Source organism: Moschus berezovskii, chromosome X (genome assembly GCF_049115385.1).
Source record: "Moschus berezovskii isolate FMDL1 chromosome X, NW_MosBer_1.0, whole genome shotgun sequence".
Taxonomy (NCBI): domain Eukaryota; kingdom Metazoa; phylum Chordata; class Mammalia; order Artiodactyla; family Moschidae; genus Moschus; species Moschus berezovskii.
Window position 1 is genome coordinate 89,500,131 of NC_142488.1, and position 288,358 is coordinate 89,788,488.

A 288,358-nucleotide genomic window follows, 5' to 3' on the forward strand; every position below is an offset into this window, starting at 1 on the left:
GAGGACAGTGAAAAGGTTGGCTTGAAGCTCAACATTCAGAAAACAAAGATCATGGCATCTGGTCCCATCACTTCATGGGAAATAGATGGAAAAACAGTGGAAACATTGTCAGACTTTATTTTTTTGGGCTCCAAAATCACTGCAGATGCTGATTGCAGCCATGAAATTAAAAGACGCTTACTCCTTGGAAGGAAAGTTATGACCAGCCTAGATAGCATATTAAAGAGCAGAGACATTACTTTGCCAACAAAGGTCCGTCTAGTCAAGGTTATGGTCTTTCCCGTGGTCATGTAAGGATGTGAGAGTTGGACTGTGAAGAAAGCTGATCGCCGAAGAATTTATGCTTTTGAACTGTGGTGTTGGAGAAGACTCTTGAGAGTCCCTTGGACTGCAAGGAGATCCAACCAGTCCATTCTAAGGGAGATCGATCCTGGGTGTTCATTGGAAGGACTGATGCTGAGGCTGAAACTGCAATACTTTGGCCACCTCATGCGACGAGTTGACTCACTAGAAAAGACTCTGAGGCTGGGAAAAGTTGGGGGCGGGAGGAGAAGGGGACGACCTAGAATGAGATGGCTGGATGGTATCACCGACTCTGTGGACGTGAGTTTGAGTGAACTCAGGGAGTTGGTGATGGATAGGGAGGCCTGGCGTGCTATGATTCATGGGGTCGTGGAGAGTCAGACACGACTGAGCGACTGAACTGAACTCTGTGTATTCTTGCCACCTCTTCTTAATATCTTCTGCTTCTGATAGGTCCATACTATTTCTGGCCTTTATCGAGCCCATCTTTATATGTAAATTTCCCTTGCTATCTCTAATTTTCTTGAAGACATCTCTTGTTTTTACTATTCTGTTGTTTTCCTCTATTTCTTTGCATTGATCACTGAGGAAGACTTTCTTATCTCTCCTTGCTATTCTTTGGAATTCTGCATTCAGATGCTTTTATCTTTCCTTTTCTCCTTTGCTTTTCCCTTCTCTTCCTTTCACAGCTATTTGTAAGGCCTCCTCAGACAGCCATTTTGCTTTTTTGCATTTCTTTTCCATGGGAATGGTCTTGGTCCCTGTCTCCTGTACAATGTCACAAACCTCCGTCCAGAGTTCATCAGGCACTCTATCTATCAGATCTAGTCCCTTAAATCTATTTCTCACTTCCACTGTATAATCATAAGGGATTTGATTTAGGTCATATCTGAGTGGTCTAGTGGTTTTCCCTACTTTCTTCAATTTCAGTCTGAGTTTGGCAATAAGGAGTTCATGATCTGAGCCACAGTCAGCTCTTCATCTTGTTTTTGCTAACTCTTAAGAGCTTCTCCATCTTTGGCTGCAAAGAATATAATCAATCTGATTTCGGTGTTGACCATCTGGTGATGTCCATGTGTAGAGTCTTCTCTTGTGTTGTTGGAAGAGGGTGTTTGCTATGACCAGTGCGTTCTCTTGACAAAACTCTATTAGTCTTTGCCCTGCTTCATTCCGTGCTCCAAGGCCAAATTTGCCTGTTACTCCAGGTTTTTCTTGGCTTCCTACTTTTGCATTCCAGTCCCCTATAATGAAAAGGACATCTTTTTTGGGTGTTAATTCTAAAAGGTCTTGTAGGTCTTCATAGAACCGTTCAACTTCGGCTTCTTCAGCATTATTGGTTGTGGCGTAGGCCTGGATTACTGTAATATTGAATGGTTTGCCTTGGAAACGAACAGAAATCATTCTGTCGTTTTTAAGATTGCATCCAAGTACTGCATTTCGGACTCTTTTGTTGACCATGATGGCTACTCCATTTCTTCTAAGGAATTCCTGCCCACAGTAGTAGATATAATGGTCATCTGAGTTAAATTCACCCATTCCAGTCCATTTTAATTCACTGATTCCTAGAATGTCGACGTTCACTCTTGTCATCTCCTGTTTGACCACTTCCAATTTGCCTTGATTTATGGACCTAACATTCCAGGTTCCTATGCAATATTGCTCTTACAGCACCGGACCATGCTTCTATCACTGGTCACATCCACAACTGGGTATTGGTTTTGCTTTTGCTCCATCCCTTTATTCCTTCTAGAGTTATTTCTCCACTGATCTCCAGTAGCATACTGGGCACCTACCGACCTGGGGAATTCCTCATTCAGTAGCCTATCATTTTGCCCTTTGATACTGTTCATGGGGTTCTCAAGGCAAGTATACTGAAGTGGTTTGCCATTCCCTTCTCCAGTGGACCACATTCGTCTGTGGTCCATGTGATCAGATCGACTAGTTTCCTGTGATTATGATTTCAGTGTATCTGCCCTCTGATGCCCCCTCACAATACCTACCGTCTTATTTGGGTTTCTCTTATCTTGGGCATGGGATATCTCTTCCCAGCTGCTCCAAGAAAGCGCAGCCGCTACACCTTACCTTGGATGAGGGGTATCTCCTCAAGGCCGCCCCTCCTGACCTTGAACGTGGAGTAGCTCCTCTCAGCCCTCCTGCGCCCGTGCAGCCACCACCTATTGGACGTGGGGTAGCTCCTCGGCCGTGGGCCCTGGCCTCAGGCGTGGGGTAGCTCCTCACGGCAGCGCTTCTCTGTGTGGTCGGTTGCACCGGGGCTGGCGTCTCTTGCGTCTGCGCCTCCGGGGCCAGCATCTCTTTGAAAACCTAGTGGGAGCTAAAACAATACAATCATGGCATGGGTTCAGTTCAGTTCAGTTCAGTTAAGTCGCTCAGTCGTGTCCGACTCTCCGCGACCCCATGAATCACAGCACGCCAGGCCTCCCTGTCCATCACCAACTCCCGGAGTTCACTCAAACTCATGTCCACAGAGTCGGTGATGCCATCCAGCCATCTCATTCTCCGTCGTCCCCTTCTCCTCCCGCCCCCAAACTTTCCCAGCATCAGAGTCTTTTCCAGTGAGTCAACTCGTCGCATGAGGTGGCCAAAGTATTGCAGTTTCAGCTTTAGCATCAGTCCCTCCAATGAACATCCAGGATTGATCTCCTTTAGAATGGACTGGTTGGATCTCCTTGCAGTATAAGGGACTCTCAAGAGTCTTCTCCAACACCACAGTTCAAAAGCATCGATTCTTCGGCGATCAGCCTTCTTCACAGTCCAACTCTCACAACCATACATGACCACGGGAAAAACCATTGCCTTGACTAGACGGACCTTGGTTGGCAAAGTAATGTCTCTGCTTTTTAATATACTATCAAGGTTGGTCATAACTTTCCTTCCAAGGAGCAAGCGTCTTTTAATTTCATGGCTGCAATCAGCATCTGCAGTGATTTTGGAGCCCAAAAAAACAAAGTCTGACACTGTTTCCACTGTTTTTCCATCTATTTCCCATGAAGTGATGGGACCAGATGCCATGGGTACTGAGCCTTAATGAATCACAGTTATATGGGTCTTATCTACTTGGAAATCAATTTTACTTCACTTACTTATGTTACCAAGATCCAAGTAAAGGAACATTATCTCCAGGCTTCCCTTCATTATTTTGTAACAACAGAATTATCTCACTCCATCCATTCACTGATCAAGAATCGAGAAAATGTCCTAAAATAGTTTGCATGGAAGTCCACTTGCCTTCTGCTGTGTCAGCCTTCAGCACTCCAAAGTTATAGCTACTACTGCTGCTGCTAAGTCACTTCAGTTGTGTCCGACTCTGTGTGACCCCATTGACGGAAGCCCACCAGGCTCCCCCTTCCCTGGGATTCTCCAGGCAAGAACACTGGAGTGGGTTGCCATTTCCTTCTCCAAAAGTTATAGCAGCAAGCCCCTATTCCACATGTAATTGATAACAACCCTCATAGTCAGGAAATCATGCCTGGGCATGATATTATATAAGCTTTCTTTCCAAATATATGCCAAACCAGCTACTAGCTGCATCTCAGTGGTACAGGGAGGCACTTTGTAAAACTAGCTCAGAACTTTCCTCTTTTGCTCTTGGGGAATTTGTCATTCAGTGTTTCATTGTTTCAACTCAGCATACCATCCATTTAAGGGTCAATGGCTAGAGACGGCGGTCCTAAGATTAGGACAGAGGAATAGGATGGGGAGACCACTTTTTCCCCCACAAATTCATTGAACGATCATTTGAACGCTGAGAAAATACCACAAAACAACTTCTGAATGCTGGCGGAGAACACCAGGCACCCAGAAAGGCAGCCCATTGTCTTCAAAAGGAGGTAGGACAAAATATAAAAGACAAAATGAGAGACAAAGAGTTAGGGACAGAGACCCACCTCGGGAGGGAGTTGTAAAAGAGAACTTTCCATCACCAGGAAACCCTCTAACTGGTGGATCTGTGGGTAGTTTTGTAGTCTCAGGGCAAAGTAACCAGGAGGGAAAAATAAATAAAACCCACAGATAAACATGCCTAACCACAACTCCCAGCGGAGAAGTAGCCCATATGCTCACGACCGCCCCCAGCAAGCGGGGGCTGAACAGGGAGGCGCAGGCTGCACTGCTTAGGGTAAGGACCTGGCCTGAATACCCTGAGGGCAATCTGAGGGAGCTAACTTGAGATAGTAACACAAACTGTGGGATGGCCAGAGAGAAAGAAAAAGAGGAAACAGAGAGAGAGAGAGAGAACTTTCCCGCAAAAAGAGAACAAAGGACTGAGCTAACACCAGAGAAGAGCTAGCCGGCAGAGGACTGGCCCATCTCCCGCCAGGAGCAGAAGCGCAGATGGGCGAAAGTCAGAGGCAGAAGGCAAGGGGCAAACTCAGCCCCAGAGATGGCATCCTCTACCAAGCTGCGAGTAGGCTCCCAGTTGCTAACCAAGTCTTCCTGGGATCCTGGACGGTTGACATCTGCCAAGAGGGTTGCAGCCAGAGATCAGCTCCCCAGAGAAGACACACGGCACACCTGAGATGGTGTTCTTGCTGTGCACCCAGGAAACCAAAGGCCAGGAGTGGGGAAGTGATAAGAGGCACCACCCCACTTGGGGAGAGTGCATTCACCAAGCACCTGGTCGCCTGAGCTGCTCGGACCTGGGAAGGGCACAACTCACAGGCCCAACAGACTCTATGCCTTTGTGGAGTACCCAAGAACCTGAACCTAAGCGGCTTAGACCTGGGAAGTGCACGCAACCCAGGGCCCGCTTTAGGCAGTTCCCCTAAAAAGCAACCTGGAGCCTGAGCAGTGTATACCAGGAAAGCACACACACCGTGAGCGGGAACAAACCCAGTGTGGCCCAGACACTGAGAGCACTCCCCACACACACCAGTGGTATTTGTTTGCAGAGTTCCTCCCTCCCCACAGCACAACTGAACAAGTGAGCCTAAGTAACTGACAACCTTTGCCCCCTTGTGTCAGGGCAGAAGACAGATACTGAAGAGACTTGCAAACAGAGAAAGCCAAAATAAACAAAGAAGGGGAAACAGCTTTAAAAGAGACAGGTGCAACAGATTAAAACCCTATAGTTATCATTGACTACATTGGAAGGGACCTGTAAACCTTGAAAAGAAGTATAAGCTTGAACAAGGAACTATCTGAAACTGAAGTGACACTACACTGCACTCAACAGGTCCAGAGAAATTTCTAGATATATTTTACTATTACCATTGTTTTAATTTTTTTTAATTTTTAAGTTCTTTATTACTCCTTCAATTTTCATTTTTATAACCTACTATTACCTTGCAAAAAAAGAATATATTTTTAAAGCAAATTTCATGTATATATATTTTTAATTTTTTGATTTTGCTTTGTTTTTTCATATTGTATTTTCAAGAGTCTAATTTCTACTCTAGATTTTTAATCTTTGCTTTTTGGTATTTGTTATCAATTTTGTACGTTTAAGAAAACAATCTTCAGTACCCATTTTTACGTAGGAGTGTGATTACTGGCCTGACTGCTCTCTCCCCTTTTGACTTTTCATTTTCTCCCCCAGGTCACCTCTATCTCCACCCTGACCCTTCTGTTCTCTGCCTAAATCTGTGAATGTCTTTGGGTGTTCTGAGCTGTGGAGAACACTTAGGGAACTGATTACTGGCTAGATCTGTCTCTCTCCTTTTGAACCCCCTCTTCTCCTCCTGGTCACCTCTAACTCCTTCCTCCCTCTTCTCTTCTCTCTGTAACTTGGAGAGCCTCTCTGAGTGTCCCAGACTGTGGAGAGCACATAGGGAATTGATTACTGGCTAGATTACTCTCTCCCCTTTTGATTCCCCCTCTTCTCCTCCTGGTCACTTCTCCTCCTACCTCTTTTCTTCTCCATGTAACTCTGTGAATATCTCTGGGTGTACCTCAGTGTGGAGAATGTTTCCACCATTAAACTAGATGTTTTATCATCGGTGCTACATGGATGGAGAAGTCCTGAGGTTACTGTTAGAATAAGACTGAAAGCCAGAGACAGTAGCTTAAATCCAAAACTTGAGAACACCTGAAAACTCGTGACTCCACGGATCATTAATTGACAACAGCTCATCAAAAAGCCTCCAAACCTACAATGAAATCACGTTCCAACCAAGAGCCAACAAGTTTCAAAGCAAGACATATGAAGCTAATTTTCCAATAACACAGGAACATATCCCTGAGAACAAAAATACAGGCCCCCAAAAGTCACACCAAATCCATAGACACCTCAAAACTCACTACTGGACAATTCATGGCAATCCAGAAAGAAGAGATCCAGCTCCACCCACCAGAACATTGACGGAAGCTTCCCTAACCAGGAAACCTTGAGAAGCCACTCGTCCAACCCCACCCACCAGGAGGAACCTCCACAATAAAGAGGAACCAAAAATTTCCAGCATACAGAAAGGCCACCCCAAACACAGCAATCTAAACAAGATGAAAAGGCAGAGAAATATTCAGCAGGTAAAGGAACATGATAAAAGCCCACCAAACCAAACAAAAAAGGAGGAGTTAGGGAGTCTACCTGAAAAAGAATTCAGAATGATGATAATCAAAATGATCTGAAAACTTGAAAATAAAATGGAGTTACAGATAAATAGTCTGGAGACAAGGACTGAGAAGATACAAGAAATGTTTAACAAGAACTTCAAAGAAATAACAAAGTGTCAATCAATAATGAATAATGCAATAACTGAGATCAAAAACCCTCTGGAGGGAAGCAACAGTAGAATAACTAAGGCAGAAGATAGCCCAAGTGAGGTGGAAGATAGAATGGTGGAAATAAATGAAGCAGAGAGGAAAAAAGAAAAAGGAATTAAAAGAAACAAGGACAACCTCAGGGACTTCTGAGACAATGTTAAATGCCCCAACATTCGAAACAGAGTACTCCCAGAAGAAAAAGACAAAAAGAAAGGCCATGAGAAAATACTTGAGGAATTAATAGCTGAAAACTTCCCTAAAATGGGGAAGGAAATACCAACCAAGTCCAAGAAACACAGTCCCAAACAGAATAAACCCAAGCCAAAATACCTCAAGACACATATTAATCAAATTAACGAAGATCAAACACAAAGAACAAATATTAAAAGCAGCAAGGGAAAAAAAATAACTCACAAGGGGATTCCCATAAGAATAACAGCTGATCTCTCAATAGAAACTCTTCAGTCCAGAAGGGAATGACAGGACATACTCAAAGTGATGAAAGAGAAAAACCTACAACCCAGATTACTATACCCAGCAAGGATTTCATTCAAATATGAAGGAGAAATCAAACGCTGTACAGACAAACAAAAGCTGAGAGAATTCAGCACCACCAAACCAGCTCTTCAACAAGTGCTAAAGGGTCTTCTCTAGACAGGAAACACAGAAAAGGTGTATAAACTCGAACCCAAAACAACAAAGTAAATGCAACCGGATCATATTTATCAATAATTACCTTAAATGTAAATGGGTTGAATGTCCCAACCAAAACACAAAGACTGGCTGAATGGATACAAAAACAAGACCCCTGTATATGCTGTCTACGAGACCCAACTCAAACCTAGGGACACATACAGACTGAAAGTGAAGGGCTGGAAAAAAGTATTTCATGCAAATGGAGACCAGAAGAAAGCAGGAATAGCAATACTCATATCAGATAAAATAGACTTTGAAATAAAGGCCGTGAAAAGAGACAACGAAGGACACTACATAATGATCAAACGGTCAATCCAAGAAGATATAACACTTATAAATAGATATGCACCCAACATAGGAGCACCGTAATATGGAAGGCAAATGCTAACAAATATGAAAGGGGAAATTAACAGTAACAAAATAATAGTGGAGACTTTAATACCCCATTCACACCTTTGTATAAATCAACTAATCAGAAAATTAACAAGGAAACACAAAATTTAAATGATACAATGAACAAGTTAGACCTAATTTATAGGACATTTCACCCTAAAACAATGAATTTTACTTTTTTCTCAACTGCACACAGAACCTTCTCCAGGATAGATCACATCCTGGTTCATAAATCTAGCCTTGGTAAATTCAAAAGAATTGAAGTTGTCTCAAGCATCTTTTCTGATCACAATGCAGTAAGGTTAGATGTAAACTAAAGGAAAAAAAAACTATTAAAACTACAAACATATGGAGGCTAAACAACACACTTCTGAATAAACAACAAATCATAGAAGAAATAAAAATAATCAAATCATGGATAGAAACAAATGAAAATTAAAACACAACAACCCAAAACCAATAGGATTCAATAAAAACAGTGCTAAGGGGAAGGTTCATAGCAATACAAACCTATTTCAAGAAACAGGAGAGAAATCATATAAATAACCGATCTCTAGACCTAAGGCAACTAGAAAAAGAAGAAATTATGCACCCCAGGGTTAGTAGAAGGAAAGAAATCATAAAAATTAGGACAGAAATAAATGCAAAAGAAACAAAATAGATCACATCCAAAATCAGCAAAGCTAAAAGCTGGTCTTTTGAGAAGATAAATAAAATAGACAAACCAATAGTCAGATCATCAAGACACAAAGGGAGAAGAAGCAAATCAACAAAATTAGAAATGAAAATGGAGAAATCACAACAGACAACAACACAGAAATACAAAGAATCATAAGAGACTGCTATCAGCAACATATGTCAATAAAATGGACAACTTGGAAGAAGTGGACAAATTCTTAGAAAAGCATATCTTTACAAAACTGAACCAAGAAGAAATAGAAAATCTTAACAGACCCATCACAAGTTCAAAAATTGAAACTGTAATCAGAAATCTTCCAACAAACAAAAGACCAGGACCAGATGGTTTCACAGATGAATTGCACCAAAAATTTAGAGAAGAGCAAACACCTATCCTACTCAAACTCTTCCAGAAAATTCCAGAGGAAGGTAAACTTCCAAACTTATTCTATGAGGCCACCATCACCCTAATACCAAAACCAGACAAAGATGCCACAAAAAAAGAAAACTACAGGGCCATATCATTGATGAACATAGATGCAAAAATACTTAACAAAATTCTGGCAAACAGAATCCAAAAATTAAAAAGATGATACATCATGACCAAGTGGGTTTTATCTCAGGGATGCAAGGATTCTTCAATATTCACAAATCAATCAATGTAATACACTGCATTAACAAATTGAAAGATAAAAACCATATTATTCCAATAGATGCAGAGAAAGCCTTTTTGACAAAATTCAACATCCATTTATGATTAAAAACCCTCCAGAAAGCAGGAATAGAAGGAACATAACTCAACATAATAAAAGCCATATATGGCAAACCCACAGCAAACATTATCCTCAATGGTGAAAAATTGAAAGCATTTCCCCTAAAATCAGGAACAAGAGAAGGGTGCCCACTCTCACCATTACTATTCAACATAGTTTTGGAAGTTTTAGCCACATCAATCAGAGAAGAAAAAGAAATAAAAGGAAACCAGATTAGAAAAGAAACAAAACTCTCACTGTTTGCAGATGACATGATCTTCTACATAGAAAACCCTAAAGACTCCACCAGAAAAATACTAGACCTAATCAGTGAATAAAGTTGCAGGATATAAAATTAACACACAGAAATCCCTTGCATTCCTATACACTAACAATGAGAAAACATAAAGAGAAATTAAGGAAATAATTCCATTCACCATTTCAATGAGAAGAATAAAATATTTAGGAATAAATATACCTAAAGAAACAAAAGACTTATATATAGAAAACTATAAAACACTGGTGAAAGAAATCAAAGGTGACACAAATAAATGGAGAAATATACCATGTTCATGGATTCACCATGTTCATATTGAAAATGAGTATACTACCCAAAGCAATCTATAGAGTCCATGCAATCCCTATCAAGCTACCAATGGTATTTTTCAGAGAACTAGAACAAATAATTTCACAATTTGTGTGGAAATACAAAAAAAAAAAAAAAAAAAAACCTCGAAGAGCCAAAGCAATCTTGAGAAAGAAGAATGGAACTAAAGGAATCAACCTGCCTGACTTCAGACTATGCTACAAAGCTACAGTCATCAAGACTGTACTGCCACAAAGACAGAAATATAGATCAACGGAACAAAATAGAAAGCCAAGAGATAAATCCACGCACCTATGGACACCTTATCTTTGACAAAGGAGGCAAGAATATACAATGGAGAAAAGACAATCTCTTTAACAAGTGGTGCTTGGAAAACTGGTCAACCACTTGGAGAAGAACGAAACTACAACACTTTCTAACACCATACACAAAAGTAAACTCAAAATGGATTAAAGATCTAAATTTAAGACCAGAAACTGTAAAACTCCTAGAGGAAAACATAGGCAAAACACTCTCTGACGTAAATCATAGCAGGATCCTCTATGACCCACCTCCCAGAGTAATGGAAATAAAAGCAAAAATAAACAAATGGGACCTAATTAAACTTAAAAGCTTCTACACAACGAAGGAAACTATAAGCAAAGGGAAAAGACAGCCTTCAGAATGGGAGAAAATAATAGCAAATGAAGCAACTGACAAAGAATCTCAAAAATATACAAGCACCTGCTGCTGCTGGTGCTAAGTCACTTCAGTCATGTCTGACTCTGTGTGACCCCATAGATGGCAGCCCACCAGGCTCCCCTGTCCCTGGGATTCTCCAGGCAAGAACACTGGAGTGGGTTGCCATTTCCGTCTCCAATGGAGGAAACTGGAAAGTGAGAGTAAATTTGATCAGTCGTGTCCAACTCTTCACGACCCCATGGACTGCAGCCCATCAAGCTCCTCTCTCCATAGGATTTTCCAGGCAAAAGTACTGAAGTGGTTTGCCATTGCCTTCTCCATACAAGCACCTCCTGTAGCTCAATTCCAGAAAAATAAATGATCGATCAAAAAATAGGCCAAAGAACGAAACTGACATTTCTCCAAAGAAGACATACAAATGGCTAACAAACACATGAAAAGATGACCAACATCACTCATTATCAGAGAAATGCAAATCAAAGCCACAATGAGGTACCATCTCACGCCAGTCAGAATGGCTGCTATCAAAAAGTCTACAAACAATAAATGCTGGAGAGGGTGGGGAGAAAAGGGAACCCTCTTACACTGTTGGTGGGAATGCAAACTAGTACAGCCACCATGGAGAACAGTGTGGAAATTCCTTTAAAAACTGGAAATAAAACTTTATATGACCCACCAATCCCACTGCTGGGCATACACACCGAGTAACCCAGAATTGAAAGAGACACATATACCCCAGTGTTCATCGCAGCACTATTTACAATAGCCAGGACACGGAAGCAACCTAGATGTCTATCAGCATACGAATGGATAAGAAAGCCGTGGTACATATACAAAATGGAATATTACTCATCTATTAAGAACAATGCATTTGAATTAGTTCTAATGAGGTGGATGAAACTGGAGCCTATTATACAGAGTGAAATCAGAAAGAAAAACGACAGTACAGTATATTAACGCATATATATGGAATTTAGAAAGTGGGTAACGACCCTATATGAGAGACAGCAGAAGAGAAACAGATGTAAAGAACAGACTTTTGGACTCGGTGGAAGAAGGTGAGGGTGGGATGATTTGAGAGAATAACATTGAAACATGTATATTATCACATGTGAAATGAATCGCCAGTCCAGGTTTGATGCATGAGACAGGGTGCTCAGGGCTGGTTCACTGGGATGACCCTGAGGGATGGGATTGGGAGGGAGGTGGGAGTGGGTTTCAGGATGGGGAACAGATGTACATCCATGGCTGATTCATGTCAATGTATGGCAAAAACCACTACAATATTGCGAAGTAATATGCCTCCAATTAAAATAAAGAAATTAATTTTTTTTAAAAAAGAGTCAACGGGCACAGGTAAACTATCTTTAGGCAAGGTAAATTAAGTCCATTTATAAGCTCTTGAGTCAATGAATTTCCCCAGTGGGTTGCCACAGTGTTGTTGAGCTCAAGTCTGTGTAATTGTGACACATAGAGATAATTCTTTACTGAAACACAGGAGTTCAGTGCAAAATGCACTCAGGTACAGGTGCTGAGGTGACACTTTAAGGACTGGATGGAGTATAAGTAAAATTCCTACACAGAAAAATGCTCGTCTAAAACTCTGAGTCATCCAAAGTTGGGAGAGTTTCAAAGGAAGCCCAGAAGGCGAGGAATAAAGAATAACAGACTTAATTAGGAGGACTATTACCACTGGAAGCTTCAGGCAGGCAGGAACCCCAGTTAAACAGACTCCCACACATAAATCACCGTGCTTACCAGCTACATAGGCGAATTGGCAAGCTTTACAAAAGACATGGTTGGCTTCCCAAGTCACACCACTTGAGACTTGGGAATGGAAGGAAATGAGGAGGCACAGTAGCAGCTGAGATAGCCAAACTGCTAAAGCAATGGCCCCCAGGAGGTTTAGCTATGCAGAGCTGGAAGCAAGCAATAGTTAAATCATTCTCTAGTGGGGGTTTGTACCTCCCTATGTAATGGACTTATAACTGTACATATTTTTATAAATTTTCAATTAAGCAATTGGACTTTTTCTCCCTAATTTGGTTCTTCCTGTGTTAGTTTCTCCCCTGGAAATTTATCTGCCCTATGATTGCCTGCAGGGGCTGTGATCTTAGGAGCCACCTGGAGGCAGATGGAGCTCAAGATTAGGATTCCAGGCATGCTCTTCTAGGTGATTACTTTCAGAGGCATTTACAGTTTTTCTCTGATTGATTCTTCTTGGGAGGTGAGGGTTACCTCCTGCCCTCAGGGCCTTCCTTGTGACTTGGCTGAAGGATAGACTCCTTTGAGCAGGCCTGCATTTGCTTTTATGTCACTAATGGCAGGACTGAATTTCTTTGTGCTCTGAGTCTTCTGGAAAGGGATGTTTAGTCCTCTCTCCTTTTCCCCTATCCTCCCTTCCTAATCCAAGCTTCCTACACAGGTTCTCTTTTTTATTATCTTTTCTAACCTCAAGTCCCACATCCTCAATGAAGTCTTCAGCTCACATACACTTTCCCTTCCCCTGAGCAGTTATGAAACTTAGGGAAGTATTATAACACAGAGAAAAAAAATAAATAAAACAAAGTCTTGGAGTTATACAAGCTTGGATATGAATGCCAGCTCCAGAATCTACTACCAAGGTAACTCTGAAAAAGTTATTTCATCTCTCTAAGATTCAACTCCCTCAACTGTAAAGTGAATATCACCATAGTTTCTACTTCATAGAGATTTATAAGGATTAAATAATAAAAATAATAACAACCACAACTTCTATTTTACTTAAAATGGGCCTGCTGCTGCTGCTGCTGCTAAGTCACTTCAGTCGTGTCCGACTCTGTGTGACCCCATAGACGGAAGCCCAACAGGCTCCCCCGTCTCTGGGATTCTCCAGGCAAGAACACTGGAGTGGGTTGCCATTTCCTTCTCCAATGTGTGAAAGTGAAAAGTGAAAGTGAGGTCAGTCAGTCGGGTCTGACCCTTAGCGACCCCACAGACTGCAGCCTACCAGGCTAACTCTTCTTAAACTATGTTGCATATATTACTCATTTACTTTTGAGGCACAGAGGTGTTAAGTAACTTGCCCAAGGTCACACGGCTGGTGGGTTAAAAAAAGAATTGAATCTAGGCAGTCCATGACCTTAACCTCTATACCACAGTGATAGGCTATATACAAATGATTTTAACAGGGATATAGCAAATACCCCTGATCAAGAGGGATGATGGGACCTTTGTTTCTCCACAGGAAAGAGCATAGTACATACTATAAAATGAATACAGGTGATCCGCAACCTAAGATGGTTCCATTCACAATTTTTAAACTTTATAATGGCACAAAAGCTAGATATGCATTCAATAGAAATCATACTTTGAATTTTGATCTTTCTCTAGGCTAGCAATATGCTGTATGATACTCTCTAAAGATGTAGGGCAGCAGCAGCAAGCCACAGCCCCCAGTCAGCTATGTGATCACAGCTAAACAACAAATGCACTTAGATTCTGTGTCCATGCAACCATTCTGTTTTTCACTTTCTGTATAATATTCAATAAATTACTTGAGAAATTCAATGTTTTACTATAAGACAGACTTTTTGTTCGATTATTTTTCCCAACTATAGGCTAATGTAAGTGTTCTGAGCATGTGTAAGGCAGGCTAGACTAAGCTATTATGTTCACTAGGTTAGGTGTACTACTAAATGCACTTCTGATTTACAGTATTTTCAACTTACAGTAAGTTTATTGGGACAAAACCTCGTGGTAATTGAAGGAAGATCTGTAGAGAACTGACAGCAGGAATCAAAATCTCAAATGTGTTACTTATTACCTGTGTGACCAAGACAAAAATCACTCTACTGCTCTAAACTTGTTTACTTATCTGTAAAATGGAAATAATCATAGCACCAATCTCTTGTGATTATTGTGAGCCATCAATGGCATATAGTAGATACTCAGCAAATTCTAACTTACTTCCTAATTGTTTGCATCCATCATTTGACACTTACCTACACTGCCTCATATTGCTGATTCTCTCTTCATTTGTGAGTCCTATCATACTCAGTTTATAAGCTTTGAGTACTAAGACAATATCCTAAGCCTCTTGATAACCTTTAAGCATAATGCCGTACCCACACAAAATCCTCATTAACTAGATTCTTAACTTCGTTGCACACATGCTTAGCCAAGCACTATGTTACGTGCTCAAATGCATTACCGATTTAAAATCTCATAAATGATAAAATTTTCTGTTTTTTGATAGATTTTATGTTTCCTGGAATAAAATCTCCACTGAGAAACTCGATATGTCATTTTCTTTGGGACTAATTGCAATGCGTGAGGATAATTTCAGAAACTCTCAAGCCCTTTTGTTGGCTGATAGAAATGAACCTTTCATCATCCTCCTTTCTAAATACCCTCCACTTGGTGACATTTTCTAAACAATTGATAGTGTTCACGCAGGTGGGAGTCAGGTTCTTCCTCTAGGGCTCAGCTATATGAATCACCTTGATATTCTTTTTCCTGGGACCTTTACCGTCAGCTACCTTTTTTCACTCTTTTGTTTTATTCATCTTTTTCAAACCTCAGAGAACACAGAAGGAAGGGCTGTGTAACAATGCTGATTCTTAGCTTATTTAGGAGAAATGAAGAAAAATAGAAAACTGAGTGTAAAGAAATTAACCCTGGAGCTTTATTTCAATAGGCCAAAGAGTCATAATGCAGACATGCTGAACCATGATTCTGTGCTCATTATTTTCATGATTGTGGCTTTATAATTGCTTATGATGAAAAGCACGGGGATGAACATCCAACATATAAACATAAATAACCAACAAAACCTACTGTGTGGGAAATGCAGTGTACTAAAGGATTTACTTTTCCAGACAAAAGACTGAAAATAACTAGGTTTGCTGCTATTGAATTCAAAGCAACAGAACTCAGCTTCTTTCTGTAGATCAAGTTTCCAACAAATAATTTACAGTGTAAATGTAGCAGTGGTTTTCACTGAACAAATGGTTGTGTATTGTAAATGGGATATAAATTAAGGATACTTAGGGCAGGGAGAAATAGGATAGAGAGACCACTTTCTCTCCCACAAATTCATCAAAAGATCATTTGAACACTGAACAAATTCCACAAAACAATTTCTGAAAGCTGGTAGAGGACACCAGGCACCCAGAGGGGCAGCCCATTGTCTTTCAAAGGAGGTAGGACAAAATATAAAACATAAAAAGAGAGGCAAAAGAGTTAGGGATGGAGACCTGTCACGGGGAGGGAGTCGTCAAAGAGGAGAAGTTTCCAAACACCAGGAAACCCTCTCACCAGCGGGTCTATGGAGAGTTTTGGAGGGCAACATAACCGGGAGGATAAATAAATAAATAAATAAAACCCAGATAACGTGCTTAACAACAACTCCCAGCAGAGAAGTAGCCCAGACATTCACATCCACAACCAACATGCGGGGGCTGAACAGGGAGACGCAGGCTACATTACTTAGGGTAAGGCCTGAATGCCCTGAGGACAGTCTAAGGGAGCTAACGTGGGATAGAAACCCAAACTATAGGATAGTCAGAGAAACAGGGAAAAAAAATAAAAAGAGAGATAGAGAGCACTTTTCCATGAAAAGCTCTAACCTAAGGCACTGCTGGGCCCACTCACAGAACAAAGGACTGAGCGAATACCAGAGGAGAGATTGCCAGCAGTGGACCAGCCCATTCCCTGCCGGAGGCAGAGAGGCAGGCAAGCGACAGCCAGAACCAGAAGGCAAGTGGCAAACTCGGCCCCAGAGACAGCATCCTCTACCAAACTGCGAGCAGGCTTCCAGTAGCTAACCTAGTCTTCCTAGGATTCTGGATGGTTGACATCCATCCGGAGGGTCGCAGCAAGAGATCAGCTCCACAGAGGAGACACACGGCACACCTGAGACAGCGCTCCTGCTGCGTACCCAAGAAACTGAGCAGCTGGGATGGGGGAGGTTATAAGAGGCACTGCCCCACGTGGGGAGAGTGCTTTCACCAAGCACCTGGTCGCCTGAGATGCTCGGACCTGGGAAGGGCACAACTCACAGGCCCAACAGACTCTGTGCCTTTGTGGAGTACCCGAGAACCTGAACCTGAGCGGCTTAGACCTGGGAAGTGCACACAACCCAGGACCCGCTTTAGACAGTTCCCCTAAAGAGCAACCTGGAGCCTGAGCAGTGTAGACCAGGAAATCACACACCCCGAGAGCAGGGGCAAACCCAGTGTGGCCGAGACACTGCGACCAGTCCCCACACATGCCAGTGATATTTGTTTGCAGTGTTCCTCCCTCCCAACAGCACAATTGAACAAGTAAGCCTAAATAAGTTATGACCTTCGACCCTTTGAGTCAGGGCAGAAATTAGACACTGAAGAGACTTGCAAACAGAAGAAGCCAAAAAAACAAAGGGAACAGCTTTGGAAGTGACAGGTGAAACAGATTAAAACACTGATCTTTCAATAGAAACTCTTCAGGCCAGAAGGGAATGGCAGGACATACTTAAAGTGATGAAAGAAAATGACCTACAGCCCAGATTACTGTACCCAGCAAGGATCTCATTCAAATATGAAGGAGAAATCAAAAGCTTTACAGACAAGCAAAAGCTGACAGAATTCAGCACCACTAAACCAGCTCTCCAACAAATGCTAAAGGATCTTCTCTAGACAGGAAACACAGAAAGGGTGTATAAACTCAAAACCCAAACAATAAAGTGACAATGGGATCATACTTACCAATAATTACCTTAAATGTAAATGGATTGAATGCCCCAACCAAAAGACAAAGACTGGCTGAATGGATACAAAAACAGACCCCTATATATGCTGTCTACAAGAGACATACCTCAAAACAAGGGACACATAGAGACTGAAAGTGAAGGGCTGGAAAAAGATATTCCATGCAAATAGAGACCAAAAGAAAACAGGAGTAGCAATACTCATATTAGACAAAATAGACTTTAAAACAAAGGCTGTGAAAAGAGACAAAGATGGACACTACATAATGATCAAAGGATCAATCCAAGAAGACATAACAATAATAAACATATATACACCCAACATAGGAGCACCGCAATATGTAAGGCAAACGCTAACAAGTATGAAAGGGTAAATTAACAATAGCACAATAATAGTGGGAGACTTTAATACCCCACTCACACCTATGGATAGATCAACTAAACAGAAAATTAACAAGGAAACATGATCGTTAAATGATACAATAGACCAGTTAGACCTAATTGATATCTATAGGACATTTCACCCCAAAGCAATGAATTTCACCTTTTTCTCAAGTCCACATGGAACCTTCTCCAGGATAGATCACATCCAGGGCCATAAATCTAGCCTTGGTAAATTTAAAAAAATGGAAATCATTCCAATAATCTTTTCTGACCACAATTCAGCAAGATTAGATGTCAATTACAGGAGAAAACCTATTAAAAATTCCAACATATGGAGGCTGAAAAACACACTGCTGAATAACCAACAAATCACAAAAGAAATAAAAAAAGAAAAAGAAACCAGAATATTCATAGAAACAATGAAAATGAAAACACAGCAACCCAAAACCCATGGGACTTGGTAAAAGCAGTGCTAAGGGGAAGGTTCATAGCAATACAAGCTTACTTCAAGAAACAAGAGAAAAGTCAAACAAATTACCTTACTCTACACCTAATGCAACTACAAATGGAGGAAATGTAGCACCCCAGGGATAGCAGAAGGAAAGAAATCACACAAATTAGGGCAGAAGTAAATGCAAAAGAAAGGAGACCATAGCCAAAATCAGCAAAGCCAAAATCCGGTTCTTTGAGAAGATACATAAAATTAACAAACCATTAGACAGACTCATCAAGAAACAAAGGGAAAAGAAGCAGATCAACAAACTTAGAAATGAAAATGGAGAAATCACAACAGACAACACAGAAATACAAAGGATCATAAGAGACTACTATCAGCTACTACATGCCAATAAAATGCACAACTTGGAAGAAATGGACAAATTCTTAGAAAAGTAAAACTTTCCAAAACTTAACCAGGAAGAAATAGAAAATCTAAACAGACCGTTCATATGCACAGATCAAAACAGTAATCAGAAATCTTCCAGCAAACAAGCCCAGGACCAGACGGCTTCACAGCTGAAAGCTGAATTCTACCAAAAATTTAGAGAAGAGCTAACACCTATCATACTCAAACTCTTCCAGAAAATTCCAGAGGAAGGTAAACTTCCAAACTCATTCTATGAGGCCATCATCACCCTAATACCAAAACCAAAGATACCACAAAAAAAGAAAACTACAGGGCAGTATCACTGATGAACATAGATGCAAAAATCCTTAACAAAATTCTAGCAATCAGAATCCAAAAACATATTAAAAAGATCATACATCATGGTCAAGTGGGCTTTATCTCAGGAATTCAAGGATTCTTCAATATTCACAAATCAATCAATGTGATAGACCACATTAACAAATTGAAATATAAAGACTGTATGATTATCTCAATAGAGTCGGAGAAAGCCTTTGACAAAATTCAACATCCATTTATGATAAAACCCTCCAGAAAACAGGAATAGAAGGAACATACCTCAACATAATAAAAACCATATATGACAAACCAACAGCAAACATTATACTCAATGGTGAAAAATTGAAAGCATTTCCCATAAAATCAAGAACAAGACAAGGGTGCCCACTCTCACCACTACTATTCACCATAGTTTTGGAAGTTTGAGCCACATCAGAGAAGTAAAAGACATAAAAGAAATCCTGATTGGAAAAGAAGAAGTAAAACACTCACTGTTTGTAGATGACATGATCCTCTACATAGAAAACCCTAAGGACTCCACCAGAAAATTACTAGAGCTAATCAATGAATAGAGTAAAATGGCAGGATATAAAATTAACACACAGAAATCCCTTGCATTCCTATACACTAACAATGAGAAAACAGAAAGAGAAATTAAGGAAACAAATCCATTCGCCATTGCAACGAAAAGAATAAAATACTTAAGAATATATCTACCTAAAGAAACAAAAGACCTATATATAAAAAACTATAAAACACTGGTGAAAGAAATCAAAGAGGACACAAATAGATGGAGAAACATACCATGTTCATGGATTAGAAGAATCAATATACTTAAAATGAGTATACTACCAAAAGTAATCTATAGATTCAGTGCAATCCCTATAAGTGACCAACAGTATTTTTCAGAGAATTAAAACATATAATTTCACCATTTATATGGAAAAACAAAAAACATCGAATAGCCCAAGCAATCTTGAGGAAGAAAAATGGAACCAAAGGAATCAACCTGCCTGACTTCAGGCTCTACTACAAAGCCACAGTCATCAGGACGGTCGGGTACTGGCACAAAGACAGAAATATAGATCAACGGCACAAAATAGAAAGCCCAGAGATAACTCCACACACCTATGGACACCTTATCTTTGACAAAGGAAGCAAACATATACAATGGAGAAAGACAATCTCTTTAACAAGTGGTGCTTGGAAAACTGGTCAACCACTTGTAAAAGAATGAAACTAGAACACTTTCTAACATCATACCCCAAAATAAACTCAAAATGGATTAAAGATCTAAATTTAAGACCAGAAATTATAAAACTCCTAGAGGAAAACATAGGCAAAACACTCTCTGACGTAAATCATAGCAGGATCCTCTATGACCCACCTCCCAGAGTAATGGAAATAAAAGCAAAACTAAACAAATGGGACCTAATTAAACTTAAAAGCTTCTTCACAACAAAGGAAACTATAAGCAAGGTGAAAAGACAGCCTTCAAAATGGGAGAAAAAAATAGCAAATTAAGCAACTGACAAAGAGTTAATCTCAAAAATACACAAACAGCTCCTGCAGCTCAATTCCAGAAAAATAGATGGGGCAAATCAAAAAATGGGGCAAAGAATAAAACTGACATTTCTCTAAAGAAGACATACAGATGGCTAACAAACACATGAAAAGATGCTCAACAGCACTCATTATCAGAGAAATGCAAATCAAAACCACAATGAGGTACCACATCACGCCAGTCAGAATGGGTGCTATCAAAAAGTCTACAAAAAATAAATGCTGGAGAGGGTGGGGAGAAAAGGGAACCCTCTTACACTGTTGGTGGGAATGCAAACTAGTACAGCCACTATGGAGAACAGTGTGGAGATTCCTTAAAAACCTGGAAATAGAACTGTCATACGACCCAGCAATCCCACTGCTGGGCAAACACACCGAGGAACCTAGAACTGAAAGAGACACGTGTACCCCAATGTGCATCGCAGCACTGCTTACAATAGCTAGGACATAGAAGCAATCTAGATGTCCATCAGCACACGAATGGATAAGAAAGCAGTGGTACATATACACAATGGAATATTACTCAGCCATTAAAAAGAATACATTTGAATCAGTTCTAATGAGGTGGATGAAACTGGAGCCTATTATACAGAGTGAAGTAAGCCAGAAAGAAAAACACCAATACAGTATACTAACGCATATATATGGAATTTAGAAAGATGGTAATGATAACCCTGTATGCGAGACAGCAAAAGAGACACAGATGTATAGAACAGTCTTTGGGACTCTGTGGGAGAGGGCGAGGGTGGGATGATTTTGGAGAATGGCATTGAAACATGTATATTATCATATGTGAAACAAACCACCAGTCCAGGTTCGACGCATGATACAGGATGCTCAGGGCTGATGCACTGGGATGACCCAGATGGATGGTATGCGGAGGGAGGTGGGAGGGGGGTTCAAGATGGGGAACACATGCACACCCTTGGCAGATTCATGTCAAAAAATAAATAAACAATTTTTTTTTTTTTAAAAAAAAGATGCAGTTGGTACTGTGTGAGCTATAGAAAAGCCATCTTTGTCGCTTTACAACACATTTTTTCCTAGACTTTAAAATACACTAAATAAGACTAAAATTAAAAGTAAAGCATTCAAGGGGAAAAAAAAGTCAAAGAGGGGCTGTCAAATGACAAGTTAGTACCCCTAACTCAGTAAAAAGACCAAATTGATATAATAGGCAATCCCTAGCCCCTCACTCTCTGCTCCAGCCTGGGAAACATCTTCCAGTTGTCCCAAAGTCCTGTTCTCTTTCATTCCTCCAAGCTTTCACCTCAGCTATTCTGTCTGCCTAGTTTATTCTTACCCTGCTACTTCACTTGTTTTGTTTCTCTTTCTGGTCTAATCTAAAAATGTCATTTTGTCAAAAACTTTTCTTGACCACCCCCTCTTCACAAGTCTGAGTTAGTTGATACTGCCACATGTAATCAGAACACTATAAACTATTCCTGTCAGAAAACATATCACAGTGTATTATAATTGCTTATTTGCTTACCTAATCATCTGTGTTAAAACGTAAGCTTAATAAAGCAGAGACAGTGTGTTTCTTTTTCACCATTATGTCTTAGTACCTGGAACAATGCCTAGTAAACAAATATTTGTTGAGTTGAATCAAATTGAATGCTACAGTATTTGAACTTCCATACATATGAAAGCTACCAAAGGAGTAAATTTATGATTTGGAAATTTAACCTTCTCTGGTAATATAGTACATTTTAGAGTCATCCAACCAAACTGTAAGCTTCTAAGTGCAATTACCATGTCTTTCATGTTCATTACTATATCCTCAGCACATTGAACAGTGCTGAGGATATGATGGCAGCTCAATAAATGTTCAATTAATGAATGAACAAACAGTTCTCATATCAGTCTTTCTCTCAATCAGGAAATGTTCATGTCCTTGGAGAATAAGGGAGTCCCCACCAGGACCTTAACACAAAATCTACCTCCTCCATGAAGCATTCTCTAATCCCTACCAATCTCCCTAAACAGAAAGCTTTATACCAATTTAAACAAATAGAGAAGGCAAATAGAAAGAAAAGTCAATAGCATAGATTACCAAATCAGGATTCAAAATGATCTCAGTAAACCAGAATAAAATGCCTACATCCAGAAGATTCAATTTAACTGAAATATGCGTGAAGTCCAGCATTCAGGTTCAAAATATCAATGTCACAAGCACAGGATAGGATGAGACTGGTCTTGACAGCAGTGTGTGTGAAATAGATCTGCAGATTTTAGTTGGCCTCAAGATCAATATGAGCCAGCAATGAGATGTCAATGCTAAAGATGTGAGTGCAATCTAAAAAATATACTAGAAGTATTTTGTCCAGTTCACTAAATGCAGTGGTCCCACAGTACCCTGTTCCAGTCCAACCACATCTGTGCTACTGTTTCCAACATTTTGAGAGAATCATTTACAAAGTAGACAAAGTTCACAATAGATAAACTAGAGAGTTGAAGGACCTGGGAACATTTGTATTGAAAACAAAATCTGAGGTCAGACAATGTAACAGCATCTTTGAGTAGGTGGAAAGGAACAAGAGGTAAGGAGTGATGAGGGTTATATGCAATTTGAAGACATCTCACCAGTGAATCTAATATACACACTATCCACCATATCCACTCCCACAATGGTTGAGACCCACTATTCTTGAAAATATAAACTACTCAGCTGAATAATACAAGAAGGCAATCCTAGAAATAATATTATAATGTTACTATAGTTGAGGCAGTCAAGCAATGCAACAGACTGCCTTATGAGGCAGACAGCACCACCACCACCCCCCTTGTGTTAGTGTGTGTTTTAGTTGCTCAGTCATGTCCGACTCTCTGAAACCACATGGACTGTAATCCGCCAGGTAGATCTGTCCATGAGATTTCCCAGGCAAGAATACTGGAGTTGGTTGCCATTTCCTTCTCCAGGGGATCTTACCAACCCAAGGATCAAACCTGGGTCTCCTGCATTGTAGGTTGATTCTTTACCATCTGAACCACCAGTGAAGCCCACTGTGTTCCTGGAAAATTAAAAAGAAACTGGACACTTGCTGTCAGGACTATTAAAGAGAAAATTATCTTTGGAGTCAGTTGTTGGAGAAGATGACCTGAATAATGTCACCATGTTGTAAAGATGCTAAGATTCTTTACTTTTCCAATTCTCTAAATTCCTAAATCATCTAGCTTCCCTGTTTCTCTCACAATTACCATTCATTTTTTTCAGACAGTATTTTTATTTAAGACAAAATTGAGGTTGGATTCTATGCACAGAATTTTATGTAGAGTAAGCTGTCAAATGTTTAGTGAATACATGAATCCTTGAATTGTAAAAAAAATAGTAAGAGGGTTCAGAAAATGAAATGTCTGCAACGTTTACCAGAAAACCACTGAGTTTGGATTTAGAATACCAGGATTCTCGATCCAATTTGTTTTTTACCTTAATCAAGTCATTTGAAGTTAATTAACCTCAGCTTTCTATCTGTAAGATAAAAATAATAATGCCTGCCTTGGTTATCACATAAAGTGAAAACTAAATGAGATAGTGTATCATAAACTACACTGAAGTTTATGACACCGCTGGAGTGGGGGGTGTGGCTGCGCAGCACTGGAGTGACAGGCAGCCGAGAGGAGATACCCCATGTCCAAGGTCAGGAGCAGGGGCCATGAGGAGATACCCCACGTCCAAGATCAGAGAAATCCCACTAAGATGGTAGGTGCTGAGAGAGGGCATTAGAGGGCAGACAGACAGAAACCACAATCACAGAACACTAACCAATTTAATCACATGGACCACAGCCTTGTCTAACTCAATAAACTATGAGCCATGCCATGTAGGGCCACCCAAGACAGACGGGTTATGGTGGAGAGTTCTAACAAAATGTGGTCCACTGGAGAAGGGAGTGGCAAACCACTTCAGTAATCTTGCCTTGAGAACCCCATGAACAGTATGAAAAGGCAAAAAGATAGGACACTGAAAGATGAACTCCCCAGGTCGGTAGGTGCCCAATATGCTACTGGAGATCACTGGAGAAATAATTCCAGAAAAAATGAAGAGACAGAGCCAAAGCAAAAACACCACCCAGTTGTGGATGTGACTGGTGATGAAAGCAAGGTCAGATGCTGTAAAGAACAATATTGCATAGGAACCTGGAATGTTAGGTTCATAAATCAAGGAAAATTGGAAGTGGTCAAACAGGAGATGGCAAGAGTGGACGTCTACATTTTAGGAATCAGCAAACTAAAATGGACTGGAATGGGTGAATTTAACTCAGATGACCATTATATCTACTACTGTAGGCAAGAATCCCTTAGAAGAAATGGAGTAACCATCATAGTAAACAAAAGAGCCCAAAATGCAGTACTTGGATGCAATCTCAAAAAAGACAGAATGATCTCTGTTTGTTTCCAACCAAACCATTCAATATCAAGTCTATGTCACAAACAGTAACGCTGAAGAAGCTGAAGTTGAACGGTTCTATGAAGACCTACAAGACCTTTTAGAACTAAAACCCAAAAAAAGATATCCTTTTCATTATAGGGGGCTGGAATGCAAAAGTAGGAAGTTAAGAAATACATGCAGTAACAGGCAAATTGGCCTTGGAGTACAGAATGAAGCAGGGCAAAGGTTCATAGATTTTTGCCAAGAGAATGCAGTGATCATACCAAACACCCTCTTCCAACAACACAAGAGACAACTCTGCACATGGACATCACCACATGGTCAACACTGAAATCAAATTGATTATATTTTTTGCAGCCAAAGTTGGAGAAGCTCTATACAGTCAGCAAAAAGAAGACAGGGAGCTAACTGTGGCTCAGATTATAGACTGAAGTGAAGTGAAGTGAAGTCGCTCCATCGTGTCCGACTCTTTGCGACCCCAAGGACAGTAGCCAACCGGGCTCCTCTATCCATGGGATTTTCCAGGCAAGAATACTGGAGTGGGTTGCCATTTCCTTCTCCAGGGGACCTTCCCAACCCAGGGATCAAATCTGGGTCTCCCGCATTGTAGGCAGACGCTTTACCGTCTGAGCTACCAGGAAGAAGAGATTATAGACTCCTTATTGCCAAATTCAGACTTAAATCAAAGGAAGGAGGGAAACCCACTAGACCATTCAGCAACGACCTAAATCAAATCCCTTATGATTATACAGTGGAAGTGGAAAATAGATTGAAGGGACTAGATCTCATAGACTGAGTCCCTGATGAACTATGGATGGAGGTTCGTGACATTGTACAGGAGACAGGGATCAAGACCATCCCCAAGAAAAAGAAATGGGATAAAGCAAAACGGCTTTCTGAGGAGGCCTTACAAATAGCTATGAAAAGAAGAGAAGCAAAAAAGAAGAAAAAGGAGAAAAGGAAAGATATACCTATCTGAATGCAGAGTTCCAAAGAATAGCAAGGAGAGATAAGAAAGCCTTCCTCAATGATCAGTGCAAAGAAATAGAAGAAAACAATAGAATGGGAAAGATTAAAGATCTCTTCAAGAAAATTTGAGATACGAAGGGAACATTCCATGCAAAGATGGGCTTGATAAAGGACAGAAATGGTATGGACCTAACAGAAGCAGAAGATATTAAGAAGAGGTGGCAAGAATACACATGAGAACTGTACAAAAAAGATCTTCATGATACAGATGACCATGATGCTGTGATCACTCACCTAGAGCCTGATATCCTGGAATGTAAAGTCAAGTGGGCCTTAGAAAGCATCACTACGAACAAAGCTAGTGGACTTGATGGTATTCCAATTGAGCTATTTCAAATCCTGAAAGATGATGCTGTGAAAGTGCTGCACTCAATTTGCCAACAAACATGAAAAATTGAGCAGTGGCCACAGGACTGTAAAAGGTCAGTTTTCATTCTAATCCCAAAGAAAGGCAATGCCAAAGAATGTTCAAACTACTGCACAATTGCACTCATCTCACACGCTAGTAAAGTAATGCTCAAAATTCTCCAAGCCAGGCTTCAACAATACGTGAACTGTGAACTTCCAGATGTTCAAGCTGGCTTTAGAAAAGGCAGAGAAAATAGAGATCAAATTGCCAGCATCCATTGGATAATTGAAAAAACAAGAGAGTTTCAGAAAAACATATACTTCTGCTTTATTGACTATGTCAAAGACTTTGACTGTGTGGATCAAAACAAACTATGGAAAATTCTGAAAGAGATAGGAATACCAGACCACCTGATCTGCCTCTTGAGAAGTGTGTATGCAGGTCAGGAAGCAACAGTTAGAACTGGGCATGGAACAACAGACTGGTTCCAAATCAGGAAAGGAATATGTCAAGGTTATATATTGTCACCCTGCTTATTTAACTTATATGCAGAATACATCATGAGAAATGTTGGACTGGATGAAGTACAAGCTGGAATCAAGATTTTCAGGAGAAATATCAATAACCTCAGATATGCAGATGACCAGGGAAGCCTGGCATGCTGTAGTCATGGGGTCACAAAGAGGGACACAGCTGAGTGACTGAACTGAACTGAACTGAAACTCTAAAGTGTAGAAGTATTTAATTAACTATGAAACACCAGGCATCATCCAACCACTGACCTATGAATAAGTAGTTGACTACCTCTTTGGCAGATTTCTATTGCTATTGATATCAGTATTACTCTCCACACCACTTACCTTTACTCTCACTCCAAGAGCATGTAATCCTTCCTATGGCTCTAGCTATTTGGCCATTCTTATTAAGCCCTATACCTCTCCCTGTTTGTGAGTTGAAGAACATCTGGCGTGTTGAGATAATGGAAACCATTTGCATATATGGTCACCATGTACCCTTTGTAGCCTGTCTTTTAAGAACTCACTTTTACCCTTATAAACCCTAGCCTGCCTCCTGATTTCTTCTTCCTATCCCTATGCTGATGAGGACAGATATTACAGCATCCTATAGTCTTTTCCTTTCCAGCAACCCACCTTGGCCTTCCCTTTCCTCCCTCTTTACTTTAGTAACTTACTTTTCTTGCCTATCTGCCTTGGAAAAGTTAAGACAAAAACCTTCCAGACTAAAAGCTAAAAGCTGACACCATGTCTTTTTCCCTCCTTTCTGGGAGAACTGTCTACTCATAGGGAACAATTACAAAACTATCCCAAAGGAATGAGCCACTAAGGGACAGGATTACCACAATTTGAGAGCACAGATTCCTCTCTGGAATCCTTCACATACTATTACCCAGGCAACAGACTATGTTGAGTAGTCCACCTTTACCCTCCGAGCCCAGTCACCTTCTAGTCTGTATCTAGGTGTACATGGTTGACCACATAATCTAGCCTTGGGTCAGAAAATTTTGGATAGCTGAAACACCAGCAATCTGTAGTTGAGGTGTGAATATTGATAATAAAGTGAGGGCATATGCCCCTTCAAATTCTCCTCTTTGTAATTTTCTAAGATAAAAGTGGCACACATAGAGTCACTTGCTATGCAATGTAAATGTATATTTTAGGCTCTACAAAACAATTGATTCACTGAATGACTCTAAAACACCACAAATATTTAAAGCAATGTGAAGACGCCACCTCACCAACAATTGTAGATTAAAAGAAAAAATTGTGCTAAAGTTCCCGGGAAGGTTTCATATTTAGATACCAATACAATTTAAACAATTTTCACAACCTTTTAACTTATGAAATCATTCTGTTTATTTAACTTCTCCTTCCATTTACTCTTGTAAAGTCAACTGGATAATAAAGAATAAATTAAATCAATGCAACCACCTGTGTATCTCAAATCACATTCATCTCTTCATATAGACAAGCGCAGCCCAAAACTTATGTAAGTTGATTGAGAGAAACTTATTAAGGAGGAGCTTGCAGTAGCATCTGCTATATGGGGAAAAAAAATCATGTGTTTTTTTTTTCTAATTTTGTCATAATAGGTGGTGTCTCATATGAAAAATAAATCTCCTTATTTCATGTTCTATTCCAGGACTGCAGAAAATAATTGACCAAACTATAAGATCCATATTCTAGCCTCACTCTGTCAATAACCAGTTGTGGGTCCCTAAGTAAATCACTTTCCCTCTCTGGGTCTCACTTTATTCACCTGTAAAATGAATGTTCAGTTCAGTTCAGTTGCTCAGTCGTGTCCAACTCTCCGCGACCCCATGAATCACAGCACGCCAGGCCTCCCTGTCCATCACCAACTCCCGGAGTACACTCAAACTCATGTCCACAGAGTCGGTGATGCCATCCAGCCATCTCATTCTCTGTCGTCCCCTTCTCCTCCCGCCCCCAACCTTTCCCAGCATCAGAGTCTTTTCCAGTGAGTCAACTCGTCGCATGAGGTGGCCAAAGTATTGCAGTTTCAGCTTTAGCATCAGTCCCTCCAATGAACATCCAGGATTGATCTCCTTTAGAATGGACTGGTTGGATCTCCTTGCAGTTGGACTAAATTGCTTGTTCCCGAATGGTAGCCCATAGTCAAGTACAACTCAGTGACAATATTTACCGGTCTTGAGCAAAAATGAGACAATGAAAATGTAACAGGTTTTACATTAAGCTAATTTTTTTTAAAATTCTGAACCTATGGACTTATTGGTATTGGACAAAATATGCCATTGTTTTTATTATATGGTAATAATAGAAATGGTAATATTTTTCTTTAACAATGTCTCTTTAACAAGTTGGCAAAATTTAGTTAGCAAGCCTATATCAGTTTTCATGTTTCGATTTTCTTAAAGTTTTGATTAATGATATAAGTTATCTATAAGTTAATGATAAATTACAATCAAAAGTCAATTGCGTAGTTTCTAAGATCCCTTCTTGCTCTAAAGTTCCCAGGATTATGCATTCTATAACCATTTCTTGTCCAGGCTTTGCCATATATCATTAGAACTACACTCAAAAGTTTTGTCTTAAAAAACAAGATATTGAGCAGTCACTTCAGAGGCATCTCCAAGAGATGTTGAGGGAATCTGTTAAAACTTGGGGGTTACTCTAATTTCTCAATCTAAACCCCAATAAGCTTCAATGTCCAAATGTGGGCCATCTTAAAAATTGGAGGATCCAACTATAGATATCTTAAATACCCACACACATACTGAGAGAGAGAGAGAGAAAGGACCAGAATTTCACTTTTGTTCTTCCCAAAGGATTTCGGGATCCTAGGATAGTCTGCCTTAAACATCACTGCCCTCAACATGAAGTCTTGCCTTTCTCAGTAACACACAAAAGAGTTTACCCAGCTTGTCCTTACTGTGGTAGCCACAGATCCTGGTTAATCTACAGTGATACCACTACCTCACAAAGGTGCAAAGGTTTATGCTTTTCAGAAATTTTTCTGTACTTTGTCTTGTTGGAGTTACCCTGCATGAGCTGGGTTTACCACATGTGGAAGACAGGTCAGTTCAGTTTAGTCACTCAGCCATGTCCAACTCTTTGTGATCCTGTGGACTGCAGCACACCAGGCCTCCATGTCCATCGCCGACTCCTGGAGCTTACTCAAACTCATGTCCATCGAGTCAGTGATGCCATCCAACCATCCCATCCTCCGTCGTCCCCTTCTACTCCTGCCTTCAATCTTTCCCAGCATTAGGGTCTTTTCAAATGAGTCAGTTCTTCACATCAGGTGGCCGAAGTATTGGAGTTTCAGCTTCAGGATCAGTCCCTCTAATGAATATTCAGGACTGATTTCCTTTAGGATTGACTGCTTTGATCTCTTTGCAGTCCAAGAGACTCTCAAGGGTTCTCCAACACCACAGTTTAAAAGCATCAGTTCTTCGATGCTCAGCTTTCTTGATAGTCCAACTCTCACATCCCTACATGACTACTGGAAAAACAAAAGCTTTGACTAGATGGACCTTTGTTGGCAAAGTAATGTCTCTGCTTTTTAATAGGCTGTCTAGATTGATCACAAATTTTCTTCCAAGGAACAAGCACCTTTTAATTTCATGGCTGCAGTCGCCATCTGCCGTCGCCATCTGCAGTGATTTTGGAGCCGAAGAAAATAAAGTCTCTCACAGGTCATTGGCATGAAGTTTATTGCATAAAAACAACAATAAAAAAAGTTACTATTAACACAAGAAGTGCCTCTATTTTCCTGATTTAAAGTAGTCTTTGTCCAATTGTTCCAGGTTACTCTTAGAAGCTCAAAAGAGAAATAAGTGTTTGTTTGCTTGTTTGAGGGGAAATGTGTGTGTGATATAGCATTTTTTTAAAAAACACAGCTGCAAGTGAAGATTTATCTGGTTGTATTGGTGATATATCAAACCTAGCTTTGTTGTTTTTGAGAACCCTAATTCTAAAGAGAATTTCTAGAAAATTGTAGGACATTAGTCTCATGGCTTGGCCAAGGAGTTTTCAAAATGAAAAAAGAACATCAGAAACCTGGAATGAGGAAGAACTAGAAGTGAAATAGGCAGGAAAGGGGTTTTTGATGTCTTATTTCAAAGACGTTTGAAATAATCAGGAGTCTCCTTCTCAGTGCAGACACTTTGAAACCAAAGTTGCACCTCAGGATGGAAGCAATATTAGAGAAAATAGAGGGCTTCCATGAATTACCCTGTTCCAAGACAGTAAAGATTATCTTAAAAACTATTGAGTAGTAAAGTTTCTTGCCAGTAAAGACTCTGCAGCTTGTCATTCTGTGCTACCTTCTGCCATGCAATCAAGGAAAGAGTCACTAGAATCAACAGAGTATTTTGTCATAAGGTAGCCCCATAGAACTTCAGCTAGCAGAGAACTTGACATATGTTGTTGTTTAGGTGCTAAGTAGTGTCAGACTCTTGTGACCCCGTGGACTGTAGCCTGCCAGGCTCCTTTGCCCATGGGATTTGCAGGCAATAATATTTGAGTGTGTGGCCATTTCCTTCATCAGGAATCTTCCCAACTGGGGGACATTCAAAATTTGATAACTTGGTTATGGTCAGAAGATAATAAAATACTTTTTATCATTCAAACTGAGACATTTTTAGGAAAAGCACGGCTGCTATTAATAATTACACTTGGGCTTCCCTGATAGCTCAGTTGGTAAATAATCCACCTGCAAGGCAGGAGACCCCAGTTGAATTCCTAGGTCAGGAAGATCCGCTGGAGAAGGAATAGTCTTCCCACAGTATTCTTAGGCTTCCCTTGTAGTTTAGCTGGTAAAGAATCTGCCTGCAATGCAGGAGACCTGTGTTCGATCCCTGGGTTGGGAAGATCCCCTGGAGAAGAGAAAGGCTACCCACTCCAGTATTCTGACCTGGAGAATTCCATGGACTGTATAGTCCATGGGGTCGCAAAGTGTTGGACATGACTGAGTGAATTTCACTTTCAGGATGGCAGGTATAAACTACAACTGTCCCCAGGCAAACCAACATATCTGATCATCCTCATAATGAAGAACAGAATTCAGATAGTGAATTTAGTCCCAGAGACATAGTTAAATAAATAGAGGCTATGAAGTCTGATTGCTGACAGAGGAGAGTTAAGTTGGGCTACTCAGGAGAAGTCAAGTGATTGTTCAAAGATAACCAGGTGTTCTCCAAAGAGAACACAAATCTGTCTGAACTTATCTCTAATTTTAGGTTTACAATGATTTTAATTATGTAAAACTATTAATTAAGAAAGACAACTGACACAGCATGGAATAAAAAGTATGTAAACAATTAGACTGCATTATCATATTACCAAGAGTATATAACAGGCAAAAACTTTCCATTGAAGATCCAATGATCTCAAGAGAACAATAAAGCTGGTTATCCCCCAGGAAATTTTCCAAACAGCTCACTCCACTGCCAATAAGCTAACTTACACCAAGGTGAAAATGGCTTTTACTAAATGTCTATGAATCAAGTTTCCAGTGCCAACATAATTGCTAGAGGTGAAGGACAGGCCATCCAACCCTTCTTATGAGAAACTGAAAAGTTATATGGATGCACAATGCAACCTCCATTACATCTGACCCTCTCTCAACATTTATCAAATAGAAATCTTTCTGAATTAAGAGATATTGTACATTCCAGCAGGCAGTAGGCATTGTGCTGGTAATCTTTTCAGCATCTTTGTAAACGAAACTTGCCAGGTTGGTCAAAGCACCGACTATACCAGTAAAGGCCACATGACCAACCAGCAGCCACTTAGCAACAATTCAAGGCTGGCTCCAGAATAGCTGGAAGCAACACAATTCCTGAATTCTTATTCAGGGAATCCCAACAGTTCTGACAAAATTGGAGTCGGTTGTTTAAATCTTTTAGGAAAAAGAAATTAACCCTGTGTATTAGAATTAAGAAACCATGTTGCTGAAAGTAAACATAATTCTGAGGGTATAGAAAAATGCACCTAGATCTGTGGGATCAGTAAACATCCTCAGTTCTGGCCTGCAAAGAGGATTATTGGCAAAGACAATATCTAAATTACCTACAGCATGCCTCTCCTTGGCAAAGCACGAAATGGCCATTTCTTCAATGGCCAAATTAATGGAGAAAAGATACATTCATAGATGGAAACAAGACATGTACAATCTCTCCCACCAATGCTTTTAACATGCATCAAGTAGCTATCAAAGTATCAGAAAAATATCCTGAAGTTAAGCAGCAGAAGGGAGCTGCAGTCTGGTTTGTCAGTAGTCTAGATGGTTGCGTGCACATGTGCTAAGTTGCTTCAGTCCTGTCCGACTCTTTGTGACCCTATGGACTGTAGCTCGCCAGACTCTGTCCATGGAAATCTCCAAGCAAGAATACTGGAGTGACTAACCATTCCCTTCTCCAGGGAATCTTCCCAATCCAGGGATCTAACCCACGTTTCATGTCTCCTGAATTCACAGGCGAGTTCTTTACCACTAGCGCCACCTGGGAAGCCCCTAGATGGTTAAGTGAATTGAAGTTGCTCAGTCGTGTCCAACTCTGTGACCCCATGGACTGTAGCCTACCAGGCTCCTCTGTCCATGGAATTTTCCAAGCAAGAATACTGGAGTAGGCTGCCATTTCCTTCTCCAGGGGATCTTCCCAAGCCAGGGATTGAACCCAGGTCTCCTACATTGTAGGCAGATGCTTTTACCATCTGAGTGACCAGGGAAGTCTCCTAAGGAAGAGTGAAGTGAAAGTCGCATTTGACACTTACGACCCTGCAATTCTCCAGGCCAGAATACTGGAGGGGGTAGCCTTTCTGTTCCCCAGGGGATCTTCCCAACCTGGAGACTTAATTCAGGTCTCCCACATTGCAGGCAGATTCCTTACCAGCTGAGCCACCAGGGAAGCCCTAGATGGTTATTCCTGAGTAATTAAGAGCTGACTTAAACATTCTTGGGTGGTCATACACCCAAGATAGGCAGGTCATGGTGGAGAGTTCTGACAAAATGTGGTCCACTGGAGAAGGGAGTGGCAAACCACTTCAGTAATCTTGCCTTGAGAACCCCATGAACAGTATGAAAAGGTAAAAAGACAGGACACTGAAAGATGAACTCCCCAGGTCGGTAGGTGCCCAATATGCTACTGGAGATCACTGGAGAAATAATTCCAGAAAAAATGAAGAGATGGAGCAAAAAACACCACCCAGTTGTGGATGTGACTGGTGATGGAAGCAAGGTCCAATGCTGTAAAGAACAATATTGCATAGGAAACAGGAATGGAACCATCAGTTCAGTTCAATTCAGTTCTGTCGCTCAGTCGTGCCCGACTCTTTGCGACCCCATGAATCACAGCACACCAGGCCTCCCTGTCCATCACCAACTCCCGGAGTTCACTCAAACTCATGTCCATCGAGTAGGTGATGCCATCCAACCATCTCATTCTCTGTCGTCCCCATCTCCTCCCACCCCCAATCCCTCCCAGCATCAGACGCTTTCCCAGGGAGTCAACTCGTAGCATGAGGTGGCCAAAGTATTGCAGTTTCAACTTTAGCATCGGTCCTTCCAATGAACACCCAGGATTGATCTCCTTTAGAATGGACTGGTTGGATCTCCTTGCAGTCCAAGGGACTCTCAAGTGTCTTCTCCAGCACCACAGTTCAAAAGCATCAATTCTTCGGCGATTAGCTTTCTTCACCGTCCAACTCTCACATCCATACATGACCACGGGAAAAACCATAGCCTTGACTAGACGAACCTTTGTTGGCAAAGTAATGTCTCTGCTTTTCCTTATGGGAATCCCCTTGTGTGTTATTTATTGCTTTTCCCTTGCTGCTTTTAATATTTGTTCTTTTTGTTTGATCTTTGTTAATTTGATTAATATGTGTCTTGGAGTATTTCGCCTTGGATTTATCTGCCTATCTCTGAGTTTCTTGGACTTGGGTGTTTATTTCTTTCCCCATTTTAGGGAAGTTTTCAACTATTATCTCCACAAGTATTCTCTCATGGTCTTTCTTTTTGTCTTCTTCTTCTGGGACTCCTATGATTCGAATGTTGGGACGTTTAACATTGTCCCACAGGTCTCTAATGTTGTCCTCATTTCTTTTAATTCGTTTTGCTTTTTTCCTCTCTGTTTCATTTATTTCTACAATTCTATCTTCTAGCTCGCTTATCCTGTCCTCTGCCTCCGTTATTCTACTGTTTGTTCCCTCCAGAGTGTTTCTGATCTCATCTCTTGCATTATTCATTGTATATTGACTCTTTTTTATTTCCTCTAAATCCTTATTAAACCTTTCTTGCATCTTCTCAATCCTTTTCTCCAGGTTATTTATCTGTAACTCCATTTTACTTTCAAGATTTTGAATCATTTTCACCATCAAAATTCGAAATTCTTTATCAGGTAGATTCCCTATATGTTCCTCTTTTGTTTGTGTTGGTGGGCATTTATCCTGTTCCTTTACTTGCTTGATATTTCTCTGCCTAGTCATCTTGTTTATATTGCTTTGCTTGGGATGGCCTTTCCGTCTTCTGGCAGTTTGTGGAGTTCTCTTTATTATGTAGTTTCCTCGCTGTGTGTGGGGTTGGGCGGGTGGCTTGTCAGGGTTCCCTGGTTAGGGAAGCTTGTGTCGTTGTTCTGGTGGGTGGAGCTGGATTTCTTTTCTCTGGAGTGCAATGTAGTGTCCAGTAATGAGTTATGAGATGTCAGTGGGTTTGGAGTGACTTTGGGCAGCCTGTATATTGAAGCTCAGGGCTATTTTCCTGTGTTGCTGGAGAATTTGTGTGGTATGTCTTGCTCTGGAACTTGTTGACCCTTGGGTGGTGCTTGGTTTCAGTGTAGGTATGGAGGCGTTTGATGAGCTCCTATCGATTAATGTACCCTGGAGTCAGGAGTTCTCTGGTGTTCTCAGGATTAAGGCTTAAGCCTCTTGCCTCTGGTTTTCAGTCTTATTCTATGGAGAAAAGACAGTATCTTTAACAAGTGGTGCTGGGAAAACCGGTCAGGCACTTGTAAAAGAATGAAACTAGAATACTTCCTAACACCATACACAAAAATAAACTCAAAATGGATTAAAGATCTAAATGTAAGACCAGAAATTATAAAACTCCTAGAGGAGAACATAGGCAAAACACTCTCTGACATAAATCACAGCAAGATCCTCCATGATCCACCTCCCAGAATATTGGAAATAAAAGCAAAAATCAACAAATGGGACCTAATTAAAATCAAAAGCTTCTGCACAGCAAAGGAAACTATAAGCAAGGCAAAAAGACAGCCTTCAGAATGGGAGAAAATAATAGCAAATGAAACAACTGACAAAGAATTAATCTCCAAAATATACAAGCAGCTTCTGCAGCTCAATTCCAGAAAAATAAACGACGCAATCAAAAAATGGGCCAAAGAACTAAACAAACATTTCTCTAAAGAAGACATACAGATGGCTAACAAACACATGAAAAAATGCTCAACATCCCTTATAATCAGAGAAATGCAAATCAAAACCACAATGAGGTACCATGTCACGCCAGTCAGAATGGCTGCTATCCAAAAGTCTACATGCAATAAATGCTGGAGAGGGTGTGGAGAGAAGGGAACCCTCTTACACTGTAGGTGGGAATGCAAACTAGTACAGCCACTATGGAGAACAGTGTGGAGATTCCTTAAAAAACTGGAAATAGAACTGCCATATGATCCAGCAATTGCACTCCTGGGCATACACACCGAGTAAACCAGAATTGAAAGAGACACATGTACTCCAATGTTCATCACAGCACTGTTTATAATAGCGAGGACATGGAAGCAACCTAGATGTCCATCTGCAGACAAATGGATAAGAATGCTTTGGTACATATACACGATGGAATATTACTCAGCCATTAAAAAGAATGCATTTAAATCAGTTCTAATGAGGTGGATGAAACTGGAGCCTATTATACAGAGTGAAGTAAGCCAGAAAGAAAAACACCAATACAGTATACTAACACATATATATGGAATTTAGAAAGATGGTAATGATAACCCTGTGTACGAGACAGCAAAAGAGACACAGGTATATAGAACAGTCTTTTGGACTCTGTGGAAGAGGGCGAGGGAGGCATGATTTTGGAGAATGGCATTGAAACATGTATATTATCATATGTGAAACAAAGCACCAATCCAGGTTCGATGCATGATACAGGATGCTCGGAGCTGGTGCACGGGGATGACCCAGAGGGAAGATAAGGGGAGGAGGGAAGTGGGAGAGGGGTTCAGGAAGGGGAACTCATGTACACCTGGGGCAGATTCATATCAATGTATGGCAAAACCAACGAATAAAATATTGTAAAGTAATTAGCCTCCAATAAAAAAAACAATAAAAGAATAAAATACCTAGGAATAAACTTAACCAAGGAGGTTAAAAAAAAAAAAGTAATATCTGTGCTTTTTAATATGCTATCTAGTTTGGTCATAACTTTCCTTCCAAGGAGTAAGTGTCTTTTAATTTCATGGCTGCAATCAGCATCTGCAGTGATTTTGGAGTACAAAAAAATAAAGTATGACACTGTTTCCACTGTTTCCCCATCTATTTCCCATGAAGTGTTGGGACCAGATGCCATGATCTTTGTTTTCTGAATGCTGAGCTTCAAGCCAACCTTTTCACTCTCCTCTTTCACTTTCATCAAGAGAATCAAGGCAAATTGTAAGTGGTCAAACAACAGATGACAAGAGTGAACATCAACATTTTAGGAATCAGCAAACTAAAATGGACTGGAATGGGTGAATTAAACTCAAATAACCATTATATCTACTACTGTGGGCAAGAATCTCTTAGAATAAATGGAGTAACCATCATAGTAAACAAAAGAATCCAAAATGCTGTCCTTTGATGCAATCTCAAAAACGACAGAATGATCTCTGTTTGTCTCCAAAGCAAACCATTCAGTATCCCAGTACTCCAAGTCTATGTCCCGACCAGTAATGCTGAAGAAGTTTAAGTTGAACGGTTCTATGAAGACCTACAATACTTTCTAAAACTAACACTCAAAAAAATGTCCTTTTCATTATAGGTGACTGGAATACAAAAGAAAGAAGTCAGGAAATACCTGGAGTAACAACAAATTTGGCCTTGGAGTACAGAGTGAATCCGGGCAAATGCTAATAGAGTTTTACAAAGAGAACACACTGGTCATAGCTAATACCCTCTTGCAAAAACACAAGAGAAGATGCTGCATATGGACATCACGAGATGGTCAATACTGAAATCAGATTGATTATATTTTTTGCAGCCAAAGATGGAGAAGCTATATACAGTCAGCAAAAACAAGACCAGGAGCTGTGGTTCAGATCATGAACTCCTTATTGCCAAATTCAGATTTAAATTGAAAAAAGTAGGGAAACTCACTAGACCATGTGGGTAAGATGTAAATCAAATCCCTTATGATCATACAATGGAAGTGACAAATAGAGTCAAGGGACTACATCTGATAGACAGAGTACCTGAAGAACTACGGACAGAAGTTCATGACATTGCAAAGGAGACAGGGATCAAGACCATCCCCAAGAAAAATAAATGCAAAATGGCAAAATGGTTGTCTGAGGAGGCCTTACAAATAGTTGTGAAAATAAGAGAAATAAAAGGCAAAGGAAAAAAGGAAAGATATACCCATTTGAATGCAGAGTTACAAAGAAATGCAAGGAGAGATAAGAAAGGCTTCCTCAGTGATCAATGCAAAGAAATAGAGGAAAACAATAGAATGAGAAAGTCTAAAGATCTTGTCAAGAAAATTAGAGCTACCAAAGGAACATTTCATGCAAAGATGGGCTCAATAAAGGACAAAATTGTATGGACTTAACAGAAGCAGACGATATTAAGAAGAGGTGGCAAGAACGCACAGAAGAACTATACAAAAAAGATCTTCAGCACCCAGATAATCACAATAGTATGATCACTAAACTAGAGCAAGACATCCAGGAATGTGAAGTCAAGTGGGCCTTAGGAACATCACTTTGAACAAAGCTAGTGGAGGTGATGGAATTCCAGTTGAACTATTTCAAATCCTAATGATGATGCTCTGAAAGTGCTGTACTCAATATGCCAGTGAATTTGGAAAACTCAGAGGTGGCCATGGGATTGGAAAAGGTCAGTTTTCATTCTAATCCCAAAGAAAGGCAATGCCAAAGAATGCTCAAACTACCACACAATTGCACTCATCTCTCATGCTAGTAAAGTCATGCTCAAAATTCTCCAAGCCAGGCTTCAACAATACATGAACAGTGAACTTCCAGATGTTCAAGCTGGATTTAGAAAAGGCAGAGGAACCAGGGATCAAATTGCCAACATCCATTGGGTCTTCGAAAAAGTAAGAGAGTTCCAGAAATACATCTACTTCTCCATTATTGACTATGCCAAAGCCTTTGCCTGTGTGGATCACAACAAACTGTGGAAAATTCTGAAAGAGATGGGAATACCAGACCACCTGATCTGCCTCTTAAGAAATCTGTATGTAGGTCAGGAAGCTACAGTTAGAAGTGGACATGGAACAACAGATACTGGTTTCGAATTGGGAAAGGATTACATCAAGGCTATGTATTGTCACCCTGCTTATTTAACTTATATGCAGAGTATATCATGAGAAACACTGGGCTGAATGAAGCACAAGCTGGAATCAAGATTGGTGAGAGAAATATCAATAACCTCAAATATGCAGATGACACCACCCTTATGGCAGAAAGTGAAGAACTAAAGAGCCTCTTGATGAAAGTGAAAGAGGAGAGTGAAAAAGCCGGTTTAAAACTCAGCATTCAGAAAACCAGGATCATGGTCTCTGGTCCCATCATTTCATGGCAAATAGGTGGGGAAACTGTGAGACTTTATTTTTGAGGGTTCCAAAATCACTGCAGATCGTGACTACAGCCATGAAATTTAAAAATGCTTACTCCTTGGAAGAAAAGCTATGACCAACTGAGACAGCATTTTAAAAATCAGAGACATTGTCAACAAAGGTCCGTCTAGACAAGGCTATGATTTTTCTAGTAGTCTTGGACTCTAAAGAAAGCTGAGCACTGAAGAACTGATGCTTTTGAACCATAGTGTTGGAGGAGACTCTTGAGAGTCCCTTGGACTGCAAGGAGATCCAACCAGTCCATTCTAAAGGAGATCAGTCCTGAATATTCATTGGAAGGACTGATGTTGAAGCTGAAGCTCCAATACTTTGGCCACCTGATGTGAAGAACTGACTCATTTGAAAAGACCCTAATGCTGGGAAAGATTGAAGGCAAGAGGAGAAGGGGATGACAGAGGATGAGATGGTTGGATGGCATCACTGACTCAATGGACATGAGTTTGAGTAATCTCTGGGAGTTGGTGTGGACATGAAGGCCTGGCGTGCTGCAGTCCATGGGGTCGAAGAGTCGGACAGGACTGAGCAACTGAACTGGAGTTAAACATTCTTAGTTCATAACTTTACACGTAAAGCAAGCTTCTGATTAACTAAGCAGCTTTCTAGCTCTCTCCTTCTAGCCCATCTCTTAACCAAGTCACCTGATGCTATACCAAAGATGATAAAAACTTATTGATTTCTATCAAATGAAATGCTGACATGTTACTTCCCTGCTTATTCGTATTTTGAAAGAGAATTTAAGCCTGCAACTTGCCTTCAAAGATAAGCATGCCTATAGTGAAAGAGGAGAGTGAAAAGGTTGGCTTGAAGCTCAACATTCAGAAAATGAAGATCATGGCATCTGGTCCCATCACTTCATGGGAAATAGATGGGGAAACAGTGGAAACAGTGTCAGACTTTATTTTTTGGGGCTCCAAAATCACTTCGGATGCTGATTGCAGCCATGAAATTAAAAGACGCTTGCTCCTTGGAAGGAAAGTTATGACCAGCCTAGATAGCATATTAAAAAGCAGAGACATTACTTTGCCAACCAAGGTCCGTCTAGTCAAGGCTATGGTTTTTCCCGTGGTCATGTATGGATGTGAGAGTTGGACTGTGAAGAAAGATGATCGCCGAAGAATTGATGCTTTTGAACTGTGGTGCTGGAGAAGACTCTTGAGAGTCCCTTGGACTGCAAGGAAATCCAACCAGTCCATTCTAAAGGAGATCAATCCTGGGTGTTCATTGGAAGGACTTATGCTAAAGCTGAAACTCCAATACTTTGGCCACCTCATGCGACGAGTTGACTCACTGGAAAAGAGTCTGATGCTAGGAGGGATTGGGGGTAGGAGGATACGGGGACGGCAGAGAATGAGATGGCTGGATGGCATCACCGACTCGATGGACATGGGTTTGAGTGAACTCCGGGAGCTGGTGATGGACAGGGAGGCCTGGCGTGCTGTGGTTCATGGGGTTGCAAAGAGTCGGACACAACTAAGCGACTCAGCTGAACTGAACTGATAGTGAGGTAAATGGAGAAGGCAATGGCAAGCCACTCCAGTACTCTTGCCTAGAAAATCCCATGGACGGAGGAGCCTGGTAGGCTGCAGTCCATGGGGTTGCTACGAGTCAGACTGAGCAACTTCACTTTCACTTTTCACTTTCACACATTGGAGAAGGAAATGGCAACCCACTCCAGTGTTCTTGCCTGGAGAATCCCAGGGACAGGGGAGCCTGGTGGGCTCCCGTCTATGGGGTCACACAGAGTCGGACACAACTGAAGTGACTTAGCAGCAGCGGCAGCAGCGGTGAGGTAAAAGACAGCCTGGTTTAAAGCAAATGTCACTAAAATGGAAGCCAAAATTCTAGATTTTTCAGCAGTTCTCTGGTTTATCTAGACAAAATTAATTTTGTCCTTATATTTTTTTTTCTTTTATGCAGTGGAAAGTTTATCCTAGATGACCTATAATTGCACTTCCAGTATTGACAGTCTACATTAACTTTGGTCAGAAGAAATTTCACCTAGAGGAAGACTGAACATATTCACAAATTTTATGTGAGTATCAAGACCACCCTGCGTCAAACACACTTAATTCCATATCCCTGAATTACAGTCTCAGTCATACCACTGGAGCATATTTGGAAAATCATTTAATTTCTCTGGGTCTTTCTCTTGCTCTGCAAAAATATAAGGATAAAAAGGATCAGTAATTTTCAAATGACATTCCATGGAGACCTTGAATTTCACATACCTACAGAGCTTTGGGGCTTCCCTGGTGGCTCAGATGGTAAAAAAATATCTGCTTGTAATGCAGAAGACCTGGGTTCAATCCCTGGTTTGAGACGATCCCCTGGAGAAGGAAATGGCTATACACTCCAGTATTCTTGCCTGGAGAATCCCATGGACAAAGGATACTGGTGGGCTACAGTCCATAGTGTCACAAAGAGTTAGACAAGACTGAATGACTAACACATACATAGAACTCTGAGTACCTCAAAAACTGCCATGAGAGAAAGCAAGAGGGAACACCAGTGTTATGTGAGCCTCTTGGACACTATCACTACTACATACCAATCAAAGTAGCTCTGTTTTTATCTATATTAAATTGAGGGTTAAGTAATATTTCACTTGAAGAGGGTGTTCAACAAATAAAAGGAAATTTGAAAACCATATGACTAAGTGGTTTCTTGAGTTCTGCTTTATAAAAAGCATTTATTATTTATTAAGTGACTGATTCTGTGGTTTTAAACCAGGCATCATCAAACTTTTTCTTAGAAAGGCCAGATGGTAAATATTTTAGGCTTTGTGTGCCATTCAGTCTGCCACTACCACTCAAATCTGCCACCATAGTGTGAAGGCAACCTCGTTAGACAATACATAAATGAATGGTCATGGGTGGCTGTGCTCCAATGAAAATGTAATTATGGACCCTACAGTTTGATTTCATGAAATTTTAACGTGCCACAAAATATTCTTTCTGTTTTTTTTTTTCCCCATCATTTTAAGATATAAAAGCCGTTTTTAGTGTGCAGGTCAAATAAAAACAGGTAGCGGGCCATATTGGGCCATAGACCAAAGTTTGCTGGGTTTTTTTCTGAACTGTATGATACTAAAGGAAAATCAGATGGAAACAACTATGTTATGAAAGGTACCTGCTCCTTTTCTGCCAAGCTGTGATTTGGAAGTTCCTATCAGGTGGCCTTCTCTATATGGATCTCTTTTCCAGTTTTCAGTAGCACCATTTTTTCCTCTGTCCCATCAAGTCTAGAGTAGTAATCACTTCCTACTGTTGTTAGTCTCAGGAAACTTCACCATCCCTTGTTGGTTCCCTTAATTCTGTTCACACCTTTGTAAACACTGCCTTCATCAATATCTCTTCAGTTGCCCTTTGAGTGTGCCACGTGCTTCCTATTAGAACCCTGACTAACACAGAGATGCTAAGTACATATTCACAACCCCATACCTCTGAATACATACTTCTCAATATGCTCTGCTTCATTTATTTGATTCAGGAATAACCAACCCCAAATGCAATACAGATCCAAATCAGTTTCCTTGGCAGAAAGCTCTTTCTCTGCCTAAACCTGAATTATCCTCATTAAAAAATTGCTAAATACAATAAACTTCATAAAGTCCTACTTTCATATTTGCAATTATCTTACAACTCGTTGAAATTAAGAAAGAAGAAGCAAGAAATGTGTCTTGGAGATTTAACAGGAAGCTTTTTGGTGTGAATTGTTTGACTCCTCTAAGGTTAAAATCAGCTCTCCTTCATTGTTAGGAGTTACAGTTCTGCTTTCATGAATCTATGGATCAGGCCAATGGCAACCAGTAGTTACATAACCCCTGCACAAACATCTAAAAGCAACTTCTGATTATAAAAACACTGGAGGCATCACATACAAATCTGACAGATTTCTGTTTGTTTGTAAATGGTGTAATGTGTTGATAAAGATATGAGGACATAGATACACACATTCAAATTGGTGAGAGTTCATACTGATAAATCATTTCAGGAAAGTGATTTGAAAATAAGCTTTAGCATTCAAAATGAGTAAAACATTTGATACATTTGATCAAGTAATAATGAGAGACTTAATGAAGAAATAATGAGAGACTTAAAGATGTATATACAGGGATATCCTTACAGAATTATTTATTACCATAATATTAATGTTAAAATAAGGAAATCAATAGAGTAGTATTATAATCAATATAATTGGTCACTAAGAGTGAAAGTATTAGTCTAACGCTTTATAACCCCATGGACTGTAGCCCACCAGGTTCCTCTGTCCATGGAATTCTCCTGGCAAGAATATGGAAGTGGGTAGCCATTCCCTTCTCCAGGGGATCTTTCTGACCCAGAGATTGAAAGAAGGTCTCCTGCAGTGCAGGCAGATTCTTTACCATCTGAGCCACCTTGGAAGCTCCAATTAGGCACTATGTAGTCATTGAAAAGTATATTTTCAAATAATATTTAATTTTATAAAAATGTTCATAAGCATTTGTTAAATATAAAGAAATGTGTTGTTGTTCAGTCTCTCAGTCTTGTATACGACTCTATACAACTCCATGGACTGCAGCAGGCCAAGCTTCCCTGTCCTTCACCATCTTCTGCAGCTGGCTCAGACTCGTGTCCATTGAGGCGGTGATACCATCCAACCATCACATCCTCTGTCATCCCCTTCTCCTCCTGCCTTCAATATCTCCAAGCATTAGGGTCTTTTCAAATGAGTCGGCTCTTCACATTAGGTGGCCAAAGTATTGGAGTTTCAGCTTCAGCATCAGTCCTTCCATTGAATATTCAGGATTGATTTCCTTTAGGATTGACTAGTTTGATCTCCTTGTAGTCCAAGGGACTCTCAAGAGTCTTCTCCAACACAGTTCAAAGGCATCAGTTCTTCAGCACGTAGGCTTCTTTATGGTCCACCTCTCACATCCATACAAGACTACTGGAGAAACAAAAGTTTTGACTACACAGACCTTTGTTGGCAAAGTAATGTCTCTGCTTTTTAATATGCTGTCTAGGTTGGTCATAACTTTTCTTCAAAGTCACCATCTGCAGTGAATTGGGAGCCCAAAAAAGTAAAGTCTGTCACTGTTTCCATTATTCCCCATCTATTTGCCATGAAGTGATGGGACCAGACGCCATGATCTTATATATATATATGTATATGCACAACATATTTATATATGTACACATACATACAAATACACATGCATATGAATGCATGTGTGTATAGATACAGATATATAGACATTATATAGATATAGATATAGAAACCCATCGTTGCATGAAATGTAGAGATCTCTAGTCTTTCCCATTCTGTTGTTTTCCTTTATTTCTTTGCGTTGATTGCTGAGGAAGGCTTTCTTATCTCTCCTTGCTATTCTTTGGAACTCTGCATTCAGATGTTTATATCTTTCCTTTTCTCCTTTGCTTTTGCTTCTCTTTTTTTCACAGCTGTTTGTAAGTCCTCCCCAGACAACCATTTTGCTTTTTGCATTTCTTTCCCATGGGGAGGGTCTTGTTCCTTGTCTCCTTGTACAATGTCATGAAGCTCCGTCCATAGTTCATTAGGGACTCTGTCAGATCTAGTCCCTTAAATCTATTTCTCACTTCCACTGTATAATCATAAGGGATTTGATTTAGGTCATACCTGAATGGTCTAGTGGCTTTCCCTACTTTCTTCAATTTCAGTCTGAATTTGGCAATAAGTAGTTCATGATCTGAGCCACAGTCAGCTCCTGGTCTTGTTTTTGCTGACTGTATAGAGCTTCTCCATCTTTGGCTGCAAAGAATATAATCAATCTGATTTCGGTGTTGACCATCTGGTGATGTCCATGTGTAGAGTCTTCTCTTGTGTTGTTGGAAGAGGGTGTTTGCTATGACCAGTGCGTTCTCTTGGCAAAACTCTGTTAGCCTTTGCCCTGCTTCATTCCATATTCCAAGGCCAAATTTGCCTGTTACCCCAGGTGTTTCTTGACTTCCTACTTTTGCATTCCAGTCCCCTATAATGAAAAGGACATCTTTTGAAGATGGGCTCATTAAAGGACAGAAATGGTATGGACCTAATGGAAGCAGAAGATATTAAGAAAAGGTGGCAAGAATACACAGAAGAACTGTACAAAAAAGATCTTCATGACCAAGATAATCACGATGGTGTGATCACTCACCTAGAGCCAGGCATCCTGGAATATGAAGTGGGCCTTAGCATCACTATGAATAAAGCTAGTGGAGGTAATAGAATTCCAGGTGAGCTATTTCAAATCCTGAAAGATGATGCTGTGAAAGTGCTGCACTCAATATGACAGCAAATTTGGAAAAGTCAGCAGTGGCCACAGGACTGGAAAAGGTCAGTTTTCATTCCAATCACAAAAAACGGCAATGCCAAAGAGTGCTCAAACAACCGCACAATTGCACTCATCTCACACGCTAGTAAAGTCATGCTCAAAATTCTCCAAGTCAGGCTTCAGCAATACATGAACAGTTAACTTCCATATGTTCAAGCTGGTTTTAGAAAAGGCAGAGGAACCAGGGATCAAATTGCCAACATCCGCTGGATCATGGAAAAAGCAAGAGAGTTCCAGAAAAACATCTATTTCTGCTTTATTGACTATGCCAGAACCTTTGACTGTGTGGATCACAATAAACTGTGGAACATTCTTAAAGAGATGGGAATACCAGACCACCTGACCTAACTCTTGAGAAATCTATATGCAGGTCAGGAAGCAACAGTTAGAACTGGACATGGAAGAGCAGCCTGGTTCCAAATAGGAAAAGGAGTATGTCAAGGCTATATATTGTCACCCTGCTTATTTAACTTATATTCAGAGTACATCATGAGGAATGCTGGGCTGGAAGAAAAACAAGCTGGAATCAAGATTGCTGGGAGAAATATCAATAACCTCAGATATGCAGATGACACAATCCTTATGGCAAAAAGCGAAGAGGAACTAAAAGGCTCTTGATGAAAGTGAAAGAGGAGAGTGAAAAGGTTGGCTTGAAGCTGAACATTCAGAAAACTAAGATCATAGCAACTGGTCCCATCACTTCATGGAAAATAGATGGAGAAACAGTGGAAACAGTGTCAGACTTTATTTTTTTGGGCTCCAAAATCACTGCAGATGCTGATTGCAGCCATGAAATTAAAAGACGCTTACTCCTTGGAAGGAAACTTATGACCAACCTAGATAGCATATTAAAAAGCAGAGACATTACTTTGCCAACCAAGGTCCGTCTAGTCAAGGCTATGGTTTTTCCCGTGGTCATGTATGGGTGTGAGAGTTGGACCGTGAAGAAAGCTGAGTGCAGAAGAATTGATGCTTTTGAACTGTGCTGTTGGAGAAGACTCTAAGAGTCCCTTGGACTGAAAGGATATCCAACGAGTCCATTCTAAAGGAGATCAGTCCTGGGTGTTCTTTGGAAGGACTGATGGTCAAGCTGAAACTCCAATACTTTGGCCACCTCATGCGAAGAGTTGACTCATTGGAAAAGACTCTGATTCTGGGACAGATTGGGGGCAGGAGGAGAAGGGGATGACAGAGAATGAGATGGCTTGATGTCATCTCCGACTCAATGGACATGAGTTTGAGTGAACTCCGGGAGTTGGTGATGGACAGGGAGGCCTAGTGTGCTGCAATTCATGGGGTCACAAAGAGTCGGACACAACTGCGTGACTGAACTGAGCTGATAGAAACCCAAGTAGCTCAGTGGTAAAGAATCTGCCTACCAATGCAAGAGACATGGTCTTGATCCCTGTGTCAGGAAGATCCCCTGAAGAAGGAAATGGCAAACCACTCCAGTATTCTTGCTTGAAAAATCCCATGGACAGAGGAGCCTGGTGGACTACAGTCCATGGTGTCACAAAGAGTCAGACACAACTGAGTATGAATGTAGCAATAGTATAGATTTAGATATATAGTGGTAGCCAGAATAATGGCCTCCCAAAGATATCAACTTCCAATCTTAGAATCTGTGAATATGTTACCTTCTATGACATAAGGAACTTTGTAAGATGTAATTAAAACATGTGACTAAGCAATTAAACATGGAGATATCCTAGATTAACTGGATGAGTTCAATCAAATCAATGGGTCTTCATGTAAGTGTGACTACAGAAAAATTGTCAGAGAGATGAAACTGCTTAGAAGATGCAGAAAGGGGCTCCTGAGCCAAGGAAAGCAGATACCCTCTAAAAGTTGGAAAAATCAAGTAAATGGATTCTTCCCAAGAGCCTCAAAACAGGAATACATTCCTGCTGACACCTTGATTGTAGCACAATAAGATCCATTTCAAACTTCTGACCTTCAGAATTTTAAGATAAATGTGTATTAAGCACTACAGTTAAGGTAATTTGTTACTGCAGCTACATATACACATGCACACATTCTCTGTAAAGGTTGATTCAAATTGCTTTGGAATTTAGATTAATTTAGGAGGAATTGCCTTTTCCTCAATGTGGTGCTATTCCCAATTGATATTTTTTGAGTAATATTATGCTTAGTGAAATTAGACAGAGAAAAACAAATACTGTATTTTATCACTTATATTTGGAACCTAAAAAATAAAACAAACAAATGTTCACATTTGATCTTCGTAACCTTGTTTAACTTTTTAAATCCAATTCTGTTGACTCCATCTCATGTGTTACTAATGTAAGGTTTTTTTTTTAATTTTATTTATTTATTTTTATCTTTCTGATTTAAATTTATTTATTTTAATTGGAGGTTAACTACTTTAATTCTTACTTTTACATCCCTCAAGATAGTCACGACAGGGTATTGACGCTTTATAGAATAAATGGTTGTTAAATTTACTCATGTTTACTCATTTCTTAGGCTTCCTTGATAGCTCAGTTGGTAAAGAATCCACCTGCAATGCAGGAGACCCTAGTTTGATTCCTGGGTCAGGAAGATCCACTGAAGAAGGGATAAGTTACCCACTTCAGTATTCTTGGGCTTCCCTTGTGGCTCAGCTGGTAAAGAATCTGCCTGCATTGCAGGAGACCTGGGTTCGATCCCTGGGTTGGGAAGATCCCCTGGAGAAGGGAATAGATACCCACTCTGGTATTCTGGCTTGGAGAATTCCATGGACTTTATAGTTGCAAAAGTCAGACACAATTGAGTGACTTTCAATTCAACTAATTTCTTATTTGCCAGCTCTTGCATCTCATTCCCTTTTTCTGAATTCAGTGCTGTTCATTGTTTTAGCCCTTACTTTGAAGCGTTTAGGACTTCCCTGTAGCTCAAATGGTAAAGAATCTGCCTGTGATGCAGGAGACCAGGGTTCGATCCCTGGGTCAGGAAAATCCTCTAGAGAAGGAAATAGCAATCCACTCCAGTATTCTTGCTTGGAGAAATCCATGGACAGAGAAGCCTGGTGGGCTACAGTTCATGGGGTCACAAAGAGTTGGACATGACTGAGTGACTAACACACACACACTCACTGAAGCCTTTATTCTACTTTCTTCTGACTTCTATTGTTGCTATTGAGAATTCTGCTGTCAAGTTAATTGTCATTCTTTACAGATAAATTATTTTTTTCTTTCTGCTGCCTTTTAAGATCTTCTCTTTGTCCTTGGTGTTCTATAGCTTCATTGTGAAGAAACTAAGTATAGATTTATTTCTATTTTTCCTGCTAAGGATACACTGTACCTCCAGAATGTGGATTCAAGTCTTTCATCAATGTTGAAAAATTCATAGGTACCATTTCCTTGAATTTTGCTTCTCTCCCCATCTATTTTCTCTTTGGAGATGCTAATTATTATTTATAATCTACCTACTTGCATAGTTTCTTATTATTCTTTAATATTTTTAGTTCTTTCTCAGATTTCTGTAATGATTTTAAATACTAATTTTATTGACTATCACATTGTGCTATTTTGTGATGTGCTTGGGATTCTAATCTTGCTTTTTGTTGTATTTTCACTTTTCATTCATGGTGATACTTCTTTTTCAATTAATTTTGAGTTGTGAGCTCTTCTGCAACAGGACTTTGTATGTGAAAATCTTTTGGAAACTGGTTTTATCACTAAAATCAGTTTTATCTGAAACCAATTTTCTGCTAAATCCTTGGCTTGCAGGCTCCTAAACCATGCAGGTAAATAAAATATGAAGGACACCATCCATTGGTATAAATTTTCAGGAGAGATTTTTTTCATCACCCAGATTCCAAATAATGATAGGCTTCCTTGTTATTTTTCTTTATTATTGCATATAATTTTTTTCTACTGCACATTTTCATTGATGTTGTAACCCTCATGTTCCTGTTTTTTTTTTTTTCTCTTGTGAGAGGCACTTTGCACTGACCCAAGGTTTTACCTTTTGTCCCCTAACCATAACCCTAACCCTGTAACGCAAGCCTTTAGACCACTGAGTGTGATACTCCATTCAGTACCTCTAGGGTATCCGTATCATCAAATATAATCTTACCTCATTGATTTTCCCTCTTTGTTTCTGAATCCTACCAATATTCTTTACTTTATTGATAGCTTAGTTATGTACTTAATAGAACACTTGTTATAATTTATTTAATATTTCCAGAACCCTCCTGGAGGGTTCTCTTGATATCTAGTTCACATTAAGTCTCTCAATATTATTAAAGTACTTTTAAAATAACATTTTCAAGATTTATTTTTTAGAAAAAGGGGTACATGGAAGCACAAAGGAAATTTTTAAATAATAATGAAATGCAAAAACTTTTCTAATGAAGATAAAAAACCTGGAATCTATAAAGGAAATATTTGATAAATTTGGCTAAATAAAAAACTTCTGCATGACAAAAAAATTACTTAAAAAAACAGGCAACAAATGACAAGCTAAGAACAAGTATTAGCTATATATTTGGCAGGAAAAGGCTAATTTCTCTCAAAGAACTATTATTTTTTAATTTATTTTAATTGGAGGCTAATTATTTTACATTATTGTATTGGTTTTGCATACATTGACATGAATCTGCCCCAGGTGTACATGTGTTCCCCATCTTGAACCCCCCTCCCACCTCCCTCCCCATCCCATCCCTCTGGTTCATCCCAGTACACCAGCCCCGTGCATCCTGTATCATGCATCGAACCTGGACTGGTGATTCGTTTCACATATGATAATATACATGTTTCAATGCCATTCTCCCAAATCATCCTACCCTCGCCCTCTCCCACAGAGTCCAAAAGACTGTTCTATACATCTGTGTCTCTTTTGCTGTCTCATATACAGGGTTAAGAAAAAGACATAAATAGAAAATGAAAAGTTCACAAAGTGAAAAAAGAAAATCACCAATAAACATACAGATACATATTTAACCTCACTTATAGTTGAATAAATTACAAATAAAACAATAAAATACTATTATTTACACATTGTATCAACAAAGATAATGGTAATATCAACATTTTTTTAAAGCTACACAAGGGTCCATTTATGTGCATAAATATATCTGCATATAAAGTTTCTGGAAAGATATATTAATAAACTTAAGTGACTACTGACTGCTGCAAAGTAAGTAGAGGTGGGGAAGGAAGAGGATTTTATTTTTCAACTTTTGTTCTTTTTTTACACCTTGAATGTTTACATGAATAGGAATCACTTTATCAACAGCAAAAGGGAAAAAAAAATACTAGATAGTAAGAGTAATAGGAACAATAATAAATGCCAAAATGAATAGGGTTCCGTGGCCATAAATACAGAGAAGCAAAGAGGAGAGGAGGAGGGAAAACTAGGACCCAAGCAAGCACTGAGCTATTATGTTTTCTGGTTGCTTCGAGAGACACAAGCCCATATAAAGATGAGGGACAAGGTGACTGCAAGGTCTTCAATGGGGACAAGTAAGGAAGGCTTGTTTCTATGCTGAGAGTGTTGCCACATTACGTTCTGCACTGTAATACTCTGTGTTAATTTGACAATTTTCATTTTCATACACATTAATTGTAATTGCATTCTAACTTCCAATCCTTTTTTAAGGAATACAAGTGGCAGCCATTATCATTAGCTATTCACCAAGTACACAGACATATATAAAAATGTATTAATATAAAAAAAGAAAATAGACATATGCTAGCAAGAATTATATTTTGAGAAATTCAAAAGTACTTGAACCTCTTTCTCGTCCAGCTTAACTTGCAAAACCTTAGCCTAAGATCCAAATATTCAAGCTCTCCTCAGATATTGCCCTTCCATTTTGATAAAGCATATAGTGCACAGAAGACTGTGCACTGTCATTAGACTGGATCTGAATCCTAACTCTACCACTTCCTAGCTGTGTGAACTTGAGTAAGTTGCTTAAGCTCTCTGAGTCCCAGCCAGTTTCCTCATTTATAAGACAGAGACCATGAAAGTATCTACAGGTGTTGTTGGGAGAATTAAACGAGGTGATAAGCATGTAAAACACTAAGTGAAGTGGCTGGCACATGACAAATAATACATAAATATTAGCTACGATTATTGTGAATAATTAATCAACCGTATATTGAAGTCCCAGAACCATACTAAGATGATGTGAGGGATAGTCTAACACCTTATAATGTTGCTGAGTGATAGAGCATGTAAATTCCAATTTGAAGCTATTGAAACCTTATATTGCTCACTGCCAGTACCCCAAAACAGCCTTACACTCAAAGTGTAAAGATTCAGCAGTTAAGCCCCAAAGAACAAAATTTCTCTTGTTAATAGTGGGTCCAACTAAAGCAACATTTCCAAAATGTAGTGGGAGGTAGTTTCATGGTCGTGGAAATAAAAGGAAATTCAGTGAGCGGGGAAAACCAGACTTCAGTGGGGTTGAATAGTCCAAATCCACAACACTGATTATTCTCAAGGTACATGAACTAAAATAATTCACTAATTGAACCTTAACAGCTTTATACAGCCCAACCTAGAACTCTTTGATTACATTGATTTTGTATGAACTGGCCAACCAGCCAGTCAGCCAGGAACTATCAGCAGAGGACAGACCACCCTTTCCACAAGTGTTTCCCAGAAAGAACACTATATCAATCAAGTGGTTTACAAATGAAAGACAACTGTAACTGATGGTGCCAGAGGTGGGTGGGAGCTGATGATAATAACAACACTGACTGCTAATGAATCTCAGAAGTGCTCTTATGCACTATAAATAACAAAATTGGGACTAGTCAAAAACTCATAGAAGTACAAAATATTAGAGCTCTAAAGGACATTAAGTCCTTCAAAGCCTGGTATATGGCCTGTGGGCATCAAAATTACTTGTGGATATGTAAAGAATCTGCCTGCAATGTGGGAGACCCAGGTTCGATCCTTGGATTGGGAAGATCCCATGGATAAAGGAATGACTACCACTCCAGTATTCTTGCCTGGAGAATTACATGGACAGAGAAGCCTGGTGAGCTACAGGCCATGGGGTCACAAAGAGTTGAACACAATTAAACAACTAACACTTTTCATGTATTTGTTAAAATGCAGGATCCTGGGCTCATTTGAATTCCGACATTTACATATTTATCAATGTTCCTATGCAATTTTTATGCAGCCTAAAGTATAAGGGCGGAGAAGGCAATGGCAAGCCACTCCACTACTCTTGCCTAGAAAATCCCATGGATGGAGGAGTGCCGGGAGCCAGCGAGGGAAATCCTACCCATGGCAAAGGTCAACTGGGGAAGAGGCCTGACCGGCAAAGGCTAATCAGGACTCGAGGAACCCCCTGGACTTACCTGAGCATCTACCCCAAAGAAAACCGGAGTCTGACTGCTTTACTATCTTACGCCTCTTATCAAGTCCTCTCATACTTACGGGGGCTTCCCCCCAACCACCTTTCTCTGAAAACATTAATTCAGAGCTGTAGTTTAAAAGTTCTCCTCGGCTTAATAGGAGTGTTCCAATCCAAGCCCCTCTGATAGCTTTCTAACTTGCATGACAAGTTTGTCCGGGCTCTTACAACTATGAGTGTGACTGTTTATAGCCTCCCAGCCATGCAAGACAGAAAGCCTAATATTCTAAAATACAGGAATCTGTTGAAGAAGTTAAAATCATTAGAGTAGTACTAAAAAAGATTTCATTGTTGAATCAATGCTTGCTGCAGTTTCCTCTATCTACTGTATTCTTGGAAATATATTAATCACATATAGAGAATATAAGTAGTAGCCTTTGATTTAACCACATCAGATCTTAAGTTAATAAATTCCTTTCTTGCAGCTCACTACACTGGTGCCCTATAGGAATGCAACTTTGTTATGTGTCTAGCACCTAACTTTAGGAAAGTCACCTTAAAAGAATATAAGCCTTTTACTTGCTAACTAACCTATTGTTAGGAGAGAGGGCCATAAAACTGTTAGCAGGCCCCTGGCCAGAAGATGATGTAAACCACCCAAAACTTTTGTATATCACGAGACATACAAAAATGAGCCCTGATCCTGATAAGGGTCAAGACTGCTGACCCCGCGTGATTCTGGCGTGACTCTATACCTCTCTTTCTCTATTTTTTATGTGCACAACTTAGGGTATAAAAACAGCACTGGAAAATAAAGTTTTGGGCCTTGCTCACTGAAGCTTGGTGTCCCCGTGTCGTTCTTTCTCTTTTTCCGTCCTTTTCTCTATTCTCCTTTTTCTGGTTGAGATCCTTGGAGCGCTGGGCCCTCTGAGTTTACTTATCTGCCTGGGCTTCTAAGACCCACTCGAGGGGGTGCCCTGGTGGGGTGCCTCCAGTGATTTGAGAGGGCTCCTGCAGCCTACGTAAACAGAGCAAGTCCCGTGCTGGGGTTTTATTGGTTTCCAGAGTAAATCAAGGAATCATCAGCCCCTGTCTCTCTCTTTCTCTCTCTCTCTCTCTCGCTGACGCCGACGCCGTTCATCCCGAGGATACCCTGGGCCATATCGAGGCTGGACCCCGATAGAGGAGCCTGGTAGGCTGCAGTCCGTGGGGTCGCTAAGGGTCGGACACGAATGAGCGGCTTCACTTTCACTTTTCACTTTCACGCATTGGAGAAAGAAATGGCAACCCACTCCAGTGTTCTTGCCTGGAGAATCCCAGGGACGGGGGAGCCTGGTGGGCTTCTGTCTATGGGGTCGCACAGAGTCGGACACGACTGAAGTGACTTAGCAGCAGCAGCAGCAGCAAAGTATAAAGGGGCTTCCCAGGTGGTGCTAATAGTAAAGAACCCACCTGCCAACACAGCAGACATGAGAAGTAGCTTCTATCCCTGGGTCCGGAAGATCCCCTGAAGGAGGGCACAGCAACCCACTCAGTATTCATTCTTGGAGAATCCCATGGACAGAGGAGCCTGGCAGGTTATGGTCCATGGGGTCACAAAGAGTCAGACATAGCTGAAGTGACTTAGTACTCACGCACACAAGTATGAGGGTCATTTTTTTTAATTAATTTATTTTAATTGTAGGCTAACTACTTTACAATATCGTGGTGATTTTTGCCATACATTGACATGAATCAGCCACAGGTGTACATGTGGCCCCCATCCCGAAACCCTCTCCCACTTCCCTCTCCATCCCATCCCTCTGGGTTGTCCCAGTACACAGGCTTTGAGCACCCTTTTTCATGCATTGAACTTGGACTGGTCATCTATTTCACATATGGTAATATACATGTTTCAATGCTATTCTCTCAAATCATCCCATTCTTTCATTCTCCCACAGAGTCCAAAAGTCTGTTCTTTATGTCTCTTTTGCTGTCTCACATATAGTGTCATCATTACCATCTTTCTAAATTCCATATATATGCGTTAATATACTGTATTGGTGTTTTTCTTTCTGGCTTACTTCACTCTGTATAATAGGCTCCAGTTTCATCCACCTCATTAGAACTGACTCAAATGTGTTATTTTTAATAGCTGAGTAACATTCCATTGTGTATATGTACCACAGCTTTCTTATCCATTCTTCTGCTGATGGACACCTAGGTTTCTTCCATGTCCTGGCTATTGTAAACAGTGTTGTGATGAATATTGGGGTACACATGTCTCTTTCAGTTCTGGGTTCCTTGGACTGGGTCATATGGCAGTTCTATTTCCAGTTTTTTAAGGACTCTCCACACTGTTCTCCATAGTGGCTATACTAGTTTGCATTCCCACCAACAGCGTAAGAGGGTTCCCTTTTCTCCACACTGAGGGTCATGTCTTTAGAGACCATTATTTTATTTTACAAAAGATGATCTTTAGCTGTGTTGAGAGTTACCTGCCATAGAATAACCAAGAAACGTGCTTCTTGGAAACAGCATAATGAAAGTGCATTAGTATAAAATTAGGCAGTATGTGTGCTTGCTCAGTCACTTCAGTCAAGTCCAACTCTTTGCAACCCTATGAACCGCAGCCCACTAGGCTCCTCTGTCCATGGGATTCTCCAAGCGAGAGTACTGGAATGGGTGGCTGCGCCCTCCTCCAGGGGATCTTCCTGACCCAAGACTCAAACCCGTGCCTTCTGCTTTGCAGGCAGATTCTTTACCCACTGAGCCATCTGGGAAGCCCTAAAATCAGACAGAGGTATGTTCAAATTATACTTGTGCTACTTATAGTTCAGTCTTAGACAAAATACTTAATCTTGTGACCCTCTGTTTTTCTGATAAGATGAAAAGATTTACTTCTTAAATTTGTTTCAAGGATTGAATAATATCCCATGCCTAAGCACACAGAACATAGTAGATGTTCAGAAAGTGTCATTTCTTTAATGCCACACTGGCCGAAGAGATTTGAAAAGAAAGGAAGTTAATATCGATTTAGTGTTCCCTGTGTGTTGGTAGTTTACATACATGTAAACTCCACAGGCTTCCCTGGTGGCTCAGATGGTAAAGAATCTCCCTGCAATGTGGGAGAGTTGGGTTCAATCCCTGGGTTGGGAAGATCCTCTGGAGGAGGGCATGGCAACCCACTCCAGTATTTTTGCCTAGAGAGTCCCATGGACAGAGGAGCCTGGCCGGTTACAGTCCATGGAGTCACAAAGAGTCAGACAAAGCTAAGAGACTAAGCACAGCACAGCGCAAACTCCACAAGAACAGGGAGCTTTTTCTATTTTTATAACTGATGTATTTTGTTCACTGATACTGAAGACAGGATCTGGAACAAGGTAAGTGTGAAATAATAATGTGTAAAATAGATATCCTTGTCCATTCTCTGGATCTCACCCTACTCTTGACGATCAAATGGAAGGGGGTATGGAGTAAGTTTAGGGTAAAATTCAGGAATGGGCCAAAAGAGAAAGCTGTTGTACATATTACCTGTAACAAATACGAAGTTGGTATATGTGTGTGTTCTACTTAACTGTTTTAACACTTGGACTAACAACATAAGTCCATAAACAGTTAGTGTCAAGTGTGGAAAAGACATGAGTGCTATGTAAGACTTAGTGCAGAAAATGAGAATAGACCTTGATCTAAAAACACAAATCATGTTCCATATTCAGGCTGTAGAATTCAGATAAACAGAACTTGGAAAGTTATCTTGGATGTTATTTAACCTCTCACCTCCAATATAGGAATTCTCTCTACCATATCCCTAACAGTTTACCATCTGACCCCTATTTCAACACTCTCATGGAAATGAAAGTCATTACCTGGCTAGTCAGCCCATCCTTTCTAAGTACCCCTGATTTTGACCAAGTACCCATGTTAAACCAAAGTCTGCCTCTTAATAACTTCTGCCTATTAGTCCTAGATTGTCCTCTGAAGCTCCAGAGCGTATCTACTCACTTTCCCACATGACAACTCCTCACGTTTTAGAAGGCAGCTCTTCAGTCATCCTAAATCAGGCTGAAGTGAGGAATACATTCCTTCCTTGCACTCATATACATGCCCAGGGTCAGTGGTCTCAGGAACATCCCCAGTGCCAGTGGAGCCCACCAAAAGGTGGAAGCATTTCTGAAAAAAAAAAAAAGAAATGTAAGTGAGCCTGGTGAAATAATCACTGCTAAAAACAGCAACTTGCTGTGTGGCCTCCAATCCACCAAAGCAAGCAACCAGCACAAATGTGTTCAAGTGAGAAACTGGGAAAATGGATCCATTTTCTTTGCAGCAATTGTTCTTCCTGAAATTGAACAATTTCTCACACTGTTCTGCATTACACACTAATTATTCCCTGCTGCAAGGTCAGTGGAGGCTCCTTAACTCAAGTCCCAAAGAGAATAAGCTCCTCCCTCTCGCCCCCTCATTTCTGTTTTAGGTCAGGGTTTATTTGTCCTTGGAATCTAGGGGAAAACTGGAGTGCCCACAGAATGGATGAGCCTGACACATGTGTTTTCATAAAATGACAAGGGGAATGATTGCACTTGCAGAATTTCACAGCAAATTTGAAAGAATGTTGAGGATGTGAAGAATTTTACAAGAAATATGAGCATTGTCAAAAGTAGTAGAATTTCTGTGAATTTCTCTAAAACTCAGCCACACTCATCTCACAAGGAAATTGGTCATAACCTAATGGAACAGATTTTAATTTCATACTCTGTCTATGCAGCTTTCATTTATAGTTTAACAGTTTTAGTGAAGAGTTCATACTGCACACTTTTGCTGAGCAGATTTATGTTTCCTAGATAATTTCAGGCACTTTCTCTACACAGACTAGCTGTTGACTACATTTCCAATGGTAACCTCCATTCCATCTTTCACAGGTCAGTTTATTGGCCATGTTTCAGTAAAACTCAGTGTTTCTTTTCTCTACATTTCTCTCTTAGTGACTTCCTCTGCCAGAAATGTCTCATTCCCTTGCCTCCATTCCTTCACATATCAAAATTCTGTTTTTTCAAGGCCCATTACAAACTATTCTTTTTCCATGAACTTTCCATAATTCTCCCATCCTAGCCCCTTTCTCTGAATTCTCAGTTTATCTAAACAATGAATGTTTTAGTCTTAGCAACAGAGGGGCAAGATGATGCTAGAATTCAAGGGGGAAAAATCAAAGCTGCAAAGCCAAGAAAACTGCTGCAGCAGTTGAAAAGGCTACAATTGGGTTAATAAAATTTACTTATTCAATAAATGCCTATTGAGTACTCACTATGTGTCTGGTACCCCGAGAGGCCAGTACTTACATTACAGAAATAAAGGAGAGAGATGATACTTAAGAGAGGCAGATATTTATCAATTCACCACACAAACATAGATCACACAGGATCTTTTGCTTGAGCAACTAGATGGATGGTTGTGCCATTTACTGAGATGAGGAAAACTGAGAGAGGTATAGGTCAGGGTGAAGTGCTAGGGACTCAAGAGTTCAATTTCAGTTCCTATAAAGTTGGAGTTACCTGTGCAGCATCCAAATGGAGATGTCAAGTTAGCAATTGGATATACAAGTTAGGGACTCAGAAGAGAGGCCAACACTAGAAATGAGAGGAAGTGTTGAAACTCAACAAACAGGAAGTCAAGAGACAGTTGAAAGCAAGTGAAAAGTGGCCACCTATCACCATTTCTGTACATGTTGAGCATCTCAAAAGATATTCCTTTTTAATATTGGTGACAGGCTTTGCAGAGTGAAGGGCCCAAGTCACACTTATGGTACTGATCATAGTCACCTTTTCTTATAGTTATTTATGGACTTGTCCCATAATTCCTATTAGTCCCTGATGGGAGTGGAAAGAGGAGGCCAGATAATTAACATTCCTTTGGATTGTGAGTCAATCACCTGCTAGACAATGAGTTCAGACTGATGAAAATCAAAATATCACCTTTCTTACTGCTAAAGCCTAGAGTCAAGGACATAACTTGGGTGTGCTTCCTAATATCTGAAACCCAGAGTTACCCACATCCCAAGTGACACTGGAAGTCAGAAGTCCTTCTCATCTAAGGACCTGCAGCTATACAACTTCAGGCATGTAGGAGCAGCAGAATGTACCTCAAAGACACAAGTCACAGGGATCTCAAACAAAGCAGGAGGGCTCAGCTGAGCTACACCTGCCCAGCACCTTCTCTGAAACTCACCAATCAGAGCAGTCACATCTTCTCCACAGGAGAGGAGGGGACGAGGGGGCAGAGAGAGGCCAGAATGTTCTGCTAATGAGATGTCATTCCATATGGAAAGAAACATCAGGACTGGGGAAGAAGTGAACCTCTTTAACAGATTTGAAGCTCCTGGGGGAAGGCAGATCTGGAGCTTTTTACCTCTGTGTATCCCCCAAAGCACCCTGCAGAGTGCCATGCTACAACAGATGCCAAATAAATACTTACTGCATAAAGGAATGGTGCCAGGAGCTCTGTGTATGTATGGTATGGGCTTCCTTCATTCAAAACTCAGCTTAAAATTCTCATACTTAAGGAAACCTTTTCTTTCTCTATTTTTTCTTAAATTGAAGTGTAGTTTATTTACAATGTTGTGTTAATTTTAAGTGTACAGCAGAGTGATTCAGTTATATATATATATATATATATATATATATATATATACATATATATATGTATGGAGAAGGAAATGGCAACCCACTCCAGTGTTCTTGCCTGGAGAATCCCAGGGATGGGGGAGCCTGGTGGGCTGCTGTCTATGGGGTCACACAGAGTCGGATACGACTGAAGCGACTTAGCAGCAGCAGCATATATGTATAAGTATATTTTCTTTTTCAGATTCCTTTCCTTTATAGGTCATTACAAGATATTAAATATATTTCCCTGTGCTATAGAGTAGGTCCTTGTTGTTTACCTATTTTATATTTATCTGTTTTATATTTATCTGTGTATCTGTTAGGGCTTCCCAGATGTCTTAATGGGTAAAGAATCTGCCTACAATGCAGGAGATGTAAGAGATGTGGGCTCAATCCCTGGGTGGGGAAGATCCCCTGGAGGAGTGCATGGCAATCCCCTCCAGTATTCTTGCCTGGAGAATCCCCATGGACAGAGGAGCCTGATGGGCTGCAGTCCATAGGGTCACAAAGAGTCAGACATGAGTGAAGCAACTGAGCACTCACTCATGTACATCTGTTAATCCAAAACTCCTAATTTATCTCTCCTCCCCATCCCCCATCCCACCACTATCCCCTATGGTAATGGTGAGTTTGTTTTCTATCAAGGCTTTTCTTTTTAAGCCTCCTTCACTGTGATCACCTCTTCGTTCTGGACTTCCACAGCCCATTCCTATTCTAGTTGATCATTTGAATTTACACTCATTCGTATGATAATTTGCAAATATAAGCCATTTGCTACCAAAAAATTTCCTCCTTTCCACAGCTGGATAGCAAACTCCTTGTAATCATGTGTTCTCTTCTTCCCTGTGCCTAGAAAAGTAGTGGGCTCCGACAGGGCCAGTACAGGCATTGCTAATTGTTGAGGTTGTCAATCTCCCATGAGAACCAGAATGCAGTAACCTTTGAGACACAAAAAATCTCTGCTGCAGCTCTGACTTCAGTACTGGATGCATTCCTCCCTGGCTTTCTAGCCTATGCTCTCAGAACAAGATTCCTTGCCTACTGCCTTTTTCTTTCTGTCACAAGTTCAGTTCAGTTACTCAGTCCAACTCTTTGCGACCCCATGGATTGCAGCACGCCAGGCCTCCCTGTCCATCACCAACTATCACAAAGGGTTGCCTAAAGAATGACAGGCTCCCAATAGACGAAGTTTCTTCCCACCCTTTTGCACTGAAGGAACACTCCACAGTAACAGGTTTTTGAAGGAGATGACAAAGAGAAGCCCCCAAATGAAAGCTGATGACATGGAGATTTCTCTGCATGAGGTCGGTCTCACCCTAATGTCTCTGTGAGCTGAGTTATGAGCCATCACAGGTCACACAAACTGATAATTCATTTGATAAGGCATTCAAAATAACAGATAGGGAAAATTCTAGAAATAAGCTTTCACCCTAATGGAATTCATAGAAGAAGGAACTAACACAACAGATGTTAATGGAAATGCCAGTTCTAAAACTGAGGGTCGGGTCGACGGGAAGATGGTGGAGGAATAGGACAGGGCGGCCACTTTTCCCCCAACAAAATCAACAAAAGAACATTGAACGCTGAGTAAATCCCACAAAAAAACTTCTGAATACCGGCAGAGGACATCAGGCACTCAGAAAAGCAGCCCATAGTCGTCGAAAGGAGGTAGGAAATAGATAAAAAGATAAAAAGAGAGACAAAAGAGGGAGGGACGGAGCTCCCTCCTGGGAAGGGAGGCTTAAAAAAAAAGAGAGAGAGAGAGAGAGAGAGAGAAGTTTCCAAACACCTGGAAACACTGGCGAGTGGAACCTCAGAGGGCCGCATAACTGGGAGACAAAAGACATAAATAATTAAAACTCACAGACTAAGTGCTCAGAGGAAACTCTCAGCGGAGAAGCGGCGCAGACGCCCGCGCCCCTCACTAGCAGGTGGGGGCTGGGCAGGGAGGTGCCAGCAGCAGCGCTTAGAGGGAGAACCAGTAGTGGCGCTTAGAGGGAGAGCCGACGGCTGCGCTTAGAGGGAGAGCCGGCACCCGCGTTTGGAGGGAGAGCCGGCGCCCGTGCTTGGAGGGAGAGCCGGCGACCGCGCTTGGAGGGAGAGCCGGCTGCTGTGCTTAGAGGGAGAACCGGGCTAGGGCGCCCCAGCCCCCAGCCCCCGCCGACGCGGGCGGGGAGGGCAGCCAGTGCCGGGGCGGGGGCAGCCGCGGCCCCAGAGAGGCTTCCCGTGCCAAGCTGCAGGCAGGCTTCCTTGCTGGCCAGGACTTCTTGGGTTCGGGCCGGTCAATATCCGCCTGAGAAACTGCGCTGGTTGTACTCCCAGAAAACCGAGCAGCGGGGACCGGGAAGGCAATAAGTCGCAGCGACTGCGTTCACCAAACGCCTGGTCACCTGAGCTGCTAGGACCGGGGAAGGCACAAAACGCAGGCCCAGCCAAGTCTGCGCCTTTGTCGAGTACCCGAGGACCTGAACCTGAGCCGCTCAGGCCTGGGAAGTGCATGAAACCCAGCGCCAGCCGCGGACAGCTTGCAGCAGAGCAAACTAAAGCCTAAGCAGCATAAACAGGGAAAGCACACACGCCTCGAGCGGGAGCATTCCCAGTGTAGCCGAGACACCGCGAGCACTCCCCACAGACGCCAGGGATATTTGTTAGTTGTTCCTCCCTCCCTACAGCAGGACTGAATAGGAGAGCCTGGGGAAAAAAAAGAAAAAAGTGTCCACCACTGCATCCTGGAGTCAGGACGGGAATTAGACACTGAGGAGACCAGAAAACAGAAGAGGGAGAAGCCTTGAGCCTCCTGCAAGAATAAGACTGAAAACCAGAGGCAGAGGCTTAAGGCCAAATCCTGAGAACACCAGAGATCTCCGGTTCCAGAGAACATTAATTGATAGGTACTCATCAAAGGCCTCCCTACATACACTGAAACCAGGCACCACCCAAGGGTCAACAAGTTTCAGTGAAAGACATACTACGCAAGCTGTCCAGCAACACAGGAGAATAGCACTGAACTTCAATATACAGGCTGCCCAAAGCCACCCCAAACCCACGGACATCTCAAACTCATTATTGGACACTTCCTTGCACTCCAGAGAGAAGAAATACAGTTCCACCCACCAGAACATCTACTCAAGCTTCCCTAACCAGGGAACCTTGACAAGTCACCCATCCAACCCCACACACAACGAGGTAACTACATAATAAAGAGAACTCCACAGACTGTCAGAAGACAGAAAGGCCACCCGAACAAAGCAATATAAGCAAGATGAAGAGGCAGAAAAATACCCAACAAGTAAAGGAACAGGATAAATGCCCACCAACACAAACAAAAGAGGAAGATATAGGGAACCTACCCGATAAAGAATTTCGAATTTTAATTGTGAAAATGATTCAAAATCTGGAAAGCAAAATGGAGTTACAGATAAATAAACTGGAGAAAAGGATGGAGAAGATGGAAGAAATGTTCAATAAAGAATTAGAGGAAATAAAAAAGAGTCAATATACAATGAATAATACAGTAGATGAGATCAGAAACACTCTCGAGGGCACACACAGTAGAATAACGGAGGCAGAAGACAGGATAAGTGAGCTAGAAGATAGAATTGTAGAAATAAATGAAACAGAGACAGAAAAAGAAAAACGAATTAAAAGAAATGAGGACAATATTAGAGACATATGGGACAATATTAAACGCCACAACATTCGAATCATAGAAGTCCCAGAAGAAGAAGACAAAAAGAAAGACCATGAGAGAATACTCGAGGAGATAATAGTTGAAAATTTCCCTAAAATGGGGAAGGAAATAATCACCCAAGTCCAAGAAACACAGAGAGTCCCCAACAGGATAAACCCAAGGCGAAATACCCCAAGGCACATATTAATCAAATTAACAAAGATCAAACACAAAGAAAAAATATTAAAAGCAGCAAGGGAAAAACAACAAATAACACACAAGGGGATCCCCATAAGGATAACAGCTGATCTTTCAACAGAAACTCTTCAGGCCAGGAGGGAATGGCAAGACATACTTAAAGTGATGAAAGAAAATAACCTACAGCCCAGATTACTATACACAGCAAGGATCTCATTCAAATATGAAGGAGAAATCAAAAGCTTTACAGACAAGCAAAAGCTGAGAGAATTCAGCATCACCAAACCAGCTCTCCAACAAATACTAAAGGATCTTCTCTAGACTGGAAACACAGAAAGGGTATATAAACTTGAACCCAAACAATAATGAAAATGACAACGGGATCATACTTAACAATAATCACCTTAAACGTAAATGGGTTGAATGCCCCAACCAAAAGACAAAGGCTGGCTGAATGGATACAAAAACAAGACCCCCATATATGTTGTCTACAAGAGACCCACCTCAAATCGAGGGACACATACAGACTGAAAGTGAAGGGCTGGAAAAAGATATTCCACGCAAATAGAGACCAAAAGAAAGCAGGAGTAGCAATACTCATATCAGATAAAATTGATTTTAAAACAAAGGCTGTGAAAAGAGACAAAGAAGGAAACTACATAATGATCAAAGGATCAATCCAAGATGAAGATATAACAATTCTAAATATTTATGCACCCAACATTGGAGCACCGCAATACGTAAAACAATTACTAACAAGTATGAAAGGGGAAATTAACAATAACACAATAATAGTGGGAGAATTTAATACCCCACTTACATCTATGGATAGATCAACTAAACAGAAAATTAACAAGGAAACACAAACTTTAAATGATACAATAGACCAGTTAGACCTAATTGATATCTATAGGACATTTCACCCCAAAACAATGAATTTCACCTTTTTCTCAAGCGCACACGGAACCTTTTCCAGGATAGATCACATCCTGGGCCATAAATCCAGCCTTGGTAAATTCAAAAAAATTGAAATCATTCCAAGCATCTTTTCTGACCACAATGCAGTAAGACTAGATCTCAATTACGGGAGAAAAACTATTAAAAATGCCAACATATGGAGGCTGAACAACACGCTGCTGAATAATGAACAAATCATAGAAGAAATCAAAAGAGAAATTAAATATGCATAGAAATGAATGAAAATGAAAACACAACAACCCAAAACCTCTCGGACACTGTAAAAGCAGTGCTAAGGGGGAAGTTCATAGCAATACAGGCACACCTCAAGAAACAAGAAAAAAGTCAACTAAATAACCTAACTCTACATCTAAAGAAACTAGAAAAGGAAGAAATGGAGAACCCCAGGGTTAGCAGAAGGAAAGAAATCATAAAAATTAGGGCAGAGATAAATGCAAAAGAAACAAAAGAGACCATAGCAAAAATCAACAAAGCCAAAAGCTGGTTCTTTGAGAAGGTAAATAAAATTGACAAACCACTAGCCAGACTCATCAAGAAAGAAAGAGAGAAGAACCAAATCAATAAAATTAGAAATGAAAAGGGAGAAATCACAACTGACAACACAGAAATACAAAGGATTATTAGAGAATACTATCAGCAATTACATGGCAATTAAATGAATAACTTGGAAGAAATGGACAAATTCCTAGAAAAGTACACCTTGCCAAAACTGAACCAGGAAGAAATAGAAAATCTGAACAGACCCATCACAAGCACGGAAATAGAGGAAGTAATCGGAAAGCTTCCAGCAAACAAAAGCCCAGGTCCAGACGGCTTCACAGCTGAATTCTACCAAAAATTTAGTGAAGAGCTAACACCTATTCTTCTCAAACTCTTTCAGAAAATTGCTGAGGAAGGGAAATTTCCAAACTCATTCTATGATCCCACTGTCACCCTAATCCCAAAACCTGGTAAAGATCCCACAAAAAAAGAAAACTACAGGCCAATATCACTGATGAACATAGATGCAAAAATCCTGAACAAAATTCTAGCAATCAGAATCCAACAACATATTAAGAAGATCATACATCATGACCAAGTGGGCTTTATCCCAGGAATGCAAGGATTCTTCAATATCCACAAATCAATCAACGTAATACACCACATTAACAAACTGAAAAATAAAAATCATATGATTATCTCAATAGATGCAGAGAAAGCCTTTGACAAAATACAACATCCATTTATGATAAAAACTCTCCAGAAAGTGGGAATAGAAGGGACATATCTCAACATAATAAAAGCTATATATGACAAACCCACAGCAAACATTATGCTCAATGGTTAAAAACTGAAAGCATTTCCCCTAAAGTCAGGAACAAGACAAGGGTGCCCACTCTCACCACTACTATTCAACATAGTTCTGGAAGTTTTGGCTACAGCAATCAGAGCAGAAAAAGACATAAAAGGAATACAAATTGGAAAAGAGGAAGTAAAACTTTCACTGTTCGCTGATGACATGATCCTCTACACAGAAAACCCTAAAGACTCTACCAGAAAACTACTAGAGCTAATCAATGAATACAGTAAAGTTGCAGGATATAAAATCAACACACAGAAATCCCTTGCATTCCTATACACTAATAATGAGAAAATAGAAAGAGAAATTAAGGAAACTATTCCATTCACTGTTGCAACGAAAAGAATTAAATACTTAGGAATATATCTACCTAAGGAAACAAAAGACTTGTACATAGAAAACTACAAAACACTAGTGAAAGTAATCAAAGAGGACACTAATAGATGGAGAAATATACCGTGTTCATGGATTGGAAGAATAAATATTGTGAAAATGAGTATACTACCCAAAGTAATTTGTACATTCAATGCAATCCCTATCAAGCTACCAACGATATTTTTCACAGAACTAGAACAAATAACCTCACAGTTTGTATGGAAATACAAAAAACCTCGAATAGCCAAAGCAATCTTGAAGAAGAAAAATGGAACTGGAGGAATTAACCTGCCAGACTTCAGGCTCTACTACAAAGCCACAGTCATCAAGACAGTATGGTACTGGCATAAAGACAGAAATATAGATCAATGGAACAAAATAGAAAGCCCAGAGATAAACCCACGCACCTATGGACACCTTATCTTTGACAAAGGAGGCAAGAATATAAAATGGACAAAAGACAGTCTCTTTAACAAGTGGTGCTGGGAAAACTGGTCAGCCACTTGTAAAAGAATGAAATTAGAACACTTCCTAACACCATACACCAAAATAAACTCAAAATGGATTAGAGAGCTAAATTTAAGACCAGATACTATAAAACTCCTAGAGGAGAACGTAGGCAAAACACACTCTGACATAAATCACAGCAGGATCCTCCAAGACCCACCTCCCAGAATATTGGAAATAAAAGCAAAAATAAACAAATGGGACCTAATTAAAATTAAAAGCTTCTGCACAGCAAAAGAAACTCTAAGCAAGGTGAAAAGACAGCCTTCAGAATGGGAGAAAATAATAGCAAATGAAGCAACTGATAAAGGATTAATCTCCAAAATATACAAGCAGCTCCTGCAGCTCAATTCCAGAAAACTAAGTGACCCAATCAAAAAATGGGCCAAAGAACTAAACAGACATTTCTCCAAAGAAGACATAAAGATGACTAACAAACACATGAAAAAATGCTCAACATCCCTCATAATCAGAGAAATGCAAATCAAAACCACAATGAGATACCATTTCACACCAGTCGGAATGGCTGCTATCCAAAAGTCTACATGCAATAAATGCTGGAGAGGGTGTGGAGAGAAAGGAACCCTCTTACACTGTTGGTGGGAATGCAAACTAGTACAGCCACTATGGAGAACAGTGTGGAGATTCCTCAAATAACTGGAACTAGAACTGCCATATGATCCAGCAATCGCACTCCTGGGCATACACACCGAGGAAACCAGAATTGAAAGAGACACATGTACTCCAATGTTCATTTCAGCACTGTTTATAATAGCCAGGACATGGAAGCAACCTAGATGTCCATCTGCAGAAGAATGGATAAGAAAGCTTTGGTACATATACACAATGGAGTATTTTTCAGCCATCAAGAAGAATGCATTTGAATCAGTTTTAATGAGGTGGATGAAATTGGAGCCAATTATACAGAGTGAAGTAAGCCAGAAAGAAAAACATCAATACAGTATACTGACGCATATATATGGAATTTAGAAAGATGGAAACCTGAAACCTGTGTACGAGTCTGCAAAAGAGACATAGGCATATAGAACAGTCTTTGGGACTCTGTGGGAGAGGGTGAAGGTGGGATGATTGGGTAGGACGGCATTGTACCATGTATATTATCATAAGTGACCAGTCCAGGTTCGACGCATGATGCAGGATGCCTGGGCCTGGTGCACGGGAATGACATGAGGGAGGATATGGGGAGGAGGGAGGTGGGAGGGGGGTTCGGGAGGGAGAGCACATGTACACCCGGGGCGGATTCATGTCAATGTATGGCAAAACCAACCAATATATTAATGTAAGGTAATTTGTCTCCAATAAAATAAATTAAAAAAAATAAAATAAAATATATCCATAAAAAAATAAAATAAAATATATCCATAAAAAAAAAATAAAAATAAAACTGAGGGTCTTTCAGTTTCTAGTGCCATCTTGACCTCATTCACTGCAGAATGATTTGACTTACACAAGGGGTAAAATATAAATTAACTGCACAAGGGAGGCAGAGCTTTGAGATGAATTAGAAATAAAAATATTTAGTGGGATCAAAGTTCATGTCTTAGCACGTCTGTGCGTCATTCTGTCAGCATGTGATATGTATGTGTGCTAAGTAGGGAAAGTGTACGTGATCAGGAGTAGACTCTTTGTATATGATGGGGGTTAATTAGCCTGATCTAGAAATATATAAAATACCAGACCTAAGAAGCCCTAATTCAAAGTCCTTATTCTATAAATCAGGAAAGTATATCAAGAGAGGGAGTAAATTAGGTTTCAATGTGGGCTTCTGATTCCTAGTATGTATCTGTCTGCTCACTATAGGATAAGGATTACTGTAGGGTAGGCTACTTAACGGCAGTTCTCAACGGATTAGTCCTTTTAATTGTATAAACAATAGTAATAATATCTTTTTGGCCATTTTACCTCCATGTAACTCCAGAAGCATTATTAATATTATTATATGTTATGACTCTGTAAATTAAACACCCAATCTTATCTTGCATATGTCACCACTGAGGGACAATAACTAAAGGACTTTTCCAAATTCACAGAGCTGATTATAAACCCCAGTATTCCACCTTTATTCCCTGGACTACTTAGAAAATTGGACTTTAGAATAAAAATTAACTCATCTCTACTGCTCCCTTAATATGCCATATGTTTCCTTCACAGTATACCTTGCTATTCCTTTGCCTGGAACATCTTCTTACCAGCCTAGTCATCCTCATCACATTTTGTCAAAATTCTATCTATCCTGGTACATATGAAGTATTGCCCCCTTTATGCAGCCTTCTTTAAACCCAAGCTCTCAAGCAATATATCTTCTTTTCTTTGAAGCTACAGAGTCTTCAGTTTATTCTGCCCCCAAATACATGTTGCACTCTCTCTTAATGATAGTTATTTTTTTAATGGCAAACACTGATGCCTACTCAATAACTATTTCCTCTACTTTCTTGCCAAAAGAAACCCGTATTGGAGGAGCAATGTGCCTAGCACCATGGAATAAATTCTAACTTAGCTAAGCCAAATATGATTATTCCACTGTCCTTTGCCATATAATCCTCTAGCTTTGCTTCTCTTACAGCTAAACATGCCCATATGAAAAAAATTCTGACCCATTAGATTGTCAAGAACAGGGAAAGATCTGAGATTGTACCCTATTTATAAACAAACAAGTTAACCTGCCACAGTGTTACGAATTCTGGCGGAAGACACACAGCTCCTGAGCCAGAGACAAGGACTGTATCACTCACAACAGTATTAATGATCAGAAGTGGCTTCCCTGGTGGCTCAGAGGTTAAAGCGTCTGCCTCCAATGCGGGAGACCCAGGTTCAATCCCTGGGTCGGAAAGATCCCCTGGAGAAGGAAATGGTAACCCACTCCAGTATTCTTGCCTGGAGAATCCCATGGACGGAGAAACCTGGTAGGCTACAGTCCAGGGGTTCGCAAAGAGTCGGACACGACTGAGCCACTGAAGGGATGGACGGACGGAGTGAAGTGAAGTGAAGTCGCTCAGTCGTGTCCGACTCTTTGCGACCCCTTGGACTGTAACTTACAAGTCTCCTCTGTCCATGGAATTTTCCAGGCAAGAGTACTGGAGTGGGTTGCCATTTCCTTCTCCAGGGGATCTTCCTGACCCAGAGATGCAGACACTTTATTGTCTGAGCCACCACGGAAGCCATTAATGATCAGAGTATAGCTATTTTTCAAACTTATTCTCTAATCCCCAATTGCCACAGGATGATAAAAAGAGAGCTGCACAATGACTGTAGACTCAGTGGTTTAGGTTACTGAAGAACTCTGTAGCACAAATCATTTATAACGGGCAGTAAGCAGGCCTGCCCTTTGCCCTGAAAAGAACATTATCTCTATCTTCCAAGGTGAAGAAACATCCTTGAAAATAGTCCAGAACAAATGTAGTCAGTGTCTGTGCTCATAAGACATGTTGAAATGCCTATTATACAGAGTGAAGTAAGCCAGAAAGAAAAACACCAATACAGTACACTAATGCATATCTATGTAATTTAGAAAGAGGATAACGATAACCCTGTATACAAGACAGCGAAAGAGACACAGATGTATAGAACAGTCTTTTGGACTCTGTGGGAGAGGTGAGGGTGGGATGACTTGGGAGAATGGCATTGAAACATGTATATTATCATATGTGAAACGAATCACCAGTCCAGGTTCGATGCATGATACAGGGTGCTCAGGGCTGGTGCACTGGGATGAACCAGAGGGATGGGATGGTGAAGGAGGTGGGAGCGGGGTGCAAGATGGGGAACACATGTACACCCGGGGCAGATTCATGTCAATGTCTGGCAAAAACCAATACAATAATGTAATTAGCCTCCAATTAAAATAAATAAATTTAAAAAAAAAAGAAAAAAATGACAATTGCAGAATCATCTTCCAACAGAGATATAAGTAGAAAGAAAAATTTTAAATTCATGGCTGCACTAGGTCTTTGTTTCTGTGCCCGAGTTTTCTCTAGTTGTGGTAAGGGAGGACTACTCTCTAGTTGCAGTGCATGGGCTTTTCATTGTGGTGGCTTCTCTTGTTGCAGAGCACAGGCTTTAGGGCTTGTGGGCTCAGTAGGGCTCACAGATCTAGTTAGCCCCACAGCAAGTGGAATCTTCCCAGACCAGGGATAGAACCTATGTCCCCTGCATTAGCAGGCAGATTCGTAACCACCAGACCACCAGTTAAGTCTTCATAAGTAGAAATTTGATATAGATGTTTTGCAAAAGATTTTTCTCCATAATAAGAAGAAAACTATGCAAGAAATTAGAACTCCTTCCATTTCTTCCTGCCTGGAGCACTTGCATATGAGGACATGCAACATTTCTGCAGCCATCTTGAAATTCTGAGAAGAGGCTGAAAGAATTCCAGGGATGGCTACCCAGTGCCCATGAATCATCTTGTTCAAAAATACCCCTGAAATCACGCCCTTCCATAGAGTGACCTTAGAGCTTAAACCACAGTCAGTAGAGATTTCTATATCTTTAGGCAAAAGTGCCCAACATGAAACATTTTTTCATAGTTCTTACCATTCACCCACTTTCTGAAAGTAAGAACTGTGTCAAATATAATAATTAAGATAGACACAGGTTTGAATTCTTAGCCTTCTGTTGACTAGCTGTATGTTTTAGATTGTTACCTAAACTCTCTAAGCCTTAGTTTTCATGTTTTAAAATGAATAAAATAATGTAACCCACCTCAGAGAGCATTGTGAAGATTAAACAAAAGTACAAGTATCAAGAACTTAGCCTAATGCCCAGTATATAATAAGCATCCAATAAAGGATAGCCATCAGTATTTTTTCCTCCCATATAAAGCCTATGGCAAAGCCATTTACAGAGTCAGATGAATGTGTAAAATGAATTGTGCAGGGTCATATAGCTTGAGATTTAAATATAACTACTTCTCAACTCTCTATGAGCTAACCAGGAATAGGAAGAACACAGCTGAATAATACCTTTGGATAATCTCTCAAATTCATTTTTGTCAGTATTTTCAATTCCTACCCCAAGCCCCACTGATTATTTTTTGAATAAGATTTTCCCAATATAATAGTAGAGCATGTTCAGTGAACAAAACTGGGGAAACAAATGCAAAAAAATAAAAACAAAAATCGGGAAGAAAATAAATTATAGCACCACCACCCAAATTCAACAATTGTTACCATTCAGTTGTATTTCCTTCCATATTATTTTTACTGTGCATTTATATACATATTTTAAAATATAGTTGTGCTCACTCTAAATAAGTGCTTGTGTTTTTTCTCCAGTTAACGAAAACATAAGTATTTTCCCATATTATTAAAAACTTCTTGTAAGCACATGTTTTAATGGCTGCCTAATAGTACATCATGTAAATATGCCATAATGTACTTAAACATATTCCCACATTCTCACACATTTTGGTTGTATCATATATTTGGCTAAAATAAATGTCACAATGAGTATATCTATGCTTAAAAGTTTACCTACCTAATATCATCTACTTAGGTTATATAGATTCCCAGAAGTCAAGTGGTTTCATCAAAAATATCATTTCAGTTCAGTTCAGTCGCTCAATCGTGTCCAACTTTGCAAACCCTTGGACTGCAGCACTCCAGGCCTCCCTGTCCATCACCAACACGCAGAGTTTACCCAAACTCATGTCCATTGAGTTGGTGATGCCATCTAGCCACCTCATCCTCTGTCATCCCCTTCTTCTCCCGCCTTCAATCTTTCCCAGCATCAGGGTATTTTCAAATGAGTCAGTTCTTCATATCAGGTGGCCAAAGTATTGGAGTTTCAGCTTCAACATCAGTCCTTCCAATGTATATTCAAGACTGATTTCCTTTAGGATGGTCTTGTTGGATCTCCTTGCAGCCCAAGGGACTCTCAAGAGTCTTCTCCAAAACCACAGTTCAAAAGCATCAATCCTTCGGCGCTCAGCTTTCCTTATAGTCCAACTCTCACATCCATACATGACTACTGGAAAAACCAAAGCTTTGACTTGATGGACCTTTGTTGGCAAAGTAATGTCTCTGCTTTTAAATTTGCTCTCTAGGGGTTGGTCATAACTTTTCTTCCAAGAAGCAATGTCTTTTAATTTCATGGCTGTAGTCACCATCTGCAGTGATTTTGGAGCCCCCAAAAATGAAATCTGACACTGTTTCCACTGTTTCCCTATCTATTTGCCTTGAACTAATGGGACCAGATGCCATGATCTTAGTTTTCTGAATGTTGAGCTTTAAGCCAACTTTTTCACTCTCTCTTTCACTTGCATCAAGAGGCTCTTTAGTTCTTCACTTTCTGCCATGAGGGCGGTTTCATCTGCATATCTGAGGTTGTTGATATTTCTCCTGAAAATCTTGATTCCAGCTTGTGCTTCATCCAGCCCAGCGTTTCTCATAATGTACTCTGCATATAAGTTAAATAAGCAGGGTGACAATATACAGCCTTGATATACTCCTTTTCCTATTTGGAACCAGTCTGTTCCATGTCCAGTTCTAACTGTTGCTTCCTAACTTGCATACAGATTTCTCAACAGGCAGGTCAGGTGGTCTGGTTTGAGTTTGTTGTGGTCCTCACAGTCAAAGGCTTTGGAATAGTCAATAAAACAGAAGTAAATATTTTTCTGGAACCCTTTTGCTTTCTCGATGATCCAACAGATGTTGGCAATTTGATCTCTGGTTCCTCTGCCTTTTCTAAATCCAGCTTGAACATATGGAAGTTCACAGTTCAAGTACTGTTGAAGCCTGGCTTGGAGAATTTTGAGCATTACTTTACTAGCGTGTGAGATGAGTGCAACTGTGTGGTAGTTTGAGCATTCTTTGGCATTGCCTTTCTTTGGGATTGGAATGAAAACTGACCTTTTCCAGTCCTGTGGCCACTGCTGCGTTTTCCAAATTTGCTGGCATATTGAGTGCAGCACTTTCACAGCATCATCTTTCAAGATTTGAAATAGCTCAACTGGAATTCCATCACCTCCACTAGCTTTGTTTGTCATGACGCTTCCTAAGGCCCACTTAACCTCGCATTCCAGGATGTCTGGCCCTAGGTTGTTGATCACACCATCGTGATTATCTGGGTCGTGAAGATCTTTTTTGTATAGTTCTTCTGTTTATTCTTTCCACCTCTTCTTAATATCTTCATCAAAACTATTAACTGTGTTAAACTGTTTTCCAAAAGAGTTGTGCACATTTCTACTCCCACTAGCACCATTTGAGTGTGGCTATTTCATCATACCTTCCTTGGCCCTAGAATTATCATTTCCCCCTTTTACTATTTTGATGGGGTAAAAGCTTTAATGTTGTAATTTGCATTTCTTTGATTATCAGTGAAGCCAAACATTCTTTTTTCCCTGTATTCCCACTAAACTGTCTCATCAACGATGCTGACATATTACAGATTTTACTGATTCACACTTGCCCTATTCCTACCATGGAAGTAATCTCCAGAAGACAGGAGGAGGTGAAACAAGTGATAACCTAAAAGCCTCAAAAGTCCAACATGTCTCCTAAGTAATCTGATTTGATTGTACCAATGGTTGACCAGAAGTTCTCCTTCCCACGGTATTTCCTGCCTCTGGATCTGTCCTCACAAACATTCCAGTCACTGACTGAGCTACATTTGAAGTGGTTAAGAAGTGAGGTCCTTTCCCACTGCCTCTGGGTTTCATAAACATAACCTGTAAGTGGCTTATTAAAGAACAAGCAAGAAGTGCCTGCTTTGGAAATCTCAACTTAGAAGTCTTGCTTAATAGGCAGTTAATTAGTCATCATGCCTGCTTTTAACTTTACTTAACACCAAGAGGCCTCTCAATTTACAAGGAGTATGGTACATGCTGTAAGTCTTTGTGCATCAAGATCTGACATATTTCTCACACCTGCCTCTCACCCCTCCTCCCTCACATCCACACAGTTGTCAGTGACATGTCCCAAAGTGTGATGTAGGCTGACTTCACTGGCTGACCGCTCTGTCAGAAGAGATTGCTAGGAGGGCAATGATGTGTGCCTTCATCATTAGTGCTTCTCCCAGGTGACCAACTGCATTCTGAGGATCAGGAAAGAGTCCTGCAAGGCCTCTCCACTAGTTCTGCCTGAATATCCACACGGTGAAAAATACTTTGCAATTCCCTATCAAGTTTTAGATGCCTACTATCCAGGACTGTCACAGTGGTGATCCATCTGGGCCCAGCTATGCAGCTTTTCTGTCTGAAGGAGCTGACCTTGCCTCAAGTCTCTTCACCTGAGGGTGTTTAACTTCAGAGAATCAGCCTGAGAAAAAAATTAAAGCTGTTCAGTATATGATGTAGAAATTCACTTCTGCTTGATCCAGATTCCTTTCTCAGCTTCCAAAGATTAATTGGATCCAAGAACTAGCTCACGTCATTTTCTGAAGCAAGGCCACTGCCGTGTTAGCCAGGCAACACAATAGATCAACATGACAGGAGTCACTGAAGGTGTTTTAAGATTCAAACCCATTTGCACTTACCCAGCATGACATAAAGTGGGTGCAAGCTTGCATCTCTTTTAAAACATAATGGGCATTCTGTGATGCAGCTCACTGAAATCAAGAGTGTGAGGCTTGTAATGGAGGCATCAACCTATGATCATTTTCAGGAGTAAATCCCAATAATATGCTTGCTCTGGGGCTGAAGGTAACATTATCATACTAACTTGGTCTGATTATCATGTCCCAGCCCACTCCTCTCAGCAGCTCTCTGATCCACTGCTGACATGTCAGACAAAGCAAAGCCAGGGAATTATGGTCTCACACTCCAGGGAGTATGCTGCAGTTTAACTCAAAGAGATATAAGTTCCATCCAGAATCCCTTTTTCATCCTCAGTTGATAATCTAGCTGCCTTTTGTCTTTATTTTTTAAAAGATGACTTTCTGTCCTGGTGAGAGTTGAGTGACTGGCTTGGGTGTCAGTACCATGTCACAGAAGTGATTCTGTATTGGTTGAACCCACACAGTTCAGCACCAGAGCTCGGTGCCTGGCATTTGCTTAACATGCGATAAATGTCAAAGTGAATTGAACTGAACCACACACAGTCAAACTGAATAGAATAGAATTCAATTTATTTGGGTATATTAAACGGGGTCTTTCCTTTCATATACATGGCAGTCTCCCAAGGGTCCTATTTCAACCTTCCTCAAACAACCTGAGAATAACCAAATGATCACTAAAACATACAGCATAGAAAAAAACAAAGATAGAACTGAGTTCTTGTTTTGCTTTTGTTTTTGTGGTTTTTTTTTTTTTTGTAATACCATAACTTACTTATTTTCTTCCAGTTTTATGAGGTGTAATTGACATACAACATTGTATATGTTTAAGCTCTACGGCATAATGATTTGACTCATATATATCATGATATGAGTAGCAAATATGTTTAATGAACATCCATCAGTTCAGTTCAGTTCAGTTCAGTCGCTCAGTCGTGTCCGACTCTCCGCGACCCCATGAATCACAGCACGCCAGGCCTCCCTGTCCATCACCAACTCCCGGAGTACACTCAAACTCATGTCCACAGAGTCGGTGATGCCATCCAGCCATCTCATTCTCCGTCGTCCCCTTCTCCTCCCGCCCCCAACCTTTCCCAGCATCAGAGTCTTTTCCAGTGAGTCAACTCGTCGCATGAGGTGGCCAAAGTATTGCAGTTTCAGCTTTAGCATCAGTCCCTCCAATGAATACCCAGGATTGATCTCCTTTAGAATGGACTGGTTGGATCTCCTTGCAGTATAAGGGACTCTCAAGAGTCTTCTCCAACACCACAGTTCAAAAGCATCGATTCTTCGGCGATCAGCCTTCTTCACAGTCCAACTCTCACATCCATACATGACCACGGGAAAAACCATCCATCATCTCATATCTATACATACAGAATTAAAGAAATAGAAAAAATATTTTTTTCTTGTGCTGAGAACTCTTGAGATTTATTCTCTTAACAACTTCCATATAAAATATACACCAGTGTAAATTATATTTATCATGCTGTACATTACCTTCCTAGTATTTATTTATCTTATAACTGGGCATTTGTGCATTTTGACTTGCTTTGATAATAATAGTCGTCTAACTAGAGGAAGGCCCAGAATGGAAAGGTCAAGTTTTCTGAGGACAAACTTTGTTCTGATTATAGTATTTTCTAAAGCTGACTTCTCCTTAGACTCTCAGCTTTCTGAGCCAACTACACAATTATCCTCCTCCTTTAGTTCAGTTCAGTTCAGTCGTTCAGTCATTCGAGAGTCTAAGGAGAAGTCAACTGTAGAAAGTACTATAATCAGTACAAAGTTTGTCCTCAGAAAACTTGACCTCTCCATTCTGGGCCTTCCTCTGACTCTCTCAAGCTTCTAGTGCCCAGCACATTCATAGGCTTTCCCCCAAATCCATTCTTGAAAAAGAATGAAATGCACAGACTCATACTAAGATGTAAAGCATCAAAAAGTGTTGAAAGCATCAGCCCTCCTGAAGATGCCTACATATTATAAAGATTTTAAAGCTCATGCTAAAGGGATAAAGTGGTATATCATTCTCTTTTGGGGAGAAACACTGGAGGTTGGGGACACCTTGGTACACCCAAATCATACCACATCACCAGGAAGTAATTTTTCCTCAAACTATCACTTGACCCAATTAGAAAGTTAAAGGACTTGTTTTTGTTTTGTTTTGCTCTGATTTGTTTTATTAATTAGGCCACTGGTTTAACCCCTGTGGTCTTCACTTTCCCCATAAAAGAAAAAGCAAACAAAAAAATACAGAAGCAGTAATCCGACAACTCTTCTTGGTGATGGCTGTGGACTAAGATGTTTGGGAGCACATTTTTAAAGAATCAGTAGTAAAGCAAGCCAAATATATATTTCAGTTGCCTTATTCTCTTCCCCAAGGAAAATCTAAGCTGTGCATCTGGCCATCCCCCAGTGTAAACTGGCTCATCTGTCCACTCCCAGAAGGTACTAGCTCCATTCAGACTAGTCAATTTAGGAGTAGGAAAAGATGCTAATGAGTGTACTTTTGAATGCAATGAGAATGGAATAAAAAAAAGGATATAAAAATAAACGGAGGATTCTTTTTCTTTAAAAAGGTGAAAGAGAAATCACTCTTAAGGTCTACTACATAGCTACAAAAATCAAGACAGCTACATATGTGATGAAATTGCATAAAACTACACACACATACACTAGCACACACAAGAAAGAGTAAATGAGTACATCTATAACTGATGAAATCTGAAAGAGCTCTGTGGATTGTACCAATGTCAATTTTGTGGTTTTGATATCGGACTATAATTATGCACGATGATCACATTGGGGAAGGAGGGGTGAATAGTGCATGGGACCTCCCTCTATAATTTTACAGCTTCTTGAGAATCTATTTATATTTCAAATTTTTTAATGTAAGATGAAACTTCAGTTTCAATATGGGATGTTTCTGCCTTCCACTATGATATCCTGCCTTATAGGTGCCAAGAAATGCAAGGCTGGCTACAGAAAGCATTAAGCAGAGACCTGACCCTGGCCTCTCCCTAGGGGTTGGACACTAACAGCAGCAGGTAGTCCTGGCGTTGGACTTCCTTCTTGCTTCTGCTAATGTTTTAGATTAGGGCCAGATGCAATTGAATATAGGGAATTGAGACTGATTTCCTTGGAGTCCTTGAAGCAGGGAGCCTGGCTGTGAGAGAAAAAGTAGAAGGTCTCCCAGAATACTGTGAGAGAGAGAGCAGAATGGAAATGTATCTTAGGGGTTGGCATCAGAGTGCCTCCCTGAAGAGAATCAGCATTTGGCCACTGCCCTTTTTAGAGACCAATCAAAATTAGAAAGAGAGCAGAAGCAGCCTATCTTATTAAGCTGTTTTTAAACTGCAAAATTTTATGCCTGGTTGTTCTGCTTGCTAGTTTCCTCTCCTGTGATGTGAAGAAGGAATGAGTTTTTGCTTCACTGAAGATTCTACTTCTAAGTTGTGTCCTTAAGGTATTACATGTTAACAAAATGTTGACAGATAAGACAGAATTTTTAAGTGCTTCTTTTTTTTCTTACTAGGATTTTTTTTTCTTAAGCAGAAGTACTGCTAGCAGCACCTTCAGTGTTCATTTCATCAAAGGACTCTCTAAATATATCATATATTTATTGCATCTTTGGGAGTAATAATTTTCTTTTCAGCTTTCAAATTACTATATATTTGTTACTGCACCACTGAGGGAGGAGATCATTTGTTATTAGTTCCTTGTCTGATGTGAAACATTTAATTTGAACTGAAACCACCCCACAAGAAAAGAAACAGTTCATTTCATACACGAAGTGTCTACTTCTCTCACAGGGAGGCAGTGGGAATCATTTTGACCATATGGTGGGTATTTATCATCCAATGGCTTATGATTTGCTCTGCTGTCTGCCTCCCTTTTCCCCTCAGATATGGGCACTGGCTCTTTTTCAAAGAAGCGAGGTCAACTTACTCTTAGAGCTTCAAAACACTGGAAGTTCATCAGAATCCTCAGGGGAGATCTTTTTAAATACTAATGACCAAGCCACATCACTCTTAGGTCTATCACCATGGTGGGACAGTTTAGTGAAATGGTTACTCTCTTGGGCTCTAAAGCTAGATTGCTTGACTGTGATACCTAGCTTTGCCACTGAAGACTGGGAGCTGGTAGGCAAATTATTTAGTCTTTCTGGGCCTCAGTTGCCTCAATTGCAAAACGGAGGTAATATTATTAATATTACCTAAATCACAGAATTATTTATATATATAATTATATAACATAATACTAATATATTATCAATATTACCTAAATCACAAAGTCATTTTAAAGTGATTAAAACAAATCCTGATTCACAGGAAGTACCTGATAATGTGGCTATGACATTTACTGATGAATACCACAATTCTCACTTTTTCAAATTTTATTCTAGTTGATTTTCAATGTCGTGTTTAACTTCTGCTGTATAGCAAAAGGACCCAGTTATATTTACATACACACACACATATATATATTGAGATGGTTGGATGGCATCACTGATATAATGGACATGAGTTTGTTTGAGCAAACTCCAGGACACAGTGAAGGACAGGGTAGCCTGGCCTGTTGCAGTCCATGGGGTCACAAAGAATCAGACACGACTTAGCAACTGAACAACAACAAATATATATATATATGTATATATATATATATATATTCTTTTTCATATTCTTTTCCATTATAGTTTATCATCAGTTCAGTTCAGTTCAGTCACTCAGTCGTGTCCGACTCTCTGCGACCCCACGGACTGCAGCACGCCAAGCCTCCCTGTCCATCACCAACTCCCAGAGTTTACCCAAACTCATGTCCATTGAGTCAGTGATACCATCCAACCATCTCATCCTCTATCATCCCCTTCTCCTCCTGCCCTCAATCTTTCCCAGCATCAGGGTCTATTCAAATGAGTCAGCTCTTTGCAGCAGGTGGCCGAAGTATTGGAGTTTCAGCTTCAACATCAGTCCTTCCAATGAACACTCAGAACTGATCTCCTTTAGGATGGACTGGTTGGATCTCCTTGCAGTTAAAGGGACTCTCAAGAGTCTTCTCCAACACCACAGTTCAAAAGCATCAATTCAAGTTTATCATAGGATATTGAATATAGTTCCCTGTGCTATACATTAGGAAATTTTTGTTTATCTACCCTATATATAATAATCTTCATCTGATAATCCCAAACTTTCAATCTTTTCCTCCACCACCACCCCATTTGGCAACCACAAGTCTGTTCTCTATGTTTGTGTGTCTGTTTCTGTTTTATAGATAAGCTCATTTGTGTTGTATTTTAGAATCCGTGTATAAGGAATATCTTATGGTATTTGTCTGACTTACTTCAATTAATATAGTTTCTTTGTTGTTGTTCAGTCACTAAATCATATCCAACTCTTTGTGACCCCATGGACTACAGCTCATTAGGGTCCTCTGTCCTCCACTATCTCTCGGAGATTGCTCAAATTCATGTCCACTGAGTCAGTGATGCTATCTAAGCATCTTATCCTCTGTCACACCCTTCTCCTTTTACCTTTAATCTTTCCTAGCATAAGCGTCGGGGAAGGCAATGGCACCCCACTCCAGTACTCTTGCCTGGAAAATCCCGTGGACAGAGGAGCCTGATAGGCTGCAGTCCATGGGGTCGCGAAGTCGGATACGACTGAGCGACTTCACTTTCACTTTCATGCATTGGAGAAGGAAATGGCAACCCACTCCAGTGTTCTTGCCTGGAGAATCCCAGGGACGGTGGAGCCTGGTGGGCTGCCGTCTATGGGGTCACACAGAGTCGGACACGACTGAAGCGACTTAGCAGCAGCAGCATAAGGGTCTTTTCCAGTAAGTCGGTTGTTAGCATCAGGTGGCCAAAGTATTGGAGCTTCAGCTTTAGTATCAGCCCTTCCAGTGAATATTCAGGACTGGTTTGATCTTGCTGTCCAAAAGACTCTCGAGTCTTTTCTAGCACCACAGTTTGAAGGCATTGATTCTTCAGTGCTCAGGCTCCTTTACAGTCCAACTTTCACATCCATACATGCCTACAGGAAAAACCATAGCTTTGATTATACAGACCTTTGTCAGCAAAGTGATGTCTCTACCTTTTAATATGCTGTCTAGGTTTGTCATAGCTTTTCTTCCAAGGAACAAGTGTTTTTTAATTTCATGGCTGAAATCACCATCTGCAGTGATTTTGGAGCCCAAGAAAATAAAATCTGCCACTGCTTCCACTTTTTCTTCATCTATTTGTCATGAAGTGATGAGATCAGATGCCATGATTTTCGTTTTTTCAATGCTGAGTTTTAAGCCAGCTTTTTCACTCTCCTCTTTCACCCTCATCAAGAGGCTATTTAATTCCTCTTCACTTTCTAACATTAGAGTGGTATCCTCTGCATGTCTGAGGTTGTTGATATTTCTACCCACAATCTTGATTCCAGCTTGAGATTCATCCAGCCTAGCATTTCGCATGATGTACTCTGCATATAATTTAAGTAAGCAGGGTGACAATATACAGCCTTGTCGTACTCCTTTCCCAACTTTGAACCAGTTTGTTGTTCCATGTTCGGTTCTAACTGTTGCTTCCTGACACACAAATAGGTTTCTCAGGTGATAGGCAAGAAGGTCTAGTATTCTCATTTCTTTAAGAATTTTCCACAGTTTGTTGTGATCCACACAATCAAAGGCTCTAGCCTTTGTCAATGAAGCAGCTGTTTTTGTGGAACTCCCTTTTCTCCATTATCCAACGAATGTTGGCAATTCAGTCTCTGGTTCCACTGTCTCTTCAAATCCCAGCTTGTACATCTGAAAGTTCTCAGTTCACGTACTGCTGAAGCCTAACTTAAAGGATTTTGAGCATAACCTTGCTAGCATGAGAAATGTGTACAATTGTTTGAGGGTTTGGCATTCTTTGTCATTGCCTTTCTTTGGGATTAGAATGAAAACTGACCTTTTTAAATCCTATGGCCATTGCTGAGTTTTCCAAATTTGCTAACATTATTGAGTGCGTATTTTAACCGCATCATCTTTTAGGATTTTAAACAGTTCAGTTGGAATTCCTTCGCCTCTACTAGCTTTGTTCATAGTAATGCTTCCTAAGGCCCACTTGACTTCCCATTCCAGGATGTCTGGCTCTAGGTGAGTGATCACACCATCGTAGTTATCTGGGTCATGAAGATTTTTTTGTATAGTTCTTCTCTGTATTCTTGCCAGCTCTTCTTAATAACTTCTGCTTCTGTTAGGTCCTTACTATTTCTGTCCTTTATCGTGCTCATCTTTGCATGAAATGTTCCCTTGATAGCTCTAATTTTCTTGAAGAGATCTCTAGTAGTTTCCATTCTATTGCTTCCCTCTATTTCTTTGCCTTGTTCATTTAAGAAGGCCTTCATATCTCTCCTTGCTATTCTCCAGAACTCTGCATTCAGTTGGGAGTATCTTTCCCTTTCTTCTTTGCCTTTCACTTCTCTTCTTTTCATACCTATTTGTAAGACCTTCTCAGACAACCACTTTGCCCTCTTGCATTTCCTTTTCTTTGGGATGTTTTAGTCAGTGCCTTTTGTACAATGTTATGAACTTTTGTCTATAGTTCTTTAGGCACTCGTCTACCATATCTAATCCCTTGAATCTATTTGTCAGCTCCACTGTATAGTCATAAGGGATTTGATTTAGGTCATACCCAAATGGCCTAGTGATTTTTCCCTACTTTCTTCAATTTAAGCCTGAATTTTTCTATATGGAGCTCATGTTCTGAGCCACAGTCAGCTCCAGGTATTGTTTTTGCTGACTGTATAGAGATTCTCCTTCTTTGGCTGTGAAGACCATAATCAATCTGATTTTGGTCTGACTATCCAGTAATTTCCATGTGTAGAGTCATCTCTTGGGTTGCTGGAAAAGGATGTTTGCTGTTACCAGCGTGTTTTCTTGTCAAGACTCTATTAGCCTTTGCCTTGCTTCATTTTGTACTACAAGGCCAAATTTGCCTATTATTCTGGGTATCTCTTGACTTCCTACTTTTGCATTCCAATCCCTTATGATGAAAAGGACATATTTTTTTGGTGTTAGTTCTAGAAGGACTCATAGGTCTTTGCAGAACTGGTCAACTTTAACTTCTTCAGCATCAGTGGTTGGGGCATAGACTTGGATTACTGTGATGTTGAATGATTTGCCTTGGGAATGAACCAAGATCATTCTGTCATTTCTGAGATTGCACTCAAGTACTTAAGACTCTTTTGTTGAGTATGAGGGCTACTCCATTTATTCTAAGGGATTCTTGCCCACAGTAGTAGATGTCATGGTCAACTGAATTAAATTCTCCCATTCCCATCCATTTTAGTTCACTGATTCCTAAAATGTCAATGTTCAATCTTGTCATCTCCTATTTGACAATATCCAATTTACCTTGATTCATGAACTTAACATTCCAGGTTCCTATGCTATATTGTTCTTTACAGCTTCAGTCCTTAATTTCACAACCAGACACATCCCTACTGAGCATCATTTCCACTTTGGGTGAGCCACTTCTTTCTTTCTGGAGTTGTTAATAATTGCCCTCCACTCTTCCCTAGTAGCATGTTGGACACATTCTGACCTGGGGTGCTCATCTCCTGGTGTCATATCTTTTCGCCTTTTCATACTGTTCACAGGATGCTCCAGGCAAGAATACTGGAATGGGTTGCTATTTCCTCCTCCAGAACTCTTCACTATGAGCCGTTGTCTTGGGCGACTCTGCACAGCATGGCTCATAACTTCATTCAGTTATGCAAGCCCCTTCACCATAACAAGGCTGTGATTCACAACGGGGATAATATCTCCTAGGTCATTCTGCATTGTGGCAAATAGCAAGATTTCATTTTTATGGCCCAACATAAAAGTATTATAAAGGAATGGGCTTCCTTGGTGACTCAGTGGCAAAGAATCCACCTGCCATGCAGGAGATACTGGTTCAATCCCTAGGTCAGGAAGATCCCCTGGAGGAGAGCATGGCAACCCACTCCAGTATTCTTGCCTAGATAATTCCATGGATAGAGAAGCCTGGCAAGCTAGTCCATGGTGTAACAAAGATTTGGACAAGATTGAACAACTAAACAACAGAGTTGCTCTTACCCACTGAGTTTTTCCCCAGCCTTTATTAATTGATTCCCAGATGCTTCACACACATACACACACACACATATTCTATATGCACACATTCTACAAGATTGGAAAAGCCCAGAACCAGTTTCAAAGTAGGCCCAGTGCAAGGTAGATTGGATCTTTTGTTTTGCTAAGAATCAGAAATGTCCAAAACAAGTGAAAAGAACCCTTTGAAGAAACCCTGATGCTTTTCATTCAACAAATTTTAATACACACACACATGCTAAAATGCTTTGATATTGCAAAATTTGTCAAGTATTTTTTTTTTATCAGCTACACATCACTAAAAGATCATGTACCAAAGTGGTAGATAAAAGAGTCTATCATCCAAATAATCAGAGCATTAGGTTATGAGACCATAGATACACATGATAAAATACAGCAAACAATCTAGTATCATATGCATCCTATATCAAGTTCAGACCTGATAACTGGTTACAATGCATCTGGAAACACGCACATTGCATTTCTGATGTCTTCTAGTCTTAGCACTATAGGATGAGTCAGAGTCATGGGAGTGTTATCGCCTTGAAACATGTCCTTTGGGCTTCATAAATACATGCACCATTATATGGTTCTTTAGATTGAAATCATGCTGCTGTTAAGCCATATCTTTAGTCTGCTTTAATATTGAAGACTGCCACATGTTAATGAGTTGTCAAAAATATAAAATATAAAGGGAATGTGAAGAAGAAAGCATATTGGGCAGGGATCTGAGTATTGTCATTTTACATGTGAATAAGTTAATTATAAACCCATTTTTTTCTTCCCATAGCACCTAGAAGTGCTTTCCACAGAGTATGTAGTTGATCAAGATTTTGTGGCTGTTGAATAATATAAAACACTCTGTACCTCCAGGAGGGTTTACATGTATTTAAGGGGCAATGTGTAGCATTATCATCAATCCCCTTATTGTAATTTTTATTGCTTAAAAATAAAAGTTAAAAATGTCTTCTTTCCAGAGACAAAAAATGGAGTGAAGAAATGTCTTTTACTTACAGTAAGTTTCAGATCTCTTCTGGTTATTGCTTATTTTATTCACCATTCATATTCGTCTTCTTTTATTGATGCTCAGCTACAAATCATAGCACTGTATTTATCATGGCTTATTCATAACTCTGAATAAACCATCATTTGATAAGTGAGCATGAATCACTAGCCTCTCTTATCTAGGTCTATCCTTCTAGATATTTCTAGTGTCCATTAGTCCATCAGCCATAGGTACAAAGCTAAATATATTAAATATATTATCCTTTCCTGTTAGAGATAGGAATGGCACTTTGGCACAAAATTTAAGAGCCCCTGAATCATGTTTGGGGTTTCCCTGGTGACTCAGTGGTAAAGAACCTGACTGCCAATGCAGGAGACATAAGAGATGTGGGTTCGATCCCTGCGGCAGGAAGGTCCCCTGGAGAAGGAAATGGCAACCCACTCCAATATCCTTGCCTGGGAAGCCCCATGGACAGAGGAGCCTGCCTGCTACAGTCCATAGGGTCAGAAAAGAGTCAGACACGACTCAGCGACTAAACAACAACAAATCACGTTTTGACTGTCATTTTCAAAATATCAGTATGCTGTGTTAAATTTAACCCTCAGAATGTAACTACCTGTCTTCAAGTGAATCTGTTAAAGAAACTAGTTGTATTGCTAAACGGCTATGCTTTTTCCATTCCTGGATGCAATAGAAAGTTAAAATAATGGAAAGTTACTAACACACAATATTCTTTCAGCACAGCCCTGCCATATTATAATAAGTTTTTACTTTTAAATCTTTAAGCAATTTAACACAGTATGGATTTCATTATCTTAAGAAAACTATTGACCAAAAAATAAAGGTGGAGAGAGAGAGAAAAAAAAAAAAAGCATTTTACAATCAGAAGGCTAATGGCCTATGTGAAAGGGAATTTTCCAAATGCTTTTCCTTTAAAGTTAAATTGGACAAAGACCAAACTGATTATTGAGGGAACAGTGCTGCCATGGTTAGAAGGAAGTGAGTTAATTGACCTGATAGGTTCTTTCCATATGGGATAGCCATAACTCTATCATTCAATTCACAAGAATGCATCCACAGACAAATGGACTATGATCTTTCCATGTATACATTACAAGGAAACGTGTAACTATCTTAGCCTTGGGTCTCTCATCAAAAGAGTAATGTTGAAACTGACACATGGGAAAGTCTTTACTGGAAAGACAATGTGTACTCATTTGGCATTTGCAGGTTCAAAGCCACTAGACAAGGAACTATTCAGGAAGCAATCTGGTGAGATGACAAACTTCAGTCTCCAATGCTCTGTGAATTTCCAGTCCACGCCATTTCCATCTGCTAAAAGTGTAACAGCCCCAGTATGGCGCCCTCACTTCCGTATTAAGAGCAGATGTTCTCTGTGCAAATAGGTTTCCCTTTTAAAGTTGAACCATCAGATTCCACTATAATCTACTCTTCTGTCATTCCTTTGTCACAGTTTTTGTGCCAACAGCTTGTGAGGCCCTAAACATTTTAAGCAAAATTCTGCAAAATTGCTAACATCTAGCAATAAATATTAATGCTCAACTGTTACATGATAATGAGAGGTGCATATAAAGTTGGCTAACCCTTGACAATAAGTGGCAAATCATTACCTGATATTCACTTAACAAATGTGATCAAGTATGGAAAGAGTAACATGGAAAGTTACATTACCATATGTAAAATAGATAGCCAATGGGAATTTGCTGTATGACTCAGGAAATTCAAGCAGGGCAGGGGCTCTGTATCAAACTAGAGGGGTGGGATGGTGAAGGAGATGGGAGGGAGTTTCAAAAGGGAGGGGATATATGTGTGCCTATGGCTGATTCATGTTGAGGTTTGATAGAAAACAGCAAAATTCTGTAAAACAGTTATCCTTCAATAAAAAATAAATTAATTAAAATAAAAAAGAATGAACTCTTATTAGTAGGATAGGCATGAAATACAGCTTTATGAGTGATTCTATTATATAGCACTTTCTAAAGGGAAAATCATAAAGGATGACTAAAGGAATGGCAGACATACTTTATTGTAGTTAATTGGGATGGAGAAGTTGGGGACAGGGAGACTGAGTCTATACTTTCCCATTTACAGGCACATACACACACAGGTCACTGAAAAAACAAGTACTTCTCCTCATCCTTCTTCAAAGAGGCTTTTCCCTCCTCTTCAGCCCCATGAAGAATTTGCTTTCAGTGCTAGGAAGCTAAAGTGAAAGTGAAAATCACTCAGTCGTGTCTGACTCTTCGTGACCCCATGGACTATACAGTCCATGGAATTCTCCAGGCCAGAATACTGGATTGGGTAGCCTTTCCTTTTTCCAGGGGATCTTCTCAACCCAGGGATTAAGCCAGGTCTTCCATATTGCAGGTGGATTCTTTATCAGCTGAGCCACAAGGGAAGCCTGCTAGGAAGCTAAGGTACAGAAATATTAAGTAATTTGCCAAGTCTGAAATAGGTAGTAGACTGGATTTGAACTCTAGGCTGAAAGTGTCTAAAGATAAGTTTAGCCATTATACCATCTGCTGCTTCTGCCAGGTCAAAGCACCAGTTTTGAAAGGCCCTACAAAATGCTATTATGAAAGCAGCCTGCAGCACCAGCACAAACTTAGCAGACCTTCTAGAGACATTAGGCCAGCAATATCTAAAAAATTGAGCAGCTAAATTAAGTGGCCTTTCAGAGACCATCACAGAGAAGCACATAGGGCCTGCAGTATGAACAAGCTACCAAAGATCAAAAAATAAGCAAAAACCAAGGCTGGGGGTGGGAGGGTTATAACTTTGTTATTCTGTAAGACAGACTGTTCATATGCTGGGTGCTGTATCTTAAATACTTATTTGGAGAGCACTACATTACGTGTAGTTAAGGACATGGGATGTAGAACCTGATAGTTGTTTCATCTGTAAAATGGGATTCATAATATAATTCTTTAGGGCTGTTAGAAAGATGAAATGAAAGAAAATATGTTAAACTCTTACCACAAAAATTGGAACAAAGTAAGTATTAAGTGTCATGTCCTGCTGTTTTTGTTGTTTTACAGTTGATAATTTTCTTGCCTGTCTTCCCAAATTGTCCATGAGTCACTTGACTGCAAAGACTCTTATTTCTCTTTGAAAGACAATGAGGGACACATGTACATCCGTGGCTGATTCATGTCAATGTATGGCAAAAACCACCACAATATTGTAAAGTAATTAGCCTCCAACTAAAATAAATAACTTTTTTTAAAAAAGAAGAAAAACAAACAGAAAAAAGAAAGACAATAGAATGCAATAGTTGAAAACAGTCCTGGGAACCATACTACCTGGATATAATCCTGCCTCTGCCACTTCTTGCCAATGAGATCTCGAACAGATTATTAATCACTCTATGTCTAAGCTTCTTTATCTATAAAATGGGCTTAAAGATAGGATTAACCTCCTAAATGTGTCAGAAGGATTAGACCATAAGTTCCATGAGGACATTAATTTTTCTTTGTTTTGTTCAACCATGTAACCCCTGTGCCCAGAACATAACTGGTATACAATAAGCGCTCCATCAGTTCAGTTCAGTCGCTCAGTTGTGTCCGACTCTCTGCTACCCCATGAATCACAGCGCGCCAGGCCTCCCTGTCCATCACCAACTCCCGGAGTTCACTCAAACTCATGTCCACAGAGTTGGTGATCCATACAAATATGCTAAAAGATTAGACAAAAATCACCTCGAACAGATCCTGTACAGATACATGAAGGTTAGCTCTTATTTACATCTCTACCATTGGAACTTAGTACAGTGCTCTGCACAGATTAAGCCCTCAAGAAATATTAGCAGAGTAAATGAATGAATGTTGTTCCTCTAGTCAGGGCCAGTCCATCTTCATGAGAAACTGTGAAATTATTGAACTTTCACCTTTCACACCATGGCCTCCATCACCTACATCACATACCTACATGTGTAACTAGCTTTAGTAAAGAAAAATTTCTGAGGAACAAATGAAATAGAATGCCAGATATGTAAAACTTTTCAGATCCATAGTTCAAGCCTTCCATTTGCTGATTTATTCTGTATTCAGTAAAAATTATTTTATTGAGCACCTACTACAGGCTTGATCCTGTGATTAGAAGCCAGGCCTACAATGGTAAGCAAAATATGTATGATCCCTGCCCTCATAGAGTTATAATCTTATAGCCTCATCATTTTCCTCCTCTGTGGTTCATTTTCTTCTGAAAAATTAGGAAGTTGAATGATCATTAAGTACTTTCAGCTTGGAAATAAAATGTAACATGTTGGCTAAAATCCCAGATTTTCAGATAAGGCTACTTGTATTTGAATCTCATTTCCAGTACTTGAATAATTGTTTGAATCTGAATCAAGTAAAGTCTCTCTAAGCCTCAGTTTCCTCATCTGCAAAACAGGAATGAACTTGTTGGAACTATGTTGCTGTGATGTTAGTTGGATTAAATGAGAATGTATACATTTCATTTTGATGGTGCCTGACACATACTAAATACTCAACAAATGGTGATGAATATTTTTCAACCTCTGTCAATCTATAGTGTGCAATCCCTGAGGCCCCATGTGGGAAAATGTTCCCTATAAGGCCAGCTGTATTTACAGAGGTCAAATAGGGCCGATTTGCATCTCAGAACTATTTTCCTGATATGTCTTTGGATTTCACTTCCTTTTGATTGTCAGATAAAAAAGTGAAAGCCTTCAGCTCCCGCAATACTTTCTTACCTGTGCCATATTGCTAAGCAGCATCTGGATAGTGTCAGATTGTGATAAATCATAAGAAAAATCAGGCAGGAAAAAAAGGATAGTAAATGTCTAGGATGTTACTAAAAGTTTAGTTAGGGCAGTCAGGAAAGGTCTCAATGAGAAGTGCCACCACCACTCAGAACCCCGGTATGTGTGTTTACTCCCTTGAAGTTTCCCAGTGTGGGATTCTTTTTCTTAAGTTGTCCCAGGAAAGAAGATCCTCTTGTACTCACCGCTTTCTGACTGAGGCTGCTGTTCTAATCACAGTATTCTTTGGTTTATCACAGCCGGATGCAGCTCCCTGACAAAGTGCTGGGAGGGATTTAAAACATCTTCAACTGCCTTTGGAGACCTCAGAAGGGCTTGATCCAGGCCAAATATTTGATCTGTCATCTGAAAATAAGTAAGTGAAAAACTACCATATGTTTAACTCAAGCAGCACCCAGGTGCTGTTTCTGGAGCTCAGCCCAGTCCTCTGCACCATTCCTCCAGGGCCAGTCTGTGACCAGTAAGCATGACCTTCTCTGATAGAAACTCACTAGTGAATTGTGTCAAACTAGCTATTTTCTAAGCAAAATTATAAGAGGGGATCCAACAATTATCAGTTGGCTCCCTTATTGGCAATGATTACTGATCAAAAGAATGTAAACATTTGTAGGCACTCTCCCTTCTCACTTATCCCATCCCAGAACCTTCTAAGCACCCTTCTCCATATACATACACACACACAAATAGACACACCTACACCTTTTTGTCTCAGTGCAATCAAGTTTCAGGGATAAGAAAAGTGAAGATGGTGCAAAAAGTTAAGCTTGACATTCATTCTATGAGAAAACACTACAGTAAACTGTTAAGACCTCATATTTTTCAAGAACTTTAAAAAGTCAATGTACTGTGAAAAGAAAAAAAACTGGTGAGTGAAACATAACTATTGGCAAAGTAAATTACTTTTCCCATGGAGTTCTTATGCTGAAATATAACAGGGAGGTAACGTTTCATTGAAAGAAAAAGAGGAAACACCCTAAATATAATGAGTAAACTGAACTGCAAACTTTGAGGAGAAAAAAGTTAGCCATCAGATGCCAACCTCATAACCTCTATACAGTTGCACTCCACCAGCAGCTCAGGGCTTTCTACTTTTCCTTAGTAGATTTTGCTCAATTCTAGAAGTTAACATTTCCCTTCTCTCTACCTCTGGATGTTCTTCATACGCAAAACCTGAAGATGTCTCCTATTTCTGGACCAGACTATACTCTGAGTCTTCTGACTGCAAAGAAATAGAATGTCACAATTCCAAAAGACAGGGTCTACCCACAGTTCCATTCCCCTTTATTCTCTAGGAAATATAAAGCCCAAGTGTATTAACAGTTACTAAATTATTAAATACTATCCCCTCAACTACTATGTATTGATATATTGGAAATTTTTCATAATAAAATTCAAAAATTCAAGGTCCAAACAATTTCAAGGTACTTGTTACTCTGCTTCCAGCCTTCTACCAACAGGAAGGAATTCTAAGTTGTCTAGATGGTCCTGAACCTCAGGAGTGGCATCATACACTTGATGATTGTAGAGCAGACCAGAGGGGATTTTGCCTGTAGCCCATTCATACAGGGAATACTGCTCAATTAAAAAAAAAAAAAGATTGTGTTCTGATCCATTAATTACTTTTCCCAGGGTCGATTAGTGTTTCCTTTTACTCAAGGGCTTCCCTGGTGGCTCAGACAGTAAAGAATCTGACTGCAGTTTTGGAAACCTGGATTTGATCCCCACGTTGGAAAGATCCTCTGGGGTCGCAAAGAGTTGGACACAACTGAGCGCCTTTCACTTCAATTCACTTCACTTTTACTCATTTAAGTTAGAGAAGAACAAATATCCTGCTTATATATATATATGTATGTATGTGTGTGCGCACATGTGCACGCGTGTGTGTGCTTAGTTGCTCAGTCATATCTGACTCTTTGTGACCCCATGGACTGTAGGCTGCCAGGCTCCTCTGTCCATGGGGTTCTCCAGGCCAGAATACTGGAGTGGGTTGCCATATCCTCCACCAGGGGATATTCCCAACGCAGGGATGGAACTCAGGTGTCTGTCCTGCATTGCAGGTGGATTCTTTACCATCTGAGCCACTGCTGCTGCTGCCGCCAAGTCCCTTCAGTCATGACTGACTATGTGCGACCCCATAGACGGCAGCCCACCAGGCTCCCCCGTCCCTGGGATTCTCCAGGCAAGAACACTGGAGTGAGTTGCCATTTCCTTCTCCAATGCATGAAAGTGAAAGTGAAGTCGCTCAGTCGTGTCTGACTCCTAACGACCCCATGGACTGCAGCCTACCAGGCTCCTCCGTCCATGGGGTTTTCCAGGCAAGAGTACTTGAGTGGGTTGCCATTTTCTTCTCCATCTGAGCCACTAGGGAAGCCTATATATATATTTCAAAATGCTGCAAATCACATTGCTTTGCAAAGTGATAGACACTGCAAAAGGGATGGTTACCATGTAGTGTATATAATCAGAAACGCCTGATATTGAAAGAATGATTTCAAACACATTCTAGTTGCCTGCATTTTTTCTCCCACATGGCCTTATCTTTTATTTCTCACAATTATCTATCCTTCCCTCCCCATTACCTATTCTGTCGCACCCAACAGAACCTCATACCTCCCCAATATTTTGCAATTATTCTTGCCTGTCTCCAGTCTTTATTATTTATTGATATCGATATCATCATTATGGGCTACAAAGAGACAATGGAGAATGTATCCAGATTGGATCACTTCTCACCTTGTCCGTGGTCATCACCCTGATTCAGGCTACCATTTTCTCTGGCCTGAATTATTGTAATAGCCTCCTAATTGGTCCCTCTGTCTCTGGCTTTGAACCTCTGCAGGCCATCACTCAGAGTGATACTATTAAATTCTGAGTCAGATTACCGCTCTGCTTAAACCTGAAGATGTCTCATATCTCTGGACCAGATACAAATGTGGCTACTAATTCAGATTTCTTAGGTCTTTAAACAAAAATTACCTTCTCCGTGAGATCTTCTCTGGTTGTCCTAACCAATGTTTCAGAAACACCTAGTTCAGTTCAGTTGCTCAGTCGTGTCCGACTCTCCGCGACCCCATGAATCACAGCATGCCAGGCCTCCCTGTCCATCACCAGCTCCCAGAGTGCACTCAAACTCATGTCCATCGAGACGGTGATGCCACCCAGCTATCTCATCCTCGGTCGTCCCCTTCTCCTCCTGTCCCTAATCCCTTCCAGCATCAGAGTCTTTTCCAGTGAGTCAACTCGTCACATGAGGTGGCCAAAGTACTGGAGTTTCAGCTTTAGCATCAGTCCTTCCAATGAACACCCAGGATTGATCTCCTTTAGCATGGACTGTTTGGATCTCCTTTCAGTCCAAGGGACTCTCAGGAGTCTTCTCCAACACCACAGTTCGAAAGCATCAATTCTTCGGCGCTCAGCGTTCTTCACAGTCCAACTCTCACATCCATACATGACTACTGGAAAAACCATAGCCTTGACTAGATGGACCTTTGTTGGCAAAGGTCCAAAGTAATGCTTCTGCTTTTTAATATGCTGTCTAGGTTGGTCATAACTTTCCTTCCAAGGAGTAAGTGTCTTTTCATTTCATGGCTGCAATCAACATCCACAGTGATTTTGGAGCTCAAAAAAATAAAGTCTGACACTGTTTCCACTGTTTCCCCATCTATTTCCCATGAAGTAATGGAACCAGATGCCATGATCTTAGTTTTCTGAATGTTGAGCTTTAAGCCAACCTTTTCACTCTCCTTTTCACTTTCATCAAGAGGCTTTTTAGTTCCTCTTCACTTTCTGCCATAAGGGTGGTGTCATCTGCATATCTGAGGTTATTGATATTTCTCCCAGCAGTCTTGATTCAAGCTTGTGCTTTTTCCAGCCCAGGGTTTCTCATGATGTAATCTGCATATAATCAAATGACAATATACAGCCTTGAAGTACTCCTTTTCCTATTTGGAAACAGTCTGTTGTTCCATGTACAGTTCTAACTGTTGCTTCCTGACCTGCATATAGGTTTCTTAAGAGTTAGGTCAGGTGGTCTGGTATTCCTATCTCTTTCAGAATTTTCCACAGTTTATTGTGATCCACCCAGTCAAAGGCTTTGGCATAGTCAATACAGCAGGAATAGATGTCTTTCTGGAACTCTCTTGCTTTTTCCATGATCCAGCGGATGTTGGCAATTTGATCCCTGTTTCCTCTTCCTTTTCTAAAACCAGCTTGAACATCTGGAAGTACACAGTTCACTGAACCATGTTGCTGAAGCCTGGCTTGGGGAATTTGGGGTATGACTTTACTAGCGTTGTGAGATGAGTGCAATTGTGCTGTAGTTTGAGGATTCTTTGGCATTGCCTTTCTTTGGGATTGGAATGAAGACTGACCTTTTCCAGTCTTGTGTTCACTGCTGCGTTTTCCAAATTGGCTGGCATATTGAGTGCAGCACTTTCACAGCATCATCTTTTAGGATTTGAAATAGTTCAACTGGAATTCCATCACCTCCACTAGCTTTGTTTGTAGTGATACTTCCTAAGGCCCGCTTGACTTCACATTCCAGGATGTCTGGCTCTAGGTGAGTGATCACACCATCATGATTATCTTGGTCGTGAAGATCTTTTTTGTACATTTCTTCTGTGTATTCTTGCCACCTCTTCTTAATATCTTCTGCTTCTGTTAGGTCCATACCATTTCTGTCCTTTATCGAGCCCATCTTTGCATGAAATGTTCCCTTGGTATCTCTAATTTTCTTGAAGAGATCTCTAGTCTTTCCTATTCTGTTGTTTTCCTCTATTTCTTTGAATTGATCGCTGAGGAAGGCTTTCTTATCTCTCCTTGCTATTCTTTGGAACTCTGCATGCAGATGCTTATATCTTTCTTTTTCTCCTTTGCTTTTAGGTTCTCTTCTTTTCACAGCTATTTGTAAGGCCTCCTCAGACAGCCATTTTGCTTTTTTGCATTTCTTTTCCATGGGGATGGTCTTGATCCCTGTCTCCTGTACAATGTCACGAACCTCCGTCCATAGTTCATCAGGCACTCTGTCTATCAGATCTAGTCCCTTAAATCTATTTCTCACTTTCACTGTATAATCATAAGGGATTTGATTTAGGTCATATCTGAATGGTCTAGTGGTTTTCCCTACTTTCTTCAATTTAAATCTGAATTTGGCAATAAGGAGTTCATGATCTGAGCCACAGTCAGCTCCCAGTCTAGTTTTTGCTGACTGTATAGACCTTCTCCATCTTTGGCTGAAAAGAATATAATCAATTTTATTTCAGTGTTGACCATCTGGTGATGTCCATGTGTAGAGTTTTCTCTTGTGTTTTTGGAAGAGGATATTTACTATGACCAGTGCATTCTCTTGGCAAAACTCTATTAGCCCATGCTCTGTTTCATTCCGTACTTCAAGGCCAAATTTGCCTGTTACTCCAGTTGTTTCTTGACTTCCTACTTTTGCATTACAGTCCCCTATAATGAAAAGGACATCTTTTTTAAGTGTTAGTTCTAGAAGGTCTTGTAGGTCCTCATAGAACCATTCAACTTCAGCTTCTTCAGTGTTACTGGTTGGGGCATGGGCTTGGATGACCGTGATGTTGAATGGTTTGCCTTGGAAACGAACAGAGATCATCTGTTGTTTTTGAGATTGCATCCAAGTACTGCATTTTGGACCCTTTTGTTGACCATGATGGCTATACCATTTCTTCTAAGGGATTCCTGCCCACAGTAGTAGATATAATGGTCATCTGAGTTAAATTCACACATTCCTATCCATTTTAGTTCACTGATTCCTAGAATGTCGATATTCACTTTTGCCATCTCCTGTTTGACCACTTCCAATTTGCCTTGATTCATGGACTTAACATTCCAGGTTCCTATGCAATATTGCTCTTTTCACCTAAGGCTATCTTATTTCCCTGAATGATTATTTTCCTCTCCTTGGCATTTATCACAATCTGTCATAACATATTGTACTATTTATCTTATTTATTTTCTGTATTCTTCACAGAATGTAAACTTCATGAGGGCAAAGTTTTTTGTGTATGTTGTTCATTAGTATATTCCTAGCACCTAACCAAGAGATGTTGAGGGACAGGGAAGCCTGGCATGCTGCAGTCCATGGCGTTGCAAAGAGTCTGACATGACTGGTTGATTGAACAACAGCAACAAGCAACTATCATGTAGTAGTGCTCAAGCAGTATTTGTTGGATAAATGAATGAATCAGGAACCACAATAGCTACATGTGTATGTCTGTGTGTGTGTGTGTGTTGGTGGTGGTAGGGCTATTGGTTGAAGGATAAGGTAGGAAACAGTATTATACGATCATATTCCTCTAATCAGACCATTATAAATTCTCCCATTTGCCAATTCTTTTCACTCATTTTTGCCCTTTAACCCTCAATCAAATAATAAAATTTGTCAAGTTTTCTTTTTAGTATCACTGCCACTGTCCTAATTCAAGTCCTGAAACCTCATGCCTAAATTATAGGAACTCTTCCACTTATTTTCCTCAATGTTCCTGGCACTGTCAAGTCATTCTTCAGAGGAGTCTGGTACTCAGCAAGCACTCAGAGGTGATACTTTCTGAAACTACTCAAAGCTTAGGCTATGTGCAATGGGCCAGGGTCATAAGGGTAGAAATATGGTATATAAGGCTCAGAAAGAAGGAGGGTAGACACAGCTAGATTTCTTGTGATGTTCAGAGATGGACTAATCCTTGAAGAAGGAAGAAAGACAGAGACAGGCTGAAGAGGAAAATAACTAGCTCAATTTCTCAGACACAATAGTAAGCACAAAAATGAGAAGAATTGAGAAAGAGAATGTAGGGGAAAAAAAAGAACTGTACAGCTAAGATTCAACTTTCAGCATTCTCCTCAAAATTTGCAAGGTGTGTAGGTGACATCATCTAACAACACAAGCGAAAGTGCTATGAAACAAGGGTATCTCTTTCTTCCTCTGAGTTGTGCTCTTTGAAAAGATTCATTTTGTAAATTTGGGTTGAAGATTGAATTTATGTAAAACTGTGCTTTACTTGTCACATACACGTATGTACTTATTTGCGTACATACATGTGACATATACATTGATAAAGGAAAAGAAAGAAAGAATTTGTTCTGTGACTTTTTCTCTCTGGTGATTGTGAAAAGTATTTTCTAGCTCATTGCATACTAATTGAGGTTAGATAAATATTTCAGTTGAATTAATACTTCAAGGGGAAGAAATAAACAAAATATGGAGTATGACATAAAGGGGACACTGATGTGGAGCTTCTCAAGATCTGGGCCTATGAGTAAGACACTGTATGATGCTGAAATGTCTCTAGTTACAATGCTTACTACTCAGGATTGGGGGTGAGTTGCTCTGCATGTGAAAACTGGGGAAATCTTTGTGTGGGGAATATACAGAGTCCTGGAATTTTTTTTTAATTTATTTATTTTAATTGGAGGCTAATTACTTTACATTATTGTATTGGTTTTGCCATACATTGACATGAATCTGCCCCAGGTGTACATGTGTTCCCCATCTTGAACCCCCCTCCCCCTCCCTCCCCATCCCATCCCTCTGGGTCATCCCAGTACACCAGCCCCGAGGATCCTGTATCATGCATTAAACTTGAGTCCTGGAAATTTTAAACAAAAGTATTTGTATACACACTACGACAGTAAAGTTTAGTAGTGGCAACAGAGATCATCCAGCCTATGCATGCACGCTGAGTCCACTTCAGTCGTGTCCAACTCTGTGCAACCCCATGGACTGTAGCCCGCCAGGTTCCTCTGTCTATGGGATTCTCTAGGCAAGAATATGGGAGTGGGTTGCTGTGCCCTTCTCCAGGTAATCTTCCTGAAACAGGGATCGAACCCACATCTCTTATATCTCCTACATTGGAAGGTGGGTTCTTTACCACTCGTGCCACCTGGGAAGCCCATCATCCAACCTACAAAGCCTAAAATACATACTATGTGTTCCTATACAGAAAAAATTTGCTGATCATTGGCATGCAGAGTTGAACGGAAAATCTCAGAGTACATCGCAGGTAACAAAGGTTAACTGTTTGTGAAATGTTTGTTTCAGTTATGTGTATGTGTGTGTGTGTATGATACTACATTATCATGCAAAATGCATTTCTTACTATGGGAAGTAATCCCCCCAAATTGAAAATTACTCTTGTAGTCCATGGTAAGGAGTTTGAACTTCACCTTAAGAGAAACCATTGACAGATTTTAAGCAGAGTTGTGATTTAACCAGCATTGTGTTTTAACAAGATCTTTCTGGCTACAGTGTAAAGAATATGAAAAATAGAGGCAGGGTGGATGACAGGAGGAAAATTAGGAGACTATTTCAGTCATCCAAATGAGGGATGCTGTGGCCTGGATCACAGTGGTGGCAGAGTAAAGCTTATCGGATATTTGGGGAAAAACCCCTCTCTATTAATTTTGGAATATAAAATGCCTCTGTCTTGGTCTATGACATGCCATATTTTTCTGCTAAAAGAAAAATGCTAGAATAGAGTTGTCAAAACACCTCAGTGCTTAGTATTGCCTGTAACTCAATTCTGACATCCAAAACCCTAAAGAATTGTATCCCAGACAGAGAAAGTTCTGGATCACTGAGGCAAACTGGACAATATAGTTTCAATAATAGGAATTTTAAAATAGGTTGGTCTGTAAATTTTTACCTCAAGGCTTCCTTTAGGGGAACCTGGTATATTCATCACCAAAAACTTCACGCATATAATTGGGATCATTCCTCTCCACCCTTACCATTTTTCTTTGGCCACACTTCCTAGTTTAGCTCTGTGTTAGGGCCTTTGCTGACTTTGAAGGGTCAGATAAAGGACCTTTGAGGGCCTATCAGCACCTCTTTGTGACCCCACTTCAACAGTGAAGCAGGCATGGTAACCAATTCCTAGGTCTCTGGTGGCCAAGTCCTCACAACTGATTCAGCCACTTTTCTCGCTAGTTTTTTGACTCCTTGATATCTTTCCTTGCAATAGTCTGGGTTTCAATTTCTCTTTCAAGTATGTCTCCCTTCTTCACCCCCACAACCACCCTGCTTTAGCCTTCAACCCCTAATCCTCAACCAACTTCTTGTATCTAAAAATGTCACCAAGGCCTGTTGTAGACATATTTTGGTATCAATTCCAGCTGTGCTGACCTGTAACACAGATGAACACATCTTTGACAGGTTGCTTGAAACCTAGAGGGACAGATGAATATAGGGTTACCAGACCTTTATCTCAAGGAATGTTGACTAGCTAGAGTGCACAGACTCTAAAAGGAGCCATAGTTCTGTTGTGCATGACTGATGCAACTTGAAAGGCAGGCCCTGAGTATAGAAGGAGTAGGGGGTTGCCTGTGAGGCTAATCGAAAGCCCCCTGGCTTGAAAATCCCACTGCTGCTATCACTTCTTTGGACCATGACACTGACTTCACAAAGATCTCAGTTAAAATGTTTTTTAGATGGATAAATGCCTTAAGATATTAGCATCAGTTGTTAATACTCTAGTAAGGAAGAACTTACCAGGAAAAGAACTTACAAGGAAAAGGAGAGTAGGAAAGTGTTGGGACCATTAGCCCAGCTCCCTCCTCACTTCCAGGCAGAAACAGCAGGGTTTCCTAATAGGGCCCAGTGGACTTCCTGCAGTGCACTGATTCTTGAGAGAGTAGGGTGGGGTTACAGCCAGTGATCCAGGAGTTGCATGTAATGGAGGGAATCTTGTGTCAAGTCCTGCCTATCCTTCTCCACATAAAATAGGTACTGAGATGCAGTGTCAGACATGTGCAACTAAGTCATTTGTCAACATGAAGGAAGGTTAAGGACCAAAAACTCTAAGAGAACACCTCCCTGCTCCCATCCTGGAGAATTTTGTTTTGGGGGTTAAGGGTCCAATCCCTTTACAAGCATTGGCAGTGCATCCAAGATGCTCTTCTCTCAGGCATATCTCTACCCCAAAACCAAAATAATCAAAATGGTTAGTCCTATATTTGTTCCTGAAGCATCTGTCACCTCCTATCTGAAACTGTCCTCTTAGGCATCAGTTCCCAACATGGTTTCTTGACAACCATACACAGCAAATCAGTGACACATTTTATTTAAGTCACAAGCACTTTGTTAACCAAAATGAAGGGGATTATTTTAATGATTTGTTTTGTTGTGTTTTATAAATTTCAATAGCCTTGAGGTTATGCCTCTAACTTGGTCACTCTCCAACATTAGGTAGTGATCCATGACTTTGGATATACATATGTTGCATATGTGAATGCCCTTCATCACATGAGCATTTATTTTCTCTTGCTCACTCTTCTTTTAAAGCAGGAGTTTCCATTTTTTGTTCAGTGTTAGTCACTCAGTCGTGGACTGGAGTAGATAGCCATTCCGTTCTGTTCTCCAGGGGATCTTCCCGACCCAGGGATTGAACCCAGGTCTCCTGCATTGCAGGCAGATTCTTTACTATCTGAGCCACCAGGGAAGCTCCCCAAAAACAAAAGGTAGGTGGAAGAGGTTTGAAAAACTTTTCTTTGCTCTCTTGGTATGGACCAACCCAGAAGCACTCATGTGTGCATGTATGCCAAGTCGTTTCACTCATGTCTGACTCTTTGCATCCCCATGGACTGTCACCCACCAGGCTCCTCTGTCCATGGGGTTCTCCAAGCAAGAATACTGGGGTGGGTTGTCATGCCTTCCTCCAGGGGATCTTCTGGACCCAGGGATCAAGCTCACATCTCTGGCATCTCCTGCATTGGCAGATGGATTCTTTACCACTAGCACCACCTGGGAAACACTCATAATGGCCTGAAAGTGAAAGAAAGTGAAAGTGAAAGTCGCTCAGTCATGTCTGACTCTTTGCGACCCCAGGACTATATAGTCCATGGACTTCTCCAGGCCAGATTTTCCCGTCTCCAGGGGATCTTCCCAACCCAGGGATCGAACCTAGGTCTCCCGCATTACAGGCGGATTCTTTACCAGTTAAGCCACCAGGGAAGCCCAAGAATACTGGAGTGGGTAGCCTATCCCTTCCCCAGTGGATCTTCCTGACCTAAGACTTGAACCAGGGTCTCCTTCATTGCAGGCGGATTCTTTACCAACTGAGCTACTAGGGAAGCCCTACTAAGACTTAATGGCCTCCGAGCAAGTGACAGACCAGCCTCCCTCCAATACACTTTTGTGACCATCCATGAGTCTGTGTGAACATCTGCACGTATTATCAACCAGTCCATGTGACTTGTGTGTCCCCGCACGTACATGTTTGCATTCTGAGGTAACATTTACTAAACTACAGCACCAAATAGCTGGCTATTACTGCACCTTTAGGGCTAACGTGCTGGGGAATAAGATGCAATCTCCATTTAATACAGGTTAGTAGAGATAACAGGAAGATGGAGATCCAGGGAATCAGTGGATTTCCTGGAGGTCAATTTTTTTTAATTGTCGAGACGGTAGGTCCTGCTAAAGCAATTTAGCCTTAACCACTAAAGGCACTACTTGGAAATGGTCTGCCATGTTCCTTTTTTTCCCTCTTGCTCTTGATTTTTTTTTCCTGCCAGTTGCAGCCAGAATGAATACTTACAGCCCAAGTGCTAATTCTCAGAGAATAATAGTTTGGAAAAAGAAAGCTTGTCAGGGCTTTCACTGCAGCCTCATTATGTGCAAAGTCAGAGTCTCTCCTGTTGCTTTGCTTTCAAACCTGAAGGCATCAAAGGGGCAGCTAGATCATCTTTGTTTTAAACTCTTTTCCCCTGCTGTTAGCCTCTACTATTTCTCACCTTTTTTTTAATTAATTCTTCAGAGAACTCCCACTGTGAAGTTGGCCAGAAATGGTTTATTCTAAATGGTTTAGTGCTCTTGTATAAGGTACCACCCAGGAAAGTACCTCTCTGGATGTGAATGGGTCTCCCTCCTCAGAAAAAGGTATTGACTGGGATGGGAAGGACAGGAGGTGCTGAAGAAATAACTGGAGCCTGGCTGATGGAAAAATCCCCTCTTAGTTGGAAAGCTGGTGATTGTGTGGAATGAAAAAGGCAAGAGAAACCCTTTGGGTCCTCATGGACCTCACAGTCACCCCCAAAACCACCCCCCACCCCCAGCCAACCAACACCCTCTGAGACACAATTCACCAAACAATCATTTTTCCTTAATAGCCTTTAATACTAAAATGCATTAAATTCTTGAAGCAGAGAAAACACATTTAAGAGGAAAACAGAGAATCACCAGATAAAAGGAAACAATGTGGCAGATAATACCATTTAAAACAACTGTAATAATTTAATAAAGCTGCTTTATCATCTTCATAAAATAGAGTGGTAATTCTTTTTTGTCTTTTTTCTTTTTACAATGATTCAATCACTGTGAAAATGTACATAACATACAGATCAGCATATACAACAATTTCACCTTCATATAGTCAGCAACAGAGACTGCTTAATGAGACATACTGTACTTGCATCCCTCTAAATTTCCACCCTGGTTTGACAGATAAACAGTAATAGTGTCATCAGGCTCATTCCCCTCACTGGAGGAGCGAAGGCGTAAGCCTTTTGCAACTAATACCTTAGCATTCAAATAGCACAAGAAGGTATTTGTTGCTGAATTTCTAGCTCAAGCCAGTCTGGCTCTTGGTCATTAAAGTCTGCATTCTAGCCTTCCTCAGCTGAACGCCAGCCAGTGCCAGTAAAAATCTACTTAACCAGTGCTGTAATGGTGTTAGCTGGTTTGTCTGCTAAGGTTGACAGCAACTTTCAGTTAGTAACAAGGTCATTTTTCATTGCCAATACAGCTGGAGCAACAATCAGCATCATCAGTTTTCCCTAATGACCTACAATGCTTTCCAATCAAGATCAGGTTTTCGTGGGTTATTCTTTACCAAGAGCATCTTACAATATATGTTTCAGACAAGGTGGTTGATTTTGTTTTTACAAAAAGCAATATGAGTTCTATTGGAAATTAATTCACTTTTACACAACATGTGACCCACAGGCCAATTCCAGCTTCACAAGAAAATAAAGAGAGCTGCAACAACTTCATTAGGACAATGTGTTTTGCTCTGGAATATTTCATTATCAATATAAAGTCACCCAGTCCCAGCCCCACCCCCACACATCCCCTTTGAATATTACTTTGTTACATATTTAAACTAAAGAACAACATCTCAATACACTTTAGTGTCAGCAGATACAATTTGACTCATGAAATGACATCCTTAAATGTAATTTTACTGAGAAGGCAAACACTAGGACTGTATACAACGGACTTTTTAAGCTCATTTATGCCAGTTTTTCAAAGTCAGTTAGGGTCTTATTACCCTGGATAAAGAGCCAAGTGGACCAGACTTGTCAGGATGCTCTGGGGACCATACAACATCAAAATGATCCCCATAGAGTGAATCAGAATTCCAGCCAGAACTTCTATTATGTACAGTAATGATCCTTTTCCCACACCAGATGCCCAGTCAAGCTATCCTTACACACTCCCAAAACTGCCCTTTGTCAGTGTCAAAAGTGGACCACTTTTGTTTTGTTTGTTAATACAATAGAGCAATATGAAAAGTTCAACTGAATTCCCTTCAATAAGGTGGATGTTGAAGTAACACTATTGGGATGACACTGGATGGCTCCAGTTTTCAGAGTTCTAAGTTGTATTCCTCTAATATTTTTGATTAGTGATCAATGGGTCACCAACTTATCAGTCTAAATGGACACCTTAGGTGCAATTAGCTCTACTAGGCAGGTTTATACTGGAGCAGTGATACTCAAAATGTGATCCCTGGACCAGATGCATCAGCATCACCTGGGAATTTTTAAATCAGCAAAGACTCAGGGCTCACTCCAGACCTACTGAGCCAGAAACTCTAAGTGCAGGGCCCATCAACCTGTGCTTTATCAAGTCCTCAACCTTTAGTGGGCATTTGATCCATATGAATTGCTAGGTCTCACCCCCAGAGGTTCTGCTTCAGTTGGTCTTGGTGAGGATAGAGAATTACCATTCCTAACAAGTTCCCAAGTGATGGTCCAAGGACTACACCTTGAAACCACTGCCTTTCAGGAAGTGCGGGGTCCCTTGGCCCATTACCTATTTGGGCAATAAAGTGGGCCATAATTTACTCTACTGGCTTTAAGAGAATCCAAGGGATGGTAAGTTTCCTTCTGAATGGGTTCATAGATTAGTCAGTATAGAGAAAAGAAAAAAACGACTCCACACAGCACAGCTCCCTTCTTCCTATTCCTTGTAAGTATATAGCATGTTCCCATATTTGGGGAGAAGCAATCAATCAATGCAAACTAACCTCTTTATATTGCATGAAACCATTCACCTGCTCAGGGACATGCCCAAAACAGTTAGTAGTAAAGCATGTCATACCTCATCATGTCACACCTAAACACACCTAAAATGTCAATTCCTCCCCAAAAGGGACATCAGAATAAGTGGAATAGAACTCCCTAAGATTTAGGAACTGAAATTGATCCCTCATATTTAAGTGTATAACATATTTAGAGAGGGAAAAAAGGGAGAATATTTGGTCCTCTGGCCTTTGTGGCTTTTCATCAGACATGTTGGAAAGGAGAGAAAAACATGAACCAAAAGGGAAAGTTAGGATCCTTGCACAAAATTTCTTTTTGCAGGCACAGCCTGACTATAAAACCAGCATACAAAGCCCTCCTAGGATGCACTTGTGCTTCTGGGAGGATGTATACATCAGACAACTTAGAGGGGACAAAAAAAGATATTTTCTTAATGAGGGAAATTCTCTGAACATGCCCAGTAAAGGATTTGGAAGCCAAAAAAATATCTGACTGCCCATTGCGAACAAAGTATTTTGAGAAGGAAAAAGGATTGGTCTATTGCTTGAAACTGAATTCCGGGGGAAAAAAAAAAAAAAACACGGGGTGGGGGGTGGTGAACACAAGAGAGAAGCAGAATCAATGTCACTGCTATATTAACCATTTTAAATTTGGCTGGTAAGAGACATGGCAGCCAGTGGCCATATAACATTAAATGTTCCCACTTGCCACAATTTTTTCAGCTCCCTCATTCCTACTGAGCACATAAGAAATACACCTGTACAAAATCTGTCAAATTTGACTTGAAAGTGAGGTGGTAGCTAACAGTATAGCTAATATCTGGATGGATCAGTGGAGGAACAGTCTAAATTCTACGAGCAGCCATCATAAATTAAATGGAAAAAAAAGTTAATTTTTAACATGCTAAATAAACTATTCACTTGCAAACAGAAATAAATACTTAATTCAAAATCTACTACTAAAATGAAATGAATTAAAGGGAAAAAAGCAAGAGAATTAAATGAGCCAAAATGAAGATGCTATGATAATTGATTTCTAATTGTGTCAGTTTCAGGGGGAAATTTGCAGTCACACCAATATTCTGCATGAGGTAGTATTCAGCACTGAATAAGAAATAAGGATGAATTTGTAGCTTCATTTATAACTTCTTTTTCAGAAATATTCTCCCCTACTAACCCTATTCCCACTGCCTTACCCAGCCCTCTCCCTCAAACCCTCCTTCCCACAAAAGAAAATGTTCCCAGCTAATGTATAAAGCAGGAACCCAGGCAAAAATAACTAAAACATTTAAAAGAGTGGACTTACCTACATAACTTAAGAAAATAAATCATATTTTGCATTCTTAATGCTCTAAGCCTTTTTCTCTGGGTATTCTTGAATTTCAAAAAAATGAAACAAATGAGAACATAACCACAAAACTTGTTTCTCTAGAAACAACTCTTTTAAGACCAAGGCCGAGCAAAGGTGACATATTTGTTTTTAAATTATGAACTCTTAGGCTGCAAGAATACTATGTTGGCTAGTGAATATTAATAGACAGTTAATAAACAAGGGAGTTTAAGGAATGTTAAACAAACAGAAAAAGAATGTGTGTAACAAACTTGTTAATAAAAAAAGGTGTATTCTTAGCCTACAGCAAAGAGTTGGCTAAATCTAAAGGATTTTTATTTTAATAGTTTCCTGTTCACATTTTTAATTTAAAAAATGTTATCAGTCATAAATATGAGTTCAAGTGTCCAAGTGTCTCCATTTAGAAGGCACAATAATTGGATTAGGGATGCTGTTACCTGTTACCTGTCTTTTTAAACATACACTTTGTACTGCTTACTCTGTTCCTATTTATACTCCTATGATACAAAGCTACATGGAATTCTCAATTCCAGTCCATGACGTGCTTTGCAGTCTAATTCTAATCGTGTTTGGGAAACACTGAATCAGGAAGTATGTGTCTGAAAAGATGCTAATTTAGAATTCAAAATAGATTCAGTCTTTTTGAGTTTTAGATGATTGGAGATAGGAAATTTCTAAGCCTGGAAACTGATAACTTCAGGAGCAACTTTCCTGTTCAAGGCCTGAAAATCAGAAAAATTGATCTCATAAAATTTTCAGCACAATATTTCTGACAACTGCAAATTTGATAGCAGAATATCCAAAAATGACTTTCTGTAATGATCTATCACAGATCTGGGCAGAAGCCTGAAAGTCAGGAAAAATACTCTGCAACGTGGTGAGCAACCATTCTGTTGGTATCCTATGTAAATGAGTACCCTCCAAGTACTCAGCCTATATATGTGGCATTACCCATTCACTTGCCATCTCAGCTGTTTGCACTTTGTTTTTGTCTGTAGTTTTTTTTTTTTTTAAGAAAAAAACACCAATTTCTATAAGCCTTTTGCCACCACCACACATGTAGCAATTTGCAATATCAAATACAACAATAGCACAGCTAGCAAAAGGGTTCTTTAAAGCAGGGGTGTCCACAGCAAAGTAGCGGCATTGGAAAGTACTCAAGCTTCAGAAAAAACCATTTTGGGACTCAATTTCACATCACTGAATCAATGAATAGTACACAATAAATGACCATTAACTTGTCTACACTACAAAACAGTGGTAAACTTATTAAAGGTGTCCAGAGCCTTTTTTTTTTTTTTGCTTTTTTAAAATGTAATCCTCCACAAACAATGGTAATTTTTATTATAATTTCAACATAGAAAAATATATAAATTCAAACACTTAATACATAATACTTTTCACAACTGAATTTATCTCTGTTTCCCCAACATCAAGGCCCCATGAACGACAAGTCAAAGCTAATTTGCTCCAACGGAACACCCCTGCTGCCTGTTGAAACAAGGGATTGTCACAGATTGATAGTCATTTATTAAACAATACATTTAGGGAAAGCTCTGAAATACACCCACTCAAGAACCAACCATTGGTGAACAATTAATAACAATCAGCTACTGCTTCTTAGCTAGCCAGCATGGTTTCTCTCTTTCTTCTTCCCCAAGACTGATTTAGAGAATAATATCCTTCAGACGCTTTGCACCAGGAGACTCTTTGTCTCGACCTTCCTTCAGAATAGGGTTGACCTCATGCACAATTTTCTCACCATCAGCTCCACGGGGTTCAGCTTCAGAGGGACGAGAAGGACCATTGTTGACATACTGCTCCAGATCACAGGCAGGAGGTGCCAGGGCAATAGTGTAAGACACAGAAGGCTTGGTAGGCAGAGGGCTTTTGAGGTGCAGAGGGGAAGTGACAGGGCTAATAGCCTCACAGCCATTGCCCGCCTCCCGGATAGCGCTGTTGACCTTGGGGCTGTAGACGGTCACATCAACAGTCCTTCTCCCTTTCAGGGTGGGCCTCTCCTCAGCTGGGTGGTCGCTGACATCCTTTCCAAAGGTTGCGAAAGTACGCTTGGTGGGGCCGCAGTCGTCATAAACTTCAATATCAGCAGCAGCTTCAATGGACAGCGTGATGATGTTCCTCACATGCTCAGGGGACTTGGAGCAGATGGGCATGGGGTTCCGGGGCATCCAGCACCTGTCAGAGTGGCCAAGAATCCGGCATTCTTCCCTGCAATAAAATCCTTCATTCTGATCTGTTTGGAGAAAATTAAAAATGTCATTTTCATCAGCTTTTCCCAGGAATCATCGTTACTTCCCATTGCTCAGGTATCTTAGGTACCCAGAGGTCCTTTGGGGAAATGACACTTTTAGATAGTCCTTTATTGCCTTTTGGGACAAGTGTGAGAATTGGATTTTTAAAAAGCTGTAGATCTCCCTGCTAAACACTCTCCCCTCCTTTTTTATGATTATTTTTGTTGCTGCTTCCATTGCTGACAAAACTAAAAACCTAAAGGTATACACACTATGATGAAAAAAATTATTTTTTAAAAAGTTTATCTGATGGTAAAGGTGCTGAGACTCAGCATTTTATCAACAATTCCTGCTAAAAATCAACTGTGTTTGAAACAGGCTCTAGCAGATATACTGAGAAGTCTTGGTCATGTTTTTGAGTAATAGCACTGTCAACCACATTCCTACCCTACTTGTCAATGATATTCAATGCTTAATTTTAGATTAGTAACATACTCTTTGAAAACCCAATCACATCACTTCTTTTTGGCCACCAGTCTCACCAGCCAATCTCCTCACTAAACCCTTTACATGACTTAGATTTCCCATGAGAAAGAATATACTGAGATCTTCAGAAGGAATTCCATCTGATCCAGAAGCTACACCTGGCCTTATGCACACATCCCTCATGGGTTGAACATCATTTAATTATACTCAGCTAGCCATTCCTTCTTATCTTTCTTATCTGCAATTTCATTTGGGTCATATTTCTTAACATAATTTCTTCATGGATTACTTTAATCCTATCATAGATGATCTCAGCAGACAGAATTCATAATTATTGGCAAGACATGTTTTTCTTGTTTTTTGCCAGGTTCATTTAGAGTTAAGGTTTTAATTTGGCTCTCAGAAAAGCTTTGTATATGGGCTTCACTAAAGTATGGACTCAGGGTTAACTTCTACCTGTCCATTGGAAAACTGTTAATGTCTGGTTTAGAGCTCCAATTTTCCAGATCAATTTATATTTATGTTACATTCTTGCATGAGAATGGCCTAGTGAAATTTTTCATATCACATTGCACAATGCATCAAAATATGAGCAGCTTAACATTTATAGATATCCTTGGGGTAGGACTGGAAGAGGTAGGGAGACAAGAGGTTGCAAAGACAAAAAATATATGTCAAAAAAAGTTGGAAATATGTGCTATGAGTGCTTTTTTTGAAGGAAGAAGTCTGCAATTCAGGGACTTGCCTGATATTAGTCTATATATAACACACCTTCCTTATACAATTGTATTTCTAATTTTTTAGTATTTTTCTTGAGTTTTTAGAGTAAATGATACAGCAAAGAGATAATTCTCTGCCTCATTTACCGAAAGTTATTTTGGTAAAGGGGTACTTGGGAGGAGACTCAAGAAATAATGGTTGAAATGAGTGTATATTTCATCATTTGGAGAAAAAGTGTTAGAAGCAGCTAAACGTCAAGGCTTAATCCAGGCTGAGTTCAGATTTCAACATGACTCTGGAAATGGCTTTTGACCTAAATTACAGAAAAACCAGGCAAAGATAAGACCTCCTTCAGTATACCTGGACACAATTTGCTGACTTATCTTTAAGATGGCCAGTTTAAGCCCCCTTTCAATGCTGGAGAATGAAACTTGCAGAATTTTGCAGAGTTGGAACCAAATAACAAATGAGCATTATCACCAAGAAGATAAGTACCTTCTTCATACATAGGACAAAGCTCCCGCAAACACCAGCACACTTCCACATCAGGAATGCCTGGCCACCTCGAAAAATGAGGGTTTGTCAGAGCCCTTTTTCTGCCTCTTCCCTGTAAACTTTCATTGCTGCCACCTGATGACTTGTGCACACCAGGACCCAGAGACCCCACAGAGACTGAGACAGAACTGTGTGTGTGTGTCTCTTGTGGAGGTGCGGGTCAGCAGTGGCCTGCTGCAGGGGCAGGGACTATGGGTACAGCAGACCCGGGTATGACATAAGTCCTCTCAGAGGACGTCACCATTAATCCCACCACCTAGCCACCAGAACTCTCCATCAGAGGGCAGACAGACTGAAAACAACAATCACAGAAAACTAACCAATCTGATCACATGGACCACAGCCTTGTCTAAGTCAATGAAACTATGAGCCATGCCATGTAGGGCCACCCAAGATGGATGGGTCATAGTGGAGAGTTCTGACAAAACGTGGTCCACTGGAGAAGGGAATGGTAAACCACTTCAGTATTCTTGCCTTGAGAACCCTATGAACAGCATGAAAAGGCAAAAAGATAGGACACTGAAAGATGAAATCCCCAGGTCAGTAGGTGCCCAGTATGCTACTGGAGATCAGTGGAGAAATAACCTCAGAAAGAATGAAGAGACGGAGCCAAAGCAAAAAACAACACAGAGTTGTGGATGTGACTGGTGAAGGAAGTAAAATCTGATGCTGTAAAGAGCAATACTGCATAGGGACCTGGAATGTTAGGTCCATTAATCAAGGCAAATTGGAAGTGTCAAACAGGAGATGGCAAGAGTGAACATTGACATTTTAGGAATCAGTGAATTGAAATGGACTGGAATGGGTGAATTTAACTCAGATGATGATTATATCTACTGCTGTGGGCAAGAATCCCTTAGAAGAAATGGTGTAGCCATCATAGTCAACAACAGTGCGAAATGCAGTACTTGGATGCAATCTCAAAAATGACAGAATGAACACTGTCCGTTTCAAAGGCAAACCATTCAATATCATGCTCATCCAAGTCTATGCCCCGACCAGTAATGCTGAAGAAGCTGAAATTGAACAGTTCTATGAAGACTTACAAGACCTTTTAGAACTAACACCCCCCAAAACTTGTCCTTTTCATTATAGGGGACTGGAATGCAAAAATAGGAAGTCAAGAAATGCCTGGAGTAACAGGCAAATTTGGCCTTGGAGTACAGAATGAAGCAGGGCAAAGGTTAACAAAGTTTTGCCAAGAGAACGCACTGATCATAGAAAACACCCTCTTCCAATAACACAAGAGAAGACTCTACACATGGACATCACCAGATGGTCAATACCAAAATCAGATTGATCATATTCTCTGCAGCCAAAAGGAGAAATTCTATACAGTCAGCAAAAACAAGACCAGGAGCTGACTGTGGCACAGACCAGGAACTCCTTATTGCCAAATTCAGACTGAAATTGAAGAAAGTAGGGAAACCCACTAGAACATTCAGGTATGCCCCAAATCAAATCCCTTACGATTATACAGTGGAAGTGACAAATAGATTCAAGGGATTAGATCTGATAGATAGATTGCCTGAAGAACTATGGATGGAGGTTCATGACATTGTACAGGAGGCAGTGATCAAGATGATCCCCAAGGAAAAGAAATGCAAAAATGCAAAATGGTTGTCTGATGAGGCTTTACAAATAGCTGTGAATAGAAGAGAAGTGAAAGGCAAAGGAGAAAAGGAAAGATACACCCATTTGAATTCAGGGTTCAAAAGAATAGCAAGGAGAGATAAGAAAGCCTTCCTCAGCAATCAAGGCAAAGAAATAGAGGAAAACAATAGAATGGGAAAGACTAGAGATCTCTTCAAGACAATTAGAGATACCAAGGGAACATTTCATGCAAAGATGGGCTCAATAAAGGACAAAATTGTATGGACCTAACAGAAGCAGAAGATATTAAGACGTGGCAAGAATACACAGAAGAACTATACAAAATGATCTTCACCCTCCAGATAATCACAATGGTGTGATCACTTACCTAGAGTCAGACATCCTGGAATGTGAAGTCAAGTGGGCCTTATCAAGTATCACTATGAACAAAGCTAGTAGAGGTGATGGAATTCCAGTTGAGCTATTTCAAATCCTAAAAGATGATGCTGTCAAAGTGCTGCACTCAATATGCCAGCAAATTTGGAAAACTCAGCAGTGGCCACAGGACTGGAAAAGGTCAGTTTTCATTCCAATCACAAAGAGAGGCAATGTCAAAGAATGCTTAAGCTACTGCACAATTGCACTCATTCACAAGCTATTAAAGTAATGCTCAAAATTCTCCAAGCCAGGCTTTAACAGTAAATGAACTGTGAAATTCCAGATGTTCAAGCTGCATTTAGAAAAGGCAGAGGAACCAGAGATCAAATTGCCAACATCTGTTGGATCATCGAAAAAGCAAGAGAGTTCCAGAAATATATCTAATTTTGCTTTATTGACTATGACAAAGCCTTTGTGTAGACCACAACAAACTCTGGAAAATCTTGAAAGAGATGGGAATACCAGACTACCTGACCTGCCTCTTGAGAAATCTGTGTGAAGATCAGGAAGCAACAGTTAGAACTGGACATGGAACAACAGACTGGTTCCAAATAGGAAAAGGAGTACGTCAAGGATGTATATTGTCACTCTGCTTATTTAACGTATATGCAGAGTACATCATGAGAAATGCTGGGCTGGAGGAAGCACAAGATGGAAATATCAATAACCTCAGATATGCAGATGATACCACCCTTATGGCAGAAAGTGAAGAAGAACTAAAGAACCTCTTGATGAAAGTGAAAGAGGAGAGTGAAAAAGTTGGCTTAAAGCTCAACATTCAGAAAACTAAGATCATGGCATCTGGTCCCATCACTTCATGGGAAATAGATGGATAAACAGTGGAAACAATGACAGACTTTATTTTGGGGGGCTCCAAAATCACTGAAGATGGTGACTACAGCAGTGAAATTAAAAGACATTTGCTCCTAGAAAGAAAAGTTTTGACCAACTTAGACAACATATTAAAAAGCAGAGACACTACTTTGCCAACAAAGGTCCATCTACTCAAAGCTACGGTTTTTCCAGTAGTCATGTATGGATGTGAGAGTTGGACTATAAAGAAAGCTGAGCACCAAAGAACTGATGCTTTTGAACTGTGATGTTGCAGAAGACTCTTGAGAGTCCCTTGGACTGCAAGGAGATCCAACCAGCCAATCCTAAAGGAAATCAGTCCTGAATATTCATTGGAAGGACTGATGTTGAAGCTGAAACTCCAATACTTTGACCACCTGATGTGAAGAGCTGACTCATTTGTATAAACCCTGATTCTGGGAAAGGTTGAAGGCAGGAGGAGAAGGGGACGACAGAGGATGAGATGGTTGGATGGCATCACCGACTCAGTGGGCATGAGTTTGAGTAAACTCCAGGAGTTGGTGATGGAAAGGGAGGCCTGGCATGCTGCAGTCCATGGGGTTGCAAAGAGTCAGACAAGACTGAGTGACTGAACTTACTTACCTTGCTATATCTTTCTCTGAAAGTATTAACCTGTGTGCGTGCTAAGTCGCTTCAGTCATGCCCAACTCTTTGCAACACTATGGAACGTGGCCCACCAGGCTCCTCTGTTCTTAGAGTTCTCCAGGCAAGAATACTGGAGTGGGTTTCCATTCCCTTCTCCATGGGATCTTCCCAACCCAGGGATCAAGCCCACATCTCCTGCAGCTCCTGCATTGCTGGTGTATTCCTTACCCCTGAGCCACCAGGGGAAGCCCAAAAGTATTAACCTAAGCTGAGGCAAGGGAAAATATAAGACTCTAAAACCCATACATAGTTGTCAAAATTTAAACATATGAACATGTACAGATGAATGAAAGCAGCTGTCTTTATTTCAAATACACATTTGATTAGGGGTGAACCATAAATTTGCACATTGGTCTTCCCTGCTTCTGAATTTGTCCCTAGAATCTGCAAATAAATAAAGGAAGAGAATGCATAAGTTTGGAAGAGAACATGAATCTTGAGGCCACAGAACTCCTTAGTTCAAAACAGATCCAATTATTCTAGACAATTTTTTTATATAGAGAAAAGATAAAGCTTATTCAATCTAGGTAATAATAAATATATTTTCGGTCACAACTTTTCATTAGGGACTTTGGTGAGAGGCTCCCAAAACTTCTGGCCAAAAAAAAAATTAAATATTAAAACATGAGTCTTATGAGAACACAGGAGGCCTAAGAGGCAGTGATGTCTAAGTCATGATGGATAAGGAAGTAATTCAAATAGAAAAAAATAGAATATGTTATTTTGTGTAGATAATAGCAAAACTTTTTGCAGCAACTACTCTCTTCCTCAGGACATGAAACTGCTGTCTCCTCAGATGTGGGCAAACAATATGCTTCCACACTGAAGAAAGAGCCTACCAAAGGTCCCAACCAAAGTAAAAAAGAAAAAAAGAAAATGATGAAAACATCCACCTCAGGCTTTGCTAAAACTTTCAAAGTCTTGGTGGAATAGAACAGCTGAGAGGCTCTGTTGGGTTTGTATAGGTGTCCAGTTACAATGGATGTGTTCAATAATGCTGGCACTCTGTACTGTGATTCAGAGTTTGCTGTATTAACTCAAAGATCCCAATGATCAGAGACAAAACTCCAGCACTAAAATAGTTCAAGGTAAGAGTTACAAGAGCAATGTGTTACCTCCTCAAAAGTGATTTGCAATCAATGAGGCAGAAAGGGAAAGTTAAAGTGAGTTCCAGTTCCTGAGAGCTCAAGTAGTTAGCTATTTCTAAGTAACAGCAATAACATAACCTAGAAACAGGGGATGCATAAATCAGAAAAGCTTCCTTCATTGTACTCATATATATTCACTTAGCTTACCCTGCATAACCCCATAAGCAAAATAATCTATGACAAAGTGGGCCATTTTTGTGAAAAACAATGGAAGGGATTGTGGCAATGATTATGAAGTGGTTAAATGCTATTAAAATTGATCACATGAACCTAATCAAGAAAACAGAGGTATTGAGAAATGTCTCCTCTTGGCCTACCTAATTCCCGCTCATCTGAAGCAGACATAGCAAACTGCCTACCAAACATTCATACCTATTTTTTATACTTAGAAATGGGGCTTCCCTCATAGCTCAGTTGGTAAAGAATCTGCCTGCAATGCAGGAGACCCTGGTTCAATTCCTGGGTTGGGAAGATCCCTGGGAGAAGGGAATGGCAACCTACTCCAGTATTCTTGCCTGGAGAATCCCCTGGGCAGAGGAGCCTTGCAGGCTACAGTCCATGGGGTCACAAAGAGTCAGACACAACTTAGCGACTAAACCACCACCATACTTGGAAACAGAAGCCCTCTCCTGTTAAGACAGGCAATGTGCCAGCTAAAAATCTACATTTTCCAGTATTCTTTGTAGATAGGGGTGGCCATGCAACTAAGAGTGAGTCAATGTTATGGAGGTAGGATATCAAAAAATCTCCTAAAAGATGGGAACTGACTTAGTGGGGGGACCTTTGTCCTTATGCTTCCCTGCTTTGTCCTATCTGAAATGGAGACACAATAGGTAGAGCTATAGCATCCATCTTACTACCATGGGCAACTCTGAGGATGGAAGTCACGTGCCTACAAATAGCAGAGTAAAAAGATATAAGGACTATGGCATATTTGAGATACTCTAGACCCACCTCACTAGACCTGAACTTCTTTTAAATAAGAGAAAAAAAGCCTCTCTCTTATTTAATTCAGGGGCTTCCGTGGTGATAAGGAATAGAGATAAGGAATCCGCCTACAGTGCAGGAGATGTGGGTTCAATCTTAGGGTTGGGAAGTTTCCCTGAAGAAGAAAATGGCAACCCACTCCAGTTTTTTGCCTGGAGAATCCCCTGGACAGAGGAGCCTCGTGGGCTACAGTCCATGGGGTCACAAAAGAGTCAGACACAACTTAGCAATTGAGCATGCATGCTTATTTTATTCATAATTTATTTTCCTTAGTTGAGAAAAGGGATCTTTATTACAAGCAATCAAGCACTATTCATATCTGATACATTATCCTTAAAATCTCAACTTAAATGTTATTTCCTCAGGGAATCTTTCACGGATTCCTTAGATTAAGGTAGGCCCCATCAGTTCGGTTCAGTTACTCAGTCATGTCCGACACTTTGTGACCCCATGGACTGCAGCACACCAGACTTCCCTGTCCATCACCAACTCCTGGAGCTTGCTCAAACTCATGTCCATTGAGTCGGTGATGCCATCCAACCATCTCATCCTCTGTTGTCCCCTTCTCCTCCTGCCTTCAATCTTTCCCAGCATCAGGGTCTTTTCAAATGAGTCAGTTCTTCATATCAGGTGGCCAAAGTATTGGAGTTTCAGCTTCAACATCAGTCCTTCCAATGAATATTCATGACTGATTTCCTTTCGGACTGACTAGTTGGATCTCCTTGCAGTCCAAGGGACTCTCAAGAGTCTTCTCCAACTTCACAGTTCAAAAGCATCAGTCCTTTGGTGCTCAGCTTTCTTTATAGTCCAACTCTCACATCCATACCTGACTACTAGAAAACCCATAGGTTTGACTAGATGAACTTTTGTTGGCAAAGTAATGTCTTGCTTTTTAATATGCTGTCTAGGTTGGTCATAGCTTTTCTTCCAAGGAGCAAGCGTCTTTTAATTTCATGGCTGCAGTCACCATCTGCAGTGATTTTAGAGCCCAAGAAAATAAAGGCTGTCACTGTTTCCATTGTTGCCCCATCTATTTGCCATGAAACGATGGGACCAGATGCCATGATCTTCAATTTTTGAATGTTAAGTTTTAAGCCAGCTTTTTCACTCCCCTCTTTCATTTTCATCAAGAGGGTCTTTAGTTCCTCTTTGCTTTCTGCCATAAGGGTGGTGTCATTTGAATATGTGAGGTTATTGATATTTCTCCAAGTCAGGATAAAGGTAGGTCTCATACCATCTCCTTTGATAGTACTCATCATACTTGTAATTGCTTGTTTAATATATATATAATGCCAGCTTGTAAACTCTAAATGAGCAAAGATTATATATGTTTTGTTCCCTCTCAGGCCCATATAGCCTTCCAGTGGCACAGCACAAAGCAGGTACTCACATAACACTTTAACTGAATGAAAAATGTAACAAAAATGATAGCAACAAAACAAGAATCTTGGTCAACACACCAGATACTGTACCGCTAACACAACACCTAAAAGTGGAAATAACTAGTATATTCTATTTAGTAGAAATGCTATGAAAACCTGCAAAGAAAATTATGTAGCTTTGCTGAAGATGATAAAGTAAATGAACACTTGAGAAACATAAAAGTCAAGTGTTATCTTGGCCTCTTAGTGGTTTCCTGCACACTACACGCAGATCTTAAAGAGATCTGTTATGTTTTGATGTCCAGTTGAAAATGATATTTGCCATGTACCTTGGAGTTTTTAATTCTAACAATAGCTAATTGGGCCTGTACTCTGATAAGTTAACAATACAATAAGCAGAAACATCTATTTTATGAAATTAATCTATTATTCAAGTACCCACCACAGATGCTGGCTCTTCCTGGCAAAAATAATTTAAATACCCAATGAAGAATTAATGCTTAAGTCAAATATGCTTGGGAATTACCAAACGAAAGAATTATCCTCTAAATAATTCTCAAAATATTTTAAGGCCTGCAAAGAGTCAGGAGAAAAACATCCATCCTTTATCTGTAACTTAACAAGGTGAACAGAGGATCAAGGGGCTCAGTGGAAAAGGAAAGGAGGGAAGGGAGAGGGAAAGAAAAGAGAGCAGGAAACACAATCTAGGCTTCAGATATTACATCTTAGTTTTATCTGACTGACATCTTAAGGACTGAGCTTCTTTGGGTTATTTAGATACCATTTGAGCATCTAGTGAAAATTCACTAAGGGCTTACTTTGAAAAATCACAACTTCCCAAAACCCTATCCTCTCCCACCTGTGATTCTGGGAGTTTATACTCATTTCCTAACAGACTCAAAGTTTCTGCAAGAAAAGATGGGGCTCCGTCTGTGAACTATTCAAGGCTACACCAGTGATGACTGAGACTTTTCTAGAGACTCATGAACCAACGACACCAAGCTATTCTGCAGCCATTCCAGTGTGACAAGAAATAAATCACAGATTGCATACACTACAAACAGCTCCTTGTCTGTTTCTCACTCTCCTCATCTCTTTCTCTCAGCATCTTCTACCATTTTGGTACCTCCCTCATGCTTTCTCTCTGTTCTCCTGTTCCCTCGCCGCCTGCTAGTCAGCAGCCCTACAGCAGTATGGCCTCACAGACAACAGGCAGAAGGGCTAGGATGCCAGAACTGTGACTGGCATTCAAAACTCCTACGTGGTATTAGTTGACAGATGCCAAAGAAGTATACAGTAAAACAACACTTAGATCATGAAGAGGGATTCCCACATTTTTCATTCACTATGTATAAGCATTAAAGGTCCTTGTTAAAATAAGAGGATTCACTATCAAATTGAGATCATCAGATTATCTTTGGTCATATAGCAAAGCCCTGGGTAAACAGTACCAGGAAAGGAGAGTTGGATACGGTAAGAAGGACTAGAAATGTCTGGAGACAGAGATACCTCAGGAAAGGCGGTGGGGATAGGGTGTGGGAACAAAGTTCCTGAGCCAGACAGGGAGAAAAGTCAGCCCTGACCAGCATAGGTTGGTATTTTCAGGATGGCTAACAAGTTAAACAGCAGGAAGTCTGTGAATTTTAATTTTAGCTTGCAATAAAGAGGATGGTTGAAAAGACTGATGAACTCCAACCTTATCCTATACAGATCAGCATCAGTTAGCAAGTGCCACCCAATATTTGGTCTCTGTGATGCCAAATAGTATGTGGGCCTCTACTCTCATTCACAGTCTATGCACCTGTAATTCACTTACCAGTGCAACATTAAAATAGATTAAAAAGATGCCCCTTCTAGAATGCAAAGCAATTGAATTATCTTCAGTGGAATCTTCTGTGCTGAGCTGGTCAGATAGACAAAGTTAAAACTTATTGAAGTATTAATGGTTGAGAATTCAATATTTATGATAGAGAGAGTATGGCATATACAGTCATACAATCTAAGTTGCAATTTTGACAATCACAATAGTTCCCGGAGTTTTCATTTTTGTACTGGGGCTCAATTCAATTCAATACATAAAGAAGAGATTTCAAGATGTGTATAAGTATAAATCATTTGTGCTGATGCATGGGGAGCAAGGAAATGAAGCAGAAGGCTGCCTAGAAAATTGAGACAGAGAAATAAGAGGTGCTGACAGTGACTGAGATAAGCAGAGATTGACTAGACTGGAATGTTTATATTTTGGTTTCTATGGTGGAGCAAATTTGACAAAGTGCTGGACTTCGCCGAGGTTCTTAGCAACTATTTGAAAAAGCTATACAAGTAAAATACGAGGTGTCACAGAAGGCCACTGAACTATTCCCCCAAAGTAGGAGCACTGAGATACAGCAACTCTGAGCAAAGAGGGACCATTTTTGAGTTTCATTCTACCATGTCCACAGAATTAAGTCTCTTAGCCTATATCCATGGGACAGCTATCACACCTCATCACTTCTGCAAGAGTTCAAACCAATTGTTCGACTTCATGTAGATAAAAAACAGACCGTTTCACACATTATACAGGTGGTTATGTCACTGAAGACAGAACTTTTAGATGATACTTGGTAGCCCTAAATCCAATGTAATTGCCAACTTGGTTTCACTCTTTCATCCAAAATAAGCAAGTCACTGATACATCATTAGCATGAGAAAAAAGCCACTTTTATTCTGGTCTTAAGTTTCGAGGTATAGGTCACAATAGGTTGTGAAATGGCAGAAATAAAGCTGGTACAGAAAGCAAGAGGGACAGGGCATGTTAGGTAAAAGAAAAATCTTCCCTTTTTGAGTGAAAATTTAATGTTGGTGGGAGAAAATGGAGCCAGCTGCTAGAGTTCTTAACAGGAACTGACACTTCTTTCAATCAAGTCCCAGGACATTTAGTTTTGTGGAACAGGCAATGCCATACATGAGTCAATGAAAAATTTTGCAACTGTAACTTCTGAATTCTTTAAAGATTCTCGACTGCAAAAATGCCCCTGTTACTGGGTGGAGAAGCTAAGAAACAACATCAGTAATTCTCTAATCATTTCCTTCCTGTTTGAAAAATAAAGTGCTCAATAAACCAATCACTGTTTCTTGCAATGATTCAAAAAGATAGTGTGTGTCACATCATCAGCTAGGTAATAATCACTAGAAATGGTCACTGGAAGCAAATAAGACTGTCAGAGGGATTAATATCTATTAACTACCTAGGTTGGATTATTCATTACCAACAAGAGGAAAAGTCTATCATTATCTTGATATTTCAGCATAACTTCAGCAACCATCTGGAATACTGTAATTGCAATGACACTGCTTCTGGGTACAGCAAAACAGCACAATCATTAAAAAAAATTCATTTCAAATATCTTCCTGGAAGCTAATAAATTTTACAGCAGTTTCAACCTTTCCTCATTGCAACAAAGAAAAGCTTCGTTCCAGACAAAAGTAAATTGATTGCTTAGGGGAATCGATTCAAATATCACTTTTCCATGTTAGAAATCTTTTTTCTTAAAACATTAGAGAGAGAGAATGAATGAATCTTAGATGGGGGAGTGAGATGGATGATGGAGATAGTGAGTGTGAAAGGGACAGAAGCCAGTATATGAAATATATATAGCAGAGAGGGAGAGTGAGAGACAACCAAAACCATTAAATCCTTGTTTGCAAAACCAGGTAGAAGTCAGCTTAAAATAAATGCAAATATGTCACTGGGGTGCAGGCCTAACATTTGTGCTGGAATTTATGAATAATAACTATGAATAATGAATACCAAAATTGAAGGGATCAAATGCCACTTTCTGTGTTTACCTGTCGTTATCCATCTTTCACAGACAATGCTCAATTTTATTCACTTGCTCTTTTCCTTAGAATTAGTTAGAATTATTCTTTTTCCAGTTGTCCACTTAATCATAAAGAAAGTTGAGTGCCAAAGAATTGATGCTTTTGAAATGTGGTATTAGAGAAGACTCTTGAGAGTCCCTTGGACTGCAAGGAGATCCAACCAGTCCATACTAAAGGAGATCAGTCCTGGGTGTTCATTAGAAGGACTAATGTTGAAGCTGAGACTCCAATACTTTGGCCACCTGATGCAAAGAGCTGACTCATTGGAAAAGACCCTGATGCTGGGAAAGATTGAGGGCAGGAGAAAAAGGGGACGACAGAGGATGAGATGGTTGGATGGCATCACCGACTCAATGGACATGAGTTTGGGTAAACTCCAGGAGTCGGTGATGGACAGGGAGGCCTGGTGTGCTGTGGTTCATGGGGTCGCAAAGAGTCAGATATAACTGAACAACTGAACTGAACTGAACATAGTCATACTAGTAGGAGAAAGCAAGCTATATTTTTCAGGGATTTGCCTTAAAAGCAATTAGACAAATTCAGAAGCAAGGCCAAGTAATAAAGTCTTTAAGGAAGCTTGATAATTTGAAGGCACCAGACACTAGTCTTGCTGCTCATTTTAGGAAGAAAAAATCCTTTACAATTTTAGCACATAGTGGTTCCAGTATAACCTCCTGACCTTCAGCTTGTCCAACTGTACTTGGAAAGAAAGAATGGCTGCTCCATCTGAAGCATCAAGAAAGTCTTGGATTCTCTCTGGACCACAAGAAAGTCTTGGACTCTCTCTGGCTTTTTCTGAGTTGGCTTGAACTCTGAATACAGAAATAGCAGAAGGTTTTTCGATTGAGATGACCTGAGTTAAGACATTCTGACATGGCTCTAGAAAAAAATCTATGTAAGAGTTGATGCATAGTAATCCTGAATTATAGCCACAAAAAACTATCACAGATACACATGTGTGTAAATACACACATTCACCAGCACCACTATTAGTCCTCATCATCCTGAATACTCATCTCCATTCACAAGTTAAAACAATGGAGCATTACACATCAATCGTATCTTAGTAAAGCTGGAAAAAAATTAAATAGAACAAATCAAAAGATTACTAAAAACCAGTCTGGTAAATTTAAATGCTCTGTCCATTTAGTAAAGATCATGTATCTTTACACCCTTGGAATAATCTGTTTTTCCAAAACATTGTATCTTCTGAACTCCAATTTTACTGCATTTGCCCCTTGTTGGTTAAAATGCCAATCTTTCATGACTGGGTCTGTGAAACATGAGGCTAATGAAGGAATGCCATGCTCTGGCTAAAGAATCCCTGAGGAGTCTAGTTCTATGTTCAGAAAATAAGAGAACACTGGGAGTCGAGAATTTGATGCTACATTCAAACCTGTATGATTTCTATTCTCTAAGATGCCAATTTGGCAGTTACAGAGAGGGAGGGGGCAGACTTGTTTAATATAAGATGTTGGACTCTAGCATAAAAATATTCTAAGAGTAAATGGAAATTATTAATTAAAGAAAAAACCTTTTTTGGCTCCAGAGCTTTCTTATCCCCTTAATTCCACTTTGCAATCTTTTTTCCTTTACTTCTATCAGTTAGTGAACAGCAAATAATCTATCTTGTGATTAAAACTTCAGATAAAATAGTCAGTTTTAGCAAAATGCAAATGGTGACTAGCTAAAGAGCTAAGGATCATCTGCTCACATATTAAGACATGACACAGCTCCTTTAAGTATCCTAATGGTCCTGGATTGGGGGCAGGGGGTAGAAAAGGGTTGGAAAAGAAAAAAGAATGGGGCAGATGCAAAATTATATTTTCAAACCTCCTGCTGGCATTCAACGAGCACTTTGCTATTCTTAATCACACACACATACATATGCAACACAGAACTGTAATGCTGACATAGCTTCTTGGATGAGATACTTACAGGACAGTAACAAAGACATTGACCCATGGTTTTATTCTCCTGGGGAATCTTTGTCCCCCCTCCCTTCTTCCAGAGTTTATGCAAACTGAAAAGTTTATGCGTTTAACACCCTGTTATCCATTCCAATATGGGAGGTCAGCGGTATTTCAACAAAGAAGCCACTCATGAGTAATGATTTTATGGAGACAAGAGTTTTTATGGAGACAAGAGTAGGAAAACAAACTGTTTGAAATTAGTTTAATTCCTTGTGTGATGGCTAATAAAAAGGAACATCCAAACACAGTGCTTGAGAAGCATTTTTGTACTGTTCAACAGACTGAAAATAATAGCTTTTTTTCTGGTCTGCATTACCATTAATAACAGCCTTCCCTTCTGGTCATCTGTGTTTACAGAGGGAATAAAGATTCATACAAGAGCTCCCCTTTCTTCTGCACCACCCAACTAGACACAGACTGTCCAGATGATTTTTTTAAACACAAACCAACTTCCATTTTCAAAAGTAAAACTAATTAGGGTACCTAAGTGTTTCAGAAATTACTTAGGAAGTGTGAAGAAGCCAGAGAACTGTCAAGATAGCTCTCAGAAAGGTTGTTTGTGGAGAGTACAAGGGGACGTTGACATCTAGCCTTTGTTTAAGGAAGTGCTTGAACTCTCCTGAGAGGAAATTTTTCATCTGTTCTATTTGCTTTCTTCTGACCACACCCCAAAAAATATCCAAGGCAGGGGAACAATAGGCTGATTATGTACCAGATAGAATATTCCACGAACAGCAGGTTTTCAGCTCCCCCAGTGTATTTAAGATGGAACTGTCTTCACAAAATTTCAATATATTCACAGGCATTGCATACCGGAAGGTTACCCTGGAGTTCAATGGACCTTTTATTTGCACCTGTAAATAATAAGTGCTCTCATGAATTAATTCTCATTTCTCTTTTCTCATCTCATTTCCCTTGTCTCCATTCCATAGTATTCAACTCATTTCTGCCCTGCCCAAAATATCCTCTTGTCTTACCATTCTGCTCATACCTCATTTCTCTTCATTTATCTTTGTAGCCTTTCCTCATTGCATCAAATCTTTCTGCCTAGAAACTCATACCTCCAGGGAAGCTACAGGGAGGCAATCAAAAACAATAGCAATGGCCAAGTCTCTGACAGAAAATCCACCAATATGATAAAAGGCCTGTTCCCTGGGACATTTCTCACTTCCCACCAAGGAACCTTCAGAGTAAGCCTGATGGTTCTGTGGGAGCCCCTCTGAATATTAGAAACATCTGTGTCTGGAATTTCCTTAGCCCGGTATGTTCACCAGCACCCCTTACAAGAAACACTCGAGGACAGGAATATTATTTGTACAACTACATAGTCTGCACACCCTATAATAGAGCCCACATTTTCCTATTAGGAGAGTGAATAGTTAACATTTATTGTAAAATAAAATTTTAAGACTTATGATTTCCTCAAATTCTAAAATAGTTGCCATGAATTTTATGTCTGCCAAAAAATATCTAAAGGGTATTCAGTAAAACACACAACTATTTGCTCACTGGAAACTCAGTCTAATTTAACACTGGCCCTCTCCCGTCCTTCATGTTAATATCACTGGGCCATCGGCCAAGGCCTAGAAAAGTAGCAAGCTTCATCTTGGTGAATTGGAATCTCTGTGTCAGCCTGACTAATGGGAACCACTGCTTGCCAAAATCTACAGCCTCACTGTCTGTTCCACCTATCAGATATGCTTAGAAGTCCCATGGCACAAGCCCAGCAGTCTACAGATCCCAATCAACTATCAATAGCTTAAGTGTAAGTGACTGTAGATGGAGTACAAGCCAAATGTGTTTCCTTTTTAGTTGCAGGAATTCCAGTGCTATTATGGCACCCATAATGCTCATACCTAATGATTCAGACAAGCATCCAGGAGCTAAGTGTTATGGGATGCTCTGCACATGCTACAATTACAGCATTCAGCACAGTACTAATAGGAATCCTAGGCTCTAGTTCCAAGGGCACCACATGCACAGTATTGACAGGATTGCCCTCCTCCCTGGTTAAATATGATGGAAGATGTAAGGCTTCTCATATGCCCTGCTGCTAGTCTGGAGGCCTGTTTCTCCCTCTTCAGACTCCCACAGCTAGTGAACAAAGAAATGAATATGTATACATTATAACCTATAACTCTGCAGTGAGTCTAGGTTTCCTGACACCCCAATATTGCATCAAATGATAATTTATTGAATTTTCCTCCCCTTTCTATTCTTGAACACTTCCCATATGATTCAAACTCAGTGCTCTATCAAAATAGCTTTTCTTCTCAAACCAAAGGCTCCCATCCTATAAACAAATATTCTACCTCAGAAATATTATTTTGAAGTGAGCTGCTCAGGAAAATCATTTTTCAATAGCCAGTTGTGTCAGGAGTGAATCTGACTGAACTATCTCTGAATGCAACAGCATCCCAGTGCATTTAAAAGGTAGTACTTTAAACTGGTTGTATACTTGTATACTCATTGCTTTTCCTTTTCATGTAAAGTATACTACACTTAAGGCCTCAGTGGATAATGTTTTCCATATCCCGTAGGTTTTAAGACTTTGTATTTTTGTTATCTTTCTGTAATGATGTTGTTTTTAAATGCCATGTATTCAGTGAGTGATATAAACACATTGTAAATTTCAGTTTTCTAATAAAAAAATTTTGAAAACAAAATAAAAGGTAGTACTTTATTTTCTTTCTTGATCAGGATCATATCCTGATATTCACATCCAGAGGAAAGCCAACTGCCTTTGTGCTAACTATCACTGGCCCTCCCCCAAGAATAATTAGGAGAATCCAAGGCATGGAAACCTGCTGTCTCTTCAGAAAGTCCATACCTTGGGGTTCAGGAATATGCATGCCCATGTGCCTCTTCAAAGGGACAGAATAATTACTAGATCACAGACTCTACTGAACCGAACAGAGTCAACTTTGAACATAACTGTGGGTGGAGGGTGGAGATGGAAAAATTGGATAATCCATAATATTTGTATTTGTATCAGTTCCTTTCACTGATCATATAATAAAAGTCTTTAACATTATTGACCTAGTCATTATTTAAACAAATCTCAGGAATAAAACAGTCCAGATATCAGAACAAATCAGTCACTTCCGAAGGCAATATTGCTCTGCTCTTGTTTCCAGTGAACATGGAGAGAATCAAACTGAATATAAATGTAGCTACAATTTCATCAGGCATTTTCTTTTCACCATCATATTTAATCTTTCGGGGGTCCTTATTTTGTCCCCTGTTTTCCATTCTTTTGTTTTCTAGCATCATAACTGGAGCATGTTTGAGGATGTGGCTTTATATTTTCCCAACCTTTGCCTAGTTTTCATCCCCTATTGATAAAAAGGTATGACAGTATAATTAACACCAGCTGTCCCATCTTCACTTCTGACTCTAGGAGCTAAGAAAGCCAACCTCATGGGGTGTGGACTAAAGTGGGTGGAAGAATGTCAGACTCCAGCCCAGCCACGGTGGGCCTCTCCCAAATTGCAATCCTCCTCTATTAGACAATACCTAAGTTCTGCCATCATGTTTACACAGCTGGAACCGTGCAGACCCTGAAAATCATGCAAAGCACAGACCGCTGAAGACTCTTCCTTGCTTCATTCCGGATTTAATCCTGTTTATCTAAGGAAGAATAAATGAATGTATTAAATTCCTAGCACTGGAGTAAAGGCTACCAGGAAAGATAGCTCCCCTTTCCAGCAGCAGCCCACAGGTGTGAGGCTTTATGTCTGCTTGTAAGTAAGCAAAAGCCAATACAAGTTTAGTCCAGAAGGAAAAGTAGTAATACAGGAAACACAACCATTCACATCAGAAGATAATTTATTGTGTGTCTGTGTTGAAAAACTACCTCTAGTGAAGAGATTGGCACTGCCTTAGTGAGGCAGGGTTTCTAGCCATCAGCCCTTAAGCACATGGGTGAGCCTGCTCTCCCCTTCACAGAGCCCCTACCATGAGTTTGTCATGTTCCTGCTGGCCAACACCAAGGAAATCCCTCCATACAGCTCCATCAGCTCCAAAAGCAGAGAAGTGATAGAGTGTATGTTTGGTCCTAGGCACTCAACAACCATTCCTCCTGAGGACCTAAAGCCACAGGGTCTGGTGAAGAAAATTTTTAGCACGGCTAATTTTGGGGACGCAGAAAGGCAAAAGTACACTGTTCTGATGCAGCACTATGTCCAAAGGCAAGCTTCTCTCCAGACAGAATGAGGTGTATGCACACTGCTATATTTAAAATGGACCAACAAGGACCTACTGTATAGCACATGGAACTCTGCTCAGTGTTATATGCCAGTCTGGATGGCAGGGGGGTTTGGGGTAGAATGAATACATGCATATGTATGATGGAGTCCCTTTGCTGTTCACTCAAAACTATCACAACATTGTTAATTGGCTATACTCCAGTACAAAATAAAAAGTTTCTTTTTTAAAAAAAAAGAATGAAGTTTATGTAAATCAGACCTACTGGAGTAATCTGCTCCTTGCGAAAGGGAAGCGTACCACTCTGCAGTGCATCTGAAACCAGCTTATCTCAGTGAACTGTGTGTTTGAAAAAGGTACCATCCCTCTCTCCCAGAGGCAGTGTAATATAGGGTATAGACCGTAGGCTCTGGAGCAAGACTGCCTGGTTCAAGTCTCAGCTCCACTACTTAACAGCCTTATTGGGAAATTAGTTAAAATTAGTCTCTGTGTCTTGGCTTTTTCCTTCCATCTATAAGATAGGAATAATACCGCCAGCTTCCTGGGGTTGTTGGGATAGTTAAAAGTATGTATGCGCATGCTAGGTCACTTCACTCATGTCTGACTCTTTGCAACCCCATGGACTGTAGCCTGCCAGGCTGCTCAGTCCATGGGATTCTCCAGGCAAGAATACTAGAGTGGGTTGTCATGCCCTCCACCAGGGAATCTTCCCAACCCAGGGGAACCCAAGTCTCTTAGGTCTTTTGCATTGGCAGGTGGGTTCTTAACAAGGGCTACCTGGGAAGCCCCAGTTAAAAGTATAAATGCATGTAAACCAAGCTAAAGAGTACCTGGGACAAAGGAAGAACTCAATACATATTTAGGTCAGGATGCTCTAACTCTTTGGGATATAAAGGAAGGGATGCTGGGAAAGATCCCATGCTAAAGACATCACCCTCATCAGGCTACCTGAGTGGCCCAAATGCCACCATTAATTATTCCCTTCTATTATCATCCCATCAAGATATCAAGTGCTTGGAAAGAGAGATCAATGAGTTTAGCAGATATTTTGGAATAATTAGGACCTTGGGGAAATAGAACATGGAACAGATAAGTTTATATGTGGGAGGGTCGACGGGAAGATGGCGGAGGAATAGGACAGGGCGGCCACTTTCCCCCCAACAAAATCAACAAAAGAACATTTGAACGCTGAGTAAATCCCACAAAAAATCTTCTGAATACCGGCAGAGGACATCAGGCACTCAGAAAAGCAGCCCATAGTCGTCGAAAGGAGGTAGGAAATAGATAAAAAGATAAAAAGAGAGACAAAAGAGGGAGGGACGGAGCTCCCTCCCGGGAAGGGAGGCTTAAAAAAAAAAAAAAAAAAGAGAGAGAGAAGTTTCCAAACACCTGGAAACACTGGCGAGTGGATCCTCAGAGGGCCGCATAACCGGGAGACAAAAGACATAAATAATTAAAACTCACAGACTAAGTGCCCAGAGGAAACTCTCAGCGGAGAAGCGGCGCAGACTCCCGCGCCCCTCACTAGCAGGCGGGGGCTGGGCAGGGAGGCGCCGGCAGCAGCGCTCAGAGGGAGAGCCAGTGGCGGCGGTGCTTAGAGGGAGAGCAGGCGCCCGCGCTTGAGGGAGAGCCGGCGCCCGCGCTTGGAGGGAGAACCGGGCTTGGGCGCCCCAGCCCCCGCCGACGCGGGCGGGGAGGGCAGCCAGCGCCGGGGCGGGGGCAGCCACGGCCCCAGAGAGGCTTCCAGTGCCAAGCTGCAGGCAAGCTTCCTTGCTGGCCAGGACTTCTTGGGTTCGGGCCGGTCGATATCCACCTGAGAAACTGCACCGGTTGTACTACCAGAAAACCGAGCGGCGGGGACCGGGAAGGCGATAAGTCGCAGCGACTGCGCTCGCCAAACGCCTGGTCACCTGAGCTGCTAGGACCGGGGAAGGCACAAAACGCAGGCCCAGCCAAGTCTGCCTTTGTCGAGTACCCGAGGACCTGAACCTGAGCCAATCAGACCTGGGAAGTGCATGCAACCCAGCGCCAGCCGCGGACAGCTTGCAGCAGAGCAAACTAAAGCCTAAGCAGCATAAACAGCGAAAGCACACACGCCTCGAGCGGGAGCATTCCCAGTGTAGCCGAGACACCGCGAGCACTCCCCACAGACGCCAGGGGTATTTGTTAGTTGTTCCTCCCTCCCTACAGCAGGACTGAATAGGAGAGCCTGGGGAAAAAAAAAAAAAAAGTGTCCACCACCGCATCCTGGAGTCAGGACGGTAATTAGACACTGAGGAGACCAGAAAACAGAAGAGGGAGAAGCCTTGAGCCTCCTGCAAGAATAAGACTGAAAACCAGAGGCAGAGGCTTAAGGCCAAATCCTGAGAACACCAGAGATCTCCGGTTCCAGAGAACATTAATTGATAGGTACTCATCAAAGGCCTCCATACATACACTGAAACCAGGCACCACCCAAGGGTCAACAAGTTTCAGTGAAAGACATACTACGCAAGCTATCCAGCAACACAGGAGAATAGCACTGAACTTCAATATACAGGCTGCCCAAAGCCACCCCAAACCCACGGACATCTCAAACTCATTATTGGACACTTCCTTGCACTCCAGAGAGAAGAAATCCAGTTCCACCCACCAGAACATCTACTCAAGCTTCCCTAACCAGGGAACCTTGGCAAGTCACCCATCCAACCCCACACATAACGAGGCAACTACATAATAAAGAGAACTCCACAGACTGTCAGAAGACAGAAAGGCCACCCGAACACAGCAATATAAGCAAGATGAAGAGGCAGAGAAATACCCAACAAGTAAAGGAACAGGATAAATGCCCACCAACACAAACAAAAGAGGAAGATATAGGGAACCTACCCGATAAAGAATTTCGAATTTTAATTGTGAAAATGATTCAAAATCTGGAAAGCAAAATGGAGTTACAGATAAATAAACTGGAGAAAAGGATGGAGAAGATGGAAGAAATGTTCAATAAAGAATTAGAGGAAATAAAAAAGAGTCAATATACAATGAATAATACAATAGACGAGATCAAAAACACTCTCGAGGGCACAAACAGTAGAATAACGGAGGCAGAAGACAGGATAAGCGAGCTAGAAGATAGAATTGTAGAAATAAATGAAACAGAGACGGAAAAAGAAAAATGAATTAAAAGAAATGAGCACAATATTAGAGACATATGGGACAATATTAAACGCCCCAACATTCGAATCATAGGAGTCCCAGAAGAAGAAGACAAAAAGAAAGACCATGAGAGAATACTCGAGGAGATAATAGTTGAAAATTTCCCTAAAATGGGGAAGGAAATAATCACCCAAGTCCAAGAAACACAGAGAGTCCCTAACAGGATAAACCCAAGGCGAAATACCCCAAGGCACATATTAATCAAATTAACAAAGATCAAACACAAAGAAAAAATATTACAAGCAGCAAGGGAAAAACAACAAATAACACACAAGGGGATCCCCATAAGGATAACAGCTGATCTTTCAGCAGAAACTCTTCAGGCCAGGAGGGAATGGCAAGACATATTTAAAGTGATGAAAGAAAATAACCTACAGCCCAGATTACTATACCCAGCAAGGATCTCATTCAAATGTGAAGGAGAAATCAAAAGCTTTACAGACAAGCAAAAGCTGAGAGAATTCAGCATCACCAAACCAGCTCTCCAACAAATACTAAAGGATCTTCTCTAGACTGGAAACACAGAAAGGGTATATAAACTTGAACCCAAACAATAATGAAAATGACAACAGGATCATACTTATCAATAATCACCTTAAACGTAAATGGGTTGAATGCCCCAACCAAAAGACAAAGGCTGGTTGAATGGATACAAAAACAAGACCCCCTTATATGTTGTCTACAAGAGACCCACCTCAAATCGAGGGACACATACAGACTGAAAGTGAAGGGCTGGAAAAAGATATTCCACGCAAATAGAGACCAAAAGAAAGCAGGAGTAGCAATACTCATATCAGATAAAATTGATTTTAAAACAAAGGCTGTGAAAAGAGACAAAGAAGGAAACTACATAATGATCAAAGGATCAATCCAAGATGAAGATATAACAATTCTAAATATTTATGCACCCAACATTGGAGCACCGCAATACGTAAAACAATTACTAACAAGTATGAAAGGGGAAATTAACAATAACACAATAATAGTGGGAGAATTTAATACCCCACTTACATCTATGGATAGATCAACTAAACAGAAAATTAACAAGGAAACACAAACTTTAAATGATACAATAGACCAGTTAGACCTAATTGATATCTATAGGACATTTCACCCCAAAACAATGAATTTCACCTTTTTCTCAAGCGCACACGGAACCTTTTCCAGGATAGATCACATCCTGGGCCATAAATCCAGCCTTGGTAAATTCAAAAAAATTGAAATCATTCCAAGCATCTTTTCTGACCACAATGCAGTAAGACTAGATCTCAATTACGGGAGAAAAACTATTAAAAATGCCAACATATGGAGGCTGAACAACACGCTGCTGAATAATGAACAAATCATAGAAGAAATCAAAAGAGAAATTAAAATATGCATAGAAATGAATGAAAATGAAAACACAACAACCCAAAACCTCTCGGACACTGTAAATGCAGTGCTAAGGGGGAAGTTCATAGCAATACAGGCACACCTCAAGAAACAAGAAAAAAGTCAACTAAATAACCTAACTCTACATCTAAAGAAACTAGAAAAGGAAGAAATGGAGAACCCCAGGGTTAGCAGAAGGAAAGAAATCATAAAAATTAGGGCAGAGATAAATGCAAAAGAAACAAAAGAGACCATAGCAAAAATCAACAAAGCCAAAAGCTGGTTCTTTGAGAAGGTAAATAAAATTGACAAACCACTAGCCAGACTCATCAAGAAAGAAAGGGAGAAGAACGAAATCAATAAAATTAGAAATGAAAAGGGAGAAATCACAACTGACAACACAGAAATACAAAGGATTATTAGAGAATACTATCAGCAATTATATGGCAATAAAATGAATAACTTGGAAGAAATGGACAAATTCCTAGAAAAGTACACCTTGCCAAAACTGAACCAGGAAGAAATAGAAAATCTGAACAGACCCATCACAAGCACGGAAATAGAGGAAGTAATCGGAAAGCTTCCAGCAAACAAAAGCCCAGGTCCAGACGGCTTCACAGCTGAATTCTACCAAAAATTTAGTGAAGAGCTAACACCTATTCTACTCAAACTCTTTCAGAAAATTGCTGAGGAAGGAAAACTTCCAAACTCATTCTATGAGGCCACCATCACCCTAATCCCAAAACCTGGTAAAGATCCCACAAAAAAAGAAAACTACAGGCCAATATCACTGATGAACATAGATGCAAAAATCCTTAACAAAATTCTAGCAATCAGAATCCAACAACATATTAAAAAGATCATACATCATGACCAAGTGGGCTTTATCCCAGGAATGCAAGGATTCTTCAATATCCGCAAATCAATCAACGTAATACGCCACATTAACAAACTGAAAAATAAAAATCATATGATTATCTCAATAGATGCAGAGAAAGCCTTTGACAAAATACAACATCCATTTATGATAAAAACTCTCCAGAAAGTGGGAATAGAAGGGACATATCTCAACATAATAAAAGCTATATACGACAAACCCATAGCAAACATTATCCTCAATGGTGAAAAACCGAAAGCATTTCCCCTAAAATCAGGAACAAGACAAGGGTGCCCACTCTCACCACTACTATTCAACATAGTTCTGGAAGTTTTGGCTACAGCAATCAGAGCAGAAAAAGACATAAAAGGAATACAAGTTGGAAAAGAAGAAGTAAAACTTTCACTGTTCGCTGATGACATGATCCTCTACACAGAAAACCCTAAAGACTCTACCAGAAAACTACTACAGCTAATCAATGAATACAGTAAAGTTGCAGGATATAAAATCAACACACAGAAATCCCTTGCATTCCTATACACTAATAATGAGAAAATAGAAAGAGACATTAAAGAAACTATTCCATTCACTGTTGCAACGAAAAGAATTAAATACTTAGGAATATATCTACCTAAGGAAACAAAAGACTTGTACATAGAAAACTACAAAACACTAGTGAAAGTAATCAAAGAGGACACTAATAGATGGAGAAATATACCGTGTTCGTGGATTGGAAGAATAAATATTGTGAAAATGAGTATACTACCCAAAGTAATTTATACATTCAATGCAATCCCTATCAAGCTACCAATGATATTTTTCACAGAATTAGAACAAATAATCTCACAGTTTGTATGGAAATACAAAAAACCTCGAATAGCCAAAGCAATCTTGAAGAAGAAAAATGGAACTGGAGGAATTAACCTGCCAGACTTCAGGCTCTACTACAAAGCCACAGTCATCAAGACAGTATGGTACTGGCATAAAGACAGAAATATAGATCAATGGAACAAAATAGAAAGCCCAGAGATAAACCCATGCACCTATGGACACCTTATCTTTGACAAAGGAGGCAAGAATATAAAATGGACAAAAGACAGTCTCTTTAACAAGTGGTGCTGGGAAAACTGGTCAGCCACTTGTAAAAGAATGAAATTAGAACACTTCCAAACACCATACACAAAAATAAACTCAAAATGGATTAGAGAGCTAAATGTAAGGCCAGATACTATAAAACTCCTAGAGGAGAACGTAGGCAAAACACTCTCTGACATAAATCACAGCAGGATCCTCCAAGACCCACCTCCCAGAATATTGGAAATAAAAGCAAAAATAAACAAATGGGACCTAATTAAAATCAAAAGCTTCTGCACAGCAAAAGAAACTCTAAGCAAGGTGAAAAGACAGCCTTCAGAATGGGAGAAAATAATAGCAAATGAAGCAACTGATAAAGGATTAATCTCCAAAATATACAAGCAGCTCCTCTAGCTCAATTCCAGAAAACTAAGTGACCCAATCAAAAAATGGGCCAAAGAACTAAACAGACATTTCTCCAAAGAAGACATTAAGATGGCTAACAAACACATGAAAAAATGCTCAACATCCCTCATAATCAGAGAAATGCAAATCAAAACCACAATGAGATACCATTTCACACCAGTCAGAATGGCTGCTATCCAAAAGTCTACATGCAATAAATGCTGGAGAGGGTGTGGAGAGAAAGGAACCCTCTTACACTGTTGGTGGGAATGCAAACTAGTACAGCCACTTTGGAGAACAGTGTGGAGATTCCTCAAAAAACTGGAAATAGAACTGCCATATGATCCAGCAATTGCACTCCTGGGCATACACACCGAGGAAACCAGAATTGAAAGAGACACATGTACGCCAATGTTCATTGCAGCACTGTTTATAATAGCCAGGGCATGGAAGCAACCTAGATGTCCATCTGCAGATGAATGGATAAGAAAGCTTTGGTACATATACACAATGGAGTATTTTTCAGCCATCAAGAAGAATGCATTTGAATCAGTTTTAATGAGGTGGATGAAATTGGAGCCAATTATACAGAGTGAAGTAAGCCAGAAAGAAAAACATCAATATAGTATACTGACGCATATATATGGAATGTAGAAAGATGGAAACCTGAAACCTGTGTACGAGACTGCAAAAGAGACATAGACATATAGAACAGTCTTTGGGACTCTGTGGGAGAGGGTGAAGGTGGGATGATTGGGGAGAATGGCATTGTAGCATGTATATTAGCATATGTGACCAGTCCAGGTTCGACGCATGATGCAGGATGCCTGGGGCTGGTGCAGGGGAATGACATGGGGGGAGGATATGGGGAGGAGGGAGGTGGGAGGGGGGTTCGGGAGGGAGAGCACATGTACACCCGGGGCGGATTCATGTCAATGTATCGCAAAACCAACCAATATATTAATGAAAGGTAATTTGCCTCCAATAAAATAAATTAAAATTAAAAAATATATATATATAAAAAAAAAAGTTTATATGTGGGAAGCAGGAAACAAAGAAAACCCAAGAATGCAGGACCCTGAGTAGAAGGGCTAACAGTGGCAGAAACTAACCAAACCCATGGGGAGTATTAGATGCCAGTGCTCCCAAATGGAGGGGAAGGGGCAGACAGAGAGATATAGTCACACAATAGACACAATTTTGCCAAAGGCTCACCCTTACATACTCCTTCTGAGAATGTGAGCAATGCTCTTTCCCTCTATGCTTTTTTTTTTTTTTGCTTCTAGGCACAGAGCTAATTTTGACTCTCTGCTGCAGTAGATCTCATCACTTAAGTGGGGGGTGGGGCAGAAACACATGCAGAATGCATTTAAATTTAAAAAACAGATCTCAGAAAGGAAATATTGACAAGATGCTTAATATGCTAAGTCAGTTCAGTTCAGTCCAGTCACTCAGTCGCATAACTGAGTGACCCCATGGACTGCAGCACGCAAGGCCTCCCTGTCCATCACCAATTCCTGGAGTTTACTCAGACTCATGCCCATTGAGTCGGTGATTCCATCCAACCATCTCATCCTCTGTCGTCCCTTGCTCCTCCTGCTCTCAATCTTTCCCAGCATCAGGGTCTTTTCAAATGAGTCAGCTCTTCATATCAGGTGGCCAAAGTATTGGAGTTTCAGCTTCAACATCAGTCATTCCAATGAATATTCAGGACTGATTTCCTTTAGGACTGACAGGTTGGATCTCCTTGGAGTCCAAGGGACTCTCAAGAGTCTTCTCCAACACCACAGCTTGTAAGTATCAATTCTTCGGCATTCAGCTTTCTTTATAGTCCAACTCTCACATCCATACATGACCACTGGGAAAACCATAGCCTTGACTAGACGGACCTTTTTTGGCAAAGTAATGTCTCTGCTTTTTAATATGCTGTCTAGGTTGGTCATAACTTTTCTTCCAAGGAGTAAGCGTCTTTTAATTTAATGGCTGAAGGCACTATATGCAGTGATTTTGGAGCCCCAAAAAATAAAGTCTAAAACTGTTTCCACTGTTTTTCCATTTATTTGCCATGAAGTGATGGGACCAGATGCCATGATCTTTGTTTTCTGAACGTTGAGCTTTAAGCCAACTTTTTTACTTTCCTCTTTCATTTTCATCAAGAGGCTCTTTAGTTCTTCACTTTCTGCCATAAGGGTGGTGTCATGTGCATATCAGAGGTTACTGATATTTCTCCCGGCAATCTTGATTCCAGCTTGTGCTTCATCCAGCCCAGCATTTCTCATGATGTACTCTGCATATAAGTTAAATAAGCATGGTGACAATACACAGCCTTGACGTACACTTTTCCTGATTTGGAACCAGTCTGTTGTTACATGTCCAGTTCTAACTGTTGCTGCCTGACCTGCATACACATTTCTCAACAATCAGGTCAGGTGGTCTGGTATTCTCATCTCTTGAAGAATTTTCCACAGTTCATTGTGATCCACACAGCTAAAGGCTTTGGCATAGTCAATAAAGCAAAAGTAGATGTTTTTCTGGAAATCTCTTGCTTTTTCAATGATCCAGTGGATGTTGGCAATTTGATCTTTGGTTCCTCTGCCTTTTCTAAAATCAGCTTGAACATCGGGAAGTTCACGGTTCATGTACTGTTGAAGCCTAGCTTGGAGAATTTTGAGCATTACTTTACTAGCATGTGAGATGAGTACATTTGTGTGGTAGTTTGAGCATTCTTTGACATTGCCTTTCTTTGTGATTGGAATGAACACTGACCTTTTCCAGTCCTGTGGCCACTGCTGAGTTTTCCAAATTTGCTGGCACATTGAGTGCAGCACTTTCACAGGATCATCTTTTAGGATTTGAAATAGCTCGACTGGAATTCCATCACCTCCACTAGCTTTGTTCGTAGTGATGCTTCCTAAGGCCCACTTGACTTCGCATTCCATGATGTCTGGCTCTAGTTGAGTGATCACGCCATCGTGATTATCTGGGTCGTGAAGATCTTTTTTGTACAGTTCTATGTATTCTTGCTACCTCTTCTTAATATCTTCTGCTTCTGTTAGGTCCATACAATTTCTGCCCTTTATTGAGCTAAGTATGAAGAATTAAATTGAAAGAGGCACTTGGGGTGGGGAAGCAAAAACAGGCTGCACCACACACATTTGGAATGACAGTAATAAACTGATAATACAAAATGCTTTTGGTTGCTTAACAGGGAGCATAATGTGAGAAGGAAGATGGAGTGGAGTGGAGAAGTTGACTTGATATCTTATATGTAAAGGCAAGTTATGATAAGCACAAAGCCCACCAATTAACAATGGAAGTCAGTCATCTGTTATAAAATTAGAGGCCCGGGGGGGCAGATAAAATCAAAGCACCCAAAGGAAAAACAGCAATTGCTTTCTAAAATACAGGTACATGAATATTAAAACAAAAAGATCAATGGGCAAGAAGATTTCTTAGGAACTGAAGTGGAGAATCTGTGAAACAGACAAAGCAGAGCCACTTAATTCAGTGAAAGTGAAAGTGTTAATCGCTCAGTCGTGTCCAACTCTTTGCAATCCCACGGGCTGCAGCTCACCAGGCTCCTCTGTCCATGAAATTCTCCAAGCAAGAATACTGGAGTGGGTTGCTATTTCCTTCTCCACAGGATCTTCCCAACTCAAGGATTAAACCTGCATCTCCATATTGCAGGCAGATTCTTTACCATCTGAGTGATCAGGTAATTCAGGGGCAAAGTATATTTAGGATCTTTTTTATCCTCTATTTCTCCATCCAAACCACATCAGAGACATTGGCCTAGGTTCTTCTCACAGACTAATTAGCATCTCAAAAGGCTGAATAACAGAATCACTGGAGATTATTAAAAAATAATCTAAAAAATATTTTCCACATTGTTAAAAATGCCTCTCACAATGAGGCAAATGGAGATAATGAGGCAAATGGAGCTCTGAGAGATTGCTAAATCCTCCATTTCATGTGAATTAATTTCCCCCAAAGACTGAAAGGCACCAAAAGGAACAACTTTGGTCATCAGATTTGGGACTTGCATCACCAGGAGATGGGCTAGGAGTCCTGGACAAATGAATACCTAAGAAATTGAAAAAAAGAGCTAACAATCCCATTTGGGGAAAGGCAGAGGCAGCTGCCAAAGCAACAGAGAGGGAACATCTGTGTTCTTCACTTAGGGGAAAGACCTAATTAAGTTGAAAATTGCAAACTATTCAGAAATTGATGATTCAGTAAGGGAGAAGGAAGATGAGAACATGAATTGGTTGTAAAAGGAAAGGAGGACCATTTCCACAAAAATACACACACTTGAAAGCAGAGTTAAGCTAAACACACGTAAACAAAAGTCAAAGAGGAGGAAGAAACTCAGGATGTTTAATCCACACTATCTTCTCCAATGTTTCACCCTAATTTCATTTGCCACAACAGAAGGATTTTTACAACCCAAAGTCCCATGGATGAGTCACATTTCCTATCCTGCCTTGGTCTTTAGAAATACAAAGGAAAATCTACCTAACATGCCTTCTACTTCCCCTTCTACGTCTACTTCATACTTTCATACTAATGAAAATTGAACATTCATAGAGAATCAGCAACAATAAGTCCCTATAAATCATTCCAGTCTGAACTCTTCATCTACAGATGAGGAAACTGGGGCCCAATATGATAAGGAAGTAAGTCATTTAAGATCACAAATGAAGTCAGCAACAGATCCAGGACTTGAATCCAGATGCCTGAATCAGGGCTTTTCCCCAAAAACAACAAAAATCCCAATAAAAAGAAAAAACAATAGGAAACACCCTAATAAATATTAGGAAGTGAAGAGTAATCACAGGGTGTTTTAACCATGTGAAAAATATTTTTTTAGATCATCTTTGAGAAATGACTATCACCAAAATGCCCATACAGTACCACAAAGAACAAACCAATCTAGAATGATTGGGGCTCAGCAAACTTGCAGTCCCTTAAGTGGAAAAGAATGAAGCCATCTGATAAAACAAGACATTTATCTTAATGAAAACATTTGACCCAAAATAGTCCAGATCAGAGGAAATGATGAGGGGAACAGAAGCTAAAGATTTTAATTTCACCAGGCATTTTTGAAAGAAAAAGTTTTAAGCCCCAACATGAGCAAGAAATTATCAAGGTTAGCGGGAAGGAAACTTCAAGACTCAAGCTGTTATTCAACTGAAGTGTTGTGGTCAATGAAATTGCCAGTGACACAGATTACACAGCAGGCCAACTCAAAGAGTAAAATGTTAAGAAACAAAGTAAAAAGTCAATATCTATACAGATGCCAACACTGTAGACACACCCATGTACTATCAAACATGCCCCCTGGGCTAGTTAGGTATGCTATTTCTTTCCTTCCATTTCATAGTAATGCTTCTGCCTCCCTGATCTTTCTAGCTCCACTGTTATATTCTGCTGCAGTTTCCCTAAGCAACATCTCTTCTAAATTGGAGGATGTAGTCCTTTCGTAACAGGAATGAAAACTTCCTGCCAGTCCAGTAGCCTTTGAGATTTCAAATGGAAAAAGAATAATGCTCTGGAGTCACATAACAAATCCAGGAAATATAAATTCTTTTCTGATTAATCATTTTACCTCCGGCATCTATAGAATGGGGTAGATGAGAACTGCCCTGGAGATCAAATGTTGATGGCCGGCATCTGTTGTTTGGTAGAGTTCAAAGCAATGAACTGATCAATATTTGTCCACTAAGGGTCTTCTCTATTCATAGGAGTGTGTTATGAACTGTGCGGAAGGAGGGGAAAAGTAATAAAGAAGTCAACTCTACCAAATGAAAAGAAGCCATAAAAATCTTCCACAAGGGAACACCGTAACCCAAGAAATTCTGACTTGATGTCATTAAAAATATCTCTATTTTTCATAAAAACATAATGATGATTGAGAAGTTATCCCTAGAAGAAAAGAGGACAGAATTAAGCTGAGCTTAAAAGAGGGAGATTTGGAGAAAGAACTAAAAAAAAAAAACATCAAGGGGAAAAGTGGGGGAGGGGAGGGGAGAGAGTCTATAGTAAAGTTATCAGCTAACAACTGACCCCATAGAAGAAATGACAACAGATTTGGCTTAGTGTTTTAGATTTAAGAAGAATAGGCTGACTGTGAGAGGTGTGACATGGTAGCCAGGGAGGAGTCCTAAACAATGTTTAAGGAAAATGGAGACAGGTACCAACCAGGTATGGTCAACTTGCTTAGAGAAAGAAGAATGAACAGACAATCTAAGTCTGCTGTGTCCTTGTTTGGCCTCTAACACTAGGGTGAAAAGCCCCTTCTTGGTAGAACTTCACTGATCCTTAGTTTTCAACCACAATTTTTTCTGAAATAGACAAGTGACCTGCTACTTCAGTTTAATTTTCACCCCATGCTTCATGACACTGCCATTGAGCAGTTTCCAAGAAAGGATCACCAAAGGGAGGACAGTAAGATGAAAGAGCAATTAGCCCTCAAAGCAAACACACCATATCATCTGTTAACCTGAGTATGGCACTCATTACAGATCCATTGGCAAATGGCTGTGTGCTCAGGAACCTAAAAAGACTGTGCCCAGAACCCAAACTGTAGAATAAAAAGAGCTTGGAAGTTGAAAAGTCCTAATAATTATCAACCCCCTCATTTTACATTAAAAAAAGGCAAAATGCAAATTAATGTGATATAAACTGTGTATATAGTTGTTGAAGAGGTGCCAAGTAAAGGAGATATCAGTCAAGCAAAGCTGTTTATAGGACTTAAACTTTCCCCAAGATTTTAAAGTAAGAAAGAGATATAGATAAGTGAAGAGGGAAAATAAGCCAACCAGAAGAATGACTTCATCAGCATCACCTTACCAGCATCATTCTTTGAATGTCTACTGTAAAACAGGTACTTTTCTAAGTGTTTTACATACATTACCTCATTTAATCCTTATAATCACCTTATAAGGTAGGTACTACCAATAACTTCTGTTCTACAGATGAGAAACCCAAAGCCTGGACAGGACAAGTAACTTGCATACAGCCGCACAGCTATGAATTTGTGCAACATAATGAGAACCAAAAGCCCCTGACTCTCAGGTCAGTGATTACCTGCTAAACTAGATTGTGCTGATAGTAAAGTGCTCAGGTCAAAAGGCAAGGAGAAGAAGGGCAGAGAAAAAAATAGCTATCTGACTCACAATTATATTGTACCAAGAAAAGGTATTCTACACATATAAAAAGCACTCTGGTTATTGATTCTAGCAACATTATTGCAATATTGCTCATCAGCCCCTCTGTAAATATATGAATTAAAATTTTGAGAGGTTAGTGACTTATCCAGGGCTCTGTGATAAATAAATAACAGAGTGAAAACTACACTTCTCTTTCCCCTGGGCAAAATGGCATTGAATCATTTTAGGACTATAATGATCTTTTTATCATTTTGCATATTGCCTGTGACATAGATTACTGGATTCTGTGTGGATTATGTGGATTGCGATTTTTAGGAAGGCAAAAACTATGCCCTTGCATTTACATTGATCATCAGATGCTATGTTCAAGCTAGGAAAGTTTGTTTTTGATTTTCAGAATCTGCCTTAAAAAAAAACAACAACAACACTGAGTGTTCCTGTGTTATAAGTCCTTTTTGCATCTCCCTAATTCCACTCTGAGCTTCCCTGGTGGCTCAGTGGTAAAGAATCTGCCTGCCAATCCAGGAGACATAGATTCTATCCCTGAGTTGGAAAGATCTCCTGGAGAAGGAAATGGCAATGCACTCCAGTATTCTTGCCTGGGAAACCCCATGGACAGAGGAACTTGGTGGGCTACAGTTCATGGGCTGCAAAAGAGTCAGACATGACTTAGTGATTAAACAACAATGATTCCATGCTAGTCTTTGTATGTGTCCTCGCTCCCTCTCTGATTCTCTGTCCTTCTCTCTCTCTAACTCAATCTATTGGCAAACACAAACAGGTCATAAGGTCAGTTATAAGCCAAAGCATTTTATGACACAAAACCACAGCCTGCCAACTAAATTCATGGCACTGTAACCAGTGAAGATGAGTCACCTGACTTACATTAATATATGACAAACAGCTCTAAACAAGGCAAGAGTAAAAAGAAAGAAAGAAAATTCATTTATTAACTGAGTACTTGAGTACTCTCTTTTGGCATTTATATAGACAGAATTTTATTAAGGGGCTTTGGTTGAGTCTTTTTTTTTTCATATCATTAACAAATTCATGTTTTCACTACAAAATCCAAAGACACATAAATTCCCATCATTGCTCAGATGACACTGTTCCCATGGACCTTCTGTGAGCTCATTCATATGACAAGGAGATATGACCTTTCAGGTACTAGCTGGGTATTTTTCAATCCACTGGCAGAAAAAAAAGAATAGAAAGGGTTCTTTGCAGAGTGACTTTTTTTAGAGAAAAACTATAAATGAAAAATGTATCTGCTCATTTATTTTTTAATGACAGTCTGGGCATGAGGTAGAAATAACAACATAAAAAGGAATCAAAATGATGTCCCATTAGCCATTTAAGAGCAGTGAGGCAAGAGGAGAGGAGGGAAGGATAGAGCCCCTGGGAGTTGGGATATGCACATTTTTGCAGAGTGAAAGCAAAGCAGAGCCAATGCCAACAGAAAAGAACTAGAACTTTGCTTGCCTTACCACAGATGCTCAAGAATATGTGAATTTGTAATATAAATTAACATGGACCTCTCTTCCCAGTTCCACAATGAAACCAAGAATGATCCTGTGGGGCTCCTGGGCACAGAAGCCTTTCCATGTCTCCCATTTCTTGTTTGTAGGAAATAGATTTCAGCCTCTATGATCGACTCTGAGTTCCAAAGGGCAGATTTAAACAGTTGCTAAATAGGGAAGGGAGGGGAAGCAGAGACAGGGAAGGAGAGCAGTCAAGAAACAATAGTGTAGCCTTCGGACAGGATCCTGATTTTGCCTTAAGAGATACACATAACAATATCTTTGACCTCTTCTCCAGAACTAAGTTCAGTTCAGTTCAGTCCCTCAGTCCTGTCCCACTCTTTGCAACCCCATGGACTGCAACACACCAGGCCTCCCTGTCCATCACCAACTGCCAGAGTCTACCCAAACTCAGGTCCGTTGAGTCGGTGATTCCATCCAACCATCTCATCCTCTGTCGTCCCCTTCTCCTCCTGCCCTCAATCTTTCCCAGCATCAGGGTCTTTTCCAATGAGTCAGCTCTTCGCATCAGGTGGACAAAGTATTGCAGTTTCAGCTTCAACTTCAGTCCTTCCAATGAACACCCAGGACTGATCTCCTTTAGAATGGACTGGTTGGATCTCCTTGCAGTCCAAGGGACTCTCAAGAGACTTCTCCAACACCACAGTTCAAAAGCATCAATTCTTCTGCACTCAGCTTTCTTTATAGTCCAACTCTCACATCCATACATGACCACTGGAGAAACCATAGCCTTGACTAGACAGACCTTGGTTGGCAAAGCAATGTCTCTGATTTTTAATATGCTGTCTAGGTTGGTCATAACTTTCCTTCCAAGATGTAAGCATCTTTTACTTTCATGGCTGCAATCATCATCTGGAGTGATTATGGAGCCCAGAAAAATAAAGTCAGCCACTGTTTCCATTGTTTCCCATCTATTTGCCATGAAGTGATGGGACTGGATGCCATGATCTTTGTTTTCTGAATGTTGAGCTTTAAGCCAACTTTTTCCACTCTCCTCTTTCACTTTCACTAAAGGCTCTTTAGTTCTTCTTCACTTTCTGCCATAAGGGTGGTGTCATCTGCATATCTGAGGTGATTGATATTTCTCCCGGCAATCTTGATTCCAGCTCATGCTTCCTCCAGCCCAGCGTTTCTCATGATGTACTCTGCATATAAGTTAAATAAGCATGGTGACAATATATAGCCTTGACATACTCCTTTTCCTATTTGGAACCAGTCTGTTGTTCCATGTCCAGTTCTAACTGTTGCTTCCTAACCTGCATACAAATTTCTCAGGAGGCAGGTCAGGTGGTCTGGTATTCTCATCTCTTTCAGAATTTTCCACAGTTTATTGTTGTGATCCACACAGTCAAAGACTTTGGCATAGTCAATGAAGCAGAAATAGATGTTTTTCTGGAACTCTCTTGCTTTTTCCGTGATCCAGCGGATGTTGGCAATTTGATCTCTGGTTCCTCTGCCTTTTCCAAAACCAACTTGAACATCTGGAAGTTCACGGTTCACGTATTGCTGAAGTCTGGCTTGCAGAATTTTAAACATCACTTTACTAGCGTGTGAGATGAGTGCATTTGTGTGGTAGTTTGAGCATTCTTTGGCATTGCCTTTCTTTGGGATTGGAATGAACACTGACCTTTTCCAGTCCTGTGGCCACTGCTGAGTTTTCCAAATTTGCTGGCATATTGAATGCAGCACTTTCACAGCATCATCTTTCAGGATTTGAAATAGCTGAACTGGAATTCTGTCACCTCCACTAGCTTTGTTCGTAGTGATGCTTCCTAAGGCCTACTTGACTTCACATTCCAGGATGTCTGGCTCTAGGTAAGTGATCACACCATCGTGATTATCTGGGTCGTGAAGATCTTTTTTGTACAGTTCTTCTGTGTATTCTTGCCACCTCTTCTTGATATCTTCTGCTTCTGTCAGGTCCCTACCATTTCTGTCCTTTATTGAGCCCATCTTTGCATGAAATGTTCCCTTGGTATCTCTAATTTTCTTGAAGAGATCTCTAGTCTTTCCCGTTCTGTTGTTTTCCTCTATTTCTTTGCATTGATAGCTGAGGAAGTCTTTCTTATCTCTCCTTGCTATTCTTTGGAATTTCCCCAACAAATGAAAGATGTTAGCATTCTTCATTCCAGAGAAGATCACAGTTTGATAACATCAAGAGAGAAACTCATCAGGAGACTACCTGAGGCCAGTTTAAAGGAACCAGAGAAGTTCATCAGGAGACCATGTGAGGCCAGATTAAAGAAGTGAAGGCCCTACCCACACCCTGATCCTTAGTAACCCCACTGTTGAACCCTTGCTATAAAACTCACCAAATCCTCCTGAGTTGGGACAGATTTTGAGGCATTACCCTGCTGTATACCCTTTGCCTGGCAAAGCAATAAAACTCTTCTTTCTACTTCACCCAAAACTCTGTCTCCAAAATTCTATTGGTCACTGGTGCACAGAGGCTACATTTTCAGCATTAGTAAGAACCTTTAGTGGACACTCTTTAATATCTCAAACCAAAGATTGGGCTAATTCAGAAACATGATTTGATAGTGAAGGCAGCTTTTCAGCATTCAGATATTTCACAGTGAGGAAATCACATAATTATTCAGCATGCATTTGGACATTGATAGCTCTGGGCAAACTCATGAGGTTGTCATCTTTGACACCTCTTTTCAGTGCTTTTCCCCACCTGCTGAGACTCTTAAACTCTTCAGTATTCTAGAAACCATCCTTCCCCCTACACACCCCAAATCCCAAAGTTAGAAACAATTTAATAGCACTCATTTACAACTTAGTGTGAAACAGAATAAATGTATTCCCTCTTCCCAAATGTTACTTGAAATTTGAACTATAATTGTAAAATGAAATGCCTGACCCTCTGCTAAAGGTATTATAGACACCAGCAAGCAGATGAGAAGCTCTGAAATCATGCAAAGTAGATATTTTGAAAACTGAAATCTCCATAGTAATAATAGTACTTTTTATTTTTGAGCACTCACTATGTGTCATGAAGTAACACTAAGTGTTTTGCCTAGATTATCTCACAACCACCCTGATAAATAATTTCTGTGTTTACTCCTATTTTGTAGATGATACTATTTAGGGCTCAAAAAATGAGTAATTTGAGTAAGGTTAATAGCTATTAAGAAGCAAAGCTAAGCATGACACTTTGTCTTATTCCAAAATCTGTATTCTTAGTCACTATGATGCTATGCTTGTCTTCAGATTTACAGGTACACTAGTGGTGTTGATCTTAAAGAAAAGGAATAGGGTGGAAGCTGTTTTACTGACTCAATGGGACTTGCTTATATTAGTTGGAGCCTGAAATGATGGGACAGTGTCTAGAAGATTCTAATGACAGAATTCTCGGGTTTACCTGTGAGGATTAGGTATGACACCAACCTTATGGCAGAAAGCAAAAAACTAAAGAGCCTCTTGATGAAAGTGAAAGAGGAGAGTGAAAAAGTTGGTTTAAAGCTCAACATTCAGAAAACAAAGATCATGGCATCCAGTCCCATCACTTCATGGCAAACATATGGGGAAACAATGGAAACAGTGAGAGACTTTATTTTGGGGAGGGCTCCATAATCACTGCAGATGGTGACTGCAGCCATGAAATTAAAAGACACTTGCTCCTTGAAAGAAAATCTATGACCAACCTAGACAGCATACTAAAAAGTAGAGACATTACTTTGCCAATAAAGGTCCGTCTAGTCAAAGCTATGGGTTTTCCAGTAGTCATGCATGGATGTGAGAGTTGGAGTATAAAGAAAGCTGAGCACCAAAGTGTTGATACGTTTGAACTGTGGTTTTGGAGAAGATTCTTGAGAGTCCCTTGGACTGCAAAGAGATCAAACCAGTCAATCCTAAAGGAAATCAGTCCTGAATATTCATTGGAAGGACTGATGCTGAAGCTGAAACTAATACTTTGGCCCCCTGATGCAAAGAACTAACTCATTGGAAAAGACCCTGATGCTGGGAAAGATTGAAGGTGGGAGAAGGGGAAGACAGAGGATGAGATGGTTGGATAGCATCACAGACTCAATGGACATGAGTTTGAGCAAGCTCCAGGAGTTGGTGATGGACAGGGAAGCCTAGCATGCTGCAGTCCATGGGGTCACAAAGAGCCCATGAGGGGAAACACCATACTTATGGAAGCCTTAAAGTAGACTGTGTTTCTTGGAAAATTGGATTTAAACCAAAGATCCAAAGCAGATAGTTTTATGAGCCCCTAATTAGCATCACAAAGGAAATACCAAAAGGTTAATAAGAGATGGTTAGTTTGGAAAGGTCGTTTCCTGGTGCCAGCTCCAGCAGCTCAGTCTGTTTGCAGACTAATTAGCTGCCTAGATTGATCATCAGCTGAATTCAGGAAGTGCTCACTTGCTGTGTTAGCAGAAGGCTAGTGTGATTCGAGACACCTACCCTATAGCTAACTAACTAGGACCCAACAGTAGGTTAATGTTTTCTGCAGTCAAATAAGGTAGGTTTTCTTTGCCTTCAACTTCCGTTCTGTTCCGTTCAGTCACTCAGTCGTGTCCGACTCCTTTGCGACCCCGTGGACTGTAGCCTACCAGGCTTCTCCGTCCATGGGATTCTCCAGGCAAGAATACTGGAGTGGGTTACCATTTCCTTCTCCAGGGGATCTTCCTGACCCAGGGATCGAACCCTGGTCTCCCGCATTGGAGGCAGCCGCTTTAACCTCTGAGCCACCACTTCAGTTGACATCAATTATAAATCTGAAAGTGATTGGTGAAACTCCGAGATAATGAAACCTTCTAAGTTGACAGTTGGGACAAACAAAGGTGTGGCTCCAGGTCCTTAAGATCCAATTTGTGCATAGACACCATATTTCTGAATTCTCATTTTTCACTAAGCAGAATCATCCAGTGTAAGAAAATCCAAACTTAATAGGGTACTCACAGATAATCACTAAACTTCTAAAATGTACAGCTTGATGGGCAGTGAGTCAACAAAAAGAATTTTCACTTTGGGCTTTGCTCTGGACTTTGCCACTGATTTGTGTTCTGACATGAATAAAGTCTTCAAATTCTTAGTGTATCGGTTTTTCTTCCAGAAAAAAATATATGGAACAGATAATTATATGAAGCATATCTCTGAAATAAAATGATTCCTTGAATGAAAAGAAGTAAACTTTCTAGCTAGTGATAATAATAATAATAGTTCCCTAAATTTAATAGAGTTTATGTTTGCATATGAATGATGGTTCAGCTTCTACACCAGACTTACTTCAGTTTATCAACAGCTTACCTGACTCTCACAAGCTGGAGGCATTTTTTTTTCCCAATAAGCTGATTTTTAAATTAAATTAAAATCAAAACCATTCTTTTGGTTTACTTCCCAGATTAAAACAACTGACAATCTCATTAATGATTGAAAACAGCAGGTGGTGATGTCTTAGAACAGTCTGAGCAGTCTATCTTGGAAGCTATATCATTCCTCTTCCCCCTTTTTCCATATATTAAAAAGGAAAGATTCTATTGTTCATGCAGGTTGAGAACTCCATGGGATGAAAAAGGAGGGAAGAAAGCAACTAGTCAAACATCTATTATTATCCAAACTAAGGAGAGAAAAGAGAGACTATATGAGCTTAGAAGTGGTGAAAGAAGCCATATATTGGAAAAAGGATCTCTGGATATGAATTTGCACACTCATGGCTGGGAAGCTGCCTTGCTGTAATCGACTCAAATTGCCAAGTTTCTCCAGGTGATTACAGTAGTGTTTGTTTACAGATATCTATTAAAAGGGAAGCAACATGATGAGTTGCACTTTTATTTTAAAGCAGATTACAGTCTGCTTTAAATCTAAATCAAGCACTCCTGCATGATTTAGTATAGGTATTAAACCACAAATTAGAAAGAACTTAACATCAAGATTGCTGGAAGAAATACCAATAACCTCAGATATGCAGATGACATCACCCTTATGGCAGAAAGTGAAGAAGAACTAAAGAGCCTCTTGATAACAGTGAAAGAAGAGAGTGAAAAAGTTGGCTTAAAGCTCAACATTCAGAAAACAAAGATCATGGCATCCAGTCCCATCCACTTCATGGGAAACAGGTGGAGAAACAGTGGAAACAGTGACAGATTTTATTTTGGGGGGCTCCAAAATCACTGCAGATGGTGACTGAAGCCATGAAATTAAAAGACACTTGCTCCTAGAAAGGAAAATTATGACCAACCTAGACAGCATATTAAAAATCAGAGACATTACTTTGCCAACAAAGGTCGTTCTAGTCAAGGCTATGGTTTTGCCAGTAGTCATGTATGGATGTAAGAGTTGGACTATAAAGAAAGCTAAGTGCTGAAAAATTGATGCTTTTGAACTGTGGTGTTGGAGAAGACTCTTGAGAGTCCCTTGGACTGCAAGGAGAGCCAACCAGTCCATCCCAAAGGAAATCAGTCCTGAGTGTTCATTGGAAGGACTAATGTTGAAGCTGAAACTCCAATACTTTGGCCACCTCATGCGAAGAGCTGACTCATTGGAAAAGACCCTGATGTTGGGAAAGGTCGAAGGCAGGAGGAGAAAGAGACAACAGAGGATGAGATGGTTGGATGGCATCACAGACTCAATGGACATGAGTTTGGATAAACTCCGGGAGTTGGTGATGGACAGTAAGAAGACTCTTGAGAGTCCCTTGGAGTGCAAGGAGATCCAACCAGTCCATTCTAAAGGAGATCAAACCTGGGTGTTCATTGGAAGGACTGATGCTAAAGCTGAAACTCCAATACTTTGGCCACCTCATGCGAAGAGCTGACTCATTGGAAAAGACCCTGATGTTGGGAAAGGTCGAAGGCAGGAGGAGAAAGAGACAACAGAGGATGAGATGGTTGGATGGCATCACAGACTCAATGGACATGAGTTTGGATAAACTCCGGGAGTTGGTGATGGACAGTAAGAAGACTCTTGAGAGTCCCTTGGAGTGCAAGGAGATCCAACCAGTCCATTCTAAAGGAGATCAAACCTGGGTGTTCATTGGAAGGACTGATGCTAAAGCTGAAACTCCAATACTTTGGCCACCTCATGCACCGAGTTGACTCACTGGAAAAGACTCTGATGCTGGGAAGGATTGGGGGCAGGAGGAGAAGGGGACAACAGAGAATGAGATGGCTGGATGGCATCACCGACTCGATGGACATGAGTTTGAGTGAACTCCGGGAATTGGGGATGGACAGGGAGGCCTGGCCGGAGAAGGCAATGGCAAGCCACTCCAGTACTCTTGCCTAGAAAACCCCATGGATGGAAGAGCCTGGTGTTCTGCCGTCTATGGGGTCACACAGAGTCGGACACGACTGAAGTGACTTAGCAGCAGCAGCAGGGAGGCCTGGCGTGCTGCAATTCATGGGGTTGCAAAGAGTCAGACACGACTGAGCGACTGAACTGAACTGAACTGAAGGAGGCCTGGCGTGCTGCGGTTCATGGGGCCACAAAGAGTCGGACACAACTGAATGACTGAACTGAACTGAACGACTGAACTGAACTGAGAACTTAGCTAACTGGAGTAGGGGGAGATGAATGTGTTTTTAAGGTTTTAACTTCTGCCAAAAATCTTCCTGTTCAAATAAGACAGGAACCTAAAGAGTCTCATTTGCCATGAAAGTCAAAATTATTAAGATTTGAAAGAACTAAAGATATGATGTTGCCTATTGTTTCATATTTAATAGCTTACAAGTTTGTTGCCTATGCTATTGTGAAGAATAATGGAATAGAATTATTATTTCTGATAGCCAGAAACCCTCAAAAAATAAAATGTCTCTCTCTCAAGAGGCCACCTCAATGAAACAGAACTTTGAATGAATTCACCCAGAATTCATTTTCTGGTAACCTCCTTTGGCCCCTTCTGAATTTAGTACCTTTCAAATCACCTCTGGTACCTACCTATTTCACCTATTCCTCCAACTACAACAATAGATCTTTGGGGTGCACATTTTGAGGTGATAACCAGTATTTACCATATCCAGTATTTTACCATATACCTAAAATCCCACAATATTCTGACTTTTCACCTGCACACAAATGCTTAGTATCGAAGGATTTTCTCCAAAATGACTCTAGATACTGATAGCCCACTGATAATCTCTTTAGGCCACCATGGATAACTGCCTTGTAGTCTCTCTGCATGGCAAAATAACTGGTTTAAGGGATCCATTATTCCTAATTGCAAAAGTATCTGTTTTGTCTACTCACTTTAGGCTGTGCATAAGTCTCTAAAAAACAACTCTTCTGATGGCTCTAAAGGTCAGTTCAAACCTTTTCCAATTTGGTCCTTGGTGATTTTTCCATGGCTAAAGTTTTATTGGGGGTAAGCCTTGTAGGAAGAGAAATTGAAAAGACTTCCTTGTCAAGCCGCATTTCCAAAGTGGATGTGTCAAATTAGCTTTCATTGACCCAAAATAAACAGATAATGAGCCATCTGGTAAGGACAAAGATCAAAAATACCTGGGGCAAAGACCTGATCCTGGATGATAAAAAGCATCTACAGTAAGAGAGGAATGCCATCTCACAGATATTCTGCCTATACGATAAGGAAGTAATATATGATTTTGGTATTCTTGAAATTGCTTTCTAAATCAGGACTCAATTCTTCATATTTATTTCATAAGGAAAGGGTTAAAGGGAAGATGAACAGAAAAAAATATTTCATAAATATTTAAATGGAAATTTCAGTTTGTTTTCCCATCCTGATGGAGTTTACTTACGGTGTTTAACCATCTTAATGATGGGAAAGAAATGATGTTAAATAGATTGAAAAACCCAAAGAAGATAATGATCTTGATATTTCAATGGACTGTTTCAGTATGTGAATCAATCATATGATTTATCCCTATAAAACAAGTTGATTTGCTTCTCATCTGTTGTCCTATTGCCAGCATCCCTACTTACCATGGCCTACAGAACTTGCTTTATCATGAAGCAATTGGAAAAAATTCACCTAGCAAATAACCCAAATAGAGCTTAATTTTATCTCACATGCTACCTCGGGGCATGGCTTCCAGTATTCCTCCAAAGGAATACCATTACACCGAGGTGTCTTTTGAAAAGGATTTTGCTTTCCAGCTCAAGTTGTCTTAATTAATTTCTTCACTGATCCCAAGCAATCTATTCCATACTGGACCATTTGTGCTATTGGGCCATAAACTCCTAAAGAATGAAATTCTTAACTGTTCGGTGTACACCCTTTATGTAGCCTCCATCCTCCAATTCTTTCCAAGTGCTCAGAAATATAGAAATTCTCAATGTCAACCAGTCAGGAAAGCCCATGGTATTTATTCTCTTGATGAATAATGAATCCTTTACTATAGGTAATTATTAATAATAATACAATTTAAAATAGACAATGACTTTGAGACAACTAAAAGTTCCAAGTGGATCAAGAAAACATTATTATATAAAAAAGAGAAAGAATGCTTTTATTTCAAAGTAGATAAACTTGAACTGTCCTAAAAGAATTCTCCAACCAAAAAGCCCAAACCAAAATAATGCTAGCAAACAACCACTAAGAGCACGGATGTTCCCACTAGCTCGGCTGTGCTGTGCTTGTTGCTCAGTTACGCACGACTCTTCATGACCCCATGGACTGTAGCCCACCAGGCTCCTCTGTCCATGAGGGGTCTCCAGGCAAGAATACTGGAGTGGACTGCCATGCCCTCCTCCACAGGATCTTCCCAACCCAGGAATTGAACCCAGCTCTCCCGCATTGCAGGTGGATTCTTTACCAGCTATGCCACCAGGGAAGGCCAAGATTACTGCAGTGGGTAGCCTATCCATTCTCCAGCGGATCTTCCTGACTCAGAAATTGAACCGGGGTCTCCTGCATTGCAGGTAGATTCTTTACCAGCTGAGCTACCCGGGAAGACCTTCCATTAGTTAAGGACAACATTTTATTCTAGTGGCCACCTTACCAATAAAATGTAAATAATGCTTTGGAAGGAATCCATTTATCTGTTGCAACAATGTAGTTGAAATAAACAAAAGCATCCACCTGTCATCTCTCTTCCCACCTACCCAGCCATTGCTGAGACTGAGAATGGATAAAGGTCCTGGACCTCAAAAGGAAAGAGAGACTGGGTATTGAGTATCACTGAGTACTTCCTAACCAGAAAGGTAAATAGGCATGTCAGAGATTAAACCTACCATATTACAATGACATTAACTAAAATTAAGCAGGAAGTTCAATCTCAGAGCAGAAGAATTTAAAAAGAAAATCCTTAACATTATGACTATTCAAATTAGAACATCAAGGAAGACTCTTTCATGATACTCTTATTAAAAATATGATCTTGACTGTAACCATCTTCTTTTATAGTTTCTTCTGCTTTATTGGCACAATATTAATAAGGTTCATATTAGTCCCAGGCTCTATTCTTAGAAATATTTCTAAAATAAGAAAGAGTTATTCATTTCATCATTGAGCTGACCTTGGTCACCCCAGTAAAACCCAGATAAGCAAATCTAAAAAGGTGATAATTTTCACAGTCAATAACAGAAGTAGCTGACACTTTCCCAGAGCTGGACATATTGCTGAATGAATGAATAACAATATCTATGCATGGATCGTTCCTACCTGGTATTAGAATGCTGTATACCTGAGATAAGATGAGAAAACCTGAAAGCCATATATATAGAAACTCTGTATACATATACACTACTGTGTTCAAGTAATTAAACATTTCACCTGGTATGTTTTCAAGAGGCTAAAGACATCTTTAAACAATTCTGTATGAGCAAGACCAGGGGAGAAATAACCACATGAATTGCAAAACAGTGTATCTAGCCTCAAAGATGCTAATTTGAGTCCAGGGGGAGCTAATCAACCTCTTTGTTGAAGTAAAGATAAACCTTTTTGACAGCAAATGCTTCCTGATAAAATGGAATTTTCAATTACTCTACGAACATCTGGTTTATGCTACCATTTCTGGAGCCCAGGAACACACTGCCTTGCAATGTCACAAAATATTCTCTGTTGAGAACTCCCTATTTTGCTAAGAGACTAATTGAAATGAATGTTTGGCAATTTAGTGAGGTGAGAGGTGAGTCAGGGGATAGGTAAGAGGATAAGGAAGGGATGTTCCGTCATGGAATCATAATTTCATTAAAAGGCTATAGGAAATGAAATTACATATTGTTGATAGAATGTTGAAAGTGTAAAGGTCCTAATAAACCTGTGCTTGAAACTAGAATATGCATAGTGTGCAGCCTCCAGAACATTTTCATGGCTAATTTGTAACAGCAGTTGCATTAGGTACAGCTCAAGTTCTTTAAATTCATGTTTTCCATGACAAACATGTTAAACAATATACAGGTGATGAAAATAGCAAATGAATAAGTTTAGGAAAATGCGAAGAACCTACACTTTCAGAAATAAAGCAATCATTATATTGCATTTGGGTGCTTTTGGATGTGAAAATCAGATAGATGGTCTCACAAATTTCTGTACATTGCTTCCATTTGGTATCAATTAGCATGGGAGGGAAAACAATTCAGTGTTGTAGTGAGCTCCAAATTAGGTGCATATTATAGCAATTAAATTCATCTTTTCAGCTGATGAATTTATAATCAATAATTAAATCATAAGGTAAGAGAGATCAAGTGTGATTTGAAACAAATTAGTTGGGCTTGGGACGAGTATGTACAGTTCTAAGACATGAACCCATAAACTCTAATTTCATCAGAACTACACATTTGAGTATTCATAATGGGATATACAAGTCATCACACATGAGCATGCAAAGAAGCAAGGAGACAAAAGCCTAATAAACCCAGCACTATTCAACCCAGAAATAACCTCGACAGGAAGGGGTTGCAGTCCTGTGAGACTCCCAAATGTGCAACAAACCCACGAGACTCTGGCACCTCTGAGCACTTTACTTTTTGGTTACTCTTCTTAGAGATGGTAGAAATTGCATAGGGCAAAATTTTTGTCCCTGCCAGAAGCTGTAATTTTACCAAATAACTCAAAATTCAGGGAGGGAAAACATAGGTTAAAAGATTTGAGTGTGACTCCCCAACTCAGCACCAAATCAGGTGGTAAAATATGCTGAGTGACAACACTGACTTGTTTTCAAGGTACTCTGAGAGCTACAGAGCCATAGCACTGCAAAAAGTGCCATATGCCTGTAGAAAGAATAGGATAAAGAATGCTCCATCAGCTGTTTGTCTGGGAAGCCATGACAAGAGCTACAGTACTGGGGGCGAGCTGAGACGTATTAATTCAAAGGCACTATAGATGATAAATGTAATTCAGACACCTGGCAACTAGGAAATTTGGCTTAGTCAGTTCATTAACCCACTGATCAGGTTTTAGGCATGTTGCGAGTGATACTAGGATTGATAATAATTCAGAAAGCAGAGATTCTTACCATTCCATCTTATCTCCACCCTGACCCAGATCACAGATGTGTCTGGTTGGGGCAATCAAAAAAAAAAACGAAAACAAACACAATTCTGTAAAGTAATTATCCTTCAATTAAAAATAAATAAATTTAAAAATTTTAAAATATTGTAATTATCCTCCAATTAAAATTTTTAAAAAGATTAAAAAAAAAAAACAGCAAGCTGATGGTACAATGCTGCTGCTAAGTCGCTTCAGTCGTGTCTGACTGTGCAACCCCATAGACGGCAGCCCACCAGGCTCCCCCATCCCTGGGATTCTCCAGGCAAGAACACTGGAGTGGGTTGCCATTTCCTTCTCCAATGCATGAAAGTGAAAAGTGAAAGTGAGATCGCTCAGTCATGTCCGACTTCTAGCTCATGGACTGCAGCCCACCAGGCTCCTCCATCCATGGGATTTTCCAGGCAAGAATACTGGAGTGGGTTGCCATTGCCTTCTCTGACAAAGGAATGTGGGCTGTGGAAATTCCATCTGGGTGATGGGTAACACAAGGTATCCAGGTGGCAGTAGCAGGGACACCCAGAGCCCAGCATCCATGGTGTCAATAGTGTAAGCTGGGGATTCTGTATATAGCAACAGCAGTGGTGACCTCACCACACAAGTTCTATGTTATCATTTGGAGCACTGTTTCTGGCTCTGCATCTCTTGGGCAACTCAACATCATTTGAATGAATTCTTCATCTACTAAAATTAGTAAAATGTAGAACATATTGACTGTAACCAGTATGTTTCCATTAAAATTAAAATTAAAGACAAACAAACAAAAAAAAAAACCCACAAGGGTTTTTTGAAGTCAAGTTTGACCTGAAGTCAAGGGTCTAAATCCGGACTCTTGTCCTTTGAGTACAAAATTCTTCCAGCCATTCTTCTTTGGTTAAATATAGTGATCCTGGGTTCACTTGTCTAGGAATGTTCTCAGAGAAAAGTAACTGAAAATTAAGGGATCTGAGAATCTCAAAGCACCCTTGACATTCACACTAGGCATTCTTTAGCTACAGTACAGTTAAAAGAATAAACTCCAAAGAAAGTTTTGGCAGTGTGAAGAAGCATAGGGCCCTGGTGTCTAAGAAAATGAGAAGCAAATACTGTTTGTACATTTTCCTCAAACACTGGCAACACAATATGAGTTCACTGAACAACTTGTTCCTGTTCAAGGAAAAAATTATCAGTTGCATAAAATTATCTTTATTTGGAAAATCCTGAGATTCTTCATCATTCATATGTCCATATATAAGAAAAGAAAAATTCTGCACTAATATCCAAATTGGAAACATCACAGAGAGATCTACAGACATGAAATCCAAGGTGAGCTAAATTCTCCCCAATAAAGGCATAAGGTGAACTGTATTGAGTATATTTGGTCCGACTTTGGAGTTATTCTGATAGGACCAAAAAAATAATAATTATCAGGATCAGAGTTATTCTGACAGTATCATTATAACCCTTGCTCTTCTCCAGAGACATCCATTCAAATCTCAAAAATAGTTCAGCTCTGGCACCTTTTGGATTTCGTGGTACTTTGGTTTGAGATGCCTAACACAGTATCAGTGAACCAAAAAGAACTGGGACCTTTTTTCCTCAAGATATTTTTGGACTTTCAGCACAGTCTGAGTCCAGAGGAGATTCCATTTTCCCTCCTCACCTTTCTAGATCAGTAGTCCTAAGGAGCAACAATACCATGTTGCCCTGGAACGAATCTAACTAGAACCACACTAATTATGATTACTATTTATGTAATTATGTAATTAGAATGGTTACCAGATCAGGCAGGAATGCATGATAAATTTGTTCATCTTTGTCTTTCAACTACTTGTATGAAGTCAAGTGGGCCTTAGGAAGCATCACTATGAACAAAGCTAGTGGAGGTGACAGAATTCCAGTTCAGCTATTTCAAATCCTGAAAGATGATGCTGTGAAAGTGCTGCACTCAATATGCCAGCACATTTGGAAAACTCAGCAGTGGCCACAGGACTGGAAAAGGTCAGTGTTCATTCCAATCCCAAAGAAAGGCAATGCCAAAGATTGCTCAAACTACCATACAATTGCACTCATCTCACACGCTAGTAAAGTCATGCACAAAATTCTCCAAGCCAGACTTCAGAAATACGTGAACCGTGAACTTCCAGATGTTCAAGCCAGTTTTAGAAAAGGAAGAGGAACCAGAGATCAAATTGCCAACATCCACTGGATCATGGAAAAAGCAAGAGAGTTCCAGAAAAACATCTATTTCTGTTTGTTGACTATGCCAAAGCCTTTGACTGTGTGGACACAATAAACTGGAAAATTCTGAAAGAGATGGGAATACCAGACCACCTGACCTGCCTCTTGAGATACCTGTATGCAGGTCAGGAAGCAACAGTTAGAACTGGACATGGAACAACAGACTGGTTCCAAATAGGAAAAGAAGTACGTCAAGGCTGCATATTTTCACCCTGCTTATTTAACTTATATGCAGAGTACATCACGAGAAACACTGGGGTGAATGAAGCACAAGCTGGAATCAAGATTGCCGGGAGAAATATCAATCACCTCAGATATGCAGATGACACCACCCTTATGGCAGAAAGTGAAGAAGAACTAAAGAGCCTTTAATGAAAGTGAAAGAGGAGAGTGGAAAAAGTTGGCTTAAAGCTCAACATTCAGAAAACAAAGATCATGGCATCCAGTCCCATCACTTCATGGCAAATAGATGGGAAACAATGGAAACAGTGGCTGACTTTATTTTTCTGGGCTCCATAATCACTCCGGATGGTGATTGCAGCCATGAAATTAAAAGGCGCTTACCCCTTGGAAGGAAAGTTATGACTAACCTAGACAGCATATTAAAAAGCAGAGGCATTACTTTGCCAACAAAGGTCCATCTAGTCAAGGCTATGGTTTCTCCAGTGGTCATGTATGGATGTGAGAGTTGGACTATAAAGAAAGCTGAGTGCAGAAGAATTGATGCTTTTGAACTGTGGTGTTGGAGAAGTCTCTTGAGAGTCCCTTGGACTGCAAGGAGATCCAACCAGTCCATCCTAAAGGAGATCAGTCCCGGGTGTTCATTGGAAGGACTGATGTTGAAGCTGAAACTGCAATACTTTGTCCACCTGATGTGAAGAGCTGACTCACTGGAAAAGACCCTGATGCTGGGAAAGATTGAGGGCAGGAGGATAAGGGGACGACAGAGGATGAGATGGTTGGATGGCGTCACCGATTTAATGGACATGGGCTTGGGTGGACTCCAGGAGTTGTTGATGGACAGGGAGGCCTGGCGTGCTGCGGTTCATGGGGTCGCAAAGAGTTGGACACATTTGAGAGACTAACACTTTCACTTAAGTACCATTATAAGAAGCTCAGTAGTACTGGTGTATTATAACGTAGAGCCAGAGATGTAAGCAAGACCTGATTCCCTTTGTACCTAAACTTTAATGACTCAACCAAATTGTAGAACAAACACAAGGGATGGTTCAAGGTTTAGCCACTGCTAGAACAATGGAAAAATGAAGATATATGTATGAGAACTGAATGTTGAGAAACAAAATGTAAAAGTGTGCCAAAACAGAACAGCCAAAAAGTGTGTGCATGATCCCCAACTTAAATGTAGGAGAGTCTTGGGATAATGCCATACATTTGCTTTAGAATCTCATTATTACACAATCTATAGGATATACATACAATACATCCATTTTGTAAGAAACACCCCCTCAGAAAAACTAGCTCCAGTCCACTGGTACTGTTTTCCTAGAGATACGGGACAAAAAAAAAAAAAAAAAAAAAACAGATGTTGTTCTAGACAGGCACAGAGTGAGAATCAATTATGACTATTTTCCTGGAGTTATTTCATTTTAGAGAGCATCTAACTAAAACCCTTTCTGATATAAATGAAATAGCATTTCTTTGAGACACAAGACTTGTAAATGATACACATCAGTCTGTATTCTGTGACATGCTGCTCATCTCATCCTCTGAGAATTAAATAGCCTCTGTTTCAGTTATATAAATGTTTATTTTTTTTCTTCTTTAGTCTTAGGTTGCTTGGAAAGTATATTATCTCTGTGGATGTCACCACTCACCAATTAGGGAAGGCAGCAGCTCACAATTGGTAGTGACTTACATATATTATAGACTTTGACACTTGGATCTGCTCAGAAAGGGATGGATTAACAATCTAATAGATTCTACAGTGACAAATTTTTCCCCACAGAAAACATTTTGTTTTGTGGATCATGCATTTTTTTTCCCTTTGGATTCATTTACAAGACCAAAACAAAGCCATTTAATGATGTATACAGTGAAATGAAACAGTTGAAGACCAGCACATAATCACCATATTTTGTTTTCTCATCTTTAAGTCTTTTAGCAGCGGGGCTTCCAGCTGAGCTTGCGTCTAGCTACTCTCAAGACATAGCCAAGCATTCTGAAGCTTCACTGAGCCTAAACACCAAGCTGAATTCATAGTTCTTAATTGAAAAAGACAGGCTGTTTGCCTAGCATGTTTGCATCAGTAAAACATTGAAAATGACATTTGTGCCCAAGTCCATCTGAACATTCTGCCTTAGCTGAACTTTGCTAATGTTTTTATACCCTGGCTTATGCTTGGAACAGTTTTAAACAGCTCCTCTTGCTAAAAGCATGTGTGCTAGAGTCCCAAAAATAGACTCTTCTTCATACATGAGGACGTCGTTCCTGACACGTGCTTTGAGGCATTTTTGACATGCACAGAATGTTACATTAAGTTTTCTTACTCTGATGTCTCTTATGACCAGTGGCTTGCATTTGCCTGATAGCTAGAGGGATTTGGCGGCATCACCACCTCATAGACAAAATGGGACGTTTTGTACTCTGTCTCCTGAGTAAAGAGCATACAATATGTGGTCAGAGAAGAGTCTCCTTCTGAGTAAAGCTAACTAGCCTGATATGGAAATAAAACTTACCCCTTTGGTGTCATAAGTGCTGTGTTCTCTGCAACTCAACTGATCAGTTGAATTCATGTACTAAAGCAAAAAGAGGCATTTATTCCTGGTGAGAAGGCATCTGCTCATTTCCTATGTTTGTGATGCAGTTATGATTGACTAGTGTGTATGCAATATGCATATGTAGTCAGCTTTTTAAACGTTTATATGATCATAGTGAATCCACTCATAGAGGACAAAGAAGAGTCTGGACAGGTGTCAAGACATCTCAAAACCCTTTAGGTGCTGCTGAGGCATGAGCATAATACACACCTTCAACATACACTCATTATAGTAAAGAAGAGTACAGGAGTACAGTGAGCCTCTAACATCCTGAGTTCTTTGGAATCTATGGTTGCAACTTATAGCCAATCAGCCCTTACCATGGTCAGGCATCTGAGATCCCATGGAGGTCACACTGGTGTTCAGCACATCATTGATAGCAGTGTCACAATACAGGCTCCGCTGGACATCATGTTCACTGTCGGTCTGGTCGCTCTCCTCATGGCCGCTATCCTTTAGGCTGTTGCCCTCTAAGTCCTTGAAGGTGGAGCTGCTGGGTGAAGAAAGAATGATAATTTATAACTGTGACAGATCTGATTTTTAAAAATCTTTCAGAGCTAGGATGATGTCAGTTTTGTGATGAGGCCCACAGCGACTGGATGGTCCAACAGGGCAGGAAGAAGAAAACTTTCTGTTTAAAGATCATGGAACTTAACACTGTAGAGAGGTTCCCATTATTGGATGCTGATGAAGTTAATCACTTTCATTCACTTATCTTCAGGACATCACCGCAGGCGAGGCAGAAGGAATTACAATTCTGAAACAACCACCTGCAAAAAATATCATCATTTCAGAAGGTTTTTTCCTCTTATACAATCAAAGTAAAATAATAACAGCTACAGTTTATTGAGGGATTACTGTGCATGAGGCACTGTTCTAAGTGTTTGATATGAGTTAACTTTTTAAAATAATCACAACTCTATAAAAGAAAGGTGCTATTAATATTCACATTTCATGAAAAAAAGAGGCACACATAAGTTGAATAACTTGTCCAAGGTCACACAGCTGGTTAAAATGTAGCAGATTTAAGAGGAAACCCAGGTGGTCTGACTCCAGAGCCTGGCCCCTTAACCCCTATTTATACTGCTTCTCTAAAGCTGTCTACTAAGCAACTGTGAAAATGAAAGTGGCAGAAATTGACGTAATGCAATTCAAATAGAAAGGGTTATCAGGATCAGAGAACTTGGGTCAGATTTAACTGAGAGAGCATGAGGGACAGAGTCAAAGAAAAAAAGGAGAGGTGGGAGCTGAGAAGAGAGCCTTGGTGCATGGAAAATAAGACAAAAGTGAGAACCAGAGGAAACAGTGAGTGCAGTTATGCTAAGAACACGGCAACCTGCAGCTCAAGACTGTGGGTAAATTTTTTCCTGCACTTAGTAAATCAATCCACCATTCAATGCACTAACCATACTACCCAAGAACCCCACACCATTTCTCAAAAATAGAGAATAATACATCAGGTACATCTAGAGGGGCCTCATCTTCTCTTTCTAATACTTTGTATGTCCTGACAGAATGTGCAGCTGTGATGCACCATGGACTATAAATTATGCATCTGAAATACCTAGTGAATGGTGAATCCATTCCCTAGTCAGTAAGGAAGCAGCAAAAGCATACTCAAGAAAATGTGTTGTTGTCTCAACAAGGGAGAGCAGCATGCTTGTGAATTAGGACAAGTCCCAACAGACCTACTGTACTTCTGAAAAGGGAGCCCTATGGATATGACACTGCAAACTCACTTGATCTGCTCAACCTTGAACATCCACAGACCTGCCTCTCTGTGGCTTTGATAAGAACACTAAGTATATATGATGAAGAGCTATGCCATGGACACAATGGCTACATTGTCATTCTCCACACTGGTCAAAAGGAATGACAGCAGATTTTTAACATATGACCAATCTAGATGTAGAATGTTTGCTGCCCTGAATATGAAAAGGAAAAGATCAAAAGGGCAGTAACTGGAAAGCCATAATTATCAGAAAATGAAGGGCAAAAAGGGGTGAAGCACTGACCTATTTGCTAATTATTTTCAGAAAGAATAACTGAGCATCAACTGTGTTAAAACTAAAATCACTCAATAGGCCAACTCACTCAGCTCCTTCAAATTATGTCACGTAGCTACTCAGCCCTGTGGACCCACCAGGATGCAGTTCTATTCAAAAACCAATCATCCTATGAGTATTTTATGGTCATTAAGACCAATTGGAAACACATGCTTTAAAGTGTGTCACCATCTCTAGCTTCATGGCACAGATTTGGAGGCTTCCTGTAAGTACTAATTGCACAGAATGAACAGATTCAAAGTTTGCATTTTAGAAAAAAAACTCTGGTCCTGTCCACATGCACCCCTGCACCTCAGGAGAAAGAAAATGACCTGCCTGGATGGTTTTACTGGCTCCTACATTTTTACAACAAATAATTTTTGACCTACATTCACTCCTGCTATCTGAAATGCGTGAAAATTTCTTTAGTCCACAATGCACGATTGTTACCCTAAACCACAGAATTCAACCCTGACTTGACTGCATTTCAGCAGTTGCAAAAACTTTCTTGAGATAGATGATGGCAAGGGGTATAAAATAAGGACAATGTAATTAACCATTCTTTTGGAGCAAGGTCCCCAACCTTGGCACTACTGACACTGAATAAGTCTGTTGGTGGGGGAGGCAGGTGTTCTGTCCATTATAAGACGTTGAGCAGCATCTCTGGCCTCTATGCACTAGGTGCCAGTCATGCCTCTCCCAGAGGCACAGCCAGAAACGTCTCCAGACATTGCCAAATAACTCCCAGTTGAGAACCACTACTCTGGGTTCTTTAAACTCTACTTCTGTAACATGTATATTTCCTGACTGTAGTGCAAAGAGCATTGAACTTGGAGTCATCAGAACAAGTGATAATCCTTAGTCTGCCACTTCATCTATGGGAACCTGGGCCTGATAGCTAATGTCTCTGTGCCTTAATTTCCTTGTCTGTAAAATGCATCTGGTGGGAATTCCCCGGTGGTCCAGTGGTTAGGATTCCATGCTTTTACTGCCAAAGGCCTGGGTTCCATCCCTTGTCAGGGAACTAAGCACATGATTATTAATCAACTATACTCCAGTTTTCAACAACAAAAAAATAATGAAAAATTAAACCCTAGAAAAATGCATTTGCTAAAACCTCTTTTACAAAGCCATTTTGAGGACTTCATGAAATACTTCACATGAAGTACCAGTTATAAACAAATGCTCAATAAATGGTTATTGCTTGATATGATCATTACTCCCATATATGACAATGATTTCATTGACTTACAACTAAATATTATATACATAGTCTTTTTTTTTAATTGGAGGCTAATTACTTTACAATATTGTAGTGGTTTTGCCATACATTGATATGAATCAGCCATGGATGGACACGTGTTTCCCAACCTGAACCTCCCTCCCATATCCCTCCCCATCCCATCCCTCAGGGTCATCCAAGTACACCAGCCCTGAGCACCCTGTCTCATGCATCGAACTTGGACTGGTGATCTGTTTCACATATGATAATATACATGTTTCAATGCTGTTCTCTCAAATCATCCCACCCTTGCCTTCTCCCACAGAGTCCAAAAGACTGTTCTATACATCTGTGTCTCTTTTACTGTCTTGAATATAGGGTTATCATTACCATCTTTCTAAATTCCATATATATGCATTAGTATACTGTATTGGTGTTTTTCTTTCTGGCTTACTTCACTCTGTATAATAAGCTCCAGTTTCATCCACCTCATTAGAACTGATTCAAATGCATTCTTTTTATGGCTGAGTAATATTCCATTGTGTATACGTACCACAACTTTCTTATCCATTCGTCTGCTGATGGACATCTAGGTTGCTTCCATGCCCTGGCTATTATAAACAGTGCTGCGATGAACATTGGGTACACATGTCTCTTTCCATTCTGGGTTCCTCGGTGTATATGCCCAGCAGTGGGATTGCTGGGTCATATTGCAGTTCTATTTCCAGGTTTTTAAGGAATTTCCACACTGTTCTCCAGAGCGGCTGTTCTAGTTTGCATTCCCACCAACAGTGTAAGAGGGTTCCCTTTTCTCCACACCCTCTCCAGCATTCATTGTTTGTAGACTTTTGGATAGCAGCCATTCTGACCAGCGTGAGATGGTACCTCATTGTGGTTTTGATTTGCATTTCTCTGATAATGAGTGATGTTGAGCATCTTTTCATGTGTTTGTTAGCCATCTATATGTCTTCTTTGGAGAAATATACATAGTCTTTTTACAGGATTAATATAGGAAATGCATATATAAAGAATGCTTCTATATCTTCTGTAAACTATAGTCAGACATTGTCCACTACATTAATTTCTTCTAAAATTAAGGGACAGGAAAAAAAATTCTCCTATCCAACGGTTATCCTTCCTTTATTGAAAAATGATAATGACATGCTCTGGTATACTTACTCTGTCTTGGCTTCTCAAAAGCTTCAAGGCAAATATAATGTTTAATTGCAGTGAGTTAGATGTCAGGGATCTCTATTTTGTTTTTCCTAATTGGTTTTGACTCTATCTTTTAAAATTTTGATCATCATTTTTATATGTACCTAAGTATTATAAACCACACTGGAGCTTTTGGCTTTTTATAGGAAGAAGAGAAATAACAAAATAGTGAAGAATTGGTTACTTGGACTTAAGGGACTGGTAATTTGAGAATGAGAAGTCATATGTTCTCTAAAGAAAAAGCAAAGTGTATTAACCCCTTCTGCCAAACCTTAAAATAGTTAACTTGTATAAAGATCAGTTTGCCCATCTGACAAACTAAGTGTCACTTACTCTTATCCTGTAAGGACATTTAGTGGCTTAATGAATGGATTTCTGTAAGGCAGTTTAAGACTCAGTAAGCAAGATGCTGCAAATTGTAAAACAGCCTGGTAAATGGCCACTCACCCAAAACAAATAACAATTTATGCCAGGCATTAAAAAAAATGCTGATTTCACTTGCTTTATTACCTGTTTACCTCTTGGGAGATGAAAGACTTGTAAATCAAATTTTGTGGGACAATAAATTAGGGTTCTTTTTGCAATGGTATTGTAAATACAGATGTTTCTATTACTTGTTCTGGTGACTAACAGAGGAACAAGTTTGAAAAAATTTGGAATAAGATTCTGTACATAAGATTCAGAGAATACTTGATGAATGAACATTACTAACATTCTGACCCATATTTACACTTAAAAATACTAGAAAACTTTCCAAAGAACAGAAAAATCTGAAAGGAGAGCATATCTTTCTAGTAGGCAACACCACATACCCAGGAAATAGCTTCTGAGAATAAGAATGGACTAAAAGTCAAGAGAGTAGGGTAACATAAGATCCTAGAGTGGTTCTTGAATCAGCTGTATCACAATCACCTTGGGAACCTGTGAAAACTGGAGATTCTCTAGGGATGGCGCTAGAGCTTGCGTTTAACAAGCCTCCCAGGTGATTCTAATGCATATAAAAGGCCAGAAATCGCCGGTATAAAGGAACGTTTAATGCTAGCTTTCAATGGAAAAATGCTGAGTTTTTTTAACTTTTTTTCATCCATTCCTTCAGTAGACATGTACCAGCATTTGTTATAGACAAGGCACCATACCAGGTGCTGCAAAAACCCCCCGGACAATTCAGGTGGAAAAGGAAAGCACTCTGTATGGTTTAGGAGCCAAAGCTCATTTTCTTTCACACACTATTTCAGAGCCATGTTCATTTCCTGCTTTATTTTCTTTGAGCTACAGCCCCATGCCCTGCTTGATATTGTTCAAAAGCACTGCAGGAGTGGGTATCAGACAGCAGTACAGAAAACTGGCATAAGGAAAGACAGCGTTGCAGCAGGGGCAATGTCCCACTGCTGACTTTCCTTGCTCTGAGATGATAGCAAGGCAACAAACATAGCAGGAAGGAAATTCGTCAGGAAAAAATTTCTGAACTGTCTTGGCTTGTTAATCTGGGACTCTGACATAAACCTTGGGTATACCTACAGGTTACACATGACATTCTGGAAAAAAAAAACACTACAGAAATAAATCACTAGATTACTCAGTGCAGAAGATTATGGGGCAATGTGCTATATATCTTCCATTACACTTCCTGATCTACTCCTCACCCTTCTGAACCTTAATTTGTGCTAGGAGAAACCCCCTTGCTTTCTGGCTTTCTGTTGGTTTACCTCAGGTAGACAGATGAGAGAGAGAAAAGGAAGCCTGCACATAAGACAATTAATAAGCCCTGGAGAATGCCAAAAAGCAGAGTCTAAGAAGAAACCTTGGGTGGGCAGAAAGCGAACAGAAGAAGAAAAAAATGGATAGGAAAAGAAGTTCTCAAAGTTGGCCTGAAACTGTATTGGCATTTAAAGAAATAAGAACTTGATAATAAAATTAAGACTGATAATCAGATTCAGAATTTTCTGGCCAGGTTATTTCCCATGCATGTAAGTGGATCCTCAAGAAACCACATACAGTGAAACACCTTCCAAACATCACTGTGAGCTATGTGAACACAGTTTGTGTGGTTTTATCACCTGATGTTAGTTACTACTCTCTTAACACTTTCCACACATTTTACATTTAAAATAGTTAGTCCCCCTCAAAAAGCATAGCACACAAGATTCCCTGTGTCTTTCCAGGTATTGTGCTTTGTCTAAATTCAACTGATACCATAAATTCCAAGACCTTTGTAGTTTTCCAAAGCTCTCAGGGTTCCAAAAACAGAACCTGGCAAAAATGCTTGTGTCCCTGAGCTTTCCTCTTAACCAAGGTGATCCCTGATTGGAAAAAAAAAAGCACTCTTTGTTCTCAGGGAACATCAGGAGATTTTTCCACTGAGAGCCTATTAAGTCCACATTAAGTCCTTTTGTGTGTATATGTGTGTAAACAAAAACATATAATTAATCAAAGTCAGAAGTTCTAGTGAGTCTAAAAGCTGCTAAAGAAATACATATGTCCCAAAATCTAAATGTTTGAACGTAAGTTTTCATCTCATCAGTTTGCCTTGTGCATTGGATATTCAGGTCTGACCTAAGACGGTGAGGGTTCTCAAGAGTCTTAGCCTTCTGCCATGCTATGAAAATCAGGTTCATGCTATGAGTTTAACCTGGTCGTAGAATTCCCAGGTACCCAGTGCTAGCCCAAGAGGCCTATGAGGATAGGTAACTCACTGTTTTTATCAGAAGACTGAAAAAAGGAGCTTTAAAATAACAGTTCTGAAGCAGAAAAGAAAGCAAATTTCTGCTGCAGTTACTCTAATCAGTGTACAAAAAGAAGGCTTTTATCCTTCCTAATAAATCAGTTGAATAATTTTGATTTCCTCACCTTTTGATTTATTCTGTGGGCCAAGAAAATATTCAAAATGGATCCCTCCCAATCCCTCAAAAAATTCCAAACAATGCTATGACTGTTAATACAGGGCTATCCATTTTCACATAATTAACAATTATCACTTACGGTCACAAGTGATTCCAGACCGATATAAGCCTAGCATGTTAGCAGGCATTACTGCAGCATTGTGAATTAAATTAGATCTGAATTAAAGTTGTTTCTACAACAAACTAGTTTATTTCTCAAATCCTACCCTTTTTGTGATATAAATTTATGGGATTAGAGCCAGCAAAATAATAGAATTTTCAGATCTTGTCTACTGCAGCTCTAACATACCCTGCTTGCTTCTCTATTTCTTTTAACTATCACACACAGAGTTCAATTTTAGCTACAGAATAACCACTGGACCATTTAAGAGGACAATTGCATCAAACACTAATAAAGGCATCATCTGAATGGTCAGTACCAGTTTTTCTGCACAAATTCTCTGCTTAGAGGACTCCCTAAACCTCTTATCTTGCCTGCCTTGGGCACCTTGGTGACTACCGCACAGATGAAATCTTCCTGCCCTGGAATCTTCCAGGCAGTATTCAGCTCTGTATCCATATACATTGTGTCTCCATGAATAACTGAGTTATGAGCAACCATTCACACAAATCTCAACTTTGAATGCTTCGTTTGAAATATCTATTTTAAGATTTATTGTATTAGCAAGTATATTATCTTTCCCTCCCTCATCTATAAAGTTTTTTAAAGATAAGGAGTTAATCTGTCATTAAAATAGCCTTAAAATGATTTCAGAGTTGTCAAAATAACAGCCATCAACCATCTTAAAATTCAATAGAAGATACACAGGAGAAAATTTTAATATTAGATTTCTAAATCATCACATCATGTTTTATTTTAATATGACCCCAATTTTAATTTAATTATTTCTGTATACAGTTACATAAAGAAACATGATAAAATGCCAACAGTGATTTTGGGTGGTGGAATTACCAGTGATTTTTATTTAGTTTTTTTTAATGCTTTTCTAAATTTTCCTAATTTTCTACAATAAGCAGATAAGCATTTTCACTTTAAAATCTGAAAAGGCATCATTAAAAAACATCTTCATGCTTTTTGTATTAAATTGAGCTTAACTGTAGAAATAGGCAAGCAAACCAACATACCTTTTGATTAAATGGGCTCGGCTGTTCACGTAGTTGGAGTCAAAGGAATAATTTTCAGTCTGCAATGGGGAAAGAAAAGATTAAAATTGTTATGGAGGTGATTTATGAAAAGAGTCAAACTGTCCTACTTTGGAGGAATTTTTCTACTGGGCAAGAGGCAATGAATGAATCAGAAGCTAAGGCCATAGTGGGCAACACCCTGATGAATACCTGCCACCTCCTTGGGGCCCTGGGGCTCTGTGGAGGCAGCCCCCTTGCCAGAGGAAGATGAACATGACACAAACATCCCCTAGAATACGCCTGACTACTGACCATGCAACCATTTAGGGAAGATACAGCATGACCCAAATGCTTTACAGAAACTAATTGCTCTTTTGCTGTCTCATATACAGGGTTATCATTTGCATCTTTCTAAATTCCATATATATGCGTTAGTATACTGTATTGGTGTTTTTCTTTCTGGCTTACTTCACTCTGTATAATAGAAAAAAAAAATGCTGAATTTTCCAAAAAAAAAAAAAAAAATAGCACCTGAACCATCCAGTATGTGGTAATGTGTTTACCTTGTCTAATCGGCTGGCTCCTAAAGCCTTTGGAAATAAAATCTATGTCTTAAAAAAAAAAAAAAAGAAAAGAAACTAATTGCTTCCCATTCCCCAGTGGACACAATTCTGTGCCCATCAAATTGACTGGAAGTTCAAAGGTATTTTTATTAGTAGTAGATAATTAACATGTTAAAATATTTATTCCACAGATATGGAAATGCAGGCAAGGTAATCCCCCACTGTGGATTTAAACTCTGCACTTCCCTTTAAGACATTTTGCTCAGCACTGGTTATATAGGGAGGCCTTCATTTTATCACAGATATAAAGGCAAACAAGTATTACACCTAAAACGGGGTGAAAAGCAGTCCACAGGGGGTGCCAAAGCCTTTCATGTGAAACAAAGTTTGAAAGTAAACCCCTGTCTCAGCTCCTATCTTTAAAACAACACTGACACCCGGGGCGGATTCATGTCAATGTATGGCAAAACCAACCAATATAATATTGTAAAATTATTAGTCTCCAATAAAAATTAAAAAAAAACAACAACACTGTCTAATGTGCTTACAGTAGACTGCCTGAGCAACAGCTTTACAAAAGCAAATGCAGAATACCTGCCAGAATAATGAGTTGGGAAAACAGCTGATAAGCATCCAGAGGTTGGGGGTGGATTGAAGGGGGATCAGCCTTCGGAGGGGGAAACACAGGGAAAAGTCAACACTGAAGCAACTGGAGGTCCTAAAAAAGTGGATCTTATGTCCAAAACTAAAGCATGACTCTCGTTAATCACTGTATAAACTGAAAAATGCCCATCTCCTCTGCCCTCCTGCCGGTCTACCAGAAATTCTCACCATTCTCACCATTCCTTAGGGCCTTCTGAAATCACTTCAACTGAAAGTGCCTGTGAAAGGAAACACAATAGCTGTCGAGCTAACAAACACCAGATTCCTTTCAGATGACTACATGTCACACATGAACTATGCTAGGATCTTAGATGCAGATTTACGTTTCAGGGAGCTCAGACTCCTTGAAAACAGGAAAACAGGACAGGTGATAGCAGTTCTACCACATGAGTACCAAATAGCGAACAGTCTGGATAGGGACCCTAAGTATCTAGAGTAGGTGGGGATAGGAGTGGCGAGTAGATGAGAGACAGAGAATGTAAGGAAAAGAAAACTAAATCCCCATCACTCTCCTGTACTTACTGGTGCATGCCCATGTTCTCCCCATGCCCCTTATTTGAAGATGAGCTGTGTAATTATATCTGGGCTTCCCAGGTGGCACTAGTAGTAAAGAACTTGCCTGCCAATGTAGGAAACAGAAGAGACACAGGTTCAATCCCTGGGTTGGGAAGATTCCCCCAGAGGAGAGAATGGCAACCCACTATAGTATTCTTACCTGGAGAATCCCATGGACAGAGGACCCTGGCAGGTTACAGTCCATGGGGTCGGATAAGAGTCAGACATGACGGAAGCAACTGAGCATGCACACATGCAAGCACACTGGCTTTTTCCAAAGGATAAAATCCCCATTAATGAAAATCACAAGTAAGTTTTGGTGTTGTTGGAAGGAATAGATTGGGAGAGTGAAAATCAAAAGGGTTAGTTTATTTCTAATTGGTTCATAAGAAAATGGAGGCTGAAATTGTTGCAAACATAACTACAAGAGGAGAAAGCAAACTTGAAGCTGCATTGGGAATACAGTGCTGGAAGAGGTTATCCATCAGTGAGTCAACCAACAAGCACTTCTTGAATTAATTTTTACACCAATATAAAAGGCAAAAATAATGTTGGGTAAATGTGTTCTTCTATGATATTCAGTACAATATATAATTTAATAAGTGGAAGTCTGCTAAGTGCTTCCCAGGTAGTGCTGGTGGTGAAGAATCCGACTGCCAATCAATGCAGGTAGACGGAAGAGATGCAGGATCGATCCCTGGGTTGGGAAGATCCCCTGAAGGCAGGCATGACAAGCCACTCCAATATTCTTGCCTGGAGAATCCCATGGACAGAGGAGCCTGGTGGGCTACAGTCCATAGGGTTGCAAAGAGTTGGACTCAACTAAAGCAACTTAGTACATGAAACATGCTAACTGCCCCCACACACACACAAAAGGATTCTGCCCAAATAAAAGAGGGAACTGATTAAGCACTGAGTTTAATTATTAGTTTGTGCAACCTTGGGCAAATTACTTAATTTCTATGTGTCTCACTTTCCTCCTCCATAAAATAGGCAATGCATTCATGTATGCTAATTTGCTTCAGTCATGTTCAACTCTTTGCGACCCTATGGACTGTAGCCTTCCAGGCTCCTCTGTCCAAGGGATTCTCCAGGCACGAATACTGGAGTGGGTTGCCATGCCCTCCCCCAGGGGATCTTCCCAATCCAAGGATCGAACCCACGTCTTATGTCTCCTGCATCGACAGGCAGGTTCTTTACCACTAGTGCCACCTGAGGAGCCCTAAAATAGGCATAACAGAAAACAAATCCTAAGGGGAATTTCAAGTGCATTTGTCATAACTCATGGTAGGAATGGTGGAAATCCTTATTCTCTGCTTTCTACAGAACATGGATTCCCAAGTAGGATCTGGGATTTGCCCCATGTGGGCAATAAAAGAGTACCATGCAGCACACATTCCATCACAGCCTCCAAACTTCCTAAATCATTTTTTCAAGGAAGTTAACAGAGACACAGATGTAAAAGAAAGGAGGATACTAGCTTTGCACAGAAAGCATGAGCAACATTCCAAGATATTGCCACGTTAAGTCAGTTTTCAGGTAGAATATTTTATACTGCTTTGCATATATGGATGTCCAATCTGTGTGCACTGTGCATCAAATTCAGAGCCCTATGGAGCTATGACAGAACTCTGGACAAATAAACTATATCATACAAATTTATCCCTCGTGACTGTACTACTTCTTTCTTGGTCCTCATGGAGTACTATATCTTACCTTGAGGATTCCCACTCACAGGCACTGAGTTATAAGAGGACACAGGTCTAGAAGGCTTACTTATGGAAATTTAGCAATTCTCTTTCCCTTGCTGTGGTATACAGATGGGTTAACCTGGACAGATATGCCAGGCATGATCTGCCACTGTAGGTAGGAAAGTATCATTGAAGCTTATCACCTTGCTATCTTCCTCTTTTTACTCTAAAAGGGTAAACCCCCCACCCCCACCACGCATTTTCATCTGTCCTGACCTTCAAATGTAAATATTCTATTCCCCAAACCAGCACAAACCATAATAGACAGATGGCCCATGCTACATCCTGATGAGATTAGAAGCACTAGTCATGAGGCAGGTTCCTAGAACCGATTTTCCCATAGCGGATGGAGCTATGCTGAGTCATCCATTGCCTTTTGCCTCAGTTTCAGGTCTCTTTGTGAGGCAGCTTGGTGAGAACTATGGAAACAACCTATGCAACAAAATTATTCTATTAATAATTGGAGAGAATATACTATTCTGGCCTCATTAGGACTACAGTCCAAACAACTAAGCCAACAGGCCATAGATGGCCTATGATGAGTGAGGGTAAACTAACATCAAGTATTCTTGCTTGTACTGATTCAAAGTGTGTGTTCAAATCCAAATGCACTGAAAGGGTACATTTTTTTCACACTTTAGGTAGAGCAAAGAATGAGACTCAGACCACCCCGAAGAAGGAAATAATTTTTCTTAATGAATAGTTTGCAAGTCTTAAGCCAGTGGTTCTCAGCCCTAACTGCACATTAGAGTCAACTAGGGAATTTTATATTTTTTAATACTGTTGAGAAGATCCCACTCCAAGAGATTCTGAGGTAATTGGTCTGGAGTGGGGCCCAGGCATTAGTACTTTTTTAAAAGCTTCCTAGGTAATTCTAACAAACATCCAGAGTGGAGAACTCTCTTAGGCAAAAGACCAGACACTGGCTTTGACCCCATGTGCTGTGTTTTCTAAAGCAAGCCTAGAAGATGGCATCTCTTTTGCCAGGTTATCTATCAAGGTCATCTCAACAAAGGCTAAAAGAATGACATAAGAAATACACGTTTTAGGAAATAATAAAAGGGCTTTTCTTTTTTGCATGAATGTATTGGCTTTTGGTTAGCCTTATTTAATCAAAATTTGCTTGACATTATTCCAATCCCCTCTCTAAGTATTCTAAATGAGAAATAACATGAAACATTTGAGAGGGGAAATTTTCTCTAAATGTCACATTAATTTCACTAGGAAATGTCCCCATCTCCAATAAGACAGCCAAGTTAACACAGGAACACAGCAAAGAAACAAGAACATTTGTTTCTGAAAAATCTAAATTTTGACATTAAAAAAGTGAGTCTAGAGCAAACTTTTATTATATGGTATTTATAAAGATATTCCCAGTGTCAACAGTGTCACTTTCCTATCATTTAACATATTCCTCCCAAACCCTTTCTCTAATTAGAAATCTTTATCCTAGGATTCACTGAGAACAGACTTCTCATTTTGTTAAGGTTTAATCAAATCTGAACTTTCTGAAAACATAAAGAATAAATACTTGTGGATAGTAGAGTTTTTTAGATAGCTTAGAGCTTTCTTCTCTAAGGACTAAAACTTTGGTTTAAAATCCTACCCATTATGCCTTGTTTTTTTTTATTTTTTATTGGAGGGTAATTGCTTTATAATATTGTGCTGGTTTCTGGCATACATCAACATGAATCAGCCACAGGTATACATATGTCCCCTGTCTCTTGAACCTCCCTCCCATCTCCCACCATATCCCACCCCCCTAGGTTGTTACAGAGCACTAGATTAAGCTCCCTGTGTCACACAGCAAATTCCCACTGTCTATGTGTTTTACATATGGTAATGTATATGTTTCCTCACTACTCTCTCAATTCATCCCACCCTCTCCTTCCCCCACTGTGTCCACGAGTCTGTTCTCTATGTCTGCATCCCCATTGCTGCCCTGCAAATAGGTTCATCGGTACCATCTTTCTAGATTTCATACACATGCATTAATATACAATATTTGTCTTTCTCTTTCTGACTTACTTCACTCTGTACAATAGTCTCTAGGTTCATCTACCTCATTAGGTGCCGGGAGCCAGCGAGGGAAATCCTACCCATGGCAAAGGTCAATCGGGGAAGAGGCCTGACGGGCAAAGGCTAATCAGGACTCGAGGAACCCCCTGGACTTACCTGAGCATCTACCCCAAAGAAAACCGGAGTCTGACTGCTTTACTATCTTACGCCTCTTACCAAGTCCTCTAATACTTACGGGGGCTTCCCCCCAACCACCTTTCTCTGAAAACATTAATTCAGAGCTGTAGTTTAAAAGTTCTCCTCGGCTTAATAGGAGTGTTCCAATCCAAGCCCCTCTGATAGCTTTCTAACTTGCATGATAAGTTTGTCCGGGCTCTTACAACTATGAGTGTGACTGTTTATAGCCTCCCAGCCATGCAAGACAGAAAGCCTAATATTCTAAAATACAGGAATCTGTTGAAGAAGTTAAAATCATTAGAGTAGTACTAAAAAAGATTTCATTGTTGAATCAATGCTTGCTGCAAAGTTTCCTCTATCCATTGTATCCTTGGAAATGTATTAATCACATATAGAGAATATAAGTAGTAGCCTTTGATTTAACCACATCAGATCTTAAGTTAATAAGTTCCTTTCTTGCAGCTCACTACACTTGTGCCTTATAGGAATGTAACTTTGTTATGCACCTAACTTTAGGAAAGTCACCTTAAAAGAAAAGTCTTTTCCTTGCTAACTAACCTATTGTCAGGAGAAGAGGGCCATAAAACTGTTAGCAGGCCCCCTGGCCAGAAGATAATGTAAACCACCTAAAAACTTTTATCACCAGACACACAAAAATAAGCCCTGATCCTGATAAGGGTCAAGACTGCTGACCCCACGCGATTTTGGCGTAACTCTATACCTCCCTTTCTCTGTTTCTTATGCGCATAACTTAGGGTATAAAAGCAACACTGGAAAATAAAGTTTTGGGCCTTGCTCACTGAAGCTTGGTCTCCCCGTGTCGTTCTTTCTCTTTTTCCATCCTTTTCTCTATTCTCCTTTTTCTGGTTGAGATCCTTGGAGCGCTGGGCCCTCTGAGTTTACTTATCTGCCTGGGCTTCTAAGACCCACTCGAGGGGGTGCCCTGGTGGGGTGCCTCCAGTGATTCGACAGGGTGCCTGCGGCCTACGTAAACAGAGCAAGCCCCGTGCTGGGGTTTTATTGGTTTCCAGAGTAAACCAAGGAATCATCAGCCCCTGTCTCTCTCTCTTTCTCTCTGACGTCGACGCCGTTCATCCCGAGGATACCCTGGGCCATATCGAGGCTGGTCCCCGATAATTAGGACTGACTCAAATGTGTTCTTTTTAATAGCTGAGTAATATTCCATCATATATATGTACCACAATTTCTCTATCAATTCATCTGTCAATGGACATCTAGGCTGCTTCCATGTTCTAGCTATTTAAAAAATGTTGCAACAAATTGCCTTGTTTTTTAACGTTATTGCAGTTTCTTAATGGTTCCTCTGAAGCACCTTTCTAAACATAAATCACTGTACCATGCAGGTTTTGCCTGTACACTCACTGACTCCAAAACACTGTGTTTTTTGAGTTCTTACCTTTAATTTTTAACATATGTCTCCCACCAACTTGCCATAAAACACTCAATATTGTTACTTCTCAGTGCTATTAGTACACCAAAAGCAGCTCCTCTTCCATTTCAAGTTTGATACTTTTCTCCTGTGTTCTTGGAAACTATATATTTGTTAGAATAGTCTAGAAAATGAGACTTAAGTTCTGGATAGAGAGATGAGATGTTTTTCTAAGAGGGAAATGGCATGATCTTTACTGCAAGGACTTTTCTATAATGTTTTGTGTTCTGTTGTTGTTTAGTTTTTTTTTTACCTGCACAGGAGCCTTCTTTGCTAACTACTTTCAATTCTCATCTTCTTTCTGGATGTGGGAGGTTTCTAGAGAGATTTTGGGGTGGGTGGTATGTTATTATGTTAATGAGTCTGGCACATCACAAGTCAAATACTTCCATTTTGTCAGGCCCCCAAGGTGCCAGAATGCCCTACTTTAATTTTCATTTTGCATTACTTTCACAGTTCACTGAGTTGTGCCCTAGTCTCTGGAAGAGTGACTGTGACTCTCAGTCACCAGTCTTTATCACCAGGATAGACTTCAACCCTAAGGAGAAAGAAGTCCAATAAATGCAGATATCCAGGACTAGAATCTTTGCCCAGAGACACAAATCCCCAGGTCACACTATAAAGTTAAGAAAGGTTACAGATGCTGAGATGAAAACCTTAAGGTTTTCATTTGCAAATGAACAGCCATTTTAAATTATACTTTAAAAGTCCCATCAAACTGAAAAACATTATAGCTGCAATCTGCTAATTTCTTTTTAATTTTTCACTCAGTCATTCTATCAATACAAACAGGAAAACTAGAATCCCAAATCAGATGCACAGCAAAATGATTTTTAAATGCTGGTTCTTTTTTTAACTGCTGATGTCTAATAATGACAATTGTACCTATTGATCATATGATAAGATTCATAACCTTTTTCTGAAAGTAACTGCTGCTTTAGATGTTCAAATGGCATCTTCTCACAAAGGCTTTTTTTTTAAGGCAATGAATTGACAAATGGCCTTTCCCTCCTTACTATCTTCAGCACATAAAAATGAAAATGTAAATTCTATACAAAAATAAAGCTAACATGCCTGCAGCTAGAATGTATATTCAAAGACTCATTCATCCAGACAGCAGAAGCTGAATGAGAAATTAGTGAAGACAGAATAAAAGGCACCATTCCCAGAGCTGCCATCACTAGAATTACCCTGAACTGGAAAACAAGCTAAGTAAACTTCCACTAGCCATGCCTATGTACACATTAGCACTAATTCTCATGTACACACACACACACACACAGTCTGACTACAGTAAGCAATGTGATGTAGGGGAGGAGGTGAACTGAATTCTCTCCTTATGTCTGTCACTGACTCATTCGTGGCCTTGAATAAAGCACTTGATCCCTCTCGAAGTGTTAATTTATCTATCTAGGAAATAAAGAGAACAACCCAAGTGATGCCAAAGTTCCCTTCAAGCTCCCCAAATTCTAGGATTCCAAAACAAAATGGCTCTTGTTCAGTCATTCATTTTTTCATTCATTCCTCCACTCAATAAACATGCACCAAACCCTGAGAATGAGAAAAAAAAAAAAAAAGATATAGGCTAGGCCAGCAAGGACATAACAAACTGACAGACCCTGGGCTGCTGCTGCTGCTGCTGCTGCTGCTAAGTCGCTTCAGTCGTGTCCGACTCTGTGTGACCCCATAGACGGCAGCCCACCAGGCTCCCCCATCCCTGGGATTCTCCAGGCAAGAACACTGGAGTGGGTTGCCACTTCCTTCTCCAACGCATGAAAGTGAAAAGCGAAAGTGAAGTCGCTCAGTCGTGTCCGACTCTTGGTGACCCCATGGACTACAGCCTACCAGGCTCCTCCGTCATGGGATTTTCTAGGCAAAAGTACTGGAGTGGTTGCCATTGCCTTCTCTGAGACCCTGTGCTAGGGATGGTTATACTTGTGCACAGGCTATGGAGTGCACCTTTGAGAACTGTACCACAACTCAATGTAACTAAAAGTCTGTCGCTAAGTGGTATCCGACTCTTTTGCGACCCCATGGACTGCAGCCCACAAGGTCCATAGGATTTCCCAGGCAAGAATACTGGATTTGGTTGCCATTTCCTTCTCCACTATGGAATTAATTAGCACCCTAATGGCTTGATGATAGTAGGTGACACACACAGGAGAATTTGGCCTTTATATTTGCTATACGTACAAACCCACCTCACAAATACAGGGAACCTCCCTCTCCTATCAAATGAGTTATAAAACTTATAAAATTCTTACAAATAGCATGCCTCTTTCTGGCTCCCGCGGCACAGATGCAAGAGACGCCGCAGATGCCAGAGATGCCGGCTCCGGCGCAACCGACCATGTGCAGAAGCGTAGCCGAGAGGAGCTACCCCACGCCCAAGAGGCGGTGGCTGCTTGGGCAAAGGAGGGCCGACAGGAGCTACTCCACATTCAAGGACAGGAGGGGCGGCCTTGAGGAGATACCACTCGTCCAAGGTAAGGTACAGCAGCTGCACTTTGCTGGAGCAGCTGTGAAGAGATACTCCACGACCAAGGTAAGAGAAACCCAAATAAGAGGGTAGGTATTGGGAGGGGGCATTAGAGGGCAGACACATTGAAATCATAATCACAAAAACTAGTTGATCTGATCATATGAGCCACAGCCCTGTCTAACTCAATGAAGCTAAGCCATGCTGTGTGGGGCCACCCAAGACGGACAGGTCATGGTGGAGAGATCTGACAGAATGTGGTCCAGTGGAGAAGAGAATGGCAAACCACTTCAGTATACTTGCCTTGAGAACCCCATGAACAGTATCAAAAGGCAAAATGATAGGATAGTGAGTGAGGAATTCCCTAGGTCGGTAGGTGCCCAGTATGCTACTGGAGATCAATGGAGAAATAACTCCAGAAAGAATGAAGGGATGGAGCCAAAGCAAAACAAATACCCAGTTGTGGATGTGACTGATGCTAGAAGCAAGGTCCGATGCTGTAAAGAGCAATATTGCATAGGAACCTGGAATGTTAGGTCCATGAATCAAGGCAAATTGGAAGTGGTCAAACAGGAGATGGCAAGAGTGAACGTCGACTTTCTAGGAATCAGTGAACTAAAATGGACTGGAATGGGTGAATTTAACTCAGATGACCATTATATCTACTACTGTGGGCAGGAATCCCTTAGAAGAAATGGAGTAGCCATCATGGTCAACAAAAGAGTCCAAAATGCAGTACTTGGATCCAATCTTAAAAACGACAGAATGATTTCTGTTCATTTCCAAGGCAAACCATTCAATATCACGGTAATCCAAGTCTATGCCCCAACCAGTAATGCTGAAGAAGCCGAAGTTGAACAGTTCTATGAAGACCTACAAGACCTTTTAGAACTAACACCCAAAAAAGATGTCCTTTTCATTACAGGGTACTGTAATGCAAAAGTAGGAAGTCAAGAAACACCTGGAGTAACAAGGAAATTTGGCCTTGGAGCACAGAATGAAGCAGGGCAAAGGCTAATAGAGTTTTGTCAGGAGAACGCATTGGTCATAGCAAACACCCTCTTCCAACAACACAAGAGAAGACTCTACACATGGACATCACCAGATGGTCAACACCGAAATCAGATTGATTATATTCTTTGCAGCCAAAGATGGAGAAGCTCTATACAGTTAGCAAAAACAAGACCAGGAGCTGACTGTGGCTCAGATCATGAACTCCTTATTGCCAAATTCAGACTTAAATTGAAGAAAGTAGGGAAAACCACTAGACCATTCAGATATGACCTAAATCAAATCCCTTATGATTATACAGTGGAAGTAAGAAATAGATTTAAGGATCTAGATCTGATAGATAGAGTGCCTGATGAACTCTGGACAGAGGTTCGTGACATTGTACAGGAGACAGGGACTAAGACCATCCCCATGGAAAAGAAATGCAAAAAAGCAAAATGGCGGTCTGAGGAGGCCTTACAAATAGCTGTTAAAAGAAGAGAAGCGAAAAGTAAAGGAGGAAAGGAAAGATATAAGCATCTGAATGCAGAGTTCCAAAGAATAGAAAGGAGAGATAAGAAAGCCTTCCTCAGTGATCAATGCAAAGAAATAGAGGAAAACAACAGAATAGGAAAAACAAGAGATCTTTTCAAGAAAATTAGAGATTACAAGGGAACATTTCATGCAAAGATGGGCTCGATAAAGGACAGAAATGGTATGGACCTAACAGAAGCTGAAGATATTAAGAAGAGGTGGCAAGAATACACAGAAGAACTGTACAAAAAAGATCTTCACGACGAAGATAATCATGATGGCGTGATCACTCACCTGGAACCAGACATCTTGGAATGTGAAGTCAAGTGGGCCTTAGAGAGTATCATGACAAACAAAGCTAGTGGAGGTGATGGAATTCCAATTGAGCCATTTCAAATCCTGAAAGATGATGCTGTGAAAGTGCTGCACTCAATATGCCAGCAAATTTGGAAAACTCAACAATGGCCACAGGACTGGAAAAGGTCAGTCTTCATTCCAATCCCAAAGAAAGGCAATGCCAAAGAATGCTCAAACTACCGCACAATTGCACTCATCTCACACGCTAGTAAAGTCATGCTCAAAGTTCTTCAAGCTAGGCTTCAGCAATATGTGAATCGTGAACTTCCTGATGTTCAAGCAGGTTTTAGAAAAGGCAGAGGAACCAGAGATCAAATTGCCAGCATCCGCTGGATTATGGAGAAAGCAAGAGAGTTCCAGAAAAACATTTATTTCTGCTTCATTAACTATGCCAAGGCCTTTGTGTGGATCACAATAAACTGTGGAACATTCTGAAAGAGATGGGAATACCAGACCACCTGACCTGCCTCTTGAGAAACCTGTATGCAGGTCAGGAAGCAACAGTTAGAACTGGACATGGAACAACAGACTGGTTCCAAATAGGAAAAGGAGTACGTCGAGGTTGTATATTGTCACCCTGCTTATTTAACTTATATGCAGAGTACATCATGAGGAACGCTGGGTTGGAAGAAGCACAAGCTGGAATCAAGATTGCCGGGAGAAATATCAAAAACCTCAGATACGCAGATGACACCACCCTCATGGCAGAAAGTGAAGAGGAACTCAAAGGCCTCTTGATGAAAGTGAAAGAGGAGAGTGAAAAAGTTGGCTTGAAGCTCAACATTCAGAAAACGAAGATCATGGCATCTGGTCCCATCACTTCTTGGGAAATAGATGGGGAAACAGTGGAAACCGTGTCAGACTTTATTTTTTGGGGCTCCAAAATCACTGCAGATGCTGATTGCAGCCATGAAATTAAAAGACGCTTACTCCTTGGAAGGAAAGTTATGACCAGCCTATATAGCATATTAAAAAGCAGAGACATTACTTTGCCAACCAAGGTCCGTCTAGTCAAGGCTACGGTTTTTCCCATGGTCATGTATGGATGTGAGAGTTGGACTGTGAAGAAAGCTGATCACCGAAGAATTGATGCTTTTGAACTGTGGTGCTGGAGAGGACTCTTGAGAGTCCCTTGGACTGCAAGGAGATCCAACCAGTCCATTCTAAATGAGATCAATCCTGGGTGTTCATTGGAAGGTCTTATGCTGAAGCTGAAACTCTGATACTTTGGCCACCTCATGAGAAGAGTTGACTCACTGGAAAAGACTCTGATGCTGGGAGCGATTGAGGGTAGGAGGAGACGGGGACGACAGAGAATGAGATGGCTGGATGGCATCACCGACTCGATGCACATGAGTTTGAGTGAACTCCGGGAGTTGGTGATGGACAGGGAGGCCTGGCATGCTGTGTTTCATGGGGTCGCTAAGAGTCGGACACGACTGAGTGACTGAACTGACTGACTGACTTGGCTCCACTTCCACAGCCTTCATTACCTTGTGCCACTACTTCATCTCCATCTGCTTTTTGCCCATTCTGCAAAATGCTATGTGAATAACCTTTCTTGCCCACTATTTTCATCACAACATTTCTCTTTTCAAGGCTTCAAAGAAACCTTTCAATGGTTCCCTGTTACATTTAGCATTAATGGTTTAGTCGCTAAGTCGTGTACAATTCTTGCAACCCCTTGGACTGTAGCCTGCCAGGCTCCTCTGTCCGTGGGATTTTTCCAGGCAAGAATACTGGAGTGGATTGCCATTTCCTTCTCCTGGGGAATCTTCCCAACCCAGGAATCAAACCCGGGTCTCCTGCATTGCAGGCAGATTCTTTACCAACTGAGCTAACTTGAAATTAAATCTTAAGCTGAGCAGTCACCCAATACCAAGTCCTCTACTTCCCTCATATCTCAACCCTCATTTCTAATATGCCTACATCCCTGACCATCCCACACAGCTTAACATGTTCTCAGCACTTAGTGTACAGACTACGTGATGTACTTATGCTTTTCCTCAGGTTCTATGATTATTTCATGTGTAGTATGTCAGTATATCCTCCAGCTAGACTGGAAGCTTCCTTTTGAAGTCTCAGTGCCGCAATTCTGGACACTTAGCAAGTGCTCATGTAATGAATCCACCAATGAAAGACCAGAGAAGGGGTGGAAGAGGTTAAAAATAAAGCTTCTTATTACTGTTAAAGCAGATGACCGAGTCTGTAAGGCCAAGATGGTCTGTTTCTTCAGAAAACACGCCTTCTGCCCACTGTCTTCTGTAGTTACAGTTAGTTCTCTGTCCTCACTCCCAACAATGACCTTATAAATACACAGTAGTCTAGATATAACTGCAAGGATAAGATGCCATGGTTAGGTGATTCCTGCCCATCATCCATCAGTCCTGCCATATCTCTGGGAATGGCAGTAATGACACATGATAGTGTTTCCAAAACAGGGTAGATAAAATTTCTGTGAAAAGATAAAGCTTTGCCTTATCTGTAGAACTCTGAGCCACAGACTGACAGTGTGGCAGCTACTTTTCTTCATGTGAAAGAAGACTCTAGGATTCCAATGGCTTGCAGACAGGGCTATCAGTAGGAAACATAGGCCATTTAGTTAACATCCAAGTCAAGTTGAAAGAGTTCCCCTATTGGTGGCCTTTTATCATCACTGTTAAAATTTCACTGGCACCATCGATGTAGTCAGACTACCTAGAGGTGACAAAGGCAGCTTAGAGAAAGCACTTTTCTCTACCCTAATCTTTTACTGGGTCTAAGTTGTGACTTTAGAAGAGCAACCCAGTACATATTTTACTACAAAGGCCTCCTTGAGAAAACTAGGAACTTTCTGTAGGAACCCATGCAATTCAGAGGCAAAGAGCCTACTGAATGGCCAGACTAAACACCATCCCATTATATAGATAAGAACAGTTTTCTGTTCTTCTCTGGGATACTTTTCTAAGTCCTTTGTGGAGCACAGTGCACTTGAAAATAATATCTGCTTATAAAAAGCTCTGAGGAACCAGTCAATGCTTATTCTACACAGGAATGCAAAAACAACAAGACTTTGGTGTGGATACAAGTAGTTTAAGACTAAATAAAATGACTAACCCAATCACATGAGTCATACCATCTCATCCCATATAAACAAAATTCAACCTGAGAAGCTATCAACCACATTCGCCAGTGGAACAAAACCTGGAGGGTAATCATCATCCCTGAATATGTAACTACCACACATTAAAGCTATTTTGCAGGCTCAGAGTGCCTTTCATCCCCAAATATTAAAGTACTTTACAAGCAGGTGCCAACTGTTACTCCCCCACTTAAACAGCCAAGAAAAAAAACACACAGGTTAAATGCTGCTGCTGCTGCTAAGTCCCTTAGTCATGTCTGACTCTGTGTGACCCCATAGACGGCAACCCATCAGGCTCCCCCATCCCTGGGATTCTCCAGGCAAGAACACTGGAGTGGGTTGCATTTCCTTCTCCAAGGCATTAAAGCAAAAAGTGAAAGTGAAGTCACTAACTCTTCGAAACCCCATGGACTGCAGCCTACCAGGCTTCTCCGCCCATGGGATTTTCCAGGCGAGAGTACTGGAGTGGGTTGCTGTTGCCTTCTCTGGACTCAGCTAGAACAAGTCACAAAAACAAGAACAACAAGGAAAAACCCCAGGAACACTGTTCTTGGCATGCCCTACTACTGAGATGGAAAGCAAACACAAGATGGTAACATCAGAGAAGTGATTAGCCTGCTTTATACCTATTTTTGATCCAACTGACAATAAGAAACGAATATAGGACCTCCAACAGCAACGGCCCAGGGATCCACAGTATGAGCTCTCCTGAATCCAGCCTATCCTGGCAACCCACTCCAGTATTCTTGCCAGGATAATCCCATGGACAGTAAAGCCTGGCAGGCTACAGTCCACACAGTCGCAAAGAGTCAGACATGACTGAACAAATGAGCATGCACAGCTTAGAAAAGGTTCAGCACTCTGGTCCACTTCTGCTGAATTCTATTCTATTGGCCTCAATTCCCTACTACTTAGCAGCTACAGAGTCCTGACTGCCTGCAGAGTGCAATTTCTATTGAGCAAGCCTCGTCAGCTGAAAAACTTTCAAAATATTTGGGGGGAAAGCTGCGGGTGACCCTGTGCCTGTGGGCCCAAACAACATCCCCAAATCCAGTTCCAGACCCAATCTCATTATTTATATTATACATCACTTAAAGCCCAGTTGCCTTCACAAGCTTATTTAAGAGTGAAGGAGAAACTGCCTTTGGCATATCATTCTAAATTAATTTCCCTTGTACCGGCTTGTTGCTCAAGCCTGTAATATGTGATCATGCTGACAAAAAACAACCAAATTCTACACCATCTTGAAAATAGTGAATGTGTTAGCTTCTGATTTTGATATTTCCTAATTAGATGCAACACAATAGATCATTTTCTTGTTTGTGGTCAATGAAATCTTCCATAGTTCTCTTTTGGTGTAGTTATTCTGATGACCGTGGCAAACACAGTTTACTGGGAGGCATATAGGCAAGAATGTGCACACACGGCATCCATTTATATTTACTGTCACCAAAATGAAAACAGATTATTTATTTCTGATCTTTTTAAGTACTAATTTCAAATTTAACGAGGCACAATAAACATTTCTCAAAATCAGACTCCATGGTTGCTTATCATTGGTAACCCTCTAATTATGACCAGAGTTTAAATAAAGGGCGTTCAATTCTGTTGAAATTGTTAGGCACTGAAGGAAATCCATGGTATCCTCCAGTTTCTAGTGATATACACAAGCACTGCAGAAAATCTGTTTTGGAAGCAAGACAGAACTTACACTTCAGCATCACTTCATGACACATAAATGAGAAGCAATAGAAAGAGGATTTGGAGAAGGAAATGGCAACCCACTCCAGTACTCTTGCCTGGAGAATCATGTGGACAGAGGAGCCTGGTGGGCTGCTGTCCATAGGGTGGCACAGAGTTGGACACGACTGAAGCAACTTAGCATGCATGCATGCATTGGAGAAGGAAATGGCAACCCACTCCAGTGTTCTTGCCTGGAGAATCCCAGGGATGGGGGAGCCTGATGGGCTGCCATCTCTGAAGTTGCGCAGGGTCAGACACGACTGAAGTAACTTAGCAGCAGCAGCAAAAGAGGATTGATTCAAGGAAGTAATGGATGTTTACTCATTCTTTCAAAACCCCTACCTATCCACCCAGATCCTAACAGAGCTTCTCATTTTATGCTGGGAAGGGGGTGTTGATGGCAGGCTGGAATTTGACCTGATTTTGTAAACAGATCCGACATAAGACTGCCAGCAACGATGCACAGTAAAGCCACAACTACACCTTGAAAAGTGGCTAATATTATCAGCAGCTTGAAATTGTCAGAGTATTAGAAATCTGTAATGCAGTTATGCAGTGTAACAACAGAACAACAATTACTAATATGCCTTTCATTTATACGAATCTTTCATCAAAAAGAATTTCAGAATGTTTAAAAAGGGTTTCAGGAGAGAGTGAAAATGTACTCAACCTTAGAGCAACCATAAGACAGAGGAATATTCTTAGATGGCAAAAAATACAGCCAAGGTGTAAACTGGGCCTGAAGGTGGTTATATTTTCTACAAAGCTGATGGTACAGAACTGAAGAATTTTGCTTTTCATCCAATCAGCGAGACTTCCAGGAGGTGCTTGATGAGTGCATTGGAGCAGGTGCCTCCTGTCAATATCATCCTGAAACAATTAGCTTTTGGAAATGGACACAATACAGAAAACTTTGCCCTATTTTTCTTTTTTTCCCCTCTTAACCAACATTAACTACTTAATCCCACTGCTACTATAATAAGCTAAATAAATATTATCAACTGCATTAACAGCAGGACAAAACAGGTTAAAAGACTTGCCCTCTGCTAGAAAGGAGCAGTGTCACATCCAAAACTAGAATTCAAGATTTCCCATTGCAAGTCCTGCACTCACAGGCCACACCTCATTAGGATTCTAGGAAAGGCAATGAAATAGAAGTAATTAGGACCGGATGACTGGGTGTACTATTTGGAAGAAAAAATAAATACCCTAGCCTGCTTAAACATGACAGGTTCAAGGGTGGTGAACACAACTAGAGCAATTTCCTCTTTCAGGAAGATTAAGAAATAATTATGGGGAACACCTCACCCTCCCTCTCCCATCAGACTCCCAGCAGCAAAAACCAGGAATAATTCTAAACTTAACTGTCAAAAAAAAAAAAAGTTAAGAAAGTCGGAAACATAACACTGTACTCTGCCTGGCAGTCCTACCCCTCAACCTGTACAAGTAACTTCTACATTCTTTTCCCCATACAGTTTTTAGCATTCTCCCTCCCCAGCTTTCTGCTTAATTCTTTCTCCATTCACTTTTCTGCATACACACACCCTTCTCTCAAGCAAACTAGCACCCTCACTCCTCATCCTAATCTGCCCAATACTTGTGTCTACTTGATAACAACGAAAGATTTTGTTTGAGATTCAACCAGTACAAACAGGTGTGGGCAGTCATATGTCCATTCATAACATACACAGAGATACACACATATTACATATAATTTTTATGAGGGAAAAGTGTTTGTGTTTTTGCATCTCCATATTAAAAAATGCTTGTTTCTGGTAGACACAGATTCAGCTAGGGCCATAAGTCACCCTGATGATTGTTTCTTCAGGTTGTTTTAAGCTTAGAAAAGATCACAGACTATTCAAAGAAAAGTCCTAGAAACCTTCCAAATACAGCCTTCAATGTAAATATAAAGTTTCTACTGGCTGTGTGATCTTGTAGAAATCACTGAACCTCTCTGATCAGCAATTTCCTAATCTATAAAATGGAAATAGCACCTGTCCTGACTATCTTATAGAGTTGCTATTAAGATGAAATAAAATAATAAATGAGCAGATGCTTTCTAAAAGTGAACTGCCAGACAAACAACAAGTCATCTGCTTATCAGGTTATAAACTTGATTTCTCTTGAATACTCATTTCTATTTCCAACAAAATTTCCAATGTATAGTTCTTTTCATGTATAGTTCTTTTTTTCCTGAGGTTTCTTACAGGATATTTTATCTCATTCTCCCCCTATCCATACTATCAGAAAAAGAAATAATGCAGTGAACAGTCTTGCTTTGTGTGTGCTCAGTCACTACAGTCCTGTCTGACTCTTTGCAATCCTATGGACTGTAGCCTGCCAGGCTCCTCTGTCCATGGAATTCTCCAGGCAAGAATACTGGAGTGAGTTGCCATGCCCTCCTCCAGAGGATCTTCCCTACCCAGGGATCAAACACCCATGTCTCTTACATCTCTTGCATTCGCTGGCAGGTTCTTTATCACTAGTGCCACTGGGAAGCCATAAATATATATATAGAGAGAGAGAGAAAGAGAAAGAGAGAGAGAGACCCAACTTCTCTAATTGCTGATTCAACACCTTAACTGGAGTGCATGTGTATGTACCTCTGTGTGTGTGCGTGTGTGTGTGTGTGTGTAGACAGAGAGCGAGAGAATATTCAGATTAAAGAGAGTTGAAATGACCTCACACCATTTGAAATTATGTAAAAGGCAAGATTTGAGACACTTTAAAAGCCTTTATAAACTAGTTTTTCTTCACCCCATTTGCTTTCTCTGTTATGATTGAACTGTCACAGAATCTCTTTTAAAAAAAAGAAAGAAAACCTCATCCCAGGGTTAAGTAAAGCACATTAGCATGCATAATTCAGAACCTTCAGCTGGAAATGAGCCATTCAAAGACTAGTGTAGTGTTTCAATAGAAAAACATGGTTAAAGGGCTACAGCAGCTTGACCAGGGTCTTCTAAGACCCAAAGCAATGAGAGAGTTCAACTCAGCACCACCCTGAGCCTGACTGGCTCATTTTACCATTCCTTAGAGCCGTGTTGCCCAATGGCACAGATATTATAACCAATAACACAGACATAGGTAGGTAGTTATTTAATTCAGCAAAAATTGAGTTAAATTTTTAGTTCCTCAATCACAGTAGCCATCTTTCAAGTTCTCAGGAGGCAAATGCTACTAGTGGCTAGTATATTAGACAGCACAGATATAGAATATTTCCATTATCCCATAAAATTCTATTGGACAGGGTTGCCTTAGGAGGACTGTTGACCTGTGACTCAGGACTCTCCAGTCCTGAAATGTGATGTCCTTGGTGACCTAAGGAAATACAGAGTATACCTACCTCTATCACATCGTTTAACACATTGTATTACCTATGTGTCAGCCACACAAGGCTGGAAACTGAAGGGCTTCAGTGGCTCTCACCATTTCTGGCACAGAGCAGGTACTCATCCACTGCTTGTTAGTTAGCATTAACTAATGTTAACTGATGGTAGACCCATCCATCAGATAGGAAGAGCTCATTTGCCTCTTTCATAAATGAAATGAAAGGATTCTTGCAAAGCTCTTTTAAGAAAGGCTACTGTGCTTCCTCTACTTGTATTTGTTTCAACATTTCTCAAGAATTTAGATTGTAGGGATAACTGGCTTAAGTAAAAACTAGCCTTCTGTCTCCCCATCCCTGTAAACCTATCTCTTTCATTCATCCAAAGAATCATTTGAGAACCTAAAAAAATAGAATGCCATGTTTACTAATATGCCAGTATACACATACATCATATTGAACATGATATCGTCTACACCTTTAAAAAGGATTTTTACAGTCTAATACAGTGAGAAACATTTGTTGAGCCATGTCTCTCAATGGTCCAATTTTTAAAATTATTTTCTTAAATGGCACCTTGTTTAAGTATAGCAACTGTTTTTTCATATAGCCTTGCTCTATGATCTTTTCCAATAACCATAGCAGTTTTAAGAAGTACATAGGCAAGGTATTATTTTCCCTTTTTAACAGATGGAAAAACTGAGTCCTGGAGAGTTTTTCTTTAATTCAAGATCAATAGCCAATTATTGGCAGAGTCAGAGCAAAAGCCTAAGGCCCCTGCTTCCCAGACCAGGGGGCCTTCCACTCGGTCTAACTTTCTAGACAGTAAGAAATGGAAACCCAGTTGACTGACACTGCTTTTATTTTTAGTCTATGGTCTCCTCTAAGTTATATCTTTCATAAATTAAAAAATCCATCTTTTTATGAAATATTAATTATTTCTTATATCATGACAGAGTCTTCAGTTGCTTTTCTGCCAAATGTGGTCATTTGCAAAGGTTCTTGAAGTCATTAGTGCAGTCTGACCATGCTATGCCCTAGGCTTTGAAAAATTCCCTTTTGGCCTCATGACCATCACAGAATCAATTACCCAGAGAGTATTAAAGCTCAAAAAGATCTTAGTATCTAATCTCTCTTTGTGTCCCTGTCTCTCTCTCTCTCTCTCTCTCACACACACACACACACATTCAATATTTTGAAGACAAGGAAATAGGCCCAGGGAACCTCACCACCACCCTCAAAGTATCACAGTTGGTTTTTAGAAACCCAGACATAAGTTTAGAACTCAGCTCTTTGGCCACCAGGTCAGCACTCATCCCTCTCCACCTGCCCAGCTTCTTCCTGTTATTTCTCCTAAGAAGTCCTCAAAGAGTAAAACTTAATGCTATAAATTCTGTCAACAAAATTCCTCAAGGGAGGGAAAAGTAAAATTTAGTGCAAATGATGTTTGTAAATCATTTGTCAATATCCTATCATTAAGAAAAGTAATTGTTCCTCAGGATACTGCAGAAAGAGGATGTATGATCCACCCAAGGAAACAGATTGTCTTTAGCTGAGTAATCAAAAAAAAAAAAAAGTGAAATGATAAAGATCTGTGAAATACAGTCTCATTCTAGCAAATGACTTGCTTTGTTGCCACTTAAATTGCTCATCTATAATTGCTAGAGATAAACTGCAATCAAAATACAGTATCTTCTATTAGTGCCCATTGGGGATTGTTTGATCGTAGTGAAATTATCGAAAAGGTAAATTTGCTCATTTTTACTGCCTCAGTGGAAACTGGCATTAGACTACTGAGGGGGGCTAGACTGATGGCAAGTGTTGCTTCCCGGTGAGGGAGCTGTTCTCCTCTCTAAATAAGACTGAAGCCCTGCCTCTGTGACTAAAAACTAAGCAGGAAAAGAGGAATTTGCTCTGCCCACTTCCTCAAAGCATCATTCTCAGGCTTAGTTTCTTCTCCATATTGTACTAATACCTTTGTAGTTCAGACGTCACTAATTCATATTCTTATAGAGATAGGCTACTGTATCTATTTTTAAAAAGGTTTGCTGAGCAAATTATGGTGTAAACAAGATTACAAGGGAAGTGTTTAAACTACTTAAGAGAATAAATTGTTTTTAAGCACTTTAGAAGCAATTTACAAACAATAAATATGTTAATTGCACATCATTCTTATTTAGTCATTAAAGCGGATCCAAGGACGTCTACTTGGCAAAACTTCCTGGCAAGGGCTTTGTTAGCTTACTTCTTATTACTCCATGAACTTGAAAGTAATAAAATTGCATTTCTTTTCTCTCTATAATTCCAACTGGCCTTCCCCCAGTTCAGTTCAGTCGCTCAGTCGTGTCCGACTTTTTGCGACCCCATGAATCACAGCACACCAGGCCTCCCTGTCCATCACCAACTCCCGGAGTTCACTCAAACTCATGTCCATCGAGTCGGTGATGCCATCCAGCCATCTCATTCAAGTTAGTCTCAATTAATCAAATTTGACTGTACTACATAAAGGCTGAGTAAAATGACAAAGCCATCAGTCTCGGGTTGAAAAACAGAAGTCACAGAAAATCCTATCTATACCTGTGCAAAGACCCTTCTTTGCACAAACTAAGAAACAAACAGTTTAAAAAATGGTACATAAGAGTAATGGGGGAGGGGATAGAAGGAAAAGCAAAAAGAGATCATTCAGAGCTGTCTTTGACTGCCAGTTTAGAACAAATGGAAGTAATACATAACTGAGGCCCAAAATAATTTAATTTAACAAATACTATTAAAATTATGTGCCAGGCTCCATAGCAAATGCTAAGAGTATGGAGATGAGATAGATTCTACTCCTGCCCTAGAGGAGTCCATATTTCTAGTATTGGGGACAGATAAGTGAAGAGAGAATTACAATGGCATGTTGTTAGTGCTATAACAAGGGTATATAGAAAAGAGAGCAGCATAGAAGGTTCTCCTAAGAGGCACTTGCCATCAGAACTACCTTTAGATGCATGTGATCCGAGGCAGGGGACGGAACTAGAGAAATTATTTGTTCAGGGGAAAGAGTTTGCTTCTCTCAAGCTCTAATTCTTGATTTTGCAAGCTATGTATGAGTGTCAGGTGTGAGAAGGAACATAAGGTATGCTGAATAAATTCAAACAACATCCCTACAGCCTCAAATCCAACTGAATTTGGGTTGGCTCTTCTGTAAAGTTTGGAAGACAAGTCACATTCAGTACAGTGCTCAAAAAATTAGTGTCCAAAGGGGTAGCTAATTAAAACACAGCGACATTTTTGAGCTAGGAAAAGTTTTCTCCAGTGATCAGATGCTCATGACTTTAAAATTCTTCATGTAGCCTTTGCATAAAGATAAGTCCTGAGACAAGCTGACCCTAGTTTGGATACTCTCTTAAAAATTACCCTAGTCTACTTGTCAGAAGTAGGAAAAGTATTTCCTACAGCAGCCTGTAGGTGGACACCTTCACTGTCTTCACATGGCCAACCCACCTGCTCTCAGCTCTACAAGAGGGGCTTCCCCAGTGGCGCTACTGGCAAAGAACCCTGAAGGGACTTAACACACAACACTAAACATACACAATAGAAGAAGAGAGTGCCATAAAACTGCACGTTTGATGGGAAACAGAGTGAGCGCTCTCCTTTCTTCTTTTATGGAGTCTAAGGGTGTGAATTTTATGCTTGCTCCCTTCCTCTTCTGATTGCCTGACGCTGTGCCTTTTTTCCAGAAGAAGCTGAAAGTGTGTGGGTCACCCTCTTGCCTTCCAGGTACTGTTAGATCCCTAGTCCCTCCCAATTACCACCTAACCAAGTGCCATCCCTGGAGGCCTGATCCCATCCAGTACTTCAAAATGAGGGAAGATCACAGGAAGAAACAAGGGAAATCTTGGTTTGTTCACAAACACTCTATTTCTGCTCTGAGAATGATGTTTCCGTGTCTTCCCTTCCTGTAAATCAGGGCCAGAATGGCTGTCAAGCCAGACTCTTTCTGTCTACTACAGGCCTCAAGCCAACAATTCACACATTGTGTTTCTGTGCAAAGATTACTCTGATCTCTTCCCTCACAAGTTTTTTCCCCTGTGCTTTAAAAAATAAATGAATAAGGCATGAGAAGATAGACAATTAGTAAATAAAGGTATGAGTGATCCCTCCCTACATGCCCTAAAAATAATGAGGATCCAATGGAGGTCAACCATTTCATAAAATTTGCCTTTTGAATATTTATTTTCACAAGTTAATATTTCTTCTGTCATTTGGGATAGTGATGATGATGATTATAAATGCCTTTTAGAAAGTCTGTAAACCAGAAAATCTCAAAATTTCCCACTACATGCTCACCTTCTCAATATTCCTAAGAGAAAAACAAGCCACATCAAAGGTTATGCCAAGATATTAACTCTTTCCTAACTCCACTAAAAGCACACCACTACAAAGCCATAAAGGATGTCAAGAAGATTAAAGATAGCATACTAGCCATGAGTCCAAACTTTCTAAAACCTTGCCTCTGGCAGTGGTGTTCTTCAATGATGAGAAGAGTAAATAAAGCACTCTAAAAGGGGGAGGTAAATCCTCATGATCCCCCAATTATCCATCACGTTTTGGCCTTATACCTGGGAACCAGTCTTCAGGCTGAATATGTAAAAGCTATTGTTCTGGACAAACAATTAGCTAGCGCTGGGTTCACACATTGTACATTTTTCAAAGCAACTAATTCAAAGTCCAAATGTTAGGAAGAAGAATGTTTTACACTTTTGTGACACTTTGGTTTCAGTACCTTCATTTCAATACATTTTCCCAATGCAGACCAATGATAATGTTGACTTCATGCAACTGAGTTTTTGCCTCTATTATAATAAAGCAATAGAAACGTTGTTCCACAAATGATGTGACCTCTAGGCCTTTTATCAATTTCTTAACCTTTTCTTGAAACTTACTGTGGCCTGTCAGTGTCCTACTTAAAATAAGGTATGCAGAATTGAACATAATACTCCAGATGTATTCTGAGCAGCAAAGAATTCAGAGGGGCTAGATCCTATTTGTTTTAGAAATCCACTTACCCTCAACTTGCTTCCCCCATAACATTTCTATCATTCCTGAAGATTCCTTCCATTTGGGCATTACCAGTCCCACTCCAGATTGACACTGGGTTGGAACTTTCGAAAAGACCACCAGATAGGCAAGCAGAACCACTGAAAGAAGAGTAGACCAAAAGGGAAAGTAACAGAACATCCAAACAAAATGAATTCTCCTCAAAAGGAAAGAGAACAGGCCAGCTAATAGTGTTACCAAAGTGCCCAGAAGAAAAAGGACAGTTGGAGACTGCCAGAGATGGTGACATGGAGAAGGCTATCATAGCCATGCCTGTTGTACTCTTCACTTGTAAACAGCTAATTTCTCCTTCTCACCAAAGTAACACATCAACCTAGAGATCATACTAAGTGAAGTAAGCCAGACAGAGAAAGACAAATACCATTTGATATCCATTATATGCAGAATCTAAAATGTGATGCAGATCAACTTAGTTACAAAGCAGAAACAGACTCACAGATATAGAAAACAAACTTATGGTTACCAAAGGGGGAGGGGAGGGATAAATTAGATGGCTGAGATTAACATATACATCAGTTCAGTTCAGTCATTCAGTCGTGTCTGACTCTTTGCAACCCCATGGACTGCAGCACCCCAGGCTTCCTGGAACTTACTCAAACTCATGTCCATCAAGTCAGTGATGCCATCCAACCATCTTGTCCTCTGATGTCCCCTTCTCCTCCTGCCTTCAATCTTTCCCAGTATCAGGGTCTTTTCCAATTAGTCAGTTCTTCTCATCAGGTAGCCAAAGTACTAGAGTTTCAGCTTCACCATCAGTCCCTCCAATGAATATTCAGAACATATACATACTACTATATATAAAATAGATAACCAACAAGGATCCACTGTATAGCACAGGGAACTATACTCACTATTTTGTAATAACTTATAAGGGAAAAGGACCTGGAAAAGTATATATATACATATATATGTGTGTGTGTGTGTGATATATACACACACTGCTGCTACTGCTAAGTCACTTCAGTCGTGTCCGACTCTGTGCGATCCCATAGATGGCAGACCACCAGGCTACCCCGCCCCTGGGATTCTCCAGGCAAGAACGCTGGAGTGGGTTGCCATTTCCTTCTCCAAGGCATGAAAGTGAAAAGTGAAAGTGAAGTCGCTCAGTCGTGTCCGACTCTTAGCGACCCCATGGACTGCAGCCTACCAGGCTCCTCGGTCCATGGGATTTTCCAGGCAAGAGTACTGGAGTGAGGTGCCATTGTCTTCTCACGCACACACACATACATACGTAAAAATGAATCAGCTTGCTGTACATGTGAAACTAACACAACAATGCTTCAATTTTTAAAAAATGAATTGTACCAACAATGCAGGTAACATAAAAAAAAGTTACACCATAGCACATAAAGGCAGATATCAGCATAAATAACCTAACTGCTATCTACTTGAAGACTAAATGGAACAAAAATAAGTTAGCTAAAGTGTATTCCACAGATGTCAATTCAAAAGTCAAAAAAGTCATGCTCTCCTGGACACACATTCATCTCACCTTTCCTTTTGCTCTTCTATTCCCCACCCACTAGCCTCTCTGCACTATTCAGGATTTGGTAAATGTAGTCAATTATTCTAAAAGTGCCCAAACTCATTTCAGCTTGTTTCCCAGTTAGTGTACCATAGCAGAGAATGAATCGCTATTACAAGGAACTAAACAATATTTCAGAGTCCGTAATTGGCTTGTCTTGCAGGACTTTTTAGGGAGCCAAAGTACTAGTTCCAGGCTATTAGCCCTTGGTCCGTAGAAGAAAAAAAATAATATATTTCCTTATTAAAATGAGGAAATGGTTTAAAAATAAAAAGGATGCATTTTATCCTACAATCTTTAATTTTAGGGGATTTTGAATCTTTGCAGGAACAATGAATGGAGAAGATAATCAAACAGGCACTCTAAAAATCAGCCATCATTTTATTAAAGCTTTCCCTCTGTTTAAGTCAGTTTTCTAACAGCCCCACAAATTCACCACGTGAAACAGTCATTAATTTGTTTTCCAGAAAAATATAGCCATATATATCTACATGAGTATTTAAAATCAAATACCAATAAATAGCTGGATTGGAGGCTGAAGGTATCTATATGCAATTATGGCACTCTGACATTTGAAATCACAAATTCATGGGTCCCTGCTGCTGCTGCTGCTGCTAAGTCACTTCAGTCGTGTCCGACTCTGTGTGACCCCATAGACGGAAGCCCACCAGGCTCCCCCGTCCCTGGGATTCTCCAGGCAAGAACACTGGAGTGGGTTGCCATTTCCTTCTCCAATGTGTGAAAGTGAAAAGTGAAAGTGAAGTCGCTCAATGGGTCCCTAGACACAACCAAAATCAAATGAGACTTTCTGTTTTGTAATCATATCATCATGGTCCTCCCTACTATAATCCAGTTACCAATGTTCAGTGGTCTATCTGTGGTCTTTAGCCTCATAGAGTTGGTACCTGTGTCCTGGCCTCCTCTACTGCTTTCCACCACACTTGTGATTGCAAGTCATTATCTGTGTAACCATTTTTTACTGTCTGTCTCCTGTGTTCCATTCTGGGCTCCATAAGGCTAAGAGAAATATGTTTTGTTCTTAAATGCATATCCCATGTAAGATACAAAGGCAGTTGGTAGGGTAGGTACTAATGAATGAATGAACTATCAGCCTGGCTGGAGAAGTGTGTATGTGAAGTGAGAAGGAAAAAAAAAAAGACAGGTTTCACTGAAGCTTTACCTAACTGCCCTATTTAAATCTGCATAATTTCTCCAATATTCACAATCCATTGTTCTCCATTGCACCTATTTTCTAAACTACCATATATTTAGCTTACTTATCTTATTACTTCTTTCCCCCTACTAGAATGTTAACTTCATGATGTTAGTAATTTTTATCTGTTTTGTTCACCGTTCTTCCTGGAATCCTGAAAACACTGTCAGTTGTGAAGTGGTATTCTGTAGCTATTTGTTGAATGAATTAATGTTCTTTAGGGGCTAGGCAAATGGCTATGCATATAAAAAATTTTTAATACTAAACGTGTGATACTCATTCTAAATTTTGTAAGGGAACACCAGAGAAATGGGCCTACATTAGCTCCCCTTTGTCAGTTTTCAGCTTCCTAAGATGCCAGAATATGGTCCTGTTTTACTAGGGGACCACACCCACCTCCATTTCCCATGTGTCCTGTGTGGTCTCCAAGTATCATCAAATCACTTCAGGCAACACAATGCCTTTCTTCCATATCAGGGCAACTATATGTAAAACAGAGAAGGAAACTGCCTTTTCCTGATCGTGAGATTCCAGTGTGACATGGGAAGCAAGAGCCATGGTCATTTCTAAAGTATTAGCCTAATGCCCTCTACTAAAAGTTTTTCCTAGAATTGTCCCCAAACTCAAATTGTATGGGTCAGCCAGAATGCTGGCCTCTAACCTAGAAATCTCAATTGCCAAGGAGGCAGAGAAGCAAGAAAGTATGGGTATTTTGAGTCAAGGGGAGTTTGAATAGCACATCTGGAATTTGTACTAGAACTACTAAAAGCCTCGCACTTTTCTGGAAAACTCCACTACCTGGTGTGGAAAGGACTCTGGATCAGAGAGACTTGGTCATACTTGATTATGTGTGACCTCAGGAAAATCAGTTAACTTTTAAATACTTTACTTTCTTCATCTGTAGAGATAAGATAATACTGTTTCCCATCTCATGGGGCTGTTGTGACAAGTGTTACTTAATATAAGAAAGGATCAAGCCCAGGAATTGATGCAGATTTGGTATCCAACTAATGTCCTCAGTCCCCTTCCCTCCTTGGATTCTTTTTCCTTGCTTTATGGAATAAACGGGGAGAAATCAATTTGCTATTCAAAAGCACTACAAAAAGTCTTCAATTCATTTTGTGAACAATGGTATCCTCTGAAAGGATAATCACATTGGAGAAAACCGGTTTCATTTTTAACCTCTCCCTTTGTCTTTTCTTTACACTGTAATAAGGAAAACAACTCAATATGCTGAGATGCACAGAGAAGAAACTTGGACTTTTCCTCTCTACTTTCTCAGGGGTGAGAAAGAGAAAGCTCTTCAGAGCTAGTCCCTTTTCCTTTCTTTGAAAAAAGAGAAAAACCACCACCAGGTAATGTTAGATAGTCCCCAAGGTATTAAATTTAAAAAAAAAAAAGGTCTCCAACAAAATTAAAAGTTGGAAAACCTCTGAGGGGCAGAAACCTGGGTAAGGAAACGCACAACTTCCTTGTGAGGGAAAAATAAGAAAACCAATACAATGAACAGGCTGGAGAGCAAGGCAAGCAAGTTCTAGATGAGAGAAAAAACAAAGCAAGGCTCTGCCAAAAGTGGAAGCCAGAGGGACTGTCCCTTGGGGGCTCTCACAGGTGACTAAAAGGAAAGCAGCAACCTCAGGGAACTGACAACTTAGCTCCTCTTTTCAGCTACATTTTCTTCAGGGTGGCTTGTGCTTGCTGGCTCTGAAATCTTCAAAAGTAGGAGAAGATTCCAAAAAATAAGGGTTTCTCTAGCCACCTTTGGAGGCTGGGTGGTTTCACTGACTTTAAAAGTAGCTTTCTTGGAAGAGGGAAACAAAACTCTCCTTTTTTATTTAACTTTCCGTTCCGTCGCTCAGTCGTGTCCGACTCTTTGCAACCCCGTGGACTGTAGCCTACCAGGCTTCTCCGTCCATGGGATTCTCCAGGCAAGAATACTGGCGTGGGTTACCGTTTCCTTCTCCAGGGGATCTTCCTGACCCAGGGATCGAACCCGGGTCTCCCTCATTGGAGGCAGACGCTTTAACCTCTGAGCCACCAGGGAAGCCCTTATTTAACTTTACCTCTCCCCTTTTGATAATGCATAGGCAATACCTTGGGAAAAGGGGGCCAAATAGCAGTTATTAATTACCCTAATTAACCCAATTGATAAGACATATTTGTAAGGCTGTCATGACAACTGCTTTGACTAACTTGCCAAGAGTAGCTTAGCTGTCTATTCAAATAAATCCCTGATAATTACCAGTCTAGTTTACTGGGCTTCTGTGGTAATAATAATTAGTGCCACTGTGCAAAAGGTCACACTAAACAGTTAATGAATGATGCATTTTTCATGGTGATTATGAGTCACAGGCAATGCACAGAATATGCACCATTATGCTATTAATGTGGAAGGGGGTGGCCGAATTTTGAGAAAGTGACTGACTATGGTCTTTATGGCTAAAAAGGAGCAACAGGGGGAAAGTGGTAACTGTACTATCAATTAAGGCCTAGGGCTTCCCTGGTGGCTCAGAGGTTAAAGCATCTGCCTCCAATGCGGAAGACCCGGGTTCGATCCCTGGGTCAGGAAGATCCCCTGGAGAAGGAAACGGTAACCCACCCAGTATTCTTGCCTGGAGAATCCCATGGACGGAGAAGCCTGGTAGGCTACAGTCCACGGGGTCGCAAAGAGTCGGACACGACTGAGCGATGGAACGGAAAGGAAGGAATAGCAGGGTACGTTGGAACCGACTGTTTCTCTGAAGCCATAATCCATAAGTGACGGTCACAGTCTTGGATTCAAAAGGGGATGAAATACAAAATAGTTGAGTTATAGAAGTACATACTCCAGTAGGAGTGTTTGAGAGGGTAGGAAGATGCTGCATTACACATAGTAGAAGCTCAGTAAAGGCTCAAGAACAGAGTTCAGGATAACAAAGTCTGCGTTCAGATGTGCATAAGCTCTATGCAGTAAGGACAAACTTCAGAAAAGAAAACATCTTCTGACAAGTGGTGATGACCTTGATCAAGTAAGGGAGTTGGGCATTTCAGTTGAAAGATCAATATTTTATTATTCTAATGAAACAGCGTTATGGTCCACATATTTGAAGAGTAACACATCTTTGAAAAACGAGTTTTGAATATCGCTGTCACCTTTCCATACTAGTAAAACATCTTTACACTACACAATTAGAATAGGAAATACAGATATCATACTCTGGGTTTTAGATGCACTTTAAATTTGACTCGTTAGAAAAGACTGAGTCAATTGCAAAAACATTGGTCCTGCCACCTCTTTTCTACTTTGCCTTATTTTTGGTTACCTCTCTTCCAGGGAATTTTTTAAATGGCACAATATTTTGGTGTCAAAGAAAAAAATTAGACTAAAGTTTGGGGTTTTATTTCATTCCTACATCAAATAATTGTATTTATTAGCTAAGTCTTTTTTCTAAACTACACTTTTGAGATCATAATTTGTCATTTCAAGCTTCAGACTGTGCAATAAGTACTGTTCACATCAAATTAGAAATTTGGCATTAATGAAGCACTCTGGTTGAGCTGGAAGAAAGAGATACAAAACATATCCTTTTGTTTCCAGTAAACCTGGATTTTTTTATTGACAGCAAATATGGAGAAGGTTCATTTGTTTGGTAAGCAATTACTAAGATGCTACAATGAAGCACCTGGAACTGTGCCTGACATGTGGTGAGTGTTCAAGGAATGAGGAGATATACAAAGAAGGAATTAGGTAATTCACTAATGTGGGACTCAGACTGTGATTTTGCCACCAGGTTGAGACTCTTGAGCGTTAAGAACACAATTGGTAACACCTGTCTCCTTGCTGTTCCTTGTGGGAAACCATGACTGACTCCATTTCCCATTACCATTGGTCTCCTCCCTTCCAGGGATGAATAAAACTGTGCATATTTTGGTGTCAGAAGAAAAAGACATAGACCCTAGTCTGTATGTAATGTCAAGGTCTATTAGAGAGTAGACTATATATGAATTTTTATTACTTCATGCCTGATGGGTACCTCTTAGAATCATATGAGTTCTAATATCATGCTGCTGCTGCTACGTCACTTCAGTCATGTCCAACTCTGTGTGACCCCACAGACAGAAGCCCACCAGGGTCCCTCGTCCCTGGGATTCTCCAGGCAAGAACACTGGAGTGGGTTGCCATTTCCTTCTCCATGTATCATGCTGCTGCTGCTGCTAAGTCGCTTCAGTCGTGTCCGATTCTGTGCGACCCCATAGACGGCAGCCCACCAGGCTCCCCTGTCCCTGGGATTCTCCAGGCAAGAACACTGGAGTGGATTGCCATTTCCTTCTCCAATACGTGAAAGTAAAGTCGCTCAGTTGTGTCCGACTCTTCTCGACCCCATGGACTGTAGCCTACCAGGCTCCTCTGTCCATGGGATTTTCCAGGCAAGAGTACTGGAGTGGGGTGCCATTGCCTTCTCCGTGTATCATGCTAGGTACATACAAAAGCAGGACTGAGTGTCTTAAGAGACCCTGGAGTTCTTTTTTTTGCAATTCTGCCAATACCTGCAATAGAACCCAATAAAATGTCCATTTTCACTCAATTATGCTTCCAAATGTTTTCTTTTTTCATTACAGAACAGAGTGCTGGCAAAAATGGCATTATAAGGAATGAGTTGCCTTCTAAGGTGCTTTAATTATGCCAAATAAAAACTGTTACTAGCAAAGTGGTAAAATCAACGCTTACCCTTCATGCACACACATCTTATGCACTGCCCTGTCCTCTCCTTGACCACTAGACTGTAAACTCCTTGAAGGCGAAGATTATTCCTCACTCATGTTTATAAATCCTGCAGGTTCTTGACACACAGATGTTCAATAACCGCATAGCTGAACTAAACAAAACCTGTGAGCAGACAGGGTTGCCTGAGGCACCAAAGTGTACGGTCAGAGCTCATGGAGAGCTATGCATTAGAGAATATGCAAGAGAAGTGAATCTACAAGTGTGTAATTAACAACCCAGAGACTGCTGATGGGAAAGAGAATTCAATACTATGCAGCACCAAACACAATTTAACAAGAAGCAACCCATGTAAGGGAATCTAATACTCTCCACATTGTGGAGAGGAAAATCCTGCTAGGCAGTGAGGTGTAAGGGAATCTAATCTGCTATCAATGGAAGGCAGCCTAATAGGGTTTGATGTGATTGGAAATCCAATGTACTGGAGTAGAAGGAAACCCAATAAGGAATAGCAGGGAAGAGGGAATAAGCATTAGTGATTAACCAAACTGGTCACTGGAAGTTTCCTTTGTTCCAAAGACACAAAACCAAGCCCGATAAATATTCAGCCCAGGATTGCAAGTCTATTGAGAAAGGGCAGGAATGACCCTGATTATACAAACGCTTTTTTAAAGTTGGTTACTTATACCACACAAACCAAGGAGTAGTCTGGGCCAGACTCCCACCCAACCTTGCTCCCATCATACAGAAGCCTTCCAAGAGAGAGTAAGCTGGCAGCACCACTCTCTCCATCAGAAACAGTTACTGTGTTAAATGTCCTTTGTGTTTAGAGTATTAGTGTTTCGCTGGCATAGAAAGAACTGGGCTCACAAGCTAACATGAAACCTGCCCACGTGGATCTTGGAGACAAGGGGGGCAGCCCAGAGCCCCAAAGGGAAAAGCTGAAAGGCATTTTATTGGGAAATCATTCTGCTTTTTAAATAATCTGTTCTTCAACACAGTTCTTTTCCAAACTCGCTAACAGTCAGGAAATTTACATGAAAAATAGCCTTTCGGAGCTATCATTATTATTTACGAGAAAACTATAACTGTTCCTGATGCTTTAACAATAAGGAGAATATGCTAAACTAAATCTTATTCATTTCTTGTGCAGAGTTATTACAAGACTAGTTAGTTATAAAGTGCCCTGCACTAGTATCAATGTGTTAGCCACTATAACTACTCCCAGCCAAGCAATTCTTTGTGGCACCAGAAACCCTTGAGCAAAGCAGAACAAAAGTCAGGTTAAGACATCAGAAGGAGACTGGCACTAGGGGCAGAAGAATGTGAAGTGTGTGGGCTTTTGTCAGAAACCTGTATTAAGCCGCATACCTCCTCACTCCCTGCAGCTGGACTCTGAATGTCTTCTCCTATTATGTCACTGACACAAACAAGTCTCCACCTTCGTCAGCACTGCCACGCCAAGACATCTTTGGAGGAGCTTAAACTAGCTCTGTCTGCCTCTCACACATCATGCACAGAACTGTCACAGACATATGTAGATCGCTTTCTACAGCCAGTGATGTTGGAGGCAGACAGGCTCCAGCTGTATTCTCTGACCTTAGGCAAAGTGACCAGAGCACACAGTTAAGAGGAGACAATCCACTTTGGACTTCAGCAAGGAGCAAATTCAACGAAGAAGTCATATTGGGGAAGAAGATGAATCTCCCCCTGGCCACATCATCCTCATTATTAGGACATGTCAGCAAGCAGGGCAGCTGCTATGAGGACAACAGCCCAGGGAAAGCAAAGAAGAAGAGGCCAGACTTTCTGCCTTGCTATTGGCAAAATGAGTCCTTTCCAAATGAGTCATACAGGGTACCAGCAACTCTGAGATCTGTCACACACACACACACACACACACACACACACAAAATTTGTTACACACACACACAAAATTTGTTCCCATATATCAGGGGCTTCCCCTGTAGCTCAGTCGGTAAAGGATCTGCCTGCAGTGCAAGAGACCCGGGTTCAATCCCTGGGTTGGGAAGATGCCCTGGAGAAGGAAATGTCAACCCACTCCAGTATCCTTGCCTGGAAAATCTCATGGACAGAGGAGCCTGGTGGGCTGCAGTCCATGAGGTCACTAAGAGTTGGACACGACTGAACAATTAACACACATACACACATCAGGAATACAATCCTGTTCTCTCTCTTTCTCTTTTTATCTAGACAGTAATTTTTTCCCACCTTTCCAAAATCGGTGGGGAATGATTGCCCTTGATAGAAATATTACAAAAAGAAAAGGCCAAGACACATCCCTGTCTCTAAGGAATATAAAGATGAAGAGATAAAGACAATGAAATTACTGTGGCCAGAGGAATAAAGGCTGCATTTTAGTGCATTTGTGCGCCCTCTGCTGACTATAAAGCAGAACTTCACAGAAAAAAAAAGAAAAGTTGGAGCAGAGAGAAAGAAGCCAAGACATAGGGAAAAAGAAAGAGTTCTTTCTTCTCTGGGGCCTGGTGTCTATTTATCCAGAGGGGAGATAAAAAGGAGGAATCCCTTGCCTTCTTTTCTATTAATAATGCGTTAACACTACCGGTTCCACGTCATAAATGTAACTAGCTAAGCCTGGTGTGTGCCACAAACACCATCTCAGAGTTCACCGGCTCACTAGTCACTTATAAGTTTGGATGCAGCAGGAATACAAAAGGCCATCGAGCAGAATGGGCTTGGACCACAAACCACCCATCTGAAGCTGCCTGCAGGCTGCTTCTTCCTTCACTTTAAAATCGATCCTTTCCATGGCTGCTTTTCTGAGATGAATTTGTTTTCTACAGAATTCACAGTAGTCCCTGTGTACCACTCTCCTGCCTCAGCCTGTTCCCACTGTTCGAACCAAAGGCTGTGTGTGGGACTCAAGACATCAACAAATTCAAACCACCTGAGGTGGGAAGAACAGCCCACTGAAATTAAGCGGAGGGTTTCATTCCAGGTCCACACCTCACCAGCCATAGCCTGTGATGTTTGCCCACTCACCCACCTGTTTAGATTCTCCTGGCTCTCTCACTCCAGCTGCACCAAGCTCTTTCCCACCTCAGGGTCTTCACACATGCCACTCCTTTTCTCTGCTTTCAACCATCACACCACCTCCATACCTTTTTGTATCACCAACTCTTGTTCCCCTTTTAAGTGTCAACTCAAATATGACTTTCCTAATCCCCCAGACTAGCTCAGGTTCTCCCATTTCCCTTCATGATGACATGATCTTTCTTTCATAGCACTATAATTTTATCTTGGGGTTTTTGTCTCCTCACTCCACAAAGGCAGGGACCATGTCAGTTTTGCTCACCACACTTTAACCAGTATGTACAATACTAAGAAAACACTGGAGGAAAAGTTTATGTATATACACATTTTATACTTATTTTACAAAAGTATAAAATAAGTAATAAGTACTTATTTTAAAATAAGTATAAAATTACTAAGGAAAAGTTTATGTATATAGACATTTTATACTTATTTTATAAAGTATAAAATAAGTATAAAATGAATATATCTATAGTAAAGCAAGCTAAACTATTCAAGAAAAGGATTTTCTAATATTGACATAAGGCTTGAAAAACATTTTGGAACATCTCTGTTCTTCAGTTCTTATTCTTCCCAAACAGCCAGATATACTTAGTTACATCGAGAAACACTGGCAGAAATCTTATGCCACAGACTGCTTTCTGCTTCAATCACCTTTACTTCTGTTTTCAAATTTCAAATGAAAATCTTGTTCTCTGCTACAACTTACGACTCCAAGTGCTTATGCTATGTTTATTTAATTTTCAAACCAAGAAATCAATAAAACATTATATTGATAACATAATTTCATTGTATCCTGCAAACAGGCCATCAGCTGATGCTAACCCAATCAATATTGAACTCTATGTACTCTCATTTGATCTAATAGTCACATATGGTATCTACAAAGTCCATTATTCAGCAATAAAAAGGCCTAGAATTATTTTATTTCTGACCTTTAGGATCTAAGAAATCTTTTTTTCCATTTTGAAATATTATCTATAAGGCCTTTTACCAAACTATACTGTCTACATGGTACACAAAGTTCATGGCCAAAAATAAATGTTATTATTTTTTAAAAAACCCCTACTAATAGATGAATAAACATAAACTATTACCTAACCTGCAAATGTTTAACATTGGTAAGGAAATGCCAGAAGGTCTTAGCTTAGCTTAGAATGTCACCTATTTGACTTAAAAATGGGTTAATGCAATCCACCAACAGAGACATTTTAAAGTTTTCTGTATTGGCATGTGTTTACTATCACAAAAGACAGTATAATCTGACAAACTGAAAACCTTAAACCAGTGAGTGATTTGTATCCAAACTTCTTGTGATCATTGAAAGTAGATTTTTTTTTTCCTCCGCCGCTCAGCAATAGGGAAATTAAATTTCATTTGGGGTTAATTCTTACTTGATTTGATGTGGAGGGGATTTTTCTCCCCTTGGTTCTTTATTTGCACCAAGAGAAGCTACATCTCATAGAATGTTTTAGATAGGCTGTCAAGGTTATGGTGCACAACGTATATGACACGCTTTGCTCTGCTACATTGTTATCAATCACTAAATTACCACTAGCCTTAACAAGAAAGCAAGAGCAAAGAGGGGAATCTGTTTTGTTCAGGGAACTACTTCTAAAATGACATTAAAAAGAACTGTCTACCCCAAATGAATCATTAGATAAGCTTTGTACACATTTCACAATAGTTAGGATGATGTAATATGGGCAATTACACACAAGCAACTAGAAACTTGTCATCCAAAATAGCTACAGCACAGCTGAGGTTTACTCTGGGTCTGTGGTTTACAGCAAAGCAACAAAGCCAGTAACAATTTGAAGGAAACCCTGAGCTGTATGTGGATATCATTTTAATTGTACACACATGGATTACAACTTTATAAGCTAAATAGGAAATTTTTTAAAAAGAAAAACCTGTCAGCCTGTCCTTAAATAAACAGAAAGTGTCTGGTATTCAACTGCTGACTCTATAGGGACAATATCTAGTCATTTAAAAAAGGAAACTAGTGTATCAGGGCTATGTACAACCTGATTAGGAAATCATGGCACCCAGCTATCTACTGTTTTGTTGGTACCAAGACTCTTGAGTCCCTTGGACTGCAAGGAGATCCAACCAGTCCATTCTAGAGGAGATCAATCCTGGGTGTTCATTGGAAGGACTGATGCTGAAGCTGAAACTCTAATACTTTGGCCACCTCCTGCGACAAGTTGACTCACTGGAAAAGACTCTGGTGCTGGGAGGGATTGGGGGCGGGAGGAGACGGGGATGACAGAGAATGAGATGGCTGGATGGCATCACCGACTCTGTGGACATGAGTTTGAGTGAACTCCGGGAGTTGGTGATGGACAGGGAGGCCTGGCGTGCTGTGATTCACGGGGTCGTGAAGAGTCGGACACGACTGAGCGACTGAACTGAACTGAACTGAAATGGGTAAGTGAGACCATGTTTGCCAGGGTTCACACTTTCTATTCAGGTTAAATATATTCACTCGGAGTAAAATCAATTTGCCAGGGTTCACACTTTTCATTCACATTAACTATTAAAATAGAGAATCAAGTTTTGTTCCCCCTTCCCACACCCCCACCAACCACCAGGCATTTCTCTAAAGCTCCCAAAAGTGTAAAATGGTCCCCAAGTGGCCAAAGTGGAACTGAAGCCCCTGTCCTGGCCCTTTATTAAAATTGAGAAAAGAGTATAAAATATCTCTCAATAAGAGACACGGGAACTGGTTTCCTGGGTGGAAGGCAGGCATGTCTGACACAGAGCACAGTCCTGGGAACATGAGCTCAAAAGTTCCTCACCATGAACTAGCTATTTAAAATTCATTTGTTAGTCACTTATATGAAAGAGAAGAAAAAGCAGTGGCCCTGAAACAGAGTCCAGGTCTGCGAAAGCAGCAGGTCACAGAAGAAAGGCTTGAGGCAGTATTTACTGAAGTGCAGGTCACAACCCCAAGCCAGTGGTCTATGAAGCTGCCATCTCCAGAGCTTCCTAGCTAATGGAGATGACCAGCACAGAGTCACACAAGAGAAAGGTTGAAAAATGCCAGAGTAAGGCCTAAGTTGATATCTACTGACTCCGGAAAGAAAATACAAGGAAATAACATCAGAGAAGGGCTTTTTGATCACCTGCCAGCACATCTAGTGAACTCTGATTCATGTAGGACCTCTTCCAACTTTGCAATTGAACTAGATATGAGTATCATAGTAAAGAGCAATGAGAAACCTTGAAGGAGCCGCTAATGAAAAAACTACATATTGTCACATAAAAGGGACTTCGTGTAACTAAAAGCAAAAGCATATGATAGGGTGGAATTTATTTGTAATAATTAAATAGAGGCAAAGGGAAATTTTCCTTCATTTCGAAATTGGATTGTGTTGCCCTCTACAGTACATGATTAGGGGACATGAGAATCTTATTGCCTCCTCCCAGATGGAGAAGTACAAATTAGATGTCTTCTTAGGCACAAAGAGATGATAATAATAGCTACTTAGTATTTGTGGAAGGCTTACTACTGTGTGCCAGGTATTTGAATACTCACATTAAATGTTCACAAGAATCTGTGAAGTGGGTTGTATTATTTTCATTTTCAAATAATAAAGTTGAGGCTCAGAGAGTATTAATAACTTCACTTAAAGTCAACTGCTAAAGACTAGCCTCATTAGAATTCTAGTAGTCTGCATCCAGAATCCAAGCACTTAACCACTATCCTGACTATTCTATGCCTAGATGTGTAAGCCCAAGTCCTGCCTTTTTGTTTCCCAACCACCCAAGTGAAAATCATGTCTAAGAAAAAAAAAAAGCTACATACAAAATATAGCTGCAAATGTCAAGACCTCTCTTCCACACTCTACCAGAAAATGTAATGGGGTAAAGAGCCCACTCAATATAACAGCAAAATGATAAAATAGTTGAAAATATGGTTAACAAGGAGAATTATATACATTTAATGATGATAACAGAATGAAAGAAGCATGACTAAATGGAAAGATATTCTGTTCATTAAAAAGATACTAAACAATATACTCATGTCAATTCTTCCTAAATGGATTTATCAATTGACATTTTCCAATCAAAATCTCAACATTATTTTTACACTTAACAAGATTCCAAAGTGTATCTGAAAAAATACAGAAAAACAAAAATTTTATTTAAAAAGATAAATAATGGAAAACAAATGCTGTTATGTATTAAAATCACTATAAAGTATCAGTGATTAAATCAGTGTGATATTAGTAGAAAAGTAGACAAAATCAATAGGAAAAAATGAACAACTCAGGAAAGTACCTAGCATATGTAAAAACTTAATATATAATGTTTTTGAGAAGTACCAGAAAGCAGTGGGGAAGGAGAAGAAATAAACAATAAATGATACAAAGTCAACCACCATTTAGAAAAATGTTTACAGTCACCTCCAACCATATGCCACAATAAATTTCTAATTAATGTAAAATGTAAAGAAAAGTGAATTCAGAAGACTACTGGGAAAATGTGATACATGCATGCAAACTCAACCAACCACAAATAAAAAATATTCAAAAAAATTCCAGAAAGTTCCAAAAAACAAACCTTGAATTTGTCACATGTTGGCAACCACCTACATAGCATTAACTTGTATCAGGTATTTTAAGTAATCCGGAGGTGATTTAAAGTATTTGTGTAGATGTGTGCTGCTGCTGCTGCTGCTAAGTCACTTCAGTCGTGTCCGACTCTGTGTGACCCCATAGACGTAAGCCCACCAGGCTCCCCCGTCCCTGGGATTCTCCAGGCAAGAACACTGGAGTGGGTTGCCATTTCCTTCTCCAATGCATGACAGTGAAAAGTGAAAGTGAAGCCGCTCAGTCGTGTCCAACTCTTAGTGACACCATGGACTGCAGCCTACCAGGCTCCTCCATCCATGGGATTTTCTAGGCAAGAGTACTGGAGTGGCTTACCATTGCCTTCTCCGGTAGATGTGTGGGTTATGTGCAAATACTATGACATTTTATATAAGAGACTTGAGCATCCACAGAAACAATCTCCCACAGATACCAAGAGATGACTGTATATATTAATATATACACATATATATATAAAATATTGGGGTTGGGAGAAAGTTTCACAGCTTAAAGGAACAAATGATATCACAGAATAAAAGACTGATATATTTTTATATATAATGATTCAGAAAAACACTGTAAATAAAAAAGAAGCATAAACAGAATTAAAAGTCATACAATGCACTGAAAAAAAAACCTTTGCAATAAATGATATGAAAGTTTTTTCAAAAAAATCAAAGAAATACAAATTTAAACTAAAAATAGATACCGATTTTCATCTACAGAACTAATCATTTTCCCTCCCATTCTTGTGCCCTATCTTCTCATTTGCCATTTTCCCAACAGGTACCCATTATAATTAATTTTGTTTTTCATTTCATACAATTTGTGCATATATAAAACAATAAAATGTATATTTTCTTTCTTTCTCCTTTTTTACAAATGATAGTGTGCTTATACATCTTCCTGAATCTTCCTTTCATTTAATTAACAATATATGTTATATGTCTTTTAATAACACTATATAAAACACTCATTTTTGAGAAGGTTATATTGCTCAAAATATGTATTGTTTTAATTTTTGCTATATCAAATGAGATATTAAAGAATAATCTTGTATTTACATAATTTTGCACATTGTCAAGTGTATCTATGGAATGAATACCCTAAAAACATAATTGCTGGGTCAAAATATATCCTTTGCAATTTTGAAGAATGTTGTCAAATTGTCCTCCAAGAACTGATAACAATTTATACACCCAACAATGTATGAGACTTCCTGTTTCCCCATGGCTTCATCAAATTCGTGATGATAATTTATAATAATGCTTTGTGAGTACAGTGAAATGGGTTCTTATACACTGTTGGTGGGACTATACATTGGCACTTTTCTAGGAGAAATATATATCAAAAGTCTTAAAAAATATAAGCCTTCAGATAAAACAACTTCACTTTAGGGAATTTATTCTAAGGAAATAATCAGAGATTATAATGCGATTTATATATAAGGATATCTATCATAGTGTTTTTTATAATACAACAAAAATTTAAATAACTTAAAAGACTACATTAAAGTTGTTAACTAATCCTATCTACAGAACAGAATACAATTCAACAACTAAAAAAGTATCTTGCTTATGTTTTCTAATGACATAGAAAAAATTCTTATGATATAATGTAAAGATGTGAAAAGAAACAGAATGGTCTCAACTAAAGTGATTCTAATCTTCAAATAGTAAAAATGCAGAAGTTTTTTTCATTAATTCACTAACTTTTATTAAGCATTTATTTTGTATTGGAAACTGAACAGGAAGTTAGTGGTGGTTGCTCCTGAGTAGTAGAATTATGGATGATATTCCAACTTCCTCAAATATTTCTGTTCTTCTCCATAGTCTTCACAATGAAAATGGATTAATTTTATAATGAGTAACCAATAAGAACAACAATAAAGAAGACACTAGGGGGAATTCCCTGGTAGTCCAGTGGTTAGAACTCTGAACTTGCACTGCAGGGGACATGGGTTGGATCCCTGGTTGGGGAACTAAGAACCTGCGAGCCCTATGGTGCAGACACACACACAAAAAAGACACTAGAACTTAGCCTACTTTTCCCCTGAGAGGAGTAGGTTTCTTAATAATTGTTAAGTGAAAGTCAGATAGTATACTACATTCACTCAGAACAATTGCAGATGTGTCTTTAAAGATACTAACACATTTGAGATTACCATTTATTGAAGGGGGCCTTTGTGTGTCTATACCTCCCTAGATGGCTCAGTCTCTCTCATAAAAGCACTGGTAAACAAGAACTTTTCAGCCACAAAGTCTAATCAATTATGTTCTTGGGTCCTGGGCAAAAAACAGCTATGGAAAGTGGAGGGTAGGGAGAACTTCAAGGTCTTTAGAGCTATCCATGGCCTGTAGGTAAGATCAGAATCAGACCTTCACACATACTTGACAGCAGCGTGTGTTTAGCAGGGCCTTCTTTACATCTAGTACCAAACCCCCACTGATTGGCAAGTGCCTATAGAATCAGAATTCAGTAAATAAAATTCCTTGCTTTCAATCTTCTTATTCTCTTCTGGAGATTTATACTCACTTTAGTGGTGATATGAATTTACATAGTATTACATTTAATTTTTTCATCTAGAACACTCTGCTTTATCACATTAACTTCTTTCAAATCCTGGCTTAAAATTAATTAAATATTTTAATTTCCTGGGAAGTGTTTTCTGATCCAAGCAATCTCATCTTTAAGCCACATGAAGGGAAATGTGGATCTTTTCATAATCAAGTTTCAAGCCTTCTCAGTATTTCTTTAAATGAGGACATTTTCATTAAAGATCTAAGAAAAGAGAGGGGTCAGGAGGAAGGTAATGGTGTTTCCTTTAATTGCCCTTAATATTTAGTCCCTTCTTCCTATGACCACACTCAAAAAAAAAGCTATTTATTTATATCAAATACTCCATATTATAACATGAAATTATAACATGTAATTTGAATAAAAACATCTAGTCAAATGACTGCACATATAAGAAATACAGTCCTACTGTAGTCCATAGCCTCCATTTATCCAAGGGACAAGCTATAGAATTAGGTCACAGATGTTTTCCCGTAAAAGGCAAACACTTCATCTACAATCAGGATGACATTGTACAGATGACATTCTCATCTATTAGCTATGGGGGGGGTGGATGTGAAACATCTGTTTGTTTGTTTGTTTGTAATGAGAATCTCCTTTACAATATCTAGTTCTGATATCTACCCAGGGCCACTGAATAGTCATTTTACATCTAAGACAGTACTCAGTATGTAAGAAGTTTACAAGTCATCATTTAAAAAGTGGATACTGGGTTTTGTTGTATTTATGCTGTTTAAAGTTAGGCTACTAGATGAAGAGGCAATCAAATAAATGTGCCTTTTTAAAAAAGTATTGAACTTATTCCATTTGGAAAAAAAAACTGCATTTAGTCAAGACTGAATTTTAAACTTTGAGTATCTACATGACCACCAACTCATTAACTCCCTCCTTTTTATTGTTCCAAACTGTAAAGCCTATCTTATGCCTCAGAGCCAAGAAGCCCAAACATGAAACCAAATACTGAGGAGTATAAAAATGTTCTCCCTCAAATTGGCTATTTGGTCCTGGAAAGGGCACTCGAAAAAATACATTTGCCAAAACTGGCCCTTAGAAAAGGCTTATATAATTTTTAGAGTATTAAAAATCTGTACAGATTAAAGTTAAATGTTACTATTTCAAAACCTCTCATTCTAAAAATAAAATTTGTGAACCAGATGTCTAACACTGGTGAAATAAATCTACTTTTGCAAGAGTATACATATGGGCAAGAAGAATGAAGGAGGAAAAAATGTTTTTCGTAACATAATTTATCACACTTAAAAGGTAAACTGTAAAGAAAAGGGCTATTTTTAAATGTAAACCTTTATACCTGTTATCATCTTAGAGAGATCTCAAAAAAAAAAGGAAAAAGAAAATATTTAGAAGGTATGATCTGACTGAAAAATGAAAATGAAGAGCACAACTGATCTGTCCCTCATCATAATAATTTATAGTTCTGTTTTGCCACCTTTTTATTCTTTAATATTTACTGGGTAGTATAGCGGTGGTGGTGGTTTACTCGCTAAGTCACGTCTAACTCTTGTGACCCCATGGACTGTAGCCTGCCAGGCTCCTCTGTCCATGGGATTCTCCAGGCAAGAATACTGGAGTGGGTTGCCATTTGCTTCTCCAGTGTAGTATAGTAATTAACTTATTACAGTAATTCTTCTCTAATGTCAAAGGTAATACACATTCAGTGTACAAATATTGGGAAATTAGAAAAGTATTTTTAAAAAGTGAAAAAAGTAAAAATCAACTGATTTCCTCTACCTTAGATAGCTATTAACACTTTAGCAATTTACCTTCCAGGGATTTTTTTCTCTGCAAACATCTCTTTAAACGATTGGAATCAATCTATATATGCTGTTTTGCTTACTGATCTTTTTCAATTAATGTATAGAATAAGCATTTTCCTGTGTCACTAAATATTCCTCAAAATATAATTTTAAAGGCTTCATAATATTCTAGCAATATATGTACCATGATATATTTAGTCATTCACACGTTGATGATATTTGGGATATTTCCTATATTTTATTTCCGCAAACTATGTTGAAATTAATACCCTTGAACATAAATTTCTAAGTAAATCTAAAATTACTTCCTTAGGATAACTTCTAGAAGAAGAAACACTACATATTTGGTGGTGGTTTAGTCGCTAAGTCATGTCTGACTCTTGTGGCTTCATGAACTGTGGCCTGCCAGGCTCCTCTGCCCATGGGATTTCCCAGGCAAGAACACTGAGGTGGGTTGCCATTTCCTTCTCCAAGAAAGATTATATTAATTTTAATTCTATCAATTATACTCCATGTATGATAACCACAAACTTGCCAATGCTGAATACATTTTTTAAATATCTTTCCTAATTTGATAAGTAAAAAATGACATCTTGTACATCAAATTATTGTCTATGGTTTCCCTGAGGTAGTGGATTGGTGAGAAGAGAGTTGTGAAAACTTCAATTCTATTTTATACACTCTTGTATTGCTTGACTTTTTAATAAGTATATATAGTGTTTATAATTAAAAGTTGATAATGGCATTCCATTGCAATTATTTGGTTATTAAGATTGAAGCATCTTCATATCTACTGGAAATTTGTACAACTTCTTTATGAATAACCTATTTGTGTTCTTTTTATAATTTTTACATTGTAGTATTTGTCTTACTGATTTGTAAGAGCTCTTTATATTTTAAGGGCATTGTTTAAATGTCCCCTTATCCAAGATGTCTTCCCTGACCTTCCTAGAGAACATTCATTCCTGGCACTTTACCCTTACTTATTTTTTTCCATATCACAGCCTAACAGATTATATATTTATTTGTTTATTGTTTGTCTGTACCCATAAAAATGTAAACTTAGTGGGGAAAGGGACTTTGTTTTGTTCACTGTTGTATCTCCAGCACTTTGAATAGTGACAAGCACACAGTAAGAACTTTATAAGTATATGTTGGAATAATAAATATAGGTTCTTTGGAATGTAAATTGAAAATATTTTTCTGGTTTATGTTTTATTTTTTGTTTACCTTTTGATATTTGGCGGCATACAGATATTTTAAAATTTTATGTAGTCAGAGCTACTGGTATTTTTCTTTGTGTTCATTTCCACTACTTTTTTATGCTTCTGAAGTTCTTCACAATTTCAAGACTAGGTGAATATTTATGTTTTCTTCTAATAATTTTATTATTTGAATTTTCATCTTTAAGTTTTGACTCTTTAATCCATGTGGAATTTGTCATATAGTGAGAAATAAAACTTTTTAAATTGTTAATCAATTACATGGCACCACTTAGTGAATAATCCTTACTTTCCCCATTAATTTTTTATATGTGTTTAGCTTCACATTTTGTCTCCTCAATTACAATATAAGCTATAAGGGTAAGTGTTGCTTATACTTCCTTTATCCCTCAGGGCTGAGTACATACTGGCCAATAAAGGATGATGTACAAATACTTGGTGGATGGATGAATGGGTGAATATTTTTAAGCCAACATATTCTCTTGAAAAAAGTCTAACTAACTAAACAGTAAGTCCATTCACTAAAGTCTGGAAGCAATCCACACAGAGGGCCAAGCTTTACCTAGAATGAATACCCTTTAAGATCAGGGCACAATAACCACCATAGAAACTGTATAAACTCATGAGTAACAAAACATAATAACACTTGACACTGTACAGAAGGAATTGCATAGAACTGGCCCTGCCTTCAAGAAGCCCCTGAAAAATATTCTTCAGGAAGCTTAAAAGTAAAACAGAGCTTTCCAATAGCTCCCCTACTGACCTCTCCTTCCCCCGAAATAGCAGTTTACTTTCTGAAAGAAATAGATTGCTTTGTTACAGATAGTGCCCCAAATCCTACTGAATGCAATCCACCAGCTTCCAACATGCATTGAGTTTAATAATTCTGGAATCAAATCTGCTTTAAAAGAAAATCTACCTCATTTTTAGCTCTCAAGCAAAACCTCAAGTGCCCCCATGTGTATTGATTCTATAGGGCTCAGTTATCCACCTATGGCCTGAAATTAAAAATACCAACAACAACAAAAATACATGTTTTTATTGAATTTCAGCTCTTTGCTGATTATCTATATCAAACAGCAAAGTGAGCAAAGTCATGGTGAATGGCCTCTTGTGCGAACAAATGCCACAAAAAGAATGACGATCAGGAAAATATATTGTTAAGCATAAACAGCTACAAAATATTTATCTCTCTTGCAAGGTATTAAAATGAGAAAACTTTCAAAGTAGAAGCTTCAAGCAATTGCATTAGAAGTTGCATAATTCAGTTAGACTAACCTTAGAATGGAATAAAAAGCTGCTTATTTCCATAATGTTGGCCTTTGACAGTATGAAAGGTTAGGTAATTTATCATGATATACAAAACAGTTCTCAAGAATACCAAACTTAAAAAGGAGGTCTTGGTGACTTACAGCTCTGTGAATTTTTTGGTAGTGTGATAATCAACATAATTTATACTTAAGTGAATTTTTGTTCTTCTCAAAGGTCTAGCTTGCCAGGCAAGAGAAATGTATCTTCTACTCATCCTTAGAACAAATACAGAACAACTGAAGCAAAGTTAGTGTACTCACTGCTTCCTTTATGACAGAACTCACATTGAACAAGGAGACCCATCTGACTAGGGAGGCTACGAAGTTTTGATGTACATATGACTCACATTAGACAGAATATCTTGCCCTCATGTAAAAGCTAAAGGGCCATATGTATTGTGTCACCTGTCATAGTTAAGTCCCTCAATTTCAATACCACCTACAGAGCAGCCATGGTCATCACAAGGACTCAAACCCTTAATGAAGCCCTTCAAACCAATGCTGCAAAATTCAAAATTACACTCAGAGCTACAAGAGAACTTGGAGCTCTCCTGACACAGTCCCCTCAGATATTTATTTCAGGGTTGGTGTCATTTGGCATCTGTTTGGATTTTTCAGAATTTTCAGTGTCTTGGAGTCTGATTTCTTTAGTAATAGCAGATTTCAATAAACTAAAGCTCCTCTTTTATGATGTTTTTAATTGTTTCATCTATTTTGCTAGTGACCTCCTCCCGTATTACAGAATTGCAGATTTCTAGATTATCTTTGGGAAAACAGTGACTAGGGGGTGACATGCACAGTACGGATAACTGTCCCAATAGAGTTTGCTAAGCTCAGAGGGTGAAGAAAGCAAGGTATTGCATGTGTCACACACATTTTTTGATGCCATGTCTCCAAATATGACACCATGCACAGCGACAAACCTTTGCCATTCCGGATTTTTTCTCCACCTTCCAAGATCACTTCTTGAGGGTGCTAGATGGTCTGATGTGTATCAGTTTTATAAGATTTTGCTCTATCATGCCATTACACAACATAGAGTTTGTACAAAAGCAGTTTAACTATCTTTCCATTTGAGGCATTTCCTTATTGTATTTCTTGCTGCAACAAAACACACACCTTTTTTCCATTTCTAAAGAACTGCTAGTAAAGACAAAATTAGAAAGAGTGACCTAGAGGTGTAAGAACACACATTCCATTAGCGGGCTCACAAACCACAAGAAAGTTGGTGTTTCTTATGTAGTATTTGAGATTTGTTTCTAAGGAGCCATAACTATCATCAATTGTTTTGCAATTAAAAAATTAGGCAAATCTCCCTATAAAAAAGCCATTATTTAATACTAAGGCCATCATGTTCTCTCCCCTAAGCTCTTAGAACAAATGTTGCCATTAGCATACTCTATCACTCAAAAGTCTATACTTAAGAAAATGGAAATGTGCTAATTGAAGAAATGACCAGGATGGTGAGATCAGAGTCAATGCCAGTGTTCTGAGTACGGCGAACCTGTGTCCTCACTATGGCCTCTGTGCCTGGCAGCACAAAGAAGGGAGGGAATCAGTCTTCCAGCAAGTCATTCGACATTACCTATAGCCAGATGCTTCTGTTTGTCCCTGCATTTCCAGAGCCCTGCAACCCTAAAGCATGTCAAGTTTCAAACATGGATGCTAGATTACAGGCATCTTTGTGTGTGTGTGTGTGTGTGTGTATGTTAGTAGCTCAGTTGTGTCCGATTCTGCGACCCCATGAACTATAGCCAAGCTCCTCTGTTCATGGGATTTCCCAGATAAGAATACTGGAGTGGGTTGCCATTTCCTTCTCCAGGGGAATCTTCCTTACCCAGGGTTCGAATCCAAGTCTCCTACACTGCAGGAAGATTATCTTTTTCACTGCCACCAATTTTTTTTTAAAGTTGCTTAAAGGTTAAATCAACCACTAGGAATGTAGTCTGATCTACTCTCCCTACTCACATGTCTCACTTAGAAAAGATATGGTTTTGCAGCAAAGTACCTGTACACACAGCCAGCTTAGATTTTCCTGAGCCAAGTGAATTAAAGAGGAAGACTTTAAACAGAATTATGCCCAAAAAGACAAAAAGAAACTGAGCCTCAGAAAATAATTTCCAAAGAACTGAGATCCCCTATAAGGTTTTCTTAAACTTCACTGTATGCACAGCAATGATTATTTGGCTGCTTCCTATTCAGAGCTCTCAATTAAAAATAGTGTCCAGAAGATCTGTCCCTGGGCTATATCAAATTTAGGTGCTCTGGTCTCACGTATGATGGATCACACCCCACTGTGATGAGGCTTATAAGCATTTCTTCAGGGAGATAACCAGTAGAGTGTCAAAGATTGGGGAGGGGGACTCTGAGAACCTAAGATCATAGGCATGTACAATCAGGCCAGCTCACAAAGGCTCTATCACCTCAGAGGAAGAATAAGTGGGTGAGACAGCAGATATGTTCCCTGTCTCTCTCTTTCTCAGTCACACATTCTATCTCTCGCGCTCTTCTCTCTCTCTCTCTCTCTCTCTCTCTCTCTCTCTCTCTCTCACACACACACACACACACACACACTCCCCCAAAGGAAGAGTCTGACCTTTTGATTGAATGTATCTTCCCACCAGCTTACACAGGGAATCCATTTTGTTCAGAAGAGCAGACTACACAATCTGAGATGAAGTGCCCTTCATGCTCTGAAAATCAAATTTAGGAGCAAAAATAATCCAGAAAGCAGAGACTGCCAAGACCAGTGCTGGTGGAAGTGAGGGAAAGCAGCTTGCCACAGAACAGTGGCCAGATGGGGCCCGGTGGGAGAAGCTAAAAACTAGCCACCCTGGCACTTAGAAACTTAATGGAGCATCCAAAGACTATGCACATCACGGCAGTGCTTAAGCATCTGACATGAAGAAGCCCTGGTGCTAGTCCATGAACACTGAGCTCAAGGAGAATGCAGACTTCACACCAAACTTCTTGCCTGCTTCAATACCAAGTGGTCTGCTCAAAACTCAAGATAACTGCTTGTGACATCTGTCCGTCAATTTACTCTCATTTTTTTTTCTTTTCAAAAATAATTTTCTCCCTCCCCAAAGGTTGAATTTAAAGAAAGTTTAAGATTGCCTTTTCATTTTCCAAAGTAATTCCCAGGTTCTACTCAATCCAGGAAACCAATATTGACTTTGGAAGCTTTCAGGACCTGGAGCAAAAAAATGAGAGCCCTCCCTTTCAGAAGCGAGCTCAGGAAGCCAAGGGAAAAAAGCACCAAAATATTCCTGGTGGGTTTCTCTTCTTCCATCTACAGAGTTACAAAGAATCAATGGAGGGAGAGGAATAGGATGGGAAGAGGATAGCTGTAAACTTTTATTTAATTTTTTTTTAAATCTGGAGCAAATATAAATGTTAACATTTGTTAAATCTGAGCAATATTATCTGTCTTCTCTGGACACCATATATTTTAGATATTACATAATTACATTTTTCAAAGGCTTTGTAAATCTTGCCAGTGTGAGGAATTGCACATTAAGCAAACAAGACGTGAAAAATCCAGACTTACAAAGGAAATCAGTAAGAAGTTGATTATTCACATTACACAAGGGCTCTTTCCTTTATGAAAGACTCCACCACAGGGTTTTGATAGGAATGCCACCACTATGGTTAACATGGGGTCTAATTTACAAAACAAATACTTTGCTGCTGCACAACTTTTCAGGAATACAACTACCAGCCAAAGGTATAGCCACAGGTCTTGCTGTGGAGTCCAATCAAGTTATCTGTTATGTGACAGAAAGTACTTGGAAATTGCAACAGAGGAACTTCTATCAAGCAAAATGGAGTCCAGTCTGGCCATAAATGATGTGTGTCCGGGTAAGTCATTTGCCTTCTCTGCAACTCCATTTTCATGATTATAGAGTAGAACCACTGGTCCCTTCTGACACCTCTTCCAGGAGTTCTGTGGAGCTGTGTGGTCCTAATCAATATCCTGAAGCAAAATCCTAAATGATGCTGAATAATAGCAAATGAGATTTCCTCATGGAAGCCCAAGTTCCCAGAGCTGGCAGAGCTGTTCTCCAGCTTCAGGCTGCAGTACTTTCCTCCTGGTTCCCTGGTGGGCGAGGGGGGTGGGGTGGGGGGAATACAGGGAGGCACTGGCCACCAGTGTATACCCCCTGAAAGCAGACTGACCCTCACCATGCAGCCCACCCAAAGACTACTCATAACTACACAACAGCCAAAGAGGAAATGTAACTTGAAGAGCATTTTCCTCTACAAACAACTGATCCTCTGGGACTTTCACTTCAAGTTTCCCAATTGTTCAAAGTAAATGAGGCTCACATTAAAGGCCAGCCAGTCACACATCAAGAAATCAAGCCTCCTCTCAGTGGGGGAAAATGGCCGCTCCAGAGTCAACCTCCTGCCTCTCATACACATGCCTCTTGTACAAATGGCTTCATTTACTCACATCTGAGACACTTGATCCAGCCAAGCTTGACCTCCCCTAAGCCCTGGAAGCTGAGAGGTAAACAGAGGGGTAAACATCTTAAACTTCAAGCAGACTCCTTAGATCCATTTCAGCACGATAATTGAAAGACTCCAGCTTTGCCAGGAGGTGACTTCATCCTCTTTCAGTCTTCCAATTCCTAATAAGCAATCCCTCCACCCCATAGCTTCAGCCTCAGAGCATGATATACTAAAGCCACCACAAAGACTAGGGCAAAGTTAAGGAGGGAGAGGTCTGCAGCTCCTCTCGCCTTAGAAATCTGAAAGAAAAACCCAGGTGAGGCTACTGGGACCCAAAACAAATGGTCCTCTGATAAGAGGAATTCCAAAGTCTCAGAGACCACTATGGAAAATGTCCTGCCTCCAGTCTCCTAGGGAGAGAAATCTCAGGATCATTAGCAAGTGCTCTGGCTGAGCTCAACTTTAGTGAAGGTGTATGGGGAGAGAGGTGATCTCTAAGGTAACCAGTTAATTGCCAATAAGGCATGATAATAATAAATTAGCAAATACTAGTGTAAACTAACTCAGTTCTGTGGCAGTTGCATGGAGACGACAGAGGAACAGTTTATTCTGGAACACATCTTGCAAGCAGATCCCCTCTGGGAAATGCACTGCCTGGGCTAGATGTGAAACAGACCAATGAGATGCAATGTAGGCAACGGGTGGCCCTAGAGTGTCTCTCAGTTCAGAGTGGAGCCTTTGATTTTTTTTTAAGAAAACTGAGAAGATGTGGGCTGCACTGTTTTCCACTGCTTCCTTCTGCAGCCTGAGGGGGTACTTTCAACTCTTAGGGATAAGACTCAGGTGGTTCACAACAAGGAAAGTACAATAAAATTGCTCGCTGAAGGGTCTGTTGGTTTAATTGGAGGTGGTGATTTGTGTCATTACCTTGTGATCCGAACCAGTCTCATCGTACCTATTAATTTTCTAGAGACTTCTGAATCTGACATCTAATAAGTTTGGGGCTGCTTTTCTAGCTCCTCAGCTCAGAGTTCCACTCAAAGCACTGCAGATCCCTAATTTTAAAACTCTTTTGGGGAACCAACGCATGCTGAGATATTTCCTTCTTATTTTTCTTCAAAGCCTAACGGATGTTTTAGTTTCATTATTCGAGCTAAGTTACCATGCGCTGAGGCTTTCAGTAGGATAATCAGAAGCATTCAATTTGGTCTGCTACATACATCCTTGTCTTTCAAACTTGTCCACTGCTCTTAATATTACACTACTACTTATGAAAATTCTCTGTGAGTGACCACAGCAGACCACACACACACACACACCCTGAGAATGTCTCACATCAAAGATGCTACAGTTGGCTAGTTAAAGGAGGAAATATAAAAAGAGGGCTCAAGACTGAGTTTGAAACCAAAATCTATATCCCTATGTACCCTATGAGTAGAATTCTGGAAGTTCTTGCCCACTATCACTGGCTTAGAATTTTAAGTTCTGAAACATTCAATATTGAAAAAGAAATTCAAGTTAAAAAATGTCTCACCAAAGAGACTGGATGTTCGGCTACTTAACCCCTCCTGAAGGCAGGGAGAGTTCAAACCAGCTGAAGAAATGAGTTTCATTTTCTTCCTCCAACAGTGACCAAGGGCTGGGTGATGAAGAGTAATGCAGGAATGTAGATGTACAAAGCAGTAATACTTTGTAGCATACAGAGGCATCCGGGAGGCATGCCCCCATTCCATAAGAGTTGAAGAAAAGTTATTTGCCATACCGAAGTGCCAAAAAATTGGAATAATTTTAGAAAAATCATAGCAATCTGACAAAACTACCTTCTCTGTTCTCCATTCTCTATGTTTTCAACCTCCTTCCCCCTCTCTTTACTCTCCCCCAACTCCAAACACACACACACACACACAAACTCTCTTATATATACACTGAGTATGGACTAAATAAACCAAAATGCCAAAGAATACAAATCTCATCTTCAATTTAAAATATTCAAGAGATACTTGACATCATTAATTCTACAAAAGTCTTCTGTAAACAGCAAAGGCATCCTCCACGTTCCCTCCTCAAATTTGCATACATAACCACGAAATCCACACAAGTGATTTCCTGACCAACATCAGAGGACAGGGAAATGATGATAGGTGAGATGGTCTCTAATTCTAAAGGCTGAGTTCCAACGTGACTCATTCCTTCTGCAGACTTGGGTGGACTTTTTCCTGCCTTCAGCAGGAGTGAAACAGTCAAACATCCATTCTTTTTGGTGAGGCATTTTTTAAAATTTGACTTTTTAATATTAAATGTTTTGATGCTCCATTCCCTTTGCCTTTACCTACCTAACTTCATTTAAAGTCACATTCCCTTCGGTTTCTAGAGTCAACAATGTTCAGATGTGGCTAGGTCTGCACACTGATGCCAAAGTTACCCTCACATCAGCACCAAACCTTAAGAACTCAACAGTAAATCTAAATCTAAATGATGGCAGGGCTGCCAGGGGAGGAGGAGCAGGAGAGCACTATGGAGGCTGGCAAAGTTTCTGCAGGTTACAAACTCTTTTCTCTTGCTTACAAGGAACTCATGTAGGTGATCTTAAATAGCTCCCCAATTAGACTATGACCTCTGAGGGCAGATGCTACATCTTATATTTATTTAGGATCCTTATGTTCATTGGAAGGACTGATGCTAAAGCTGAAACTCCAATACTTTGGCCACCTCATGCGACGAGTTGACTCACTGGAAAAGACTCTGATGCTGGGAAGGATTGGGGGCGGGAGGAGAAGGGGACGACAGAGAATGAGATGGCTGGATGGCATCACCAACTCGATGGACATGAGTTTGGGTAAACTCCGGGAGTTGGTGATGTACAGGGAGGCCTGGCGTGCTGTGATTCATGGGGTCGCAAAGGGTTGGACACGACTGAGCGACTGAACTGAACTGAACTGAAGTGATACCTACCACACAGCTGAGCGCACGGTGGACACTCAAACTATGCTTACTGATATGGTCTATTCCATGATGATAAACTTCAAAGTATGATAGAGAGCTGTGAGAATAGCTGTTCTCACTCCTCTGTAATGCCATTGCCAGTAAGGTTTGTAACTGACTCTGAAGCTAATGAAGTGAGTGAGTTTACAAAGTTGCTCAGCAAAGGAACCTAATGTGTAGTGACCTTTGGTTACAATCTGGCAAGTAAGAATATAACATATGCTCAGGAAAGAGATGTTCTCCTGAATTGAAATGAACTGTTTACTTGCCTGTCTCCCTGTACGCTCCCTGGGGTCAAGGATGGTGTGTTTTCATTTTTGTATCCTTGGCAAGCTGTACAGGGTCTGACATGTTCTAAGTGTGCAATAAATGCTCCTAGGTTGTTAATGAACAAATAAAAAATGATTTAACGAAATAATATACAGAAAAATGGATATGACATAATAAGATTTAATACAGAAATTTCTAACGAATCTTTTAAATACCACATCATAGCACTCATCACTCTGTGATAGCTTAATAACTATTGGTTTCTTGGGTGGATTAGTTAATAATTAATTAACTAGGAAAATATAATGTAGGAAGTACATTAGGATATTATTGTCCTAGTAATATCCCATTGAATCTGATAGTAGCATTTACTCCATACCACAAGTCACCTATTTTCTCATCTCTTCCATTACAATGTGCATTCTTTGAGATCAGAGAACATCTTTTTCATTTCCCTAACACTGGATGCCTATAGCAGAACCTTACAAAGACTAGACAACAAATATTAGTTGACTATATGAATCAGCCATCCTTGTCTTCCATAAATTTCACTGAACCTAAGTATTCTACTGAGTCCATGTTCAACAGTCTCTGGCATGGGGAGAAAAGAAGAAGTGTCAATTTCCCCATGTAGGACTTTGTGATAGACAAAGGTTAAATGTCCTGATTTGTGCTATGCTGTGAGTGGGTCTCTCCCCTTTCTGAATGGGTTTGTCAAATGAACTCTCCAGGACTGCATATTAGAAACACACACTTAACCTCACTGTGCCTAATATATGCTGTGTTGGCCCTGACTAGCCCTAGATACTAGATCTGTGTGATTTTGTTAACTAAGAAACCATCTGGTTTTGTGAGTAAGAGATGGGATTAGAATTCAAATGTTCAATGGCTTTTCTAAACAACTGAAACCATATTTGGTTTCATTTTACCCATAGGAAAATCTCAGAAAGAACACCAAGATGTTAGGTCAACCATTCAGCATAGTCATATATTTCCTGGCCCCTCGAAGCATCCCAGGCTTACATTACCAAGCTTACACTTCTGTAGTACCTTGAATTGGCTGCATAGTCATCAAGCCCTCAGGATTCAATCCTTTTGTTCATCTCCACAAGCAACATCAGTCAGCACTTGGACCCATAACCTTGGCATCTTTTACCTCCGTTGTTTAAAAGTCCAATATGAATACTCTAACCACACCACACTGTAGGCCTTCTTTGCACAGACACCAGCCTAAATTCCTCTTTGGTTGTACGTGTCTACGGAGTCACGGAGAAGGCAATGGCAACCCACTCCAGTACTCTTGCCTAGAAAATCCCATGGGCGGAGGAGCCTGGTAGGCTGTAGTCCATGGGGTCACTAAGAGTTGGACACGACTGAGCAGCTTCACTTTCACTGTTCATTTTGATGCATTGGAGAAGGAAATGGCAACCCACTCCAGTGTTCTTGCCTGGAGAATCCCAGGGACGGGGGAGCCTGGTGGGCTGCCGTCTATGGGGTCGCACACAGTCAGAAACGACTGAAGTGACTTAGCAGCAGCAGTATGGAGTCACACTCAGGTGTACAAGCCATTACAGTAGTCACTCTTCAATTATCATCTGGTGAACAGATCTATGATTCAAGGGGCACCTCTGTCTCAGACCCCTTACATTATATAATGTCATATTATTCCTTGGATCAACCTTGCATGACAGATGTATCCATTTTGTAGATGAGGAAACAGAGACTCAGAGGTATTCCACAGCAGGACATGTCTCTCAGATTCAAAATCATGGTCTACTTGATTCCACTACATAGCACTACCTCTCCCTCTCTATTGCTGAACTCTTGGTGGTCCACAAGTAGTTTTCTACAAACTCTATGGTCTAGTCCCTAGTAAGTATTCACTGACATTCATAATTGTAACTGAGACTACCTAGCATAATACTGGATTTTCAGTAAATCCTTATTTATAGATGTATGGACTGACAATATTGAAGTTTCTATTGCTAGAAGAAGATCAGTTTTTCATTAAAAGCACTGCTTTTTGGCCTCATTACTGATAAGAAATATTTTTCAGGAACTAGGAAGAACAGTCGATAAAAGTGGTCCTAAAACCCTTTGCCCTAAGAAATTGATATAAATACTGTGAGGCCATTTTATATGCATTCCAGCCCAGGTATGTCAGGCTAAATTATTTCTGAAGCAGGAAAGTGTGGAAGGTGTCACTGAAATAGCACTGCACTCACCAGAGTTATGGAGTCCTGAAATTTGGTCGTTTCTCTCTCTCTCTCAATATCTCTGCTCTGTGAGCCTGAACAAGTCCCTTATCATCTCTGGAGCTCCATTTCATTATCTACTGAAGGATAATCAAGATTCCTGACTGTAAGAATCACAGAAGACAACGGTTGTGAAGTGCTCTCCAAGTATATAGTATTCCTTTCATTAGTGGCCTGGAAGAGGGCATATGCCATCAAGTACTTCAAATTTCCAACCAAAGAGGAACTTAAGCAATTCAAGGAAAAATGAAATTAACTGAAAAACTGTTATTTATAGCCTTCCACCCAGCCACCAACTCATCATCATCCACATTACTACCCTACTACCCTGAAATATTTCAAGAGCCAGCAAACATAAGACCATATCCTGTGTAAAAAATACTTCCATCTGAAAACATTCATTCTTGGTAAAGAGAAACAGCTAACACAAATGTTTAGTTAATTCCTGAAATTTTAATTATCTGTGAAAATTTAAACATCCTCATTTGTCAAATGTCACCATAAGAACTATTAAGCAATAGCAGAGTGGCTTTTTTACTTTCTTTTTGTTTACCTCCCTTTAACCAGCCCATCCATATCTACAGCTAAGCATTTATATGACCAAACAAAAAGCAAAAATAGGTTTTAGGAGGCTGAATCACTCTCACACTAGGAAACTGACCCTCAAGCATTCTAGGGTTCATCTACCTTTAAGACTACTTGTTGATTATTACTCAGCCACTTTAACTGGCATATGAGTACCACAGGCTGGCAAGCATGCTGTATTTGCAACAGGTGGTAGAATTCATATCTTGCTAGACTGCCACACAGGTATTCCAAGGGCTTAGGCCTTAAGCTCCCACTCCCAACACCTGTCCCTACAAAGGCCCAATATATTGGGTTACCAATCAAAAAATGGGCCAAAGAACGAAACAGACATTTCTCCAAAGAAGACATACAGATGGCTAACAAACACATGAAAAGATGCTCAACATCACTCATTATCAGAGAAATGCAAATCAAAACCACAATGAGGTACCACCTCACACCAGTCAGAATGGCTGCTATCCAAAAGTCTACAAGAAATAAATGCTGGAGAGGGTGTGGAGAAAAGGGAACCCTCTTACACTGTTGGTGGGAATGCAAACTAGTACAGCCACTATGGAGAACAGTGTGGAGATTCCTTAAAAAACTGGAAATAGAACTGCCATATGACCCAGCAATCCCACTGCTGGGCATACACACCGAGGAACCCAGAATTGAAAGAGACACGTGTACCCCAATGTTCATTGCAGCACTGTTTATAATAGCCAGGTCATGGAAGCAACCTAGATGTCCAGCAGCAGACAAATGGATAAGAAAGCTTTGGTACATATACACAATGGAATATTACTCAGCTATTAAAAATAATGCATTTGAATCAGTTCTAATGAGGTGGATGAAACTGGAGCCTATTATACAGAGTGAAGTAAGCCAGAAAGAAAAACACCAATACAGTATACTCACGCATATATATGGAATTTAGAAAGATGGTAATGATGACCCTGTATGCGAGACAGCAAAAGAGACACGGATGTAAAGAACAGACTTTTGGACTCTGTGGGAGAAGGCAAGGGTGGGATGATTTGAAAGAATAGCATTGAAACATGTATATTATCATATGTGAAATGAATCGCCAGTCGAGGTTCGATGCATGAGACAGGGTGCTCAGGGCTGGTTCACTGGGATGACCCTGAAGGATGGGATGGGGAGGGAGGTGGGAGGGGGTTCAGGATGGGGAGCACATGTACACCATGGCTGATTCATGTCAATGTATGGCAAAAAAAAAAAAACTACAGTATTGTAAAGTAATTAGCCTCCAAGTAAAATAAGTAAATTAAAAATAATATATATATATATATATATATATATATATAGGGTTACACTTTGCCCTGAGAAGCACTAGCAAACCTTGACTTCAGAAATGGGCATAGGGAAAGAAATTCTCCCCACCGTGACAGGGAATGTGTCTGCATAGAGGATAATGGAATCAGGCGAGCAGCAGAGGATAGAGGCCGGGGAGGACCTCACAGAGCCGTTCAGCTACACTCACCTCAGGCAGAGACATGCCATTGATGATCAGGTCTGGTTGCTGGGGGCCCTGGCTGTTGAAAGAGTGATGGTAGATGTGATTGGCGCTGGTATTGCAGGTATTCTGGTTCTCCACGTTCAGGAAAGTGCTCTCAGAGCGGCGGCAGCCCAGAGGAAGGGTCTGCTGGTGGTAGTCGAAATAGTTGAGGGAGGAGGTCAGGGAGGAGCAACTGACAACATTCATCTTGTCTGTCTCCTCCACATCCCGGGGTACCAGACGGATGTCATTCTTACTGATTTTTTTCTTCTTGCTTGATTTCTTTTGATGACCATAGGAGTACTCAGCGATTCTACGTGATAGAAAAGGCAGCATGTATCGCTAACGCCCTCCCAAACCATGCATCAGTTAATAAACATCAAGCACCCCAGAGGGTTGCACCCCATCTCTGCTCCAGCTTCTCTGCTGGCACATCGCATCATCCGGTTTCTCCCTGTGCTTTTTACATATGAAAACAAGCTGAGGGCCATAAAGCTTTTATATTAAACATAGTAACCTCTTGCTACCCCTTCCTCCTCAAAAGTTTCTATACTTTGGATTTGGAATTTCTCCTTGTGAGTGGCCATTTAACAAGGGTGTGGGGACAGGGGAAGTTGAGTCTATGGGAGAGAAAGCATGAAAATGCTCAAGTCTGGAGCTTCCCTGGAACCCAAAGGAACTCCTGGGTGAAATAAGCAGCAAGTCCTAATTTATCAGAAGATGACAGGAAGGAAATAAAACCTAATTCCCTTTCCAGTTCCTCCAGGCAACTGCCATGTGACAACCAACCTCAAGTCAGGTTCCTTGATGATTGACCTGATCAGTTTTTGACTGGAGCATGTCAGACCCTTTCCTTTGACAAATCCTCAGCTCCTCTCCTCCATACCCTCCTTCCCCCTGCCCTAGCCCTGCTCCCTTCAACTCCCCACCCCCCACCCCCACCCCCCGCCTCCTTGAGAAATCTGATAGCCAAACCCATTTGAATGAGGGGGAAAAGGCTTTTTACCTCTTTCCCCTTAGGCTCACTTTCTCCTCAGCCTTTTTGTCTTGCTCCTCGCTAATGGGAGAAACCGAGATGCAATGCTGACACTTGCTGTTTTGTCCTTTTATAAAACAGCCGAGGAGACAAGTGATGGTTAAACAATTACTGCAAAGGAATTTAAAGGTTAGTGCATTCAGCATCCTTCTCGATTCAGGTGTACCTACAATCAGCTGTGCTGCAACTGGAACATAAAGAGCTCAATTTAATTTACACTGACAGAGACCCAGCAATGTGAACCAAAGACACCAACCATTAAGAGAGTTGTCCAAAAAAATACATTTAAATGTAGCCATATTCTCAAAGTCATTTATTACTTTGCATATAATGATTCAGCTTATTGTCTGTAAATTCCATTTCTGAGCAATAATTAGCAAAACAATTGGGTTAATAAATAATACAGGTTTATCTTTACAAGGGAAAAGACTGTGCCTGTATTCTCACTTGACAAAACTAATTGTCTGAGTACAAAAAGGGAGCCCAATTCAAGCAGCAAGTGCAGATCATCTCACAAGTCTCATAAATGAATTCATTTCAGGAAGAGGCTTTGCAGAGGCTGAGAACAAGAAACCTCTGCTTAATACCTGGAAAGAGAAGCTCTTGAACTTTACGTTTCTAAAAAGTCTGAGCAGATGGGAAGATTGAATATCTCCAGAGGCCCATTCTTGCTCTGTCCGCAGGATCTTCCGACACCTGGGCAGCTGTGTCACCCTCACCCTTACACTCTGTGCTTAGGCAGACTTGCAGTGAGGGCAAGTTGATGCTTCCAGGGCTTGGGAGCAGATAGAATCCCAAAGACCCCAGGACTGGGGTTGATTTTCTTTTCTAATCTGTTTAAAATCAATGGATAGTTCTAATCATTGCATTTACCCATGATGGGTAAGTTTGGCAATGCCCGGTCCAATTATTCAGCTGAAGCATTCCTTGAGACCCCTTTCTGTATTGATCAATTATTTAATTAAACTGTATTTCATTAATCCCAATCCAGCACAGGAAACAGCTCTTTACAAAATACACATGTGAGTGAAGTTGGAGAGCACTGAGATTTGCCTGCCCGCCCCCCACCAATTCAAACACTCTCCTCCCTGTTTAATGATCGCCCTGGCAAGCTCTCAGAAAGAGCTCTCACTTCAAGTCATACATCACCAAGAGGTGGCACAGCCTTCAATATCTTTATTTCAAGCTGATTTCTTTTTCATCAAGAAAGGGTCTTATGCGTTTACTTTATGCTGAGGAAATGGCTTTAAAGGAGTCCCCTTTATCATTATCTCCATATAAATAAAATTTTATAGACCTCACATTTTTCTCCTATAAAAATTGCCACTGGCAGTCACAGGTTTCAAAGGTAAGAGCAATATTAATTTCCATTTCTCCCATCTGAAATGACTCGGAGCTGAAGGAAAGAAAAGTCATGGCCATTTCACTAGTAACAGGATTAAAGCATTTATGAGGCATTGCAGCTGCTCTTTTATGGTACCTGATTGATATTCATGTGTGGTTAGCATTTGTCTACTAACTTGTGTAACGCAGAGAATAGTAAAAGGGAAACAATAATTGCATGACTGTTACATATTCAGGGGGCTCTGATTCACAGAAGTATGCATTTCAGTCGGTGTCAAATACAAATCAGACCTACAGGAGCATATTTTGACTGATTAACATGCAAGCACAGATGGCACAAAAGACACACTGGGTGTGTAGGTGTGTTGAAAGCACACACACTTTCACTGGAAATAGCAGCATCATTCATTATCAGCAAACTAAAGAAACAACTTTTTGTTCAACTGTTTTGATGAGACACTGCTGGAAAAAAAATTCCATGTACTATCCTAAATTCGATATTGTAAGGAGGGTCAGCAAGACCCTCCAAAGTGCTGATCAGGAAACCATTTTTTAAAATTACTATGTGTTATTACAGTTTCCAAATTTCTTCTCCCTCTCTCTCTCTCCACCCTCCCCTCCCCCATCCTCCTTCCCCCACCCCCCTCTCTCTCTCACTCATACCACACACATACCCTGAACATATTGCAAGGGAAACTGTAACAAAATAGCCCATAGTGACATCCACTGGCAGGAACCAGCTCTTAGTACCACAACAGAGTTACATATTAGAGGAAAGAACCATCAACTCCAGAAGATTGCTATTTTTAGTGAAACATCTAGATGCAAAAGTCCTGTCCCTCATTGGGATGTTTGGTGTCTACCCAACAACCACATATTTGAAAACATATAGATGACTGGTAGAATTTCACTTCACATAGCAAGATGTTTGAGGACTGGATACAAAACAAGCCAAGAACACACTAAAAAACTCTAATCACCTGCTTCCCCACATACTCCTGTTCTCTCTTCCCCCCACTCTAAGGTTTTCTAAGATTCCACTCACAGGCTCTCTTCAGAGTTTCTCTTTACACAGGACAGGGCAGCTGCCAGCACTCCCGTTCCTTTCAGTACTTGTCCCCAAAACTCTACAGCCCCCAAATCAAGTTGTGGTACTTCAAGATTTTGCCAAAAATCAACCTCTCTTTCTCTCAAGTCTCTCTCTCTCTCAAAATCTCTCTTTTTTATTAATTTTTTTTCCTGCCATAACTTCATGGAGACAGCTGTGCAAATTTTAAAATGATAATTGCTTTTCTGCTCATCATCATTATGTGACAGAATCCATTCGAACAGTAAATGGTTGTCTTCCAGCAAATTGTCAAATCAAAAGAATTGATCAGCTGGGGCTAACACAAATTCCCCCTCCCCCTCAAAAGAAGCTGCTGTAAGTAGGATGCATGCATTTAAATAGGAAACAAAAGCATTGGGATTTTCACACAGACACACAGATACACCTTATTCACCCAAGACAAAGAGGGAAAGAAAGAAAAAGTTGCCTCTACCTGCAGTTGTAGGTCCGGATCTCTTTGTTGTCTCTCTTGCACTTGATCGCCACGAAGATCATAGTGACAAAGAGGATGCCAGCAATGCAGCCCAGGGCGATAATGAAAATCTGGGACAAGTTCACCGAGCCCGTCGACTCTTGGGCGTCGAGAGCAGGGGACAGGTAGACTAGGACGAGCGCAGAGGCAGAAAGAGACGTCTTGCCGTGGTCGCGGGCCACCACAATAAGCCGGTAGGAAGCCTTGGAGCTCTTGCTGAAGGTGCGAGTGGTTCTGACCTCGCCATTGATCTGGTCTATTTCAAAGAAACCGCGGTCGCCCTCTGTCATGTCATAGGTGACCCGGCCGTTCTCGCCCTCGTCGTAGTCATTTGCTTTGACAGCGGTCACCAGGTAGCCTATGCCCGAGTTGCGGGGAACGTGGACTTCCGCGGTGCCGTTGATCAGCGGTGGGGCGGTGATGACTGGGGTATTGTCATTGACATCGAGGATGATGACCCGAACAGTGGCATTGCTCTGCAGCGAGGGCAGTCCGCCGTCCTTGGCCAGCACCTTGAATTCAAATGCCTTGGTCTGCTCATAGTTGAAGGATCGCAGCGCATAGATATCACCCGAGTTGGGGTTGATGGAGACATAGGTGAAGACAGGCATGTCTCGCACCTGTGACGGCACGATCTGATAGGAAACACTGCCATTGAGACCCAGGTCGGGGTCTTGGGCTGACACCGAGAGCAGATAGGCACCGGGTGTGTTGTTTTCCTGCACAAGGACCTGGTAGTAGGGCTTGGAGAATTTCGGATAGTTGTCGTTCTCGTCCGTGATGTGCACAGTAAAGGACTTGGCACTCTGCAGCATGGGCACGCCGCAGTCGTTCGCCTGGATGGTGAGGTTGTACTGGTCATTCTCCTCTCGGTCCAGTTGTCCGTTCACCAGGATAGTGGAGAAGCTGCCGTAGTCCTGCAGCTGAAAGGGCACGTTGCCCAGCAAGTGGCACTGCACGTGCCCATTGAGGCCAGAGTCTCGATCAGACACCCGCACCAGCGCAATCATGTAGCCCAAGGAGACGCTCTCGCTCACCTCCACCAGCTCGCTGTTTACCGACAGCAGGTTGATGACCGGCGGGTTGTCGTTGGTGTCCAGAACGCTGACGGTGACCTTGCAGTGTGCCGGGATGGAGTTGGGCCCCAGGTCCTTGGCCTGCACGTCCAGTTCATAAACGTGGCCTTCTTCATAGTCTAGGTCACCGATGACGGTGACCAGGCCGCTGTACGGGTCGATCTGGAAGAGGTCTCTAGTGATGTCATTGACGTAGCCGTAAAATGAGTAGACCACCTGGCCATTGGTGCCTTCGTCTGGGTCCGTAGCGTTGAGACGGATGACGGGAGTGTTGCGAGGTGAGTTCTCTGGCACGCTCGCTGAATAGGTAGACTCGCCAAACACCGGGTTGTTGTCATTGGAGTCGGTCACTTTGATGCTGAGGCCAACAGTGCCCAGGTGCGGGGGGTCGCCGCCGTCGAGCGCAGTGATGCGAAAGCTGTAGTGCGACTGCGTCTCGCGATCCAGACTCTTCTCCACCACGAGTTCGGCGAAGCGTGAGCCGTCGCCGCGGGTCTTGATATCCAGGCCAAATAGCTCGTTCGGAGTCAGCTCATAGGTCTGCACGCCGAAACTGCCCGAGTCCGGATCATAAGCGCTGTCCAGCGGGATGCGCGTGCCGGGGCTGGCCGCCTCCGAGATCTCCAGCTCAATCTGTGCCACCGGGAAGCTGGGAGCATTGTCATTAAGGTCCTTGATCTCCACCTTAATCACGCAAATCTCCATTGAGCTGGACATGACCTCGAGGGAGATGATGCACTTGGGGCTCTGGCGGCACAGCAGGTCACGGTCGATCTTTTGCTTGGTGACTAACAAGCCCGAGCTGGGGTTGATGTCCACCAGGTGCGGAGCCGAGTTGGACACCACACGGAAGGCAGAGGCCTGCCGTAGGTCCATTGCGAAGCCCGCCTCGCGCGCGTCCTTGGCCACGTTGGCGATCACCGTCCCGGCGCGCTGCTCCTCTTCTACCGAGTACTTGAGGTTAATGAGGGCGGCCGCCTGTGTCCATAGCACAGCCAACAGCAGCAGCACCGGCAGCAGGAGTGACTCCATGGCTGCGCGGGGCTCTGCCTGGCCTCGCCTCTCCACACCCCTCCGAGACCGACGCCGCCGGCGCGCCAGCTTCCCGCCGACTCGGGCCGCCTGTTGCGCGCGCCCCGGGGCCCCGGGGGCCGCGGGAGCAGTCCGGCCCAGGGCGGCCCGGCGGCGCGGGGGGGAAACCCCCGCGGGCTCCAATGCTGAAGTTGCGGCGGACCGGGCGGGGGCTCTCGCGGGGTCCGGGGGCTCCGAGGGGCCGAGGGAGCGCCGTGCGGCCCCGAGCCCCGTCCCTCCAGCCCGGCGATTCAGTTTTCCCCCTTCAAAGTTAGCCCGGCGCGACTGGCCGAAGCGGTGCAGGGTTGCGGGTGGAACCGCGTCTGAGAAGCCGGATAGACGCGCTGCTGAGTCCGGACCGCACTGGAGGCGAAGGCGGGGAGTGCAGTGCGGGTAGAGCCTCTCAGGCGCTGCCCGACCCGCCGCGGCGCACAGGCACTGGGGCTGGTGAGCACGCTGTCTGTGCACCTGGCATGCGCAAGGATCTACCCTCAGTGCTCCTGGCTCACTGCAGAGACAGGACCCGCCTGGAACGCGCCCTCCGGGATCCTGGGGGGCCACGCTGGCCTTTTCGAGGCCTGTTGGGGAGAAAGAGGGGTCGCAGGAGGGAGTCTGAGTTGCTGTCAAGCGCCGCAGCCGTCAGAGTATCCGGCTGAGCGGGATGGCAGTCCTCCAGCCCGCAGAAGACGGGGGAGGGGATAGGGGGCTGCCGAGACGAGAGCTTGCTCCCTTGCACTGTGGTTGGCTTCAGAAGGCTTGAGGGGCGCGTGTGTCCAGAATCGGAGGTGGACACGGAGTCACCCCCACTGAGCAGCTGGACTGCGGACTTCTGCGTCTCGGAAATTAAAGTTACCAATGCAGCCTGAGGCTCCACGTCAAGTTTGTGAAAACCGGCCGATGGAAATTTGTCTAAGAAAATAAAAGTCCGGTCTTTCCAATGGCCGGGGGCCGGGGTGGGGGAGTGGGGAGGAGGGGAAGGAAAGCAACAACAGTACCGGCCAGGAGAGGCGGGGCCGCCGCCGCTGGTACCAGAGGCTTCTCCTCCTCCCTCGGTCTGGACTGGGGTGTCGCTCCGAGGGCCGCCGCTGCCAGGGGAGGAAGCCCTTCTAGCTCAATCGCACGTCGCTGGGGTCCGCCTCAGCAGCTGCCACGGTCGACGGTTATGTCGCCACCAAAGTTTACTTGCGGGAGCTTCTTGATTCCATCCTCCTGGAGAGGCGCTGGCCGCGCTGCGTTGGGCTCACACCCTCCCCGGCGCTCGCGGACATGGGAGGTCTATCTCGCTTTCTCTTTCTGTCTTGGTCTGTGGGTGAATGTGTGAGAGAAAGGAAGAGTGAGTGTGTGGTGCGAGGAGTGTGAGTGGGGAGTGTGAGAGAGCAGAGGTGGGAGGTTTCTGATCTCGGATGAATCCGCTCAGCAGGAATGCCGCGGAGCGCAACGCTCCAAGGGCCCGCGCCGAGCTAGGGACGCAGGTGCCAGTGCTCCCCAGGCAAACAAGGGATGGTGCGCGGGAGCCGTGCTGCCGTCTGTGCCCGCTCGTCAGTCTCCCCTCTGCGCCTGCCGCCGCCGCTACTGCTGCTGCTGCTCCTGCCGATGCCGCAAACTACTGGCCGTGGAGTCTGGAGAGAGCAGGAGAGAGCCGGACCTGGCAGGTGCCAGTGCCCCCAGGCAAGCAAGGGATGGTGCGCGGGAGCCGTGCTGCCGTCTGTGCCCGCTCGTCAGTCTCCCCTCTGCGCCTGCCGCCGCTGCTACTGCTGCTGCTGCTCCTGCCGATGCCGCAAACTACTGGCCGTGGAGTCTGGAGAGAGCAGGAGAGAGCCGGACCTGCTGAGACAGGCTACGCCAGGCACTGGCCAATCAGCGCTCAGCCCAGCGGGCCCCGGCCTTGGGGCGGGGCCAATGCGCGGGAGGGGGCGGGGCCAGCCGGAAACTTACACACTGGCGGGACCAAGTGGTACCCCGGCCCGCCGAGCCAAGGCAGCAGTCTGGGAGGCCAGGCAGGCCCAGCAAGGGCTAGAAGGCAGGGTGGAGTAAGTCGAGGGGTGTGCTGGAGCTGCAGCTGAGCCTCCCCAGGAACTGCGCGCCTTTCGTGTTTGTGGAGATTGCAGGAGAGATGAGGATTTAATTCTCTCGGTGTGTTTATCTCCCTCACATATCTTCATATTTTTGAATATAATATTCATATTCATATTCTTTCTCTCCCCTCCTCCCGCCCTCTTTGTCTCTTCGCCCTAGGTTTGTCTGTCAGTTTCTCTTTCTTCTTCTCGGGTAGTGGAAGGAAGAAAGGGAAGGAGAAAGCACCCCAGACGTGGTCATTCATCCGACTCCTGGCCAGTGACTCTTCAGCTAAGAGCCGCGGCAGCCATCCTCCTGGACCGTCACCCCTATCCCTCCTTCCCGAGCAGACCTGCGAGCCCCCACCCCCACCCCCGGCCCAAGCAGGGTCCCTGACCCGGTTCTATTGGCTTTTGTCTGTTGTCTGTTAATCAAATGGGATCTGTGGCGCAGGGACTGAGCCACCCAGAGGGCTGGACACATTTCGTTGCCCCTCACCCAACACCACTGGAGAATTTAGCTCCCTATAAATAAACTATACGTTTGAGAAGAGCAGGTGGGCGGACGCCGCCGCACCGAGCCAAGCTAGGAGAGCCGCGAGCCCAGCGGGAGCTGCGGAGCTGGTGCGCAGTCTACGCTGGTCGCCGGCAGCTGGAGCCGGCGCGGATGTGCGGGTCGCCCCAGCTTTCCTGCAGGGCCTCGGTCCCAGGGGGCTGCCAGCTTCTCTCTGGCGGTGGTGGCGACGGTGGCTAGTGTGTGCCGGTGCTGAGAAGCAGGAGGCCGAAGTGGCCGGGGTTGATATAAAATTCGGCTTCCCTTTTGGACTGAAGGTGCCCTGGGGACAGAGGGGGCCTCCTCCCTGCCCCGTCCTGATTCTGTTAATTAAGGTCACGGGCTGGAAGAATCAGAAGTACTTCTCTGAACAAGTTGGGGTGTTTCGTTTTTTTCATCATAGATTGGGGATGGAGAGGGGCTGGCTTCTGAATTCACAATTCTTGAAAGAGTGCATCTCCCTTCTGAGTGAATCGTCTTGGATATTTGGGAGTCTTGGGTGAGCAAATTTATAATTAACCAGAGACACTGGCCCGAGCCTGTGTGCTTAAAATGAGACTCAATTTTGTCCTTTAAAAAACATTAAACAAGGGGAAAAGGCATTTGAACACATAATAGGTTTTCTCAAAACTGCCATGTTTTTGCAGAGAACAGCCTAGCTGCTTTTTAAAAATATTTCCCTTTCCAAGAGGAGCTAGTTTAGCGGCCTTTACTTTGGCAGGAGGAAGAAGAAGACAGCTTTCTCCCTCAGAAAGGAATTATTCTGGGATTGAGGTTGAGACCCCCCCCGCCCCAACGTGCATCTGAGACCAAGGGGGGGGGGCGCAGAGAGCTTGATCCGCTTTCCGCGTTGGGGGTCGTTTCACTCTCTCACATTAGGATGCAATTCAGCCCAGAACATCTAGGAGAAAATCGAAGGATCTGCAATGATTATCATTTAATTTGGTCATTTAGAGGTACAGGTGAACAACAGAGTTGTGACTCGAGGGAGCCGCGTGGCCCGCCTGCTTTTCTGCAGACCCTGCCAGAGGAGAGTGACAACATGGCAGGCAACGCGGACGCACCTCACAGGCTCCGCAAAGGGCTCCATTTGATTTATCACAGTTATTTACCTTTGATGTCAGCGAGTGGGAATGAAGTGCATCTTGGTCTAATTAAAACGGCCTAAAAAGGCATTTGAAATGGGTTGCTATCTGATCACGGGATATGAGTTCGGCGTTTGCCAGCGTTCTAAAATATTGCTTGGACTATTTAAACAGAACAATTAGCAGCATGCTAAAATGTTTGCATGCTATGCTTAGAAGCTTTAGCTATAAACTTGAAGGCGATCTGTTCTCCTTTAAGTTAAAAAAGGATGATGCTGCTTCCTTGTGGCGAAGGCGGTCAGGAACCCACTGATCAATAAAAGTAAACTGGCGCCTCCACGGCTTGACTGAGCGGGAGCAGAGTCTGAGAAGTAGTCTCGGCCATTAACAATCCCCCAGGTAACAAGAAATGGAATCATTTTACTCAGGTAAAATGATTATCATTGCCGTGGCATCTGAAAAGATGCACACAACAAGATAAGAGGGCTGAGGACCTCTTACCTTGGGGAATGCTAATAGAATGACTATAGTCTGCTGTCTTTAAAAGATAAATAAGAGAATTCAATCCATGTACAATGTCATTACCTGTGTAAATGCAATCACACTGTAAAGACACGTTCTGCATTTGCAAAGACAAATGTGCTTGCTTCACTACGGAGATCACACGGGTTTCCCTGGGTCCTTCTCGCTGTTCACACTCAATGCTCCCCGCCTTTACAAGTAGAGCACCCGAAGTACTCCCAGCTATACTAGACTGCTTTTATGAAAACCAGGTGCCAAGGGAGGCTGGACCGTGTGCCTCTGCTTTCCTTCCTTCTCATCACCTGCAAACTCAAAGTGATAGTGACACCTCCCCTCCAAAAAAACAGTTCTTCCATCCCCCTAGTCTACTTCTACAGATAACCGTAATGCCGCTGCCGCCGTTTGCACTCAGAATGTATTTTTTGCTAATAGACGCCCGTTATCATTATACTCCAACAATGTTTGCTAATAAACACACTTCATCATCGTACTCCAACAATGCTACTAAGTGAGGAGCCGAAAACACCTTCACGATCAGGAATTTATTAATTGAATAAAAACAGTTCTGGGTGAAGATAATGAAAACAAAAAGAAAGTTCTCAGTCTTAGATTCCCTTTACTTCAAGCCTGAAGTGAGCCCCGCCTCTTCAGCCTCTTTAGAGACACAAGAGGGACATCTAGCGACCATCCTCAGTATTTTTGCTCCAACCTTTGCTGAAAAACACTAGGCTCCCCTGGGTATCAACGACATTGCTGTGCAGCCCAGGGCAAGCTCTCTGGGCCATTGCTATGCGGAGGAAGCCAGCTCTCTGGGCCATGGTAGCTCTTTGGGTCACTGAGGCAAGAATCAAAATGCTAAGGAGATTTTTTTATTAATCTTTAAGATTTCAGTCATGCTACTGAAATAATGCTGAATGGCAATGGAAGAATAAAGTGGGGAAAGCCTTATATTTAAATTAATCTGATATATGAGGAAAATTCTTTGTGTTCCAACATTGACAAGGATAAGGTAAAAAGGTTTTATTCAAAAAGGTTAAAATTGATGGTAGAAACTAAATTACTAGCATATGAGGACTGTAGCACTGACAAGTTTGAACGATCTTTCTGAGATGTGTTTTTTAAATGTTTGCTTCAAGCTCCAAAGAGATCAGCCTTCAAATAACTTCATTCTCACTCTCTTCCCTCTAGCCCCCAATGTCCCTGCTGAAGAAAACTGGCTTGGCTTTTGTTGCATCTCATGGACATCCCATTCTACTCAACCAATTTGACCCGATGAGGTTCTCTTAGAAAGAAAAACTTGATTTAAAAAAATTGCCAAAGTCAAACTTTTCCAGCCTGCACATATAATCTTCTGACTTAGGTTATAATGCCTAGAATAGAGAGAATGAAAGAATGAAAATGGAGATAACAGCACAAATCTGCAAAGTGTCCTTGATAAAGTCATTGTCTTATTTCATCTTTACAATAGCCCTGGGAGGTAAAACGACCTTGCAGATGTGGAAGCAGACTTGCAGAGCAGTTCAGCGATTTTCTAAGATGACCTCATTACACAAAACTCAACCACTTCCCTTGTGAAATCAACTAGTGTTGGCTGTGTGCCCAGCATTGTGTTAGGGACTAAGAACATTTTTTTCTTAAGATGGTCTTGCCCTTGTGATGTTTTAAATTCAGTTGATTAATTTAAGAGCAGTGTGTAATTCTATGAGCTATAGAATTACATGCAGATAGCTACAGCTTCCTGAAATTCTGTCCCTTCTGCCCAAAGTGATTGCCAACTTTTAGTGAACCACCATCCACCACATACACACACACTCACACACACACATGTAAACAGACACACACACTCCCAGGCATCATAAAGAAAGGCCTTAAGAGGAGCAGCAAGGGATGTATGCCTACTAGGCATGGGTGGGGTGCATTTCCACCATCCTGGATGCTGTTTATGACCCTTCTGAAATACCAGGAAGACAAGGGAAGGGGGCCAAGAAAAGTCTTTGAATCCCTTGTACTTTTTCCTCGCTCTTCCTCCCAATCCCCACATTTTTGTGTGACAAAGGATAATAGTGACAGCCAGGGAGTTGTAGCAGGAAAAACAAAGCAGAGAGAGAAAGTTGTTCTTTCAGTTCAGTTCAGTTCAGTTCAGTCGCTCAGTCGTGTCCAACTCTTTGCGACCCCATGAACGACAGCACGCCAGGCCTCCCTGTCCATCACCAACTCCCGGAGTTCACTCAAATTCATGTCCATTGAGTCGCTGATGCCATCCAGCCATCTCATTCTCTGTCGTCCCCATCTCCTCCTACCCCCAGTCGCTTTAGCGTAAGTCCTTCCAATGAACATCCAGGATTGATCTCCTTTAGAATGGACTGGTTGGATCTCCTTGAAGTCCAAGGGACTCTCAAGAGTCTTCTTCAGCACCACAGTTCAAAAGCATCAATTCTTCGGCGATTAGCTTTCTTCACAGTCCAATTCTCACATCCATACATGACCACAGGAAAAACCATAGCCTTGACTAGACGGACCTTGGTTGGCAAAGTAATGTCTCTGTTTTTTAATATGCTATATAGGCTGGTCATAACTTTCCTTCCAAGGTGTAAGCGTCTTTTAATTTCATGGCTGCAATCAGCATCTGCAGTGATTTTGGAGCCCAAAAAAATAAAGTCTGACACGGTTTCCACTGTTTCCCCATCTATTTCCCATGAAGTGATGGGACCAGATGCCATGATCTTCATTTTCTGAATGATGAGTTTCAAGCCAACCTTTTCACTCTCCTCTTTCACTTTCATCAAGAGGCCTTTGAGCTCCTCTTCACTTTCTGCCATAAGGGTGGTGTCATCTGCATATCTGAGATTATTGATATTTTTCCCGGCAATCTTGATTCCAGCTTGTGCTTCTTCCAGCCCAGCATTCCTCATGATGTACTCTGCATATAAGTTAAATAAGCAGGGTGACAATATACAACCTTGACGTACTCCTTTTCCTATTTGGAACCAGTCTGTTGTTCCATGTCCAGTTCTAACTGTGGCTTCCTGACCTGCATACAGGTTTCTCAAGAGGCAGGTCAGGTGGTCTGATATTCCCATCTCTTTCAGAATTTTCCACAGTTTATTGTGATCCACACAGTCAAAGGCCTTGGCATAGTCAATAAAGCAGAAATAGATGTTTTTCTGGAACTCTCTTGTTTTCTCCATGATCCAGCGGATGTTGGCAATTTGATCTCTGGTGCCTCTGCCTTTTCTAAAACCACCTTGAACATCTGGAAGTTCACGATCCACATATTGCTGAAGCCTAGCTTGGAGAATTTTGTGCATGACTTTACTAGCGTGTGAGATGAGTGCAATTGTGTGGTAGTTTGAGCATTCTTTGGCATTCCCTTTCTTTGGGATTGGAATGAAGACTGACCTTTTCCAGTCTTGTGGCCATTGCGAGTTTTCTAAATTTGCTGGCATATTGAGTGCAGCACTTGCACAGCATCATCTTTCAGGATATGAAATAGCTCAATTGGAATTCCATCACCTCCACTAGCTTTGTTCGTCATGATGCTCTCTAAGGCCCACTTGACTTCACATTCCAAGATGTCTGGCTCCAGGTGAGTGATCATGCCATCGTGATTATCTTCATCGTGAAGTTTTTGTACAGTTCTTCTGTGTATTCTTGCCACCTCTTCTTAATATCTTCTGCTTCTGTTAGGTCCATACCATTTCTGTCCTTTATCAAGCCCATCTTTGCATGAAATGTTCCCTTGATATCTCTAATTTTCTTGAAAAGATCTCTTGTTTGTTCTTTAAGTGCTAAAATTGTTCATCATGACCCTGATGCTTGCCTCTTCCAAGAAACACAAGAGAGGTAGGGGACAGTAGTGAAAAAGAGACAGAAATCTATTAATCACTCCAAGTCTTCCCATTTTGATGAGGCCAGCATAACTGAACAGATTACACCCAAGTCCCTTCCATGCTTATCCCCTCTCATTAGGAATGGCACTTCCTACAGGGCCAAACTCCTGCTGCTAGAAAACTCACAACTGGTCCCTACATAAACACACATCGTGGGGACCATTTAATTAGCAAAAGCTAAATCAGCAGATACATTTCAATAAATGACACTACTCTCTAACACCTTCTGTACTATCCTGCAGTGACTGCCTGTAATGTTTTGACAGCACCATTTGGGCTCACAGCATTATTGCCTGAAACTTTTCATGTGAATTCTCTCCAAGTGGGTCCCAAACGCTATTTTCCTAGGTGCAAACTCATACCAACTGTTATTGTTCCCCACCACTAGCACTTTTGAAAACAGAAAGGTCTCCCTTCAAAGGCGTTCTGATCAGATCATGCCCAGCCTTCCCTCCACTGATTCTCTCATCCCAAGGAGGAGGGTGAGAGTGATATTCCACACCCCCACTATCACCAGAGGAAGTGCTTTCTTGACAGCTTGGGGAAAAAGAAAAAAAACATCACTAAGTAAGAGACCTTAAAAACCAAATGAAATATGAACTGAATGCTAAAAAGAGGAGATAATTGAAAATGTATAGACTGGGAATGCTTTCTGTTAGGCCAAACTATTTTTTTTCACTGCTACTCCCACATTTTAGTACTGCAACCCAGTAGATAGATCCTAGGAACCCCTATACCATGTATAACTCCCTAGATTAAAGCTACAGATGCAGGCTTGGCTTCTGATTCACAGCCTAGATTTCTCTCAAAAGCTCTTCTCCTATTTCTCGAGTGAGTCAAGTGGAGCATGAAAAGAAGCAGAAATATCACTGAAAAGAATGGTCAATGAGTGCTGAAGGACCCCTGAAAAAAACCATCAGCCTTACAGGATAGGTTTTGAAGACAAGCTTTCCAAACTAAAAATAATAATAATAATCTATCTGGTTACCTGGTTTTATGGAAAGCTGGGTTCTTGGAGATGTCCACAGGACTGGAAAAAAAGTAAATCAGATTTTTCAAGACTTGGAGATAGATGGTGACGGAGCTGGGGTATATGTGTGAACTCCATGCTAGGAAAACCCTTTTGCCTTAAGTTCAAATAAATAGTAATAGCCAAAGAGCTGGTAAAAAGAGGAGTACAAAAAATCTGATGAGCCAGTTTCTTGGGTTTCTTTAGTTATCTTGGGCAAAAGATTATTTCAATGAAGACCCCTGACTTGTTGTACATTCTTTAGTCCTAGGTGGCCAGGCTGAGCCTGGGGTTGTTCTTGGTTCCTCCAAAACTTCTCCCAGAAATCAGAAGAAGCCTTGTGTAGCTCCCTGAGAGTTCTAGCTGCTCCACTGACTAATCTGTCACTGAACTAGGAAACTTACTAGTTGGTTTAATGTCAACTTAAGAAGGAAAGAAAGATAACTAATAAACGTGAAGAACTACTGGTTTGACAACTGCAGTTACATTACCTGGGCTAGCAATGTAAGTACTAAAGGCATGTCACGTATTCCACTAACAGCACAATGCACAATATCTGTTCAGGTTGACAAGCCCTGGGGCAGTGGAGAGTAAACTGAAAGATGGAGATCCCAGTAGGAAGCAGAGAGAGAGCACCACAAAGGGGACAGATAGAGCAGAAGTGACAGAAAAATCATTTTAGCAACAGAGAAATTATTCACGTTTTTTGAATGAGAAGAAAACAATGGCTTACCAGCATGGAAAGCATCCCCATATGAGGTCCAAGAGTTTGCATACTGGTACACTGGACTTGGGGAGGGAATGAGTATTAATTTGTGTCTATTGCCTGCAGCTGGGTCCAGGATGGTGAGAAGGAACCAATGACCTTTCTTCCAAATGCTGGGAAGGGTAAAGAAAGATGGTGTCCTGTATCATGGGAGACATCAGCTGGGCTGAGCTGGGCTTGTCCCTTTCATCAAAGATCACAAAATGGAGTGACATCAGTACCAGGAAGTATCCACTCAGGGATAGCCGCCTAGGCAGCAGTGATCAAATTAAGTCTTGTGCCTAATGACAGGCTGGTAAGAGAACTAACAGTCTTGGAGTGGAGCTGGCCTAGCTTGAGGCCCAGGCAGCTCCGTATGTTCAATGCCCTAGCAAACAGTGGAACTTGAGAAAGCCTCGCCGTCTGGCTGTGCAGTTTCATTTGGGGAAAGAGGCAATCAGTTCTGGAAGGCTGACTGAAAAGAGTGGACAGGATGATAGCTCAAAATGAGATCTATCAATGACTTTGTTGCAACCCCAGCCAAACAATCAAAAGCAAATACTGAGTTTCTAAAATCAATGCTTTGTAAGATGATGAGCCAGTCAGTGGAGTTCAAGTTGGGGTGGGGCAACAAGGAGGCTGGGCAGGGAGGGTGGAAACATTCCCTCTCTCAAGTCACCCACCAAAGCAAACAGCTGCATTTCCTTGAAACAGCAGATTTTTGTCCCTAGCAAAACCAGGCATCATAAGGAACTGCAGTCTCCTAGCACAGCAAAACAAAAGAGCAGGGGGCAAAACACTTTTGAAAACAGGAAGATGTTTTGGCAACAATCACAAGGGGGTTGGTAAGTCATTGTACTCCTGGGATCCATCTGCTGAGCTCCAGAACATCCTCCCCACACTCCACCCCCATACAGCTCTCAGATTGCATGCCCTGGGTCAAGCGCAGGGTCATTCAAAAAGAAACTGTAAAGTGAAAAAGACAGGCTCAGCCTGAAGATGACAAGTGAGAAAATCCAGGTCTGATTTCTTCCATCCATGGAGGTGTGCTGGGAGAGACAGGAATGCCCTTCTGATTCTTGGTGCCATTGCAGAAAAGCAAGAATGGGTTCAATTAAATTAATGGAAAATACATTTAAAATTAAAATCGGCGTGCAACTTATCAGCTTAGAATTTGCTGCTGCAAGAGACCATTGAGAGAAGCCTAGCAACTGCATCTTTAAAGACTTGAATAGTTTTATAGCTATTAATAATTTTGTTAGTCATGCAATGTAAGTGAACACTAGCAAGGTAATCAAATTCCATGCTCCATAGCAGGGATCAGGGCTATCTGGGGGAAGAAAATTTTAGACAGTCTCTCTCTTCAGTGTTAATGTATATGGAGACATCTTCCACAGACCTTTTCTCCTAATGTAAAGAGAATAGAATATAAGGAAAATTATATATAATGAGATGACTTTACATGTATTTATATACATATTATATATATATATATTATTGGAGGGACATACTTGATCTCACAGTTTGTGAAATCACCAGGTTAAAACCCCAGCAGAGATAGTCACCTACCAAAGTCAGAAGAAAATTTCCAACTTTGAATTTCACGTATTTTCTTATACATTAAAGAAGATTCACTCATGGGCCTCTCTTCCTTTATAACTCATGGGTCTGAATATTACTTAGTGAGCCATTAACCTGTTCCAATATAGCATTACACTTTTCTAGCCAAGGAGAGTAAAATAAAGATGCTTAATTTAGTTCCCTTTTCCCTGAAAAACAAATAGCTGTCACACATCCAGAACAGCAGGGTTCATGAACAGCTTTGGAACATGGAGATCAATGAAATCTGATCTTCTCTTGAGAAAAAGAGATCTACATAGAGTTTAACCAAAGATTTCCTACCATAGGCAGTCCCTGGTCATCAGGAAGTCTTTGAAGGTCCTCCCAGGTTTCCTGTTCAGGCTTGTTTGATCTGCTGTGAACATTATAATTATTTTAAAGCAGTTTTATAAATGTAAATTACTCCACAAATGCAAAAATAATTCTGTCCAAACTAAGCAACTAATTTCTGATTTCTGGAAGTTGCCATAGATTGGTCTAAGATAGACATAAATTGGTCTAAGAAAGGCATAACAGGATAATTCAACCTCTGAAGCAGATTTTCTTGTAAGGATGATGGTTATGATGATGACTAACTATTTCTTCCCTGTCCCTTCACTTTCTCATCCCAGTAACTAATATTTGTGCATGAAAGGACTTTAATGTTTTGATACATCCTTATGTAATATAGATCTCTTGCCAACTATAATTAATCATGATCCTTACTTCAATTTGTTTTTCATCCCCATTTAAGCCACTTCCTTGGTGGCTCAGATGGTAAAGCATCTGCCTACAATGCAGGAGACCCGGGTTCAATCCCTGGGTTGGGAAGATCTCCTGGAGAAGGAAATGGCAACCCACTCCAGTACCCTTGCCTGGAAAAGCTGATGGACAGAGAAGCCTGGTACGCTACAGTTCATGGGGTCACAAAGAGTCGGACACGACTGAGTGACTTCACTTCACTTTAAGCCGTCACCAATAGGAAATATTACTTAGTTGATCTAAGTTCCTATACTTGATGCTTAAGGCTGAGAATACTTAACAGTGTAAGATGTGAATCCTCCCCTCCAAGGGCTTAGGGTCTAGCTATGAGTATCATAAAGTAGAACTACAAATAGAAGGAAGCATTTATCAGGTATCCAAACATAAGTACTCAGCATTGAAATAACCTAAGTCCCAAGGAGTGGCTAAAGACCTAGAAACTGTGGGGCAAGTCTTTCAGTTGAGGGAAAAGGTGCTTCTAAAGGCACATAAGCTGCAGTAAGTTTGTCGTGTTTGGCAAACAAGAGTATGAAAAGTAGTGAAAGTGTTAGTTGCTGAGCCGTATCCAACTCTTTGAGATGCTATGTGCCTGCCAGGCTCCTCTATCCATGGAATTCTCCAGGTAAGAATACTGAAGTGGGTTGCCATTCCCTTCTCCAGGGGATCTTCCCAACCCAGGGCTCAAACCTGAGTCTCCTGCATTAGCAGGCAGATTCTTTAATGTCTGAGCCATCAGGGAAGTCCAAACAAGAGTATAGTTTGGCTCAAATATTTATTATACAGACACCATTGAATTAAAAAGGTGTAGTTATTAATGGCACAAGCTCTGGGGATAAACAGATCTGGATTCAAATCCTCATACCATTTCCCTAGCTGGGTGACATTTGACAAATTAGTGTAGTATCTATTTCATTAATTGGCAGGGTTACATGAGATGATGCTTGTAAAGTGAGGTGACAGCTGTAAAATAGTTCATGTTTTACATGCGTAGCCCAGAGTAAAGAACTCAATAATTTTTATCTGTTATATCTACTGAGCACCACAATGTGCCAGATATAGAGTGTCAGGCTACTAGTAAAGAAGAGAAAGCCTCTGCCCTCAAGGATCTTGAAATTTTATGTAGTGGAGTAATGGGAATTGAGGTTAGAAAGTTAGGTTGAGGCTACTGTGCAGGGCCTTGATTGCTAGCATGAAGAATTAGAAACCTTATAATGGAGGCCAATGGAGTCATCAAAGGCTTTTGAAAGAGGTAGCAACTAAGTATCATTTACATGATTCATGGTTCACTTGAAAATAAATCAGGTTGGCTTTGTCTTCCTCTAGTTTACCCACATTTGGGTTTCCCAGGTGGTGCTAGTGATAGAGAATCAGTCTGCCAATGCAGGAGACACAAGAGACATGGGTTTGATCCATGGGTCGGGAAGATCCCCTGGAGGAGGGCATGGCAACTCAATCCGGTATTCCTGCCTGGAGAATCCCGTGGCAAGAGGTGCCTGGTGGGCTACATAGTCCATAGAGTCGCAAAGAGTCAGACACGACTGAACCGACTCAGCACACATGCACTCCGTGATTCTTACACAAGCCAAATTCCAATACAACACACACCAAGGCAGTATAACTACAGTGAGTTCAGGATCCAGGCTGAGAATGGGTGGCAGCGCTGAGACAAGAGGTATTGCAAGTCAGAGGAGGCTGGTATCAGCAATGGGAGAAACAATCCAAGTAATTGTTTCCAAGGAATTCATGAAGGCCCAAAATATTTCAGGCAAGAAGAGGACAGGATACATCCATCAGCAGATGATTCCAGGTAAAAAGCACAGGTGGCATCTTTAGTTGGTTCCAAGAGATCTGACTGTGACAGAGGGTACAGTGAGTAGGATCTATGACTTGGAGGCTACATAGTCATCTGGGGTACATTGCTAATACACATCATGCTAGGGTAAAGGAGTCTTTACAATTTTCACAGTACATTTAAATTATTTCATTGCATGTACCTTCAAAATCCCCATACCCTCAATCACTTAGCCTTAGTTATAGTTCGGATGATTGACATAGGCTCTGGGTCTGGACCTAGAAATGGGTCTCAATAGTAGATCTAGTTGTAAATAGCTGGAAAAGACAAAGGCAATAATAAAAAGAAAGAGACTGACAAAGAAGACTGGAACATGTTGCCCTGGCATTTTTGCTTGTAACAAAAAATATAGTGTTCCATTGATTGAGATCTGGGAGTCTTATTATTACAGAGAGATTTTATGATAATAAGAGCTTGAAGGAAAGAGATACTTGAATTATTTTAAAATATTCCTTAAATTATCATTAATTTACTAGTCCAGTATTTATTGAGCTCCTACTTTGTGCTGGACACTGAGAAAAGGAGAATGAAAAAGCAAATACAAATGTGGTTTCTGCCCTCATATAACTTTAAGAATAGTGGAAGAGAGAGACTTAAAAAAAGACTAACACCTACAACAATTTAAAGTTATAATAAATGATATGAAAGACACAAACATGGACTGAAATTATAATAAGGATGATGGTGATGATAGCCAGGAACTGTTCTAAATGCTTTATGTACTATAACTAAGCTTCACAACAACCCTATGAAGTATGTACTATTATTATGCCTATTTTACTAGGAAACTGAGATGCAGAGAAGCCAAGTAATTTGCCTTAGGTAACATAGCTAGTGGTGGACAGAGCCATGGAGCCAAGGAATGAATGCCTGACTCTAAAGAATGTTTTCTTACTGTACCAAACAGGAGGTTGGAGAAACTAATTTTAAAACAGAAGGTCAGGAAAGGCCTCTCTGTAAAAGTAACATTTAATATGAGATCTAAAAACCAACTAAGGCAGTCTACGTTGATAAGAATTCACTAAATGCCAAGAGATGGCCTGTTGAGCAAACTTGATTTTCTTCAAGATATTTGCTAGCGATTAGACCAGGAAAGTTTCAGCAAAAGCAGTTAAGAACTTTGTCAAAAGGTTACACAGTCTAAGGAAAAGACCAGGAGCCAGAGGCTAATATAAAACCTACTGGTAGAAATGAAAATGATTAATTCTGGGAATCCTGACAGTATATCTGTAAAACCAAGTATTGCTATGTTTTGCACACTCTTGGGGACAGAAGATCCCGCAACTCTCCTGTGTACTCCCATAATTTCCACCACTTTCAGAGCTCATGACTGCATCAAAAGTATGGTGTGTTCTAAATCTATGACATTTTTCTTTAAGCCCTTCCTTGACATAATGAAAATTAAATGTGCCTAAAAGCAGCCAGATGACCAATACAACCTCTTCCATGTGAACATAAAGCAAGTCTGACTTTGACAGTGGATCCAGCAAATGATAGCTCTCTTGCTACTACCCACACAATTGCTCTAGGCCTGACATGTGGATCAACTGCAAAGTTCAGAGGACTACACTGCTGCTACTGCTGCTAAGTCGCTTCAGTCATGTCCGACTCTGTGCGACCCCATAGACAGCAGCGACCCCATAGACAACCAGGCTCCCCCGTCCCTGGGATTCTCCAGACAAGAACACTGGAGTGGGTTGCCATTTCCTTCTCCAATGCGTGAAAGTGAAAAGTGAAATTGAGGTCGCTCAGTCGTCTCCAACTGAGTGACCCCACGGACTGCAGCCTACCAGGCTCCTCCGTCCATGGGATTTTCTAGGCAAGAGTACTGGAGTGGCTTGCCATTGCCTTCTCTGCATCTTGCACTAGGTTTCACTTATCAATAATGAGATAACCCCTCCTCTCTCCTTGACAACAAAGAATGTAGTCAATCAAGCGCTTAAGTTCATCTTCTGCCAAGACTCACAACTGAAGCCTGTCATGAGGATGGACTATGGTGGCACCCAAATTGCAGTATAGATGGAACCAAGGAGATAAGTGACAAGGTTCTCAATAAAGGTTGATAATAAGATAGCCAATCAACTTTCCATGCTTCCCAGGTCTTGTAAAGCACTGACTTTGGGCTCCTCGTGTAATTGACAAGGAGGTGCTCAGGCTCTCTTGATACCTGTATGTCCTCAGAGAAGAGGTTAACAAAAAGAGTGAAAGTGCAGTTGGGCCACAAAATTAATTATGCCCTAGCACTGGTCAGACCTAGGTTACTAATGTACTGTTTCATGAATCATAATGGATAGCTGTGGCTGGTGAAGAGTATAAGAAGTATGTTTAAAGATTCATTACTTCCAACCTTGTAAATTACATTCCGTAGTTTAGAAACCAAACCCCATTCCATAATCAAGCAACTCCTAAAGAATCAAGAAGCTTCCAGAGAAAAGGATTTTTTTCCTCAGACAAGAGAGCAGATTGAAGATTCTGTCTGTTGTTGACTGGCTCCTGGGAGTGAGCTAAGAACTGCTGAAAAACCCCTTCAACTCCAGGTGGTGGCAGCACAGCTCTAGCTCCAGAAGCTGAGGCAAACCTTTTCACATTAAGCCTTGGAGCATCTTGGTTGTTACAAATGACTAGGCTCAAAGGGGAAATGGAAAGTCACAGCAGTGACGAAGTTTCACTAAAATAGATTCATGGCTGTAACTGAGGTCCCTGCTTTCATCCAGACATAACTTCACCAGGGCCCTTGGATTCACCAATGGCCCTTGGCTAACCACTTCACAATGATATCTGTACTCAGTAGACCTGAGAAAAGTTTTCATGTCACTCAGAAAGGCCAGATATGGATATGGTCGGTTTTTTTGGAATTATGCTTGAATAAATACTGCTCCTCCAATAGATTAGAAAGCTAGGAAAGGAGAGACATGGGAGGAAGAGACAGAAATCATTCCCCTTCTCTTTAGCTGAACTCCATTCTTCCATCCCTAGTTTCCAGGCTAGAAAAAAAAATGATATAATAACTTTGACCTACTCAAAGAGGAAGGATGATGAAGTCAGCCCCACAGTAGAGCTGGAATGCCATCTTCTTTTCCTCTCTGCCACCTAAAATTTTCATCTCACAAAGGATGCTATTCTAGGTATAACTAGAAAGTGGAGTAAGCTCATACCAAGGGTAGATGTTATTTTCTTGGAAATTGACCTGTTCCTTAGCATTGCAATATTGACAGAAGTTTCTTGTTTCTTTTTTCTTTTTTTTAGTTAAAAGGTATACAAAAAGACCATAGGAAAAGTGAATGTAAGGAAGTATCCAGGACCAAATTTGATCCCTTGAGTATCACAGAGGAATAATAATGGCTGCCTTAGATACCTACAGAGCTCTAGTTTTTTATAAAAGACTTTCACATACACTGTTGCACCTGAGACTCCCAACAAAATTCTGACATAAATTATAGAATATCATTTTACAGATGAGGAAACTGAAGTTAATTGTTAAGGGACTCACCCAAGGTCACTCAGTCAGGAAGTAAACAGAAGCAAGACTCAAACCCAGGTCCATCTGACTCCAAATTGAGCTTTCTTTCTACTATGACATGGTTCACAATCTTCTTTATGAATATAAGGATGCCTTCTCAGATCAAAATATTTCAGACTCCCCTAAAAGAAGATTGTTCTTTTTTTAGTAGTCACTGATTTAATAAAATGAATCATGACTGAGGTCATTCTTAATTAAGAAGTCACTCTTAATTCAATAATGCTTTTAAATGAATGTACAGTATACCCAAGCAAAATCAATATTAACTTAAAATATTAGATGATCGCATTTTTAAGTCTATAGATAATGCTTGACACATATACAGAGTCATAGACGCTGTACAATTGTTGGGAACCACTTCTCTAACCACCAAGGCAAGAGGACCTGATTCTCACTCTGACCTTTAAATAATATAACATGATGATTAAATGGGTAGGGTCTGGAATCAGACTTTCTGGAGTCACAGCAGTACCTACACCATGTATATGCAGATACTTCATCAGAATGAAGTACTAGCTAGTACTTACTAGCAGTACTAGCAGTACTTCCCTGGTCAAATTACTTAATCTTTCTGTGTCTTGGTTTTCTCTTCTTTAAAAATAGATACTTCAGAGAAAAGGAAAGATATAAGCATCTGAATGCAGAGTTCCAAAGAATAGCAAGGAGAGATAAGAAAGCCTTCCACAGCGATCAATGCAAAGAAATAAAGGAAAACAACAGAATAGGAAAGACTAGAGATCTCTTCGAGAAAATTAGAGATACCAAGGGAACATTTCATGCAAAGATGGGCTCGTTAAAGGACAGAAATGATATGGACCTAACAGAAGCTGAAGATATTAAGAGGTGGCAAGAATACACAGAAGAACTGTACAAAAAAGATCTTCACGACCCAGATAATCATGATGGCATGATCACTCACCTAAGCCAGACATCTTGGAATGTGAAGTCAAGTGGGCTTTAGAAAGCATCACTACAAACAAAGCTAGTGGAGGTGATGGAATTCCAGTTGAGCTATTTCAAATCCTGAAAGATGATGCTGTGAAAGTGCTGCACTCAATATGCCAGCAAATTTGGAAAACTCAGCAGTGGCCACAGGACAGGAAAAGGTCAGTCTTCATTCCAATCCCAAAGAAAGGCAATGCCAAAGAATGCTCAAACTACCGCACAGTTGCACTCATCTCACATGCTAGTAAAGTCATGCACAAAATTCTCCAAGCCAGGCTTCAGCAATATGTGAACCGTGAACTTCCAGATGTTCAAGCAGGTTTTAGAAAAGGCAGAGGAATCAGAGGTCAAATTGCCAATAACCACTGGATCATGGAGAAAGCAAGAGAGTTCCAGAAAAACATCTATTTCTGCTTCATTGACTATGCCCAAACCTTTGACTGTGTGGATCACAATAAACTGTGGAAAATTCTGAAAGAGATGGGAATATCAGACCACCTGACCTGCCTCTTGAGAAACCTGTATGCAGGTCAGGAAGCAACAGTCAGAACTGGACACAGAACAGACTGGTTCCAAATAGGAAAAAGAGTACGTCAAGGTTGTATATTGTCACCCTGCTTACTTAACTTATATGCAGAGTACATCATGAGGAACGCTGTGCTGGAAGAAGCACAAGCTGGAATCAAGATTGCCGGGCGAAATAACAATCACCTCAGATATGCAGATGACACCACGCTTACAGCAGAAAGTGAAGAGGAACTAAAAAGCCTCTTGATGAAAGTGAAAGAGGAGAGTGAAAAGGCTGGCTTGAAGCTCAACATTCAGAAAACAAAGATCATGGCATCTGGTCCCATCACTTCATGGGAAATAGATGGGGAAACAGTGGAAACAGTGTCAGACTTTATTTTTGGGGGCTCCAAAATCACTGCAGATGCTGATTGCAGCCATGAAATTAAAAGATGCTTACTCCTTGGAAGGAAAGTTATGACCAGCCTAGACAGCATATTAAAAAGCAGAGACATTACTTTGCCAACAAAGGTCCGTCTCATCAAGGCTATGGTTTTTCCCGTGGTCATGTATGGATGTAAGAGTTGGACTGTGAAGAAAGCTGGTCGCCGAAGAATTGATGCTTTTGAACTGTGGTGCTGGAGAAGACTCTTGAGAGTCCCTTGGACTTCAAGGAGATCCAACCAGTCCATTCTAAGGGAGATCAATCCTGGGTGTTCATTGGAAGGACTGATGCTACAGCTGAAAGTCCAATACTTTGGCCACCTCATGCGATGAGTTGACTCACTGGAAAAGACTCTGATTCTGGGAGGGATTGGGGGCGGGAGGAGAAGGGGACAACAGAGAATGAGATGGCTGGATGGCATCACCGACTTGATGGACATGAGTTTGAGTGAACTCCGGGAGTTAGTGATAGACATGGAGGCCTGGCGTGCTGTGATTCATGGGGTCGCAGAGAGTCGGACACAACTGAGCGACTGAACTGAACTGAACTATAGATAATTGTGTAAATTAATATCATATGTGAAACGAATTGCCAGTCCAGTTTCAATGCATGATACAGGATGCTCGGGGCTGGTGTACTGGGATGAACCAGAGGGATGGGATGGGGAGGGAAGTGGGAGGGGGGTTCAAGATGGGGAGCACATGTATACCCGGGGCAGATTCATGTCAATGTATGGCAAAACCAATACAATAATGTAAAGTAATTAGCCTCCAATTAAAATAAATAAATTTTTAAAAGATATTGTGTAAATTAAATGAGATTGTGCACATAAAATAATTAGCACAATGCCTGACACATGCAAAATACTCAAAAATGTTGGATATTATCTGCTACTAACTAAATATATTAATTTTATCAGATCACTGAAATTGTCTTCAATTATTTCATCTGTAAAATGGAAACGATGATAGCTACAGTCCCTAAAGCAAATGGCTCATCATGCTATGTTGTGGTCCTTTCCAACTCTAAGTTATGTGGTTCTGAGACTATCACCAGCTGGTCCTCATAACAGGACTAATTTAGCTGCTAGCTTAAATGAGCCATAACAAGGAAATCTAGAAGCAATGAAGCCTATAAAACCCCAATAATTCAGAACATCCAAACAACACACCTAATCCTGTATGACTTCATCTAAACTTTATTACATCTGTAAACACTCTATTTCCAAATAAGGTCACATTCACAGGTTCCAGGTAGACATGACTTTGAAGGAAGGGGCACCATTCAGCCCACTGCTCCTGGGAATGTCACTTAATATGCCCACTCCTCAGTTTTCTCATCAGTAAATTGGTGATCAGTAAGCTGGTGACAAAAGTGAGTTTGAAGTATTTTGATGATTATGGTGATCCCAAATTTTCCAGAATCTATCTTTTTTTATGGTCTCCAAGCACGCTGTGCTTATGGCGGTGAGGGGGTGGGTGGTGAAGGCAGGCGCTGAGACAGCAGAAGAATTCACGAAAGAAATTTGGAAGTGTGAAGGATTGTGGTCCATTGTCCAAGCAGATCAGCACAAAGCATTAACTGACCATAAAGTGCCAGCTCCCACACTGTGCCAATACTATGATAAACACTATGACTGACAGTGGGGACCAGATCTTTTATGAGTTTTGAACAAGTAAAACCTCACTCTGTGAGTGCTTAATAAGTGTTTATCATCATCATTATCATAATTGTATCATAGGCTACCAGCAGAGATTAGAAAGTGCTCATTACAGCTCTGTTTTGAGATAGTCTCAGTGGGGGGAAAAAGAGAGGGGGAACATGTTCTCTGCACGATGTGGTTTACCCAATAGAGCAAGTTTTGCCTCTGGACAACATCTGTGGGATTTTATACTGCTCTCCTCTTAAAATTCTAGTCTGTTACCTACCTCCCCATAATTACAAAACCCTAAAACATAAAATGAGGGAAGATCCCCTGGAGGAGGGCATGGCAACCCACTTCAGTATTCTTGCCTGGAGAATCCCATGGACAGAGGAGCCTGGCAGGCTACAGTCCATAGGGTCGCACAGAGCTGGACATGACTGAAGTGACTTAGCATGCAAAACATAAAATGCCATAAATCCCAAAGATAATGATTTCCATAACTTATTTTTACTGAAGATAGTGAGAGTAACAGGGAGAAGAGGCACTCATAGGGAGACATTGAGGTGTCTAGAGTTCAGAGAAGCCTAACTGCATCCATGTACCAACTGTTCACTATACAACCCTGGATCGTTAAGCTTCCTAGGGATGCGGGCTTCCCTGATGACCCAGTGGGTAAAAAACCCACCTGGCAATGCAGGGTTGGGAAGATCCCCCTGGAGGAGGGAATGGCAACCCACTCCAGTATTCTTGCCTGGGAAATCCTATGAACAGAGAAGCCTGGCGGGTTCATGGGGTCTTAAAAGAGTTGAACATGACTTAGGGGCTTCCCTCATAGCTCAGTTGGTAAAGAATCCACCTGCAATACAAGAGACCCCAGTTCGATTCCTGGGTGGGGAAGATCCACTGGAGAAGGGATACTCCTGGGTTTCCCTGGTGGCTTAGCTGGTAAAGAATCCGCCTGCGATGCAGGAGTCCTGGGTTTGATCCCTGGGTTGGGAAGATCTCCTGGAGAAGGGAAAGGCTACCCACTCCAATATTCTGGCCTGGAGAATTCCATGGACTATATAGTCCATGGGGTTGCAAAGAGCTGGACACGACTGAACGACCTTCACTTTCACTTTAGTGACTAAACAATGACAACAGTGATGCTGTTACAAATTACCACAGGCTGGGGCTTAAAACACCAGAAATTTATTCTCTCACAGTTCAGGAGGCTAGAAGTTTGAGATCAAGGTGTCCATTGAGTCACACTCCTTCTGAACATTCTACAAAAGAATCTATTCCATGGTTCTTTTCTATCTTCTGGTGGTTGTCGGCCGTCCTTCCAGTTGTTGCATCACTCCAGTCTCTGCCTCTGCCAGCTCATGGTCTTCTTCCCTTTGTTCTCTATGTCTCTGTGTCTCCAAACCTCCATCTCCTTATAAGGATGTAGCTAATGGATTTAGGAACCAGCTTATTCCTGTATGACTTTGTTTTAACTTGCTGCTGCTGCTAAGTCACTTCAGTCGTGTCCGACTCTGTGTGACCCCATAGACGGCCTCCTACCAGGCTCCCCCATCCCTGGGATTCTCCAGGCAAGAGTACTGGAGTGGGGTGCCATTGCCTTCTCCGTGTCTTAACTTGATTATATCTGAAAATAACCTATTTCCCATAAGCTCACATTCATGGTTTCCAGGTGGAAATTAGTTGGAAAGGGAGCACTACACCTGGGACTTTCACTTAATCTTCCCATGCCCTATCCGTGAGTTAGTGATCATTTCTCCCATCATGTCTATCACACAATGACAAGATATTCTTTTTGGGGAAATAGTGTGCACTTGTTGAAGTATGCATCCACATTTGTGATTCCAGAACTAGTTTGGAAGTTGGAGAAGTAATTTGTTTCCCCTTCCAAAATACAAATCAAATTCACGAATAATGTCTATGGTTGGATGCTTGCTGCAAACGTGACAATAAGAATAAGATTGCATGCTGCAAAACTACAGTTTGGGTTCCTATAAACCAATCCAACATATACATTGCAATATTTAATGTAAATAGTAGATATTTCAGAGATGATCACTTTTGAAAAATAAAATGTCTGTCCTTTAAATAGAAATAACCCTACTGAGCCATAATCAGTGAAATAGTTTGAAGTATTTTTCCAGAATAAGAATTCATCCAAACATTCCCCCTAGGTCCCCATTGCATAAACATAAACCCAAGGCCAGGGTAACGAGATCAGTCTCTGGCTACTTCAAGTAGCTCCCTAGGTATTTAAAACAGTTTAGAAACTGAATACACAGTACAGTGAGCCCTGTTCAGTTTCTCTGAATCCGACAGAGATGAAAGCATACCAATAAGTTTATCATTATTTATAGCTAATCAACAATAAGCTTTAAGGTTAAGTTCAATAAATAGAACGCCCTTAGTTATAGCTTCCTTCTGCTGGAGGCTTTTATATCTCTGTACTCAGTTCAGTGAAGTCAGCTGTTGGTATTCCATGTGCTCCTGTGGGAAAAGGTGTACCTCCCATTAACAATTCTTTCTACCTCCACTAAAATGAAAAAAAAAAAGCAACATAGAAAACAAATCAAGGAATATCCCTTGGGCTAATCCTTTAGTAGGCTCCCTTGGGCCATCTTTGTATTTAATGATGAATTGTTCTGCCACACTACAGGACTGAGAAAATCCATCCTTTCTTTCAGTCCAAACCACCTACACTTCAGTAATAGCTTTACACAAAGGAAATAGAGAATTATTTTACATGGAAATTAATTATCCAAGTAAAAATTCTAGTAGAAGTTCCCCCAAACAATAGCTAGGTGTCAAGCCACACCTTCAAGAAAAGGTGTAAATTTGAAGATTTAAGAATGCCAGAATTCTCCTCTTCTTTGATTAACCAGATTGATTTTTCTAATCAAGCATTCAGAGAGAACCAGGTAGCTCAGATGACTCGGACTGGTCCATGCAGAAGAGATTTCCTTGGTACTTTCAGAAGAGAAATACAGTCAATTTGAGTGAGAGCATAGACTCACATGCAATGCAGGAATTTGCCTGAAATGCATGAGGGGTGTGTTCAGTCCCTAGGTCAGAAAGAGCCCCTGGAGGAAAGCATGACAATCCACTCCAGTATTCTTGCCTGGAGAATCCCATGGACAGAGGAGCCTGGCAGGCTGCAGTCCATGGGGTCACAAAAGTCGGACACGACTGAGAGACTAAACCATGACTACCACCATAGGCTCGCCAGGATCTGTCTGCAGCACCTTGAAAGGAGATATTTGTTTGAAACAGTCTCTAAAATGAGATGGGGAAGGAGGTTGTGAGGTTTGAAATATGGAATGTCTGCATGTAGCATTTGAGTGGTCTCTGCAGAAGCAGCACCTCTCCTCTGAGTCTCTTAGAGTCATCCTGGGGCCAAGGCCAGATTATTTAAATTTACCACAAAATTTTTGAATAATATTATATTTGCTATTCAGAAAGGAAGATGATCATTATGTCAAAATCAAAAGATTTTTGGACTTTCTACATTTATTTTACATAAATGTAAAGTTTACAAAATATAATATATTTTCACTTTTGAATTACATATGGGGAGAATCATAAGATTTTTAGCACTTAGAGCCACTAAGTGTTAATCTGATCAGCATTGAAGCCATGGGAAAGAAATTGCTTACCATGTGAACAAGAGAAGCATTGTTAAAAGATATTTGAGGAATAGGATATGAGCTCCAGAATCTGGAGGTCTGGAGTTGAATGATTCTTTATACAAACAAAGGCCCTTACCCATACATAGGTCCTAGGAGAAGCCTCCTGTTTGTCTGCAGCAAGTTAGTGGGGGGCCTGAAGGGAGACTTTCAGACTAGTTTCCAGAGAGCAGATGCTAGCTAGTGAGGCCTGTTTACCAGGCCATAGCAGGTCTGCCGAGCAGAAAGACTCTGTGGAGAGGCTGTGGGTTTGAGACTCATGGCTGCAGTTGTTTTGAGATGGTCCAGAGCTCCAGAGCTGCCAAGCAGGCACCTGCTCCCAGCATTGAGATTAGGAGAGAAATCAAGCAAACAAACAGTCCCATCAAACAGTATTTAACCTCCTGTTGCTGGGAGTTGAGATTTCTTGATTCACTGGGGATGATGGAAAAAAGTACTGGAGCAGTAAGGCATGAGTTTTATAGGCTTGTGCCAAAGAGGTTAAAGCTCCCCCTCGGAAACCAGCCAGTACAGAGCACACTCAGCCTCACATTTCAGCTGCTCAGTCATGGAAATGAAGCTCCTTGAAACATGCCTCTTGAAACAAAGAGAGGCTTCAGTCTTCATCCTGGGCTCTTGCCTGAGTCTGGAAATCAGGTATGGAAATCCAGTTCATGATTTTACTTCCACTGTCACGGACTGAAGTACTAACTCAGAGACTTGGCCCAGCCAGACAACTAGATATCTGCTTGAACCGGTGCATTCACTTGAAATAATTTAGTAGTGGGGGCTCTCACCTCCAGGAAACATGGGTAAATCCTAGACTAGCGGTCCTTGTCATTCCTAAATGGACTGCATATCTCCTGCTGCTGGGCCTTCATTAACAAACTCTGAATAAACTGAGGGGGAAATAAACAAGCCTCTTGCCATGCACATATGTACTCACAACCTCTTCTACTTTCATCTCTTGCCTCCTGGGATCCTCGCCTCATGATGGGTTCTTTGAACAGTATTTTCCTTAGTGTCTTTTTACTCCAACAACACATTTCCATCTTTCAGCTCTACTCTCTTCAACTCCTCTTTCCCTGCTTCCCAACTGCACAGTGTCATCAAATTCCACAGAGTTCTTTTTGTTTCTTCTGTCTACAGTGACAATTCATGCTCAAAAATAGAGCTCTCCCATTTCCAACTTTTGTCTTCCCCTCCCAATATAAGCAACCCTATACAACAACCCATGTCATCATAGATGAGGAGATCAGGGCATGAATGATTCACAATGCCATATCCAGACTCAAAGGACTAGACAGCTCCATTTCAAAAAGGACCATAAGAAGGAATAGACATGGGCAGTGGGCTAGAAGGAGGCCTGAGTCTGGTGCTTGTTGGATGACCTTGACAATTTAATGATAGTTCCCTACACCTTTGTCTTCCCATCTGCTCAGAAAACAGTACAGACATAATAGAAATGCTAGTTACCTGTACATTTCATGGAAAACTCATAATTCAGTTGCACAAAAGAAAAATTTTACAAAAGGCTTAAATAACTCCATAAATCCCTCTCTGGAAAGTAGAAATTGTATCGAACATTCGGGGATGAGGTTGCCAAATTGTGGCCCATGAATCTCTTTGACTCTCTCCTTTTCTCACTCCATTCTCTTATCATGAAATATGTCATAGCTAAAATATCAATCTATGTGCTGATAATTTCTAAATCTGGATCTGTGAGACTGACCTCTTCACTGAGCTCTACACTTATGTATCCAATCGCATACTTACTGAACATCTCATACACACTTGGATGTCTAACTGACATTTTGTATTTAATTTACTCTAAATCCCCCCTTCCCTTATTCCCTAATTCATAAACAACCATTATCCATCCAATTATCATAGTCAAAACCATGAAGGTGAGCATCTCCCTTACTACCACATCCATCCATTCTACCTCTGTGACGTAAGTGTATGTCCCTTCCTCTCCATCCCCATCGCCATCACTGTAGACTTGGACGTCATTTTTTCTCACTTGTATTACTGCCACAGTCTCCTAACTGGCCATGAAAGTTCACCTTTGTTCACAGTCTTCTATGTACTGGTCACCATGCTTTCCTCTATCACTATTCCACTTCTGTTTCCCACTGCCACCAAATACATACCTGTGTCAGGAACTGAGTCAGACCTCTATATGCATATTCCCATTTCATTCTGACAACAAGCCTTTTCCATATACGTTATTATTGTCACCATTTTACGGAGGAGGAAACTAAGGATCAGAGAAAGGTAACTTATTCAAGAACAAACAACAGCTCATTTAAATTCAACTGCAGATCTGTCAGACTCCAAAGTCTATGTCATTCCCACACACAACACTGTGTCCATTTTTTTATTCAGTACATCTAGGTTTTTTCATAAGACTCATTCAGTTCTCCTCTCCCTACCAAACTGTGTTTTAGAATCATGTCATTCTGATTTACTAAAATATATCTAGTACTAAGCAACATATATGGCATCTAGCAGGTGTTCAATATATAATCACTGAATAACAATAATGACTAGTTGAAATCCACTAAGAAATGTTTTCCACCAATTCACACATCTCAATTTTTTTTTTCACTTCACATCCTCACTAGGGCACCACTTCACATACTGTGCCCACATGAGGCCTGGTTTGGAGTTATAACCTGGGACAATGCATCAGACTAATTTCATTGATTCTTCCCCCACTTTCCTTATGATGGCCCAAGGTATTTTTCAACCTGTTGGGTTTTTATGCCTAGTAAAACCTTTTCTCATTCCTAGCATAGCCAAGAATGTGGCTAAGATGGCAGGAATGGGGTTGGGGGCGTGAAGGCTAACTTGCCTCTATGCTTTCCAGCTAAGAGGGCACAGCCCTGTGCCCCTCATAACTAGGCAGAGACAAGCAGGCTAACCCAATATACATTTTTGACCAATAGAATTTGGCCAAGAGCCAGCCATTTTGTTTAATGATGCAGCACATGCTCTTGGCACTTGAACTCTAATAAGGACTGTAGGGGCACTTGGCATCACTCGTTCTATCAAAAGGTTTTGACAACTAGAAAGCAAACAAAAGGACAATTTAAATGTAACATCACATCCACTCAGGCTGTCACTCAAGTGCCTACCAGCGATCTGACACCAAATCAATAGAATTATGGTTCACTGAAGTCAGATCAATGGCTTCACAAAGTTTCAAGTAGCAACAGCAGAATAGCAAATTTCATGTCTCCTGTCTATTATTACAGAGGAGGTAATCACTGTCTGGCTTCTCTCAGTGCCAAAGCAAAGACTCTGGAACCCTAATTGAGATGACTGGGTACACCATGCCATTTTCTTCTTACCCACGACTAAAGCAATTTAGCATGCACGCAGACACGAGGAGCCACTACAAGAGTGTAAGTTCCTAGAAAAAAAAAGACTACTTTTGAAGCTTGCTCAATCCACTCCAGTATTCTTGCCTGGAGAATTCCATGGACAGAGGAGCCTGGCAGGTTAAGTACATAGGGTCACAAAGAGTTGGACACAACTAAAGCAACTTAGCATGCACGCAGACATGAGGAGCCACTACAAGAGTGTAAGTTCCTAGAAAAAAAAGACTACTTTTAAAGCTTGCTCTATCTTGGGTTTCAAATGCCTGCTGGTCAATTTACCCCCTCTACATTCGAGTTCATTTGACCATGAGAACCTGTGAGAGGCTTATCTTTTCAATTAGCAGAAGACCTTGCCTGAATTGCCACTTCCTGGACTTTTCCACTTCTTCATAGCCCCAAAAGCTAACTTTGGGGAGTGTCAATTTTCCAGAAGTTTCTGCAGAGGAGTATAATCGTTTGACTAGCTTAATAGGGACTGTAAAAATATAAATCGCCCAAAAAATTAAATGAGGAAAGAGCACAATCTCCATATGCCCCCAGTGAAAGGGAAACTTACCCGGAGCTTGCGCGCACGCATGCACCAGGGGCCTACTAAGGTTGAAAAGGCTCTGGTTACTGGGACGAACAGCATTAGATGGGTGGGTCAGACAGTGGGTACATTGATTTCAGGGCTCAAATGAATGTTTCCCTCATGCCAAAGCACCTATTGTACTCACCAACCTAGCCAAAGGCTTGCTTATACATCAATGAGATGAGGATGAATTATTGAAAAGCTTCTGTATAAAATGCTGCACTCTGCCATTTCCTACAAATCAAATTATTGAGAGAGATATTTGATTGTAAACATATTTAGAAGATGATTTCATTGTTGTTAGGTTGGTTTTGCTTGCTCCTCCACCCCTGAAATTTCATTTGCATTAAAGTGCTACAAAGTTAAAAAGGTCATACACATATATCCCCTCCCAACCATTAGCTTGCACACCAGCCACAGATGTAAATAAATTCAATCAGCAAAAAAATGAAAACCTATTATAAGCAATAGAAAACCCTTTAAATCATGCCTACCATCCTTAAACAGAATTGCCTCCTCCTCACCCAGGCCACTAACACATAGTTATCTTGCCAACAAATGGCTTTTTTTTTTTTAACTTGGAGGGACCCAAATTCTATTTCTAGTTCTCAAGTCGCAGACCTAATGGGGTTAACTAGGTTCCACTGTTAGCTCAAGGAAGATCTTAATATCAATCACAGCTCACTTTCAGGGCCTACGGTCTCTGGAAGTGGAAGTGGAGCCCCACCCTGCTGAATCTCTAGGAGGCTGCACCCTCAGGACAAAAGCCACTTAGCCAAGGCTGAGAAGATTCTGTTTCTTGATGCCTTGGGCAGAGAAGTCAAGGGAAAATGAAACATCGGAGGATCCACAGGCCAAATAGTTTCTGTTGAGGGACTTGCCTAATGGCATTCAACTAGGATACCATAGCCCAAGGGAGCCTCCAAGCAATGCCTTTGCTCTGAGCATTTGAAAAACAAAGAAATGAATATTGTGGACTTCTCTGCTAAGACATACAATAACAAAGAGAAGCATCTAGTGGCAAGAGTGAAGGATGCATTAATTCAGTATTCATTTTTCTAACAATCCTGTTTAGAATGAGGAACAAAGTCCAGTATTAACGCATTTGGCTCTGCTTCAGCTGCAACTGAACAAGGCCACATTGTGTTTTAAATTCATTTATTCATTCACTCACTTGACATTATTTGAACACCTGTGCACTCAACACAATGCTAGGCAACCAAGGAATGTAGAAGTAATGGCTTATATAATAACAGCAAACACTAATTAAAGAGCTACCAGACCACAAGATAAATTTTCAGGTTCCTTTGCATCACTCTCACAGTCAAAGGCTTTGGCATAGTCAATAAAGCAGAAATAGATGATTTTCCGGAACTCTCTTGCTTTTTCCATGATCCAGCGGATGTTGGCAATTTGATCTCTGGTTCCTCTGCCTTTCCTAAAACCAGCTTGAACATCTGGAAGTTCACGGTTCACGTATTGCTGAAGCCTGGCTTGGAGAATTTTGAGCATGACTTTACTAGCATGTGCTGCTGTTGCTAAGTCACTTCAGTCGTGTCCGACTCTGTGTAACCCCATAGACGGAGAATCCCCCATCCCTGGGATTCTCCAGGCAAGAACACTGGAGTGGGTTGCCATTTCCTGCTCCAATGTGTGAAAGTGAAAAGTGAAAGTGAAGTCGTTCAGTCGTGTCTGACCCTTAGCGACCCCACGGACTGCAGCCTACCAGGCTCCTCCATCCATGGGATTTTCTAGGCAAGAGTACTGGAGTGGGTTGCCATTGCCTTCTCCGTACTAGCATGTGAAATGAGTGCAATTGTGAGGTAGTTTGAGCATTCTTCGGCACTGCCTTTCTTTGGGATTGGAATGAAAACTGACATTTTCCAGTCCTGTGGCCACTGCTGAGTTTTCCAAATTTGCTGGCATATTGAATGCAGCACTTTCACAGCATCATCTTTTAGAATCTCAAATAGCTCAGGTGGAATTCCATCACCTCCACTAGCTTTGTTCGTAGTGATGCTTTCTAAGGCCCACTTGACTTCACATTCCAAGATGTCTGGCTCTAGGTGAGTGATCACACCATCATGAATATATTGGTTGTGAAGATCTTTTTTGTACAGTTCTTCTGTGTATTATTGCCACCACTTCTTAATATTTTCTGCTTCTGTTAGGTCCATACCATTTCTGTCCTTTATTGAGCCCATCTTTGCATGAAATGTTCCCTTGGTATCTCTAATTATCTTGAAGAGATCTCTACTCTTTCCTATTCTGTTGTTTTCCTGTATTTCTTTGCATTGGTTGCCGAGGAAGGCTTTCTTATCTCTCCTTGCTATTCTTTGGAACTCTGCATTCAGATGCTTATATCTTTCCTTTTCTCCTTTGCTTTTCATTTATCTTCTTTTCACAGCTATTTGTAAGGTCTGTCCAGATAGCCATTTTGCTTTTTTGCATTTCTTTTCCATGGGGATGGTCTTGATTCCTGTCTCCTGTACAATGTCACGAACCTCCGTCCATAGTAAATTGTGGAAAATTCTGAAAGAGTTGGGAATACCAGACCACCTGACCTGCCTCTTGAGAAACCTGTATGCAGGTCAGGAAGCAACAGTTAGAACTGGACATGGAACAACAGACTGGTTCCAAATAGGAAAAAGAGTACGTCAAGGCTGTATATTGTCACCCTACTTATTTAACTTATATGCAGAGTACATCATGAGGAACGCTGGGCTGGAAGAAGCACAAGCTGGAATCAAGATTGCCGGGAGAAATGTCAGTAACCTCAGATGTGCAGATGATACCACCCTTATGGCAGAAAGTGAAGAGGAACTCAAAAGCCTCTTGATGAAAGTGAAAGAGGAGAGTGAAAAGGTTGGCTTGAAGCTCAACATTCAGAAAACAAAGATCATGGCATCTGGTCCCATCACTTCATGGGAAATAGAGGGGGAAACAGTGGAAACAGTGTCAGATTTTATTTTTTTGGGCACCGAAATCACTGTGGATGCTGATTGCAGCCATGAAATTAAAGGACGCTTACTCCTTGGAAGGAAAGTTATGACCAACCTAGATACATGGAGAAAGCAAGAGAGTTTCAGAAAAACATCTATTTCTGCTTTATTGACTATGCCAAAGCCTTTACTGTGTCGATCACAATAAACTGTGGAACATTCTGAAAGAGATGGGAATCCCAGACCACCTGACCTGCCTCTTGAGAAACCTGTATGCAGGTCAGGAAGCAACAGTTAGAACTGGACATGGAACAACAGACTGGTTCCAAATAGGAAAAGGTGTACGTCAAGGTTGTATATTGTCACCTTGCTTATTTAACTTATATGCAGAGTACATCATGAGGAACGCTGGGCTGGAAGAAGCACAAGCTGGAATCAAGATTGCCGGGAGAAATATCAATAACCTCAGATATGCAGATGACACTACCCTTATGGCAGAAAGTGAAGAGGAACTCAAAAGCCTCTTGATGAAAGTGAAAGAGGAGAGTGAAAAGGTTGGCTTGAAGCTCAACATTCAGAAAACAAAGATCATGGCATCTGGTCCCATCACTTCATGGGAAAGAGATGGAAAAACAGTGGAAACAGTGTCACACTTTGTTTTTTGGGCTCCAAAATCACTGCAGATGCTGATTGCAGCCATGAAATTAAAAGACGCTTGCTCCTTGGAAGGAAAGTTATGACCAACCTTGATAGTATATTAAAAAGCAGAGACATTACTTTGCCAACCAAGGTCCGTCTAGTCAAGGCAATGGTTTTTCCCGTGGTCATGTATGGATGTGAGAGTTGGACTGTGAAGAAGGCTGATCGCCGAAGAATCGATGCTTTTGAACTGTGGTGTTGGAGAAGACTCTTGAGAGTCCCTTATACTGCAAAGAGATCCAACCAGTCCATTCTAGAGGAGATCAATCCTGGATGTTCATTGGAGGGACTGATGCTAAAGCTGAAACTGCAATACTTTGGCCACCTCATGCGACGAGTTGACTCAGTGGAAAAGACTCTGATGCTGGGAAAGGTTGGGGGCGGGAGGAGAAGGGGACGACGGAGAATGAGATGGCTGGATGGCATCACCGACTCTGTGGACATGAGTTTGAGTGAACTCCGGGAGTTGGTGATGGACAGGGAGGCCTGGCGTGCTGTGATTCATGGGGTCGCAGAGAGTCGGACACGACTGAGCGACTGAACTGAACTGAACTGAACTGAGATAGTATATTAAAAAGTAGAGACATTCCTTTGCCAACAAAGGTCCGTCTAGTCAAGGCTATGGTTTTTCCAGTGGTCATGTATGGATGTGAGAGTTGGACTGTGAAGAAAGCTGATCACCAAAGAATTGATGCTTCTGAACTGTGGTGTTGGAGAAGACTCTTGAGAGTCCCTTGGACTGCAAGGATATCCAACCAGTCCATTCTAAAGGAGATCAGTCCTGGGTGTTCCTTGGAAGGACTGATGCTAAAACTGAAACTCCAATACTTTGGCCACCTCATGCGACAAGTTGACTCACTGGAAAACACTCTGATGCTGGGAGGGATTGGGGGCGGGAGGAGAAGGGGACGACAGAGAATGAGATGGCTGGATGGCATCACCGATTCGATGGACATGAGCTTGAGTGAACTCCGGGAGTTGGTAATGGACAGGGAGGCCTGGCGTGCTGTGATTCATGGGGTCACAAAGAGTCAGACATGACTGAGCGACTGAATTGAACTGAACTGAACTTGCATCACTCTCACAAAATCACTGCAATTCAAATGATCTGCTGTGTAACAATGTATAGAAGGTGTTTTATTTTTTTATTTTTTAATTGGAGGAATATTCCTTTACAATGTGTTGGTTTCTGGTATACACAGAGGTTGTTTTAGGTACAAGGAAGAATACCAGTCAATAGCTAATAGTGCCATGTATTTAGCATAAGTGAATAAACAGTCCTTGAGAAGTATTATCTTAAGAAACATTATTATTTTACCATTGTTTGCTATAATTGTGGTATTATATTCATTGTAATGATAGCAACAGGTGAAACCATTTATTAATGTGCCAAATACTCTACCAGTGCGTTTCCATGCATTATCGCTTTCAATGAGCTCAACCAGCTCATGAGGTATTTTCCCTATTTTACAAAGAAGGAAACTGAGGCACAAGGGGAAAAATAACTTGCCCAGGACTCCACAATAAGAGGCAAAGTCAGGATTGGAACTCTCATATGGCTGCCTCCCAACTTTTTTCCATTATCTTCACTTCAAGGTCCCTGAATAGTTCCCATTGTGTGGGGGATAAAATAAGACACACCCAATAAACAGTTAAATGTAAGGTTGTAGTCAAGTCATCTGACCACTCGGTTTCCTTATAAAAGATGGGGATAATAATACTCAGCTTTCCAAACTTGAAGGGTGGTTGTGATAATGAAGTGAAGTGTTTTAGAAATCTGTTTGTATAACATTTTGCAACTTAAGTGTGTGTGTTTGTGTGCATGCTCAGTCATGTATGACTCTTTGCGACCCCATGGGCTATAGCCTGCCAGGTTTCTCTGTCCATGGGACTTCCCAGGTAAGAATACTGGAGTAGGTTGACATTTCCTACTGCAGGGGATCTTCCTGACCCCGGGATCGAACCTGCATCTCTGGTGTCTCATGCATCGGCAGGCAGATTCTTTACCACTAGTGCCACTTGAGATTTATAAAGTAAAACAAAAGAAGGAATGTGTATAGTAATCACTAGAAGGTTCAGCTTTTCCAGCAGCCAGATGCCTTGGTGGCCTACTCTTCATGTTTTTCTTTATAAACCCTTCAGTAGTAAGACCTAATACTCTAAGAAAAAACAGGAGACTTGGGACCTTGACATTTGCTTTTCCTCTGCCTGAAATGCCCTTTCTCTAGAGACTTCCATGCTTGCAATAATAACCAAAGAAACCCCTTCATTCACTGTTCTATTTTTCATGGTACTTATCACTACCTGAAATTATCTCACTTATTGCTTTGTTTATTATCTGTCACTCTCCACCCACTGAAATACATTCCCCTTGAGAGCAGCAGCTTGCCTGTCTATGTTCATTCCTACATCCTCAGTTCCTTAAACAGGAACATAGAAGATGCTCAATAAATATTGCATAATAAATAGAACAACAATAAATGGCAATGAAAAAAAGAGGCACGACAAGGCTTTATAAATGAGTAGGTATGAGCATATGAACTAGACATTCAAAAGAGGGAGCAATTACTTTGAGCTGGAATGGACCAGTAAAAGATCAAATGGACATGCACTTGAGTTGCCCCTTGAGGAACGGGGAGCATTTGAATGTACAAAGGGCAGCCAGGAGGGCAGGATGGATGGCATCAGGAAAGGGTGAATATAGGAGTGAATATACCTTGTTCCAGGCTTCCAAAGTGGCGCTAGTGGTAAAGAACCTGCCTGCCAATGCTGGAGATGTAAGGGGCGTGGTGGGTTCGATTTCTGGGTTGGGAAGATCCCCTGGAGGAGGAAATGGCAACCCACTTCAGTATTCTTGCCTGGATATCCCATGGACAGAGGAGTCTGGCAGGACACAGTCCATAGGGTCGCAGAATCGGACATGATTGAGGTGACAGCATACACGCATACCTTGTACCAGGAGTAGTGGTGAGGTCTGTCTTCTGAAGTTTGGTGGAGTACAAAAATTAGAAATGTACATGGGTAAGTTGTGGGCAGAACATAGAGATCCTTCAGTGGCAGGTTAAGAAGCTTGGCATTTAAGGAGACTTTTCCTTGGAAAAGTAGTGAAAATGATAATGATATTAATAATAATAAAGAAAGTGAAATGGGGATTAGAAGGGAAACACATTCTGGTTTTATTTTCTTCCTGGTTATTGTCACAGGCATGGGAGGCTGTATGAAAAGAGCACAAGGAAGAACAGATGTTAAGGCCTCAAGTCTCCTTTTCTTGGTTAGTATATGGTGTCCATTATGAAGTGTTTAAGAGGAAAAATTCACAGATAAGGCTGGCCAGGTATCAGTGAAAGGACTACTATAAATCATAACACTTACATAGATGAGCATTTATAATGACAACTACTTTTCTGTGGTGGACACAGAGGTTTGCTGAATCCTGCTCCAAGGCCTTGCTGACCAGCTACAGGATAAGACCCAACCATTTTGAACCAACAGGGGACTCTGGGGCCCTCATATGGGCAATGGTCTTTCCTTATTTCCCTGAAGAACTGACCAAAGCTTTGTCTGCCCTGCTGTAATTTGACATCTCCAATTGCTGTAATTTCTGCCCTGACTGTAATTTCTGTTCCCTCTCCCTTCCTTTCACATTAAGGATTCACGTTAGGGATCCTTTCCTGTTGATATCTAATAAACAACTCTGTCTCCAGTTGCTTTACTGTATAACAGACTCCTTTAAGTGCTTTCCTCAAAAATGACCTTACAAGATAAGGACTTTTATCAACTTCACTGCACAACAGAGGAAACTGAGGCTTGGGGAGGATAGCTAACTTAATCCCATTTACACACTTAGGAAAAGCCATGTCTAGAGAAAGCAATTCTTGGCAGGGAAACTGTTTCCCCATTTACCATTCCCAACCATAGCCTATCTTCATGAATTTGATTACCAAAACCATGTTGCCATTGGCCAAGACTTCTAACTCAAAGTTACCTCTGTAAGATTCACAAGAGCCAGAGAATTGTTACCACTGTTCCTCTCTCAGAGTTACCAGTCAAACACACTCACCTTATGTAGTTTTCCCATTTTGATTTAGGCTGACTGCATGCATGTATGTGTGCCTGCTAAGTCACTTCAGTCGTGTCCGACACTTTGTGACCCTATGGATTGTAGTCTGCCCGCTCCTCTGTCCATGGGGATTCTCCAGGCAAGAATACTAGAGTGGGTTGTCATGCCCTCCTCCAGGGGATCTTCCCAACTCAGGGATAGAACCGCCGTCTCCTGCGTCTCCTGCCTTAGCAGGCAGGTTCTTTACCACTAGCGCCACCTGGGAAGACCCAGGCTGAATACATCCCCCAGCAAATCAAGTTCCTAGTACAATGATGAAATCCATCTTTAAGTTCCTTGAACTACGCTATTTAACAGACCGTGACCTGGAGGTACTGCATGTTCAACTCCTCATAAGGCAGCTAATTAACATTACCAGTTGCAGAACGTGGACTTCTCTACCAGCAGAAGCTGCAGCTGAGCAACCACTGCCAAATAAGGAAGGGACATTGCAGTCGCTCCCAGTGGACAGTGTTTGTTTCTCTCAACATAATTAACTACAGGTGTCACCAGAAAATGTCTGGAGACAGGACTATAAATGCAAGTGATGTGAAAGGTGTCAGAAATCATAAGAATCATCTTGGATACATATTTAGAAATGCTGAGGATGTTAGAGGCTGGTGAAAAATAGCATATGTGTTAAAGTTTTTAGGGATTGATAGTCCTACAGCAGGGCTTCCCTGGTACCTCAGCTGGTAAAGACTCCACCTGCAATGCAGGAGACCCTGGTTCAATTCCTGGGTTGGGAAGTTCCCCTGGAGAAGGGATAGGCTACCTACCCACTCCAGTATCCTTGGGCTTCCCTGGTAGTTCAGACAGTAAAGAATCCACCTGCTGCAATGTGGGAGACCTGGGTTCAATCCCTGGGTTGAAAAGGTCCCCTGGAAGAGGGCATGGCAACCCATTCAAGTATTCTTGCCTGGAGAATCCCCATGGACAGAGGAGCCTGGAGGGCTACAGTCAATCCATGGGGTCACAAAGAATCGGATATGACTGAGACTAAGCACAGCACAGTCCTACAGTAAGAGCAGTGTGTGAAGCCAAGAAGGCTAGAAGAGCACAAAAGTTGTCCTTGGTTGTGAATTACCTCTACTTGTGGGTTTGTTGTGGTTGTTTATAAAATGAAATTGATTTTGGGTATGGCTAGTAGAAGCATTCGGAGAAGGCAATGGCAAGCCACTCCAGTACTCTTGCCTGGAAAATCCCATGGATGGAGGAGCCTGGTAGGCTGCAGTCCATGGGGTCGCTAAGGGTCGGACACAACTGAGCGACTTCACTTTCACTTTTCACTTTCACACATTGGAGAAGGAAATGGCAACCCACTCCAGTGTTCTTGCCTGGAGAATCCCAGGGATGGGGGAGCCTGGTGGGCTTCCGTCTATGGGGTCACACAGAGTTGGACACGACTGAAGTGACTTAGCAGCAGCAGCAGTAGCAGTAGAAGCATTAACACGGTTTGGGAGGAGTAGTAGTTCTTGGCATAGGTTTACCTTACTCTTACTATTTTAGGGATGAGGGCCAATTTTTTTTTTTCTGTCAAAAGCATGTATTTCACTTTTTTGCTACAAGAGATAAATGGAACACAGGATTCCTTTTACAAAACTTTAAGAAAATCTTGCTGAAACAAAGCTCTTCTAAGATATGGAGAACTCTAGAGGCAGAGGAACACAGCCTGGAATTCTCTTGCCTACAGCATCACAGAACATGCTCAACTCCACATGGGACCATCCCCCAAGTGACTTCCACAATTTCCCTGAGATGAATTAGACCACTTAACTAGTGTCCCAGTTACATCTTAAGCCTTTAAAAGCCCAACAAAAACATAATCAGCATTGTACATGTGAGATATGCATTAAAATTAAAAAGGCAAACTTTAATAAATTAGTTGCAAGGAGCCCCCAAATGAGTTTCCTTGGAACAGGAACCTATTCTTATTCATAACTGTATCTACCATAGAGATTAACATATCACCTGGCACATAGTAGGGACTTGAGTTTCTTAAAATTGAATTAAAAAGGGAATGTAAATCAAGGTGAAAGGAACTAATGGAGACAATCCATTGTAAAGGTATTTAGCCAAGTAAGTTACATCCTGACTATACCTATGGCACCAAGCTATTGATCTCACATGGCTCTCCTAACTTGAGAACTAAGACTTCCCATTTTTTTCCATTAATGGAAAGAGCAACTACTCTAAGCCTATCCTTTCTTTATCACAGGGACTGATATTAAAGGGCTATTTTTTTAAACTGAAGGATAATTGCTTTATATATATTATTGTGTTGGTTTTTGCCATACATCAACATGAATCAGTCATAGGTATACATATATCAAAGGGCTCTTAATACAAGATTTTTTAGAAAGCAGAAATCTGTTTTCCATCAACAACTGACTCATTTTAAATGATCAAATTCTGTGTGTAGTCACATGGTCTAATACTGTTCAAGAAAATTTTTCTAACCCAGAAATTACTTTAGAAATTTCTGTCATACAACAAACTGTTCTGCCAAACTCTTTTTTAAGAAAATGCAATTTATCATGAATTGGTTACCAACAAATACCAACAATGTCTCTCTAATCTTTTCTTACTTAAATCCTGAAGATTCTGCTTTTACTGAAATGTTTAAAGGCCATAAATTTTACTTTGAAACATGTTTCATGATAACATAAATTTGTCCATCTGGATGCAATAGAGGAAAAAAATAAACAAAAGTAGTTAGTTCCTAAAAGGTGGCCCAGAACCCTATGAGAGTAAAGAATTCTAATGTAGAGGAGAGTCTATGTAAAACCAGGGACTATTGAGACCACCAAAAATGCACTTTATTTCTGCCAAACTTGCATGAATAATGAAAATCAAGCTGTCTAAACCAATGAAAATGCTAAGCTTTACTAATGCAGGCTTCCTTAAAGGTTTTATTATTGCAGAATTACATTACTTAAAAATTTAATGTACACTAGGCTTTAAATTAAAAAGTCAGTTCCCTCCCCCCACCACATTTCACATTACTATCAACATGTTTAACAATGTTAACCATGATTAACAATTTCCTAGGCATACTTCCAGAAATTTTCTATGCATATACAAGCATATGTGTAATAATTGATTTTTATGGAAATAATAACATACACACTGACTTAGAACTTGCTTTTAAACTTCATATGTCTTGGGTATCTCTCCCAGCAAGAACAGATACACTATCACATCTATTTTAGCAGCAGCATAATATTTCATAACTAAAATATACCATATTTATGGATATCTGATTATTTTATGGATATCTGGTTCTTTCTAGTTTTTACTATTACCCATTTACTATTACCCATTTGAATGCAGAGTTCCAAAGAATAGCAAGGAGATATAAGAAGCCTTCCTAAGTGATCAATGCAACGAAATAGAGGAAAACAATAGAATGGAAAAGACTAGAGATCTTTCCAAGAAAATTGGAGATAGCAAGGGAATATTTCATGCAAAGATGGGCACAATAAAGGACAGAAATGGTATGAACCTAACAGAAGCAGAAGATGTTAAGAAGAGGTGGCAAGAATACACAGAAGAGCTATACAAAAAAGATCTTCATGACCCAGATAATCACGATGGTGTGATCACCCACCTGGAGCCAGACATCCTGGAATGCGAAGTCAAGTGGGCTTCAGGAAGCATCACTATGAACAAAGCTAGTGGAGGTGATGGAATTCCACCTGAGCTATTTCAGATCCTAAAAGATGATGCTGTGAAAGTGTTGCACTCAATATGCCAGCAAATCTGGAAACTCAGCAGTGGCCACAGGACTGGAAAAGGTCAGTGTTCATTCCAATCCCAAAGAAAGGCAATGCCAAAGAATGCTCAAACTACTGCACAACTGCACTCATCTCACACACTAACAAAGTAATGCTCAAAATTCTCCAAGCCAGGCTTCAACAGTACATGAACCAAGAATTTCCAGATGTTCAAGCTGGTTTTAGAAAAGGCAGAGGAACCAGAGATCAAATTGCCAACATCCGCTGGATCATTGAATAAGCAAGAGATTTCCAGAAAAACATCTACTTTTGCTTTATTGACCACACCAAATCCTTTGACTGTGTGGATCACAACAAACTGTGGAAAATTCTTAAAGATATGGGAATACCAGACCACCTGATGATGACTACAGCCTTGAAATTAAAAGACACTTGCTCCTTTGGAAGAAAAGCTATGTCAATGTATGGCAAAACCAACCAATATAATATTGTAAAATTTTTAAAAAAAGCTATGACAAACTTAGAATATTAAAAAGCAGAGACACTACATTACTGACAAAGGTCTGTCTAGTCAAAGCTATGGTTTTTCCAGTAGTCATGCATGGATGTGAGAGTTGGACTAAAGCTGAGTGCCAAAGAATTGATGCTTTCAAACTGTAGTGTTGGAGAAAACTCTTGAGAGTCCCTTGGACTGCAAGGAGATCCAATAAGTCCATCCTACAGGAAATCAGTCCTGAATATTCATTGTAAGGACTGATGCTGAAGCTGAATCCCATATGGGCCACCTGATGTGAAGAACCAACTCATTAGAAAAGACCCTGATGCTGGGAAAGATTGAATGTGATAGACATTTGAGGAGGAGAAGGGGATGACGGAGGATGAGATGGTTGGATTCCATCACCGACACAATAGACATGAGTTTGAGTAGGCTATGGGAGTTGGTGATGGACAGGGAAGCCTGGCGGGCTGCAGTCCATGGAGTCGCAAAGAGTCAGACACAATTTGAGCGACTGAACTGAACTGATGATCATCTTTGTACATATTTCTTAGGGCACATGTAAGAGTTGTTAGATGAAAGGTAACATATGGGAATATAAAATGGTGAAATTTCCTTGGAAAATAGTTTGGTCATTCCTCAAAATGTTAATCACAGTGTCACCATAAGACTTAGCAATTCTACTCCCAGTTACATACCGAGGAAAAACGGAAACATATTTTTATGCAAAACTTTGTACTCAAGTGTTCACAGTAGCATTATTGATAATAGCAAAAAACTGGAAACAACTCAAATGTCTATCAACTGATGACTGGATTAACAAAATGTGGTTCAGTTCAGTTTAGTTCAGTCGCTCAGTCGTGTCCGACTCTTTGCAACCGGTATACCCATACAATTATGTTATTCAGTCATAACAAGAATAAAGTACTGATTCATGCTAAAACCTAGCTGAACCTTGGAAAGGTTCAAGTGAGAGCTCACAAAAGTTCATATCTTGTGTGATTTCACTTTTACAAAATTTCCACAATAGACAAATCCATATAGATAGAAAGTAGATTACTGGTTACCAGATGGTGGGAAGAGGGAAGGATGGGGAGTGACTACTAAAGTATGAATTTTCTTTTTAGAGTGATAAAAATGTTTTGGAGTTAGATAGTGATGGCTACACAATCTTGTAAATATATTAAAAAACACTGAATTGTACACTTTAAATATTTGAACTTTATGGTATATTAATTATATCTTGATAAGGCAGTTTTCAACTTCGGCTTCTTCAGCGTTACTGGTTGGGGCATAGGCTTGGATTACTGTAATTTGAATGGCTTGCCTTGGAAACGAACAGAAATCATTCTGTCATTTTTAAGATTGCATCCAAGAACTGCATTTCGGACTCTTTTGTTGACCATGATGGCTACTCCATTTCTTCTAAGGGATTCCTGCCCATAGTAGTAAATATAATGGTCATTTGAGTTAAATTCACCCATTCCAGTCCATTTTAATTCACTGATTCCTAGAATGTCTATGTTCACACTTGCCATCTCCTGTTTGACCACTTCCAATTTGCCTTGGTTCATGGACCTAACATTCCAGGTTCCTATGCAATATTGCTCTTTACAGCACCGGACCTTGCTTCTATCACCGGTCACATCCACAACTGGGTATTGGTTTTGCTCCACCCCTTCCTTCCTTCTAGAGTTATTTCTCCACTGATCTCCAGTAGCATACTGGGCACCTACCGACCTGGGTATTTCCTCATTCAGTATTCTATCATTTTGCCCTTTGATACTGTTCATGGGGTTCTCAAGGCAAGTATATTGAAGTGGTTTGCCATTCCCTTCTCCAGTGGACCACATTCGGCTGTGGTCCATGTGATCAAATTGACTAGTTTCCCATGATTATGATTTCAGTGTGTCTGCCCTCTGATGCCCCCCCGCAATACCTACCGTCTTATGTGGGTTTCTCTTACCTTGGTCGTGGGCTATCTCTTCACAGCTGCTCCAGCAAAGCGCAGCCGGTGCACCTTACCTTGGACCAGGGGTATCTCCTCAAGGCCGCCCCTCCTGACCTTGAACGTGGAGTAGCTCCTCTCGGCCCTCCTGCGCCCGCGCAGCCACCGCCTATTGGACGTGGGGTAGCTCCTCTCGGCCGCGCCTCTTTGCGTGGTCGGTTGTGCCTGGGCCGTCTTCTCTCGCGACTGCGCCTCCGGGCCATCTAGTCAAGGCTATGGTTTTTCCAGTGGTCATGTATGGATGTGAGAGTTGGACTGTGAAGAAAGCTGATCGCGGACGAATTGATGCTTTTGAATTGTGGTGTTGGAGAAGACTCTTCAGAGTCCCTTGTACTGCAAGGAGATCCAACCAATCCCTTCTAAAGGAGATCAATCCTGGGTGTTCATTGGAAGGACTGATGCTAAAGCTGAAACTCCAATACTTTGGCCACCTCATGTGACGAGTTGACTCACTGGAAAAGACTCTGATGCTGGGAAAGGTTGGGGGCGGGAGGAGAAGGGGACGACAGATGATGAGATGGCTGGATGGCATCACCGACTCGATGGACATGAGTTTGAGTGAACTCTGGGAGTTGGTGATGGACAGGGAGGCCTGGCGTGCTGTGATTCATGGGGTCGCAGAGAGTCGGACACGACTGAGCGACTGAACTGAACTGAACTGAAGGCAGTTTTAAAAGTAACATAAAGCCTTTCAAAGAAAGGTCAGTCTGGAATATATATACTCCAATGAAATACCTTTATCTTGGGATATTTCCTTCATACCCTATTAAAAAAAACTGCTTTTATATATTTTCTCTCACCAAATAGTTTAATATCTAATTTTAATATCTAATACCTTCATATCTAATTATCTTATTTAAATATTATGATATCATGAACATTTTCTCATTTCAAAATCATGATTTTTAATGACTGTATAACTTTCTATTCTATGCCTACACCATAATCTTTTTTTTTTTAATTTTCAGCTATTTCTCCTACCAAACATTTTAATGTTTCTCATTTCCCAAAGGAAATGACTGTGTTTAAATTACAAGAGAAAAAATTAAATGAAAGATTAGCTTTCAGAAACCAGTTTAAATGTCTTTTTAAATACCATTTCTGTGCTGTTGTCTTTTTCTAATTATAAAAGTAGCACATATTCACTGTATGAAATTTGGAAAAGTCATAAAAAAGCCTAAAAAGAAGAAAGTAAAGAGGGATGGGATGGGGAGGGAGGTGGGAGGGGGTTCAAGATGGGGAGCACATGTACACCCGGGGCAGATTCATGTCAATGTATGGCAAAACCAATACAAAAATGTAAAATAATTAGCCTCCAATTAAAATAAATAAATTTTTTAAAAAAGTATTAGCAGGGTCATGGTAATAAAAAAAAACCCAGTATCTGTCATCTCAACACCCAGAGATAATTATTATTAGCATTTAAGTGTATTTTCTTCTAGTCTTTTAATATACTTTTGCTCATGAAATTGGCGTCACATTCTGCATACACAACTTCATATCTAATTTTCTTTTTTAATATTATGATATCATGAGCATTTTATCATTTCAAAATCATGATTTTTAATGGCTGAATAACTTTCTATTCTATGCCTATACCATAATCTTTTAAACTATTTTCCAATTTTTTCATATTTCATTGTTTCTGATTTTTGCTGCTACAGTTTTTATAGCTAAACCTTTTTTTTTAACATTTTCAATTATTCCTTTATGATAAATATCTAACAGTGAAAATGCTAGGTCAAAAGATATGCACATATTAAAGTTTTGGGCACGTATTCTCAAACTGCCCTTCAGAAAGTTCAGACCAGTTTATACCTCTACTAGCACTGTTTCTCCCTTAAACTGTCTAACACTGGCTGAGACAATATCTTTTTTAATTTCTTTATTGTTATCAATGTGCTAGGTATTAATAGGGCATCTGAGTTCATTGTCCCTTATATAATGCCTATTGCCCATTTTTATTTCTTTTCTATTTTTGTGTGTATGCATGGGTGTGCAAACGGTCTATTCATCTCATTTGTCTTTTTGTCTATTGTGATGTTTGCATTTTTCTTATTAACCTATAAGAGTGCCTTATATATTAATAACATTAAGTATTTGTCTATCATATACACTTACCCATTAAAGGGCATTTCCATGCCTACAGTAATATTTTAATTTTTTAGAGTCTTTATGTCTTCATCAGGGCAGTTTTCCAAAATCCAAAGATGAAAAAGGAGAGAAATATCTCTTTTCCTTTCTTTCCCTCACAAACTAGAAGATATAAGAGACTCACAAATGATCTTAAAAATAAATGGACCATGTCATTAGAGACACAATTCAGTCTCCCTTACAGATTCACTAATGGCTCCTATAAACACCTTTTCTCGCAAGTCTCTCTGGGCACCTAATGCCTGTTCTAAATCGACAGTCCTAGAGACTGAGGGCCTGCCCAACCTTCTCTTTCCATCAGCAACTCAAACGGCAGCTTTCCTCACAGTCCCAGGCATTGTAACACTTGCCAGTACTTAAAGAGCAAAGTCTAGATATTCTAATCACTAGGTCTAATTACAAAGAAGGGAAATTTTTTACTCAAAAATTAATAAAAGAAAACAATTACTAAGCCAATTGGGACCCCATTCTCTTGATAGACTGAGAATGTGGATTAGGCGGCATTTCCAAAACCTGACTCCTGAACCACATCTATGAGCAAGAGAGAAAATCTCTCCTTCTTACTATCCAGGAAAAAAGGGCCCTTGGGAGCCTCATAAAATACACTCTGTCTGAACCATATACAGGCTTGAGTAGGAAAGGACTTGACTTTCTTGTAATTTGTTATCATTTGAAGGCCCTGAGGTTCAAATAATCATTTTGTGCACACAAATTAATGTCTGAAATACCACCATGAGTTTAGACTAAACATCCAGTGCTGACTTCAAGAGTTTTACTAGGCAGACACCTCAGTGAAAGAGAGCTATCTGGCTCCCTCCAAGGCTCAAGTAAAGAAGGCTGAGGACCAAAGGACCGATTCTTTCAAACTGGTGCTGGAGAAGACTCTTGAGGGTCACTTGGACAGCATGGAGATCAAACCAGTCAATCCTAAAGGAAATCAATCTGAATATTCATTGGAAGGACTGATAATGAAGCTGAAGCTCCAATACTTTGGCCACCTGATGGGACTTAGTGATTGAACAACAATAAGGCACAAGTATGAATGAGGCATTATGGGGAGGAAGATAGTATGATGTGCAGAGTGCCTAAAGAGGCAAACAAGAGTGGTCCATGAATCTGCACAAGGCCATAACTGACGAAGGACAGCTGCAAATACCATTGTTGCAACAGGTGCAAGCAAATAATAGTTCTTTTCTAGTACACAAGGGTTTTGCCATTTCTAGGGCTTCCTTTGATCTAGATAAGACTCATTTTCACCCAAGGAAACAATAAAGTATCTACATCTATGAGTGATCATGTGGCTTTTGTCTTTCATTCCTGTGGTGTATCACATTGATTGATTTGAGTATATTGAACCGTCCTTGTGACCCTGAGATTAATCCAACTTGATTGTAGTGTGTGGGCCTTTTTAAGTGTTGCTGGATTTGCTAATAGTTTATTGAGGATTTTTGCATCTATAATCATCAGAAATAATGGCCTGTAATTTTCTTTTTTGGTCATATCCCAAAGTTTCTAGATTTCTTTTATATCTTCATAACAGAACTTTGTCACATAATTCTATCTATAGACTAGGGACAGTTCAAAATGCTTAATATGTATTATCTCATTTATATTTTGGAACTACATTATCAAGGTCACTGCTATTACTATCTTCATTTGACAGATAAGGAAACTGATAAAGAAGAGACAGAACTGAGATTTGACCCAAATTTTGGAGACACTAAAGTTTATATTTCAATCCATGCTTGGAAGCAATTTGTCTGTTGCCAAAAAGATAGCATTCATGCCAAAAAGTATTGTCACTATTCCATTTAAGCTTTCACATTATATTTTTGGTGTTCTTTTAGGAGTTATTTAAATGGGGGGAACTTTTTGAGAAGTTTACAATGAATGGGAGCATGTTCGATGCATGATACAGGATGCTCGGGGCTGGGGCACTGGGATGTCCCGGAGGGAGGATAAGGGGAGGAGGGAGGTGGGAGGAGGGTTCAAGAAGGAGAACACAAGTACACCCAGGGCGGATTCATGTCAATGTATGGCAAAACCAACCAATATAATATGGTAAAGTAATTAGCCTCCAGTAAAAAAAAAAAAAGAAAGAAAATCAGATAGACTTAGAATTATGTCTAAATTCTGCCACACCCTAGCATGGTGAATTTCAGCGTTAGTTAACATTTTTGTGTGTCAATTTCTTCATCAGTAACTGATTTTATAATCATAATCTCTACTTTCTAGGGTTGTTGTGAAGATCACATGAGTTAATATTTGTAAAAAGCTTACAGCAGTACCTAGAACCTAGCAAGTGCTCAATGAATTTAGCTTATACATATTATAAAGCTAGAGAAGAAGACTTTAGGGACACTCTAGAGTTAGCCTCAGGTTAAAATACTTATGAAGGGCAAGAGAAATACACAGGCACTAGCTCCAGCAAGGGCATCACCATTCCAGACAAAGACTTCTGTTGCTCAGTAATTCAGTCTTCTCAGTCACCCCTGAGTAGTCTTCCCTTCAACATCAAGGTACAAAGCTATCACAGTCTTCACCTCCAGTTTGTTTCTCTTATTCACCAGAAGTTTGTTTATCAAGCTTGAGAAACTCAAAATGCAAATCTTGGTTTCCTCATCGTCAGTAGATCAAAAGGAGATAACCAAAATCATGTTTATATTTTCAGGCTGAAAAAAAAATCAAATTTAATCATAAAGCCAAAAGACCATAGATTGTAACAGAATGCCCAAGGAAAATAGATACAAGCAGATCTGCATTTAAACATGACTCTGTCATAGGCTGTGTGAACTTAGGCAAGTAACTTACCTTTCTTGAGTCTTATTTTCTATAAAATCAAGGACAGCAGTGGTTGCTCCAACTGGTAAATGAAATGTTTGGCTTCAAAGTGCTTGCAAACACTAAGGGACTAAACACTATATAACTGGTGGGTATGATAATGTAGTCAAACATGCAAAGAAAATTACTAAAAATCAAAATCACTGCAGAACTGGTTTAAAAACTCTAACAGAAAACACTATCACTGAATTACAAATCATCTGTTACTCATTTATTATTACTATTATTTTGACTGCCAAAGTTTTAGCAAACATAGGCATAATTTGAAGCAAAAGGAGTAAATAGAGATCTGTGGGGAAATTCCAAAGAAAACATGTGGGCAAGTTTTAGGACTGTAGATGGCACTAGTTCTTCTGAATGTCTCATTCTCAATAAAATGTATGGCTTCCTTTTTTCTTGATTTGGGGTCAAGGGAAGGATAAAGGACTACCCAGAGTAAAGGGTTCTCCAAGACCCCCACAGAAAAGAAAAGTGTATGAAGGTACATTTTAAGCTATAAAGGACGAACACTGCAGCCGTCCTGACCCTCTCCCCAACAAAATCCATTCTTAGGTCTCTGGATCCCTTTCCCCAGCTGAGTGCAGGCTGTCAGGACTGCATTGCTGCCATATGGCCACTAGGGCACTCTCTGTCCCTCCCCCACCCCTCCCCTCAACCCCTTCCCTCCCACACAATTTCCTAGAGATTAGTGTAATCAGAAAATTTTTATTGCTTAGCTATGTTGAGATAGAGTAAAATTTTTGAAGAGTGGCCTCACAGAGAAGCTAAAGAAAAACAATGTAGAAATAGGAAAAGAAACAATTCAGGACCAGAGAGACCGATGAGTTCAGAGATCGCTGATTTCTTGTCTTTCCTTTTATAAACTCTAATTACATTCCTTTGCAGTTATCCACTAAATTTTAAATGAGCTTATTCTTCAGCCAAACAATTCCACCTCCAATTCTCTATCCAGAGAAATTCTTATAGATGAGCAGAAACAGGCATTTGCAAGGATGCTCAGTACTGTTTGAAATGAAAAGAGAAAAAAGGAGGGGGGAGAAAGGGAGGAAGGAGAGGAGAGAAGGAGAGAGAGAGGAGAAAAAGAGAGAGAGGAGAGGGAGAAAGAGACACACGCACAGAGAATGAGGAAATAAATAAAGAAAGAGTATTTACATCAGCTATAGTTTATACAGTCAGTATCATACTCCACACTGGGCAACCATTTAAAAGGAAATAGATCTGTCTATACTAACACAGAAACAGAGTTGTAACACCTGTTATTGAATGCAAAAAAGCAAGCTATAGAACAATGCAAATAGCAACATATTCATGTGAAAAAAACACAAAACCAAATAATATATTTCTATTTGTACATATATAGTCAAATTCATAGAAAAATTTCTAAGGATGCACATCACACTGATGGTCATGGTAGGTCAAAGAGAATTTTTGCTTTGTCTTTTTTGTGTGCATTTTAAAATGAGAATGTATCCCATATACTCATGTTTTTCCTTTTAATTAGAAAATATAATTGTAACCTCCAGCCACATACCAGGACCTCCAAGTGGCTTCTTACGGGTACTGGAACAACCCAGGGCCATCCTCATTGCAGTGCGAGCAGGTTCAGATTGCTCACTCCAGTCCTACTTCAGATTGGCTGCCTCCACAGTCTTCTTAGTTTCTTCCCTCATCTTTGGTTGGAATTTCTCTTTCTGAAGCTCTTAAAAGCATCTATTTATTCATCATTCATTCAAATTCATCAGTTCTTTTTGAGTGCCCACTCTCTGCTAAGGATTGAAAATAAAATTTTAAGTGTAAAACAAAAAATGTTGCCACATCAGTCAATTCTACCTATAATACATCCTGAAAGGAATTCAAGGCAAAGATTAGAAATAAGAGACTCTGTCATCTGGAGAAACTGGCAGAACAGGGCTTTAATATAGCGAGATATTCTCAGGAAAATTTTTTGATGAACGTGTACTCTTGCATCTTCTCATACTTAGAAAAGCATTAAAACGATTAGCTAAGATGCTGCTCCTCATGACTAGTTGCTAGCAACCTTCTGCCAAAATGTGTGCTTGGTTTCATTTTACTCCCTTCGCCAAAATCACATATATACTGATCTCCCCCCTTACCACTTGGGAGTAGTTCCTCAGGGCCATCTGAGAGGCTTTTTCCTGGGCTATAGTCCTCAGTGAGTCCCCGAATAAAACTGAAACTCACAGCTCTCAGATTGTGTGTGTATGTGTGTTTAAGTCAACATGCATCTGTGCTATGTCATTTCAGTCATGTCCAACTCTGTGACCCCATGGACTGTAGTAACCCACCAGGCTCCTCTGTCCATGGGATTCTCCAGGCAAGAATACTGGAGTGGGTTGCCATACCCTCCTCCAGGGAATCTTCCTGACACATGGATTGAACCCACATCTCTTATGTCTCCTTCATTGGCGGGCAGGTTCTTTACCACTAGCTCCACCTGGGAAGCCCTTTAAGTCAACATATTGTGTGAAAGTCACTCAGTCATGTCTGACTCTTTGTGACTATGAACTATACAGTCCATGGAATTCTCCAGGCCAGAATACTGGAGTGGGTAGCCATTCCCTTCTCTGGGGGATCTTCCCAATCCAGGGATCAAATCCAGGGATCAAACCCAGGTCTCCCGCATTACTGAGCGACTTTAAGTCGACATAAGTATCAATTGGAGAAGGAAATGGCAGCCCACTCCAGTGTTCTTGCCTGGAGAATCCCAGGGACGGGGGAGCCTGGTGGGCTTCCGTCTATGGGGTCACACAGAGTCGGACATGACTGAAGTGACTCAGCAGCAAGTATCAATTAAAAAACAGACAGCCCTTCCTTATGATCTACAGCTTAAAGTCAGTACTGCTCGGATGAAGTACTGGGTTTCAGTTGCAGCTCTGCATGGCTTGGATGCAGTGTCTTCGTCTGTAACATGAGATAATAATGTCACCTGATTCACAAAGTTGTCATGAAGATTCAATGAAGTAGTGCAAGTAACCCACAGAGCAGAGCACCTGGAAGATAGCAACTGCTTAGAGAATGATAACCTATCTCCTTCCACATATTTTGTTCTTTCCTGCACTAAACTTTCCAAAATACTACTATCTATTTTAGTAAACACTTCTATTGCTTTTACTATATGCCAGGTTCTATTCTAAGTGTTTTACAAAGATTGGTTCCTTCAATCTTGTAAACAACCCTATAAAACAGATACTATTGTTCCCATTTCCAGATGAGGAAGTTGATGCACAAGTTAAACAATTTGCCCAAAGTCATTAACTGCCCAGTTAGTAAGTGGCAGAGACAGGTTTTGAAGCCAGACAGTCTAATGCCAGAGTCTGTGTTCTTAACAGCTAATCTTTTATTACAAGTGTCTCTTGTAATGGTTGCAGGCTCCTGTCCTTCCTCCTCCAAGACCCATTTCTCTTTTTCTTTAATCATTCAACAAATACTTATTGAATACCTACAATGTTCCATGCACTGTTCTAGGCATGGCCCTACAGCAATGAATAAGATCAAGTCCCTGCCACCATCAAGTGTCTAGTAGGATACAGGAGGTAAGGAGTGGTGAGAGACAACAAATAAAGCTAAAGCATGTATTTGTATATATTTGAAGAAAATAACATAAAGATGAGTCTTATTCACTTTGTCTGAACATAGTTCATCTCTATGAACTAGCTGCTAATTAAGACAATTTCTCCTCTTGGAGAAAGTCAGCTTTCCTGCCAGTTGTTCTGAGCTCATGGGAAGGCATGTGGCTTCTATGTCAGTTTCTTCCTCATCTCATGCCCTCTTGCTTGCTGAAATAGCAGAAAGCTGCAGCTTGTTTTCTTTCAGAAGCCCAAGGCCCCAAGGGGCCTTCCCACCTTGTTCCTGTTTCACAGGAGCCAAATCCTTTTCTGTGTATTTGCAGAGCAAAGATTTTATTTCCTGAGGCTGAGAATGCTCAGGTCTCTCCCAGCTCAAGTTCTCAGCTCTTTCCACATCCCAAGAAGCTCTCTTCTGGGTCCTGATGATCTCACAATGTTGCAACCAAGCCAGTTTGACATGATCAAAATAGTTCCAACATCCAGGAATCATCCGTTCTACACCCACGGTCTGTAGCCCCTCCAGGCTCCTCTGTCCATGGGATTCTCCAGGCAAGAATACTGGAGTGGATTGCCATGCTTTCCTCCAGGGGATCTTCTCGACTCAAGGATCAAAACCCTGTTTCCTTCATTGACAGGCGGGTTCTTTACCACAAGCACCACCTGGGAAGCCCACTCTGTACCTTTAAAGATCACTCTGCCATTAAAAATGGCCCATACACATAAAAGCAAATCAAGATAATTCATGCAACAAACCCACTCTATCAAACAAACAAAAAAGTCCACATGGGGTATTAGCAACTACCTCTGGTGTGTGAACAGATGCTGCCTCCCGTAGCCCATTCCAAATCCCTTTTTTGTGGTTGTTGTCAGAACTCCTTGATTCAAGGGGCCATTTTCAACCTGTATCTGATTCTGCCCCTAAGGACTTCTTTTTCAGAAGGAGCTGCTGGCAAGAGGCCCTGGGGTCCCTGCTTCTAGCCAGCAACTGGGTAGGTCTTAGCAATTAAGGGTCTAAGTTCTGGAGTCAGAGAACTTGGGTTAGATTTCCAGTTCTGCCACTTACTGGCTTTGTAATTGTGATATTATGATTTGTATTAAAAAGTATAAATTTGGTGTTCATCCTGTTTCTGGCACAGAACTCCTACAACCCTTGGAATTCCCTAAGTGATAAGTGTGATCAATGTGTCTTTTGTTATGTTAATAAGGTGACTTTTGGACCGTACCTACGGATGGGGGCTTTTTGCCAGGAGAACTAACCAAGTAATTAAAAAGTTGGAACTTTCAGTTCCAATCACCTGACCTCTGTGGAGGGGATGGCCTGGAAATGTAATCAATCACCAGTGGCTGATGATTTAATCAATCCTGCCTCTGTAATGAAGGCTCCAAGAAGAAAAAAAGAACAAGATTCAAAGTGCTTCTTGGTTGTTGGATATGTGGTAATTAGGGGACAGTGGTATGCTTGGAGAGGTCATGGAAGCTATGTGCCCTTTCTTCATGAGACAACCTTCAAAAGAATGACATAGCTGTTGAGGATACAATATAAACTGGTTAGAACTAACTAGGTCCTAAATGGCAGATGAGTTGACTTCCACTAGACCTTGAGCCTCAGTATAAACTCATTGTAATACATCAACAAGCTAAATGACACTTCCACAGGTGCCAAGACAGTTCTGAGGCTGACCATAAAAGTGGGCAGTGACACACTTCCTGGAAATCCCTGTCCCTTCTCCCAAATAGTTGGAATAATTCTCCCACTTATTAGTCTATGAAATTACCCATTCTTATAAAAACTGACAACTCCACACCCTGGCACTTCTCACCTTCTGAGATGACCCAGACTCTACAGGGTGTGTATCTCCCAGAATAAACCTTCTTTCACCTTACTATGGCTGACTCTTGAGTTCTTTCCTGTGTGAGGCCAAGAACCCACATTTGGCAGCCCTCCCAGGGACTTGTCTGAGACCTGGGATGTGATCATCCTCTCATGCTCCACTTTCTTTCCTGCAACATTCATACCTTGCCTGATGAATCTGTCTTCCATCTAGCTGCTCCTGAGTTATATCCTTTTATAATAAACTAGTAATAATATAGTATGGAAATGTTTCTTTGAGTTCTGTGATCTGCTCTAGCAAATTAATTGAATCCGAAGAAGGGGCCATTGGAACCTCCAATCTACAGCCAATAAGTCAGAAGCACAGGTGAAAACCTCATTTATGACTGGAGTCTGAATGGGAGAAGGACAATACCGTGGGACTGAGACCTTAACCTGTGGGATCTAACTTTCTCTCCAGGTTCAGTTCAGTTCAGTTCAGTTCAGTCGCTCAGTCGTGTCCGACTCTCCGCAACCCCATGAATCACAGCACGCCAGGCCTCCCTGTCCATCACCAACTCCCGGAGTACACTCAAACTCATGTCCACAGAGTTGGTGATGCCATCCAGCCATCTCATTCTCCGTCGTCCCCTTCTCCTCCCACCCCCAACCTTTCCCAGCATCAGAGTCTTTTCCAGTGAGTCAACTCGTCGCATGAGGTGGCCAAAGTATTGCAGTTTCAGCTTTAGCATCAGTCCCTCCAATGAACACCCAGGATTGATCTCCTTTAGAATGGACTGGTTGGATCTCCTTGCAGTATAAGGGACTCTTAAGAGTCTTCTCCAACACCACAGTTCAAAAGCATCGATTCTTCGGCGATCAGCCTTCTTCACAGTCCAACTCTCACATCCATACATGACCACGGGAAAAACCATTGCCAGGTAGATGTCAGAATTTAGTTGAATTGTAGGACACACAGCTTGTGTTGCAGAATTGATTAGTGGTATAATTGATTAGTGGTGTGGAAAAACCCACACACATTAAATTGGGTTCAGAATATTAGTAACCATAAACCTTGGTTTGCTCTTGTGTAACAGAGAAGGCAATGGCAATCCACTCCATTACTCTTGCCTGGAAAATCCCATGGACGGAGGAGCCTGGTAGGCTGCAGTCCATGGGGTCGCTGAGTCCAACATGACTGAGAGACTTCACTTTCACTTTTCACTTTAATTCATTGGAGAAGGAAATGGCAACCCACTCCAGTGTTCTTGCCTGGAGAATCCCAGGGATGGTGGAGCCTGGTAGGCTGCCGTCTATGGGGTCGCATAGAGTCAGACATGACTG

General features: G+C 40.7%; 1 protein-coding gene across 2 annotated transcripts; it reads right to left on the bottom strand.

Annotated features, from left to right (window-relative positions):
- Positions 1–106,152: 106,152 nt before the first annotated feature.
- PCDH19 (protocadherin 19) lies at positions 106,153–233,847 on the bottom strand. 2 transcript variants are annotated; one of them, XM_055393573.2, is made up of 5 exons: positions 231,701–233,847; positions 227,765–228,092; positions 168,901–168,959; positions 160,714–160,883; positions 106,153–108,493 (listed from the first exon to the last, which is right to left on the bottom strand). In XM_055393573.2, exons 1-5 carry the CDS (start codon positions 233,845–233,847, stop codon positions 107,907–107,909), a joined length of 3,291 nt encoding a protein of 1,096 aa, XP_055249548.2. In that variant the 3' UTR covers positions 106,153–107,906. The 2 variants fall into 2 exon arrangements, with proteins under 2 accessions (XP_055249548.2, XP_055249547.2); XM_055393572.2 differs by having other exon boundaries at positions 160,714–160,886.
- Between the last annotated feature and the right edge of the window lie 54,511 nt (positions 233,848–288,358).

Bases quoted from the DNA above. Each gene is read 5' to 3' on its own strand.
- PCDH19 (XM_055393572.2), bottom strand. From the start codon at position 233,847: ATGGAGTCACTCCTGCTGCCGGTGCTGCTGCTGTTGGCTGTGCTATGG. The intron at 168,960-227,764 runs GTGAGTGTAGCT...TCCCCATTGCAG, and splicing joins ATGGCATGTCTCTGCCTGAG to ACTGAAAATTATTCCTTTGA. The intron at 160,887-168,900 runs GTATGTTGGTTT...TTCTTCACCCAG, and splicing joins CGAGCCCATTTAATCAAAAG to CAGCTCCACCTTCAAGGACT.